At 44.5% G+C, this 288,358-nt stretch overlaps 1 protein-coding gene across 1 annotated transcript; it reads left to right on the top strand.

Moving 5' to 3' along the window:
• The first annotated feature begins 56,350 nt into the window (after nt 1-56,350).
• On the top strand, nt 56,351-284,555 carry HTR2C (5-hydroxytryptamine receptor 2C). The gene is made up of 5 exons (XM_048514813.1): nt 56,351-56,574; nt 193,047-193,168; nt 255,157-255,807; nt 279,387-279,587; nt 283,206-284,555. The coding sequence occupies exons 3-5, from the start codon at nt 255,423-255,425 to the stop codon at nt 284,030-284,032; spliced, it is 1,413 nt and encodes a 470-aa protein (XP_048370770.1). The 5' UTR covers nt 56,351-56,574; nt 193,047-193,168; nt 255,157-255,422; the 3' UTR covers nt 284,033-284,555.
• Nucleotides 284,556-288,358: the final 3,803 nt, after the last annotated feature.

The raw sequence follows: 288,358 nt of genomic DNA, 5'->3' as shown, positions 1-288,358 counted from the left end.
ACAGTCAGAAATGGGTGGGGTACAAATACGATAAATAATTTAAAAAATAAATCTACTACTGATTAAAGCAAAAATCAACAAAAATGCTGGTGGCAGGGATGGGATGGGGGGAATGGTGGGCACAAGAAGAAAAGAGCAGGAAATCGCATTGAATGTGAGTGGGTGGTAAGGAAACTCACACCTTCCCATTTGCAGGGATTTCCAAGTGGCAACTGAGTGCAATCTTTCTAGAAACAATGTCCCAAAGCAGGCTGGGGAGTAAATGCAGCAAATAAGTTGAAAAAATGGCAGCACATCTGGGGAAAACCCAGAAGGTGGACCAACAAAAGTAAAACAGGACAAAGTTTGTACCAAAGCAAGTGTGGGAAACTTTCAGCAGAGGCATGATGATGTCATGCAGAGGAGCCAAAGTTAAATCAAGAGTTCTATGCAGAGGCAACCATAGTATGATCTGCCAAGAAGCAATGTACCATACTCAGTTGTGCATAATTGTCTTTTTGTATTGGCAGGTTAATAAAAAAATTAGTTCAGGTCTAGTTTCTATGGACTCCCTCTTTCTTCCATGCCATACCACTTTACTAGGATGCCTCTTGGACTCCAAACACTCTCTCACTATTCTGCACTTAATGGACGAAATGTATGTATCTGCCAAGCTAGAAATATAATGAGCTGCATCCAAATCTGGGAGCAATGCCAGCTGAGTTGTCTACAATATCTACGTGCCAGACCAACTAACTTTAAACAATCTTGTTTTGAATTTTAAAATTTGCCTGTTTCCTGTGTCGTATGCTGCAGCATTTGACTCCACAGAAATACATTACTGGGAACATCACTTGGGCAATTGTTCCAGGGTGGTTCTCCTCTATGCAAATTCTGAAGGATTTTTAGCTTGGCTGACGAAGACAGCTGAAATAGTAAGCAGGTAAATGCCACCACTTATACTTGCAAACCTGTCTTCTTCAGAGCATAGTAAGAAATAGTATTTAAAATCCCCTGGAGGAGTAAAACAAAATGTGTGGCAAAAAGACAGTGCGGAGCCGGGTGTACACGCTGATAATCACCCCATCAGCAGATAAGGGGGAAAGGCAGCAGGGTCAGACTCCTCTGGAAGAGAACATAAAAGGCGAGTCTGTCTGCAGCAAGGTAAAGTACTAACCGTGACCCCGAGAACACTTAATGAAATTACAGAATTAAATTCTCTCCATAGGAAATAAGTTTGAGTGTGCACTGCGACTGGCCGAGCTAAAATAACTTCTCTCTCTCATGAATTGACTAAACGATTTCCTGTGACTTCTCTGTTGACATTTTCCTGTCCTTCTTGCTACTTGGCTGAGCTGCGGTCAGCATTTGATTGGACTCATTATGTAGCATGCAGTGACACAAGCTAGAAAGTGACTTGGGGATTATTGAGACAATGATTAGGGTAGGGAATGGCTATTTCTCAAAATGTGCTTCGTGTCAAAGTGATTGCCATGTGATCGTCTGTTCCACTGTTTTCTGTGCTGCCCCACTTTGACTTATATATCTTTTCTTTTAGGAGGAGCCAGACTGGGATCTCATTCTGTGTCCCCGTTTTAATGAGCCTATCTGAATTTGCCTCGCCACTTTTTATCACTGGGCCTTTCCCCACTTACGATTTGCGGCGCGCTACTCCCAGCGCGAGTGATTTCTGGCGCGGGGTCGTGTTCCCCAGAGCACGGGGCAGTCAGAAGGTGCCGTTTCTTCAGCGTCAGAAATGACGCGCGCTGAGGGGACGTGAGAGCGCAGAGTCAGGGCGGCTGCGTTGTCGCCGCCCGGACTCGTGGGGAGCATCGCTGGACCACGCGCTATTTGGGGACAGTAGCGCGCAGCAAACGGTAAGTGGGGAAAGGCCCATTGAGAGCTTTCTCCCAAAAGTTCTCCAGCCACCGGTGTCTTTTCTGCCTGCTCCACCATGCATTTTGTTAGCTTAAGAATATGCTTCCCCCTTCCTCAGATCTGATAATATATTCCTTATTTATCTAACAGAGGTTTTTCCCCCAGTGCCTTTCTTCACACACACAAAAAAATCCCCTGAGGAGCCCAAATTATATAGACATCCTAATTAGTTGGCTGTGGGGGCACTGTGTAACTGTAAGCTCCACATCTTCCTGTGCAACAGGTGCTATGCGCTTCATGCTGCAAAACGTGAGGACTTAATCACTGGTGTACATCAGAATTAGTGCAGTGAACTGAGGATTGCTTGCTGCAGGTTAATTAGGTATAATTGGAGCCACTCCAAAATATAGAGTAACTGACTCAACAGAGTGGGAAGGAAAAACTCTGCTCTGGAATGCATTAGCCCAGCAGGCTGAGAACTTGCAAGCTCAGTCTCCTAGCAGTGGCATCAAAAGGTGTCCTGCTGGATTAGAGCAAAGGTCCATCCACTCCAGCATCCTGTTTCCAACCAGATGCTCCTGAGAAACTCCCAAGGAGAACACAGAGACAACAATCTTCCCCCTTGTTATTTAGAGGTCCACTATCTCTGAGCATGGAAGCTTCATTTGGCTACCACTGCTAGTAAGCATCTTATATATTTGGTCTAAAATCCCCCACCATGTTGCTGTTGCATTTTAAAAATGCTGTATTCATATCTTGGGCTGTGTTTGCCTCTTCCCCAGTGCTGGAGTGCACATCTACTCTAAACAAAGTAACAACCAGCAGTAGAGGTACAATATCCTGCTGTGTCCTTCCAGTATTACTGCCTAGAAATAGTAGCTAGTTCACAACTTCTTGATTCCATGTGTGTGTGTGTGTGTGTGTGTGTGTGTGTGTGTGTGTGCGCGCAAGTGATATGCAGAGAAGTCCTTCTCTTTTTCAAGGAAAATGTTCTCTCTTTTCCTCTGTCTTTCTACTAAAAATTTTCCACAAGCAAGATTTGGGTGTTTGTGGAGGTCTAGCCCTATAGGCAACAGCATTCAAGCCTTTTAATTAAAACACATGATAGGATAGGAGTGTAAAACAATACATATTCTTCTCTAGTAATTAGGAGATTTTTCCTACGTACCTCACCTTGTATTGCCAGACAGTATTATTACTGCCATACAATATTATTGCAGCTTAGGTGTTGCTAAGTGTAACTCCCTGTCCTGAGATCCCAACCGTATATAATCAGAGTGACAGACTATCAGCCCCAAATGTGGATTTACTTGCTCTTGTCAACTTTTAAATGTAACCCTTCTGCTTTGGTTTTTAAGGAGGAACTCATTCTTTCCGAGTGAATTACCTTTCAGCATGAGTAATGGCCCACCTTTTAAGCAGTGTGGAAAGGTTGCTGGTTTCCTGTTGCTCTCTACGATTTGGACCTCTGATTGCCTCCGTGCTGCCTCTGCTCTGCTCAAGACCTTTTGGTTCTGTCTTCCACTTCGTCTCTGGCTGTCATGTTGCTCTGCTTTATTTGTCAGTCTGTTTCCCAGACCTTGGACTTTTATGCATGTTTTGCTTCTTAGGGGCAAACATACAGTATCTTTGGGTTAGATTCTCAATCGTGCATACATTTCCCCCACTTCCAAACTGATGGTGCTGCAGATGAGCAAATCCCCACGGTTTCCAAAAGCAGGGAAAGTGCAGTTCTCTCTCTTTGGATTTTCTCACTCCTCCCTGCCTTCACCCTGCTAACTACCATTTCACATTGATCAGAAGGGTTTTTTAATTTTTTGAACAACTTCTAGGTGTTTATCAATAGTGCAAGGGACTGTGCCAGTGAAGTAACAGTGGAAAAAGTCAACAAATAAGCAAAAAAAGAAAGAGAAAATGGAAACAGGGAAGTGACAGGCAAGCAGTAGTTAACACCAGTTCTACCTTTACACTGTGCAGTGATCTGAAAGGCTTTATAAAAACAACGGCTGTGAAGATCTACCTCTGGAGCAATGGACCCCCTGTAATTCAGCGAAACTATGATATATCAACGGCAGGGAACAAAAACAATTCCTAAAAGAGAGTTGGGAGGAAGAGCAGGCAGTGGTGGGCAGGCAAAACGGCCGATTGGCTGGGCTGGGGACAGTTTGCAGCCAATCAAAACAGGAAGCTGCAAGGAAACTCCACTGCGAAGCACACACCCACACTGTGAACAGAAAGGGCACAAAGGGTCCTTATCAACCTGCTTGTTCAGGGCCTACTTGTTTGCTTGTTGGTTTAATCCTATCTGTCTCTCCATTATAAATTGATATCCCCAGCACCAACCCTGCTTCCCATCTTTCAACTGGCTTATGTTGTTTTCATCTCTCAACTGGCCCATCAGACACCTGAAGATCTGGTAGTTACAATGCCACCCTTGACCATTCACAGTGGTGGTGCTGAAGCACAACATACGTACAGGATTTTCCTTTCTCCAGTATACACAATTATAGATATGTCATGTGATAAGAGCCCTTGATGTGGGATATGTCTCCCCATGGCCCACAATTTGAATATACAAGTTGCCATTGCAATATGGGTTTGTTGACTTCACTCTTTCCTGAAAGTGCAAACACAGGTGGATCAACTCCTTCCAAAGTATCACAGCCTTGCTATCTCTCAGTGAACTTAGCCATTTCTTTATTTTCGAATCAGAATGGCAATTACAACTGAACATTTACACATAAATCAGCAAATTAAGCAGGCAAAATGAGTAATTATGTTAATTTGTGTATGTGGATAATATGAACACAACCCCAGCTATCTACAACAAACCATGCTCATAAGATGTGTAATTGATGTGCTCACAATCGTTGCCACTTCAAATGTGCCAAGATGTGGCGAATGAATTGGAGTGGGAGGAGGTTTACAGGGTGAGAGAGAAAAGGCAGAGTGCATTTGGAAAGTCTCACCAGTACAAGAATGTCAGTTGGGCATATTAAACTATTTCCTGCAAGATACCACTGGAAAGTGATGACACCAGCACTGCCCTTCCAGGTCACTTGGCCAGTTTGTGTGTTTGTGACATGGTTACGGCTTTGATATACCAGCATGCAGGAGCTACAATCCTTCTGGGATGCTGTCAAGTCACAAGTGAGCAACGGAGTCTACTGTTCACAAGGGTGAAAATCAAGCCATAAATGTATGGAGGTGTCATCGCCACTACAAGGAAACACCATTAAAAGGTCCATTGAGAACTCTGTTTGTATGTTTCAATACAAGGAGCCCACAAAAATGAGCAGGCACACATTCAGCCAGGGGACTCTTTCACTTGAGAAAAACCACCAAGGCAGGTTGATTGTCCCCTCCTGAGGAAGCATCTTTTGAGCATCCCCTAACTCTTCCTCCTGTGTTTCATCCTTGATTTGGTGCTGAATTTGCTATTGAGTGAATATCTTTTCTCAGGGGTAGACTGGAAGGGGGAAATGGCCCTGGAAACAAACAAACAAACAAACAAACGCACGCACGCACGCACGCACGCACGCACACACACACACACACCCTTAAAAGGAAGGAGGGAAGGAGAAAGAGCCAGCCAACTTGCCTGCCTGCTTGGGCCAACTGGGCACCTCCTTCCCTGAACCATGTTCAGCTGGCTGCTCTTCTCCCCATGGTTGGCTCATCTCAGGGTCAACCATCAGCCCATCAGGAAAACTCCCTGTCACTATAATGGCCAGTCTGCTTCTCTGTATTTGTTTCTTGCACTGTTTCACTGGTCTAAAAGTCCTGGGAGGATGTGATTCACTCTGCTGTATCCATTCCTTATTGGGCCTCACTGCAAGAGAGAGAAAGAGAGAGAGATTGAGGAAACAACACAGGAGGAAGCACTGAACATCTTCCCTGGTATCATGGTTGTGATCAAATTAGGAGCTACTTGTCCCTGTTTTTAAAAACCTAGGAGATTTGATAGTGAACCTTCTGCTTCATATCAGGTTTGTGCCTTCATATCCAGCGTGCCTCCCTCTGCTCTGCCACCAAGCTTGTTGGTAACTTGGGCTCAGTTGCTCCCTTTCAGACTCACCTACATCACAAGAGTTGTGAGGGTAAAACTATGGGAAAGAGAACTGCATGCCTTACAAGGGTTGCCATCCTCCAGGTGATAGCTGAAGATCTCCCACTATTACAGCTGATATCCAGAGGACAGATGTCAGTTCACCGGGAGCAAATGGTCACTTTGGAAGTTGGACTCCAAACGGCATTCCACCCTACTGAAGTCCCTCCCCTCCCCAACCCCTCAAATCTCATGGTATTGCCCAGTGGTGGGATCCAAAAATTTTAATAACAGGTTCCGATGGTGGTGGGATTCAAACAGTGGCGCCACCGCACACGCATACCTCCAGTCCCTATTGGGCAGGGAGGTTGCTTTAGTAACCCCTTCTCAGCACTCAGAAAAAATTAGTAACCACTTCTAGAGAAGTGGTGGGAACTGGTTGGATCCCACCTCTGGTATTGCCCAACCCACAACTGGCAACCCTGTACCTCACCCTGAGCTTCTTGGGGGAAGGGCATGGTTTAAAAAGGGCTAGGTGGGTTGCAGACCTGCACTTCCCTCCAGGCAGAATCGGGATTGCTTTGTAGGATTTTTTTTAAAAAATGTTAAGTATGAACAGCCCTGCAGGCTTTTTGCTATGTTTAGCTTTTGCTAATGTGAAATGGGGGGGGGGGGTGGAAAAATAAGCGGTACAGCCCCTCTTCTGCAGGAAGCAGTAAACATTGCCTTTGGGAACTATTTTTAAGATTTGTGTGGGTGATCTGAGAAGCTGCTAAGCAAGGATCTGTGGTGATGGGGGATTAAATTTGCTCTGGTAGGATCCCAACTGTTGGAACAGATGTAAACAGACAAAACGATTCTGGCGGCAGCTTGCTTTCCGGGGAGCACCTAGTGAGAGGTTTCTTTCTGTTTGTGCTGCAGCAGTAAATATTGGCTTGTTTTGCTGGGTTTCTTTTAATATGCCTGTGGTTGTTTTTTTTATACCATGGAAGTGAAAAAAGTGGAAACAGCCCACAAGCCAGGAAGAAGAACGCAGCACACAAAAATCCAACGCTCCTTCAATGGTGGGTAGGAAAGAAGGTTGAGTCAGGAAAAATGCAAAAGTGTGAATTGCTTGGGACTGTACTGCTTTCAAGACTGCACATCGAGGGATTACTTGCCATCTTTAGTTGATGGAGTAGAGTTTCACTTTTCATAAGCAAAGTATAAATTTGGACCTGGGGCAGCTGGGTTCAAAGCAGTGGTGGGATCCAAAAATTTTAATAACAGGTTCCGATGGTGGTGGGATTCAAACAGTGGCACCGCCGCACACACGCACCTCCAGTCCCTATTGGGCAGGGAGGTTGCTTTAGTAACCCCTTTTCGGCACTCAGAAAAAATTAGTAACCACTTCTAGAGAAGTGGTGAGAACTGGTTGGATCCCACCTCTGGTTCAAACCCCTCCTCAGCTGTAGATCCATAACCCTTGAGCCAGTCACTCTCTTGCAACCCACGATGCCACACAGGGTTATTGTCAGGATACAAATGGGATTGGAGGGGTAGATATACAACTAGCCTATCAGGCAGGAAGCTTCTATCCGATTGGGTGCTGAGACAGAGACACAGAGAAAGTTTTTAATGCTCTTTTCTCAATGGCACTGGCGGGGGGGCAGGGTAGGTAAGTAGCAGCACAGGAGGTAAAGCACCTGCAGGCTAGTGAATGAGGGAAGGGTGCACAAGCAAGTGGCAGAAGAGATGTGTGGGCAGATTCTGGTGGCAGTAGGCCCTGCCAGAAGCCCTGGGGGATGTTCCATCACAAGATATGTTAACACACAGAGACATACACACTATATTGATTCTGCTCTTTGAACAAGATCCATATTAATACATTGCAGGTTAGCAAAGGCAAAAAATGGGATCTGCTGTAGTTAATAAATTAAATTGGAGCAGGTCTCCTTTTTTAAAAGTGCTCTAAGCTAGTTTTCTGCCCCAACAACATTTATATCTTTGAATATATGCCAGAAACTAGGCCAAGCTTGTTCTTCATCCCATTCCTTAAGTGACTTCTAGCCCAGGCCTCACATTCTGAGAGATGGATCCTCCATGGACAGCACACCCTCTGATCTGAAACCCATACAAAGGATTCTGCACATCATGCTTAGAGAGGTATCTTCTTTTATCTCTTGAGCCAGTGTGGTACAGTAGTTAAAAGAAGTGGACTCTAATCTGGAGAGCCAGGTTTGATTCCTCACTCCTCCACATGAACAGCAGACCCTAATCTGGCGGACCAGGCTCATTCCCCCCTCCTTCATCCCTGCCGGGTGACCTCCAGCTAGTCACAGTTCTCTTAGAACTCTCTCAGCCTCACCTACCTCACAAGGTGTCTGTTGTGGGGAGAGGAAGGGAAAGGGTTTATAAGCCACTTTGGGAGTCTGATGGTTGGGAAATGCAGGGTATAAATCCAGACTCCTCTTCATTTCTCCTGTGTCTGAACCATGACATTGAAAATGCGTCTGAAACTAAGTCCTACAGAATCCTGCCACTAAGTGATGAGAAATATTATTATTTGCTCACTAGTTTCCCTGTCCCTGTATAAAGCAGCATAAGTAAAAACAGCATGTCCCTGCCCCAAAGAATTAACAATCACATGTCTGACAGTAGCAAAAAATAATGGGGGGGGGGGGCAGTGAAAGAACAGAACAGGCGAATTATAAGCTGCCTCCGAAGGACTGGCCAGGTGCAATTTTTCCAGTGTGTATTTCCATCTCTATTTCTTTGCCTTTTGTCTCTCCTCCTTTTTTTCTGCCTGAAATACTTGAAATACTGGGGCATTTCCTTAGATAATCTCCTTTCCTTCAGTTACTTCATCTTACAGCAATGAAATTTAAAAAAAAAACTTCATCCCAACGTGACTCTATTGGGAGAGAGCTATCATTCAGCCACAGATGCAGACGGCATAATCTTGATCCACCTGCAACCAACATAGGTTGACGGGTCTGTCAGTTTTTTCCTCATGGGAATATTACAAATTTGCTCAAAGCCTCTCCCATCTGTTCCCCTGTGGTGCTTTTCATTTTCTTTTGAACTCTGCTAACAAGTCATTGTTCCTCCTGCATATTTTAAGTAGTAACAGTGATTCCCTGCACCACGAGCATTTCTTTCCATATGTGCTAAAAAAATTACTAAGATGGAATGAATCTCAGTATTTAAGGCACATGTCTGAGTGCTCTGAACATAAATAATTACTGAACAAGTGCTGCCAAAATGCAATCTACTGGTTGACAAAAATGTGTCTGGTTTGGCTAGATAACACCCAGCATGTTATAAAAATGTCATTTTGGGGTTTTCTGGGATAAATGCGTATGCCTCTGTTAAAGTGGATGGGAAATCATGCTCTTTATTTGGATCAAGAGCATTTGGGAAGAATTGGGACAAATCAGGGACCACAATATGTCAGTTGCATTGCACAGGGGCAGTGTGTCATGACACTGATGACAGTGGGTTTTTTGAGGGAGAAAAGTTTTAGTGACTTGGAAAATCAGAGGGATGTTGTGCAGTGCTGCCATTAGCACCCCCTGAGGTGGGGCAGCTGACAAGGCCCAGGTGCTCGGGGGGGGGGAGCTACTGGCACTGAACCACACTTGCTCCCCTCTTCTGCTTGCCCATCTACTTTTTGTGACTTCTCCCACCATCCATGCTCCCAGCTGTACACACTGCCAAACACCATCAGGGATACAGTCGCCAACTCCAGGTGGGAAAGACCTGGAGATTTTGGAGATGAAGCCTGAGAAGCCAAGGTTTCTTCTGAAGAGGAATTCAATGGGATATAATGCCATAGAATACATCTTCCAAGGTGGCATTTTAATCCTGGTGAACTGATCTCTATTGCCACTAGATCAGTTGTAATCCCAGGAGATCTCCAGCAACTAACTGGAGGCTGGAAACCCTAATCAGGGAAAGGTGGATCCTACATTCATCAGCCTCTTTTTGGCAGTTTTACATTTTGCTTAGGAAGCCCCCTGTTCAGTATCATGTACTATTTGAAATGATATCACAGTGTGGATTTTTATTTAGCATATTCAATACATTCACAAGCTATCAATGTGCTCTTATGTTTTTCTGCACTGCTTTAATTGGTCTTTATTGCTATGATCCATGTGTAGACCCCATTCAAATTTACCTTTTTGCTAGAGGGAGAGCACTACTTCTTTCTCCTCCATTGTGGGCTATTCCATTATGACTCCATCCCTACTTCTATAAGGATAGAAGTAGGCTGCCATGGGGAAATATCTGACTTCCCCCCTACACCAGCAGCTGCATTTCATTTTGAAACAACTATAACCCTATCACATTCCAGGTGGATTGTGTGCAAAGCAAAATAAAGTAGCATGTTGCTGTCATGGGACACAGTCATTTACCATGATTTAAACCAGTAGGGTCTTTTTTCCCCAGGGTTTTTTATTTAGTTTTTTTTACTGCAGCCTGCCTTCTGAGCAGTGTATGTTTTTCACTTACTGGACCATAACTGAAGCTGCTGCAGCAGAACCACACCTGAGGTCTCCAAAAATGTCTCTTGCCACATGGTGCTACTACCAAGATCCACAGACAAAAATCCAGGTTTGGGGCTGTATTAGACAGTGTCTAATTCCTCTCCCCCAACATGGACATATTTCCCTCCACTGTGGTTCCACAAGTCTTCTTTTTTCACGGTAGGTTTTTTTCTTTGCAGGGAAATGGAACGCATTTGGCACGTTTGCTGTAAATGTGTGTTGACTTGTTTCAAACTGAGAAAATGACTAGAGTCTTGCTCTAACCTGTACTTTCTTGCTCGTGAAAATCAGAGGAAAATAGAAACTGATCACAGCAGGCTGCAAAGCCAGGACCGTTTTGCAGCCATTCTTTCTTCAGACTCTGCTGCACTCATCTGACTGGTAAGTTCTGGCCACGATTGATTTGCAACTTTAGGGTTAACAGCCCCACGGTAGGCAACTCTTAGGTTTCTGGGGACAGACTCTGGGGAGGTGGAGTTTAGGGAGGAAAGAGACTTCAATGGGCTATAAGAGTCCACCCTCCAAAGCAACCATTTTCTCTAGGGAAACTGGTCTCTGTAGTTTGGAGACCACTTATAATTCTAGGGCACAGGTGTCAAACTCACGGCCCTCCAGATGTTATGGACTACAGTTCCCATCATCCCCTGCCAGCATCATGCTGGCAGGGGATGATGGGAACTGTAGTCTATAACATCTGGAGGGACACGAGTTTGACACTTATGTTAGTGGATCAGGGAGGCTGGCAACCTTTATCTAAGACAAGGTAATCAAGTCATCGCTATCCTTGGGGGGGGGGGGGGAAGGGTATGAAAGCACCAGAAATATAGTTATAGCAGTAATGATTTTCAAAAATAATTTTAAATTTTAGAACTATTTTCATTTGCTATCTCAGATTAGTGAGATTGCACGAGAGAAGGGCTTCATGCATCACTAGAGGTGGAAAGCTCACATTTCTGTCCATGACCCACTAGGTTAACAGCACAATCCTATGCACAGGTACTCCATATAACCCACAAATTTCAGTTTGAATGTGCTATAAAACTGGAGTAGGTCCACACAGAACTACACTGGCAGGACTAAGTTTCCTGCAATGTTAGCCTCATTAGCTTGAAAAATAGCTACTCCAGCCTCTCAGAGTCCCCCATAGAGAGTAATGATCCCCAAAATTTTGGAACTCCAACACCCATGAATCCAAATATTGAAATGGTATTATGTGACCCACACAACCCAGACTACTGATATTTAAGCCTTTTCTGTAGTCTTAATCCAAAATATACCGTATTTTTTTCAGATGCATATCCTTAGCTTTGACTAAAGGAGAGAAGGCAGCCTCTTTTCATTAATGGGCCTGTTCCACAACCCCTATAAAGACTTTTGGGATGGGGTTTCTAACCTGCCTGCCGCACAACTGGAGCTAGAGCCTGTAAATGTGGGCCACCTCAGGAAAAATATCCCTGGAAGTGAGACAGACTATTAACTGGGCAGGAAAGAGGTTTACTGATGCAGAAAAAATCCAACCTTTTTTTAAAAAAAGATATTCCTCCTGGCTTGGTAGCAAGCAGTGTTTTGATAGCATCTGGCAAAAATAAAGTGTTGATGTCTTGGAACAGTCTTTATCAGATGGTAGCCACAGATATGAATAGAAAGTCTTCGGGGGTAAAAGCAAAAAACAAACAAAAACCTCCAGCCCATCTTGCTTGCAAAGGAATAAACTCGATCTATAATTTTTCAAAATTGATAGAGAGTACTTTCCTCTTTTTCCTTCCCTCCAATGCTAGGGACACATTCCCCTGTGGCAGGGGTGACCAACCTATGACGCCCCAGATGTTTATGGACTACCATTCCCATCAGTCCCTGCCAGCATGGCCAATTGGGATGCATGGCCATTTGGCCACCTCTGCCCTACGGCATTGCAAAACCCAGAATCGGGTTTTATAACATTATGCAAACATCTGTCCCTAGCACTATTTTTCTGGGGGCAGCCTCTTCCCTACCCTCCAACCCAATTTATATTGGCAGGGTTGCCAATTCTGGGTTGGGAAATTCCTGGAGATTTGGGGAATGGAACCGGGGGAGGGGAGGAACCTTGATGGGATGTAACGCCATATAGTCTACCTTCCAAAGCAGGGCATTTTCTGTGAGGGAACTGATCTCTGTCACATGGAGATCAGTTGCAATTCTAGGGGGTCTTCAGTCACCATCTGGAAACTGGCGACCCTAAGGATGTGTCCCTGTAAGGTTGAATTTCTCAGCTTGGATTTTCAAAAGTCATTTTATAATTTCTTGGCTTCAGTAATAAATAGCCTGGCTCTTAAACCCACGAGAAACCTTATATGAAAACGACACTGGGTTGGGATTAAGGGAAAGGAAGACGAGGAGCACATTGAATATGGAATTCCTTGAACTCCAGCAATGATTCGGCTCATGTATTTTGGTCATTTCTTCCCCTGTAACCTCTATCCCAACTAAAATTCTCCTGGCTAATAAAAAAAGCCACTCTTCTGCGGCACGTTGGAAGGGAAGGTTTGGGGCTGACGAATGGTTCCAAAGCAGGGACAGCTTGATGAGAATGTTCTGCCCGGAGAGACTGCAGCCAGTCTGTATCTGTGCTCTGATTTATAGACTGTGTATTTTGGGCTTTAAAAGTAATTGGTTTTAATGATGCATTTTATGTAACTTTGATTTATTTCTCTTATTGCATTTCCAAATAGCACCATAGTTCAAATGAATGCAGCCGAAAACTCCAGATTGCTTTCTGGCATTCCTATAAATAGAAACTCTAGACTTCATTGGGTTTATATTGATCCCCCTCCTCCTCATGAAAACTGCATTAAACATTTACATTTGGAAAAAACAAACCCAGTTCCACTTTTTATTCAAAAGTACAGTAGTGGTTCCCCCTCCTAATTAGCTCTTACTGTCCAATGTGACCTTAAAAGCCAATAATATATTTTGACACCTCCTGCAAATGCAATGGTATTTTGCTGTTATGGGATGACCTTTTCATAAAGACAATGCAGGAGAAAGAGTTCCATTTAAAAAAAACAGCATTTCCCTTGAATTATATGGATAATTTATTTGTCCTGTCCTTGTGCAATCAACAAGGGAACAATTGTGGCTGGACTAATTTCAGTTACCTCTAAACCTTCTGGATATTGATGCCTTTGTGAACTGGAGAGATGAGGATATTTTGAGTTCATTGTGCCCGTTTATCTCTAATGCGCCATTAAGCACCATATTTATTCTTGCTCATTGCCCCACTTTGTGACTGCTCCAGAACCGATGGAAACATACTTCATACCTGCATGTTTATCCACAGCAGCCAGCGTGAGAACTTTTTGTTACAGCTGTTTGAAGCCAGTTGTGGCTCCTCCCATATCAAGATTCTGGGAATTACTTTTGGGAAGATGCTGAAAATCCATTGCTACATGACCTTCATCACAGAATTAGATTACAATGGATCTTACACAGAAGATGTTCCTGTTGGTTTGCAGACACACCCACTCTGTACCCTTCTGGGAACATTTTTTCAATGTAGTAACCCCCCTCCCCCTTGCAAATCTACTTACTATGCCAAAATAAATGTTTAGACAATCGGTCTTGATTACCATGTTGCTAGCACTTGATTCTCTGAAAAGAGAACTTTTTCTCTCTCTCCCAAAATATTACAACTTGAGAGCATCCAATAAAGTTGACCGCAATAGATGCAGGAGAGATTTAAGGAAATGCTTTTTTACTCAATGAGTGATTAAAATGAGAAATTCGCCATAGTGATGGCTACAAAAACAGCTTTAAAAGGGGATTAGTCAGATTCATGGAGTCATGGCTTTCTCCCCATCTTCATAAAAACGCTTGCTGACTCTTATAGCTTGAATAAAGAAAATGTATCACTTAAACCTTTACACTGAGCTTACTCCAATCCAATCAGCAGTTCAAATTCTGCTTTGTTTCTACCTGAATTGTATTTTGTAATGAGAAGAAATAAAATATGTCTAATCTGGAGAACTTTATTGAAAAAAGGGAGTTTTATTCCACTAATTTTGGCAGATGCATTATCATGTGATGCAGCTGTATTTAAAAACGTTACTCAAAAACCACATGGTGGTCATAATGCAGAAATGTTAGCAGTTATTATTTTTTTACTGACTTTTAATTATTAAAGAAAAGGTCAAAGGTTATATTCCAGGGCTAAAAAAATAAAATTAACTTAAACCACAGAGAAATGCTGGTAGAAATAGGAAGTTTCCTTTTTTATTTCCTGCCCTTTCTAGTTCATCTTGTTTTGCCTGGATAACTTTATTTGTTTTCATCCAGCAATTCATTAGTGCAAGTTACCTGCAAGTACATTCTCATTTGTTCTCCTTTTTCATCTTTCGGTTCAGTGGAATGAATCCAGTTATCTCTCTGACAGTCCCATCGTAAGGAGCGGTATGTGTGGAAATCTGCTGCTGGAAGCTATGCAGGGCCTCACTTGTGGATTTGCTCTCCCCGGGACATGTGCCCCAGTGGAGGGACAGAGCCACTGGCAGGCACCTGCCACAGCCCTCTACAGTAGTTGAACATGAGGCAGAGCACCATGCTGGCATCCCTGCACCCTGCCACTGCTGCTGGTATAGTGGGGGTGGTTCGGAAGTGTGGCCTGGGGAAGAGCCAATGCTAGTCGGCTTCCACCTGGCCATTGCCACGGTTGTGTCAGTGCCTGGGGCTTTGGACTTATGCCACCAAAAAGGTAGCGTGAGTCCATTAAGCCCAGTAGGGGCTTTCAGTCGGCGGGAACGTTTTTGTGTGTTTTTACCTCCCCATGCCACCAGAAGGCCCCTTGTGAACAGCAGGCCGGGGTGGCTGCAACACTGTATCTGGGTGCCTGGCCCTTTGGATGGGGCTGCAAGTAATCTTCCTCCAACTTTTGGCTCTCCCTCCAATGGCTCCTTAGCTTGGAGGAAGATTTTAAACTTGAAGCAAATGGAAAAGTGAGGTATAAATATTTTAATGAATAAACGTTGCTCTCTGGAGTGCTAGGATTGGGGAAGGCTCTGCCTCGTTATGTCGGCAGAGATTCTTGAGGATTAATTCTCCAATATAAATTTCAGTCATATGCACCTTACAGGATACAATACTATCTCATATCACGAGTAATAAATTCCTACTGATCATGTCAGTTTGGCCTGACCAAGTAAATATTTTCTCCTACAAATGCCTATCTTACCCCCTGGCAAAATTTGAAAAGATTTTATATAGCCACTGCAATAACTTATCCTGTATATTTGTTTCTTTAAAACATTATGAACCTACCTTTCTCCAGGTAAATAGAACCCAAAGTGGATATCTATTTGTTGGCATGGATTTAATAGTAAGGAGCTGTTCAAATCACCTTCTGTGCTACATGTTTCCAGTTGAGTGGCCATCAGGACAAATGGCATATAGGCAAATCTTTAACAAGATGCCACTGCACAGTACCCCATGAATATTCACACTGTCCTTCATTGATATAGCTTTGTCTATATGGCAAAGACACAGAGAAGTGGCAAAAGTGATCAGCACTGGCAGGTTTGTGATAATTTTTTGGCAAATAAATCAGACATTCCAAATCTCCAAAGACCTTGAGAGTCAGTGTGGGGTAGTGGTTAGAGTGTTGGGCAAGGATCTGGGGAACCCTGGTTCAAATCCCCACTGATGCCATGAAAGCTTCCTGGGTGACCTCGGGTCTATCACAGGGGTCAGCAACCTTTACCACCAAAAGTGCCATTTGGACCTGTTTTCCACGGCCCTGAAGATCTACCGAGCCAGAGAGGGAGCTCCACATGGAGCCACCTCCAGTTTAGCCCCTCCATTCAACTTTCCTGGAGGGACACGCCCATGCTACCCTCTGACCTCCAGGCCGAGCGGAGCCGCAGTATAAGGTTGAAAGAGCTGCACGTGGCTCCAGAGCCGTGGGTTGCAGATCCCTGCCTTAAACCTAAACCTAACTTATTATTTTTATTTAATTTTTTCAGTCATAAATTGTTCCCAAAATTCTAACAAAAACCCGAAACCTAAAACTCAGCATAGCCCTATTCTCGGACTGCACTCTAGAACTCTACGTAACACTAAGACTAAGGCACACCTGAGCTTCTGCCCTTTCCTTAACCCTAACTTATTATTTTTATTTAATTTCTTCAGTCAAAAATTGTTCCCAAAATTGTAACAAAAACCCGAAACCTAAAACTCACCATAGCCCTATTCTCAAACTGCGCTCTAGAACTCAACGTAACATTATTATTATTATTATTATTATTATTATTATTATTATTATTATTATTATTATTATTATTATTATTATTATTATTATTATTATTATTATTATTATTATTATTATTATTATTATTTATTAAACTTGCTATACCGCCCTATCCCCGGAGGGGAAAACAAGCCTGAGCCTCTTCTTTTGTTTTAAAGTTTATCACATTCTCTCAGCCTAACCTACCTCACAGGGCTGTTGTGGAGAAGAGGAGAACGATGTAAGCTGCTTAGGGTTCCCTTTGAGGAAGAAGATGGAGCATGAATGAAAGACAAAATAGCAAAATAAATAAAAGTAGAACATGTTTCTGTGTTTTTTTCAGTAACGCTATTCAATCCAATAGAATGCCTTCCTAAGAATAGCTAATTGTTTAATTGTATTGTGAGATTTACCTTGCATTAGATGTTTTACAACATGAAGATCTTGTTTTAAAAAATCAAATGTGCAGTCTAGATATAATTTACCATATTGTGAAATCCTTGGGCCCTGTGGTGGGATTCAGCAGGTTCGTACCACTTCGGCAGAACTGGTTGTAAAATGGTGCTTGTAAACAAACAGTTGTTAAATTATGTGAATCGCACCACTGCTTGGGCCTACATAGGATTTCATCAGCAAATAAGCCCTTGTTGTTTTTGATACCATGATAATTTTCACTTCCTGCCATGTTTAGGTCAGGCTTTCTGAACGGTTTCACCTGTAGATCCACTCATTTATCAACAGGCATTGTCTAATATTTGACAGAAAACTACAGGATTTATTTTTGTACAAATTCTACATTATAGATGGTGGCATCTTACCTTGTAAGAAGATGCTTGGTGGTGGTGCTGCATGCACAGCTGGCTGATTGGGAAGTAAACCCAGATGTTGATCTGATGGAGCCAGTGGCAGCATGGTCCACCTTGAACCTTTAAAAGCAGCAGAAGCTTGTGATCCCTTCTGCATTCAAAGCTGGGAGCAGTGAGGTGGACTTCAGCTCCGATGACAAGCAATCTGAGGAATCCAGTAGCACCACAGGAGAGGGAAGCATTCTTGCTAGAAACTCCCCTGATCTCTTCCAGCAAAGAGGGAATTTCTCTGCAGCAAGGAGCAAAGACAGGCAGTGACCAGATGCTAGGTGGGTGGTGAGAGCAGACAAGGCTTAAAAGGTCTCTTGCCTATATCTGATGCATAAAGGGGAGATGTGTCTCAGGCAGCCCCTGACAAAAAGTAGCTGCAAGAAACACCATCTGAGGCCCACGCCCATGTGTCCTCCCTCAGATCTGACTTCATCAGTCAGAGTTTTTGACTTATTAATGATTGGTCTGAGAACATCCGAGGACATTCTGTTGTGGAAGATATTTATTTTTTAGAATTCCCTACTTGGTGATCAGGTATAAAAAGCCTTAACTGATTTGTGACTTTTGGAGATTTTAATACTGCTGTTTTTGATGAGTTGGGCAATATGTTTCATTTGCATTTCTTCTGTCACAATTAAGCTAGAACAGGGATAGGGAACCTTTAACACTCAAAGAGCCATTTGGACCCGTTTTCCACGGGAAAAGAAAACACTTGGAGCCGCAAATAATTTTTGACATTTAAAATAAAGATAACATTGTATATATTGGGTTTTTTAACCTTTTACTCCACTCATTCTGAGAAGCGCATGGATGCACCCGCCCTGCTGCCTGCAGGGCGGGCAAGGATGAAGCTGGCGGCTCGGCTTGTGGAGCCGCAGTGCAAGGGCAGAAGAGCCGCATGCGGCTCTCGAGCCACAGGTTCCCTACCCCTGAGCTAGAAGTTTAGATGGCTTAATTCTGATTTACAGGATTGCTTCTCATGTATGAAATTGTCTATCAGCTTAGATCTGCATGGGAGACTTTGCTCCACATGTGCCAGCATTACCAGAGGAGAATTGAGTAGATATCAGTGACAGGGTCTTCCTGATGGTGGCACCTTGGTCGTAGAAGTATTTCCCTATGGTAGCTTGCTTGGCACAGCCCTTTTCTATATTTATTTATTTGCTTCATTTGTACTCTGCCTTTCTCCCAATTGCAGACCCAAGGCAGCTTACACCATTTTCCTCTCCTCCATTTTATCCTCACAACAACCCTTTGAGGTCGATCAGGTTGAGAGTGTGTGACTGACTCAAGGTCATCCAGCAAGCTTTCAAGGCACAAGGCAGCATTTGAACCCAGGTCTCCCAGATACTAATCTGACACTCTTAACCACTATGCCACACTGACTTTTAGGTACCAGCTGAAGATGTTTCTTTTAACCAGGCTTCTGGATGACTGGTTGACGAGAATGGAATATTTCTCTCGGCCTGTTCCGATTGGTAATGTTTTGATACAGTTACTTTTAATTAGTAGATTTGCTAATTTTTCGGTTGGTCCTATTCATTAATTTGTTCTTCACTAATCATTATAGCCATTGATTATGTTTAAAAATTAATGTACATCAGTCATTCAAACTCACTGAAATTATAGTGATTTACTGTCCAAACATGAATAACAGGAAATATAGAGGAGTTATATTTCCCAACACCCTTCCTTCTGTTTGTTTATTGGCTGATTTTTTTTCTTTTCTGGGGCTGAAGCTGATAACTTCCTCCTACTCAGTCTGGGAGTCTTTTCTGCAATAACTTAAGCTTTCCTTCTCTGTAGCCCAGCTTCTCACTTAGTGGATGGAAACGACAGGTTTCAGCACACGGTACTTTATGTTTTTTAACTGTTAGAATCAGTGGTGGGATCCAAAAATTTTAGTAACAGGTTCCCATGGTGGTGGGATTCAAACTGTGGCGTAGCGCCAATGGAGCTGGGCAGGGCATGACAGGGGCGTAACTAGGCATTCCGGGGGCAGGGCATTCCTTGGGCGGGAAACGAATGCACGCAGGCGCAGGCTGTCACGCATGCCGGTGCACCTCCTGCTAGACTGCTTCAAGTTCTGCGCGCTACTGCTGAGAGGAGGAGCGTAACTAAGGCAAAAATCACGTGGCAAAATCACCAATTAGTAACCCCCTCTTGGCACACACAAATAATTAGTAACCTACTCTCGGGAACCTGTGAGAACCTGCTGAATCCCACCTCTGGTTAGAATGTATGATTTGATTGTTGTTCTTTCATATAGTTCATTGCTTTTGGAGGATGGAATACAAGGAACACAAACAAAATACAGAGTTTTAGATAAAAAACAGGCTTTTATCAGAGCTCCTAATTCATCCAAGAAAGTTGAATTCAAACTTTCCAGCGTTGACTGAAATTCTCAGAAAACAAAAGGTCATCGAAGTGATAATTGTTTCGAAGTGCTGAAGTGCTTAAGGATATCCTCCAGCAAACAAAAGTTCATTCGATTTCCCCAGAACAACCTAGAAAAGTCAGTCGTGATTTCTTTGCAGTGAAAATTAATTCAGAAGGTCGAACTCCCACTTCCCCACAGAGTCAATACAATAGTGATCAATTTTTTTCCTTAGATCTGCTAATTAGAAGTATTCTTAAAAGCAAAACCAATTAAATGAGCCCCCCCAATGGTTCAGTTGATAGCTCAAATTCAATGATAACCATGTTAATCACTTGGATCAAAAGGACACTTTCTTCACAAAGTTTAATCAGTGGGTTGAGTCAGAGGCAGTGTAGGCCTAATTGATAACAATTGAGTTACTGTACTCACAGTGCCTTTTGTAGAGAAAATTTTCCACTGCTGGGTCAGAGGGTTGCTTCGCTCTATAATCCTGCTCCAAGGACAGCTACCAAGGATGTCCTTAGCTGTTATCCTCCGCTAGGATGATTACTGTATCCTTATCACAAAGCAGCAGGCACCTCCTCTCCAGCAGTGCATCAGGAAATTGGGTCCCTCTACCTCACATGAACACAACGGACCATTCATCAGCCACGGTGGGAGGCTTCTGTTTTCAAACACACCTGCTCTGCACCATTTCCAGTCACCAGATGTGGCTCTGAAACTGCCTACTGCAGTTTTATGGGGTACACATTTGCTCCCTGGTGCTGCATCAAAAATATAGGTTCTTTCTTATAGATCTGGGAGGCAGTCAGCCATAGTTGGGTGGTCTGAGAAGGTAGTCCGGGGATATTTTGCTTGTTACCCCCCCTTTCTGATATCTCCAGTGTTGCTGGCTTCTGAATTCTAATGATTATTAGTTTATTAATGTAAAACTAGTGCGTAACTTCACAGCCTGTGGAATTTCAGCAAATCACATGAGACAGAGCAGCTCTTTCAACGTGAAACAAATGATATGGGTATTTTTTTCTGAAACCCAATTTTGATTCTGAAGATAAAGGCAAATTTTTATGTGGAACCTGACAGCTGTTTCTGATCCTGCCCAATTTCCTCGCTATTGCTGTTCTTACTGCATGGCAATAAACGTTTCTGATCAATCTACTTTGCGCCGTGAAGAGGAAATGTTTAACCAATCTGGATGTTTCCAGACATAAACAAAGCCATCTGCTCTATTTTAAAACCGTTAATTCCTCACAGTTAGGGAGTGCTTCGGTGTGCTTTTCTGAGAGGTAAACTCACACACCACACTGCGGCAGAAGATCTTGGGTTTCCATTTTGATTCCTGAGCCTCTTCATTTCTTTCACATTGACTCCCTCCTCCCCATTCCGGGTGAGCTAAAGAACAAAGTCAAGAGCTCATTGTATCTTGCTAGCGGATTTGTTTTCATGATCTGACATGAATCATACTCAGCAGGTCTTTAGCTAGAATTCTTGGGGTTCAGGTTTCCTCTCCGCATCTACTTCCCCCTGTTAAAAAAAATTATGACTCAGATCTTTACAGCCCCCTTATCAGAGTGACGGCTTGTTTCTAGCCCTGTCACGGAGTTTGTGTTTGGCCTGTGGTTTTAGCTGCACTGATGTGTTGAACAGCTCCGTACTTGTTGCAGCAGCCAGAAAATTCTGACGCATTCCAGAGGGGAAAGTTTCTTGACTGAGACAGTAAGAATTGCCCCTGAACATGCATTGTATCACAAGACGGCTATGTCTATAGTGATTTTCTAACATGGGCAATACAGCGGCTAGATCAGGGATCTGCAACCTGTGGCTCTCCAGATGTTCATGGACTACAAATCCCATCAGTACCTGCCAGCATGGCCAATTGCTGGCAGGGGCTGATGGAAATTGTAGTCCATGAACATCTGGAGAGCTGCAGGTTGCAGACCCCTGGGCTAGATAAAGATTTGGGACAGGGGAGACTCCTTCTCAGAGGAGCTAACATAGTTAGCTGTGGGCCAGTCACTCTCTTCTCATCTCTACAGCACTACCCAAAGCCATTCCCGAATCAGCAAGGTTCTCGTCTAATGCTGAGCTGTACAAGCCCACCCTCATTTGCTGTAAATGTTGGAAAATTTTTCAACAGCTCGGTGCCAAGACACATCAGAAGAACCCCAAACAGCTAAACTCAAAGTGTTCATCTAATTAAAGGGAAATGTTTTCAGTCTCCAAAAGAGGTATTATGAGAACAATGGCTGGGCGACTTAATCCTGTGAACAGAAGTGTGACGTTTTCACCAGCCTTTGTGGGAGGTAATTATTGAAACATCTGAGAGCACTGACTCTGGAACATTCAGTCTCTTTGGCAGCTGAGCAGAGGAAATGTAAAGAAAGCTGTGATGGGCTGGTGCTTAACTTACCAGGAAATTCCTATTGGGCTGCTGATCTGGAGGACTACTGGTGGTTAGGAGCTAGAGTTGCTAGCTTCGGGTTGAGAAATCCCTAAGGATTTGTGGGGGGGGGGGGCAGAGGAGGGTGGAGTTTGGGGAGGGGAGGGACTTCAATATAGTATGATGGCCATGGAGCCCGCCTTCCAAAGCAGCCATTTCCCCCAGGTGAACTGATCTCTGTTGCCTGGAGATCAATTGTAATCCCAGGAGATCTCCACCCACCACCTAGAAGTTGACAACCCTCCTAGGAACAAGCCAAGCCCCGGGGCACTGTCACTGTCTTTGGCTGGTTCCGCACAGCAAACGGATAATGGGTTGCAGTCATTATAAAGGAACCTGTTTCCCTTTTTCCTGTTAATGTGTGTTCCATGCAGGCAGTGACTGGAGCCCATGGAGACAATCTGGGTTGCTTTTGTGCCTTCGCCCGGAGACACTTCTATCTTGTTTTTTAGTTCCTGCAGCACATGCATAGCTGCCCAGGCATACACTAACGAACCCCTGCAGCCATGCTGATCATTCCACAATATGATCGGCTACACCTGTGTAGCTGTGTATGTGCGACATGCAAAAGAAAAAGAAACAAGAAAAAGCAGCCTCCCTGCAATGGCAGGGCAATAATGAATGTATTGCTGCGGCAGGCAGATTCTCCTTGACTGTGAACAGTGTGGTGGAAGGAAGGGAAATAAATCACCTCCTGTCTGGTTATTCGTGTGGGAGCAGCTCCAGCCCAGGATTTTGCAAAAGAATAACTGGTTTAGTGATTTTTGAAAATCCTGGGTTGAGGGAAACAAAACGGGCCAGACTTTTGGGGGGAATTTGCCCCCCACCCCAAGTTTGTATAGTGTCCTACACCGGCTATATTTGCCCTGTGCAGAACGAATCTACCATAGAGGCTCCTTGGCTTAGTCCTGGCTAATGGCAATGGTGGTGGATGTAGGCTTGGAACTGTGATGCCCACTGACACCTTTCCTGGCATCTTGTCTCAGGTAAGCCATGCAGTTTTGTGAAAGCAGGCAGGGCCCCATGCCAAGCAGGGCTACTAACTGGCCACTGGGGATCTGCCTGGCAGAGCAGATTAAAGGCGCCTGGTTTCAGTGGCAGGTGCCACCGTGTCAGTTTTATTCTCTCTGAGGCCTCTTCCGCACATGCAGAATAATGCACTTGCAATCCACTTTCACAATTGTTTGCTAGTGGATTTTGCTATTCCACACAGTAAAATCCAGCTGCACGTGCATTGAAAGTGGATTGAAAGGGCATTATTCTGCATGTGCAGAAGGGGCCTGACTATTCATTCATTCATTCATTCATTCATTCATTCATTCATTCATTCATTCATTCATTCATTCATTCATTCATTCATTCATTCATTCATTCATTCATTCATTCATTCATTCATTTGATTTTCTATACTGCCCACCCCCAGAGGGCTCTGGGCGGTGTACATGATAATACAATTAAAAGTAATAAATAACAGTAAAAACAGAATTAATTTAAAATACAAACAACAAACCAGCAAAAACCTAACATTTGGATGGCAACCTGGTAAAAGCTCTATGTCCCTGGGAGGGGACCAGGCCCAGCAAATGGTGGCCCGAATAAGATGGTATATATAAGGGGTGGCGGTGTGGGAGGCTATCAGTGACCAGCTCCCCAAAAACCCAGTGGAACAAAGCCGCTTTACAGGCCCTGCGGAACTGTCCAAGGTACTGCAGGGTCCTAATAGCTGGAGGGAGAGTGTTCCACCAAGCGGCGGCTAGGGCTGTAAAGGCCAGCCACATCAATGAGGGGCCGGGGACCACCAGCATATTTGCCTCTGCAGATTGCAGAGGCCGAACAGGGATGTATGCATTTAATGCCTTTAGATGCCACACTCTTAATCTTAAACATTCTGAGGCTGTTTACTCACTGTCTGTTTACTCTCACTTTATGAAATGGGGCAGAGATTTGCAGCCACGATTGCTTCACAAGGCCATTTACTGGACCGAAGCAAGAACTCCCAAATGGCCTATGCCCCTGCTACCACAGCAGTAGCCTTAATTTAACAGTTTCTCATGGCTGTTAGGCAGATAACCTGTTCATTATTATTAGTTGGCACTGTAGTAGAGAAAGCTACGTGCTGTCTGTCTATTGCAGGACTCGATAAATTCTGCATTTCCTCACTTTTTGATGTTTCCATGGTCTTTTGTGCCCTCTCAGCTGTCCAAGTGTCTTTTAAAAAGCACCCTCTTTCCTCCTGCACATGGGTTTCCTCTGTGTGTCTGTATGTTTGTTTGCGTGCATGACTCTTTTGTGGTTGGCTCCACCTCCTGCAGCACCCTGTGTCAGAATTCCAAAGAGGCACACAGGCTCACAAAGGTTTGGGGCTCCTGGTGTAGACTCACACATTGCTTCCTCCACTGCTGCTGCTAGCTGGGTCCAAGACCACCTGGCAGTGAAGTGAGAAGAGGCAATGGGGCAGCTCATGCCTGTAGTCGTCATCACTGCTGGTCAGGGGCCACTGAACTCATCTTCATCTGTGGCCATTTTAATGTCCAAGACCAGCCTTGGAAGAAGGGGATGCTAATTCTTCATGACATTCATGGATGCTGGTTATTTCCCCCTGTCCTCTTCTGCTACCATTTATCAGTTACAAAGCGCTGCACCTTTCCTTTTGCATGTACCTTTCTAGGAGTTGTCTCAGGAAAGTCATGCAGCTTGCTTTTATTCTATATATTGGAAGTGGGGGGGGGGAGAGAGAGAGAGAGAGAGAGAGAGAGAGAGAGAGCAGCTTTCCCAAGGCTACACAATATACATTCATGTGCACTGAGAATTTCCTGTTTTTTATTGATAATCGTGATTTTTTTACCTTTCATGTGTAGTTTTACTGTATTTGGCTTTGCATTTGATTCCTACTGTTAATTGCCTTTTCCCCTTTAATGGAGAGGTAGCACTGTTTTAATATTTTAAATAAAGAAAATAAGGGCATTGTGTCAATCATAAGACTAAATGGCAACCATAAAGGCTGCCAGAATAGATCCATCAGTACATCTTTGCACCTGCAAAGCATAAATGTAAGAGAAAAAAGAAACTGCGCAGATCTGACCATACTACCTTCTTACTGCCCCCCTCCCTTTCTTACAGGTTCTTTCTTCCACACTCTCGAGCTGGCTACCATCAGAGTAGAACAATTGACTGGCAAATATTTTCCACTTCACTTTCAGCAATAATGCCAAGATCCTTGAGCTTCAGCAACTAATTCTGAACCCAGTGGGGTATATTGCTTGCATCATTTTGCGCTTATAAGCACTGAATTTCGCTGCTTGCTGTTGTTGTTTAATGAGCTCCTTTTGTAACTCCTCACTATGCACTTTAGACTTAAAAGCAGTGCGCCATTTTTGAATATTTGCAGAAAGCTTTTAAAGTCCTCAAAAGAACTGGCTAGGTCCTCATTGTGCAGGTTCCACAGTGATGAAATCTCCTGGCCTTCACTTTGAAAGATGTTTTTCTTCCACAGGGTCCTGCAGCTGTGTGCCATGATGGATAATTGAGACACAGATGAGTAAAAGCTGCAATAGCACAACAACTTGAGAACTTCAGTTTCGGCCTCTGGACAGTTTAAATTCTCAATAAATCTTATGGAGTGGTTGACTGAAAGTTCTTTCTTCTTCCTTGCCTTTTGCAGAAGAGTGCAAAAACTTCCTTATAACAGATGAGCCCAATCAGCTGGCTTTCTATTGCCTAGCATCTTTGTAGAAGAGGGGGTGTCACTGCTTGGTGTAAGATTGATTGAGATAATTTTCTTGTCCATATTTTGTTTTCCTCTTGTGTTTTGACTTCTCCCTTGTCTGTAAGGGTTTCTGTGGGATTTGAGAGCATTTGAGAATGGTTATTACAGAACAAAAACAAGTAGCCCGAGGAAAATGTAAGGGCTAGCAAATTTACTGTGGCATGAAAGTTAGAGCCCACTTTGTCCAAACCTCTCATCCATTGAAGAGTCTGTCAAAAAAATTGCTAATCTTTGTGACTGCAGGACAATTTGGGTTGTTTTGTTTTCTCTACAATAAACTAGCTTGATCACCCCTGTAAAATTTGCCAAAGAGTGTGTGTATCTTCATATGCTTTCCCCAACAATAGCAGCTGCAGAACGCGGGTGGGGAATGGGTACTTGCAGCCTACCTGATCTTGAACTTCACTGCTACACAAAGCTGCTGTCTCCGTTTTGGAAGTCTCCATTTTGGAAGAGATTACCAGTGGTTCTCAACCTTCCTAATGCCGTGACCCTCTAATACAGTTCTTCATGTTGTGGTGACCCCCAACTCTACCATTTATCCATTTTACAGATGGAGAACACTGATGCAGAGAGTGTTAGGCGACCCCTGTAAAAGTGTTGTTCGACTCCCAAGGGGGTCCTGACCCACAGGTTGAGAACCATTGGATCAGACATTTCAGACCTGCCATTTGGCCTATGGGATGTCCTCCATGCAATTGTACATCTGGCATTCTGTTTCATTTAATGTGCTGATTGAAAAAGTTTTTTCAAAACTTTCTCAGCCATTTTGTTAGCTATGTTGCAGTGATATGCCCTGCAGTTAATGCTTTGAGGATAATAGACTTCCTTGTGCCAAATGGTTTTATCATATATGTAGCTCATCAGTTGTAATGTACTTATTTATAAAGGGTTTGTGTGTGCGTGTGCGTGCGTGTGCGTGTGCGCACGCTTGTGTGCATGTGCTAGATTTTTTCTATAGCCTTTTCTTTCTTACTCTGTTGTTTATGAGTTTATTGGTTTCAGTTTATTTCAGAATAGGGTTTTAATGTTTCTAATCTGCCTGAGTTGTTTATAGGGTGTTTCAGAATGTGGCTTGCAAGTTCTCCAAATAAATCAAATATATGCACTTCTGTTTTATACTGTTGTTTATACTGTTTTATACTACTGTTTTATTTCATTAAAAATACTGATTCAGCCTCTAGAACTGATTGAACTTTGCATCAACAGTCTTAATATTTCTCCATCCCTTTGATATTTCTCAACCTTTTGCTCCTGGAAAATAAAGCCTCCACAGCCCAATCTGAGCTCCTCTTGGGCCTTCCACTTCCCTTCCTCCTTGGACAATCCCCAGCTCCTTTAAAGTTATTCCACAACCTTATCTCATATCTTTGTTGCATGTATTTCCCAAACACCCTCTGAGCCATTTGACAGCGCTGATACATGGGTTGTCTCCATTCATTAGCGTGGAGAGTCTTCTAGGTAGACCTGCAAGGAGGAGATCACCTAGTCCTGCCAAGTGCATGTGACAGGTAACAACACCATACATTTGAGGCTTCAAGTTATCAACTATGATTTCCTAAAGAAAATTATACTTGAATGCCTCTGCAGATTCTTCAAGACAATAATTGTGATGTTCTTTTAGTGCTTTCGCATCATGCAGTTGTGGAGTTGTGTGGTGGGTCTGTTGCCATTGCAAAGAAGTTTCCTCATTTGAAATAGAGATTAGCCATTAGACTTTGCAACAATTCAGTTCTAGCAAGGCTACATCCAGAACTGTAAAAAAAAAAGAACAGGGAAATAAACAGGTGAGCTAATGGAGTGGACTCAGAAAATAACATCAAGGAGGGAGTCCGTGGATTGCAGAGGCATGGGAAACGTTTTAAAGAGATACGTACAGTAAGTCAAAATGTTTTGAAAATGTTTCATCAAAAGATATATTTAAAAGATATATTTAAAATGTTTTAAGGCTGGAAATAAAACGTTTGGGAAATTCTTGGAGGAAACATCTTATTTCCTGCTTCAAAACATTTTATTTTGGTTATGCAGAAAGAGCTAGTGAAGTCTTCCTATAATTTTACTGTGGTTGTCCTGATTCATTTCCTAATGTTAATACTGAGGTGCAACATCCATTTTCCAGCTGCTGGAATTATGTGCCACAAAAGGGTACATTTGCAAGTATAAACAACCTAGGATGAATTACATGGAGATATTGATCTAGGGTCATATTTCTCTGCAAAGAGTTCTCCAAGTTCAAACTTCCCTAAGAACGTATATCCACCATTGACTCTATGTCAGTAGTATTCAGCTCCTTCCACAGGCTTTAAAAAAGGTACATCTTGGAGTAGATCCCATTAGGCAACAAGATCACAAAGACTGGATGTGAGTTCAGGGTGTGAGTCCATCTCAATAAAAGGCATGTGCCTGACCCCAGCAAGTTAGAAGCAACCAAAAATAGCTGTTGGCAGAATCTGTGTGGAAGGCAAATTTATTATGCCTAGCACATTACCACTAAAAGACAAAGTCTGAGGAATGCTTGGCTAGGATTGTCTCTCAGGAGAAGTCTAATACTAGAATCTGGGGATCAGTTTTGGCCTGGGTATAAGTGTCTCTGGTTTGGTATCTAAGGGAGCAGCAGGAGTTCTTTGGAGAGGTGGGGGCCCAGATTTGTAAGCCATACAGCCAGCGTTGCCTCATGGGTATTGAGGACCTCAGCAATAGAGGGCTGGGGATGCATTGAAAACAAGTTTGAAAATGCTGAAAAACAACTTTCTGCTAACGCTAGAGGCTTCACAGCTTGTACACGCACTGGAGCTTGGTGGAACTTCAGTTCCTGAGTTTAGCAGATGTCTGTGGTTCCTTGCGCACTTATGGTTTTCTGTGCACCTGTGTGCTTCCCAGTGGGGTCTTTCTGCATTTCCTTGTTTACACACAAGAAGGTGCCCCACTACTTCCCCCAAAGCTAGCCCTCTGCTTCTCTTGATCCAGCATTCAGGTGGTTGTTTGCCATCTGTTTCTTTCTTTTTTTAAAAAAATCACCATGTGTTCAATCTATTGCTTCTGGGGTAAATTGAAAGTGCTTAAATTTAAAAAAGGATGTCCTATTGATCCCCTGGAAATGCCAGCAGAACTGCTTTTGCATAGGCATGGGAAGGCGGAAAGGAGCAGAAAAGCCAAAGGAAGCACAATGCATGCCTTTCTAGCCCACTTTGAAAAATAATTCTTTGCCCATTTCTGGAAAATACAGGGGTTTTCTGATCTGCAGAGTGGAGTTCAGAAGAAGCAGAAAAATGTGCACAATTCAGAAGCTGATCCAAAGGTAATGTACACTTGACCGAAAGAGACCAAAGGTATTCAAGAGGCCTGTGGCTTGTGTTTGTGTACATGCAGTCCTAGATTAAAACTGGGTGTGGGGCCTCGATGGGTCACAGCTACTGATTTTACTTTAAAATTGGAAAAGCCAAAATAATTGTATTACAATTATTACTGTGCTTTTGTGAGAACAATGCAACAATGGATACTTCTGTGCTTATTTATTATCCCAAGAACAAATCTACAAGATCTAGGAAACACAAAGAACCTGTTTAAAAACAAGCACATGTTTGTCTAGGACCTGCACAATTGGGGGCCTTTCTCCAACAAATGCTGCAGATGATTGTAACAAACTGGAAACTGGCCACTGTCTGCTGCTTCATAGAGTCATAGAACTGCCACAAGGCTGCCATAAACAGGTGGTGAAATGCAGTAATTCTCCATACCAGTTACCACCAGAGATTTTTTTTTATTGTGGTGGACTACAGCCAGGGGATGGTGAAGAATGAAATTAATCCTTTTGTCTTTAAAGTCTTGGAGAAGAGCCAGTATTTTCTGTCTTTCGATAATGTTTATGGAAGTCCAATTTATTTGAGATGGGGATTCTCTGTGGAGTTTTTCTGGAGGCTGAAGAAAGAAAGAAGTCTTTATCATCGCAGGGAAAGAAAAAAAAGACGTCTTTATCTTCCCTGGGAAAGAAAAATACTTGGAAAACCTCTACATTTAAAAATTGTCTTTCTGGTGCAGTTAAACGCAGCTGAGGGAAACTTGTGTCTTCTTATGAAGAGGATAAAATCCTTGGGATTGTGCACAAGCCTGAAGCCAGAAGCCTTTGCGACTTTGTGACATATGCATGCAAAATTAACTGTGAAAGTATTGCATATGTCCCAGTTCTCCATCCATGATAAATAACTGTCACTTTTTTTGTCTTTTAAAAAACTTCATTAAAGTTTTGTTAGCGTGACTTACATGTTTATCACCCTTCAGTTCCCGTTACCACAACCCTTGCTATGGATTTCTAAAAGTCAAATATCAGAGAACGGAGACATCTTATCTCTAGTGCACACTCATCTAAACGCCTGCACATGTACATCAAGGCCTCACACACTATTCCAGCATCATATTTCACACACTGCACCTACTTTGATCTGTTTATTGAAGGACAGTTTTCACACAGACCTTTAAGCAAAAGACAAACCACTCTCTTGCCTTTTAAATCAGTGGAGGAAAAACTATTGCAGAGTCAAGCAATATAGTATACAGCCTCAGGCAACACATAATGGTTTATTTGAGGTTTTGGCCATCCATCTTTCGTATTGTTATACTGTGCTATGCTCCAGTCTGCTAAGAGTAGATTGCTGTGCCCCAGGTTCTTTTCAAGTTTCTGGAGACTGCAAGACCAACCATTTAAAACCAAATCACTTTATTAAGCACAATGGAATACTGTACTAGAAATAACAATCAAGTAAAAGCATGCCACAAACATCTTTATTCGTTTAATTTACCTCATTTGTTATCCGACTTTCTCACTGAGACTCAAGGCAGATTGCAGAGTTATCAAAACAGTGCAATGACACCCCCCCCCCCCGGCACAAGAATAAAGGATACCAATTGAAAGCTAGAGGGTGGCCAGATGTTCACTTAAGAAGTAGAGAGCACATCTGGGTTTCACAGAGATGTCAAGGAAGAAGCTGTTCTTCCTAATTTTGCTCTGGCTGAGTTAGAGAGTGTACAAACAAGCTTGGTTCCTTGGTTTCTGTCTGGGTTTCTCTGGTTTGCTACTGTTCAAGTGGGCCGTACTAAAGAATTTCTGTTACTTTAAATGAACATTTAAAATCTGGCTCCAGGGGGAAACTGAGAAGTAGCTACAGGCAGATGTTTCATCAGTTTTCCTCCTTGTCCTGTGCTTTGCAGGCTGACCCAGTCACATCTTCTCTGGAGCAAGGCCCTCAGGTCTAGATACCGAGGCCTGGGAGCATTGACAGATGCTGGCCACCAGGAACTGGAACAGATGTACAGGCTTGAATCTAGTAGGTGAGTTGATAGTTCTCTGTGGAGTCAATGCTATGTTGCTTCAAAGCCTTGTGCTGTGATTCTCCTAGATTGTGTTCATACGGTTTCAAAGATTCAACCCCCCAAAAGAAAAAAGAAAAAAATTGATGAAAATAAACAGGAGAGCCGACGGAGTGAGTTCAGAAAATGGTGTCAAGAAGGAAGTCCAGTAACTGCAGAGAGGCATGGGAAACGGTTTTAAAGGGATAAGCACAGCTAGTCAAAAACATTTTGAAAATGTTTCAACAAAAGAATAGCCAAGTTTGAGATTCATTGAAAACATTTTGAGGCTGGCAATACCAATTTTTTGGGGGGAAAACTATGTGGAACTTGTCGGGGGAAATGTTTTATTTCCTGCCTCGAAATGTTTTATTTTGGTTGTGTGGAAAGGGCCCATGAAACTTAAAGCTATTTGCCAGTGTTGACATGATCCCCTCTGGGCGTGCAGTCTGGGGCATATTTCCCTTTGTCCTCCCTTTATTAAAGGGCCTGCACCTGCCTGGTCCTCAGTGCCCTGAGTTGGCTGTACTTCTATTGGGAGCCTGTAGCAAATCCTTCCAACCTACAAGCAAACTGTAGCTCGCTGGCCATGTCGGGCAGCCCAGCAGGGGCTCAGTAATTCTGTTCTTGTTAATTGTCTGGCACTGCAACCACAGAAGGGTCACCCAAAACCTGGCAGGCCACAATACATGGCAGATGGACTGCATTCAACTTGATGAACCACCTGTAGTTCAGGCTAGATGTACTGGGACTGAGGGATTCTCCCCTCTTCCTCTTTCCTTGGCCCAGGAGGAAAAGCAAACATGCCCCACTGATTGGGATTAAAGCAGAAGGACAAAGTAATTTCATACACACAATAGCTTTTGCCTTGGCTGATGAGCCCACCACGGCTCTGTCAGGTAAATGCCCTGGTACTCTCACTTGAGAGCTGGAAAAGCCTGTGGGTTTGGGGAACTGGTGAAGTGCACCATCAACCATAGATTCCTGCAATCACCATGGCTGCCTAAGACCTGCCTCTTTCCAGTTTTAGCTGTCTTGATTTATGAGAGTGAAGGGGCGGGAGAGCCCTCTGGAAGGATTGGAGAGAAGTTTGGGAAGGCCTTTCTAGGAAGGTGCAAAAAACTGAAATGGTGTGAGAACCCTTTCAGAATGAACAGAGACGGCGTATTGAGCTGGATTTTGAGAAACGGGTCTCAAAAATAAGCAGCCCGGCCATTCTAATTGCTTCTGGTTTTGCTTCCAATTCATCATTTGTCTGTGCTTCAGAGGGCTGCTGTGCCAGGCTCTGAATTGCCTCAGCAATCCAAAGTTACTTTCAGTGGATGTGGAAATAACACACACACACACACACACACACCGGGCTCTGTGTACATTCAGTGTAAACACCATCGCACAACTCACATTTTCATTATAAAGATTAGAACACTTAGGCGCTCACAAAAAACATTGGATTCTCATTTCTCGTTCCTTTGCAGGCAGCCTTCCAGCAGGCATCCAGCAGGGAAGTTAAACAATCACAGCCTTACAGATGATATTGCTTTCTTGGAAACCAGCCTGGATTTGTGTAAGGGCTCCCAGATCACAATAACAGGTTGACATGAATTGGCCTCCTGATTACCATATTTAATACTAATTACATGGCAAATTTCCCTATCAGCAGACACACTCGAGAAGAAATTCTTCATTCAGCTGCTTCTGATACCTCAAACTTTCCCTTCAATGAGAGACAGCAAAATAGATTATTGTAATGAGCCAGCTTGGGTGGTCAGACCTCTGGTCCATCCTATCTGGCCGAAGCCTCCAGGCCAAGGATTCAGCTCCCTGCACAACTTTGCCATAGGGAAGATGCCAAAGCTCTGCCTACTAATCTTTCTCCTTCATCCAGGTGGCAATGCATAATAATCATGTGTTTAATAATCGTAATAATTTGGAGAAAGCCACTTGTATATATTCATTCCAAGTCCAGATTGGGAAAGTGCGCAGAGACGTACCTGCCACAGGGACATATGGGGACAAATGTCCCCGGGTGCAGGCAATTTAATCACATGAAGGGCGGAAAATGGCCCCCACACCCCTCCTCCTTCCCCATGCCCCATCTGTCCCTTAAGAGAAAAAAGCAAGTGAGGATGAAGCCTCCTCCTGAGACCGAGGTGTGTGATAAGTACCATCAAATTGCCATTTGGTGACCCTATGAATGAACAGCCTCTAAAACCCCTCCCTTCCATGCCACCCCTTCCTCCCTCCCCTCCCCTTGCATGCCACCCCTCCCCCTCTCTCCCCTCCCCCTCTCTCCCCTCCTTTGCATGCCACCCCTCCCTCCCCTTCCCTTGCATGCCACCCCTCCCCCTATGAATCAACAGCCTCTAAAACTCTAAATTGCCATTTGGTGATCCTATGAATTAACAGCCGCTAAAACATTGTATCGTTAACAGCCTTGTTGAGATCTTGCGAAGTGAGGACTTCGGCTCAGCCAATCCATCTCATGTTGGGTCTTCTTTTCCTTCCGCCTTCAACTTTTCTCAGCATTCTTGTCCTTTTCAGTGACTCTTGTTTCTCAAAGTTAAAGGTAAACTACGTTTAATAAATGAAATTACACAGATATAAAAAAGCAACTATAGTACAAACGTGTCAGCAGAAAGTATCTAGTCTTAGTGATTCTGGGTCCCTAGGCAAAATTCAAGGATGGGCCCATAGAATCCCTCAGGCAATGCAAGGGAGGATGATCAGCTGTTCCACCCACCTGAATTTCAGTCAGTGGGGGAAACAGCAACAACTCAGTAGGGGCTAGGGGCCAGTGAGTGGAGCAGCTGGCTGCAGAGCTGGAGCTCCAGCTGTCAGTGTGGAGTTCTGGGCAGGTGCCCCAAATGCCCTGTGGCTAAGACCAGCCCTGGAAGTATCCTACCTACTAAAGAAGAAGAAGAGTTTGGATTTATATCCCCCCTTTCTCTCCTGTAGGAGACTCAAAGGGACTTACAATCTCCTTGCCCTTTCCCCCTCACAACAAACACCCTGTGAGGTGGGTGGGGCTGAGAGAGCTCCAAAAAGCTGTGACTAACCCAAGGTCACCCAGCTGGCATGTGTGGGAGTGCACAGGCAAATCTGAATTCCCCAGATAAGTCTCCACAGCTCAAGCGGAATCAAACCCGATACCTCCAGATTAGAATGCACCTGCTCTTAACCACTACGCCACTGCTGCTCCTTTGATAAACATATATCAATGACATTAAAATATACACATACTGCTACTGAAGATAGATGAGATTAAATTTTTATTGATTTTTATGTTATAGTTTAAGCTTAAATTTTAATTGTAAGTTATGAATTATTTATGTTGTTTTAAGATGGTGTGTCTTGGTGGAAGTTGGAAACCACCCTGAGCCTGGAAAGGAAAGGGGGGGGGGCGAGGTATAAAAGTTGTATAACAAACAAACAAACAAACAAACAAACAAAACACACACACACACACACACACACATACATACATACATACATACATACATACATACATACATACATACATACATACATACATACATACATACATACATATATAGTGTGTTTTTTTGGTGTGTGCGTCATTTCTGCTATGGAGAAATTTGCAGTGGATGAGGAGAGGGTTCTAACTCTGTTTTGTGACTGGTTTAATTAAGAACATAAGAACATAAGAACTAGCCTGCTGGATCAGACCAGAGTCCATCTAGTCCAGCACTCTGCTACTCGCCGTGGCTCACCAGGTGCCTTTGGGAGCTCTCGTGCAGGATGTGAAAGCAATGGCCTTCTGCTGCTGCTGCTCCTGAGCACCTGGTCTGCTAAGGCATTTGCAATCTGAGGAAGTTCTGCTGAGGAAGTTTTGTTCCATTTTTTCCCCTGGGCTGGACTCAAATTCCAGGGCTCATAATGAATGTGCCACAGTGATCCTCACAACTGAAGGTATAAATTTGTTCCGGTTTTGTGCGCATGTGCGTGTGTGTGAGTATATGAATCATGATGACATCCTAGAGTGCCATTGCTGATTTTTGTATTGTATCCTTCCATACACTGAAGGGAGCAGAAGGGCTATGGCTAAGTGGTAGATCTTCTGCCTGGTGTGCTGAGGTCAGCAGCATATTGCTCTTTGATTGATGGATTCTGTGGCACTGCCAAGGATTCGGTTACAGTTGCGGTGCTCTGTTTTTCTGAAAGATATATTTTCTTTCAGTTTCTCTGGGGGCAATACACAGGATCCCAGTTTACTCCGCACCATCATTATATGTATATCAACAGGATGTTGGCATCCTGTTGATGCATAACGGGACCACAGGTTGCCTCTGCTGGGGTCCTAATCCTAGTATGCACCAGTATCCAGAAGGCTGTTTTCCGGTAATTGTAAATCTTTATGGAGCAGAAAAAAATATTTGTGAATTCATCTGTTTCACAGTAAATGCATTTTTGCACACCTGCCAGAGCTGTTAACCCTAGGGAGGAATTCAGCAAAGGAATCGGAGAGATCTTTCATTTCACCCCTCTTTAGCAATTTGCCTAGGATAATAGATGTAGCGTCTCTTCTTATGTGCACAGCCCTGGGTTTTCAAATCCCTTCCACTCCTCATTGCAAGTTGTCTCAAGCAAGCCCAGCAATACAGAAAAACTGCCGTGCTTGGAGTCACCCTCTGTTGTTGCTTCTGCAACTGAGTGACTTTTATTTGCGGGGATGCCTGAAAATCAGTTTGCAGCTGCTTGGGCAAAATGTAGCAGAGCAGCTGGGATCTACGTCTTGCCCTCCTCTTGCTCAAGCCGTTTTTTTCACAGTGGAAGATGGGAATAATGCCTCTGCACCCTGGAGGGGTAGTGGGTAGAAACTGGGAGCCCCACTGGGTGCAGCTGAATAGGAAATGTGCATTCATGGGTCCTGGGATGCTGAGCAAATCATGCTAGGTAGGAGCAACGGAGTTTGCACTGCAAAGTTTAATTGTCTGCTGGAACTTGAAGTGTGTCCCAGCTGTGCATGTGGGCTCTGACTGGGCAAATTCCTCTCTTAATTAACACAAGTCCCCAACAAAGCAAGCAGAAGCTAAAATTGCATGTATTAATGTATTGTCGAAGGCTTTCACGGCCAGAATCACTTGGGTGCTGTGTGGTTTCCAGGCTGTATGGCCGTGTTCTAGCAGCATTCTCTCCTGACGTTTTGCCTGCGTCTGTGGCTGGCTTCAGATCCTCTGAAGATGCCAGCCACAGACGCAGGCGAAACGTCAGGAGAGAATGCTGCTAGAACACGGCCATACAGCCTGGAAACCACACAGCACCCAATTGCATGTATTGTTCCTGGGCAACATGTGCAGAGACTCCTTTGCTCCCAGAAGCTGATGGCTTGTAGCAGTGGTGGGAACCAAAATTTTTAATAACAGGTTCTGATGGTGGTGGGATTCAAACAGTGGAGCCGCCACACACACGCACCTCCAGTCCCTATTGGGCAGGGAGGTTGCTTTAGTAACCCCTTCTTGGCACTCAGAAAAAATTAGTAACCACTTCTAGGGAAGTGGTGAGAACTGGTTGGATTCCACCTCTGACTTGTAGTAAAGAGAGACAGGTCTGTGCAATTTGGTCTGTGCAAAATCTGGTTTGAAGGCACAGAGAAATGCCAGCTGGTTGCTTCCCAGTCTAGGTATCTTATTTCTTTATCAATCTAGTTATATTTATTGATTCACTTATACCCTGCTTATCTTCCCAAATGGGAAGACCCAATGGCATTTCACAACATCATTCTCCTCCCCTCCATTTTATCCTGACAGCAACAAACCTGCAAGGTAGGTTAGTCTGAGAGAGTGTTTCTGGCCCAGAGTCAATAAAGGGAAGCTCACACAACTCTTCTATATCTGAGTGTCTTCCCAAGCAGTTGGGTGGGACCATGGTTAAGCAACCATCACCCAGCCTGTTACGTTCTCAGATGCTCACACCAGTGTTACCAGACTGACCCATGGTGGGTTGGGGGAGTCCTGTCTCTACCCACCCTACCAATTCTGGGGGTACCTGGCAGTGCAGTGCCAAAGTGCTATTGTATCCACAAGGACAGAAATCTTGTCTCCTTCCCCACCTTTGGGCACTACCAGGCTTAGCCACTCAAGCGATCCAGCCATTAGATTAACTACCCAATACATAATGTTCCTCTTTGTCTTCTCCAGAAAGGCAAAGATCCTCTTTTGTCCAGGAGGAACCGAGTTTGATTCCCAGCTCTGCCGCTTGAGTTGTGGAGGCTGATCTGGGGAATTCAGATTAGCCTGTACACTCCCACGCATGCCAGCTGGGTGACCTTGGGCTAGTCACAGTTCTTTGGAGCTCTCTCAGCCCCAACCACCTCACAGGGTGTTTGTTGTGAGGGGGGAAAGGCAAGGAGATTGTAAGCCCCTTTGAGTCTCCTACAGGAGAGAAAGGGGGATATAAATCCAAACTCTTCTTCTACTCTTCTTAGCATGGCTAGAGGGCCTGATGATCCCTATAAATTAGCCCCTCACCCAGAACTTCTGACCCAACCTTTTCTTCAGTTGTTTTGTGTGCCATCCGCTTTCTCCTCTGCCTTCTTGAAGCTCAGTGTGGGCACTCTGCTTTTCTGGACACTTCCTTCAGGAACAGTTAATCTCGCCCATTTAATCCCCAAATTTCTTCGCTTTTCCAAACCTATACACTCAACTTATATATCATAGGACTGTGTATGTGCTCTGCTGCTTTGGTTATCGATGCTTGTGTTTTTATTACTTTTCTTTTCATAAAATTGTTAATTTTACTTCATTCTCTTGCGGATTTCTTGCAAAGGCAACTCTCGGTAACCTTTGGCAGCCAAGATCCAAGCTTGCCCAACCTCTTGTTAAGCCAGGTCCGCCTCTTGCTAATTCCCCACTCTATAAAGGGCAGACCCCCAGCATTTTGGCTAACCACAATATCAAAAATATTTTTGAAGGTCCCCGTTTTATTAAAAAAGGATTGGCTGGTCAGTGTTTGCATCTGTCACAAAATATCTGCTGTGTATTGTGGATGTTCATATCTCCAGTTTTTCAGCAACAAGGATTTTCATGGGGCAAGTTTCTTCTAGTTTGCTGCTGTCTGTTTGATAAAGTCTTAGCTTTGAAGCAGCACTTCAACCATGGCCCTAAAAACAGTTGTCCTCGGCGCCTCTGTCTCTCTTATCTCATACATTACTGCTTCCAAACTATGAAAGGCCTACATTGCACTGCAAATAAAGAGAAGAAGCTGTTGCTCTCCTGTTGCTGTTGTGACATTATGGTCTCCACTGGCAGCCACTGACTGAGAAAGAGATTCTGAAAGCATGGAGGATTTCTTTTATACTATCAAGTCTCAGCTGACTTGTGGGGTTCCCATGGGGTTTTCAAGGCAAGTGGCAGTTTGAATTGCCATTGCCTGCCTCTGTGCCCCAACCCTGGTATTCCTTGGTGGTCTCCTATCCAAATGCTGATCATGTTTTGCTTCCAAGATCTGACAAGATCAGGCTAGCTCGGGCTACCCAGGTCAGGACATGGTGCAGAGCCCAATGAAAATGTCAGCTCAGTGTGAGAGAATGTTGGTGGGGGGACAAATTCTATGCTAATGATTGTCAGAAGGACTGAAAATAAATCAGCTAGTTCAATAATGTGCCATTAATATCCTTAGTGTATCCCACATTTGGAATACTGTTTACAACTCTGGTTGCCTTATCTGGCCTCAGTTTGTAACATTTCTCTATTCCCACCTTTCTGTTGCTTGTAACTTTAAGTATAATTATTTCTGCTAGGGATGTATGTGGCGTACGTCTGATGAAATGAGTTCTGACACACACAAAAAACCTTATGTTGGAATAAATTTTGTTAGTCTATTCGTGTCCATCCCAGTGGCAACCAGAAACGTTCCGTGCTGGCATGAAGACTCTCCACATCATCCAACCATTCTTAAAGACCACTCTGTCTTTGCATGAAAGATAACTTGACATTTGATGTTTCTAGTCACTTGTGATTTTTTTGGTGCTTTATCTTAAGCAGCTATAGCTAAGAAGCCTTCAATTAGTATGACAATTAAATAATTTTTGGGTTCCCTGGATAGATGTTTGGATCTTGCATGTCTCTGCTTCCCTTTTTTGATACCATTAAATATACACCTGCTCAATTACAGGAATTTCCCAAGCAGTCTGTTTGCATCAAGGTGGGCCCATATGTTCCAGAATCATTTTGTTCCAGTCTTTGAAGGCAGTGGTGACATTTCACTACAGCATCAGAGAAACAAACACTCTGATGTTTCCTTACACATCATAATTCCAGATGGAATCACTTCCCTGTTTTTTTTCTCTTTAAACAACACACACCTGCGAGTGCACCCACAGAGTTATTCCTCCCTCTTCAATGGTAAATATGATTTGTTAAAAATGTCTCAAAAATTAAAATTTTAAAAGTTTCATAAGGGGAGAAAGGGTTGAGTTGGCGTGCATTTCCATGTCTAAACTGAATCTGTCAGGTTGTCTTGCATCAAGACGGACGGCTTTCCTCAATGTCTGCTAGTGCAATGTCCGGAGTAATGTAATATGACAGTTTTGTATTAACCATCATCAAGCACAGAGAAACAAAGCACGGCTCCAGAGTCCAAGTAGGAAAGGAAATATGTTTGGGGGCATTTGGGTGTGGGAGAATGCGAAAGAAATAAGGTGAAGGTGATACTTTTTTTGGGGGGGCGGGGTTGCCATGAAATGCTTGTTGACATTTTGGCTGAAGTTTCATTTAGCACTTAGAAAGGGATGACGTTTGAGATCTGAAAATTGACCTCCAGTTTGTTGTTTGTTCACACTTAGTTCTCTTCTGAGAAACAAAAAGTTGGCTGATAACGGTCTCCCCCCTTTTACAAGTCCAGGTGCTTCCATCCATTCCTAGTTTTTGTTTCACGTTTGGTGATCCTTTTCTGCACAAGTGCTGGCACCCCCACCCTTTGATTGGACAGAGGAGAGGGCATTTGTCCTGGCAGATGGTTTCACAGAAAAGCATTTCTCAACACTACCTCCAGCTAGCCCAGTCAGTTCAACACTGCTATGTGTCACACAGCCATTCACCTGTAAGGAGAGCGGCATCCTTCTAGGCGCATTGACTTCAATGGATTGCCCAGAGATGTGGGGAGAGCATAAGGCCAGTGCAGTAGCTGCATGGAAAAGTAAGAGTGAAAAAGAAGAGAATGTGTATATGCATGGAGTCCATAGCACAAAATGACTAAACCTCTATCTTAAACTGGTTTGCAGAAGTGGGCTTGGCCTTTATGGAGCACCTTCCCTATGAGGAGAGGCTGCAGTATTTGGGACTCTTTAGTTTGGAGAGGAGATGGCTGAGGTGGGATATGATTGAAGTCTATAAAATTATGCATGGGGTAGAAAATGTTGACACAGAGAAATTTTTCTCTCTCACAATACTAGAATCAGGGAGCATTCATTGAAAATGCTGGGGGGAAGAATTAGGACTAATAAAAGGAAACACTTCTTCACGCAACGTGTGATTGGTGTTTGGAATATACTGCCACAGGAGGTGGTGATGGCCACTAACCTGGATAGCTTTAAAAGGGGCTTGGACAGATTTATGGAGGAGAAGTCGATTTATGGCTACCAATCTTGATCCTCCTTGATCTGAGATTGCAAATGCCTTAACAGACCAGGTGATCGGGAGCAACAGCCGCAGAAGGCCATTGCTTTCACATCTTGCATGTGAGCTCCCAAAGGCACCTGGTGGGCCACTGCGAGTAGCAGAGAGCTGGACTAGATGGACTCTGGTCTGATCCAGCTGGCTTGTTCTTATGTTCTTATGTTCTTTATAAATGCTTCTGCCTCTGTACATTTGATTTGCCTAGTGTTGCCAGTGATCTGGAGGAAAAAATACCCTGTCCCTCTAATTCAGTGATGGCAAACCTTTTTGAGACTGAGTGCCCCAACTGCAACCCAGAACCCACTTATTTATCGCAAAGTGCCAACACGGCAATTTAACCTGAATACTGAGGTTTTAGTTTAAAAAAAACGGTTGGCTCCGAGGCGTGCGTTACTCAGGAGTAAGCTTGGTGGTAGTTGTTGGCTTTGCTTTGAAGCAACCATGCAACTCTTCCAACGAGTGAATCACGACCCTAGGAGGGTTTACTCAGAAGCAGGCCACATTGCCAGCAACCGAGCTTACTCCCAGGTAAAGGATCATGCTTTAGTTCTTTGCATGAAAATCAGTGGGGTTTAACAGCATTTAACAGGGTTACCTACACTGCTTCCCCAAAACTAGGTCTTAGGTTTAATGCTAATAATTGAGCCCAGCAGCCCAGGCCAGCCTAGATGTGTGGGGAGGGGGACTCTGTTTGCACGTGCCCACAGAGAGGGCTCTGAGTGCCACCTCTGGCACCCGTGCCATAGGTTCGCCACCACTGCGGAAGCTTACTGGGATGTTATTTACCAAGTGATCTTATTTACTTCTATGCCATAAAAAGCTTCTACACATGAAGCATCTGTTAAAGAGACAGGGAATTTTTCTCTCAGCCTATTGGCAACCCTTGGTGCCAAAAGAACCTTTGTCATTTAAACTGCTATGCAAAACATAGATGCAAATGTCAGAACTAAAAAGCCACATTCCCATGCAAGATTGCTTTCAAAACTCTTTTTTGCTGTGCAAAATGGTGCATTAATCATATCCACACTTCAAAAAAGGAGTCCTGCAGACATAGCTGTCTTCTTATGGTGACTTGCACAAATGTTTTCTAAATTGGGTTGCCAACTTTTGTTGTTGTTGTTAATCAAGCTAAACTCCCATTCCTGTGAGAGCTTCAATGGGTCAAACTTGCTAGCAGAGGGGGACATGTTAAGGTTTTTGCTTGTCAGGCAGCAGTTAAAGGCACAGGTGACCAACCTGGAAAATAAATCAGCATTCTTGTCCTAACTCTCATTATGATTTATCCTCTGATCTCTCTCTCTCTCTCTGCAAATCTATTTGGGTGGTACATTATGGTCCAGATTGCCATGCTTCTTTCCATCTTTGGCCTCCAGTTCCCTGCATGAGAAGGTCATGGGCATTGTTGTAAGAAATTATCAGGATAACTCCATCTGAGCAGATATACCCATAAACACAGCTGTCCTTTCCCATCAAGCTCCAGGGTGTATTGATTAGTTTTCAGAGGTACCTCCTTATCCTGCGGCTCAGTTGTAATCACAGAAATAAAAAAAGAAGGATGAAGCACCAGGGCATTACACATTCTGGTCATGGTAGTGAAGGATTTATTTGGCTCGAAGTATATTTAAAGATCAGGAGAAAGCCTCAGGCATTTGTCAGTCAAATGAACTCGGGAATTTGTCTCTGCTTCATGCTGTCCCTCTGCTGGAAAGGACGAGGAAGGGAAGTTTCTGACCAAAGCTCTGAAATAAGATTTTCATGCACTGTACATAATAAAGGAAGGAGTTGTGAAAAAAAACAACACATTTCACAGCAGTGCTCTTCAGAGCAAGACTGCAATCGGATGGGGGGTGGGACACACTGAGAATAGTCAACATTGCACCTCCCCATTAATTGTGGGCAGAGTCACAGTGGAGTTGGGGGGAAGATGTGGTGCTCTGCCCATCTCAGAATTTTTTGAAAACAGAGTATGCAAATGTAAGATTTTCAATTGGAAAAAGAAATGAGATTTTTTTTGGTTGGTCCACTCCTTCCTCAAAATGATACTGTACTAAATCTTACTTGATCTTCCCAGATCCACAACCCAAGATTTCCCCCTGGCTCAGGGTGGGTTTCTAAATCACTTCCTGCATGGAAGACTGGTGTCAAATCACTTCCCGCATGGAAGACCGGAAGTCAAAATGGCCTACGAGTAAATCAAACTAAGTGGCCCTTGCAGCACAGGAGTGGTGGAGTCTCCTTCTTTGGAGGTTTTAAATAGAGGCTGGACAATCATATGCCAGGAGTATTTTGATTGTGTGTTCCTGGATGGCAAGAGGTTGGACTTGATGGCCCTTGTGGGTCTCTTCCAATTCTATGATTCTAGATCAGGGGTCTGCAACCTGTGGCTCTCCAGATGTTCATGGACAACAATTTTCATCAGCCCTTGCTAGCATGGCCAATTGGCATGCTGGCAATCTGACACCAGTCTTCCATGCGGGAAGTGATTTAGAAACCCACCCTGAGCCTGGGGTAATCTTGGGTTGTGGATCTGGGAAGATCGAGTAAAATTGGCCATGCTGGCAGGGGTTGATGGGAATTGTAGTCCATGAACATCTGGAGAGCCACAGGTTGCAGACCCCTGTTCTAGATTCTCCCCTGTGGGAACTGCTCAGCTCCGATCCAGCCAGCAGTATGTATTATCTCACTCTTTTGCAAACTAGTTTGCACTCTTTTGCAAACAGGAGCTGACACTGATTCTTGCTTCTGCTAAAGACTCCAAGCCAGATGGCCCCTCTGAGGTAGTGGTGGAGCAGCTGGCTATGGGTCAACAGTGGCCCTTTAGAGCTGCAGCCCACCGGGAACTTTCCCCCTAAGTTAAATGGCCTGTACACCTTGTTACCAGCCTTACAGAGCCTAAACAAATACAGGGCACTTTCTTTACTATGACCTGTATACTTAAGGAGTTATTTCTGTCGGTGTTGTCATCCTTATATATAAATAAAAGCTTCTGAACTTAAAAATTATTGCTGCTATTCAACTTGTATAAACTGATTATAACTGTTCATAGATGCCCAATGCATGTACACTGTTGGGAAGAGGACATTTGGTACATTGGGAAGAAATTACAGTTTTTTCCCCATTAATTTTTCTGAAGCCTTATTGAACAAGGACAGTAACTCTGGGCAACCATGGGCTACTGCAATATCTGTTTAGGTTCATCATACCATTAAGGACATGGTGGGGGCCCCCCATCTGGAGCCCTGAATGAGGCAGCTTCTGGAATTACTGGAATCAACCTATGGGCTCTGTAAAGGCCTTTAGAAAATGGGCATTCCACGCCCTTGTCCAAAGTTATAAGTGCCCCCAAACCAAGTTGGTACAGTGGTTTAAAGCACTAGACCCAGGTTGGGAGACCAAGACTGGAATCCTCTCTCCGCTTGGAAACTTACTGGGTGGCCTTGGACCAGTCATTGACTCTTGACATAATCTGTTTTACAAGGTGGTAGCTGTGGGATTAGAGGAGGTGAGAACAATGTAAGCCTCTTTGGGTCCCCACTGGAGAGAGAGGCAGGGTATAAATGAAGAAAATAAATTAATCTGTGCCCCCCACATTCCCCAACATCCATGCAACTTCTAATTCATTTTGTATGGTGCTACTGTGTGAGTAATAAGGCTATTAAATATTGATTGATTCTCAGCTCTCTTGCCATTCTCTGCTGATACAGAAGGTTCTCTGGAGGAGTTCTTGACAGATTTTAAACCATCAGCCATGACAGGAACGTGGAGAAAATGGCTGCTGGACAGTTTGATATATCTACTCTTGTGCAGTGGGTTTACCATCCCACCTCTGTTCTTCTTTGTGATTATTTAGATTTACTCTGTTTCTGTCAGGAAGCAACATGACTTTAAGCTGAGCTGTTGTCAGCTGAATCTGATGTGAACTGTCAGCAATGGTAGAGATACAGGAACCTCTCCTGAGAAATTTCACTAAACTTAGCATGAGATTCTTTAGCCTTCTATCAAAATCTCTACAGTTAGTTTGATAGAATAGGGTCTTCCAAATCAAACTGGTATTTCCCTGTTGGTGAAACTGCTAAAGTTATATACTTTTGTTGGCTCTTTTTAAGGCCAAATAGATTTTGCCTGGTTTACAATTCCTTCTAGTGCAAATAGTGCATGTTATCAGATGGTGAGCTGGGTGTCATTCATCAAGGCAGTCTTCAGAGACGGCATGCAATAACTGGAGCGGGTTTGCAGGCAAACAGGCATCCACCATTCCAAAGGAGCAGCAGTGACGTAGTGGTTAACTCTAATCTGTGTACTCTAATCTGGAGGAACCGGGTTTGATTCCCAACTCTGCTTGAGCTGTGGAGGCTTATCTGGGGAATTCAGATTAGCCTGTACACTCCAACACATGCCAACTGAGTGACCTTGGGCTAGTTACAGTTCTACGGAGCTCTCTCAGCCCCACCTACCTCACAGGGTGTTTGTTGTGAGGGGAGAAGGGAAAGGAGTTTGTAAGCCCCTTTGTGTCTCCTACAGGAGAGAAAGGGGGGGGGGTTTATATCCAACTCTTCATCTTCTTCTTCATCTTCCTCATCTTCTTCTTCGCAAAACCTTAATAAAACCAGCTGTGTTGGTTTTCAACAGAATGGAACGTGAATAGGAAAAACCCAACTAACAAAGGCATATACTGGCTGATAACTCATTAAAAAAAATTGAGGGTCTCTTACTTCATTTTATAGTTTGCTTTTCTTATTAAGACTCAAGGAGGATGACAAAATTAGGAAACATACAATACACAAAACAATAGAAAAGTGTGTGTGTGTGTGTGGGGGGAAACTGTCTATATATTTTCACATGTATGAAAACTACAAGCTTATTCCTGTTATAAAATTGCCCCACTTTCCTACAGCCTTATTCGCTGTCCCTGTCAGGAAGCAACCTGACAATAAACTGAGTACAATGTACTGATAAACAGGAAAGTGTGCATGTCGTGTTTTTTAAAGGCCCGAAACAGGACAGGGGAGACGAGGCTGGCAAGTCAGCCAGTCTCCTGTCTGTTGATTAGTTATGTAGCTGTTAAGGCAGATGGGCCAGTTTAACAAAGTGCTACATACATCACCCTATTCGGTAATTATTCTGGCTATGAGAGTTGAGCTCATTAATTGGAGGACTCCAGGAAAGACCATCAGGGGTGGGGAAGGATTTGCAACGACCTGAAGGAGGAATTATTGAGCTTCTGGCAGAAGTGGAGATATACAAGCTGTTCCTCCCTCCCCCCAACGGTCAATTTCCTATTACCATGAGGCACTGCAGCACAGAGTATGTTACTTTCATTTCGTGGTGGCAATATTCACTGAGTGAGACCATGTGGTCTCACGAGTAGCTAGCTGCAGCAGAAAATGGAACCTACAATAATTACACCAGGCAGTGGGAATCCCAAGACATTGCTGGGTTCCTTCCATCCTTGCCCAGACACAGTCATAGATTTAATTTTGCTTCTCTCTGAGTGACTGAATCCACTTGAATTCCAGTTTTTAATAATTGCACTTCAGCATGACACTAGATTAAACAAAGTCTGCTACAGGAATGAGACATGTACGCTGTACAAATCATGGCCCAAAGAGGCAAGCATTCATAGAATCATAGAGCTGGAAAAGACCCCAAGGGCCATCAAGTCCAACCCTCTGCCATGCAGGAACACACAATCAAAGCACTTCCATCATATGTTCATCCAGCCTCTGTCTAAAAACCTCCAAAGAAGGAGAATCCACCATTCTCTGGGCCAGTGAATTCCACTGTTGAACAGCCCTGACAGTCAGAAAGTTCTTCCTAATGTTTAGGAATCTCTTTTCCTGCACCATTCCACGAGCTACAGAATATTTCATGCTCTTTTGCACACACTAGTAGGATTCCCAAGTAACTGTAAAAATTTACATGCACTACTCCTGTGCCTTCCATGGCGACCTAAGCAGGAAGAGTCAAGAGGTAAAGTTGTTGCAACACAGAGATACAAACATCCATTAATGTCTGCGGTCAAGTTGCTGATAAGGCACAGGGGCAGGGATTGTATCTCCCAGTGCTAAGATGAATTGCATAGAGTTGCCAGCTGGCTTAGAGAAAGATCCCTTTCCCTTTAACAGAGACTTTAAAGAATGATATTTACCTCTACACCAGGAAAACCCCATTCCCACACTTTAAGCCTCAGTTAAAGAGGACAGGATATATTTTCTCCAGCTACCTGGCAATCCTAGAATTTCAGCTAAGACCTTTATCAGTCATTTCCTCTTCCCACACCACAAAATAAGAGCCTTCTGTCTAGATCAGACATAAAGCCAATGCTCAGACACAGTCTCCATTAATTGCAACTGAATTTGCCCAAGAGATCTCCCTGGTCGTTGGTCCTGTCATTAAAACACACCCTGGGTCTATGTTTTCTTATGCACATTGCTCGCTTATGCACATTGCATTGTATACATGCAAAGTGTGTTCCTCTTTGTTATGACACGACCCCAAGTTAAAATATAGTTCCCACAGGACAACTGACTTGGGGAACCTTGGTAAAGGCTGGCTATGAGCAAGTACAAAGGGCAGAGTTTCCAAGCTACTTCAGCCCCTCTCATTTGAACGCATACGGCAAGGAATGTTCTCAGGTCATGTGAGGAGGAGTTGAATCTGATACACTTGATGTCGACCTGATGTCAACCGATGAGCTCCAACGCCGTCCGAGAGGTCCCAGTTGGAGCTGCTGCTGGAGCAGTCTGAAGGGTCCCAGATTGCCAAGGCTGTGCTGTTCAGGAGAAGCCGAAGACTCAAAGATCCTGAAAACTGCTGAAGGTCTGCAAGGCAGGGCAAGGACATCGAAAGCTTCACATGGATTGAAAACCCAGAAGTAGGCAGAGAGCAGCAAAAGGACGGTGGACGAGACCAGAGGCTGAGAAGCCAAGCAAGGTTGCATTTTAAAGCCACACTGTGTTTTCAGCCCCACCCTCAAGGGGGCCACCACAGATTCTGCCCCCCCCAGCTGGTTCACTCATTGGTTTTGCTCCCCAATTCACTCCGTAGCATCTTGCATCCCTGAATCACAACATGTCCTTCTTGCCAGTTGCCCTTTGCTGGGCTTTGCTCCCACTGCAGGTGATTCTTTGAACGGTGGGACACTTTTTGAGAACAAAGCAGCAATTAATTCCTAACTGGTGTTATGGTTGCCACTTGCTTCTCTATCCCAGCTCTGGTGCTGTTTAACAGCGACAGCCTCCATGATCCTTTGTGCATGATGAATGAGAACTATCTCCAGAAAAAGCAGGGAAGGAAAACGTTTGTGCAGGGGATGAGGTTAGGTACTCTCTTTCTGGTAGGTGATGTTGAATGGCATGCTCTAGTAAGCAAGTACTAAGATCTTTTGTGGACTAGTGACTTTTTTGTGGTGAAGAAGCTTTGCATGCCAAATATATATATCAGTGGTGGAGCACAAGCTTGCATAATAAATCCCTAGTTTAACAAGTCTCAAGTGCAGGTGAATGCCTTTCTCTGCCTGAGCTTCTGCTGCTCAGACAACACTAGTCTAGATGGCCCAATGGTTGGACTCTGCAGAAGGCTGCTTTGTTTGCTCAATTACACCCAAGGTGTGTTCCCATCACTATCATCATGCTAAGAAAAGCTTTACCCACTTGAGCTCTGTGGTTTGCTTTTTTAAGCGAGTATTAATTATCTTCTTTTTAGTTATCACTTGTTTCAGGACTCATCAGAATTTGGATAAGGTGACTTCTCCCAGCGGAGAAGAAGGGGCAAAGGGTGTCTGTTTAGAAGAAGACAGACATCCTTGGGTTGGCTTCAAGATGAAGCACTCTAGGGGATCAGGGTCTCTGTCTTTCCAAGGGTGTGATAGGGTGCTGGATCTTCCAGTCTGTCTGGAGAGAGGTGCAGATTTGATCAACTGGAAGAGAAAGAACAGTGTTCCTGTGCTGGCAAGGAAGTATTGCTGAAATTGGCTTAAACACCTTAGGGCAGTGATGGCGAACCTATGGCACGGGTGCCAGAGGTGGCACTCAGGGCCCTCTCTGTGGGCACGCACAAACAGAGTGCCCCCCACGCACATATAGGCTGGCCTGGGTCACTGGGCTCGATTATTAGCATTAAACCTAAGACCTAGTTTTGGGGAAGTAGTGTAGGTAACCCTGTTAAGTGCTGTTAAACTAAAGTGTGATCCTTTACCTGGGAGTAAGCTCAGTTGCTGGCAATAGGGCTTGCTTCTGAGTAAACCCTCCTAGGGTCGTGATTCATCCGTTGGAAGAGTTGCACGGTTGCTTCAAAGCAAAGCCATCGACTACCACCAAGCTTACTCCTGAGTAACGCACGCCTTGGAGCCAACCGTTTTTTTAAACTAAAACCTCAGTATTCAGGTTAAATTACCGTGTTGGCACTTTGCGATAAATAAGTGGGTTTTGGGTTGCAATTTGGGCACTCGGTCTCGAAAAGGTTCACCATCTCTGCCTTAGGGCATCGGAGCTCTCCTTCTGCTGATCTAGTGAGGGGAAGTGGACCTGTTGCCCTGCAAGAGTGCCTCTGAGCTCTTGGCCTTTATTTTTGTAATTAAAGCAAATGATGCATGGGCCCAGGGTGAGCCTTGGGCAAAAGTCCAGGTTAAGGTTCCAGAATCCCTGCTAACCCCACCAGCTCCCCCCCAACCCACACAAAAGTAACTATCACCTCCTGTGAGGTGGGTGGGAGTGGTCACTGCAAGTCTGCTTGCTGACCATGGATGGAGTAGGTGCATGCCAGTGCTGCTGAAAGCTGCTACCTGGCCCCCAGACAGAGTGGGTGTGAGTGGCGGCAGCAGCAGCTTGCTCTGTTTCCTCTTTCCTTGACCCATTAAGGAGATGTGGGCAGCCAGCCACTCCCAGCACAGGGCCCATGGCCTCTGCCCCTTGTTTCTCACTGGGTTAAGACTGCCCCATCCCTGCAAGGACTCCTTCAAGTTCCAGTGTCTTCTCTTCCAAAGGGAACCAACCTGGGAAAGTGCTGCCCCTTGAATTGTCTCACCTCTTGGGACAGTAAGGGTGCACAAAGATGTTGGGGTTGCCCACTTTTAACCTGGTCCCTCTAGCTGTTGCTTTAATATCAGTGTGCAAGTAGTGGTCAGGTGATGCCACTTCATGCCCTGAGAGCTTTAGTGACCTACTTCCACTTGTCAAGCCTCTATTAAAGGGGGCAGGACACTTTCCCTCGTGTCCACATGGCTACCTCAAGGTATATTAGAACTGTCCCTCTTCCCTTCTCCTATTGGCCAGGATGTTTCTCCCAACATGTATGCAGCAACAACAACATCCGATCTTTCCCAATGCCATTTCATTCAGAGTGCTTGGAAAGTCAAGTGCCCAAGTAGCCCAGAAAGGATGAAAAGGTTTTAGAGACAAAACAACATTGTCCCCGCTGCCTTCCAGGGAGGAAGCACTCCATTTTTGGGCAGCTCTGGCACACTTCTTGCCAGTAGGCATGGTGCCACCTGCACATATGGGCAGAAACAGGAGGCCGGCCAAGTATATACAGTATCAGCAGCAACTCTGTTGGAAAAAAGTATGAATCTCATTCCAGAATGCACCATGCAGCTGTTCAGCAGCCTGGAGTCTTTATACAAATTTATTGGAGAGAAGCTTATTTGTATTACCCTGGGAATGGTCTGAATCATGCTCAAAATAAGCACAATGTCACATAGGCCCCATAATATGGCGGCTTCTTGTTTTTTAACAAAGGAAAAATATCCATATGGCATTTGTGCAAGCTGTACCTTTAACAGGAATGTTATGTGCAGGTGGAGGGTTTCTTTCTTAATATGTGAAAAGCTTCACCAGTTGGATTCCATATACAGAGCTGCTCTGGCAGACAACCCCCCCCCCCGCCCCCGCCAAGTTGGCTGGAAACCGTGCAACATTTCTGCAATGCTTTAACTGCATTTGCAAGGACGTAAATTGCTTTGCAACTCCAGCCCTTAAAAACCTCCACACCACATCAATAACTGCAGGGCTTGCGAATAATCAGGAACCGTTTCATGTGTAAATCAGATTTTTAAAACCTGTGGCAATCCCATAAAGAAAGGACAAAAACCCCTCAACTTCTGCCTGCCTTGCTAGGAAATATGACACAGAAAAATGAGCCTAGGAAGGGGCTTGGGCTGAGGAAGCAAGGAACGGAAGAAAGCGTGTGGTACGATTCCAAAGCACAACAGCTAATGTGAGTGAGGGAAACTGGGTCAGGTCAAATGCAACCTTAAAGCACTGGTCAGGCAGACCCCACCCCTGCCCATATAGGAGTGCATCAGAGGGAAGACACTGAGGCTTCCTCAATTGATCTGCTGGGACCAATAACCACTTGGCTTGTCCCTTCCTAGAACTGCATGTATCAGCAGCCATCAACTCAGCTGTTTCTATATGGACATTTTCCATCTGGAAAGTGGGAAATCCCCACATTAAAGGCCAGCATCCACATGACATAGTTCTGCTTCTGAGCATCACTCATGCCCAGATGTGAGGTGAGGCGGGGGTAAAATTACTCAAAGAGTTCTGGAGTGACTGCAAAGGAATGTGCCCGTGGACACTCCTGTTGCCAGTGCTGGCAGGTGGTGGAGCTAAGTTCTACTTTCAAAATAGTGTGAAGCTTTATGTCATATGCTATTCTCCACACCCCCAGTTTTAGCATTTTTGTCCCCCTGTTGAGCTGTGCTGTAGAGAAAGGGGTGGGGTTGTTTCTGGGTTGCAAGGGGAGGGGGTATAGTTTCATGCTTCAGACAGGAGCATGAAAACACACACATCCCCAAACACCAGGGAACAACATAAACACATGCCTTCCCCACGCCACCTGCTGCTTCTCCCCTTTTGCGCAAAAGTGCAGATGCAACAGCAAACCCAGAACCAACCTCCAATTTCCCTACTCACAGCCTGGTGTTATTGCTGTTGCATGTGCTCCCTACAGCTGGTCCTGACCACCGATCCAGACACAGCATTCTGCACTAGCTGCAGCTTCTGAACACTCTTCAAGGGTATCCCCAAGTGTACTGCATTGCAGTAGTCTAGTCTAGATCTGACTAAGGTGTGGATCGCTATGGCTAGACCTGACTGTCCCAGGAACAAAGGACCAGCTGATGCTGGGCAAGAGCACTCTGGATCCCTGCAGCCAGCTGGTTTTCTAAGGTGACTGTTACAATGGATATTATTCCCAAGCTGCAAACCTTCAAAATGGCTGGAGGCCATCACAGAACACTGGAGTTGGCAGGCCAAGCAGCCAGGCAGGAGGGAGGCTTCTGTTTCAGAATGGGTGGCGTTCCCTACAGATGCAATGAAGTAGAAGAAAATCAGGACTGTTTCTTTACTTTAGGGAAGAGCATCTTTGTCAAAGGAGCAAATGAGAGCCCAGAACCCCATCAGAGGATGCCAAAGGGGATCACAGTTGTAGAAAGCTTTTTTGAAAATGGTTGACAGGCAGTGTACAAGAAGATTATATAAATATGGGGAGGAGGAGGGTTGTATTGAGTGATCCAGGGCTGAAAGGCAAGATCACCACCCAGAGAGTCAGTGTGGTGTAGTGGTTAGGACTCTTATCTGGTGAACCGGATTTGTTTCCCCACTTTTACACATGAAGCCTGCTGGGTGACCTTGGTTAGTCACAGTTCTCTCAGAACTCTCTCAGTTCCACCTACCTCACAAGGTGTCTGTCCTGAGGGGAGGAAGGGAAGGAGTTTGTAAGTCACTTTGAGTCTCCTGATTGTTGAGAAAAGCAAGGCATAATCCAAACTCTTCTATTTACTGCTGTAGTTTCTTTGACATCTTTACAGAAAGGACTTCATTAAGGTGCAAACTGAATCTACCTCTGCTTGGAGTAAATAGTTTCTCTGTCTTCCACCTGACATTCTTGTAAACACTAAAACATCCTAAAACATCCCTCTCACCAATCAGTGGCAGTGACACACAAGGATATTTGCGAACAGTCTGGCTTTTTCTTCCCTTCTGCAAATTAAACAGAACTGCAGAAAACAAAGCCCCGAAACCTGTTGGCTGAAGGGTCTCTCTCACTCTCCTGCATGCAAATGACAGTGTTTTCATTGCTGAATGAGTTGCCGGCGTTCATTGATTCATTCTCTGGGCTAGGTGGAGCTCGGGGGATGCTTTTCAAAGTGGCAATAGGAGGAGAGCCTCTAGGTTCTGTTTGTACCTGAGATCACTTATATGCTATTATTGTGGATGACAAATCTAGCTGCTGGCGTTACATGCAGCCCTATTTTGGGCTTCTTTACTCAGAGGTAAGTCTCCCTGTGTTCACTGGTACTCACTTCCAAGTGAGCATGCGTATTATCGCAGCCTTCAAGGATGCTTTTGTCCCAGGTCTGTGTTAATCTTTTTATGTGTCAGAGAGAGGAATGCTTTCAGAGGTGGGATCCAGCAGGTTCTCACAGGTTCCCGAGAGTAGGTTACTAATTATTTGTGTGTGCCGAGGGAAGAAGCATAAGCTACTAATTGGGTAGATTCTTTTAAGCCATCACGTGATTTTTTGCCTTAGTTACGCCTCTTCTCTCAGCAGTAGCGCTGCGAGTAACCTCTGGGAAGCAGTCTAGCAGGAGGTGCACCGGCGTGCATGGCAGCCTGTGCCTGCGTGCATTCATTTCCCGCCCAAGGACTGGCGCAGTGGCTGCGTCCTTGCCACAGCCCCGCCCAGGAATGCCTGGTCACGCCCCCGTCATGCCACGCCCAGCCCCATTGGCGCTACGCCACAGTTTGAATCCCACCACCATGGGAACCTGTTACTAAAATTTTTGGATCCCACCACTGGATGCTTTGGATCCATGACTCTGCCTTAGACTCAGTCCAGTCACTGATCCATTGAAATTACCATTCTGTGGTGACAGGCAGGGCTTTCCAGCTACTTCAGCAAAGGTCTTTCATGTCACTTTCTACCTGATCTTTGTAGCTGGAATTGCTGGGAATTGAACCCGGGACCTTCTGATTGCAAAGCAGTCAGTCTCTCAATACAGTGCCCAGCCTCCTAGACTGCCTAGGTAAAGTTTTTTCAGCATGGAGAAAAGTAGTGGGAAAGGCTCCAGCCTTCTAAAAGTCAGCCTGTTTTTAAAGCCAGGACGTTTTTTGTTTTTAACATTCTCCATCTTAGCTGTGTCACGGGCACATAGCTTGAGCTCTCCCTCTAGCATAGAACCATGAACAAGCCCTTATGTACAGTGTGAGAACTACGACTGGCCTCATGACTGGACGAAAACCATGGACAGAGAGCTTTCACCTCCCTTACTTTGGATGAAGGCATTCAAGATGTCAATAGGTTAGATGATCAGTGAGAGATGTGCATGTATGGATGAGCCTTGCAGATACTTTCATGCCCTGACTCCACATAATCCTGTAATCTGGCTGCAAATTTTCCTCTGAATCCTGCTAAGAAACCTTTTATTTATTTATTTATTTATTTATTTATTTATTTATTTATTTATTTATTTATTTATTTATTTAATATCCCACCTTTCTCCACAATGGGGACCCAAAGCGGCTAACACCGTTCTCCTCTGCTCCATTTTGCCCTCAAAGCTTCCTTCTGGTTGAGTGTTGGTCACCCAACAAGTTTCCATGGCGGAATGTGGATTTGAACCTGCGTCTCCCAGATGCTAGTCTGGCAATCTGACTTCTACGCTGCAATAGCTCAGAATTTAGCTCGGCTTGTAAGGACCGTGTTTCTTAAGTGAGACTTTTTAGGTGGCTTCCATGCAATTCTTCTTGCAAAATGTTTCAACAATGACAGGTGTCTCTTGGACCAAATTTCAGGAGTTCCAGCCACCTTCTGGGAGTGTGATGAAAACAAACCACATGGGTTGGATCTGGATGCTGGGATTTGTTGACCGAGGGCCTGTGGTGGGTCTCAGCAGCACTTTGTGTGTCCAGAGCCGTTTTAGCCCTGGTCCTTAGAAAAATTAACCAGAGGAAACCCTCTCAACCCCTGCAGCTGTATGCCAGGATACATTTCACTGACTAAGTATGGTGTAGTGGTTAAAAGCAGGTGGCCTCTAACCTGGAGAATCGGTTTGATTCCCCACTCCTCCACTTGAGTGGTGGACTCCTATCTGGTGAACTGGATTTGTTTCCCTGCTGAAACCTATTGTGTGACCTTGGCCTACTCACAGTTCTCTCCAAACTCACAGTTCTCTCCAAACTCACAGTTCTCTCCAAACTCTCTCAGCCCCACCTCACAAGGTGTCTGTTGTGGGGAGAGGAAGGGAAAGGAGTTTTTAAGTTGCTTTGAAACACCTTATGGTTGTGGAAACAAGGATATAAATCCAGACTCCTCTTCCTCCTCCTCTTCTAAGTTTTGTGAAGGTAAGTTGCCATTAACCACAGGGGCAGGAAATGGGGGAGAGGTTCCTCAATGGTGACTGAAAGGAGCCTCCACCTGCAGAGGCAGCAAACCTGTGAATCCTTGGCCTCTATGCCTTGTTTGTTTGGCCCTCCACTGAGAAGGCTTGGCTGCTTTGGGAGACAGGATGCTGCACTCGATTGACTGCTGGTCTCATGTTCTTCAATAGTTTCTCAGAGCACGTGTGGATGTTTCCATAACAGCACACGGGTGGTCCCTCGGTGCTGGGCTTGTTCTATGTTTGTAATTTTTGAAAGGCGTCACATCAGATGCACGGCTGCAGACTTGACCAGATGGGGTCTGCCCTGCAGCTCCTGAAGACGTACTCCATACAAAGTGTACAGTATCACCCCTCCGCCGCCCCCTCCCCCAAGAAGACCCTTCTTTTGCCCCCAAGATGGCCGACGCTTCCCCTGGTCTGATGGACGTGCCTCCAGTCTCCGCTCTCTCAAAGGACATCTGGTGACGGCTCCGTGCGCCTCGCAGGTCAAGCCGGGCCAGGCTCCCCATCCACCGCCCGGATAGTTGGCAACCCTCTCCATTCGGGGCAGACGCATCTCGAGGAAGGCAGACAGCCAGGCAGACGGCGGGGGAAGCCGAAGGCGCCTCGGCAGAGCTCCAGCGCAGGCGACGATGGGCCAACCGGCGGCGCCTCGTTGACCCGCAGGGCAAGAGGGCGGGGGGCTGCTGCTGCTTCACCTGTTGAGTTCCCGTCCGCCGCCAGCGGGCTCCGGGGGCAGCGGGCAGCCGAGGCGCCTTTAAGAGGAGCCGTCGCCCGCCGGAGCCCTCCTCCGTTCCGCGCCCCGCAGCCCCCTCCGCAGGCAGGCACACCGGTGCGGCGCACAGCAGCAGCAGCAGGACGGCGGCGGCTGGCGGGCTGGTGAGGCGGGAAGCCGCGCCTGACCGGCTTGGCCCCGCGGCTCCCGGAGAGCTGCGCCAGACGCCGCCGCCTCTCCCTCGCCTAGCCCGGCCGGGGCTGAGCCGCGCGCGCCCGCAGAGCGCCATGGCCACAGGCGCCCGCCCCCGTGGCCCCGCACCCAGCTCGCTCGCTCGCCTGCCGCCGCCACGACGCCCCTGCCAGGTAGGCTGCTGGATGAAGGGGGGGTAGGTGGGTTGGTTGGGGGGGGGGCGCAATGGCAGAGATACTCCCAGCCTGCCCACGGTTGCGGACAGGGGTGCTGGAAAGCGGCGCCGAGCCTGGAAGGGAAACCGGCTTTGGTGGGTAACTCTGCAGGTGCAACCTGGCTGTACCGCCCGGTGGCCGAGGGGAGTGACGACCTCCGCCCCCCCAGCCAGTGAAGCGTGTTCATGGACTCGCTATTTTTAGGGGAGGGGGGGGAATCGCGACCCGCCAGGAGTTGGCAACGGGACAAGATCGGAGTTGCGCACCGATTGGTGGCACACACCTCCCCAGATCTTGGGTAGTCCGCTGGTGTGTGTGTGTGTCTGTGTGTGTCACCTCCTGCCCAGCTGTGTGGGGCGGGGAGGGGGGGACTGGACACGACCGTTTGGGTCCGCTCCCCTGAGAAGCCCTCCTACCGAGGAGTCAATAGCATGAATGGGAGCTGCGTAAAACCCTGCAAAGAGGATCACGCAGGAGTGCTGTTGTTCGGTGGATCCGGCCCACGGGCGCTACGGAACCTGTGGCTTCTCTGTGCCGTCATTGATTTCCTCTGGCACCCAAACGCATCGGCTGCAGCTCTCCCCCCACCCTCTAGTCTGGACTGAATTTTCCCTGGCGTTCGTGCATGCCTACAGCCCGTAAAAAAAGAAAGAAAGAGAGCGAGACGGGGATCGTTTCTCCACCTGTCCTGCCCAGTGGATCTTCTTGGAAGGATGCCCTTTGGGGAGGTGGATCCAGGAACCGCACGTCGTAGCGCTTCTGGTCAGGTTTACCCCATCAGTGACCCCCTGCCTGCCAGCCAGCCCAGCCTTGCACCAGAATTGCAAAGTGAGCTTCTTTTGTACTGGGAGGGAGTGAGGCTGGGGCGCTTAATCTCTTTGCCGGTCTGTGATTTTAAAGCACGGACCCTGGTCTTTTGATAGCCAGCGGGAGGGGCAGGCATGGGCCCGTGCCCCAGGTGTAATTCAGGATAGAACAGCAACAGGAGCCCAAGTGAGTTGTAAACACTGCGGGTCTTGGCACTGCCAAGCTGCCTCTGCCAGAACTGAGTGGCATTTCCAGGGTGATTAATGGCCTCCTTTGCCATTGGAGAAGAGATGAGTGATGGGCTGCCGTCCCCACTTTGGAAACCTTCAAAATGTCTTGATTGGGGCTGCAGGTGCCAAAGCTGCTTTAAGCAGAGTCAGGGCAGTGGTCCACCCCGGCCAGAACTCTACCTGGCAGCAGTTCTCCAAGGTCAAGGAAGATATTTATTTGTTTATGATGTATTTAACTCAATTGTACCCTGACTGTTTCCCTGATGGGCCCCCAAAGCAGCTTACAGTGGTCTCCCAGCCTCACTCCCTCCATTTTAGGCTGAGAGAGTATGACTGGCCCAATGTAACTGTGGGAGCTTCCGTGGCACGAGTGAGGATTCAAACCTGGGTCTCCCAGTTGCCAGTCTGACGTCTTGACTACTACACCACAGTCTCTCTCTCTCTCGGGACTGAACCGGAGTCCTTTTTGAACATTCTCTGCCACTGAGCTGTGGACCCTTCTTGCATTCAGAGTGGTAGGTGAGATTCTTGAGAAGAATAGCATGGGAGGAAAGAGAATCACTGGGAAAAGGGAGGGATTTGGGAAGTTCTTTAGCAGAAGGGGATGATGGAGATGCTTCTTGGGGAACATGATGCAGTTTGGCACTGAGTGGAGAATGTTTGGAAGCCAAGAAGCAGATCTCGGGACTGGCTGTCCTCTCTTCCTTGACCAGCACCGCAGGTTAATGATGCTGTTCTGCGGCTCCTGCCGCAGCATTTCTGGCTTCCCTATAGAATGTCAACACTGCATAAAGCTCGGATACTGAGAGATGCAAATTGAGTACAGTGATTTCCTTTAATTGGACAGAGCTGTGAGTAGCATAAGAATGTGCAGAGCTGAGCTCTGTGGCTGCTGGCACACTGGCTCCGCTGCTGGAATTGTAAATCTGCACGGTGGGTGCTTTCCCACTGGCATGCCAATGTTAAACCGAGTGGAGCCGATGCTACTGGACTGGCTAGCAGCAGCTCCAACTACCTAGGGGAGTCAGAGAGTTGCTGTGGTTTGCAGCTAGCTTTGGGGTAATTAGTCCTCAACAGACAATCCTTCTCTAATGTTCCACACTTCTGTGTCAGCAGAATTTGGGGAGAAGGGTAAACCCCAAATAGATAGGTTCATCTTATGCCATTGTTCTCTGTACCTTAATTTACCTAGTCTGGCTGGCAGATGAATGTTTTGGAGATGCCAGGAATCTTCTACATGCAAAATGTGTGCCCTCCCCAGTAGAGAATTCTGACGGCTTTAATTCTCTGGCAGAATTTGAACTCCCTTCTCTTGTTTCCCATCCCAAAGATATATCCTGCTGGATTGTTGGGGAGGACAGCTTAAATTGTAGTGTAACAGTGTGTGGGCATTACAGAAATAAATGCTGTACCAGAACTGAAATGTTTAAGTGGGAAGCATGAGGGGATACTAGAAGGCTAGTCAGTGTTGGGCAAGGAACAGACTAGCAGTATAGGTGGACTGAAGCAGGGTCTAAAGATTAGGTCTTGGGTATATTCTGCATGAACTGCCCCCCCCCCCCCAACTCTGTGGATTGCATATGATAACATTTTGTGCTCCTTACAATGACAGAGTTGCTGATTCTTCTGAAGATCAATTGTCTGTCATTTGAAACAAAAAGGTGGAGTTGTTCCTACCCTCTCTAAAAGATACCTCTGCATCTTCAAGCTTCCACTTCATTCTCCATCTCTTGCTAGATTTACTGCTGGGGGTGTATAGAATCCAAATGCCTGAATGGCTTACCCGGGAGCAGAAGTAACATGCTGGATTTTTTTTACTCCTTACAGTTCCACCCTAAGCAGAATTCGACTATTCAAAGCCCACTGACTTCAATGGATTTAGAAGTGTGTGTGACTATGCTTGGCAGGGTAATGTTAGTTGCTTGGGGTAAGCCATCCTTCTCTCCATCAAAGCCCACCCCCCACCCCCCATCTTACAGGCCTGTTGGAAAGACTGAGATGAAGTCAGAGAAACATTCTGAGCATGGGGGGCAGGGGGCGGGGGAGAAACACTCTTGAAGAAGAGAGGAGTTTGGATTTACATCTCCCTTTCTCTCCTGTAAGGAGACTCGAAGGGGCTTAAAATCTCCTTTCCCCCTCCCCCCACAACAAACATCCTGTGAGAGAACTCCAAAGAACTGTGACTAGCCCAAGGTTACCCAGCTGGCATGTGTTGGAGTGCACAAGCTAATGTGGTTCACCAGATAATCCACCACAGGGAATCAAACCCAGTTCTCCAGATTAGAGAGCACCTGCTCTTAACCACTACACCATGGTGACTCTATGTATCAGGAAGACAGAGTTCATGTGTTGCATACAGAAGGTCTGAGGTTCAGCGTGGTTTCACCCACTAGCTGGAAGATCAACAGTAGTAGGAATCTTTTCTTTTCTCCTCTTCTTGTCCATTAGAGCTTACCTTGGTGTTACTTGTCTCTCTGTAGGTAAAATTTGGATGTTGTCTACTTTGGATTCACTTACAAGCAGGTGATTCTTTCTTGGGGTGTGTGGGGAGGGTAGTCTAATTCTTTTTCCCCCACTCCTAGATGACATCCAGACTTGTCCATGAAGTAGCTGTAGTGCTTTCTTAATATCAGTCTTGTGCATCTAAAGAACGTATGAACAGTTGCAGCACTGTGTTGTCGAAGGCTTTCGCGGCCGGATTCAACTGGTTGTGGTGGGTTTTCCGGGCTGTGTGGCCATGGTCTGGTGGATCTTGTTCCTAATATTTTGCCTGTAACTGTGTTACACAGTGTGTAACAGACTTCCCTTTGTGATACACCTCTGAAGATGCCAGCCACAGATGCAGGCAAAACATTCGCAACAAGATCCACCAGACCACGGCCACACAGCCCGGAAAACCCTCCACTACCAGTTGCAGCACTGTTTTAATTTTTTTTAAAAGGCAAACATTGCTGGTACTGGCACAGCTTATAAATTGTTAGCAAAAAAAATACACCATTGAGTTGTATGCAAGTCAAATATGACCCCCCCCCTTTTATGGTGCAATTACTAGTCTGAGCTTTTGTGGTATGAATGATGTGGTGCTTCATATCTTAAGCCTTGTAGTAAATACCCACTATCTCACTGAACTCTCCAGTAAAATTGTCAGGAATTGGAGCGTGGAAAGCCAGTGAACCCCACAAGCTGCTGTTAGATCTTGCATCCATCCCAGGTTCAATCAAATGTAAGGTGTGTACTATATGCTAATGTGTGTTTTAAAGATTGCCTTTGATATAAGCTGGGGGGGGGAATCTCATGAGCAATTCGCTTCATCACTAATCATGCAAAGTTGCCTGAAGTCCCTGTGTGTGTGAGCATTTCCTGAGTGTCTTGAAAATGGTCATGTGACATTGCAAAGCCAGAAGAACAATGGCCAAGTAGGGCTAGTAGTATTGTGCCCAGTGTCGGCAGGGATGGGTGTCAGATTTTAGGTGTGGGATGCTGAGTTGGGAAAGGCTGCAAAGCTATTTAAAATTCCTAGAGGTTTCACCTCTGTTGTTTTAAGGCAGCAATCCCAAGTAAGGCTGAAAAATGACTTGAAATGTTAAGGTTGAATTTCTGAATGGTTTTGCAGCCAGTTCTTTTTGTTTTTAGCTATGGGCCATGACATGTGAGAGCAAGAATTTGTTTCTTTTTTTATAAAAGTGACTTGGTTTTGTTCATTATTAAAGTGAATCATGCCTTTATTTTGTATTTCCCCATTGGTTTCAATGACAAATGCATTCCTATCTGTAAAATTGTTCTTTATCCAAACAGGAGGAAATTCTCTGGGATTCTACTCCTTCCCTATTAGATTTTAGGCAGATGAAGAGAAAATATAGCTGTTTTACAGGCTTAGGAGGCAGAGATGTTTGTCAAGCCAGTTGAAGAAAGCAGGTAGGGTGGCAGGTTTATAGTACATAAATAAATGCCATTGGGCAGGCACAATGTCTAAGAGGAAGGTGATGGTTATGCAGGGAATGTGATGGGACGAAGGTATAGTTTGTATTTTAATCCAGTCTTTCGGCTTGCTCTCTTTGGCACTGGTTGTGTGAGGTTTCCCCACCCTTCTCTTCTCTTAAGGGCATCACATGTAGTTCTCCCTTAATTTATGTGATCTTAACTTGAGATTTTAAAAACATTATTGCTGAATGGAATTGTGCCTTCTGGGGCACTGTAGTTTTAGTGTAGTTGCTCTCACATGGAGCTCTTACTGTGCTCCTCCCCCTGCCAAACGGCAGCAATTTTTCTGAATTGCATCATGTGATCATTTACCTTCTGAGTCTTCCCCAGCTTCACCGCATGGTTTGTTTATTCTCATTATTTATAATCCACCTTTCTCACAGGGGCTCAAGGCAGATTACACATAGTGGGTCAGTACAGTCAACACAAGGGAACATTCCGTAAACAATGCATTAGGATTGTTGAAGTCTGGAACCAACCAGAAAGAACTAAATCATTGCATAAGGATTAATATGTCATATTAAGTGGTGCAAAAAGTATATGATAGGATCCTACTTACAGTAAGCTATACTCAGATGTATAGTAGATTTGTTCTGGAAAGTTGTTCCCAAAGCAGGTTTTGGATTTGTGTAGATGGAAAGGTGCAAATTTCTGCGCCACACCATCCATATCTGGCACCATTTCCTTCTCATATCCTTTCCTGTTCACCATTTCCTCCTCCCTGCCACTAGCAAACTTTTTTGCTATTTTTAAAGTAGTAGGTTGTACTATAGTTTTCCTATAGTGACATACCCACCACTGATTTTTCAGACAAAAACAAATCTTGGCAAAAAGCACACAGGCGCAAGGGGAAAGTGCAGAGAAATCCATATGGCAAAGCTTCGTGGCCGTACCAGTGCCTTTGTGTTCATAGCAAAAAGTGGAATTGGATCATCCACATGTGGATGTAACCTGTGCCTTTCTGAGCGAAGTGCCTATGTGTTGCTAAGGGAAGACAGCAGATATTGCCTGGTGTTGTGGGAGAGGGGAAGACAAGTGTCACATTTGCATCTACCACCTTTCTACCCCACACATCTACAGTACTGCCTGTTATCAAAGGGATGTAAACAAACAGGTTGCTTCTTACTAACTACCGTGTTTCCCCGAATATAAGACAGTGTCTTATATTAATTTTTGCTCCCAAAGATGCGCTATGTCTTATTTTCAGGGGATGTCTTATATTTCTGTATTCTGTTTGTCAGGCATGCTTCCAAACAAAAACTTTGCTATGTCTTACTTTTGGGGGATGCCTTATATTTCGCACTTCAGCAAAACCTCTACTATGTCTTATTTTCCGGGGATGTCTTATATTCGGGGAAACAGGGTAGCCCAGCGGCAGCACTCTCCATTGCTGGGGGAGGGGGAAGTGCTCTTTGACTCTCTCCCTTCTCCACATGGCAGTGCTTCTTGCATGCCAGCACATGCAAGCCAAGCCTCCATCTTCATGCCTAGCAGGTGCAGAAAACAGGTTGCCTTGATCACAAGGAGTCTGCCTCTATGAAATCAAAGCCTGAACCAATCGGTCTACAGTGGGACTAGAGGGGGCCAGTTTGCACTGATAGCCCTGTCTTTCTGATCCTTTTTGGTGAGTGCTTTGTTGAGTGGTAAATACCCCTGTCAGTTACAAATCTGCTAAATAGCTGACTGATGGGAAATCAAACTCAGATGTCACAATAGCAGATATCTGACATTTTCTAAATACTACTGACATTAATTTCCAGTCACATTAGTTATAATGACTGTATTAACAAATAGAGATTTTTCAGTCTAGGTTTTTATTTGTTAGTATTCATTTCTGGTGAAAAACGGGCAGACTCTGAGAGAAGAAATGGTCCTGGGGAAGAACCCTGTCCCCTGTTTGCCCTGGCTCTGCCGCCACCCACCAAGGAGGGAGAAAGAGCCCAGTCACCCCCATGCTGGGCTCAGACCTCTTCCACACATGCAGAATAATACACTTTCAATCCACTTTCAGTGCACTTTGCAGCTGGATTTTACTGTGCCTAGTAGCAAAATCCACTTGCAAACAATTGTGAAAGTGGATTGAAAGTGCATTATTCTGCATGTGTGGAAGGGGCCCCAGGAAGGCAGTTCACCTCCTTTCCTTGTTTGCATGGGTCTCTGCTAGCTTGAGGCAGTGGTGGTTGCTCCTAGCCTCAAATGTAGTGGTGGCAGCTCCTGTCCGCCTCTCAAGAGGCAGTGGCAACCCCTCACTTGGACCAGCGTGGCTTGTGCAGGGAAGGAGGCAGCCTCTCAGTCTAGTGGACAAGAGAGAGTCTCAGAGTAAGTATAGATAGAAGGCCAAATTATAGAAACTTGAATACCTTTTGCCAGAAAGTCTGTGTTTTATATAAGAAATGGGAGTTTGCTTACATTTGCCCATTGGAATGTGTGCACACATGGCTGAGAATGAAATTGCTCCCCAATTATTTCCAGTGACATTTGCAAGGATAAGGCAAACCTCAGGAATTGGTGAAACGCATTTATGAATCTAGCCACAGGTGGTTAAGTTACTTTGTCCAAGAGATCCTCAACAAAAGACACCTGGGCTCATTCCGCACACGCAAAATAATGCACTTTCAAGCTGCTTTCACAACTGTTTTTGCCATTCCGCACAGCTTCAAAGAGCCCTGAAAGCAGCTTGAAAGTGCATTATTCTGTGTGTGCGGAATGAGCCCTGGTGTGCGTGTGTTAGCTAGAGAATGCAAAGATGCTAGAGAGTGCAAAGATGCTAGAGAAATGACATCCGGCATTTGTGTGAACTGCATTACAAAAATACCAAAAGCAAGTCTCCTTTCAGGGAAACCTGTTGTTTGTTTACACAGTAGCAAAAGTCATTTTCTCCTTTGGCTGGCAAACACAGGTGATTGGAAAGGACCATTTTTTGTTACTGAAAAGAATAGAGTCTGACTTTAAAGGTGAATTAAAAGGGCAATTCCCCTGAACATACAGAGAAAATCGGAGGAAAGCTGCTTGGAGATTGCTTTCTATCCGGGAGAGAACCCGATAATGATTCATCATTAAGCCAATTGGAGTCAAAATGGAATGACAGAGATTCAATCAGGTGGAAAAATGGAGCGAAAAGAGCAGATACTGATCTCAGGCATGGAAACTTAGGTGGTTGCAGTGAAGAGGCAAACATTTGTTGTGTGAGGTATTCATTTAACCTTTCTGATGGGTTGGCATCATCAGCCTATTTTTGTTTTTTGATGAAAATGAGTGGATTTTTCTTCTCCCAAACACAAAACAGTCCAGGAGCTGTAATTTTGCTCTCAGCACCCTGTTGAACATGCTGTTGCTTGTCTGGTGATTGGAAGGAAATGCTACAGTTTCTTAGAGCAATTGGGACTCTGTGCAAGGGGTTCAATAGGAAGACCCTGCTTGTCTATGTAGTGAGAGATTATTCATGGACTGGGTGGGGGAGGGGGGGAGGCATATTGTTCCTGGCATGTCCCAGCTGCCTCTTTCATGCTGGGATGATATGATTTGCAATTAGAAATTGTTCAGCTTAATTTTGTATGAGAAGAAGGGATTTCATTGTTTACTGCAATATTTATACCTGACGATTCGGGCATGGTGCCTGAGGTGGGTGGAGTTTTAGAAGAGGAAGTGATGCCATAGATCCACCCTCTGAAGTGATAATTCCCCTGAAGATGCCTGTAGTCTGGAGAATCAGGTGTAATTCTGGGAGAAATCCCAATCCTACCTGGAGGCTGGCAGCCCTACTACCAGCTAATAAACACACTCTCTCTCTCTCACTCTCTCTCTCTGTGTGTGTGTGTGTGTGTAATAGGGTGGAGGCAATGCACTGAGTTTGACAATGCCATGTGACACCATCCTTAGATATTTCTGAGAGGATGTATGGCAGAGATATGGGTTGGTGGCAGCCCCATGTTCTCCTTGATGCTTACTTAGGCCCTAGTAGTTTTGCCTGCCACTGACTTGCATGACTTTGAAATGCACTCAAAAGATTTATATTCCTTATTGTTATCATACCTGTTCCCAATGGAATCTATTGCTCCCTTAGCTATTTAAGAAAACGAGACCCTTTCCCTTCCATCAGCCTATTATCCTGCCACTCATGGGGACAGTTGAATGTAGTTCATGTTGCAGCTGTTGTAACCCACTCCAGACCTTGAGAATGGGGAGGAGATTCCCCATAAATTACCAACGTCTTCCTCCTCACACACCCCGTTTAGCTTTTTCTGCATAACTTGGGACCTGCAGCCTAATCATATGCATTAGATTCAATGGGATTTTGCTCCCAGATAGGTTTTGATGGAATTGCAGCCTTTGTGTAAAAATCCTTTCTTCCTCTCATGGAGGAGATATGCAGTCCATATCAATTATGCCTCTTTCCTTTTTATTACTCCTCATCACCTGTCCTATCAGCTCTGACTGGGATTGATGCCAGATTAAGAAGCCTATAACATTTATCTGGGTCTAACAGTTTTGGCTGTTGAATATTGGCACTGCATTCCCTTTCCCCTTTCCCTCTTCCAGCCCTGCTTGCAAGGACTAACGGAAGATTGCAGTGGGAGATTCAAATGCCAGTGCAGTGCTGACACCCTTTATCTCTCTGCTGAGGTGTGACATGATGTCTGCCCATCACTGGCTGGTGCACCAGACACCCTGCGAGTGTTGGCGATGCTTGAATACCCACCAGTCTAGCCTATACCCTGCTTGCTAGTTTTTCAATAGACTGTTCATTGAGGCGTTTGGCAGGTTGATTTACCGTATTTCTTTCTAACAGTGCAGTACAGTACAATAGGATTTTTGCACGTACATCTTCTCACACACCTCAACTGAGTTCAAAACAATGGTATTCCTTGCTCAGAGAGATTCATCTGGCCTCCTCCGTCATTATCTTCTGCTAGCAGCTGAAGATTTTTCGGTTTCCTCGCTGTTCCTCTGCTGACCCTACTTCCTGTTTATGCCTTTTGCTTAATAGTTGTTTTGTTATCTGTATAAATATAAGAACTTGAAAGTTGGTTATAACAATTTTAGATCGTTTTCTCTCTTGGGGTCCCCAAGTTGAATGGAAAGGTAGCATAAAATGTTTTAAATAAATAAATATTCCTCCCTCCCCCCGCCCCACTGCCTTTCCTTGCTATATCATTGGTTCAGCAGACAAGTGTTTCAATAGACAGTTATATCCATCACAAATCATATAAATGAATGATAATGAATGGTGGCATTAAAAAAAGATCCATGCATTTGATCTTTCCTAAGGAGCCCTTGATGACATTGATGGCTTCCAATCTATTTGAACTGTGTAGTATTGGGGAAGGGGGGGGGATGCAAACCGGTTTGGCAGGTGTTTGAGGCAGAACCGAACAGACCTGGTGATCAGTTCAAGGTTGGCCCTGCAGCTGAATAGGGTAACTTTGACTGCTGAACATAGTGTGAAATTCATGGCATCCCTCCAAGAGTGCTCTAGGTTAATTAATACTGTGTTAACTATCAACCAGAGCTTCCAATAAGCTAAGGTAGGCTACTGGTATAGACAGCCAAAGTACTTTGGGGCTATAACTGGGGAGACCCAGAAGAAGAGGAGTTTGGATTCATACCCCTGCTTTCTGTCCTGTAAGGAGATTCAAAGGGACTTACAATCTCCTTTCCCTTCCTCCCCACCCCCCACAACAAACACCCTGTGAGGTCAGTGGGGCTAGGAGAGCTCCAAAGAGCTGTGGCTCGCCCAAGGTCACCCAGCTGGCGTATGTTGGAATGCACAGGATAATCTAGTTCTCCAGATAAGCCTCCACAGCTCAAGTGGCAGAGCAGGGAATCAAACCCGGTTCTCCAGATTAGAGTGCACCTGCTCTTAACCACTACACCACTGCAGTCACGTTCAGATACTCAAACTGCTCTGAAGATCAGACGGATTGGCTGGAAGTGAGTCCCACACAGCAATTGGCTAGGAATCCATCATTGCAACGCGTTCCATCGTTAGGCAATCATGTCTTAGTGTGTGTGTGTGTGTGTTAAATGATATTATATAATGTTGGTGTTAAATTGATATGTGGTTAATTGTGTAATTGATAACCTGATATTAGATACTGTTAAGAATTACTGAGCTTATTGCTATGTATTTTGTTTTTCATGCATTATATTTACTATGTGCTATTGGTTGTATTATTGCTCGCTGTTGTTCACTGCCCAGAGCCCTTTGGGGAGGGCGGTATACAAATTAAATTTAACATAACATAACACACACACTTTTATAACTAGTGGTCCTGTATTCATTTTTCTTGACCTTTCAAGTAGCTCTAGTGTTACAGGATTAGGATTTGTTCCCATTCCTTGTTTGCACAGCCTTATTTTTCTCCTGGTCGTAAATGACAGTGCCTATAGACCCCCATATTCAAGTTACAGTGCCCTCTTGAGTTTTCTTTGTACATTCATTGGACAATTCTTATGTTATATTCAATGCATATGCCGCAGAAAGTGTGTTTTATCCAGGTCCTGCTCCCTGGTTTTGCTTTTTAAATGTTCATACATTGGTTGCTTCTTACAGCCAGCTGCATCTGCATGTAGGTTGTACACATATTAACTGTAGGATGGGAATAAGGCTATAGATTGTAAGAGCTGGTGGGGGACATTTCACTCCTGTGATCCCTTCCTTTCTCTCCCCCCCCCCCCTTGACTGACACTTGTGATACAGCCCTCCTAAAATGAACTGGACTATTCATGTCTGTTGGACCTCAGAAAACAGCCAGAGGGCCTTGCCCCTTGCCCTCTACTGTGTTAAACTTTCGCCCTCCCTTCTATCTTTTTTTATTGGGTTACTTTGGCTTGCCTTTGGAAGAAAGGTTGCTACCTTGACAGTCACGTTTCACTGAGTCTTCAGAGAGACAGGTTTCTTTCACCTCCTTCCTTGCCTTCTGCTTGCAGCAGCAGAACATGGCAAAGGTGGAGGCCTCCAGGAGGCAGTGTCTCCCTGCAGTGCTTGCTGCTGGCCAGCCCGGCTTTGATGCTGCTAGACACAGCTTTGCTTTTAGTTGTGGAGGGAACCTTAGCCCCAAATCTCTCCCGGCTTCCCTAAGGTCTTGAATTAATAGGGCTGTCGTCCCAGTTTTTTTCTCTTCCTGACCCTGAGTTATCAGTGCTCTGACAAATGCTGTCCCCAGGAAGGGACCGCTTGTCACAGTGCTGAAGATTTTGGCGGGGCGGGGGAGGGCTGAAATGAATCTAGGAGCACCTTTATGCTCCTCCGACTGTCGGCTATGACAAGTTGCTGCCTTTGCAGGGAATAGCAGTGCTCTGATCGCCAGTCAATTTCTTCTTGGTGGTATAGGGCCATTTCCCAGAACGCATGAAGCTGCCTTCTACTGTATCGGGCTACTGTGGTCTGAAAGTGAGTATTATCTATTTGGACTAACAGCTTGTCAAGTAGAGGTTTTTCACATCGCCTTCCTGGAAATGGCAGGGATTGAACCTGTGACCTTCTGTGTGAAAAACAGCTGCTTTATCACCTAGCCATGGTCCCTCTCCTTTACTCCAAACATGACAACTGTGGGAGTAAAGCGAGCCTGTTTTTGTTTCCCCTCCATACAAGTCCGTTTCTGCCAAGTTCTATCAGGATGCTACTGACTGGTCTTCCAGAGCAGCTCCCTTGATCTTATGCAACCCAGGCATGTATTTTCCTATCAACACCCTGCACAGAGGATGTCTTGGATTTCTTAAATTTAGAAGCTGCAGTGATCTGTCGGTTCATATTACATGATTCATTTCCAACGAGAAAAGCTTCAGAGGAGGAAAATATGAAAAAACAATGTAAAATGGAGGGCCTGTGTGATTTACTTATTTGTTTGAAATATTTATAACCTGCTTTTCTCTTTAATGTGGGAAAGAGAGTGGCTTACCCCCACATGATTATTTTTTGGCTTTTGGCCATAGGCTCCACCCTTGCGATAATGCCTTTGTGTTTGAAAATAAATGATGGCTCTGATGTCCAGTGGGTTTCGTTTAAAGGAGAAAGCTGTGATCTTGGAGGCAGGAAGTTTTGTGTGTTTGTTGCATAAGGGCTGCTGGATCAGTTTTTTAAATAGCTTTAGGATATTAGCGTCCTAACGGTCTCTGAAAGAGATGGGTATGACTCACACTGCCATAAATTCTGCTGTGGTTTTGCTAAGCATCCTAGAGAAATTATACAAAATTACAGATTTATTTTCAGGATTCCATTATTTCCATGGACAGATTTCATAGCCAGATGATACATTTTGAATGGCTGGATGACTTCTTGTTGACCGGCTGGACGGTTTCAAATTAGGTTCCTGCAATCTAATTATAGCCCCCATATCACGGAAAATGTGTCGTCTGGAACTCGCTGTCCATTCAGTGTTGGCGTGCCCTTTGAGCTATTCTAAAATAATTAGAGGTGGCATGCGGAATCTGTAATCTTTCCCATTGGGGATGACGATCACTGCATCCGTTCTGAATTGCTGGACGAATGATTTTTAAAAGGATATCTCCCTCCTTCTCCACAGGACGTTGCAAGCCATTAAAAGTGCAGAAGAAGTCTTGCAAGGGTCTGGTTTCAATAGTCATTGCCCAGAGAAGTATGGACCTGTGGAGAGCGAGGGGTGAGAAAGGTTTCCCATGATGGTTGAGTCTTCTGTGCCCTGCCTGGCACTTTGCTCCCTCTCCCTGAACAACTAATAGGAGTACAGTAAATTAGGCAACTATTCAAATCTGGTTTTCTGGGATAAAGTTTACTGCATTCTTGGACCAGAATGTTCATTGTTTTGGTATGAATTGTTTCATGCAACCTCACAGAAAAAAGATGCTCTGTCCTCAGCAGCAAGCTCATCCCACCACTGTTTTTCCCTCAGAAGGGTTGAATCACTGTGCCACATAGAAACACATCTTGCTGTGACATACCTCTGAAGATGCCAGCCATAGATACGGTGAACCATTAGGAGCAAAAACTACCAGACGACGGCCACACAGTCTGGAAGACACTCAACAGTCACAAGGGTTACATTTGTTTGGCAAGGAAGGAGCTCGTGGAGGGAAAGGCTGGCTGAAAGCAACACAACCATTCTGAGCTGAGTTTGCTATGTTCCCCTGGCACCCCTTTGGGAGTCTAGAAGGGTAGGATTGCCAGTTTCAAGTTGGGAAACTCCTGAAGATAGAGGGGTAGCGCATGGGGAGGACAGTGACCTCAGTAGGGTGCCAATGATTGGGACAGGGTTGTTCTAGCAGGCTCATTCTGATATGGACTCACTCATTGCCTTAGGATAATTATAACTCACCATTCCCACCAGCCAATTGGCCATGCTGGCAGGGGCTGATGGGAATGGTAGTCCATGAACATCTGGAGCACCATAGGTTGGCCACCCCTGCTGCCCTCCAAAGCATCCATTTTCTCCAGGAAAACTGATCTCTAAAGTCTGGAGATGAGCTGTAATTCCGGAAGATCCCCAGGCCCCACTAGGAGGCTGGAATCTCTAACTTAGAAAGTAGTTTTGGCTCAGCTCATATTGGGTTCCTAACTGTAGGAGCTTGTATTCTTGATTCCCTGATTGATATGTGCTGCAGATGCTACGTAGGCCATATTTCGTGCAGTTTGTTATGCCTTGAATTTCCTTCCCCAACTCTGGTGCTTCTCCCTGTGCAATACTACTTCCTGTCTCTTTCATCCATCCAGTGTACCCTTACTTTTTACAAGGCCTGACCCCTTAGACCCTAATGGAAATGAAGCCTATGAACATGTAGCCACATTGCTCACATTTGTGACTTATTTGTCTTTCCCCCTTTCCCACTCTTGCATTGTAGACTTCAAGCTCCTTGTGCTGGAACATTTCCTTTTTGGGTTTATCATACATGATGACCTTCTAGGTACCTTGTTGAATAATAATGGAGCCTAAACACTATTCCCTGAACTCCATTCCCCAGGAGGCTAGAGTAGCTCTATCATTAGTTTCTTCTGTCTTTTCTATCAGGCTTTTGATGTGAGTCCTTATGTTTTTTTGGTGACTATTAACCTGCTGATTTTAACTTGATAGGTTTTGTGGAGGTTAGCTTATTTTATTGCAACTAAACATTGTTTTTAGGATTTAGTTGTGAGCTTCCTTCCTTCCTTCCTTCCTTCCTTCCTTCCTTCCTTCCTTCCTTCCTTCCTTCCTTCCTTCCTTCCTTCACCATTTTGAATATTGTATATAAAACCTATTAATAAATTCAATAAAGAAAGAATATAGCCTTAAGGCTCCCTGTACTGGATATATAACAAAAAGACCATTTTATAATAAAGACATATTCTGCCCTCTCTTTCCATTGCCCACTGAGGGGCAAGAAGGGAAACAATTGGTTGTGATGTGTATCTTCAGAGGTGTATCACAGAGGGAAGTCTGTTACACACTGTGTCCAGTGACACAGACTTCCCTCTGTGATACACCTCTGAAGATGCCAGCCACAGATGCAGGCGAAACGTTAGGAACAAGATCCACCAGACCACGGCCACACAGCCCGGAAAACCCACCACAACCAGTTGAATCCGGCCATGAAAGCCTTTGACAATACAAGGGAAATAATGTTTTTGAAAAAGCAGCATCGCATCAATGGCATGACATCACTTCTGGCAAATACTCAGAAGTGAAATCACATCATTAGCATGACATCAACACAACCCTCTAGGAGTCAGATTAAAAATCTATGGTTTTACCAAAGAATTTTGTTTAAATTTCAGAGCTTCACATGAATAGCACACCAGTGACATGATGTCACTTCTGGGTACTTGCTGGAAGTAATTCCCCCCATCCCCTCTGCCCCACTGGTTGACAGCCAACATCAATTACTCTTTATTTACCCTTTTTCACTCTAGCAGGCTGTGGCTCACCAAGGCTAATTCCCAGTTAACAGTTCCTAGTATTATAGTGTGTAACTGGTATAAGCAGGCAGACTGCCTGGGCAAGGCATCTCCTTCAGAAAGGCTCCTGATGACTTGTTCATTTTGTTCTCAGAACATAGCTATTACCCTGTATTGCACGCACCCCTGCCCAGCCCTTCGAACTGTGCTGACGGGTCAGGAATTGCACAGGGCCACTACAGCACACACCCCTTGAACCCCTTTTGCCTCTGTTAGGAGTCTCCAGAGAACCAAAAGGTTGTCGTAAGACCTTTCTTTGCTTTTGCTCTATTTTGTGACAATTGCCTTGCCTGTAATACCCCAGCAATCTTTAATTAACACCATCTTGAGCACACATGATTTGTCTCTGTCTGGACACCCTCTTCAAACCTGGCAATAGAGTCTGGCTGGTCCAGTCTCTGAAAGTAAGATACCCCCTTTCCCCATCTCTCAGGCATCAAAGCAGGACAATAACACCCCCATTCTCAATAGCTTTGTCTCTCCTCCATCAAACATTTCAAAAGAGAAGTCTGAGCTCACTCCCTTTGGGGCTGTAGATTGCCTAACATCAGCAGAATGAATTTAAACGTTATTTAATTAAACACACAAGCTACCAGAACTTGCACTTCTAAGAGGCTGAAATTTTTTTGCAGTAAGTACACTGCAACCCATCTTCATCCTTGTATCCTGCAGATGCAATGGGCCCCTCCTTTGCAGCTTAGAATAATGAGCCCCACCTGTTTACTGATATGTGGTGTTCATCTTGACATTTTGGTTTTGGAGGAACTCTGAAGATCAGGCTTGCACTTGCTGTGCTGTTCGTGCTCAGTTTATGGAAAGTAACAAAGTGAATTTACTCATTGCTCATTCATTCGGTGTTTTTTTTTCATTCATTCTTTCCTTGCATAGAAGTTTGGGGTAAGTAAATCTTACCACATTCTTTTTGCATGTCCACTCTTTTTGTAAAAACAAACAAACAATTGTACTGTGCAGATTGAAATGCTACAGGATTTCTTGCCCCACATCTCTAATTTTCCTAAACAACAGCAGTGGAGATTTTTAAGGTTTGTATGAATGATAGACAGGCAAAGAACCCATGTCACTTCTTTTCTCTTTTTCAGCAGTGGTCACATCCAAATGCCTTAGGAAGTTTGTGGTGCAGCGAATGCTAATGAAGTCCTCTGTTCCTTCCCTGGCCTTGATGTGCAGTCCTCTGAATGTTAGAATTTCCAAAGCAAAACAGTTGTTGGTATCCCTTTCCTTTCTTTAGCCTTTATTTGGCATAAAACAAATAGAATAACATCATATCAAAAATACAGAATTTATAATAAAGGCGGTATTCACATACATGGCATGAGTGTAGGCTACTGGTTATACATCACTTCCAATAAAAATTTTGCTACCATTTCACAAGTTGTGAGATCAGAATTATCCAGTAAAAAAAGGAGTCTGCATGAAGCATTCATTTCATCAGGAATCAGAGAAAACAAATTAGAAGTTGTTGGTATCCTTGTATCCCATGAGTTCTGGTATCTGTTTTTTTTTATAAAAGAGGAAATGCATCAGGCGCAGAGAGCTCTACAGATCAGCTATGTAGCGCAAACATATCTGCTGTTCTTTGTAAATCTGCTTGTGTTAAGAAGAAGAAGAGTTTGGATTTATATCCCCCCTTTCTCTCCTGAAAGGGGCTTACAATCTCCTTTTCCATCCCCCCCCCCCACAGTAAACACCCTGTGAGGTAGGTGGGGTTGAGAGAGCTCCGAAGAACTGTGACTAGCCCAAGGTCACCCAGCTGGCATGTGTTGGAGTGCACAAGCTAGTCTGTTTTATCAGATAAACCTCCCATCGCTCAAGTGGCAGAGCAGGGAATCAAACCCGATTCTCCAGATTAGAGTGCACCCGCTCTTAACCACTACAGTACGTTGGCTCTCTACTGAGGATGTGTCCCCTTGTTTTTTGGATATTCATATTGGCTTCATCATACTTAACTGTGAATTGTGTTTATGCTATTGTGGCACGTAGCAATTAAGAATGTGATCTGGAAGTCTGTAGTCCAAGACTCACCTCAAATGCCACCCCTTCCAGAAATTTAGCTGTTAGCCATTGTGTGGGTCAGGGCTGGCTAGCTAGCTCATCTATGATGTCATTGTCTGAGGGTTGCCAACCTGGTACTTCAAAAAAGTCTAGTGGCTTGAATGTTGAGCACAGGAGATTTTTTTTTTCAAAATGGAACTAGCTCAAAAACTTGATTTAGTCCACAGAATCTTTAGTAAAGAGCTCAAATCCAAATGTAACAAATAGCAGAAGAAATACCTGACGGCTGAAAATCTTAGCTCAGCCATAGCTGTACCTGGAAATAGTGAGGCATTCACCATGGGAAATGGCAGCCAAAGAGATGCAGGAAGCCGGGGGGGGGGGGGGGCTACTTGCAGACCTGCAGAAAGGTCTTTTAGAAAGGAATTCTGTCTTAGAAGTTAAACCTGTTCCTTGCGAAGTATGTTCCGTCTAAGAACTGGCTCTTAAGATGGCTACTATTTGGTTCTGGTTGGCACTGCCTGTTTCTTTCCATTCATCAACGTGTCTTTTTATTTTCCTTGAAATATAGAAATGATCATGGGACACAAGTGTTCCCTTTTGCTGCTCATTAGTTGCTCTTCTGTTTATGGAACTATTAGTAATTTGTATCATATAACCTTGGCAAGAGTGAGCATCTCTTCTCTGTTCTTTCTGTTCTGCTTGTCATTAATGAATCAGGCGTTGTCAGATGTTTCTACCATAAGTTGGAATAATTTGCTGCGTCCTTCAGCTTTGTTTTGAGGGTGTGCTGGCTGCATCTCTCAGCAGGAAGGAAGCTCATTTGATAAAATGAGGTGAAATATTCTGACTGCCAATCTGTGAGTGTCCATTTGTTGGGGGGAAGATAACCATAACACGCGTAGAGCAATTAGTGGAGCTCAGAGGTGGAGCAAGGGGAAACTACACATGGGGCGCATGCGTGCCCTGCGCCCCTGCCGTGGCATCGCCTACCCCCAAATGCCCCCAGAATGCCCCGCCCCCGTGATGGCCCTGCCACGCCTCCGCCACTGCTCTGCCCAGGGTTTCGTGCCCCACATCCTCTGGGCACTACGCCACTGGTGGAGCTTATCATGAAGAGTCCTTGCAGCATTGAATGGAAACATACATTTATCTTATCAGGGCTGAACTCTGGAAAGGTTATGCAAATATACAATTTAGTTAGGCTGTGCATAACACTGACTGGCTGGCTCCCATGTTGTCCCCAAGAATCAGCACAACCACTAAAACAGATCTGCATATTTAAGAAAAAATTCAAAAAATAAGGTGACAAATGAATGGATATATGAATGTTCATATAGTACTTTCAAAAATAGAAAGGAAGACTGCCATCTGGAGCATGTGGGGAATGTTAAGATTCTGCTTGAGTTTGATTCACTAGTTTTTGCATTCCCCTTGCAAAGTTTGGCTTCTCCTGTAGCTGAGGGATGTATGCTGAGCACTCTTGTTCCTTTTCACTCTTCATCTCCCATGCACAAGTTTCTGCAGCTTCCATTCAGCAAATGAATAACTGCCTCTGCAGAAGCCCACATTTTCTCTGCACCATGAAGTGGATCCTTTCAAGCAGTGCTGTACATTCTACAATCACAGGAGATGTGCAGGATTCAGGATTCTGAGATCTTCAGCTTTGATTTGGAAAGCAAGTTACGATGGCAAAGGCTATCTTGAATTTCATGTGGGTCAGGAACTGTTGAATGAACTGATGCACAATAGGAATTCTTGGCATGGGTGTGGGCTGCTTTACAGAATAGTAGCCATGGGATGCTTCCTAAGGTAGACTGTCTTCTTTTCAGGGCTGTATGTTCTTTCTCTTGTCGGTTTTCTTTTCTTACCACTTTTCTACTTCCTCCTCTTAGCTGAAATGTGGCTAAAGCTTGTTGATCAAAGTAGAAAGTGTTTTGTGAGCTCTCTCCTGTTATGTTTGTAGCATACCTGGCCATGGATGTGCACCTGGTCCTTGGACTCATTTCAGTGTAGAATGTGAACCTAGACAAAATGTATTCATCTAGCCAACTGTCCACAAGCTCCTTTCCCCAAATTGTCGTTTTTCGGGAGTGATAGGGAAGCACTGAGATTTTTGGGCTGGTGGTGGTACTGAATCTGTGCCATACCCCAGGGTTGTTAAAATGTAGGGTGAAAGATTTAATCCTGAATCTTTCAGGAGGCAGGGAGATACCTCTGTTTGTGCTGGGAAGACCACTTCAAAATGGTAAAAGGCATGTTTTTTTTCATATTCCAAAACTGTTCCATGCTTATTTGTATTTATTATTTAGATAGTCAACTTCAGCTTCAACTGACCTTTATTAGGCATATCAGTAAAAATAAAACAAGGTACTGGACAGAGCGGGTGTTAAAACAGGTCATAAAACTGGGCAAAGCATGTAAAGTTGGTACAGAAGAGATGATCAAGCTTCCGTTATGTCTTTGACTTGAGCACTTAGATAGTCAAACTCCACTTTTCTCTCCATTGAGAACCCACAGTAGTTTTCAACATTATTCTGATTCCTGGTCTCCATTTTGTCCTGACAACGACAACCTTGTGGGATAGGCTAGGCTGAGAGATTATAGTTCAAGGTCAGTCAGAAGCTTCCATAGCAGAGCCCAGATCTGATCTTGGATCTCCTAGCTCAGTGACAGTGAACCTATGATATGTGTGTCACAGGTGACACACCACAATGTTTTGGGTGGCACACCAGCGCCTGACAACAGCTATTCTCCTTGTTTGAGCCATTTTTGTAATTATTTTACATTTCTTTATATAATACATAGCACCATACATGATTGGACTGCATTTTTTAGAATAAATAAATAAGCAAATAATTGTTTCTGTTTTGTTTGGGGGGTGGGGTGATACGTCTGCAGAGTCAAGTTAGGCTTTTTCCAAATTTTTGACACACTGAGCTGGAAAGTTTCACCATCACTGTCCTGGATTCTAGCCTGATGCTCTTATCACTGCACCATTCAGGCTATCATGTAGAAGGCCTTGGGACAAAACCTTGCTCTGTGTAGTGTCACTGCCAGTATTATTGGGCTACAGATGGCACAAGGTCTGTTCTCCAGAATGGGATAGTCAAAAGCTCCTTGGGCTAGAGGGACACCAGCAGGGAAGGATTGAAAACAGCCAGGTGGTTTTACAGTGAATAAGTAATTGATGCAAACCAGGAGGCAGAGAATGATCTGTGGGGCAGCAAGTCCAGGCAGTGGGGACTGTACCAGTTGTTGGGAAGGGCAGCTGACTGCCCCATGGCTTCCCTCTTGCAAGCAACCCTGTGGCTGGTTTTTTTTTTGATCACATAGAAATAACAAAAGGGTGAGTTAATGGATGTTGGGAAATTCTGCAGGTGGTGAAATATCTTAAATCCCATGAGTAAGTTTGCACTGGATTGCTAATGAAATTAAGGCAAGAGAGGGATGGAATCCATTGGGATTCTTTCCTGCCCTTTTGAAAGTGTTAAGCAGTGGGCTGAAACGTCTCCCCTTCCTTGCTCCTCCACATGACTTCCCACTAAAAAATAAGTGAAGCATCCCCTGTTGAGAAGGATATAGCCCAAATTTAAACAAGAGGAATGAGATGGGCTTTAACCAGGGTTATGCCAGATTTCTACCCTGGAATTTTTGAGGAGTGAAAAGCCCTCATAGGCCCCTTTTGCACATTCAGACTAATGCACTTTCCATCCACTTTCAGTGCACTTTGCAGCTGGATTTTACTGTGTGGAATACCAAAATCCAGTTGCAAACAATTGTGAAAATGGATTGAAAGTGCATTATTCTACATGTAGTAGTCAGTCCTGTCTGTTGCTTCAGTTTTTTGTTTTTTTTCTGAACCTTTTCAACACCTTCAGAAAATTGTAACTGTTTCATCATTCTCCACTTAAAGTGATCCCAATGAAGCAGAGATTTGAGCATCTCTTTCCAGTACCCACCCTGTCACCAAAAATGTGGGTACTTTTTGAAAGGATCGTGCATATATATTCGAAATGTTCCCCCTAGCTTAGTTCAACTATAATTTGATTTTTTTTTGGTTTGTGTATGCTGTTTTGTAAACCTAGCTGAAACCAAAAATAGCCACGCTGGTGACAAAATAGCTCAAAAGAAATAAACAACTGGGTGGAAAAAAAAGAGGCTAAAAGTATGATTTTGTGTTGAGTGCCTAAAATGTCTATGCGATAAAAAAATTAAGTGAGAAATTTAGAGCTCGCACATTTGGGAAGCAAGCATCTTGCGTTGTGATTTATGGCTTACTCCTGAGTTGTCTGCAACCACAGCAAACTTGTTAAGGATTGGAACTATTTAAAAATCATATGTATATGCACATGTCAAACAACATGATTGTATGAGCCTATATTATGCAGACAGTTTGGTTATGTATTATGTATTGGTTATATGTGAGTTTACATTATGTTTCTATGTTATCAGACATACATCATTCTCTTAGATTACATACTGTATGATTTAATGCTGCTTTTCAGTTATATTTTATTGGACAAGGAATTCATATTCACAATAACATAGACCACCATTAAACTTTATATTTATCACATGGACATAAACATTTTAGGCTCTCAATACAGGATCATACAATTTGCATTTTTCCCACCCAGTTGTTTATTTCTTTTGAGGTGTTTTGTAAACCTAAGCTGATGTGCTGGAGCAATCTAGAAATTCCAATTCCAAAGCCTTTATTGGCATTATAAATTACAGAATTAATAAGAAAGGGCATTTGTCTATTGACTAAAACATTAAAATACATTAAAATCTACATTAACCATTTGCAACCAGACCTTGTAAACTGCGCACATAAAAAATAAATTAGCTGTTACTACTTTGTAGGCAATGATTGCGCCTGACCAGATAGTGCCTCAAAAACCGCCTTACCCCATATGTCCCTACACGGCCTCTGAGTTCAGCAGAGGCCAATTTACTGGTGGTCCCCGGCCCCTCAATGATACGGCTGGCCTCCACCCAGGCCAGGGCCTTTATGGCCCTGGCCCCAGCCTGGTAGAACACTCTTCCACCAACTGTCCGGGCCCTGCGGGATCTTGGAGAGTTCCGCAGGGCCTGTAAGACCCGAGTTATTCCACCGGGCCTTTGGGGAGGCTGGCCGCTGATTGTGTGTGCCCCTCCTGTCCCTCCCTTTATCATTCTGGGTGTCCGTGACACCTATACCAAATGGCCCCCTCTCGGGAGTGGTTTTTTTTTTTTTACTGATAAGTTTTAGCGGCATTTCGGGCCTTCCATATAGGGTTTCATTTCACAGAATGCTGTAATTTTATATATTTTAATGATGTTAATGATTTTAAATGTTATTGTTATTGCTATATTGTTTGTAATACTTGTTGTCCACCGCCCAGAGCCCTTAGGGGATGGGGCGGTTTATAAATAAATAAATAAATAAATAAATAAATAAATAAATAAATAAACAAACTCGCAACATTCTCACATACAAAATCACAGGAACCATTGAGTAGCAAATTCATAATAGATGGTAACCTAACAACATTTGAGCTCTCTATCAATGGATCATACATTTAGCCTTTTTTCCACCCAGTTGTTTATTTCTTTTGAGGTGTTTTGTAAACCTAAGCTGATGTGCTGGAGCAATCTAGAAATTCAATGGGATACAGACACATGATTAATGAACCTTGCAAGTGACTTATCCTCTGCTTATAAGCAGGTTTTCAGGACTGCATTCTGAGGTCATCCTGGCAAATGTGTTATTTCACCAGGCTTTTAATTATATTTGAAATTGTTGCCTCCTTGATTCTGTAGACACAAAAATCCTCTTTTCCCTGATGAGTCACCATTCTTTACATTACTGAGCTGGAAAATGAAACCTTTCACTTTGAAATTACTACTACTGAGGAGTTCTTTAAAAAGAAACTCTGGCTTTCAGATCATATTTTTGGTCTTTCCACACTGCATTCCGTCCAGAAGAGTTTGCAAATGTACCTTTTTATCGCAAACATTTGTGAACATGTACGGAATGAAATGGATGGGCAGTGTGATCCAGAGTGCTGGGTTGAAGGAACCCTTATAAATTTCTGAGGAACACAGATCTTCCCAAGAGGACTTGCGTAGTCTTGGGTATTGTTTGCTCTCCGTGACGTGCAACAAGCCAGGCAGCCAGACCTTTCCCAGGTAGTTGCATGCGCCACAGAACCTTCTTCCCTTTGCTTTGCTTGCGGTTTCCTTGGCCCACTGGCACATGTTCTTTCCAGATAAGGGACATCAGCAGCCTTTCCTGCTGACTCTGCTGTCTTGCGGCAATCCTGCTCTGGCATCATTTTTCTACCACCTCCCCCGAAGTCGCTTAGGTGTGCTGCTGCCATCTGCTGCCTTTAGATCGCTGGGGAGGAGAGACATGTTGTGAGCTGGCTTTCTTTCTAGTTCTGCTAGTGGCTGTCGGTGGGGCTCTGGAGAAATAGTCTTTCTCGCCCTGTTTCCCCCCCCCCCCACCAAAGTGTCTTTTGATGCCAAGATATTTGTAAACAGTGCTTGAATTTTGGGAGGGAGGTAAAAGGGCTGTTAATTATATCTATGTGCCCAGTGGTGGGATCCAAAAATTTTAGTAACAGGTTCCCATGGTGGTGGGATTCAAACAGTGGTGTAGCGCCAATGGGGCTGGGTGGGGCACGACAGGGGGCATGGCCGGGCATTCAAAGGAAGGGCCATTAATAATTTCCTCTGTTACTGTAAAAAACTCTTACTGTAAAAAAAAAAGTTCCTAATTTCCAGCTGGTATCTTTCTGTCCATAATTTAAACTCATTATAGCAAGTCCTATTGTCTACTGCCAACAGAAAATTGACTGCCTGTCAAATAATACTTTCAAATACTTAATTTTGTTTCTAGAAATCAAAAGGATACTTTCCTTAAACAAGGAACTTTACCATATTTCTAAAACATGTTTTTAAAACAGCCCAACTGGGAGAATTATCCCATTTTCAACCTTCGCTAACCAGCCGCATAGGAAACAACAGGACTTTATGATTTTTGGACCTAATGGAATTTCTAACGGAAAAGCAGACCCAAGTACTAACCCCCTCTCGGCACACACCAATAATTAGTAACCCACTCTCGGGAACTGGTGAGAACCTGCTGGATCCCACCTCTGTATGTGCCCCACCAGCAGCTCCACTCCTCTTCAGCCTCCCTCCCTGGTTCTCCATAAGCCACCACTTCCAACTCTGACCCTCTTCCACTTTGTTCTCTCCACACAGTGGACATTTCTGAAGCCAGCTAGCTGGCATCACAGCAATTGATAATGGATCCAAGAACTGGAAATAACTGTTGCTTCCAGTTCCTACTTAATATATACTGGGAATGGGCAAGGGGGATAAGTGAAAAGATGGCCTTCAATCCTGTGCAGAGACCACCTCTTTTACCTGTAGGTGAATGTGGCTGCTTACTATTGTTCCAAGGATGCTTGAGCTCAAGAGAAGCCCCTTCGCCACAGGTGAATAAAATGGAACCTGGCCAGAATGCTCCTCCCCTTTGCTGAGAAGAATGCTCATTGCTATGGCTACGCATTAGATCATCGTCTTGGAGTGACCTTCAGTAGGATAGGTTGACCTGAAGTAGCCCTTGGCTGCTCAACAGATAATTTGAATGTACAGTCTTCACCTCTGGGTGGGACTACTCCATCTTTGGAAGTCATGGGATGTTTGTGGACGTATAGAAGGGACCTAACCTGTATTCTCATGCTCAAGATTGGCTCAAGATGAAGTCATCAGTGATGTGTTAATGATGTAGTGATGAGCGACAGATTTATCTGTACAAAAGCAGGAGTCTACACTCAGTGCTTGTTCCTCTCTTGGTGCAGGGTGCTTATTTGCTTAAATATATACTTCTCATGTCTCTGGAGTCTAATTGGAATTTTGAGTCTTCAGGGACACAATCCTGATTTGCCCATTTTGCTATCAACATCTCCAAGGCCCACAGGTGGTTTCAGCTCAGGGGAAAGAAGCTCCTTGCATTAAGATGCTTCATGTGCAGGACAACGAATAATGACACCCTCAAAACAAAACCGAGAAATGCTACAACTACTGTGATGCATTGGTTTGGTTTCCCCAATCCACTAGTGTGACTCTCTTGGCCCCAGACATTGTTTAAAAGCTTCATAAGAACTAAACAAGCATAAAACTCTAGCCTCTTGGAAATGGCCAAGTTAAAATTATTGTGCAAATCCTATGTTCAGAGAGTTTCACAAGACAGGAGTTCCCTCTGCCCATTAAAAATAAAAAAGACAAATGGGCCTCCATCGAATTTATTATGCCTGTTTGGAAAATTATTACAATAGTCCTGTTTATTTTACTGAAGCCGTCTTTCTACCCAGAATGCTTGGTTCCAGAAATTATTTACTTGGCTATAAAAATTTAAATGCCATAAAAAAAAAAATCTACCCCACAAAGCAGTACCCTTATTTAAATTTTGCACAAAAAAAGATTCAGGGAAAACAATTGGAGTCTGCCTTCAAGCCAGGAGAGAGTTTGCTAAGCACTGGGAGCAGCCAGCACGCTGCAGTGCTTTAGACCTTGAAATAGCTTTTCTCAAATTTTAATTTCTACAAGTTCCTATGAATGTACCCTGAGAAACTGCCAAATTAGTTGGGGTTGAACATGGGTCGTGATGTAGGAACAATAGCTGGAAGATAGATCTGGCTTTGCCGGGATGCTTAGCTACTGCATTAACATGACAATAAGGGATTTGCACAGTATGGGATCAAGGCAGTGGAGGTATACTTTCAGCTTCCCGTATGCATGCCCCCAATCAGCCTCTAACAGGGGCTTGCAATTTGTTGTAGGATGATTTCAACTTCTCTGCCGTTTAGCAGATCCAAAGAGGAACACTTGTGACCTTATTGCAGACAGGCATTTTTCAGGGTACTAAGATTTCAGCGGGTCTTCAGCCTTCCAGGTAGCCCTTCCCACCTGCAGCTGGAGCCTGGCGTTCTCCTACAGTTATAGCTAATCTCCCAGCAGCAGATCAGTTCTCCTGGAGGAAGGGGCAGCATGAGGAGGGGTCTCTTTGGCTTCACCTTCCCACTGAGCTCCTGCCCTGCCCTGAACTCTGTCTGTTACCACGCTGCCTGGTAACTTTTAATAACTCCAGACCAACCAGCTCTTGGCAGTGCAGAGGAACAGAAACAGGACCCAACACAGCGAGTATAGTAAAATAATAAAAGATTTTATTGAGATGCTGACCTACGTGTCAGCACCTCCGCACCACGGCAACTTTACAACAGCGCAGCTTTACAACAACTTAAATACACTTTTCTCCCCCCCCCCCCGGGAGTCCGGGGGAGTACAGGACAACCTACAATCATTCATTCACAAATACATGGGAACCAATCATACATCTACAAATACATAGGACCAATTAGAATCCAGAGGGCAGTCCCTTCTCGAATTTCGCGGCAGAAGCAGGGCGAGGCGATGACGTAGGCACAGGCGGGAGAAACACAAAAGAGTCCTTTGGGTGCTTGGGGTGAGGAAACGAAACCTAACGACGACGACAGCATCCTTATCTGCCTGCTGGTGGGATTAGGCAGATGGAGGCGCTTCTTCCGGGGTCTCTTTTGTCCAACGTCCATTCATGGTTTTAGCAAATGAAAGGGACATGCCCAGGTGGAGCAGGGGTGGATTCCTGCCTTGAGCTAAGGACGTTCCATGCAGACACAAATACAAACTACAACAGTAATTCCTATATCCTACCTAATACAACTTGTTCCTATCTAACTTACAAGAAATAAAGCATAATTGCACCTTTATTAACAACAAGATCAGAAATGGGATAATTCATTTCTGACTCCGCTATCATGTCCTTCCAAACCACCTCATTTCTAGGAATTTTCCAAGTCCATGGGTGCAACCTTACCTCAAGATCCACTGACCTGCAATGGATGATAGGAAGTTATATGAAACTGGTGTAATGTGACAAAAGAGGGGAAAGAAATATGACATTGCTTTCCTAGGGTTGCAACCTCCAGATGGGGCCCAGAGATACCAGAGGCATAGCTCCAAGGGGGCGGGGGTGGGTGGGGGTGCATGCCCCTGTGGGGGTGTGGTGGGGGTGTTCTGGGGGGCGTGGCAGGGGCAGGACGTGGGCGTTCTGGGGGCATGGCAGGGGCAGAGGACGCACCAAAGCACCGGGTGCTTTCCCCCCTTGCTACACCTCTGGAGTTCCCCCAGAATTACTACTGATATCCAGACTGCAAGAATCAGTTCCCTTGGAGAGAATGGCTGCAGGGTGGCCTCTGTGGCATTATATTCTGCTGACGTTCCTCCTCTCCCCAGACCCAACTCTCCCCATTTAGGGTTGCCAACTCCAGGTGAGGGAATTCCTGGAGATTTGGGGTGGACCCTGGGGCGAGTGTCAATTGGGGAGGGGAGCTTCCTCAGCACGGTCTAATGCCACGGAGTCTGCCTTTCAAAGCAGCCACCCTCTCCGTGAGAGCTGATCCTTCAGTATACAAGGATCATCTATAATTCTGGGAGATTACCTGGAGGTAAGCAGACCTACTCAAACCTCCAGGAATTTCCCAACCTGCAGTTGGCAATGCTAGACTTCCCTGGTGTAAAGTCTAGGGCTGTGGGCAGCAGGGGGACAGGAAGAGGAAACAGAAGCCAAGCACAGAGAAGTGTAACTTTGGGAAAGAAAGAGTTAAGAATCAGAGCCTTGGAGTGTCTTCTCTATCTCAAAGGGTCCTGGCTGGTCTCCCTTTCCTGTTGCTCTTCTCAGCATGTGGGGCTCTTGCAAGAGGGAAAGGTGTTGTGGAGTTATTGCTCTCTACCCATGCAAGTTAGGAGCGGTTCCTTCCAAAAGACAGCAGAAAACGCCAGTGTAGTTGGCAGAGGCATAGTGGGGGAATGGCACCCAGGGCAAAATGGTGCCCCTAGTATTACAATACTGGCCATTTTATTTTTTTAAATCCCTTTCCTAGCATTTAAAAAAAAATCCCTTTCCTCAGTGGAAAATTGCCTTTTTAACCGAGGCCACACACATTCTTCCCTTTTGTAGCTGTATCAAATTTTGAGTTGAGGAGTTACAAAGTGCTTGGCCATTCTTTCACATAAGGAAAATAACATTTTGAAAATGTGTGTATGTGTATGAGACAGTGATGCCACACTGAAATGACACCTCTCTCATCCCTAAGCTGTGCACAGATGGCACTGAAAAACAGTTATGTATGTGCCCATTTCTCTAATGGAAATGTCTGGGTGAGAACTGGGGAAACAGGTGGCCCTCAGCAAGGAAATACATCTGTAAGTTTTCTCAGACAACAAATATGTATGTGCTAAGAGAAAGTCTTCACATTACCTGTGGTGACTCTTCAACAGCTCCTAATCTTACAAGATGGGCTGCTTTGGAACTGGCGTGTAATCACTTTTTTTTTTAAAAAAGTTAAAAGTAACATTTAAACAGCTTTGACAGTTTGTACCAGAATTTCTAATGAATGTGAAGTTTTTGAGTAAAAATACTTTGCTCTAAAAATGACTTACATGGCCTTTAGGAAAGACAGTTAGGATGTAACTGTTATGGCTATTTTCATGATTCAGCCTGGATTCTTCCCATTGGTAGCTCTTGTCCCCAGAGGTGTAGCAAGGGGGGAAAGCACCTGGTGCACTGATGCATCCTCCACCCCTGTCCTGCTCCCAGAACACCCTGCCATGCCCCTGGAACGCCCTCGCCATGCCCCCACAGGGGCGTGCACTCGGTGCGTCATGCACCCCCTTATCCCCTTGGAGCTATGCCTCTGCTTGTCCCATTTACATCTTTGGCATCTAAATACTTTAATCAATGGGAATTCTGTGTCAAAAAATGCAGACCACTACGTCTTATGTAAATTAGTTGCCTGCCTTGCACAGTATATCCCCATGGTGGCGAACCTTTGGCACTCCAGATGTTATGGACTACAATTCCCATGCTGACAGGGGCTGATGGGAATTGTAGTCCATAACATCTGGAGTGCCAAAGGTTTGCCACCACTGGTATATCCTATTTCATAGCCCTGGGAAGGAGCAGTGAATGAGCTCTGAAGATCAACTTCTGACTTTTGGCGAGCCACCAAGGGCTGTTTTGGTTTCTGTCTAGTTTCCACTTGATCCTGTCCATGATTCTTTCAAAGCGTGAGAGAAACTTGCTTTTATTGATAATGCAAGTGGATAGGTTGATGAATCCTATGCCGGATTCAGTGGGTTGGCATAGCATTGCAGGAAACACATATCTGGAACCAATGGCAATGATCCTTGAAATGGGGCATCTCGTCTCTTGGGGTGCAGGCCACGTGGAGAGAAGCAGGAGATTAAGTTGTTGCTGGCATTGCAGTCCTAGGGAAGCCATCACATGCATTTTCCAGAACAAGTGCGGGAGAGGTAGATGCTCCTGGGAATACAAAAAATGTAGCCGTCTTGGTGATCAATGGGAGCTGTCGACTCTGGGAAAAGCTCTTTACTAGCTTGGTTGTTTAATATAAAGGGACATCTCAAAGGGTCTCTTTCATAAGGTATTGACTGGCTGCTTCTTGCTTAAGCCAGCTGTCAATATCTTCAGAGGCAGCTTTCAGCATTCATTACTTTTTTTATGGACAGCCGACTGGAGTTGTTGAGGGCGGGGGTTAAGAAAGTCTAGGTCAGGTTTCTTTTTCCAGCTACCATTAATATTTTTATTGCCTTTCCATCTGCAGAAGATGTGCAGGATTTCTCAGCTGAGATCTCAGGCCTGACATAACCTTTGTTCCTTGTCTTACACCAGTAATTTGCCAATTCTGCTTCCCCTTCATGTATTTTGTTTTCTTCCTAGATGGAACAGACTGGCAATAATCATCTTGGATAATAGAATTTAAGCCCCAGAGGAACCAGGGTAGCCCTTAAATCTGTTCTATGGGGTAATGCAGACCAAACAAATTCATCCAAGGAGCCAGATGGGGAGATTGTGCATTCTTTGCTCCAAGCAAAGGCAGAAAACTTAGCCTGGCATTGAGAAAGTATTTACGGTTTTCTGCAGGATTCAACTATTTTGCAGATGCTGTGAAGTTGTTTTACAATCCTGTAGAAACTCGGCTTCTTGCAGTTTAAGTGTCTAGGTTCCATGATGGATTGAAGAGGCATGTGAATTATACAAATGGAGTAGAAAGGCAGTATGTGTTCAGCTGTCTGGATAAACTGTAAAACAAACTTGTTTATTCTACAAGCTGTAAATAACAAGTCCTGATTTTTGTGTAAATGAGATTGGTCTGCTTCTTACATCCTCTTAGTTCTGTGTCTCTGGGGGCAGGAATGAGGCTGCTCAACAAATTGTAGTTCATGAATTCCGATGCCACAAAGCCTTACATTTTAAAAAAAACAAATGATAGTTAATTAACTAGCTGCCACCCCATGTCTGAGACCCTGATTGGTAGGACTGTCTCCATTCAGACAAAACAACTAAGCTGGACTTGGTTGTGGTGGGTTTTCCAGGCTGTGTGGCCATGGTCTGGTGTATCTTGTTCCTAATGTTTTGCCTGCATCTGTGGCTGGAATCTTCAGAGGCGTATCACGGAGAAACGTTTCTCTGTGATACACCTCTGAGGATGCAGATGCAGGCGAAACGTTAGGTACAAGATACACCAGACCATGGCCACACAGCCCGGAAAACCTACCACAACCAGTTGAATCTGGCCGTGAAAGCCTTCGACAATACATTAAACTGGGCTTGTTCAAATGAAACCACTGTTTATCATAATGTCTGAATGACACAGTAGTGGTAAGTTGAAAGTCACACCACACACCTCTTACCCACACACACACTAAGTTCACATATTGACTCTTGTTTCTGGTTGCTTCCATATGTGTGATTATCTGAGATGTCTTACTGCCTTCTTCCGTTGTGCAGGCATTTTTCAGGGCATAAAAACACAATGGCTCACTTGAGTGTTGCCCTTTTCCTTGCTCTCAGCACTGCCAAGAAAGACTTGTACTTAGAATTACATTGTATAGCCGTCTTGTCCAGGGGATTATTTTGATGCTTTGATGAAAGGTAACAGCCTCAATGGATGACTGAGGAAACTTTTAAAATGATTAAAGACAAACAAGAAGCTAAAGTAAAAGCTGGCAGAAACAGATTCAAAAGCCTGAATGCAGCGTTCCAGTGACTTGCACATAGAAACAAAAGTATTATAACAACCAGCGTAAAGAAATAGGCCTCTTCTGCATGCAGCACTTACTCCACACTTTAAGTGTTATGCAAACAATCATTTTACATGATTTTTGTCCACATACCTCCCTTCAAAACACTGTTTCCTGTTTACTTTAATCACTTTCATCTTGTCGGCACTGGAAGAGGTGGGGGCGTGAAATCATTCATGATGTGGACACACTTCCCTCCACTCTTATGAGTGGGTATGCATGTGCTCCAGCAATTATGTGATAAATGCTAATATGCTTTCATAGCCCCCTTCAGTCCTCTGGTCACTGTGGCTGTGATTCTCTTTTTGAAAACCTGCCTCCCTTGGCTCCTGAGAGTCCCTTATCTGGACTTCCAGCTGAGTGACTTCATGGCACTTTCCAGACTCTGCACTGGGAGAACATTCAGAAGTTGCAAACCGTTGTGTTTCCCTCAGAAACATACCCCTCCATTCCTATGCATTTGGAAAAGTTTGTACTCAAAATGGATGCCATGAACTGAAGTACAATCCATCATTGTACAAATCCTGTGCATCCCCCCAAAAAGCCAAGAGGCCCAGTCTGTTTGTTCATTTTCATTTGCACATACTCACCATCAAACCGTCACACACTTGAGAAAGGAAATAAATTTATTTCGTTTGCTGTAGAAAACAAAAGTGTGCAGGAGGGGGGGAATGGGTGAATTTGGTGAAATGCCAGAGTACACAACATGGTATAACCCTGCTAACGTGTAGTGTGTGGAAGTTTATGTAAATTTGCAACATATTTGTCTGGGTTACCATTCACATTCCTAGCACAGCTCTGGCATTCTTTTCAGTCGATCTGCAACTAGATGGATTCCATCATCCATGGGAAGGACCAGCAGGTCTTCATTAATCCCTAGCCCTTTTCTGTGGCAGCGGGTGCTTATTCATTCATACCAGCCTTCTATCACTCATCTCACGCTGAAAATGAAAAAAAAATTGGGGGGGGGGGAAGTGACTGGAGGGAGGTGCTGACCAAGGAAAAGAAAATGGTTTAGGGAGAGGTTCAGCAACTACACAGAGGCATGGATAGGGACTGCGTGTTTGGTGGAGCCGAGAAATAAACAACAAAGCAGTATGATTGTATGTGCAAGGAAAACTGAGAAAAACATTTTGGTAATAGAGAAAAAGTTAAGTGGAAATGTTTCTGGAACCAAACGGGGGGAAAAGGTATGGAATACCACTTAAAAAAAACCCCATAGCATTTGGTGGCAGAAACATTCATATTTTAAGATAGGCCGATGTCACTACATTACTGGCAGAAAATAGTGAAGAATGACTACTGCTGAAAGTTTATTTATATTTATTATTGCACTTTTATACCGCCCTCCCCTGGCAGTATAAAAGGAGAAAGTGCCAAAGCAATACAGCTGAACATCAAGAAGACTACTGTCCATCAAGTAATGTCTACTGGAGATCTGCTCAACTTTAAGGAGGACAATACGGAAACGGAAATTGTTCAAGACTTGCTATTCCTTGGCTCCACCATCAACCAAAAGTGGGATTACATCCAAGAAATTAGAAGAAGTTTGAGACTGGGAAGGGCAGCCATGAAAGAGCTAGAAAATATTCCTAAGTGTTAGGATGTGTCACTGACAACCCAGATCAAGTTTATTCATGCCATTGTATCCCTATTACTGTGTATGGGTGTGAAATCTGGGCAATGTGGAAAACTGATGGGAAGAAAGTAGATTCCTTTGAAATGTGGTGTTGGAAGAGAGGGTTACGAATACCATGAAACTGCTAAAACACCCCCACAACCCACAAGCCCCCAAATATGTGGGTTCTAGCTCAAATCAAGCCTGGACTGCCTCTGGAAGGTAGAATGGTTAAACTGAGGCTATCATGCTCTGGTCATATTATGAGAAGACAAGAGTCACCGGAAAAGACAATAATGCTAGGAAATGTGGAAGGCAGTAGGAAAAGAGGAAGAACCCAACATGAGATGGACTTGCTCTATAAGGGACCCGCGGGCCCTCAGTTTCGAAGAGCTGAGCAAGGCTGTTAACAATAGGGCGTTCTGGAGGATATTGATTCATAGGGCTGGCATGAGTCAGAAGCGACTTGACAGCACTTAATACACACTCCAGATAAATCCTTTAGGCTATATCATAGCACTACTAAAGCAATTGTGTCAGATCAGAAGGCGGTGGCGAAGTAAATTAAGAGCGCTTTTGCTAATGGGTACCAGATGTCCTCAAGAACAGACAATTCTGATAATGCCCTGGATTCTGATAAGTCCAAATTAGTGATGGAGCTGAGCATGCCTGGAAAGCAAAATCTTTTCTTTGCAAGAAATTTGCCAGACCTCTATGTGTGGATTTAAATATATTCTAGACCATAAGAGAATCTATTTAGAGAGGCCAGGAAGGGTGAAGAAGAGGGTGAGATGGGGAGCATGGCTTTAGAAATTAAATTGAATGGGTTTTTTTTGCTACGGGAGGACATTATTTACAAGGCTGGGAGTTGAAAGGCCACAAAGTCCTCTCCTGCCTCCCAAATTGGTTATTGGTTTAAACTAGGCTAAATGGCTTTGGCTAACCTTTCTGGGCTCGCATCTGACTTGCATAGTAAGTGGAATGTAGAAAAATATGTAGTGGTTCTGGAGAAGACTGGGCGCAACCCTTGCCTGCAGCCACTGAAGATAAAGCAGGAGAGAAATGATAGGTGTCCAGCTGGAACAAGCTCCATAATAGAGTAACGGAAGCCACTGGCTGTTCCCAAAACAAGTAGGTCTGTGGGAGTAGCTGGCTGGGGTGATGAGCCTCCTTAGATAAGAGAATGAGGGTAGAGAGGATGGTGCTGCTGTGGTGGCTAAAAGTGGGATGTTCCAGTATCACCCTAAAGTCATACCTTTGGTCAGTCAAGTCAGTTCTGTCTACTGAGATTGGCAGCAGCTCTCCAGTATCTCAGGTTGAGGCTTTTCGTATCACTAACACACTAACTTTTTTTTGTTAAAAAATTTAAAATTGCAGATGTTAGAAAATGAACCTAGGGCAATTTGCATTCAAAGAAGATGTTCTACTACAGAGCCATAACTGCCTCCCATAAAGTGAGCCTAGGTAAGCTATTCTCCTCTCTGCCTCAGCACTCCAATTGCAAAATGGGGCATCTCCTAATAGTGCATATATGTTAAGACCTTCAAATGCTTTTTGTGATTTATGGGGCATAGTCTTTCAAGAGCCTGAGTTCTAGAAGTTGGAGATGAGTCTCCCTGTGGGTATTTACTTGGTTTCTGTGTGTGAGTTATGTGAGTTCTGGCTCTTGATGGGGCTTGGAATTGGTCGATCTGTCCCCATCCAGCTTGTTGGTCAATAAAGCCAACTTGGCACCAAGGGGCAACTATTGCTTAAACATGTATGTGAGAAATTCAACAAGTTGAGCTGCATTTGAACAAGGGATGCTTCTAAAGTCTCCATAGATTTTCCATTCATGCAGACAGAACGGTTGCAGCAAACTGCATATGCACGAGAATTCAGGAAAGAAAATTCAGACATGAAGCAATGGAGAATTCCTAACAGTTCCATGTTGGAGTTAAGAACATAAGAACATAAGAACAAGCCAGCTGGATCAGACCAAAGTCCATCTAGTCCAGCTCTCTGCTACTCGCAGTGGCCCACCAGGTGCCTTTGGGAGCTCACATGTAGGATGTGAATGCAATGGCCTTCTGCGGCTGTTGCTCCCGATCACCTGGTCTGTTAAGGCATTTGCAATCTCAGATCAAGGAGGATCAAGATTGGTAGCCATAAATCGACTTCTCCTCCATAAATCTGTCCAAGCCCCTTTTAAAGCTATCCAGGTTAGTGGCCATCACCACCTCCTGTGGCAGCATATTCCAAACACCAATCACACGTTGCGTGAAGAAGTGTTTCCTTTTATTAGTCTTAATTCTTCCCCCCAGCATTTTCAATGAATGCCCCCTGGTTCTAGTATTGTGAGAAAGAGAGAAAAATTTCTCTCTGTCAACATTTTCTACCCCATGCATAATTTTGTAGACTTCAATCATATCCCCCCTCAGCCGCCTCCTCTCCAAACTAAAGAGTCCCAAACGCTGCAGCCTCTCCTCATAGGGAAGGTGCTCCAGTCCCTCAATCATCCTTGTTGCCCTTCTCTGCACTTTTTCTACCTCCTCAATAACCTTTTTGAGATGCGGCGACCAGAACTGGACACAGTACTCCAAGTGCGGTCGCACCACTGCTTTATATAAGGGCATGACAATCTTTGCAGTTTTATTCTCAATTCCTTTTCTAATGATCCCCAGCATAGAGTTTGCCTTTTTTACAGCTGCCATGCATTGAGTTGACATTCCCATGGAACTATCAACTAAGACGCCTAAATCCCTTTCCTGGTCTGTGACTGATAGCACTGACCCCTGTAGCGTGTATGTGAAGTTTGGATTTTTTGCCCCTATGTGCATCACTTTACATTTTGCTACATTGAACTGCATTTGCCATTTCTGAGCCCACTCACCTAATTTATCAAGGTCCGCTTGGAGTTCTGAATTGCCTTGCTTTGTTTCCAGACTCTGGAGAGAGATCCTGTTGGGGAAAATTTTGGAGGTATCTTCACCTTAAAGACTTATAATTCTTGTTAAAAAAAACAACCGATCTTCTTCATCTGAGACATGAAGTAGAAACATGCACCTGTCCAGCAGGTGGAGAGGTAGAATCCACTTAGCAAAAGCTGGTTTAGTAGGGTTGCCAGGTCTGGATTGGGAAATACCTGGAGATTTTAGGGATGGAGCCTGAGGAGGGTGGGGTTTGAAGAGGGGAGGGAGCAGCAGTGGCGTAGGAGGTTAAGAGCTCGTGTATCTAATCTGGATGAACTGGGTTTGATTCCCAGCTCTGCTGCCTGAGCTGTGGAGGCTTATCTGGGGAATTCAGATTAGCCTGTACACTCCCACACACGCCAACTGGGTGACCTTGGGCTAGTCACAGCTTCTCGGAGCTCTCCCAGCCCCACCTACCTCACAGGGTGTTTGTTGTGAGGGGGGAAGGGCAAGGAGATTGTAAACCCCTTTGAGTCTCCTACAGGAGAGAAAGGGGGGATATAAATCCAAAACTACTCTTCTTCTTCTTCTTCTTCTTCTTCTTCTTCTTCTTCTTCTTCTTCTTCTCCTTCTTCTTCTCCTTCTCCTTCTCCTTCTCCTTCTCCTTCTCCTTCTCCTTCTCCTTCTCCTTCTCCTTCTCCTTCTCCTTCTCCTTCTCCTTCTCCTTCTCCTTCTCCTTCTCCTTCTTCGGCATATAATACCAGAGCCCATGTTCCGATGTGACCATTTGCTCCACGTGAACTGATCTCTGTCACCTGGAGATCAGTTGTAATAGTGGGAGATCTCCAGCCACCCCTTGAGGATTAGCAACCCTAGATTGAAGAATATGGGTGAACACATGCTGAAATTGGATCCTACATGAAATAGATTTAAGTCTAAGATTACAGCTGTTCAATCACTTTTTCAGTTGAGTTGCTCCTGCATAAGAGCTTTAGTTCGTGTCCATTCATTCTTAAACCTCATTTTGCGAAACAGCCTTCCTTCCACTGGATGTGTGTAGGTGCGTGTGTGCCCTTCATGCATCTGATCAAACAGTATTTTGCCCGCACAAGCTCATGCTGTAGTAAATCTACTACTCTTTCAGATGCTGCATGATGTCTTCCCCACAGAAATGATTTGCAACCGGAACCCCATGCCGTGCTTCTGAGCCACTCTCTGTCTCCGTTGTGATGCTTGCAAATTTCTTTTTAAAGAGCTTCCGATATCAAGTGTTGCAGAGTAGCTTTGACTTGACAGAGTGGCTGGGCAACAGAAAGCCATTGCACGGAGGAGCTTCTTTGTAAAAAACGTGTGATCATTAGAGTGTTTTGTTTCTGAGCAGTTCCTTCACATTTGAAAATAAGTTGATGAGAGGCAGGAATACCTGAGCAGCATTTAAAGCAGCTGTCCTGGCATCAGCCCATTCTGTTGACGAATTCCAGTGGAGAAAGGGGACTCAAATGATTGCCCGGTGCTTTGAAAAGCATTTGGAATGCCCAGTTCATCTGTGGTAGTCTGAAGTGATATCAGGTGGATTTGTAACCTGTGAGCTGCAGACACTAACTGCCATCAGGTTACAGCTTTCCTAGATACTGCTTTAAAAATAGCTTTTCCATTCTGTAGAGCTACACAGAGAAAGGGACATCTGGAGGCCGGTTGAGTTGCTCTGTAGTCCTGATGAAATCAGTTTGGGGTTTAATGGTGTGGGGTTTTTTGGGGGAAAAAGGTCAAAATGGGAGTTAAGGCAGAACTGAGTCTTTAATCAGCCACTTAATATTAGTGTTTTAATAAAGTATTTATTAAGAAACAGACTAAAAATATCTACCACAAAAATAGAGTGGGTACAATATTTGGCTGTCTTTTAATTGTTGAAATAGTAAACTCCAGTATGCCTGCTTTCAGTCATATTCTGAATCAGGATGGCAATGCGTAGGCTGGATGTAGCCTATCAAGAAATGGTAACTAGAATCACTTCATATCTAAATGGAAGTAAATGTCACGCTGACATTGGACACTTTGCAGACTCAGAATGGGTTTGACTTCCTTGTCTAATCTCCAGAGGAAACCACCATGTTGAACTTCAAAGGGGATGTTCATATATCCAGGATTGTTTTACGAAGGCTAGTGTGCTGCAGGCGGGCAGGGCGTGGTCAGATCCAGTCTCGCAGGACAGAACAGCGGCAGACAAGAGTGTAGTCAGAAGATAGTCCAGTGGGGAAAAACAGGCAACAGGTGAAGACGTAGTCACGGGTCAGTTCAACAGGTCATGGCACAGGAGATCAGGTAAACAGGCTGGGAACCAGCCACACGGAAACACACTTGTTGCACCCAGGCAGAAGCAAGCTCACAGCAAGGTTTATATAGAAAGCCTTGTCCAAGGGGTTGGGATTCTGCAAGGAGTCAACCCTCATCAGATTCAGACACTTCTATCTTCCCATATCTTGCTGCAAAACGAGCACTCCTCCTTTGCTTCTGCAGCAGCTGCCTCTGCGTCTGCCTCCTGTGCGCAACTGACTCATTACTGGGTTCCCTAGGAGGATCTGCAGGCTCCTCCACCTGCACATCATCAGGCAGGGAAGGGCTGGGAGTTGGCTCTGCTGCCTGGTCTTCCTCAGGAGCAGCCAATTCTGGCTGCACCATGTCACCAGGTTCTGCCTCAGAGTCCTCTGTATCCTGGTAAGTACCCAGGGGCTGGCTCATGACAGCTAGTTACTTGATGCATTTGCAACCTGTCCAGGGTAAACATTATACTTTACTATTCATTCATTCATTCATTCATTCACTCGCTCGCTCGCTCGCTCGCTCGCTCGCTCGCTCGCTCACTCACATTGTCTATAGTCTACCTTTCTCACTGAGACTCAGAAATCCAGTCATCTTGAGTGAAAATAGTTCAAATATGCCCAGTGACTGATTGAATGTAGAACTGGATGGGGAGGGATGACCTTGGGTATGTGATAATTAAAAACCCATTAAAAATCTTTCTGTAGGTCTCCCACTTCCAAGAACATGAGTGGGGAGAGGCATCTCCAAATGTTTTGTGCATCTAGAAAGTTAGATCTCCCTCATCCAAAGGCAATGTTCTCTTCTGTATTATGCTGGTATTCTTGATGTTTGGTATTTATTCTCCCTGCACTTTCCTGCAGCTGATTATTGCTATTTATAGGAAAGACCCTACCACTGCTCAGAATATTTGGCTTAGGTGAATAAAGGCAACAGATTTGGTCACTGGCTCGGAGTTTTGAGTCCACTTAGTGGGTTAGAATAAAATCAAACCAGCCAAACCCACAGACGTGCTTCCCTAGCCAGAGAAGGCAAAGGTTTGGCTAGAGATCAGTAATGAGATGCCAGGTGCTCAGAGGGTGAGAGTGTCTGCAAGCTGGTATCTCAGACCACTGGTTACACAGATCCAAGAGTTCCATGCTGCTGTGGCCCTCTCCTGGGCAGCTGCCTTTGACTGGATACTTTGGCTGTCTCTTCTTATAGCATTTGGATGGGGAGGGTCCTGTTTAAATGCTAATGAGATGGCTGGCAGCAGCAGCAAGTGGTCTGTTGAGACAGCACAGCAATCTGGCTGGAAAGAGCTCATTTTGGAGACATTGGGTGGAATTCTTTCCTCGAACATGCAGTATGAGGAAGCAGCCCAGAGTTCATTTGCAGAACTTGCATAGGCAACCTTTTTGACTTGGAATTCATGATAACATACTTGACAGCCACTTCATCCATTTGGAATTTTGTTGATACCTGGCTGTGCGGATGAAATAGTCAGTGGAGAGCCAGCACCACAGATCGATTCTCTGTGTGTGTGTTTGTGTGTGTGTGTGAGTGTGTGCGTGTGTGTGTGAGAGAGATTGGGTTGGCTTTTGCATTCAGCTGCAGTTTGTTGATGGAGGGAAAACTATACAGTTCAGCTCTTCTTGGTGGTGACCACTTACAGCTGCATTGTATGAAGAATTGCTGTGTTTTCTTCCATAGAGTTTTTTTTGGGGGGGGGGGGGAATTGGAAGAGAACTCTTCTTTTCTAGGATAGGGTGCTCCAAAACAGAGCAAAATTAGTAGAGGAGGAACCAAGCCATTGGCGGCCTTGGCACTGAGGATTCAGACCTCAGCCTGCCAAAGATGGTGTCTTTGATCAGGGCTTTCTACTTCTCAGATTAAGCTCAGAAAGAAGGTATTTCATGACTACTGAGACTTTTCTGTTGGTTTGAGAAGATTCTGGTTCCAAGTCAGGAGTCAACAGTATAGTTGATTGTAAGAACCAATTTTCTACTTCCTTGAATGGAACAGATCTGTTTAGGTGAGCTTGGAGCTGGAAGGAAGCACATGTCCTGTTATGGGCACACATTCCCAGAAAGGCCTGAAAGGTGACGCCATCAGTCTTATGCATGTGCTGGACATGGGAATTATGCTTCTGTGGACCCTGCTCAGCCTGCCCTGTTGCAGTTAGCATTAGTGATAAATTAAAGTGATGGAGTTAAATTGGCTAGGAATATCTGTCCTCCTGTGTGCCTACTGAATATCGTCCCACCATACTTTTGCTTATTTATGTAAAACACCCCCCACCCCACCCCCAATTCAAGGAGCTGAGGTCTCCTCTCCTATTTTATCTTTGCAAGCACCCAGTGGGCTAAATGAGACTGAGAGGGAGAGCAATTATCTTACAATTTATCCTGCAAGCTTTTTTGCAGAGTGGACATTTGAACCCTGGTTTTCCCAGTTGTAGTAACCAGGACATCGACTCTTTCCCTTTGACACTCTTGGCTCTGCAGGAGTTCCTGCTTTTTTGTTGTTGTCAAAATGCAGAGTGAGAAATCTGAAATTGACATGAATCGACTCTAACCAGTATTGTCAATTTCAGGTCTTTCTACACCCCGAATCCTTTGCTGAACTGCACATCATGACATTGGCCGGGGGGCGGGGCAGTTATGATACTCATCACTGTTGATGTTACAAGTGCCCTTATTCCAGTGATGGCGAACCCTTTCGAGACCGAGTGCCCAAATTGCAACCCAAAACTCACTTATTTATCGCAAAGTGCCAACACGGCAATTTAACCTGAATACTGAGGATTAAGTTTAGAAAAAATGGTTGGCTCCAAGGCGCGCGTTACTCAGGAGTAAGCTTGGTGAAGCAACCATGCAACTCTTCAAATGGGTGAATCACGATCCTAGGAGGGTTTACTCAGAAGCAAGCCCCATTGCCAGCAACTGAGCTTACTTGCAGGTAAAGGATCATGCCCAGGCCAGCCTAGATGTGCGCGTGTGTGTGTGTGTGTGTGTGTGTGTGTGGAGTGATTTTCCACCCCCTCCCACATGATGAACTCTGTGCGCGTGCCCACAGAGAGGGCTCTGAGTGCCACCTCTGGCACCTGTGCCATAGGTTCGCCACCACTGCCTTATTCAGTAGGTCCCCAGGGAACTTTTTTGTTCCAGAGAGAACTCCAAATTAAAATTATTCTGATAGTTCTGCAGCAAAACTGATAATTTGAAACCTCCTGAACCCTAGCATTTCAGTAAAGCTCATTGCAGACAGAAACCAGTGCCTCAGTTGTCTGACATCTGTTGACTTGCTGTGTTTTTGGACTTCTACATGATTTGAACACGTGCGCATTTGGGGCTGTCATTCATGGTCCTTTTTCTCCTCTTTTGATCAAGGTATACTTCTAATGTTTACAGGGGTCTGGGCGTCTTGGAGACTAAAAAGCATCCTATTTCCAGATACATTCATCTCTCCTTTCTTTCTTACTGTATGCTCCCATAGTTCACTGTTCTCAGATCTCCTTAATATTACTTCACTAGTGACAAACTGGTAAGGCACTTATTTAATTGTTTCTCAGGAGTCTTCAGTTAATGGGTGCAGGCTGAAAAAAACCAAAGGTGGCTCTTGAGAATTTTTTATTTTGAACTGCAGCAGCCTGGCAAATTGGTTTTGTTATGGAAAGTTAGTGCACAATGCTTTTGAATGTCTTTTTGCAGAACAGAATCCACAGACAATTTGTTCTGGAATTCTCCTGGGGGCGGGAGAGGGGGAGAGGGAGAGGGAACAAAACTGCAGCAGCCTCCAAGTCTTTGCTTTTGTTGACTTTTAAAGACCCTTTACATGTCCTGAATTGGGAAGTCATGACAGGACAATGTTGGTTATCATGCTGTTGGACTCTGCAAGGTTTTTACATTTCTCTTTGGAAGGACAAGCCACCAGTGTGCGTATGTAGAGAGAAAAGGGCCCATACACCTTGCCCCACTTTGAACAGATGGTGAGGCAAAGAACTCCCTTCTTAGCACAGACATGTTAAGAGATTCCTCCCATCTTGCAAAAGCTTTCCCTTGCCTTCTGCAATCTTCAGTCCTGGCCTAGACCAGGTCCCCTACTAGCTGATCTTGAAATGTTCCTGGCAGTGCAAAAGCCTAGTCTCATTCCCTATTGAGATCCTAATTCCGGGTTTGTGTGTACTTACTGCTTGCCTCAAGGCTGTTTGTTTTGCAGTGGGGTTTTCTGTTTACACAAGACTTTGGGCTGACTCACTCAGGCACTCAGTCTCAGGTCCATTCAGCAGAGACAAGCTAGTCCAAAACAGCAGCTTTTTATTTGTAAGGAAGGCATCTCTTACAACCATCAGCATCAGCTAACATAGCAAGAACTAGAAACTGAAACCAAGAGCTCCACCCAGTAGGACCAAACTAAATCACAGGGGAGGAGCAGAGTATACATATATACATAATAAATATACCATACTAGCAGAGCCCCTTTTGCCTACACTATTTACATTTTAAAACTCCCCCCTCCTTTTTTCCTGGTGTTCCTTAGCTCAATAGGCTATTCCCTTTCTCCTATGTTAGACCTGCAGTGTTTTAAAACAGACAAACAAACAAACAAACACACACACGCACACACGCACACACACACATCAAAGCCCTTCTGATTGGTTGGGAATGATGGCTGTAAGAGTGGGGAAGACTGCTGTTGGGTGAGCTGGGGAAAGCAAGAGAAGCAACAAGACCCAGATAATGAATTATACTTCGTGTTTTAGCTGTTTTGCTTCCCAGGGAAAAGTGAAGCAACTGGAAAAGTTGTGCTTTGCCCGCATTTGGAAACTGTGCAGCTTCTCTGCTGTGCCCCTTGGTGACTTTGAAAAGGGCAAAAAACACTGCATAAAAGAAAGTCTACGGTGAAAGAAAACAGAACGCGAGTGCATAAATGGTCGCTGACTTCTCCTGCGACCTGACTCTGGTGTCAGGCAACTTCCTGTCATGCACTTGTACCCCAGTGGGTCCCTTGCTACTTCCTGGGGGTTAACAGTGAGCTTTGTAAAGATTGAAGACCACTAATCCAAACAATAAAAGCTCACCATAAACTGAAAATGGTGGCAAGAAAGGCCTTTGTGTTTGTCATAAATTTACTCTGCTGTATTCCGTGTTTCCTGGTCTGGAGAGAGCTTCCAGTGTGAATAACGATATGTGGCAGCTCTGTCACTGTAAAGAAATGTTTGAAATGCAATAATATTTGTCATTTAATGTAAACTTCACCCTTGTCCTACAGTGAACATAAAATCAGATAAGGCCAAAGCTGACTGACAGTTTTTAACCAAGTAATGTGGGTATGGGGAGGATGTCTGCTTTTCAACTGGGAACAGAAGGGCAAAGAAAGCCAAGGAGGAGGCTGGGAAGTCAGAGTCAGACAGAGCTGCAGTTCAGAAGGTGTAAAGAGGTTGCTTAAAGGACAGAAGAAACGATCAGGGATTTGAAAACCAGAAACTTGCTACCAGCATATGAAAAATCTCTCCAAGACCATGTGAAAAAATGATGAGAGGGATCATGGAAACAAGATAGTGACACTTAAAAGGAAGCAGAGAAATATAGAGATAGGGAGCAGATTAGAGAGGAACTCAAAGGAAGAAAAGTCTATTCAGTGCTGCACAAAGGATGGACTCCTGCCCAGAATTGATAGGATGTTTATATATTTCTTTCTACCCTCTTTTCTCTCCAATGAGAACCCAAAGTGGTTTGTGATATTCTCCCATCCCCCTTTTTATCCTCTGAACAACAACTCTGCGAGATAGGCTACACTGGGGGGACTGGCCCAAGGTCACCTAGTGTGCTTCCACTGCAAAGTAGTGATTCGAACCCAGGTCTATCAGATCTCACTCAGACATTCTAACCAGCAGTAGGCCGGGGTAACCAGCAGTTGATGCTCTTAAGACAACTTAAGTTGCATCCAGACCCCCATTCACAGCTACCCCAGCATCTTAGGCCTAGTTTAAATGTACAGATTCTGATGGCAGAATATTGAAGTGGTTGATTGGGCTGTACCACTTTAAGTTGCAGGTGAAGAAAGTCAGATTTTAGACATTCCCCATGTAAAAAACTCTATTCAGATAAAATTAACCCATCAGGCCTTGACCTAGCCCATCACAAGCTGTGCTAGTTTTCCTGCAGTAGAGAATAATTAAGTTGGGGGATGTTTGGATGCTGGAATCTCTCACTTGCAGTGTGAAGTGGTGCTATCCACCCTACCCTTTTAGTGCTCTGCTTCCTCATTTCCACCTCAATCTGTGGCAGAGACTTAGTGGAATGAACGGGATAGAAGCTCCTCCACACTTCTGGCGAATTTGGAAAATCTGGCTTGGTTCTTTCTGATTGTCTATGGATGTGTGTATGGCTTTCAGTGGCTAGAAAAGCAAGAGGCAGGGCCATTTCCCCTCAGCCATTTTCCTAAAGTTTTTTTTTAAAGTGTTAGCTTCTGCACAGCCTCCAGTTTGCCACGGCAGTAGCTCATTCCTGGACTAGTTCAAGGCTCCATTCTTTGACCAAAGGGGCTGCAGTATTGGAATTTTTAATTTTGAACATTGCATCTGTAATATTTACACTTTCAATCATAACTGAAATTAGTGTTGCCAACCCTAGATTAGGAAATTTCTGGAGATTTGGGGATCCAACCTGGGGGAGACTGGATTTTAGAAGGTGAGGAAGCTCAGTGGGGTATAAAGCAGTAGATAGCTGCTCTAGCAGCTATTTTTGTCAGGGGAATTGATCTCCATAGTTTGGATATCAATTGTAGTTTGGACATCAGACCCCACTGAGACTGGCAGCCCACGTGTTGACACAGATGCTTGTTCATTTAAAGAATAATAATAATAATTTGCATTTATATCCCCCCTTTCTGTCCTGTAGGAGACTTACAATCTCCTTTTTCTTCCCCTGTCACAACAAACACCTTGTGAGGTAGGTAGATCTGAGAGAGCTCCGAAAAGCTGTGACTAGCCCAAGGTCACTCAGCTGGCATGTGTGGGAGTGCACAGGCTAATCTAAATTTCCCAGATAAGCCTCCAGAGCTCCAGTGGAAGAGTGGGGAATCAAACCCGGTTCCTCCAGATTAGAACGCACCTGCGCTTAACCACTACACCACTGCTGCTCCTAAAGAATCATGTGATATACTTTTTTTGTAATTTTATTTTTTTTATAATATAACTATAAAACTACCACATGGTGAACTAGGCACCTTACAAAGACTTCAAAAAGAAAAGACTAAGAAAAATGGGAAAAAAAGATTGTCACCCTCAGTCCCTCATACATTCAACCCCAGTACATACCATGACCACTGAAAAAAAGATAAAAGAACATAAATAGATTTATAGACAAATATTAACTACAGAATTAAGTGAGATACTTTCATGTGGTTCCTGGGATTGTGCACAAATGTGTGGTGGTGGTGGGGAACTGAGACATGTTATTGGGTTCTTGAAATGTGGTATTTTGTGCTTGCAGGGTTATGTTATTAGATCATACTGTCTGCATGTAAAATTTTAAAGCTTAATTTCCACAAGAAATGGAGTAGGAACTGAGTGCCAAATCTCAGGCATCTGCTTCTGTGATCTGTTCCATCGCGTTTTTGTGAATTACATTTTTGTGCCATCAAATCGTTCAGATGCTCCGTTTCCTGCCAGTGAAAAAGAATACACTGAATGTAGGCAAATAAATATCCATTTGCACAAAGGATAATGTGCTTCAGGATGCTGGTCTTCATTCCAGATTTCCCTCTGTTCACATTGATGCATCTAAAAGGCTGTCTAGACTGTTCCTGTGTCTGCGAGTGTTTTGTTTTCTCCCAGCATGAAGGAACGTGTTTTGAATGTGGTAAATCTGGCTCTGGTTTGTCAGGAAATATCTGCCCTAGCATTGCAGCAAGTAGACATTTGGCATCAGAGGCAGACCTGATTTAAGCGTTTTTGAATGAAAAAGGCAGGAAGGTTGCTGCAAACAGAAAATAGATATGAGAATGAAGAATATGTGTCAAGCCAATTTTTCCCCCCTGTCTTTTTTCTTTTGGGGGAAATCTGAAAATGATGCCCATGATGGATTTGCCGGGAATGTGTGCTGCATAATAACAGCAAAATCTTGCAAAGTAATGATCCTTTGTTGGAAAATAGTATGTTGTGACTGAAAGATTGGGAGGTAAAACAGCCCAGAGCTCTCCAACTACATACAAGGTGTGGAGGAGGTCCTCATTCAAGTCCATTTCTCCAGGTCTGACTCATAAATTACTGCTGAAAAGTCATGTGCACTGTTAAATTTCAGGTGCTCTTGTTTGCTGTATGAATTTACAATTGTGAAGGTCCTGAACATTTCTGTGTTGCACACCTGCCCTGGTCCATGGGGGCTATACACTTATTATTTTATTTTATTGCTTTATTGCTATAATAAAAAAGTGGATGACACACGCCAGTCATGAAAGCTGCAAAACTGTTTGACCCACTGGCAAGGTCTATTATTTGTGAACTCCAGAGGTTGGCAGAAAAATAGAACTGTGCTGAATTAGCTGCAGTTAGCTCTCCCGGAACACCCTGATGAGAGCCAAGCATACTTCAGAAGGCATGGAATATTTACTTACTTCAGTTACTTACGTACTACATTCATCTGCTGCCTTTCTCATTGCGACTCAAAGGCCCATTACGCATGAAACACTTATGTTGAGACTGTTCTCTGCGCAGTGGCCTCATAATGGGCTCTCTTTGCATTTCACCGTTTACACGTGAGGAGGCAGCCCACAGCCTGCAGTGCAGTTTGTCTGCTGAACTCTGATGGGTCTCTGCTTCTCCTGGTTCTCTTAACTTTGCCCATCAACAGTCTTAAAGGCACAGAGCTGATATTTTCTCCCCAGCTCCCTTCCCTTACTCTCTCTCTCTCTCTCTCTCTCTCTCTCTCTCTCTCTCTCCCTGCTGCTGTTGCAAGAGAAGAGAGAGACTTGTTTTGAAACAGTCTTGCCTGAAATAAAGTTTTAAAAGCCCTCTCAGCCACTGGGGAAGGCGGAAGCAAAGTGGGTGAGGTGGGGTGGAGCCAAAAAGATGCTTGTACTGTTTCTTGCAAAAGCCCTCTTTGTTGTTATTTTGTACTGAAAGGTCGATCGCTCGATCTCTCAGTGTGTGCACTTTAGAGAAGCAGGAAGGAGCCAGCAGCATGGAGAGGGGGGCAAGGAGAAAGGCTCCAGGGCACCTGGCAACTGAGGCTGTGCTGAGGCTTTGCTGGTGGAGGAGAGACTGAACACAGACGTTAAACAGAGATCCCCCCCACCATACATTTGAGAGATTGATCTTTTGATCTCTTGATCAGTGCACTTAGGAAAAAAGACAGCATGATCCTGCATGCAGGATGGAGCAAACTCCATTCTGCATGCAGAATCACCCCCGACCTTGCTTTCCAAAGCCTGGGGGCCTTGAGAGGTGGTGGTGGGGAGACAGCATGATCGTGCTTGTGGGACTGAGTATGCACAGCCCTGCATGAAGGGTTGCTCTCCCCACCTCGCTTTCCAAGGTCTGCAGGCCTTGGGAAGTGAGGCGGAGGTGTGGGGGGAAGAGAGCTGCTTCACCTGCTACCAAAGCTGTCTAGAGTCCATTGTATTGTTTACCACAATTGGCTTTACTGCTAGCATGCCAATAAAGGTTTATTGAGGGGAAAAAAAGAGCAGCCCAGTTTGGTGTGGTGGCAAGAGGAAGCTGGCAGCTGCAGGCCTTCCGGAGGGCTGAGGCAAGGAAAGTGGGCTTCTGAGTTCAGCACCTGGACAGTTGCTTCTGCCTCTCTGCAGTGAGGCACATTCCCTCTGCGTGCATCCTAAGCGTGAGCTGTCACAACTGATGCAGTTGCTGTTTTTAGAATAGTCTACAGGTAGAAATGGTCAGCTCCATCGTGAAAAACACTGCAGTCACTGACAATTGCAACTCAACGCTGCATGACTCACGTCTGCATCAAAGTACTTCTGAGGGAAGGAGAAACATTCCAGCAAGGAAAATGAAGTGTCCTCCTTCTTCAGTGTCTCCTGATTGGCCAGGTGAGGTGAAGGAATCAACTACTGTTCTTGGTATTGGAGCCTATAAGAATGAGAGGAAATGAAGGAGTCTTTGGGACCTTGATCATGTTAGTGGAGGCTTTCTCTTGTTCTCTTTGACTGTACAGCTTAGGAAGGGGGGAGAAAGGGTGTTTTTCTTGCCTGTTGAGCCGAGCCCTCGGGAGTTGAAATCCAGTAAGGAGGAAGTGCTTTAGGATCCCTCTCCCCAAATGCAGACTCTTAGGCAGGGTACGAGTATCTGAAAAAGAGTGCTGGGAACACAGTCTGTTTTTGTGCTGCCTTTTCTGAAAAAAAAATGCTGTCCAGCTGGCTGATTATTTTTGCCTCAATGTTTTGGGGACAAAAGTGGATGGATGGGTATCTTCAGGTTTTCGAATATTTCTTTTGAAGCTGTTACCTTGCATAACTTGGATTTGTGTGCTTAGCCTGCTATAAGCCATTGAAGCTGGAATAAAGAGGCATCTCTGCACATCTGAAATCCCTATCATGATCTTTTTGATCCTCCAAGAGGTGTTGCCAGCTATTCACTCCCTGAGCCAGCATGGAAGACACTGAGGTATAGTCTTTGGCTGTCTTATGCTTGGGGAGGTTTTTTGTCTATGCAGGAATGTTACACGTTATTGATGGGAAACAATGCTGAAAATTAGTTTCATCAATAAGTATATAGCATGGAGGCAGAGCCCTTGGGCACAGCTTTCCACGGTTCATTAATACTGCACAACTCACAGGAGAAGTCAGAAAATCAGACAGTTTTGCACTTAAAACAAGCTGCTGCTGACCTTTCTCTTGTTGCTTTTGCGTACATAAAGTGCTGACAAGTTGCTGACTTATGGCAACCCAGCAGGTCTTTCAAGGCAAGAGACTAACAGAGGTGGTTTGCCATCGCCTGCCTCTGCATAACAATCCTGGTGTTCCTTGATGATTTCCTATCCAAAAAGAAACCAGAGCCAATCCTGTTTAGCTTTTGGGATCTGATGAGATCAGGCTAGGCCAGGCAATCCAGCTCAGGGCCATATTGCTTTTAAGCTGGGGTAATTCTGTTGGTTATGTCTGGCCCCAAAAAGATGTGTTGGAAAAAGCATTCCATGTTTGCTGACATCTCACTTAGCAGATGTGAACATGAATATGTGAAGCTGCTTTATACAGAGTCTGACCACAGCCATGGTGTTTCATTTTCCATGTTCTGCATATTATTTGCAAGTGAATTCAATCAAAACAGTGAGGTGCTACAGAGGCAGTACTTGTGTGATGTCCTTCTCTTTTTTGCACTTGACCTTTACGTGATAAGCGAGACAGTGTGGTATAGTAGTTAGACTAGCAGTGGACTAGGATCTGGATGATCCAGGTTTGAATACCTCTCTGCGTCATGGAATCTTGGTGGATGATGTTAGGCCAGTCACTTTCAGAGTGTGTGTGTGTGTGTGTGTGTGTGTGTGTGTGTGTGTGTGTGTGTGTGTGTGTGTGTAAAGTGCTGTCAGGTCACAACTGACTTATGGTGACACCATAGGGTTTCAAGGTAAGTGACATTGGGAGGTGGTTTGCCACTGTCTCCTCTGCTTGGGCTGAGAGAGTTCTGTGAGAACTGTGACTGGCACAAGGTCACCCGGCAGGCTTAATGTGGAGGAAAGAGAAATCAAATCCAGTTCTCTAAATTAGAGCCCACCGCTCATATCGAGGAGCAGGAAATCAAGCCCAGTTCTCCAGATTAGAGGTCTCCACTCGTATCATGGCCCAAGGTCACCCAGCAGGCTTCAAGGGGAGGAGTGAGCAATCAAACCCAGTTTGACAGAACACACCACTCTGACTCTCTTTCAGCTTAGCTTACCTCAAAGGGTTGTTGTTTTGCGGATAAAACTGGGATGTAAGAATGATGTTATAAGCCACAATGCACCCTCAGTGGGGTGGAAATTAGGATATAAATATCCAGATAACTAAATCAAAACCCTTCTTTTATTCACAAGTTGCTCATTCAACGAACAACAAAAATTAAGCTAAAATGTTTGGGATTAGCTGCCTGGATCTTCCAGTTGCCCTAGGGCAGTGATGGCGAACCTTTTCGAGACCGAGTGCCCAAACTGCAACTCAAAGCCCACTTATTTATCGCAAAGTGCCAATACGTCAATTTAACCTGAATACTGAGGTTTTAAAGGTTCTGGTGGGTTTCCAGGCTGTGTGGCCATGGTCTGGTGGATCTTACTCCTAACATTTCACCAGCATCTGTGTCTGGCACCTTCAGAAGTGTATCACAGAGGGAAGTCTGTTACACACTGTGATACACTCTGTGACTTCCCTCTGTGATATACCTCTGAAGATGCCAGACACAGATGCAGGCCATGGACGCTGTGATCCATGAAAGCTTGATGGGGATTGGGGGGTGGTGATGGTGGTGGTGGATGGGAAAGCTGTCACTGCCCATGGACCCTGTGATCCATGGGCAGAGAAAGCTTGATGGGGGTGTGGGGTGGATGGATCAAAGGAGTCTGGAGCGCCACTCTCTCTCTCTGAGAGGTAACCTCTCAGAGAAAAGTGGGCTCCAGCTTTTCTTCTCAGAGAGAGAGGGGAACTCCAGCCTCTGCATTTGTTTGTGGTTTTTTTATGCGGAGAAAGGGTCCCTTTCTTGGCTTAAAAAATTACCCAGGCTGGAGTTTTGGAGGCCACCGAACAGGTTGCTGCCGCCGCCTCCCCCTCTGCCCGAGGGAGAAAGCAGCCACCATCTCCCTGGGGCAGATGGGGTTCCCTGCTCAGCGCCGCCTGCCCCTGCGCCGTGAGAGCAGGCGGCCCTGAGCAGGTCGCTGCTGCCATTCCTCCTCTACCTGAGGAAGAAGGCAGCCACCTTCTCCCTCGGGCAGAGGGGGGTTTCCTGCTCGAGGCCGCCTGCTCCCGCAACGCGAGAGCCGGTGGCCCCAAGCAGGCCAACGCTGGTGCCATTCCCCCTCTGCCTGAGGGAGAAGGCAAGCACCTTCTCCCTCCCTGCTCTAGGCCGCCTGCTCCCGCAACGGGAGAGAAGGCAGCCCCAAGCAGGGTAACACTGCTGCCATTCCCCCTCTGCCCGAGGGAGAAGGCAAGCACCTTCTCCCTTGGGCAGAGGGGAGTCCTGCTCGAGGCCGCCTGCTCCCGCAACGGGAGAGCAGGCGGCCCCGAGCAGGGCAACGCTGGTGCCATTCCCCCTCTGCTCGAGGGAGAAGGCAAGCACCTTCTCCCTCGGGCAGAGGGGAGTCCCTGCTCGAGGCTGCCTGCTCCTGCAATGGGAGAGCAGGCGGCCCCAAGCAGTGAAACGCTGGTGCCATTCCCCCTCTGCCTGAGGGAGAAGGCAAGCACCTTCTCCCTTGGGCAGAGGGGAGTCCCTGCTCGAGGCTGCCTGCTCCCGCAACGCGAGAGCAGGCGGCCCCGAGCAGGCCCCAAGCAGGCCAACGCCGCCGCCTCCCCCTCTGCCCGAAGAAGAAGGCAAGCACCCTTGGGCAGAGGGGGAATGGCGGTGGCGACGTGCTCGGGGAAGGGGGAGATCCGGGCACTCGCGTGCCCGGCGAGAGGCCTCTGCGTGCCATGTGTGGCACGCGTGCCATAGGTTCGCCATCACGGCCCTAGGGCAGTGGTGGTGAACCTTTGGCACTCCAGATGTTATGGACTACCATTCCCGTCAGACCCTGCCAGCATGGCCAATTGGCCATGCTGGCAGGGTCTGACGGGAATGGTAGTCCATAACATCTGGAGTGCCAAAGGTTCACCACCACTGCCCTAGGCCTTGTGTCTCTTTGCAAAATTAAAGCTGAAGTCCTTGTCAGGTGGGCCTCTGAAAACAATGGGGCTTGGATTCTGTTGCTCGGCCGTGAGAAGGGAGAGAAACCGCATGGCAAACAGTTGTTTCTGGGAAACGAGGCCGACATGAAGATGCTTGTTTCAGCCTGGTTTTCAGCGTCTAGTCTGGCTCTGCTTCCAGCTGTGAAAATCAGAGCGGCTGAAATGCCCGTGGTCTGCGCTTTGCCTCCAGTCATGTCAAGAAATTTTATGGCTCGCATAACAAGCTGTCTTAGCAGCACTGCACATCGCAGGATTTGTGGCAATTTAGTGGTTTTCAATGTTTGTGTTTAGGGGAGAGGCGGAAACTGTAATGGAGCTTTCTGCAAATGCGTCTCGCTGCCAGCCGTGATCGTGATGCTCTCTAATGTAAGTGTGCTTTTTAAAAGTGGTAATATTTAATTTGGATGTGAAATGTGGCTTGCCAGGGTAGGAACAGAGTTCTGATGTTGTTGGAAGCAGCAAAACCTCTCCAACACCACCGCGTCCCCCTGTGGGGCTGTCAGCTTTTCAACTTGTCCCTTTAATATCAGTTTGATCCGCAAGAATGATCAGGTAATGTTATTTAGCTCCACACCAGGAAATGCCTCATTAAACCTCTATGAAAGGGACCGGATTTCATTTGTGGTTGCCCTTTTCAATTGGCAGTCTTATCCAGTGGTGGGGAAGATATGTACTCTGCATCCACTGACGGGTCTGTTTTGCCTTGCTTTGCACATCTCAGGCTAGGTAATAAAGATGGTGAAGTATCTGGGGGCCAAGTCCTGTGAGGAAACGTTGGAGGAGCTCAGTATGTTTACCCCAGAGAGGAGATGACTGAGAGGTGATATGATAACCTTCTTCAAGTACTTGAATGGCTGTCATATAGAGGATGGCGTGGAGTTGTTTTCTGTTGCCTCAGGTGTTCGGACCAGAACTAATGGGTTGAAATTAAATGAAAAGAATTTTTGGCTAAACATTAGGAAGGACTTCCTGAGTGTTGGAGCAGTTCTTCAGTGGAACAGGGAGGCAGTGGGTTCTCTTTGTTTGGAGGGTTTTAAACAGAAGCTGCGTGGCTGTCTGACAGCAATTCTGATTCTGTGAACTGACAGCCCTATCCAAACGGGAGGTGGTGGGCTATGGCACTGATGTGGTGCTGCCCTGTTGCTCCCATAGAGGTTTTCTGGTGGTGTGGAGAGGCTCTTAAACTGCAAAAGTCTCCCTGTTGCCGAGAAGCCTCCATGGGCCGCAATGGACCTATGCCACCCCAAATGGTTGGTTCCTCCCCTGGCTACCGCCAGCAGCAGGGTCCCTGGAGCACTGGTGCAGCATCCAGTGTCATGTTCCAGTGCTGGTGGGATGGGGGCACATGTCAGCGGGATCACCCCTCTGGTGGGGTAAGTGCCCCAGGGAGGGCGAGTCCAACATGCAGTGGCATGTCGCTCCAAGAGCAGATTCTCTCCCCCTGCTTTGGTTGGGGCTCTTAGGCAGCTTGCAAGAGGGAGAGTATGAAGGCTTGCTGAGTTCTTGTGGCCCTGTCTGACATGCCCAGGGAATGCCAATTGCCACTTTGGGGTGAGGAAGCAATTTTCCTCCAGGTCAGATTGGCCAAGAATCCTGGAGGTATGTTGCCATCTTCAGGGCATGGAACAGGGGTCCCTGGTGTTGTCGTGGGGGAAGGAAGTTGCTGTAGGTTCAAAGTATGGTTGGTTCCTGGTCTTTGTGCTATTTATTATTTATTTATTGAAGACATTTTTAACCCGTTTTTCTCCAACAGCGGACTCAAGGCAGCTAACCATACCCTAACCCAGGGGTAGGGAACCTGCGGCTCTCCAGATGTTCAGGAACTACAATTCCCATCAGCCCCTACCAGCATGGCCAATTGGCCATGCTGATAGATGATGGGAATTATCTGGAGAGCCGCAGGTTCCTACCTAATCCCACCTCATTATAGCCAACATCAAAACAGATATACAAATCTGAAGCTTGTGGTAGTTTTGCTTCTGGTGGGCCCGAGATCGCTTGGGTCAGCTGCAGCTGTAGGGTAAGACAAGTGGGAGCGAGCCACAAAGACAAACAGTTCTCATTGAAACCCTTCACAATGTTTCAGCCTCCCCAATAGTTGTTTTCCAATTCCTTCCCCAGCCTAGCTCAGGACCCCCCAAATCCTTGTTCCCATATATAAAAATCCACCAGATGCTTTCTACCTTACATGTCTTTCTTCCCTTAACACAGTTAAGATTAAATGCTTATTTTTTCACACTCATAATAAATGTAATTAATAGGGAGGGATGCCAATTATGTAGGTGTTTAATGAATGCTTTGGGGTGAACTGTATCAGTTCAATTTCTTTTTTAATAGCTGTAAATCTACCAGCTAGGTTGAGGGAAACCAGAGGGTATATGCCCTCTAGGTAGTTTTGCTTCCTTGTAGCTAGAAAGATCAAAAACATGTAGGCTGTAATCCTAAGAACATTTTGCTGAGAGTAAGACCTTACTGAATAAAATGTAACTTTCTTCTAAGTGGTCAATTTAGGATTGGTATTCAGTTCTCAATTGCTAAATAATCAATAAACATTTTCTTAATCAAAGGTATGTATTATAAAGGTGCCACAACGTTATTATCAGGCTTCAAAGGCAGGGACGGAAAAGCTAATCTGGTTTCTAAAACATGGGGCTGCCATGGCTCACAGTTACCAAAACGCTGGGGAATCTAGCGCTCTGCCCCGAAAGTAAAGCAACCCAGTTTTATAGACACAGTCCCTGCCGTATCTTAAGTTCTTAAAAAACGCACAGATTTAGATCTTGGAAGCACAGTTGTTGAAAAGACGTGAATTATTTTTCCTTTAGGCCAGTCGACTGAACTTCAAAGGATATTTAGACGAACAAAATCCCAGATCCTCGTGGTTGCTTAAAGGTAGGAAGCCTTACAAAGGGCTCTTCATGTTAAAGTTTAAAGAATAATATATTTCTGAGACAACTTTATTGGCCTCCCAGTTTGTGGCCTGGAAGAGCGAGGGAGGATCTGTGTTGTAAGTCTTTGTAGATGCAAACAAACAGCAGTGGAAATGGAGTCACCTCTATCTGCAAAAGGGGTTTTCTTCTCTTCTTGAAGTTTGGCCCAGGGTTTTCCTCCTGTTGCTGATCATGGACAAATATAAGACGGTGATTGGGAACCTAACGTGTTTGTTTACTTCATTAGTACCTCACTTGTCTCCTCAATAAGTTCCCAAAGTGGCTTACAATGTTCTCCCTTTTTCATTTTATCATTACAACTGTGCTGTGAGGTAATGAATGAGTGACTGGTCCAAGCAAATGTCCACGGGGGAGCAGGGATTCCAACCTAGATCTGTAAGATTCTCCAACCATTACACCAAGTTTGAAAAAAAGCCTGCCTAAACAACAGAGTTGTATACTACTGCCCTCTCCACCACCCCATGCCCAATATCTGTCCCTGTTGCTGAGTGAATGTTTTAGCTCCTCCTCCAGACTGAGGGGCAATGGGAACTGCAATGGAACTGCAATGGGAACATCTGGGACAGCTTGCCTTGGTCGCCACCATTGCAGTCAGTGTCGGGGGCAGGGGCATTTTGGGGGCGGAGTGGGGGGGCACGTGTGGGCATTTCATCTCCCGGGTGCAGTTTCCCCTTCCTTTGTCACTGCTGAGGGGTCTTTAATATCCATGAAACCAAGACAGTGTGCGAACGGCAGTTGCTTAACAATTCAAGGAATGTTTAAAAGTTGGAAGAGGCATAGTTTTTGACACATACTCACACATTTCCCCATAATGCTAAACAAACTCCCCAAACTCCCCAAGCACAGCAGAGGTTGTTGGTTTCACCTCAGCCAGTTTCACTTCAACCAAAGCATGGTTGTTGGTTTCACCTCAGCCAGTTTCCTAGGTCCCTCTGTTTGAAGTGGTAGGATGATAGAGTAGAGATGATAGAGTATTGAGGTCATCTGGGACAGCTTGCCTAGAGTCATATGAACTTCTGGAAAGGTCTGTCTGTTTCTTCTTCCAGCAAAAGAGGAGAGGCAGACCCACAGGCGCAGATAGACTGTGCAGACACCCAGACTGAACACCTGCGTAGAACAGAGTTTGCTGTTCCTATATTTAGTGTAATTTTATTTGTTATCTAGTAAAGTTCTACAAAACAACACACCTGCATCTCTGCCCTATAATTTACTCTAATAATTCATTGCAGTACTGACATCTAGGAATTTGTGCTGCTGAGTAGCTGTGCACATAGCTTTTTCAACAAACCAGATTATTAAAACTGAGTAGGGACTGGCCAGATGGAGGGAGGAATAGCACAATATTTCTGTTGTAAGTTTATAATTTTATGGTTTTGATTCCCCTTGAATGTCTTCCATTGTATCATTCTGTAACTTGGTTTGTTTTATTCAGTGGTACTGATCTGTGACTGTAAATAAACAAAAAAAAATACTGCAATTCTGAACTGCATAATAATGAACATAAATGGGTAATCCCCCTCTTTAGGGAATTTGATGTGTGAATAGGTGAAAAAGTGCCCGAGGAAGACGAAGGAGCACAGTGACCATTGCTGTTCTAGCTTTTCTTTTGCTGAATGCATTGCTTTTTCCCCTTTCCCCTTCTTTCCCTTCCTTTCCTTTAAAGCTCTCCAAATGAATGTTGTTGTTCTGGAATCCATTGTTAAGGAGGAAGAAACACAGGACAGGGTTTTCTGACAGGGCACCTGCCATTGGAGGTTGAAGTGGTAGGGAGGGAAGAAGTAAAATATCAAAACAAAGCAAAGCCATGGTCAATTATGTTAATTTGGGGTGGGGGTGGGGTGGGGTGGGGGGAAGACCTGGTGTTTCCAGAGGATTTCCATTCACAGGCTATACAAAAATCAGCAGCAAAGCTGCAGTACTAACTGTAATGCAACCTTTATAGAAACTTGACACGAATGCATGTAGAACTTCAGTTTTATTCAGAACTCAAAAGCTCATTAAATGGAATGTTTGAAACCAGTTACCAGTAGATGTGAAGCTGGTCTGAGAGAAAACATCTGCAAGTTGCATTCCTAAGTAGACTGCAAAAATCATAGGGGAAACTGGTTTAACTGGAGTAAGATGCCTGCAGCGTCTGCATGTATGCTGAACCTGACCTTGCTTGACTGACTTGATCACAGGCAAGGTGAACTGCTTACTGGATCATCCCAATGGTGGTGGTTGTTGTCAAAGTTAATCTTAAGCAGCTTTGCAGCTGCTCTGTCCTCGCTTGTTCTACAGGGCCTGCTGTTTGCAGCTGGCGGCTGGTGGTATTTGCCCAGTGTGAGAACTAAATTTTCTGGATGGCAGAGGCATTTAGCCCACTGATGAGTCATGATCAGGTCATGTGACCGACTTATCTTGTAAAGCAGGGAACTGCTTGCGGTTCATTTCTTCTTTGGGCTTGTGGATGCATCCTTTACATAACAAGTGTTTGTTAGATTGCATTGCCTACTTTTTCCTCCTGTGCAGTCACGGCATGTGTTCAAGAAACGATTGCAAGATTAGCTGGGTTCATGGACAAACCTGGAGGCACACAGAGACTCTAGTGGTAAGCCTCAACTAAAAAATCTTGAACTGATTTTTTTCCCGTTAAGTTTGCTATGTTTAAAACTGGAGGGGCAACAGATGAATACTGCCAAGGACAGGTGTTCTTTGGGGCAACTGGTTACCCACTGGTCAATTTCCCACCAGTACTCTGGCGTGCAGTGGGACAGGAAGTGCTTTGGGGCAAGAAATCTTGTCCCAATACACTTCCTGTTTGCAACACTAAGAGAGGAGGTGCGTCAGAGCAAGATTTCTTGTCCTGGTGCACACCCTCTAACCCTGCGCATGCTTCTCATTTTTCCCGGGGAACGCTGGCAGTGGGTAATTAGCCACTGTGTGAAACATGAAGTCAGATTACATGGGCCACTGGTAGGGATGCCACTTACCTGCTTCCAGCGAGAGCGCTCCCACCATTCCTGGATACCTACTGCTGCTTAAACGAGCCATTGGAGGAAATGGGGAAGCAAAAATGATGTTACACAATATAATTTCTGGCTAAAAACCTGGAAGTGATGTCACTGCATTGCTCCAGGATTCCCTCAAATCTCTGTGGTAAATTCCTAGAGCATCACTTCCAGATTCTGGCCAAAAATAACATTGTAGTGACTGTCTTGCTGATTGCCAGTCACTGTTGGGCCACCCAACAGTGATCTGTCCAGCAGCTCTCTGCTTATGTCCTTATTTTAACCATGTCATTGAGTAAAATGACAGGCTGACTGTGCAGTGCAGTTTGAATGACAGTGTGGCTGATTTGAGCTCTGGCTGGCTGCAGTACTAGCTAGAGATGTTCTGGGCCTCCTAATTTGATTTATCCTTCTTGTCCAGGTTGTTCTCTGTATGCCTTTGTCTATCTTTATATCCTGATGAGTTGGATAATCACAGCTGTCAGATCCTCCCATTTGAACTTACTTTTTAATTTATCACAGAGAAATTTTAAGTATCTCTGAGACAATGGATTCAAAATGCTCAATTAACGGCAACATCATGTTTTGAAAACATCTAATTGAGTTTTTAATAGAAAACCAGGGCTCATATTTCACATAAATATAATAAAGAGTCAGCTGTCTGAATGTTTCTTAGCTGCTTGACCTGTTTGTATGTTTCTTTTCTTGTGGCACCTTAAAGACTAAGGTTTTTTATTCTAGGAACAGATTCCACAAACCAGAGCCTAGTTTACTGGATATATGTGATGGGTCCTCTCTAGCAGGCATTTACAAACAAGGTTATGAAGAATAAAAGCTGTAAAGAAGGTTAAAGAGCCATGAAAATGCAGGAAAAGGTCAAAAAGGTATGAACATGCAGGAAGGACAGGGTGATAGGTAAAATATGTAAAATTCAAAAGCAGTTTGCTTTCATTCTGAATTTCTGTGCGCCAAAAAAAAAATACAAACAAACATGTGTTCCAGCCGGGCACACTGATTGATTTTTTCCCTTCCTCCCAAACCCAGTGCTTTTGACACCCAGATTAGGAATCCAACATAGTGGGAGAAAGTGTCAAACAGACAACCAAGTTATTGCATTATGCAATGGGTCTGCCTGTAACTCAGCTGTGGTACCTATCAAAGCTCTGTGGGTGAGGCCCTTGAAATCCACTTCTTGGTGTTTAAATTTTATTCACATGATAAAACAGCACGATAAAATTTATTCACATGATAAAATGCTCTTGTGCCCCTAGCAGGTAGTGGGAAGTACTTGGTATGCTTGGAGCCTGGGCATGTCAGAATTTAGTCCAGAGCATTCAGCATGAATCCTTGAGGTCTTGCTGACTAAATGCTGTCAGAAAAGACACTTGAAAAAGGCTTCCATGGATGTTGCACTGCACAGCCATAGTATTAAACTGTAGAAAACAGATCAACTCCAGTGCCTGTGCTTTTTGTAAAAGCGCTGCCTTGTTAGAGTAGAGTGACATGGCTGATCTCTGAGTTTGGAAAGAAAAATTTCCCCCCCTTCCTTTATGTGATGAAGCTTGTGACACGATAGGATTGCAAGCAAGGAAACATCGGGTCAGTCAGGGTGCTGTCTGCTGTTCTTATATGCTCCAATGTCCTTTCTGTTCAAAGTCACTGTATTTATTTCAACTATTAAGAGGCCAGCAGGCGAAGGGAGGGTGGCAGGAGAGAATCAAAACAGAAGTCACAAAAGAGATAGGGAGACCAATTCCTTTTTTCTCCCGGGCTCAGGGTCTGCTACAGGTCAAAGTTCTCTGCATCTGCTACAGCAGCACTAGCAAACTTAAATGGATTTTGAAGAGGTTCATCTGCTGTGTCTCCTGCAAGGAATTTTTCCCCCTAGAAAGCAAAGGCTGTTTCATATTGAAACAAAATTGGGGATATGTTTCAGGTCAAACTTCTGAAGTCCCCATCACTTTGGGAAACATAGCTTCAGGGCCTTCTTTTAACTTGATCCAGGATGTAGCCTCATCCCTTATTCAGCTTGGGGATTCTCCTTGGGGAGAGAGTGCCAGCGTTTTGGTGCCACAACTGAGAAGGCCCTCTTCTGAGTTGCCACCTATCTAATCTCAGAAGGAGGGGGCACCTGAACCAGGGGTGTCAGGTAGGTTCATATGCCAGGATGAAAGCTAGGATTTGTGACTGTTTAATTTTCTGTCATGACAGAATTTTTGTTGTTAAATCAAGTTAAAAGAGCATGAGGCGGTCACCCTAATGTACATTAAATGTTAATTTAGACGCAGAATGTACCTAAGATATCGTCTCCTCCTCTTGGTCCCATGATTAACTCTTAACCTGTTGGAAGATTCAAACACAAGCATCACAAACAAAAATCAAGGACAGTCCATTTACTGGGCTAGAATATGTACTTTAGTCAGCCTCTCTCTTGGCCTGGAAAATGTTGGGTGCTACATTCTCCATGACCTGGCTAGCCCAATCTCAGTAGATCTTAGCTGCTAAGCCTGCTGTACCCTGCTTAGCACTTGGATGGGAGACCACCAGGGATGTCCAGGATTGCTACTTAGAAGTAGGCAATAGCAAACCAATTCTGTTCCTCTCTTGCCTTGAAAACCCTATAGGGATTAGCACAGGTTGGCTGCAACTTGATGGGATTTTTCTACAACCGCCATATTTTCCATGTCCAAGACTTTTGTGCCATCATGAACAACAGTGACAGTTTTCTGTGCAAAAGTTCCCCCTTGCCATTTCTGATGAAAAGGAGTGTGGGCAGTGTGGCCGCAATGTGTTTTGTGTGTGTGTGTGTGTGTGTGTGTGTGTGTATGTGTGTGTGGTTCTGCTCGAGAACTAGCTGGTCAGAGCAGGAAATACAGGGCTAGAGGTTCCAGAGTCTTTGCTCGGTATAAGACTGCCTCATTTGCCCATAGGTATTTTGCAAACCTAACATGCTTACTGTGGAGCCCCTGAGCCCCAGCACCAACTGGGCACCCCTCCCCAGTGTCTGAGGAGCCCTTCCTCTGGCCTCAGACAGGGCATCTAGGTGTAGCTGCACTTCAATGGCCCTGGCCCAAGGCTAATAGGTTATAAGTTGGGCCGTAGCCTCATGGGAGCATTCTTCTCAGCCATCCAGGCCCTCATCCTTTTTATTCCCTCCCCTTCAGTCTGGGTTCTGCCCCTGGCCCTTCCTCCTGGCCCTTCCCTCAGAGCTTCAGAGGGCCCTCAACCAGTCCAATTGCTCCTCTCCTTTCTTACTGGCCAAACTGGGCCTCAGTTGAGCTTCTGGGCCTGTGCCAGATCTCCTGTTGAGGGCATGGGCTTCTGGTGCAACCTGAGGCCATGCCTGGTGCAGTTTGGTCTGCCTTCCAGGCCTCTTCCGCCACTGTGCAGCCTTTGAAGCCCTGATAGCCACTGACCCAAGGTCGGGCTTCTCCATGCCTCATCCTGCCAGCATTGTCCACCACCATCACCTACCACCCTGTACGCCCCCCAGAACTGGGTAACACTTCTTCCTGGAGCCTCTCCCGGGCCTTCTGGACCCTCTCCTAGTCAGGATGGGCCTTTGGGGGCATGATCCCTGGACACTTAGTAAGCTGTGACTTACCTGGGGAAGAGATTACCTCAAGGTGCTATAAGGCTTTGCTAATATAGGCTAACGTAGATGTCACTTTATAGTTAGATACCTGAATACTGGAATAGATCTTGATAATGTAGGTTTCTGTCCAATCTGCCACCCCTCCTCTGCCCCTTCAGGCTCCCAGGTAGCCAGGCTTCTCAGAGTGTCATGCCTCTGAAGTGTTGTCACACCAGCAGGGGAGATCTTAGATCAGATTTCCTCTCCTGCTTAACTCGATAAGCAGCAGTGGATTAAATACCAAGTAATTTACAGGGCACATAAGTATTCAGGCCCAGCACAATGCAACTCTGATAGAATGCCTTTCCCAAATAGCATTAGAAGGAAGCTGTTTGTATGCAAAACTTGAAGGCAAATCAGGAGGCCCCTGAACAAGGACTCAGAAAATTGCTTCAGTCCTCTTGTGGAATGAGGATTTATGGTGAATATAGTCCTGCTTCAGGTAAAAAGAAGAAGAAAAATAGTTTGGATCATACTCCATTTTTTTCAACCATAAGGAGACTCAAAGCAAACTTCTTCCCTTATTCTCCCCACAGCAGACACCTGAAAGAGAGTCAGTAAGGTGTACAGATTAAGACCAGGCGCACTCAAATCTGGAGAACCGGGTTTGATTTCCTGCTCTGCCACTTGAGCTGTAGAGGCTTATCTGGTGAACCAGATTAGCTTGTGCACTCCAACACATGCCAGCTGGGTGACCTTGGGCTAGTCACAGTTCTTTGGAGCTCTTTCAGCCCCACCCACCTCACAGGTGTTTGTTGTGGAGGGGGGAAGGGAAAGGAGATTGTAAGCTCTTACAGGAGAGAAAGGAGAGAGAAAGGGGGATATCATTCCAAATTCTTCTCCTTCTTCTTACGAGGTAGGTGGGACTGACAGTGTTCTGTGATCAGCCCAAGGTCTTTATGTGGAGGAATGGAAAATCAAACCTGGTTCTCCAGATTAGAGTCCTCTGTTCTGCTCTTAACCACTACACCACTGTGGCTTTAAGGAAGAGAATCTCAGATCTCATCTTAACATATATTGACAGATTGCTTGACCTTTGCAAATGATGATTTATAAACAATTCTGAACAAAAACCTGTTGCAGTCTGTAGGATATTTGTGGTGCTTGTGTCTGCTAATAGAGCTAAGCTCTGGCCAGGAGCAGACTGTGGAGCTACAGGTTATATAATCCAATAGGCTCTCATTTAGAGACTTATTGACTGGTAGAGTCCACGCCTTGTGTGGCAAAAGGTCATCAGTTTAGTTCCCAGAATTGCTAGTTAAAGAATCTCAGATAGCATATGTACAGAAAGACTTTTTTTCTGCTTTAGCAGAGCCATAAATAATTGGGCCAGCTGTGCCCGTGGTCTAACTCTTATAGGGCAACTCCATATGTTCTACTTCTCTTCTCTGTCTCTCAGAAGAAGATGTGACTTCCACGGCTCTAGAAATGTTGACATAATCTTTTTGGATGGCTCAGGGCACATGCTTTTGCATTCAGAAGCTCCCAGGTTTGGTTGCTGGCTTCTTAAACCCCCCCCCCCCGGCATTCCCCCCTCCACCGAAGGCTTCTCTGGCAGCAGAGCCAAGAAACCAGCTCCCTGACACCTTGGAGAGCTTCTGCCAGTTCTTTGCTCCCTAGATGGGCCAGTGGTCTCAATACATCTTTGCATGTTCATCTTATTTTCTGCTTGTGGGCTTTCTGGAAATGTATGTTGGAAACAAGTTGCTGGGCTATATGGACCTCTGGTTCAATCCAATGGGGTTGTTGTTATCTGCCTTCTGTCTTTAGACAGAACAACATCTTGTGGGAGGGATTCTGGTTTAAAGTTCATTTAATTTTTTTTGTCAGTGTGGCCCCTGAAGTGACTTTGATGAGGGCTTTGCAGAAGTGGGCATGACTGCACCCTTTCCAGGAGGATTCTTTGTGTACAAGATTATGTATGTTGGACAGAATTCATTCCTTTCATCACTTCAAACAGCTGAGAATCATTGGGAAGGAAGAGATGTAGTGTAGTGAACTCTCTGTTGTTGTTCCAGCCATGCGGGGCTGTTCATCCATTATCTTTTTCCTAACCAGGGGACAGCTTTCATATAAGATAAAACTGCATGTGTGAAGCAGCCCCATGAAAGCATTTTTTCTCTTTGTCTTTGCAATCTAGAACCTCTTACTTCCCCTCCAGCAAGAATATAAGGAACATATTGAAAGCTGTTAGCAAGCCACGAGAGGTCTGCGAACCCTGTTCCAAGATAGCAGCTCCAAATTGTCACGTTTGCTTATGGAATGATTCTGGATGGTTTCCCAGACTCTACAGTTGCTCTCCTTCTTCACAGCTACAGTGGGGAAGGAAGAAGACAATGAGGGATCGATCACTGTCTTCTGTCATTGGCACAGGGTATGTGTCTCCATGAGACTGACTTTCAAGCCTTGTATTGCGATGCGGAGACAATACTGTGGAACAAAGTGACTTGATTTGTGCTACTTGGGAATGGGCCAATGGCCAGTTCTGTCCCAGCTATCTGCAGCCAAAAGAATCTGGGGTGGAAGAGCTGAGGGGAAGGACTTTCACTGCTCAAAAACTGAGTGGTTGTCAGCCAGAGAAGGCAAAATTGGGCTGGGTGGACTGTGGTATGAAGCAGTTTTGCATGTTCATTTCATAATGGTTTTTTTTGCAGGGCGTAGTAGTAGCCGGAGAAGACCAAGCAGAGGGGCTTCACTATTACAGCTAGAGTGGGTTGTAATGTGGGTTGAGCATGGGTCCCCAACCCAATCTAGATATCTGCTGTGTCTCTAATTGCTGCATTTGCATCTTTCTCTCTGAACAACTCAGGGCATCACTGTGGCTTCACAGCAAAGCACAGGAAAGGTTAAGCTTTGCAGCTGAGCAAGGTTTTGCCTCTGGGTTTCTCTACATTTTACCTCTAGCACTGATCTTGTGCTGCAAAAATCCGGGGGCTTTTGAATTAGGGAACCGTCTTGGCTGGGAGCAGGGACTGAGTGTGAATGACCCCAGAGAATCCAGCTGCAGGGGTGGCAAGCCCTTTAATTTACCTGGGAAGATCCCAGTGGGTCACTGCTGGCAGCTTGGAGCAAGCCCAACCATGCTGCAGACATGCTGGCATTGCCGTATGGATTGCTTCATTTGGTGGCCCAACCAATGTCATCTGTTGCCTCCTTTTGTCCTGCTGGCCAGGTCCAGAATTTTTGTTATCACGACCCAGGCCTCAGCAAGGTAACCCTTGTGGCATTGGGTGGGGGGGGCGGGTTCTCAGCGGCCGTTCAGTTGCCTCCTGGGCCACGATAATAACCCAGTCTGTCCTGGTAGGATGCTTAATCTCAGGAACTCTAGTTTGTGGCAGGAACACTATTCACCAGTCTCTCGGGATGCAGCGCTCACAGAAGCATTTGATTTGCCTGGCGAAGAGGATTCTTAAATATATTGCAAATGCCGTAGCATTAATGGAATAGGATTTTTCGGTCTTGTGGGTTTTTCTGCAGCACATTCTCCTTGCTGTGGAGCTCTTGTGACAGCCCAGTTTAGGCAAGCTGCCTGGATAACTGGCTTTGCGACTTTCAGCCGCTGAATGAATGGCTGGATTAGCTAAAGCTTTTTATAGAATTGTATGGTTTCAATATATACCGTTTAGTATGCTCCAGTAAGTTGACATAGCAAACAATGTCGGTGGCTCATTTTTTAAAGGACTGGAGAGCATTATACGATCTGCAAAATCACCTTTCTGGTCTCACAGGGAGGACTAGATTGATCATTAGGCTAGGTAAACCGTAGCGCTATGGGGAGGTTCTGTGGCTCAGTGGTACAGCATGCATTTTGCAGGCAGAAGGTTGCAGGTTCAATCCCTTGTATCTTCCAATAAAAGGATCAAGTGCAGATGATGTGAAAGATCTTAATCTGAGATGCTAGAGGCCTGCTGCCACAATTAGAATAGACCGTACTGTTCTTGGTAGACCACTGTTCTGACTTTGTTTTTCATGGTCATCTGAAAGTAATGGTGGTTGGAATTTGCTTACCTTCATAAGGCAGGGGACACAGGCCATCATTCCCTATCTGGGCAACTTCTTACAAACTCCTCCCATGCACAATGGTGACAAGAAAGTTTAGTGGTAGGTCCCATGCTTTGCATGCCAAAGGTCTCAGGTGAGGTGTTGGGCAATCTCCAATTAAAGGATCTCAGGTAGGACGTGTTGGGGAAACCTGTGACCCTGAAGAGCCACTGCCAGTCAGTGCAGATGCTGCTGGACTACATAGCTACTTCCATATTAAAGCAACTTCACCAGGCCCCAAAGCAAGTTACAGAATAACTTGGTGGGAAGGGAAGGTCATCTTGGGAAAGCCCAAAGCTCAACCTGATCTATTGAACTAAGGGCTCCTCTCTTCCTGGCCAATTGTTGGCTTCTGCCACTACCAACTTCATAGCCCAGACTTGCTACATCCCATGCTTTGCATCTTCTGCCAAGGCCTTGGATGTCCTCTTTTGCTGCCAGACCCTGATCTTGTAGGTCTGTGTTCCAACCACCTAGTCCCTTTGCATTGCCCAGTTAATTTCATGTGTTCTGTCCACCCCTGTTTTATCAAGGAATTCCCTGGACTTATAATTTGAACAAGGTGGTGAGAATCTGGCTGTTGTGGGCTTTCCAGGCTGTGTGACCGTGGTTTGGTAGTTTTTGCTCCTAATGTTTTGCCCGCATCTTTGGCTGGCAGTCATAGATGTGGTCAAAATGTTAGGAGCAAAAACTACGAGACCATGGTTGCATAGCCCAGAAAGCCCACAAGAGCCAATTTAATTCTGGCCATGAGAACCTTCAACAATATGTAGCAAGAGTTGCTATTCTTCATGTTGTGGTCCCCTATTCTGAATGTTTGGAGCTGAAATTTCTGAGAAAGGGTGTGCATCTTGACTCTCCTACATGGGCACAGGTGGCGTGACCCAAATTCCAAAGCAGCTGCACTTCCCCTTCCCCTTCATATTATCACTTACCCACATGGCGAAGGCAGTGTGTCGAACTGCAGCTGCTCACAGGAGTGCAACGAGATCTGCTGCAATATGAAATACTCTATTAAACTCCTAAGATTAAAAAAAAATGAAAAGGCTAATTGCACATGCTGTAGAAACAAGTGCGAGTCAGCCCTATTCTGCTCCCCCCTCCTTCTTGAAGGAAAAGCTACTTTGGAAGACAGCAGTAAGGAGTTGGAAATCATTTTTGGAGTGGGGTAGTTTTTCCCCACTTTAGTTTCTCTGCTCTAAATTGTTCCCACCCCCTCTCAACCCATAGGTATTACTATTTTGTAGGACGTAGGAAGGCAAATGCTTGTTTACAACATTTTGTGTGTGAGATTGGGGGGGGGGGGTTGTTCAGCAAGATACTTGAAGCAGAGGGGCAGCAGGTGGGAAGGGGTTAACTGCCCACCCCATGGTTTCCCCATTCCCAATTGTTGCCTTCTGGAGGCACTTTTCTTGAAAACCCCTATTAGGGATGTCTTTTAGAGCCAGTGTGGTGTAGTGGTTAAGAGCAAGTGCTCTCTAATCTGGGGAACTGGGTTTGATTCCCTGCTCTTCCACTTGAACTGTGGAGGCGTATCTCGTGAACCAGATTAGCTTGTGCACTCCAACACATGACAGCTGGGTGACCTTGGGCTAATCATAGCTCTACAGAGCTCTCTCAGCCCCACCTACCTCACAGGGTATTTGTTGTGGGGGGGGGAGGGAAGGGAAAGGAGATTGAAAGCCCCTTTGAGTCTCCTTACAGGAGAGAAAGGGGGGGATATAAATCCAAACTCTTCTTCTTCTACACATGCATCACATGCAGTCAGTCCCTTAAAGCGAATTGTCTCAGTTTACTCCTGTATCTAGCATGGGGCAGAGTCAGTGCCCCTGAAGAGTGGGAAATGGTGGGAGGTGAGACTCAAGCAGTAGAGTTGTTATTGCCAAGATTGTGGCTAGAAATCTACCACTACTACTATCTCTCACCAACAGAGATCAGTTACCCTGGAGAAAATGGCTGCTTTGGAAGATGGTCTCTGTGGCATTATCCTCTCCACAAACCCTGTCCTCATTAGGCTCCACCCCCAAAATCTCCAGCCTCACCCAGATGACCATTGATTCTCAGTGAAAGAGCTAGTGAAATCTTGGGGGAGGTGGATCTGCCTGTGGAGATCAGGAGACCTGAGGATCAGGTTGACAGCCTTTTGAGGCTACTCCTTCCAATCCAGCGAAGACAGATGGATTAGATTGTGGACTTTAAAATATCTCCTGGAAAATCCCTTCTGTGTCTGTTCTGCGAGTTTTCATAATTGAAAAGACTTAGCAAAACCAAGAGATGTTATCTCCGGCTCCTGTCTTTCTTCTGAACCATTTTGTGCATCTGATAGATCTTCAGTCTCCCTTGTAGTCAGTTTCTGCCTTTGTGTGCATGGTGGAGGGATGAGAGGGGGAACCTGTACAGTATTTTCATGTACCTGGGAGCTTCAGAGTTTTGAAGTGAAAACAAAACATTAATTTCAATACCAGGGCATGAAGCTGCTAGCGATGCTGTGCTGGAAAATGCATTCTGCTCTTTGCCCTTCCAAGAGCCTTGTCCAACAACCTTCTGCTAATGTCAGGCCGGCACCTTCATGGGAGATGGCATTTCAGCCAAATGCAGGGGAAACCTACTAGCATCTCAGAGCTACCTAAATACCCAGATGGGATCTTTGGAATACAGACTTGATGTGAAGGAGAGTGTGTGTACATGTGTCCTCACAGTTTTTTGGAAAGTTCAGCCATTATTTGGCACATAATTAATAGACTTGGTGTTGCTTTCTGTTCAATCATGGTTGCAAAGAGGACTTCTTCTTTTTTTGCAATAAAACTATTTAGATACTGGTCTCTGCCTTTGTTCAGAGTTTCTTTTACGCCAGTGGTTTTCAGTCTCTGCTCTTTCATTGTCAGTTTCAGCCTGCTGCATAACCCTTAAAGGAAGCAGGATGCTGTGACCGGGATGACTTATACAGATCTGATTTCCCGAGACACTTGGGAGAAAGGCAGGCATATAAATATTTTAAGTAAACTTCAGTAGTTGCTGAGTGTGCATGACGGGGTTTCTAAGTCATGGAGGTGGGAAGGAAACATGAGCCAGGAAGGGCAAGCAAGCCCTGCCCACTGCAGCACTGGCCTATCTTTGGGCATCAAAAACCTAGTGGTGCTTCTGCCATGGAGGTGCCTTGCAAGGGGTGGGGGGAGGGGGAGGAAAAAGGGCGGGAATTGCACTGTTGAATGTACCCACATTTTCAGTATTTGTGGGTGAAAATAGGATTCTAAAATGTTAGCAGTGATGCTTGAGAACTGGGTGAGAGAGGAAAGAGCGCAATAATGTAATAGTTAAGAGTGTTTTCCAACAATATTACAACCTGGAACCCTGGTCAACTGTTGACTATTTAAAGTACTATTGTTATAACGATACACCAAGCAGAATGTAATTCATCTAGAGTATCCGAACAGCTTTGGGCCAGCCAGATGCCCCTGTCTACTAGATAACCGCTGTACCTCCCATCCTCTGTCTTCTGAAATTTCCCATAAGCCCTTGCTGCAGTTAATACCTCCTTGAGGTCTGTGAACAGTTTGCGGCTCTGAGGGGCCTTTTAATCTGTATTCTGTGGCCTCGAGTATGTCTTTCAGGAGAACTTTCTATAAGAACAGGGTGAAGGGCAAGGCAAAGAAGAATCGCTCTGGGTACCATGATGGGAAGCGTGGCCAAGTTGGCAGAAATGATCAAAAGAGAAGAATTGGGCAGCTTCCTGCTTATTGCAATCAGGATTGTTCGGAGAAGGAATACATCTGTGAACATGGAGGGGCAGTACTGCTAATAAGTTGGGGCTAGCAATCAGTTAGCACTGTGTGAAACAAGCTACTGCTTGTGTTTGTTTTTTGTAGCAAAAATACTTAAATCCACCAGAAGCTCTTTTCTGGAAGGAAAATCAGAGGTGAGACCAGTTCTCAGTTTTGATAGGGCTCAGAGGGTGCTTTGCTCAATCAACAATATGCACTCCTACCTCACTTGATTCCCTGTTAAGGAAGGAAGAGACTGGTAAGAAGGCAATTGTGCGTTTAGTCGTTCACTGCACATAAGTCAGTCAGATGCTGAAGCAATACAGGTCAATGCTATGTTAGATGAAGAGCACTAGCCCAGATGCAAGAAGCAAGAGTGCGCTCTGCTAGTAGACACTGACAAGGATTCCCTTAGAGAACTGTGCTGAGGGAGTTTTCAAGATGGCTGCCAGCAACCCAGATAGCTTCTGGGAATGGCATAAGGTCTAGAAAGCCAATTGTAATAAGGAATGGCAAAAGTGACTGTGTGCTTTGCCTAGTAGGGAAACCCCCCACACCCACACCCACCCCCGGGACTCTGTGAGCTTTCGTGATTTTTTCAAAATAAAAGCAGTAGGAAAATTGTTCAACTGTTCCCAGGCAAGAGGCAATAACTTGAAAAGATCGGAATGTGGACTTTTCAAGTTATGTTTTCGTACATTTTTATTGGCTGCATCATAGTCATCTGAATCTCTGTTTCAGGGCAGTTTTGGAATGCCTGCTTTTGGTCATCAGCATTCATGAGGTGGAGATTCATTAATTTTGCCCCCCTGGGTTTGTTTCATCTTGGGCAGTCTGCCAGCATAGCTGAGTTTGAAAAGCAATGGATCTGTGAATCGTCTGAAGTTTTATAGGAAACAAATTCAAATAGCGGTGATGTTCCAGTGTTTTAAGAAATGCATTTGATGTTTCTAAAGGGACTTGTTGCTTGTGCTGCATGCCCACTCCAATTAATTATTCTTTTCCAGTGTTCTTTTCTTTCATTTGTAGCCAAGTCCAAGCTACACATGATGGCAGAAGACCCAAAGTGAGCATAGCGCTTCCAAAGTCCATATTGGCCACATTGGTCAGAAGGATATCATGATCAATGGTATCAAATGCCACTGTGGTCCAAGGATGTCAACAAGGCTACACTTGTGTCTCTCTTCCACTGAAAATTGTCTACCAAGCTGATCAAAGTAGTTCCCCCCCCACCCTAAAAACCAGATCAGAATCTGAATTTCAATTAGATCCAGGTAAAGGGTTCCATCCAAAAATGCTGGGAGTGGCAGGGACCAAGAGAGGTAATTTTATCTTGTAGGTGGTAATTGTTTAATTCCTTTCAGGAGGGTCTTGCTGTTATTTATTTATTTATTTATTTACCAAGTTGAGCAAGGGTTGAGTATAGACATGGTAGAACATGCTTGCCCAAGTACCCTGCCCACAGTGTGTATGTGTGTATGCGTGTATGCGTGTATGCGTGTATGTATGCATGTATGCATGTATGTGTACCCCACCCAATTCCGGCCTGAAGTTGGGCTCAGGACAGCTTAAAATGAGGATTAAAAACACTATAATACCAGCAACAATTTACATAAACTAATTCTAAAATCAGTTCCTATGCAGTTCTAAAATATGATTCCTGTGCAAATGGTGAACCACTCAATAAAATCCAGGCCTAAATTATTTAACTCAACCTCCACCTCTGTTTCTTTATCTGCTGAGAAGTGGGGAGGGGGAGGGGAGAGCAAAATGCACCAGATGGAGAAGGGCAAGATGTTATTTGGGAGGTCAGCTATGCCAGATGAAATATTTCAAATTCACGAAATACTTCAAATTCATGGAAAAACCAAAAGCCATTCCAAAAAGCCAAATATTTTTTTCTTAGTCTGCACCAATTCAAAGCAACTCTACATTTACAATTACATCCTTATCTTGATCTGTTCCAAAAGTAGAGCCATCCTTTTGCTAAATACGAGCTGGTTAAAATTCTAGTGTGTTTTAGACCATTGGAAAAAGTCCCCTCACTGTTCGGAAAAGCTCTTCTGAACTGTTTTGTGCAGGTGCATTGGTTGTGATGAATGGTACCCATTGACTTTTTTGCCACCGTAGAATAAACCAGAGATCCAGCCGAACTCCACAAAAAAGGAGAGGTAGCTTAGGAGGGATTGATCAACTGCCTGAGCCATCTCCTTGTTCTAGCAGACAACCAGAGCATCAATTGTAGTACCAGCAGGAAACTGCTGAAGGGCTGTTGGTGATCCATTGGCCTTTGAAGCTGAACCACTGCAATAGTTTGTAATGAATGGGTTACTAGGCCCCAACCAGAGTGACAAACAACCCAGAGTTAGCTTTGTATAATACATTGTTTCCATAACTTGCTTTGGCTATGATATGCTTCAACACCTCTGGCATTTTATCCTAAGTGGAAGCTCCCAGTTCTATATTCCCAGGACTCCCACTCACCACCGGTTTTGCTCCCTTATCTTACTATGGTTGTGTTAGACTGATTTCTGCAGCTCAGAGAGCTGAATTGCATGCTGTTTGGTTGGTGCCAAGCCCACTCAACTAATAAGGACGAATGCCTTGGACTAGAGCTGGTTTTTTTGCAGCCAGTGCAGTAGCATGTCTTATAAATCATCCAGGCTGAGTTGTACTGCAGTGGATTCAGCGCTGTTCAATATTCAAGCTGTGCTGTGATATAAACAGAAAAATACATCCTTTGGTGTCTCCAGCTGAGACCTAGGCAATCTGTATCTTGAAGATAAGTATCTATGTTTTAGTGGATATCCAGTATCCTCCTTCCCACCAACCGCTAAGCTCCACCTAAGCTGTTTTTTGCCATAAATTAGAGGAAATACTCTTGCGGAGTAAATTAACTTGAACATTTCAAAGCAGTGTTCCATTCAGGTGAGATTTGAAAATGTTGAAGAGACTGGAGAAAAAAAAGACTTCAAGGGCCCAGCGGGATAGATAAAAAATATCTCCTGATTAAGAAAAAGGGACCAGAAAGACTTGAAAGACGCTTACTCCCCCACCCCTCCCTTAGCTCTTATGTACTTCTCTGCAGATGTTTGAAGGAAACTGGCCACATGAGAGGAATATAGAGGGGCTGAAAAACAGATTCTTTCTTTGGAGTATTTCCTCCAGCTTTCAGTGACTGTGAGATTTGCACCGATAATCATGAAGGGTGAAATTTGGGCTTAAGTTAGAAGAACTACTTCAGCTCCCAGATAATTAGATGTGATTTTAATTAAGTGATTTGCTTTGTTTTGATATTTGTTTTAGATGAGGGTCGTACTGGGGACCCAGATGGAAATTCTGTCTGGGGGTCCATCCATGGTGGTTCTAAACAGTCTTGCCTTCCTCTGCTTAACAATCTTAACTTCCTTGTTGGTGGCCCATCCCAGTACTAACCAGGGCTAAGTCTAGTTAACTTCTAGATTTGATGAGATCAGGATAGCATTGAGGTCGGGGCATTCCTTCTCTTTAGTTCACCTTAAAAGTCAAGGCACTGACTGTGCCAGGGTGCAAACCCTCTTACGGAGGAGATATACAGAATATCATTTGAGGATTGCCAATGACAGATTTGTGTCCAGCTGCATAAATCAGCTCTCTTTGCAAAAGAATATCAAACATCAGCCATCAAAGTCTTTTCTCAATCTCCAGTGTAAATAGAAGATTTTTACAGGTCTGTGAGCGTCGGTGTACAGATGCTGATGGAGTTCATTTCAATTATGTTGGACACAACACTACAGCTGCATCATAATGCAATTTTTCTGTAGGCAAATATCTTCCAAATGATGCATAATAGCCACTTGCTGAGATGAACCAGATAAGAATTCTTTTGAAGAGGCAATTTTTCAAAGAAAGGGTTGAAAAAAAGCGCTTTGGCTTGTGAGGTCTGCACTGGATGCAGGAAGCTATTCCCCCAGTGAATGGAAAGAACTGAAAGATCTTTGGGGATGAAAAGGCTGGGTTGGGGATGCTTCTGAAGTTGCGCTCTCTGTACCTTTGTGCATATTTGTTTCCATTTTTGTCTCATCCCACGTCTATAACTGAGGCAAGCAAGAAATAGAAAGGGCAGGGTGGTGGATATATTGTGAATTAAAATAAACTCTTCCTGCATGATTCATAATCATGGTGCCCTTTCTAAACACAGTGCCAAACCAAAATGATTTTAGTGTTTTGTGCACAGGCCTGCAAAACTGGTGACCCAACAATCTGAAATAGCTTTTCACTGTGCCTGCAAGGCCGTCTGCGGGGGAGCAGGAAGTTGGTTGGATTTGTTTGCAACCCGTCTGCATCTGCAAAGCTGTGGGGTAGGGATTGCCAAGTGCTTGGAAGGGCAGGTGATTTAAGATGATAGTTGTGTTTGAGTGGAGGGCTGTGTGTCAAAAGTTAGGCAGACCTCTTTTATAGCAGGCTGTAAATGTGAGACTTGGACGCAATCTGCCTCTTCAGCCATGGGAGACATTTTTTAAAGCCACCAAGAGAGCACTGGTCAAGCAGAGTTGTTGTTTTTTCTGTCAAGGATGTACTTCTGAATTGGCATGGTCTTGTAGGGCTTTGTGAGCTGCCCGAGAAAGTGTCTGTGTTTGCTCACAAGATGCCCGATGAGATTGTGCTGCACATTCCTCCAGAAGACAGCTGAGAAATATGAAGAAGTTGCTTAGCTAGAATAAGCTATGCAATAAGTGCCAGTCATCCCACCTTTGGAATTAAGTCTCGCCTTCTTAGTATTCTGAGACAGAGCTCTCGGAGGGAGCCATTTGAGTTGCTAAAATGTACTTAGTCCACAGCCATCTGTTTTGTAGCTGAAATAAGTTTGGGTTCAAGAGGGACGTTTTGATAGAAATGCAAAACCCTCAGCAAATTACTTTGAGAATGGCTATCAATTATTAATGTACCCTCAGTCTTCACCAACCTGCCTCATGTTCATCTGTCGCTCTTGGCCCTGGCATCAGGCTTTCATTTAAATACTGCTTCTCTGTGATTAATTGTTAAAATACTCCTGTTTATTTTGTGAATTACAAAGGCTTCCTTTGCTACCAGGGTGTTCTCTGTTACAGATGGAGGCCAGTGTGGTGCTGTGGAGGCATGAAGAAGTAGCATTGAAGGAATTCCCCTTAATTTTTTTTACCTGTGACTACCAGAATTAACCAGTTAAACAATGATCTTTAAATGGGATAATTGCAGAACCTCAGTGACAGGGCTGAATTGAGGGTATGGGGAGGGGGCACTTCAGCAAACCTTCTGCAGTGTATAGGGTTGCCAATCTCCACGTGGACCCTGGAGATCTCCCCGAATTATTTCCAGGCTACAATGATCTGTTCCTCTGGAGAAAATGGCTGCTTTAGAGGGTGGATTCTGTGATGTAGCCTCTGCTCTAAGTTGGGATAAACGAGAAATGTGTTTTCTACTAGGAATGAGGAGATGAATCATAAGGAAGGATGCTTGTGGCAGGACAAGATAAAACTGCTGGATGACTAGGCTGAAGGGTTAGATTGTATCAGATTGTACGTATTGAACATGCTTAATAGGCTAATACATATTAACTTCTCCTGCTCTGATGACAAACTGTATTATGATGAACATACAGGAAGAATATGGGAGGGGGCAACATACCAAGGAGAAAAATGTAAGTAGGTAGACCGGAAAGCTGTGACTGTAAGTATGGGGGAACATAGAGGGTGTGGCAAAACGGGGAGAAGGGAATAAATATGCTGTGGATGTGTTGTTTTCGGCAGAGTCCACCCAGGCTGGTGTCTCCCTTTTCTTTGCAAATAAAGCTACTTAAAACACTCTGTTGGGTTGATATTTGTTAAGAAATACTGGACACCACAAAGTGCCCTTAGATTTTCCCCTCCAAAATTATAATCACCTGTCCCTTCAGGCTCTGAGCAGCCTTATATATATGTTTTGCAGGAGACGCTTAAACCACCTTTCCTGATCAAAGAAATAAATTAGGCACAAGAGGCTTTTTAAAAGATAAAAAGATGAAGTAGATGAAATTTATTTTAAAATAATAAAGATGTTTGATGAACTAAATATCACAAATGAAAGCAGGGAGGTTTATAAGGCACTGTTTACAATTGAGTTGTTATTGGTATCTTTCATAATGCTTTAAGTTAGCTTAGTTGTGCAGGTTTTTTTTAGATGATATTTCAAGTTTCTTATCAGATATGTCCTTTCACACAGGTGGATTTGAGTAGGATTTCTCTTTTCTGATTCTCTTCAGAATAAATCCACCTCTCTCTCTTGGTATATTTCTGACCAGTAAGCCTCCTTACTTATTTTCCTTCAGTGTATTCCCCTGAGATTAAAAAAAAACAATAACAAATGTGTTTTTCAGTGTTATAATGCTATATTGGTGACTCAGAACAGACCACCTCTGCCTGAATTTGCCCCTTACAAAGAGAAAGTCTTTTCACTCAGGAAAAGAGCATTTCACTTCACTGCTACCTCTCAGGCTCTGACTGGAAATCTGTGAGGAGTCCTCACATCTCTGACTGGAAATCTGGCTCTCTAACTGCAAGCCAAAGAGAAGCTGCTGACATTGACTTCTCATTTGCAGGAGTCTTTGCTCTGGTTACACTTATCAAAGTCCTGGAATCCATCACAGACATTAAGGTTTTATACCACACTGAGCTCCCTCTCCCACTCAAACCCCACCCTTCTCAGGCTCCACCCCTAAATTTCCAGAAATTTCCAAACCCAAAAGTTGCCAAACCTATTTATGTGTGTTATATCTTGGATACTAATGTATATTTTATATGTTGGAGTTTCACTGATCGGGTCGGTATTTTTAGGAATTCATGTAAATGAGTTTCACATAATAGACCTTTGAAAAACTCCCAGCCGGTGGGACAGTGGGTGGATGTAGTGGGCAGTCTGCTAAGTGGTAACGTACTGTGGTGTCCCTGTTAAGCCGCTTATCTCTATTGATTTGCCAAGAAGCAAGGAGGGCCTTTGGCTGGATTGACATGTGATGTTGGAGAAAGGCAACATTTCTTTTCTGAGATGTGTTCACAGAGCACCTTGTTTTAAACGGAGCTGCCTCCCATGCATGGCATCTACACTTCAGACCTCCTTTAAGCAGCCTGGCTTCAACAAGATGCTGTCATGTTCAACACCCACAAAGAATACTTTTGACTTCTCTGGCATCATGTTTAAATCCAGACAAACTGCTGTTCTGTGGCTGCTCCTGGATTTCTGATTAGGTGCAGAGGGCTGGAAGGATTTTCCTGACCTCTGAAGAGTGATACAGCTGACTTCCTCACCAAATGGTAGTCCACATATTGTGGTAAGTTGCTGTGTGCTAACATTCATGGATCCAGTTTTGAAGCAGGACAGGAAATGTATACTTTATTCCTTTTGCTTCTCCCTCTCCCCCATCCTTCCCGATTCTTGCTGTGATTACAAGGCTTGATCTTGCCTATTGTTTTACATAATTACCATTAATTAGTAGTTGTTAGCATCCATGCCAGTGAATGCCATAGACAAAGATGCTGCAGAGTCCTGTTTCTTAATCACTGTTAATTAACACGCGGCAAGCGTCTGACAAAATGGCTGTATTGACCTTAAGTCTTGACCCAAATTAATATGGACAGCAGACTTCATGACTTAAAGTGGAAAGGCCAAGAGAAAGACCTTTATGTTTGCTGATCTTGGAGATGAGATAAAGAGCTATTCGTTTCATGTAGTGTAATACTCTTGTGCAAAGGGCTTCATTTGCAAATCTTGTCCAAACTCCATTTTACAGATTGTTAATGAGAAAAAAATAGCAAATCCCTCCCTGAAACAAGTGAGTCGGAGGCAAAGGACAGTACTGGTTTCCACCCACCTGCTCCTTGACTACACAATGTGTACCCCGTACATCCACAATTATGCTTCACAAAGGCAAAATGTGGTTTACGGCATACAGCTTAGCATCAAGAGAATTTATTTATGAGAAATGAGCGGGTTTCTAGCCCTTGTGACCATGGACAGAAGCTAGAAAGCTTACCATCAAATCCCAGAGGGAGAGCCTTCATGGCAGAAACAGAGAACAGGTCATAGCCTGGAATCTTTGTGAATTGTTCTGCAATTTGGTTCTTCTTACTGGGGAATTCTGAGGCCACACAGCTGGAATATTGCTTGTTTAAATTAAAAACACAGGGTATTTTTTCCAATGCACTTCTATTCTTAAAAAAAAGGTTTACTAACTTGCAGAACCAGGGAAGACTAGTGACCACCAATAATGGTAAAATTCATAAGTTAGAGTCACTTATGAGCTGCTCTTTTATCAGCAGCAGCTTACAAGCAGGGCAAGAGGACAGCTCTGACCTGTTGCTTTGTTTGGTTGTGTGATGGCTGATCTTTTGCTATCACCCCTGCACTCAATGCTGGTGGCAGGTAGAACTGAACACCGAAGTCATTGCCAGTCATTGAGCACAAGGATTCTGGTGAGAAAAGCCATGAAGCATCCCCCCGCCCCCCCGGCAGCCTGAGGAAGAATTCTGTAGAACTTAAAAGCTTGCGCACTGCTCTGTGTCATTTCGGTTTGTTCTAGTAAAAGGTATTACATGGTTGGTGAAATGATACATCCCAGACACAGATTAATAACCTCACTTAAGGGCTAGTCACAGCTTTTCGGAGCTCTCTCAGCCCCACCCACCTCACAGGGGGTTTGTTGTGGGGAGGGGGGGAAGGGCAAGGAAATTGTAAGCCCCTTTGAGTCTCCTATAGGAGAGAAAGGGGGGATATAAATCCAAACTCCTCCTCCACCTCCTCCTCCTCCTCCTTCACCTCCTCCTCCTCCTCCTCCTCCTCCACCACCACCACCACCACCACCTCCTCCTCCTCCTCCTCCTCCTCCTCCTCCTCTTCTTCTTCTTCTTCTTCTTCTTCTTCTTCTTCTTCTTCTTCTTCTTCTTCTTCTTCTTCTTCTTCTTCTTCTTCTTCTTCTTCTTCTTCTTCTTCTTCTTCTTCTTCTTCTTCTTCTTCTTCTTCTTCTTCTTCTTCTTCTTCTTCTTCTTCTTCTTCTTCTTCTTCTTCTTCTTTTTATTCACTGAGAGTTAAACTAGACACAACAGTACACATTTTTGTCCTTAAGTTCTCTATCTTGCTTGTATCTAAAATGGCGACTTATGATATCTTCTTGTACCAAGGAAAAAATATGCACATGTAAGGGGAGATGAACCACTTCTCCCACACATTGCCTTGTAATGTTCTATTGTTTTTAACATTTTTCCTCCCATCTGGATCAGATCAAATATTGTAATGTGGTTGGAGAAAAAAAAAGCTGAAGTGAGGGCAGAGGCGTAGCTATAAGGGGACGGGGTGTGCTCCGTGGGGATGAAAAATTGCCCCTTGCCCTCTTCCCCCCATCCCGCCTTGCCTGGCCCCTTTTCAGCCAACAGAAAGCTGTTTTTGGCAGCAAGCTGTTTTCAGCCAGAAGAAAAAGGTAAGTGGGCGACAGGGGCAGGGCTGCAGGAGATGGCACCTGGGCACCATTCTGCCCCCTACGCCCCTGAGGGAGGGAGGCAGAGGCTCCCTTCACTGGCAGACTTCTTCAGTGTGAAATGTAGGCGGCAGGTTTAAACATTAACATGCACCAAAGGGTGATGTGATTTTGGAGCGACCTAATTAGGTACAAATTAGTAAGTTACATGACCAAAACACACCACAGTGGCCTGTCCCAGCCTAGACCCATTCATTATCTAGATCCTGTGCATAATCCCTGGTAACTGGTGAGAGCTTGGGGGGCAGAGACACTGAGCTCCTGCAGCAGCATGTGTGTCATGATGTCATGTTGCTCTGGAAATCATCAGAAGCTCTGTGGTAAAACTGGAAATACCTCAATGTCTGCATGTTTGTTTTCAAATTCTCCTGGTGAGATTCTGAGCAGTGGCAGCAGCAACAGTTGTCAGCAGGAGGCCTCCGGCCGTAGTGGGAAACCTGACGACCTTAGCTACACCTACTGTTGTGGATGCCACACTAGATGGGCCTTTTGGTTGGATCTCATAGGGCTCTTCTAGTACTGAATAAACCTCGTGGAGAATTAAACTGCGCTGGCGATTTCAGGAACAATCTCCCCTCACCCCCATTCAGCACTGCAAAAATTGGCAGCAGCAGCTTAAATTTGTGAAACGTTTAAGAGTTATAAATATTCTGAATATGCTTTTGGTGTTTTAGTGCTGACATTCTTAATCGTTGGTTGTTCATTCAAGTGCGCTGGTAGATACTGAATTGGGCTTATTATCGTATTAATGCAGAAAATATATGGGGTAATTATGTTCTCCGTCATTCAGGGTGCCTTCTGGCTTGAACTATAAAGAAAAGGGTAAATGTGGGGACTGTAAAGTCCTCTCAGGCAGACCTTTCTCACAATTGGCACTTTGGGTTACCAGCAATGGGTTGGAATTGCAAGACTGTGTTTTGTGCCCAAAGATATGTCCAGATGTGTTCTAGGAACTGTATTTTCTTCTTCTGGTCACTCTTCAGGAGTACAGATTGGCAAAATGTTTGCTATTTCCTTTCTTTTTATATTGGTTCACATTTTTATACATGTGGGTTTTTTTAGCATTTTACTTTTTGCTGTTCCATTTATACATCTGTTTCTATTGTGAACACATTCTGAATTATGCTGTATATGTATATACCATACATACATTATAGGTATAATAGCTGTACTGTGTGTATTGCGGGTTTATTGATACACAATTAACACTGGGAAATATGTGAATTTTATGGGAAATTCCAGCACATGAAAGCAGAAAATGATATGAAAAAGAAAGCTCGCTTTATTTGGAACAGTAGTAAAAAAATAGAACTGGGGATTTTGGGTTTGAAACAGCAGGGATGAGAAATGCAGAAATGTGAGCTGGTACTCTAAAGACTAATAGATTTTTATCACAGTAAACTTTCATGGACTACAGCCCACTTTCTCTGATTCCTGCAACTTACCAGGGAGGCATTTATATATGAGATTATAAAATTTCCTGCTGTTTTGCTTTTTTCATAAACAGCAGGGTTTTTCATGATCTCGTATATAAATGTCTGCTGAGGGAGGATCTGCTACAAGCATCTGATGAAAAGGGCTGTAGCCCATGAATGTTTCCGCTGGAATAAAATCTGTTGGTCTGGAAGGTGCCAAGAGACTCTTGTTTGTGTTTTTACTGTAGTATGCTAACATGGCTAAACTTTTGGAGTTTTTAGAAAACAGCCTTTTGTATACTCTGAAATTCTAAAATGCCATGGCGTTATAGTATTATTTTTCCCCAATAAAAGCTTCGACTAAATCTCTGTTATGCTATTTGTTGTATAATCTTTTTCTTCACTTTCATTTCTAAGTGATCAAAGGAACTCGCCACTTCATTTGCTGCTGCTGCTTCTTCTCCTTCCTGACTCCAAATTGCCCTCATTGTACATGCTGTGTGTATTTCTGTTGGGTACACAGCGCATGCAATGTGGACAGGCTGGAGATCAAGTTGCACCTGAGTCAAGGGAGAACGGGGGCACCTGAGGGCATGTAACACTACTGGATTCATGTTAAAAATGTAGTAGATCTTATTGTATCATTGCCTGGATAAGAAGAGTACCTAGGAATTTCACAAAGGAAGGTGATAATTATAATTAGAGTGTAACTACAGAACACTTTGTATTGGATAATGATGGATAGATAATCTGAGACCTGAGTTCAGAATGTTTTGGGAGTGTTTTGTTCATACCTTCTGCTGTAACCCCAGAAAAAAAAGAAGAGGAGGAGCAGTGGGAGTGGGAGTAGGAGTAGTAGTTTGGATTTATATCCCCCCTTTCTCTCCTGTAAGGAGACTCAAAGGGGCTTACAATCTCCTTTCCCTTCCCCCTCACAACAAACACTCTGTGAGGTGGGTGGGGCTGAGAGAGCTCCGAAGAACTGTGACTAGCCCATGGTCACCCAGCTGGCATGTATTAGAGTGCACAAGCTAATCTGGTTTACCAGATAAGCCTCCACAGTTCAAGTGGCAGAGTGGGAAATCAAATCCAATTCTCCAGATTAGAGTACACCTGCTCTTAGCCACTACACCCCACTGGCTCTGGAGAAAATAGTGTAGCCAGTATATAGGGTTGTCAGCTCTGGTCTGTGAAACACCTGAAGATTTTCAGGGAGAAGCCCGCGGAGGATGGGGATTAGGAGGGGTTCAGTGGGATATAATGCAATAGAGTCCACCTTTCAAAGCGGCCATTTTCTCCAGAGCAACTAATTGCTGTCACCTGGAGATCAGTTGTAAAAGCAGGAGATCTCCAGCCGCCCCCTGGAGGCTGGTAACCGTGCCAATGTACTATTGCTCTATGGGCTTCTTGGACTAGCCCAGCTTATTTGCTCCTGCCCTTTGTGACATGTTTGGTCTTTGGATTATGTAAGGCGGCAAATGGAGCATCGAGATGAAGAGCAAGTTGGTCAACTTGGTACCTTCAGCATGTAACGGGATATGATGCTGGCACAACCCATCTTGGATCATGCTGAATCCCTACAAAGCAGGGCTAGGGTGGTTATGGTGGAAAATTAAAGTGCCACATGATTAAGTTTGTGGAAGGGTGGCTATCGGCCACAAAAATGGTGCGATTTTAAAGTTGTTTTTCTTCTGCTGTGGGTTATTTAATATAGCTGTTTTTCCTTTTGGTTACACTAAGAGGAGGAATAGCTAAAAGTTGCTGTTTCCCAGCCCAGTCCTGCTTTAGCAGCTTCCTGATTTTGCCGTGAAGGCCTTTTACCATCCCCTTCAGTTTGGCCCTCAACTTCAGCTGCTATTTTGTAAAGTGAGAATTATAATTACCGACGTCTCAGGGTGACTGTGTTGACAGGCAAGGGAACAAAGTTGTAAATTTGCTTTACAGATAACAAGGACTGTTTTTACACAAGACTTAAAGCAATGTTTAAGAAATAGCTGGAGCACTTAGGTGCCAACCCCCCTCCCCCAACAAACAAATAATTGAGCCTGGAAGTTTTCATGTGCCAAACAGTGAGCCTTGGTTCCCATTCCCAGCGAAAGGAGGGCAGCCTTGTTATTCCCAGGGTGCCAAAGACCACATGTCCAAATTCACAAGACGATTTTCCTCCTACAGATTATTTCTCTTGTCTTGGGGTTGTACTGCTGAACGGGTGTGCGAATCGCCTGCAGAGATTATTGATTTTTCTTCCCCTCTTTATAATGAGAGGAAAGTCTGATTCTTGAACAAGCTGGAATGTGTTGAATCCAGCAATACAACAAGGTGGTTCTGTAAAAATAACGGGTGGCGCGTGTGAGCCGCATCTCTAGCTGTGTGGGCACCAGACGGTTTCTGTTGAGACCTGCTGCTAGGGTGCTGCATTTCAGGAAAAATTCCCCATTGCAGCTTTTGCCAAAAGGTAGGGAGATTTGTCTGTCTTGGCAGGTGGTGATGCGCTGAAGCAAGAAGGCAGAGTGTGCTCCCCTACTGTGCTGGCAGCGTGGAAAGGGAAATAATTGACTGCCAAAGTTACTGCAGGAATAGACTATGGGGGTGGTTGAGAAAGCATTCAGCCTTCAAAAGGGTTTGAGAGTGGTCCAAGGGCAATGTTACAAAGCTGCATTGTGGAAACAGGAAAATTGATTTGGGTTGTTTTTTGGGGGGGGGGTGCACTGGAGATCTCCTGTGGGGTCTAGAGATCTCCTGGTTTTAAAACTGATCTCCAGATGACAAGGGCTGATGGGAATTGTAGTCCACAAACATCTGAAGCACCGGAGTTGGGGCCCCTTTGGCACAGGTGTCAAACTCACGGCCCTCCAGATGTTCATGAACTACAATTCCCATCAGCCCTTGCTAGGTGTAGCCAATGCTCATGTTGGGAGGGACTGATGGGAATTGTAGTTCATGAACATCTGGAGGGCCACAAGTTTGACACCCCCTGCTCTATGGCATTTAAACCCCACTGAGACTGCACCCCTATATCCCCAGGAATTTAAGCTAGCAACCCTACACTGGAGCCAGCTTCTTTTCATTCAGAAACATCCTCAGTCTTTTATAGGAATACCTTTTAGTGTGCTCTTTTCTCCTGCAATGCAATTTTCACTTGCTTAAAAAATTCTGACTGAAAAGAAATGAAAATGGAGCTTGTCATAACAAGGGATGGAGGGCTGCTCAGTTGTGGAGCGAGGCTTGGTTAATGGGGCCTAAAGAGAATTGTTTTGATAAGGACTCACACAATGGATGAAATGCATTGGCGGGATTAAAGGCTAACAGGATGCCTGTCATCCAAGAGGATTGATGCTTCCTTGCTTGGATGTATCTTATTAGACAATGCCTAGGTCATAGGGGTTGTACCGAAGTTGCCAAAAAATAAACTGTTCATAATCCAAAAAAATTCAGCCTCTTTTATTTTCATTCTGCATGGTGACAGGCAGCTTTGTAACTGCTGGTGCAGAGTGTGACCTATACGATAATAAATATCTTATGAAAAGCATATTGGATGTCTTTTATCACAGCTGTGATGATCAACCACTGTGTGCCTGTTTTCTGCTCCCTGCTTGTGCCATCCAGATTAAAAGAGTATGCTGCCATGGGGACGCCCACGTAATGAGGAAACAAACTTTGTGTCTATATGGCAGCAATGGGGCAAGTAATTTCACAAATGTGTATTGCACATGATTTGTAGTTTACAGGCATGCAGGAATGCTGTTTTTCAGTGTCATCAGAGGGCCAAATCTATCCTACCTCTTGGCCAGGAATTCCTAGCTACAACCACATTTGTCTACAATCCCTTCCCTGTCCCCATCTGTCATTGGAATATATACTGTGGGACATGTCATTTCCTTCCATCCCCAGCTGTAGTATTGAGGAGAACTGGCATGAAATGTCTGCATAGCAGCTACCCACCTTTAATCCTTCTGTGTAGGTCTGATGCATGATGAAAAGTCACACATGTTCTCTCAACTTAGAATCTAAGTGCAGCTAGATCAGTCCACAGGTCCATCTAGTGCAGTATTTGGTTTCCCATAATGGCCAATCAGGTGCTCCTAGAAACTTTTTCTGATGAGGGCCACCAATGAAGAGGGAAGTGGGGAGTGGGGAGTTAATAAAGTAGTGGAGTAAAATAGTGGAGTCTTAGAAGGGTGGAACAGTGGTTGATGGTCCAGCTCTTGGTTATTCAAAGACTGGACTCAATTCATAAGCCTGTGTGTAAAGTGTGTGTAAAGTGTCATCCAGTTGTAGCTGATTTGCGGCAACCCCTTATGGGTTTTCAAGACAAAAGTCTAACAGAAGTGGTTTGCCATTGCCTTACTGTGCATAGCAACCCTGGTATTCCTTAGTGGCCTCCCAAACAAATACTAACCAGGGCTAACTCTGCTTATCTTCTGGGCTGCCTCGGGCCTTCCAGGTCATGGTCATAAACCTATGCTAGCTGTAAATAAAGCAACTCAGTTCAAAGTCAACCCCTCGTCTTCAGGTCATAGAACCATGGGACCAAAAAAGTGGAATGGTTGGTTCATTGAGTTCTGATGTTGTCTTGTCTCTGCTGATGATGGCCCTTCCAAACATGGGAGATGCTGCAGGGTATTGATGAAGAAACAGTGGGAGTTTTTCCTGCCTGTGAGTCTGTGGTGCTTTCCGCACCTGCGTGGAAGCGCACCTCCACCGGCATGAATTATGCCGGTGGAGGCTCGGGGACCATTCACACGCTATCGTGCGAGCGGCCCCAACATTCCCCTCAGCCAGAGAGGCGCTCTGATCACCCCCCTCCACTCACTGTCCCATCCAGCATCACTCTGGAAGGCTACAAGGGCAGCCCACACTGCCCCCTGACCTCCAGGGGTTGGAGGGCAGTGTGGGTAGGTCTCTGCAGCCCTCTAGAGCGATGCTGATGGGACAGTGAGTGGAGGGGAGGGGGAAAGCAGCGTCTTTCCAGAGGTGCGGTTCGCACCGTGCCCATGGGAAGACGCTGCTTTGCAAAAACCGTGCTTGTTTAGTGAGGTTAAAAGCAGCAGCTTCACTCCGCTCCCGGGCAGCCAGGATGGCGCTGCTGCATCGCATCCTGTGTGAACAGCAGCCCAAGGACGGCGTTTTTGCCATCCCTGGGCTGCTGTATATCACCCATGTGGAAAGGGCCTAAGATACAGTTTTGGTGCAAAATGAGGATCCCACCAGTGCCTACGATATACAGACCACCAAAAGTTCAAGAGAAGTCAAATGTATACGCTCTGGTGTTGTGTTCTTCTGAGAGTGTTTGGCTGGTTTCAGGGGAGATCGCAGTGATGTTTCTGCAACTAATACACCTGGGAAACTTTGCTTTCAGCATTGCACATGGCTGTATCATAGAAGGCTGCAGCTAAGTCCAGCCTTTCTTAAATAGTAAAGGTTTTTCCTTTGCACTCTCTGGCATTGGGCTGCATCTCCTCCTATATGATGAAAGCAATTCTGGAAATAAATGACATTTGGGTAAGGAAAGAGAAAATCTTCACAGCAGGACTCGATCCCATTCCACAGGCCAGCGGGAGTGTTATTTATATAAACAGTAGAAATCCTCTTAAATGCTACTTCTTGATCCACAGCGTTCTTAAGATTTCTCATTGCCTCCCTTTCAAATCCCTGCTTATCTGATTTTAACTGTACCAGTGATTAAATATGAGACTAAAAGATTTTTGGCACTGGACCTAATCCAGTGGAACAAACGGGTGGTGGAAATGGTGACTGTCAGACAGCTCAGAGAAATTGGGTGAGTGCTGCTACTTGGGGAGAAGGGGCCAAAGCCCAGGATCCTCCCACAGGGGGTATTTTTTGTAAATCCCTATTTGTATTAATGATCAAACACAAACAAAACATTTTGACTTAGTAATTCAGGACTTGAACTTGTTATACGAAACTTTTCCATCGCAGTGTCAGAGAGCGAGCAGTGCAGGACAAAAGAATGGCAGGCTTATTTTTCCCACTCCTCTGGTGGATGACCTTAGGCTACTCACAGTTTTCTCAGAACTCTCCCAGGCCGACCTACCTCAGAAGGTGTCCCGTGTGGGGAGAGAAAGGTGAGGTAAGGCACTTGAGACTCCTTAAAAATAGAGAAAAGAGGGGTACAAAACCCAACTCTTCTTGTTCTTCCTCTCCTCCCACTTCATATTATAGATATATTTGAAAAATATGATTGATGACAATATCATCTGTTCATTATATAGATCAATGCTACAGGGTGTAGAATACTGTACTGCATATGGTACACTGACTATTCCCACACACACATTTAAGAAGAAGAAGAGAAGAGTTGGATTTATATCCCCCCTTTCTCTCCTGTAGGAGACTCAAAAGGGCTGACAATCTTCTTTCCCTTCCCCCCTCACAACAAACACCCTGTGAGGTAGGTGGGGCTGAGAGAGCTCCGTAGAGCTGTGACTAGCTCAAGGTCACCCAGCTGCCGTGTGTTGGAGCGTACAGGCTAATCTGAATTCCCCAGATAAGCCTCCACAGCTCAAGCAGCAGAGCGGGGAATCAAACCCGGTTCCTCCAGACTAGAGTACCCCTGCTCTTAACCACCACGCCACTGATTTATTTATTTATTTATCATAGTTTTATCCTGCCCTATCTCGTGTTTGCATGAGTGGTTTGGAGATGAGATCATCCACTTCCCTTGGGGAGAATGAGCAGAACCCTGGAGAACAGCAGTACTAGTAACACCCATGTGCCAAATGATATCCAGTTATTCCCCCAAAGGAGAAACTGGAACAGGGACTAGAAAACAGGGATAGTGAGAGTGTAATGCAATGAACTGATGGCTTCTTATTCAGCAGCAGTGGAAGGAGTTGTGCATGCTTTTAGTGCCATGCTTATGACGAGTGACAGCTTATGAGTCTCTGCTGCATGGGAGAAGTGAGGCTTTCAGCGTGGTGGTTGACAAGGCCATTAGCAGTTCGGCTATTTCCACTATGTTAGTTTTTGATTTTCATTTGGCGCAAGGTTTTGATTTGCTCAGCAGCAGTGTTCCCAGTGCGTTGAAGTGTATGAAATGCTCTTGCTTTATAGATGATCCATGTTTCTCTTTGGATTTGGAGGCCTGTTTAGTGGTTTTCTTGTTGGTATGAAAAGTTAACTTTCGCTCATTTGTTCTGCTAGACTAATCCCGAATGTTGATCCCAGAGCGTGGTGCGGGTTATCCAGCAGCCTGCTGCATTCATAGGAGATGCCACAGTGGAGCAATTAGGTGGTTTCCCATAAACAACAGAAAGGCCCAGAATGTCTTACCAGGCCCGGTGCATTCCCTGAATTATCAGAATTGTACAAGACAAGTAAGGAGAGTAGCTTCGTTAAAATTCAGACACCTGTCTCAAACAAAGAATAGCTTCCTGGAGGCTGCAGTTCTAAGAATGCTTTCCTGGAAGTAATGTGAGACTCCCTTCCAGGGTTGCTCCCTAAATCACCTTGACTCAGTCAGGATCCAGCCTTCTGCTTTTGCTCTCTGTTTAGTCTAAAAATACAAAAGAATGGGTGCATTTTCTCTCTAGGGCATAGGTGTCAAACTCACGGCCCTCCAGATGTTATGGACTACAGTTCCCATCATCCCCTGCCAGCATGATGCTGGCAGAGGATGATGGGAACTGTAGTCCATAACATCTGGAGGGCCGCGAGTTTGACACCTGTGCTCTAGGGTGTAGTGTCTATAGCAGGGGTCTGCAACCTGCAGCTCTCCAGATGTTCATGGTGGCAGGGGCTGATGGGAATTGTAGTCCATGAACATCTGGAGAGCCGCAGGTTGCAGACCCCTGGTCTATAGGAATGTTAAGACCTATCCAGTCAATGGTCTGCCATTTTGTGTGCTGTGTGTGTGTGTGTTTAGTGCTATCAAGTCCCTTATGGCACTATGAATTAATTACTTCCAAAATGTCCTGCTGCTAACCGTCTTGCCAACGGAGCATCTTGCAAACTGAGGGTTCCTTTATTGAATCAACCTATCTTCCCTATTGTTTTCTACTTCTCTTAGCATTGTTGTCTTTTCCAGTGGCTCTTGTCTTCTCATACCTGCAAATAAGTGTTTTGAACATCTTGTATGACAATTATTATTTTCATGTTTTTTTTAAACTGAAGGACCAAACACCCTATTAACTTTTCAGTCAGTGCCAGAAAGGCCACCGACAAGCAAATAAATATAACATATGGCAGGCAATTCAAAGTCTTTAAGATCATTTAGCAGTCATGGAAGGAAAGACCTACAAAGTGACCCTCATTTGAGAACAGAGGTGTTAACGAGCAAGTCTCTGTTTTTCCCTGAGAGGGTTTGGCACGGCTGACCCAATAGCAAGGATTCCCCAGCAGCAGTGCCTTCTCTTTGATTCATTCACTTGCAGAACAGAAAACTGAGGCAGGGAGAAGGAAAGACCGTTTCATCCCTCTCTCAACACACACACAACATATGAACCATTCATACAGCATTCTTGTGCAGTGTGCTGGCCAGAGTGTTGGACTAGTATTCAGCAAACCCAGATTCGAGTCCCCACTCTGCTATGAAACTTACTGAGTGACCTTGAGCCTATCACTTTCTTTCAATTTAAATTTTATGCAGGGCATCAAATGATCTTGAATCATTCCTGGTGGTTTTGATCTTGGTTCTTTATTCTCAACAACCTTCTTGGTGAAAAAACAGTTTTGCTGTGTGTGTGTGTGTGTGTGTGTGTGTGTGTGTGTGTGTGTGTGTGTGTGTGTGTGTGTGTGTGTGAGTGTGTGTGTGTGTGTGTGTAGAGAAAATGCCTGGTCTGTTTTCTGCAACTGCCCTACAGTTATTACCCATATGTGACAGAGAGCTGGACAGAAAACAAATGTAAGGATGCCATCCCTCCTGCCCACTCCCTTGCCCCCACTCCCAAGGGGACTTTGCTGCTTGCACAAATTGTTAATGACAGCAGGAGCTGTGTGTTCAAATGTGCTGGAATGCAAGCAACAAATATTTTTCTCCTAGCGAAAGATATTTGTGGTGACTCTCTGAGCGGGTTAGCAAAACACAAGCAGATGGCAGAGACCATGTTCCAGCACAGGATGGTTCCTTGCAGCCACTCCTGGGGGTGTAGCTACTGCCTGCTTTGGTATGTAGTGGTATGCCTGTTCTGAGATACACCCAGAGTGGTTGTGATAGCATTGACAGAGAACTCCTGCTTTGGGTAGTGCGTAATCTGTCTTTTGCTTTCATTATTGCCAATCGGGAAACACTTCAATAGTTATATGAGTACGAAGTTCCACCATCGGTCCGCCTAACGCAGCATCGTCTGCTTTGCCTGGCAGTAGCAGAAAACGGTCACTCCCATCCCACACCTGAGATCCTTTACCTGAATGTCAAGGATGGACCTTTTTGCATGCAAAGCCGCTGCTCTGCCACTGAGCCACCTCCCTTTCTCATTAGGTCCAAGCAGACCAAAGCTGGCTTATACTAAGTGATGACATTGGTCTATCTGGCTTGGTATTGTCCGCTCTGACTGGCTCTCCAGGGTCTCTGAAGGAGGAAGGTCTTATCCAACACCTGCTTGCTTGAACTGGAAATGCCAATAAAAGAGGGGCTTCCTCAGAGCAACTGCTCTGCCAGTGAGCCAAATGTCTCCAAAGACCAGCTCAGCTTCCGAAAAGAGATTAGTGTTTCTGCAGTACTTTGTGAAGGTTCAGTACTTTGGATACACTGTGACTGTGATTTTTATAATTAAGCTATGTGATGGGGGGTGTGTGTGTGTGTGTGTGTGTGTGTGTGTGTGTGTGTGTGTGTGTGTGTGTGTGTGTGTGTGTGTGTGTGTGTGTGTGTGTGTGTGAATAACCGAGTGTGCCTGTATAAAGCTGCTTAGTATATTCATGGCAGAGGTCAGACTCTTCCTTCTAATTTATGTGCTGCATTAGCCAGATGCTTTCTTATACAAGCCAAAATAAGAGGACTTTCATGTTTTCATCAGAGTGTGGAAGGTAAGCAGTTAGAAAAGGATTGTTAGGAAGTGGCAAACCACTTCTGCTTGTCTCATGCCTTGAAAATTCCATGGTTCTGGGATCACCATGAACACTTGTCACTTGATGGCACGCAGTTATTATTATAACAAAGGTGACCGAATTCTTGTGCCTGGGGAAAGCCAGTGCTGCAGAACCAGAGGTTTCTGGGCCAATTCATTTGAGGGTTCTGCAAAACAGGTTTGTAGTCACTCTTTAAAAGGGTGGGGAAGTTTATCTTTAAATTTACACATACCTGTCCATTATTTGACAGTGGATGAATATGTGAACATTATAGCCCCTGTAGTGAACAAGCTATCTGCCCTTAACCTTGTGACATGCATTTTTTTTTACCAAGCAGGTTTACACACCAATCAAAGTGCTGCTTCCTTCAGGATGCTGGAGTCCATGTTATAAACTGCTTACCTTCATTGCAGAAGGAGAGGCTTAAAGACCCAGAAGGCAGCAGCTTCGGTTAGTCTGGCTGACACAGCTCCGTTTTCCCTTGCTGGCACTGCTGCGGCTGGTAGGTCCATCCATGCATTCAGAGCCTGGGATGGATTCATACTGTGACTGGCAGCTGCCTCCTCTGAGCAAAAGTTGATGGGCATGGCTGGTAGCTGTTTTCCAACCTGTTTGTGCTTCCTGCTGTCTTCCTGTCTGGATTGTGTGTTGTCTTGTTCAGGCCTTGTTGGCTTTGTGAGAAGTTGTGTGTGGCTGGAAGAGGGTGTGAGAATGCTGTAAACCTTCTATCTGGCATGGTTTGCACAGGTTTCTGAGCAGATGGAGTTTTAATGTCACTTGCAACGGTACCGCCAGCATGTTAGAAACTTGCTCAGTGAATGAGAGTCAGAGAATATCTCCTTAGGGTTATTCAGCAGGAAATGTATACGTGCTTAGGGAAGGGAAATAAAATGAACTCTGCCGGATCAGATCACTGGTTAGTTTCTGTTTCCATCAATAGTCAACCACATGCTTCTGTGAAGCCCACAAACTGGGGAGGCTCAGTGGCAGAGCATCTTCTTTGCATGCAGAAGATCCCAGATTCAATAAAAAGAATCAGGTTCTAGGGCAGGGGTCTGCAACCTGCGGCTCTCTAGATGTTCATGGACTACAGATCCCATCAGTCCCTGCCAGCATGGCCAAGATATGAAAGACTTCCATATGTGACTCCAGAGAATTGCTGCCAGTTACACGGTGCTAGCCCTGATAAATCAAAGTTTTGACTCGGTATGAAGTAGCTACATGTGTTCATGTTTGTGCAGCTTGAAGACCACAGATCTCCTCAATTGCTGTTTATGTCTCCCAGTTGGCATTCTGAAATTTACTGCCTCTGAACATGGAAGTTCCATTTAGTGATCAGGGCTAATCCCTATTAATAGAGCTATCCATTGGTTTTACCTAACGGCTTTTAAAATCCATCTGAACTGTTGATCGTTTCTTCATCTTGTGGTGGTGAATTCCAGAAGTTAATTGTGTAAAGAAGGACTTCCTTTGACTTGTGCTGAACCTAATGCCAGTCCCTTTCTGATTGCATGCGAGCTGAAAGTCACTCAGTGAGCATTCCCATGTGCAGAATCTGTCGTGTCCTTTAATATTCTTAATGGATAGGGCCACGTGCCTTATTTGTGCATCGCAGAGATTGCAAATATGTGCCTTGGCCTGTCCTAGCAGTGGGGATGCCCTCAGATGACATGAGGCAATGCAGTCTTACATATCAAGAGGCATCTCAGAGCAATGACCCTGTCCCTGGTGCTGATCTTCAAGCAAGAGCTTTTAGCAATGGTTCAGGTAGTAGGGGGATTACTATTCAATGAAATCAATTTTAAACAACCTCGTATACATCATTCAGTTTTCTCTGATTGGGTTTTCTGATTGGGGCTGAATCCCAGAGAACTTGTCAGTATAGACATTGACGGGTGGTGGTGGAGTCTGACACACTACATCATATTGGAGAGCAGCTCTTGGTTAGTATCTGTTTTTCTCCCTGGAAGAGACTGTTCTCAGTCCCCCCCCCCCTCCCCACCTGCCGGAGTTTCCTTTGCAGGAGCTCTGTGTGTTTTGATGAGATGATATTTATAAAGGACTGTTTACTAAGGAAACATGAAAGATTTAGGGAGAGAAGGGGGAGTGAGAGAGACTTGACTGGGGAGATAAAAAGGCTTCTGCTGAGGAGTGCTAAAGTAAAAAAGAATGGACTGGAGCCAAGACTGTGAGTCATTTGGGTCCATGGAAATGTTACATGGAGACTTTTTTTGGAAGACAGGAGGAGGACAGCCTCCACTATTTGCCCTGGAGCCAAACTGCTAGGGCCCTCTTTCTGGGTCTAACTCCAGAGGGAGTCTTGATCTGGATCTGAAATGTCTGCCTGGGAAGACTTTTCCTCATTCACTCTAAGTTCTCCAGTTCACTCCTTCCTCATTCCAGAATCACAATTTTGATTTAGTAATGATTTGAGGCAATATGAATATACCCTCTCTGTGCTCTGGTTGGGGGGGAGGCTGTTGATTCCACTTTAGAGATTCTGTTCTATAACCTGGTTAGGGCTAAGCAGAAGAGGGCAATGTTCAACATTCTTTAGAGAATATGTCATCAGTGGGGGTGACTGAGGGATAGAGGAATGGAAGCCCAATGGGCGTATTTTATCTTGACTGCCCCCACTGCACATCTTGACCACTTTTCCCCAAGCTTAGAAATAGATGATGGGCTCTACAGACCAAAGCGTTGTTGGGTCAGCATCAATAGGTACTTGGCCAAAGGCCTATCTTATACATTCTTTCTTTGGTGCCGGAGCAGAAACACAGGTGCTTCAAAGAAGAGCTCTTCTAAGGCTTCTTGTTATGTTTGTGCCATGGGCTAAATTACACATCTCAACACTGGAGATCTGTGATTAGATCTTCTGTTTTTTAACCCTGCTAGTGGGGCATGATGGTGGTATCCAGATTGACCCTACTAGGGTGGTGATGGTGGTACCCAGATTGGGGCTGTGGTATAGGACAGGGTGGATTCTCTCTACATCCATGCTGTTTTCCTGTTTTCTCCCTATGCAGGAGAAACAATTAACCATCCTGTTTTCAGCACCAGGACCCTGATCTGAATCAGAGGACTCTGAGGGCCAGACATTTTTAACTAGTTCTTCATATCCACATAACTCTTGAAATAGCTTTTTAAAAAAGGGGCATGAAACTCCACTGCGGGGGGAGGAAGGGTTCCAGTGGAACCTGGACTCATTAAAAATCTGAATGTGTATTTTGATCCTGAGGTTGGCTTTTTACATTCAAAAAATCGTTGGGCAATTGGTTCATAAATTTGCAGTGGTGACTTAACAGGTTCACCTGAAAGGTTTTCTAGACCCCTCTTGCCTGTGTCTTGTTTGGTGCAGAGAGCATGTCAGCAGGTGGCCTGCTCTCCAGCTCTTGCCTGACTGAAAATATGGCTTTTGTTAGGCATCATGAATGACAATTAATTTTAGAAGAGAATAAACAAAGGTATATAAGTGGTAAGATATCTGAATTCAGTGTATTGTCAAAGGCTTTCACAGCCAGAATCAACTGGCTGTTGTGCATTTTCCAGGTTGTGGGCTGAGGTCATGTAGTTTTTGCTCCAAATGTTTTGCCCGCACCTATGGCTGGCATCTGCAGAGGTATGTCGCAGTGAGATGTGTTTCCACTCTAGCTCCACTCTAGATGCTGCCACTACTTTTCCCTGCTAAGGATCAAAAAACCTGTTGGAAGATCAGTGTGCCATGGAGAGAAACACATCTTGCCATGATATACCTATGAAAATGCCAGCAAAAGATGGAGGTGAAACATTGGGAGCAAATACTACCAGATCATGGCCACAAGGCCTGGAGAACCCACAGCAGCCAATATCTGGATTCCCTGCTGATACAAAGGTTACAAGTAAGAATCTTGAGAAAAGTCACTGAAGCAATTCTGTGATTGTATAAATCAGTTTGGACTTCTGGAGGACAAATCAGACCGACATTGGATGCTATACGCAAGGTGAGATTTGGTGGAGACCGCCCCTCCCAGTGCCCAGTACATACAACGAGGCTTTTCAAAAGGTTTTCAAAAGGAAGAAATTAAGAAATGAGGGTGTTGAGCCTTTGTGACTCATCAGTCCTCGTTTCTTACTTGTCTACATTTTCTTGGGTTAGAACAGTAACTCAGTTCAAGTGCCAAGCATTAATTTGGGAGCAGACAAGACAAAAATGCGCTTGGGTTGTTCATATGAAGTAAAGCCAACCTTTGTGGGGCTGTTTCATATGCTGGTGCTTTGAGTGCACCCTGGCCCATTTGGAGCAAAGGTGTCCTCAGCAGCTTAGTAAACTGCTTTCTATCGTGAACATCCTACTGTGACTGAGTTGCTCCCGCTGTGTTCCACATGGAGAGAGTCTTGGTTGAGTGCATGTTTTGATGAATGCAGTTAAACAGGCCCAGCTTTCAACATGGTAAAGTTGAAAGCTCTACTGCAAGAAACAAGATTCATTATCTGAGGAGCTTCCTAAGTGATTCCACTTAATTAGCTGGCCTGTTGTTCATCAGTTTACAGAGAGATCAAGAGAGAAACTCTTCTAGAACAGAAATGGTGTATAAGGAAATTGAAAGTTTTCCTTCACTGGACTGGGATGGTGTCCAGTGAAAGGAATGGTGGAGACCACAGAAGAAAAATAAGAGGAGGAGAAGGAAGAGACTCCCATAGCTTCTGGTAGAAGCATGGATGAGCATATTTCTGTGCCACATTCTCAGGGTTTTATGACAACTCAGAACATTCCATATTTAGTTCATCACGTTATCGTGATTTTGAGCTTGTGTAGTAAGTGAAATATTCCTTCCCCCCCCCCCCCATAGCTTCAGTGCATTTGTCTGTGAAATAGCTTAGGTTCAGTCGTGCTAGCATCCAAGTCTCTATCTTTATTTTTTTGTGCCTGAGTAACCAAGGAGACAAAGCACTCCAATCATTTTATAGTAAGCAATAAAGAGGGCTTTTAATTGTGTTCCCAACTTTGAGAGTTCCCCTGCCTGTATTTGCAGAAATAGTGTATTGCAATCTTTTCTGTAGGTTTAAGTGTTGGGATAAAATGTTAATTTCTTGGAGTGTCTAATGCAACAGGCTTTAAATTTGTGTGTGTTAACTAACAAACTTCGCACAGAATTTAGGGAAGCTAACCTGCTTTGATTGAGGCTTGCAGACTTGGGAGGGAGGACTTGCTCTTGTGACTGCATGCTCTCCATTTTTTTTTTTAGAATGTGCATCTTCAGACAGTGTGCGTCTATGTAGCCATTCAAAAATAACCAAGCTGTAGCACTTTGTGAGAGATGTGAAAACAGCCAACCTGGATACATGAAGTGGAAACCAACCTGGATGCAGCAAATGTCTGTGGCAAATGCATCTGCCATTTTTCATTTGTGATAATCTCATTTGCTCCGCCATTCTTTCAATACTATGCCCCTTCCACACATGCAGAATAATGCACTTTCAATCCTCTTTCGATGCACCTTGCAGATGGGTTTTATTGTGCAGAATAGCAAAATCCACATGCAAACAATTATGAGAGTGGATTGAAAGTGCATTATTCTGCATGTGCGGAAGGAGCCTATCAGTTGCTCAAGGATTGACTCACATATCTACCCTTGTATTTGCACTCTGCCATGCTTTGGTGATCTCAATATGTTAGCCATTTCTCAAATTGTCCTTTTTAAGAATTATAAATCTTGCAGCTGTGTAAATTGCTACTTGAAGCATGACCTTTAGTTTTTTTCTGGTGCAATATCTGAGGCTGAGCAGCCTGGGAGCTGTCCAAGGTCTGACAAAAAGTCTCTCTCCTCTTACCTGCCTTCTCATTGATTGTTCCGGTTAAATTCTTCAAGCCCAGCCAGGTATTTTCACAAGCAAGTAGTTGCAGCCCTGAAGAAGACATGAAGCAGAAAACAGACTGCAGTATATTGGTGGGCGGAACTATCTCCTGAATGTGAGCAATGCTGGGATAGGTAATTGGAACTGAAGATTTATGGGCCTCGCTGAACCAAATCAGAGGTTCATCTAATCCAGTAGAGTGCTTCCCACAGTTGCTAGTCATTTGCTGCTAGGAAACCCCTCAATTGGACATGAAGGCACTCCTTCTCCTGGGCTGTTGCTTCTCTCCCCACCCCCACCCCACCTTTCCCAGCAGTTTCTATTAATGGCATGCTGTCTCTCAGCATGAAGTTCCATTGAGCTATCATGCCATTGACACAGCCATCCTTCTTCCATGTCTTAATCCAGCCATTGAAGCCAGTGGTTATTACCACATCCCATGACTGTGAATTTCATAAATCAGTTGTGTGAATGTACATGCTTTTGTCTGCCTTGAATCTTCAGTCAATGAACTTCATTTGGCGTAGGAGGTTAAGAGCTCGTGTATCTAATCTGGAGGAACTGGGTTTGATTCCCAGCTCTGCTGCCTGAGCTGTGGAGGCTTATCTGGGGAATTCAGATTAGCCTGTACACTCCCACATATGCCAGCTGGGTGACCTTGGGCTAGTCACAGCTTCTCGGAGCTCTCTCAGCCCCACCTACCTCAGAGGGTGTTTGTTGTGAGGGGGGAAGGGCAAGGAGATTGTAAGCTCCAAATCCAAATCCAAAAAACCTTTATTAGGCATAAAACCAGTGCCAAGAATTTCAAATACAATAAAAAGATCATTATTGCTCTACTTGCAGTACACAGAGCAAAAACATAGCAACAGCTTCAGATATTTCAACACTAGAGCTATTTAAAAGCTTAGCCATTTTTATTTTATCAGAAAGGAGCATAAATCCTGTTGGTAACACAGTTCTCAAATCAGTTCTGATGTTGTTGTACTTTGAACAATAGAGCAGAATATGAGAAAGTGTATCAGTTGTATCAGGGCAAAATTGACAGCGACGCTCATTTTGTGGAATACCAGAGAATCGACCTTGAAGATGTGCTGACGGAAAAGAGTTACACCTTGCTCTAGTCATGACCCATCTGTAATTGTAATTAATAAGTTGTTGCAGGTATATAGCAGGGCTAGTTTTCTGGGGGATAATCCCAAAGAATATTGGAGAGCAAGAGCTTTGCGCTTTGCTCAGGAGAAATTGGTACTCTTGATCAAATAATCTAGTCTTTAAGCGGTGGTAAATCTCCGGAGCGGTGAGCATTTGTAGGGCCTCCCAAGAGAAGCCCAAGGAAAAGATCTTTTTTTCAATATGTAGCCACCATTTCGAAAGCTGAAGCTCTCTCATTTCTAACTGGGACAAACTGTTAGGGTCAGTGCAGAAACAAAGACGCAGCCAAAACTTAAAAGTTACAACCCATGCCCTTGTTTCTAATAAATGTTGCCCTGATTCCAAACAAAGAACACCATAGGGGACACAATGCGGGGTGCCAAAGATCTTATAAAGGAAATTGGATTGGATGCTTTCCAATTTCTGGTGCCATGCTTGGATCCAGATGTGGATACCATACAAAAGGTGCTGGGCCACCTTAGCGTTAAACACCTTCAACGCTGCTGAGATTGTAAGCTCCTTTGAGTCTCCTGCAGGAGAGAAAGGGGGATATAAATCCAAACTCTTCTTCTTCTGACTGCATTGTATCAGCTGAGAATACTGGCCCGTGCTAAGTTTGTCTGACTCTGACTGTCAGTGGTACGCCAGGTAAAGAAAGGTCTTTCTGAAGCTGCTGCTTGGGATCCTTTAAATTAGGGGTTGGTAACCTCTGACTCATGCATCATCATGGCTCTGTATGAAACCACCTGTGGCTTTCTGAGCAGGTCCAGGTACTCACTTCTCTGCTGGACATACTCTTCCCACTACTGTAGCCAGCAAATAACAGCTTCAAAGCAGGGGATAATCTCAGTCTGTTGCGGAAGGTCTGGGCAGAATGCTCAGAAGTCCCCAAATTGTGCCCTCACCTTGATTGGCTGCTCCTAAGATGATGGGTACCTGCCGGAGATTTATAGGGCCAATGAGTATGAATTAGGAAGGGGAGGAAGAAGTAGGGGTAGAAGTGAACCAAGGCAGGGGAAGAGAGGCTTAATAGAGTTGCTTCTGTAACAGGTGCATAGTTTTATTTGTGTAAAGGCTTTCTTATACTGTCTTGAAGTTGATCTCCTGCTCCAAATTTTGATATTGTTTGGCTCTTTTGTTATAAAAGGTTGCCGACCCCTGCTTTAAAGGGAGATACATAGGCCATTTTTGCATGTAATAAACATGCTGTACCACTGAATTACAGCCACTTCCCACTATATGATATTCTAAATGTATCCGGGTTGTCAGTCTTTTCATTTGCTTTCCTAAAACTTCCTAACATAGAATTTGCCCTTTTCACTGTACCACACATGAAATAGCTGTTTCTGGTAAGTTCTTGGTTTCTTCTCTTTCCTTCTGCTTGCATGAACTCCTTGTGAACAGCCGCAACTCTATGGTCTGTGACTGTGAATAAACGATTGATTGATTGACTCCCTTATTGTAAAATGGGATAGCTGTAGAAACCTACCTAGCAGGGGTTTTGGTGTAGAGGTCAGAAATTCTATGATGCACTTCCATGACTTTTTCAGTGCAGTTTTATGCAGATTGTACTGTTAGAAAGGTCATTTTTGCCAAGTTTAGAAATTATGGAAATGTCATATTTGCACTGAATTTTCAGTACAAGCAGATGCTTTGGCTTTGTTGTTCTTTCTGTCGGTGACTGAAATTCAGCAGGGACGTTGAGTAAGTGAAAACTCTATTGGCTTTTCAAAAGAAGATGCCCTGCTGATAGTTTCATTTCATAGCTGAATTTCTTTAATTATCTCCAGAGGTAGATTTTGGCTGTTCAATTTTGGCCGTCAAGCGGCTAAATCTGTAACACCGCAAGTAGAAAAGAAAACTCAAATTGGTGTGCGCTTGAAGTCTCCTTTTCAAAAAGGAGTTACTATTTTTGTCCATGAGAAATCCGTAACGATGGCAGTGGCTTCAAGATAAGATAACAGAAGACCATAAATTCACTAAGAAATCCTGGCATAGTTTTACTGCATAAAATGACATAACCACTTAATATCTGCAAATGTATTATTATTATTACAAGATCTTGAAGGTGAAGATACTAGCGATAAGATGTAATTCATTTTGTAGCTCTTTATTTCTCCCACATTCTTTTACTTTTTTTAAAAAAGGCTGGTTGTTACAGAACCTGTCTCAAGGCAAATTCTAATTTAGTGCCTTGCCACTCTAAGCAAAACCAAGTGGTTTAAATAATGCCTACAAAATAACTTTGCACTGAAATAATTCTTCGGTCAGAAATAAGCTGTTGCAAGGTGCCTTTGAGGAGCTCCAGGAAGAATCTTTGCAACTGGCATGGGTTAGAGGGAGTCATTTTCTAGCTGTGCCAACTTGGAATCTCTGCTGAGTATTCTGGTTATCTTCAAAGAACAGCTGCATACAGACTCGAGAGTTTGGTTTGGAAGCAAAGTGAGCACTTAAGAACAAATAAAAATCTTTTATCTACCAGAAGCTTCTCTACTACTGTTTTCTGCTTCTTGTTTCTGCAATTTCACATCATGCATTGCTTTCATGATATCAGTCTGATGAGCAGTTTTCTCAGCAAGTGTTTGCTAATAACATTAGATTAGATCCTGGCAGTTTTTCCCAGGTGCAGAAGAGATGGATTCCTTTTGACCACCCCCAAAGGACTGAGGTACCCATGAGAACAAAACAAAAACCTCAAATGCTTGGGTGCTGTGTGGTTTCCAGGCTGTATGGCCGTGTTCTAGCCCGGAAACCACACAGCACCCAAGTGATCCGGGCCGTCATGCTAATTGTGATGAGAGATAAATTTATCCTTACTAGCTGTCCCACGCTGGGCCCAGTGTGGGTTTATCAGCCCCTGCCATCACCAGCCTGAAACCTGGCCATACCTTGGTGAGGTGAACTGTGGTTACGGGAGTAGGTGGACCAGGAGCCAATAGTTGGATATGGTGCTCACCAACAAATGGGGAGGATGGGCAGCCCTGAGGCTGGTGGTAGTGGCTTGGAGGTGGTGGGCCACAGCAGGGGTCTGCTGCCCAGCTGGGAAGTGCAGCTGGATTACACTGCAAAAGAGGGGGAGATTATGGGATCTGCCACACAGTGAGTGTGAAAGGGGGGGGGAAGCATTCATAACAAAAGCTCTGCACCAAAGCGAATCTCCCTTCAGCACAGGGCAGAGCAGCAGTGTATAATCAGCAGTGTATAATCAGTATAAACATGTACTATTTGGACTGTTCCCTGCATAGGATAAAGTGGCAAGTTATTGTCTCCTGTTCACTTATTTAGTTGGGGCATAGGGGGATTATCTCATGGAGATACTAGATAAGCCCTAGATGAAGGGGTGTAGCAGTTTCTCACAGGAACCTGACTGTCTAATCACAAGATAGCATTTCATTGCACTTAATTCCTATGACAGTCCCTTGATTTGACCTAAGATCAGCCTACACATTTGGCTTCCTAGGCCACTGAAGCACATTGATTCTGGGGGTAACCATGCAAACATATATTTTCTTCTCTGTGTAGAAACAAAATAAGTTTACAGCCAAACCTAGCTATAGATGATACCAACTGCTAGTGTTCACGATGTACCAAGGCATTTCTTTTATGCAAGTTTGCAACCATTTTTAAAAATGTTTCACTATTTAAAATAAAAAAGATGATTATGTTATATATGGGTGTTTAAACAACGTGAAAGACAGAAAATCCAGCTGAAATGTGGCTGAGTTCCACTGCGGACCCAGAATTTATGTTGACTGCACGTATATCAGTTGAGAGTATTTTCATCCTATATTTTCTCTTTCTACGTTACATTTGCTTTCATTAAAGAGAGGCAGAATCCAAGTGCACAACGAGATCTTAAAAGTGGCAAAGAGCATGCAGATGTTGGCCAACCGCATTCCTTCATTGTGAGGCTTTACCAGGACAGGGTCTGGACTGTGAAGCTTTGGTGCAACATTCCGAAGACCCTCTCAAAGAGGATGTGGAGAAAACTGGATTATGGCCTGATATTTGTCTGTTTCTGCTCACCCCTACTGCCTGATGATAGGCGACTGACACAAGGAGAGACTTGCAGCACAATGACATCATGTCATGCATTGTTGCATCCATTATGAGAGAGAAGCAAAGTGGCAGTGGCCCTCTTTCTTCCTCTTGTTCCAATCTCACCCTGGCATGTGGTATCACTATTGCTTCTTCTGTAGCCATTGCCTGTTCTGATTTGTGATATCCCCATCCATCTATTTCTTGCATTTCTCATAATCTAATATGAATGAGGGTTTTTTCTGCCTTATTCTAAGCCACCTTCTATTCTGTTGAGCCTGTTTGGCTGTCCTCCCTTTATTCCTTTGCTTTTAATTTATATCTTCTTTGTGCCTGCCATATGGATCTTCTCCAAATGCTGTTGAACACTCATGTTTTCTCTCTCTGTCTCTCTGAGCCCTGGAAATGTAATTTCAGAAGTTCATAGGTGACTAATAAGCACTGCATACTAAATATCCAAACCCGAACACTCTGCACACATTTCCTAGTACATGACATTCCACACAGCTAATTTGTTAACTTTCAGAATCTGAACTCATTTCTGCAAAGATCTTAACTTCAGAAATAATCGCAAAGCTGTGGAGAAATTTCTACTTGTTTATTTTGAAGATGCTTCTCTGCTAAACTGGGTTTGCAATTTTTTGGTAGGCTTGTTATGTGCCTGTGGAAAGCTTCTCAAATGGGCCTTGAGACATCTCTAGTTTTCCCGGCTTAAGGCAGACAGTTTGACATTAATTCATTTCTTTATGCAGGTTTGTTTGTTTAGATTGTTATATATCACATTTCTCCCCAGTGGAAACTGGAAACAGTTAGAACATAGTTCTCCACAACTATTATAACAATTATTTTGTGAATCTGATTAAGGTGAGAGGAAGAACAGGCCCAAAATCAAGGGAGTGTCCACAGAAGAGTAGGGATTTGAAAACTGGGTTTTCCAGCTCCTACTCTGACACTCTACCCACTATGCAATGCTGCTTCCCTGCTGGCCAGAGTTCCAGCTGCTTGCCTTGGCTGTCTTCAACAGATCTGATGAAGCTGAAATTCATAAGAATGTAGCAAAGGCTCCATCTCCAAACAAAGGATCTTTCATGGTTCTTTCATTGAGCTTGCTGCTTATTTGCCAGTTGTCAGCAACAGTCATTAACCTTCATGCCAAGTCATTCATTTCACCAAGTTTTCAGCTCGTTTGGGTGAAAATGCTCTTTCAAGAAACAGTGTTCCTCTCACTGCATTTGTGCCAAGTGAACTGCTAAAACTGATGAAACTAAATCAGTTATTTCTATTCATCGGGGGCAAAACAAGTCCTCTGATGAGATGACATAGAATGTTGCACTTCCATGATTAGAATTCCAGATGCACTTTTTGGCCCTAATTAATAGTCATGCATCGTCCTTCCACGTGCAGATCAGGGACTTTGTGCTAGAGCTTGAGCGTTAGCTTTTCTCCCACTTGCCATTAAAAATGCCCCCTGCTACTTTAAACCCCAGTATGCGAAGCAAAGACAAACACCATATGGGTACCTGCCCCTTTTTTTTGCTACTTGGGCTTGAAGTGCCTGGCAGAAGGCATTTTCAGGTAGGAAAATAATACAAAGGAAAAGAGGAAGGCACGCTGGATCAGTATGACAGCCACTCTTTCCCCAGCATTCCATACCTGATCCACATCACTGTTCCCACCCCTGCACTATATTTTACGACCAGATCATCACAGGAATTCTAGCATGATGGTAGCTACTTTGGTCCTCTTCTGAGTGAGTGAGTTATTTGCTCACATGCCATACCTTTTGGGGACAATTATTGGACAAGCAACTCTGATGTCATCACCTGTGATGTCAGAGACAGTCTAGCAAGCCTTGGGCTATGAAGCCAACTGTGTGAGTGTAATGGTCTGTGATTGGCTCAACCTGAGAACACTGGCAAGAACTGCTCTTTGAATGACACCCAAGACACCAGTTTTCCTGCAGTGTGTTCCAGTGGCTGCTGTGCAATATATTTGCACCTGACAGAAACGTAAGTGCAAACTGGCATACGATTATCTATCATATTGGCTATGGCATCTAACAACTTTTCTTTTGAAATTCTAAAAACTGTAAGGCTCATCGTGTCGGTTACCTGATCGATTCTTTGAGGGTGCTAAAAGGCTGTAATATCTAATGCAGCCTGCCAGATTGATTCATTTGCGTGGAGAGGCTAGATATCAGAACACAGTCGATCTGTGTGGCATGCTGTGTTTTATGCTACTGTCTGAGAAGAGCAGCATGGAGACTTGCCTGTGTGTGCACAATAATGAGTAGACAGGTTTTTAAACAGGTTTCCATCCACTTAATGATGGTAGATTTCAGAAGTGCTTTGAGGGGCAAGCAAAACATCACAACACTGGACGACCAAGATCAGAGGCTATCTTTCTGATGAAAGGAGCGTTTTTTAAAAAGAACAGTTTCTATAACAACTAGCAAAGTGTGAAAGGTCAAGTGTCAGCCATTTTGCACAAGTAAATAGTTTACAAGTCTCTACAGAATAGGCTTTTGAGTGTTTCAGCTTCTTGTATATAGGAAAAACAAAATAGAACTATTTAAATTTCCCAGCTGCAGATGGAATCAGAAAGGTGGACTCACTGGCTGCAGAGAGGCCTTGAATGGCACCTGAGAGCATTCTAATAGAAAAGGAATTCTCGAAGTAGCATAGGGCACCCCTCTGGGATAATTTTAGCCTGTATAGCTTCACTCCTCAGTCCACTGGTCGCTGGCAGCTTTATTTCATGGGGGCTTTGTATTTGAATATATTATGTGTATGTTTAAGTCTGGCACCAACTCCCGACCCTTGCCACATGGACCTTTGCTATTGTTTAGACCAGGGGTCTGCAACCTGCGACTCCGGAGCCACTCTTTCAGCCTTATACTGTGGCTCAGTGTGGCCTGGAGGTTGGAGGGTAGTGTGGGCATGTCCCTCCAGCCCTCCAGAGCAGCGCTGGAGGGAAAGGTGAGTGGAGGGGCTGAACCGGAGGCAGCTCCATGCAGAGCCACCTCTCTGGCTCGGAAAATTCTTCAGGGCTGTGGAAAACAGGTCCAAATGGCTCTTTGGGTGTTAAAGGTTGCTGACCCCTGGTTGAGACTGTTGGTCCTAGCCCAGTATCGACACCCCCCCAAAGCTGTTTTCCGAGGACTCTGACAGGGAAGGGTCTTTCCTAACCTTGTTACCTGAGGTTTTTAAAGGGGGAAATTCTGGAGATTGAGTCAGTACTTGTGCATGCAAAGCTTGTGTCATACCTCTGGGCTCTATCACTTGAGCCACTTCGAGGGGCAATGCAGATTCTATTGTCACAATGTGAAGGTGGTGACAAATGTCTACTGTAGCTGAACATCCCAGGAGATGTTGTAAGATCAGGGAGATAGGCTGACCAAGCCAGCTGGTTTTCCCGGTGTTCATGATTTCCATGTCTATGGTGTTGCATGATTACCGTTTGGGATGCTCAGAATTTCACAGCAAATGCATTTGGTAGGTGAACATGATCAACTGTGAACCAAGTCTCTGATCTGTTCATCTGTCTTCCATGTACCTTGAACAGCTGTTGAACAGCTTTGCAGCTGCCTGGTACCTGTGGGGATTGTTGCATTTTCACTGTAGGAGGGATGACTCTGCTCAGGGTTATGGATGGTCAAGTTAGGTAATTAAATGACATGAAGCGAGAACCAAGTCTCCTATGAGACTGTGCAAAAAATGTGAATGAAATAATATTAGTATTACAGAAATGGGAAGCCAAGTAAATACAATGTTTGTTTATAATTGCTGTCTGGCTGATTGATTTTTTCCATGTTTGTTTATATAATTTGTTGCTGAACTATGTTCAGCAACAATAGGTCTGTGCAGGCCTCATGGGCAAGAAGTAGGACACCCATTGGGCTGTATGAGGATACCCATGTATGAAGCATTGCTTATTGTACTGTATTGTTTGAATATATATGAAAAGTAACCTGACAAACAGATTTGAACTGTTGAAACAACAGCAGCCAAACTGATTGACGCAAATCAGGTATTTCAGCGTCTATCACAGGGGTCTGCAACCTGCGATTCTCCGGATGTTCATGGACTACAAATCCCATCAGCCCCTGCCAGCATGAACATCTGGAGAGCCGCAGGTTGCAGACCCCTGGTCTATCGTTATCTTGCTGACCCTGACCTGGATGGCCCAAGTTAGCCTGGTCTCATCAGATGCTGGAAACTAAACAGAGTCAACCCTGCTTAGTACTTGGGTGGGAGACCACCAAAGAAGTCCAGGGTTGCTATACAGAGGCAGGCACGGGCAAACCACGTCTGTTTGCCTTTTGCCTTGAAAACACTATGGGGTCACCATAAGTTGGCTGCGACATAATGACACTTTCCACCACAGTTGCCTTACCATGAAAACTTGTTATACAGATAAATTGTGCTGTTGAGTAGCAACTAATTCATGGTAAGCCCGTGAAGCTCCACCGCATGAGATTTCAAAGATAAGAGATGAGCAGAGATGGTTTATCATTCTTTTCCTCTGCATAGTAGATCCAGAGGCCTTCCATCCAAGTACCAACTCTCTTTAGCTTCCATACTCTGGTGAGATCAGGCTACTCTGTGCTCATGGGGCTTTTTCAAACCCACCCTAGGAGTGAGAAAATGTCAGCTGCTGACAAGTATTTGTTGGGAGGTGGAAGATAGTTGTGCAGTAGCCATAGATGCACGAGGACTGAACTGATATTAGTGCTGTACTGTTGAAACTTTGCTGAATGTGTGTGTGTTTGAGAGAGAGACTAGAATTTCCTTTTTGCAAAAACAACTTGGAACATTCTTGACACAATGATGGGAATTTGTTACCAGTACATCAGCTTCTAAAGATTCAGAAGTTCTGTCTCCAAGCAAGAGGCACTAAGTGCCTGTGAATGTGCAGAAAGAGAAGCTGAGAATATTGCTTGCCAAACACCTGGGGACTGAAATCTGCTCCGCTTTTGTAAGGCCTGGCTGGCAGTCTCCAAGAATGAGAGAACCTGTTATCTAAGTCTCATTGTCATCTCTCTTTTGTTAATTAATAGAAGCCCTGTGCCAAATCTTAGCTGAATAGCTGAAACCTTATTGTGGCAGAGCGGGCATTGATCTGATAGGAAGCTCTACCTCAAGAGGAAATGGGGACAGAATACTGCTCCAGCTCAGAGAGCCCTATTTATCATTTTAATTTGTATGATGCATCAGTGAGGAAATGTAGTGATGAGTATGTTTGATGTTGCTATCAGAAGGGTTAAGATGAACTTCTAGTTGTTGATGGGCATTGTGATGCTCGCTTAACACCCACGGACTGGCCTTGGAGACTATTTTGCCATCGTCTTGAAGTAGCTGCTCCGGTTCTGATGAAGTTGCTGCAGTGCTCTTTTTTTTACAAGTTGGGGACTTGTGAAGAATCATGATTGGGAGTTAGGTAGATGGGTAAATTATTAGAATCCTTCCTTCCCCTGCCACATAATGCAATACAGCTCTAGTCAGAACCGGTTCACTGACCCTTTCAGTGTAGGCTGATGCTATAGTCAGAGGCATACCTAGGGAAAATGTCGCCTGGTGCAAAATCTGAGTTACTCAGATTGCTGAGGATCAAGCAAGGTGACCATGATGCTGGTCCTCTAGATACTAACCTGAGTAGGACAGTAGAAGATAAGTGATTGGGTCTGTGCTGTTTCTTACTGGCAGTCTTCCTTCTCATCTCTGAGCCTCATAGTTTTCATCCCGATAAATTCACTACCTGCATTCTAGGACACTGCTAGAGGCTCTGCAGTTCGAAGAATCTTTGGGGTTGCACTTAATTGAGATCAGAAGAAGCACTGTCTCATTCAGTGTACGAGTTTTTGGAGTTTTGTTTTTGCTTCAGACTGCAAAGTTGGTCATGGGGAGGGGTCATTAAGGATCACAAGGTGCAAATTGTTTGAGGCTTTGTCAGACCAATTTACCCTACTCTTTCCTCCTCCCCTTGACTGAGTGAGGCTTGATGATATGTACACAGGAGGGGAAACCATGAGAAAATGATTGCGAGAGTGCAGTCTTAGCATTTGTCTCTTGCCTGCTGCAGATATTTAAGGCTTCGGCATGGTTGGAAATGTGAGCTGAAGGACAAGACCCAGAGTATTTTTGGACTTCTGCAGATTATTTGCAGATCTAAGTGCTCTTTGGGGAACATACCAGGAGAGATGGTCCCATAGGTATGTGGGTCCCATACTGTTTAGGACTTTGGGCACAATGCCTTGAATCTGATCCAGTACTTCACCTGGAGCCAATACACCTGGCAGAACACAGGTGATATGTGTGCCCACCATGCAGTCCCTGTAAGAACCCCCACTGCCACATTCTGGACCAGGTGGAGCTTTTGGAGCCGGCCCAAAGGTAGCCCTGCGCAGAGCAAATTGCAGAAGTCAAATCTGGAGGTGACTGTTGCATGGCTCTGATCACGATCTGATCGGACTGGGAAAGGTATGGTGTCAGCTGCTTTGCCTGGTGTAGATAGAAAAATGCCAAATGAGCCATTTGGGCCTCCACAGCGGAGTCTCTTGACTGTTGATGCAGCTAGATACCAACCAGATTAGGCAACCCCCAGCCAACCCATGACAGTCCAGTCACATGACCTCCATCTTTGCTGGATTCAATTTCAGCTGTCTTTTATCCACTCAACTACAGCTCCAAATAATGGGCTAAAGCCCCTCCTGCTGATGCCCATAGTGGGTGTGGCCACCGCCTGCCTTCCGCCCGTCTAAGGGGGGGCATGGCGGGGCCTCTTTGCAGTACCCATCCCAGGCAGCAGTGGTGGGCCTCGCTGATTCAGGGCCGCTCTTTATGGCCACATGTAGCCCAACACAGCAAAGATACCTCCTAGCAAAGCAGTGCGGGGCTGGCAGGGCAAGCTCTTTCTCTCTCCTGTCTTTCTTTGGGAATGGAGCAGGATTCTTTTTCCAGGCTGTTTTTGCCTCCCAGTCTGTGCCTGTCCTGCTGTGCTAGTTTTCTGTTTGAAATGGTAAAGAAGGAGCATTCAGAACTAGAACTGACAACCATCAGTGGTGCATTTATGGTTTCCAGTGTCCAGATGGACCAATGAATATTTTTGTATATACTTGCATAGCCCTCTGGGTGTAACTTAACTGTGAGCTCCCCTTCCCTTTTTTTCCTTCTACAAATATGTTTGGCACCATCAAGTGTGCAACTGTTAGGTGCTGCTAATGGTTGTTTCTAGACAACAGGATCTCCCTAGAGAAAGTTATTTAATTTCTTTCAAAGTTTCTTCAGGTAGGTGATCTTCCAACTGTCTCCAGTTGTGTTGTTTCCAAGATGAGAAATGTGAAGAGATGCATTTGTAAGTGTGTTGTGGGGATGATGTTGAGGATAATGACTTTATTTATGCAGTCCTTTACATAATGCAGTAAGATTAAATAATTGAACAAAATTCACTTTTAGAAGAATTAACAGTCTTTTCAAAATGGGGGAGAGTTGCTGCAGCAGGCAGCGCTAAGAGAACATGCAGTGGATGTCCTAAAACAACTCCTGGAGCAGACATTGAGCCAAAAGGCCATAATCCCCCTCATCAATTATTCATGGCCATACAAAGTTTCCTTATCTTGAGCAATATCTTTGCCTTGCATTTTGTACCCTGGCTGGCAGTGGGGTTTCAGGGTCTTGGTCAGGGGGAGGCCTTTCCCAGCCAGGTGCCCAAGTTCCTGTTAACTGGAAACAGCGCAGATAGAAGTTGGGATCTTAATATATGAAAAGGTTTCAGAGGCATAGTGTCAGGTAAGGTTGCCGGTCCAAGGCTGACAGCCAGCAGTAGACTTACCTGGTGAGGGTCTCACTCTCAATGTCATGATGTCATTTTTGACACGATCTGAAAGTGACCTAAGGGGGATGCTCTAGCATTCACCTCTAAAATGTTATGGTTTAAGAATAGTTATGGTTTAATCATAGATTTGGGCATTCACTCAAAAATCTATGGGCTGGTTGCCACCACATCCCCCTCAGCATTTTCCCTCTGCTGCCCACCTGGGTGGCAATGGGCAGAGCCAGGGGGAGGTATCTTGCCAAAGCTGGCTTCCCCAGGATCAATGGGAATTTATCTGGCCAGAAGTTTTATGGTGAGGGGGATTACAATGAAGGGGAAAGTTGTCAGGTTCCCATCCTCCCCAAACCTGAAATCTATTGGGAGATTATGGATGTCATGTGGTAGGGTCAGGTGCTATCATACAGAATGTTAGCATTCATAAGTGTATGTGCTCATACCAGTAGATATGTACCCTATGTATCCATGCCTAGTGTACAGCATGCATTGCTAATATCAGTTGGCCTACCCATTATTTCAAGCTATTTTTTTTCTGCAGGGTTATCCCAATACAGCAAGTATATTAACTAAAGATTAATGGATATCCCAAGTTAAACTGGAAACTAAAGGGCATGTGTTACTCTAGAATGACTACCTTTATGCTTGTTCCCAAACTGTGCATGCATGCCCACCCTAAACCTCAAAGCTGCTTCAGTTGGTGGTAGCCAAGTCAGTAGATGTGGACACAGGTTCCTTTCTTCTAAGGTAGGGCAATCAATCTCCAGGTGGGGCCTGGATATCTTCCATAATTACAACTGAGACAGACAAGTTTTTCTTGAAAAAATGTATGTTTTGGAGGATGGACAGTCCATTCTCTATGGCACAGGTGTCAAACTCACGGCCCTCCAGATGTTATGGACTACAGTTCCCATCATCCTCTGCCAGCATCATGCTGGCAGGGGATGGTGGGAACTGTAGTCCATAACATCTGGAGGGCCGTGAGTTTGACACCTATGCTCTATGGCATTAAACTTTGTTGAGGCCCTCTCCAAACTCTATTGTCCCCAGTCACCCCAACAAACAAACAAACAAACAAACAAACAAACAAACAAACAAACAAACAAACAAACAAACAAACAAACAAACAAACAAACAAACAAACCAAACCCTCCAGGAATTTGGAAACCCTCTTCTAAGGGGAATTATGTATTTAATTTTCTTTGTGTGTTTTTTTAAGTCATAATGCAGCACAGAGTTTTCCAGCGCACTGCCAATTTAAGCAGTGGCTTACCACTGGCATGTATACCTTGAACCACTGCAGAGGCCACAGGTGGGATATAAGCAGAGATTGTTGTCTAGTCGACATTGCTGAGAGAAGCCCAGAAATCAGCCTACCTGTAAGTGGATTACTTCAAAAGTATAGACTACTGGCAAAAAGCAAACTGATGAATGTGCCCCCAGGATGATCTGTTCAGCTTTTGCTGCCATTGCTGACTGTTGTTGTCATATCTGTTGCACCTCCCCTGTGGTAGCATATCTCTTGGAAAAGTCTTTGTTGATGTCCCAGGGGAGCATCGGCTCTCCAGGGGAGCAAGCAGGAACAATAGAAATCGGTGTAATAACTCATTCTTATTTCCTTTGCCCCTGTGAATTCCATTAGCTGCCTCTATATTTACAGCCTCTGTTTATCATTTTGCCTGCATTCTTAATTTTAATAGAACACACTGTCATTTTCTTTTAGCATTGGTTTTGAAATCAGTGTCTCCAGAGGTGTCTTCAAAGAAACTGTATTTCTTCCTGCCATGACAGGTGCCCTTGTTCTTCGGGGAATTATCATCTCGGAAACTTGTGGTTAGCTACTAAATGACTTGCTGCGTATCACAAGCCGCTACATTCAGCAAAGTTGTTTACACGTAACAATGTCTGCCAGTAGTTCTCTTCAATATGGCTTCCTCCTGTTCATCCAAGGCAAACTTTGCTTTGGGTACTTGAGCAAAATCAAGCCCCCCCCCCCACACAGAGGCTTCCATGTTTGAAATCTAGAGGCAGAGGAGGATGTGCAGAGAACTCTGTTTTGCAGCAGGGCTTGCTGTAATGGTGCCAACCTCCAGGAGTTGCCTGGAGATCTCCCATTATTACAACTCATCTTCAGGTGACAGAGATCAGTTTTCCTGGAGAAAATGGCAGCTTTGGGAGGTAGATTCAATAGTGTTATATCCTATTGAAATCTGCCCCCCTTAAACCCCACCTTCCTCAGGCCTTTAGATGGGTGAAGACTAAAGACATTTCCCTTCCCTCAAGAAAACTGGTTGCTGGTCACGGCTCCGGAAAGGACGTTGAACAGCCTGCTCGGTGTGTCTGACATTCTTTGAGTAGCTTGTCATGTTTTGACAGACTCATGCCACACCAGGGACTGCAGACAAGTGGTTGCAAGGAAGATTTTTCTCAATTGAATGTGCCCTGGAAGCAAATAGAACATTTAAGCCTCATCCTAGCTTATGCTGCACCATTTGCATTTGAGACCAACTGTAGAGATGTGAAGTGCTGCAGTCATTGGTTAATTAATGCTGGCTTTCTCTTTGGAACGTGATGGACCCGTGCTCAGTGAGGGCATGTGTTTTTCCTTGGTTAGACTATTTTTCTTCCCCTGAGTAGCAGGAACAGTTCGTCCAAATGTTCAGTGGATGGCTTAACAGATTTTTTTTTAAAAAAAGCATTCTTAAATATATAGATTATAGAAAGGAAGGATAGAAATATTTTAATAAATAAATAAATTCTTACTTTTAGCATTGCCAGGATCTGGACCAGCTTGCCTGGGGACTGGCAAAAAGAAAGCAAGGGGACCAGAACAAAAGATTTCAAACTTTCTCTGTGCCAAATAGGAATTCAAGGCCTCTTAGCACATTATTCATTTTGATTTGTGACTAAAAGAGTTTGCTTTCCTTAGCTACTGTTGAAAAGACAACCTTGCAGGGTTGGAAGATGTTCTCCCCCCCCCCCCATGCCATGGAAGTTGTTCTTGCTCTTGGGAAATTCCTAGAGATTTGGGGGCAGAGCCTGGCCAAGGTAAAGTTTGAGGTAGGGAGGAGCTCAACTGGGACGCAATGCAATCGATTCCACCCTCTGAAGCTGCCATTTCTTCCATTTCCTCCTCCTGAACTGTATAGTCTATAGAGATAAATTATAATTCCAGGAAATCTCCAGGCCTTGCCTGGAGGTTGGTAACCTTAAGTGGATGCCTCTTTCTCTACATGTTGACTAGCTAGATGTTAATTAGTAACTGGGCTAAAATGGGGAAAAGTAATCATCCAGATATTCAGATCTCAACCCATAGCAAATTGGATCCAACAGCAGCGTAGCTGCCATGGGAACATCCGGGGACAAACGCCCCGGTTGCCCCCTGGGAGTCACATGGGGAGTGTGGAAAAATTTCCCCCCGCACTTCCAGGAAGGATTAGGGGTGAGGCTGGGTCTTGTTCCGATGTGCATGCACCACCCGGGCCAAGCCCAGGACAAGGCCTGTGCCCATCGGCCAGCCTTCAGGAAAGTGTAGTTCCCCCCCATGCCCCCCCCACTTACCTGAGTTCAGCTGGCTGCAAAGAGCATCTGGCTGAAAAAGTAGCCTGGTGGGAACTATGCTTTCCAGGAGACCTTGTGAGCCCCCGCCCCCCAGGGAAGCCTCTGCAGGAGGTGGGGCTCTCAAGGTCTCCTGGAAAGTATGGTTCCCTCCAGGCTGCTTTTTCAACCGACTGCTCTTTGCTGCGCGGTGGGTGGGCGGGCACCATTTTGCCCTGGGCACCATCCCCCCCCCCATGCCACTGGTTACCAATGCATCTGATTCTCAACTGGTTGACGATACCATTGGACACCAGTCAACAGCAATACTGCTGGTGTTCAGTGTTGATTGAAGCTTCCAAGTTGTCTCCAAGGGTAGCCCTATATACAGTATACTTCTGTAGTCAAACTTGGAAGTTACTGAAGCATGGAGTGTGGTAGTGCCAGATCTGCTTGGAAGAAAAGGAATCCTATGCAAAGAAAGCACTCCTGGCAACCATGCCAACTAGCTTTTGCAAAAGAGTCCTAGAATAACCTGATCATACAAGGGAAGAGCAACTCCCATTTAGCACAGGTGAATATATTCCCACCAGAACAGCCATATTCCAATTTCTGAATTTCTGTTTGAAAATTTCTGTTTCAGTTTCTTTCCCTTCATCCACCTGACCACAGCTTGCAGTCAACAGTTCAGCATATATATATGCGTCTGGATGCTCTGTCAGTGAAATATAAAACTGGGTGTCCTCAGCATATTGATGTCATTTAACTCCACACATACAGATGATTTTGCTCAGCAGCTTCCTATAGATATTAAACAGTGGTGGTGATAACATGTAACAGGTCCTGGAGGGAAGGCTAATGGTTTCCAATAATGACGCCTTTCTGACACCCCCCTCCAGACAAAAAATGAGCTACCCAGATGCTCTAAACCAGTGGTGGTGAACCTTTGGCATTCCAGATGTTATAGACTACAATTCCCATCAGCCCCTACATTGGCCATGCTGGAAGGGGCTGATGGGAATTGTAGTCCATAACATCTGGAGTGCCAAAGGTTCGCCACCATGGCTCTAAACCATCTAAAGCAATGGTTCTCAAACAGTTTGAAGTGGGACCTGCTTCTAGACTTCCCTTTTGGGGTCCTACTGCTGGGGTCCTACTACTTCAGTTCGGCAGGCTGCCAACAGTTTAGAACTGGGATGCTGTGGGCATAAGGTATACCTACCTCCTTGTGTATTGCTGAGGAATAGGAGAAAGCTAAGTCCTTATGAATAAAAGGGGTGAAGCAGAAGCTGTGACAGTTTTGTGTCCTCTTTCTTTTCCCATTGCTCAAGAGTTTCAGCCTTACAACCAGTGTTGGGATTCAGCCTATTCACACCTATTCGGTAGAACCGGTAGCTAATTTTTTTGTCTAGTTTGGAGAACCAGTTGTAAACTTACCACTGAGTCCCACCACCAGAAGTTTGGAACCGGTTGTTAAATTATTTGAATCCCACCACTTGTTACAACCTGCCATTCTGTTTGAGAGCTACTGATCTAAAGGGATAGAATGACGGATGGCATTAAAAGCCATTGAGCAGTCTAAAAAGACCAGCATTCAGGTATCCCTCTTTAGATGCAGATCCTCTACATGATGTGGTCCCTGTTCTATAACTGGATCTGAAGCCAGATTAAAAATGGGCCAAGGAAAGAAGTATTATTTAGGAATGCCTGTGGAACTTGCTGTACCTCCACCTGATCGATCAGGCTTCCAAAAAAGTGAGACTATTACAAGGTTATACAACTTGCTAAGTTGTCTGTATCTGATGACATATATATACACAAATTAGCAATGGACAGATGGTCACCTCCTTTAGCACCAAAGGAAGCCTATCCCTTGTCAAGGGAGACATTGATGCTTGTGGCCATCAAATTCACCAGATTTTCATTTATTGGACTTGTACCCCGCTCTCCCCCGTAGGGCACAGAGTGGCTAACAGCCAACAAAACAGAAGAACAGACCAATTAATATGAACATCAAATAGCAAATATGAACAATAAATAAATATGAACAGCAACAACAACCCCAAAACCATCAAACATCACTAAACATAACATATCAACAATATTAACATTTCTTAACGAAATAACAAATAGCAAAAACATATTAGCACATAGCATAAAATATAACAGGTCCTGGAGGGAAGCACATAGCATTAGCACATAGCATAAAATATAACAGGTCCTGCATCTGTGTATGGTTCTCCAGTTGCACAGTGGCAGATAGGAAGGCGCTCCAAAGGGTGATCACTACTGCACAAAGGATTATCGGCTGCCCTCTCTCCTCCTTGGAAGAACTCTATAATTCCCGAAGCCTAAAGAAAGCCCAAAATATTCTGAGGGACCCGTCTCATCCAGCACACTCTCTTTTTGAACTGCTACCATCTGGTAGGCGATACAGGACTATCAAATCTAGGACAAAGAGGCTTAGAGACAGCTTCTACTCTAGAGCTGTGGCTATGCTAAACTCCGCAGCTTCGTGTTGATGTGTTTGGGGCTGTGTAGGGATGGGTGGAGGAAGGGGAAAGTGAGGATGGGGTATGAGTAAGAAATTGTATGAGTATGATGTATTGTATGAAATTGTATGAGTATGATGTATGAGTCTGAAATTGTGTGCATCGAGGAATGCTGCTGTAAATTTCGTTGTGCGTGCACAATGACAATAAAAAAATGCTTATGAATGCTTATAACTGCATCATACACATAATAATATAAAAAGATAACAGCTTGACATCAAAACAACAAAATATCAGCAATCATATAGCATCAGGCACGAGAGAACAGCAAGACATAACACTACAACATAATACCATGTCTCAATATTATAATATTATAATTTTGTGGTGATGGGCAAGGATCTGAGTTTCCTACCTAGTCCCAAGCAATTTGTGTATGTTAGTCAGAGTGAGCAAGCTGAAGTGCTGGCAAAGAAACCTCAGCGAATGTGGAGTCCAGGTTTGATTGAATGTGTGTCGGCTAGCAGAAGCATCTCTGCAAGCAGCTGACGGCCTGCTTTCCACAGGTTCAGGACTAGGGGACCACTTCTTGTGACAGTAATTGCCAATGCAAAGCTGCCATAAATGTTTTTTAAACTATTAGGTTGTCTTTCTTTATATTTGTTCAGGTTTGTCTTAGGGCAGAAAGCTAATATGGCACCTGGCAATGACAAGGGTGGGGGTGGGGGTGTTCCCTTTGTTTCTTGTTTGCCGTGTGAAGGGTTGTCAGTTCTGATGCCTGTTAGGAGAGACTGCCATGTAATGGGCTATCCTTTGTGCCCTGTTTGCAACTGTGTGCCTGTTTCAGAAGGAGGGTTGAGAGGGTAAGAGCAGAGGCCGTGCTGGCTCACTGAACTGGCCTCTCTGAATCACTTTGGAATGCATGAACAACTCTTTATATTGAAACCCCAAGAGTCTAATCTGCATGCTGTCTATTGAAGATGAAAATTTTGGAAAGAGAGTTTCCATGTGTCCTCTACTGTTCCTTGTGTTTTTCAAACAGTGTCATTTAGGCACCTTTCAGCATGTATTCATGTGACAAATGAGGGCTAGTTTCTACTTTGTATTCTGTACTCTGATATGCATAAAATACAGGAACTTCTTGTCAAGTGTAACACCAAGCTAATGCCTCCTTAAAATCAGCAATGGTTCAAGATGTTTTGTGGCCAGAAACTGAAGATCCTCATAAATATAACAAGCAAACAACATAATTGTCCATTTGCTCACCTTTAATGGGATCCAATTATTGGAAAGTTGCTCTGTTTCACTGATTACCCTAATGCTGAAGGCCATTACAATCTGCCACACGAAACCAAGTCATAACTGATAACATTGAAACAGTCTGACCAAAACATGCCACTCATTAAATACATTAAATGCCCTCATTAAATACAACTTTAGCCCAGATTTTCTGGCCCACTGAGGCAAAGAGTGGCAATCTTTAGAAAACAAATCATGGACTGACATTTGAGAGGGAAAAGAGCAGCTTCTGTGAGTCTGAAAAGAGATTTAAGTCATTTAAAAGCACTGTAAGAAATTTAAGTCTGGTGTCTTCTGCTGCAAACAATCATATCGTATCATACCCTAATTGGCAGCTGCTTTCCAAGATAGCAGTCTGCAGTCTGTGTCCCCTTCGAGATGGGCAGACCTGAGCCTCCATGCAAAACTAGTGCCCTATGCCTCATGTGTAGCTGCCCCTGCTCTGAGATATGCATGCGTTCCTATAAACACACCATTCTGAATTTTGGCTTGGGTTCTCCCTGCTTGGGATGAAACCAAAGTAATTTCTTTCTCCTGACAGCGATAATGAAATTTTATTTAAACAAGTGTTAAAATTGATGCCTGGTTTTGTCTATAAATTGCATTAAAATGCTGTACACAGAGACAAACAGGAAATGCCAGCGACATACTGGACAAAGTGAAAAGGCTCATAATGATGATGTATAAAAACAAATAGAAATGATGAAGGGTTTTTTTCCTTACATCCCTCACTTGCCTGCTCAGCCTCCTTGCTACATTTTTCAAAAAAAGTGTATGCCACCTCTTCAGATACCTGCACAAAGTATCTATCAGCTTAAAATAAAAAGATAAAATCCTAAAGGCATTAAAAACAAACTAATAAAAACAGGTCAGAGCACAAAAATATGTAATTAAATATAGAAGACAGTGCTCAGGCTGTTGCAAATAATAAAAATCATGCTGAAAGATCAACTTCTTACTTAAAAGCCTGGGTTTAAAAAAAGCAAGCGATGGTTTGGCCTGGCAACCAGGGGCAGAACAAGGGGGAATTGTGCCCAGTGCACACATGCACCTTGCGCCCCTGCCACACCTCCATCCGTCCTTACCTCACAACGCCCCCAGCACGCCCTCGCCACGCCCCTGCAGTGCACCCCCCCTGTCCCCTTGGCGCTACACCACTGCTGGCACCTAAAAATTCAGGGTAGATAATAAAAGAGCCTCGAAGGGAAGGGCATTGCACAGATTAGTTGGTACCATGGAAAAAGCTGGTTGCCAGCTGCCTCATCTCTGCAAGCATGGGCATAGAGGTTTCTGCAGAAGATTGTAACTGCTCCAGGATGGCCCAAGTGCTTATGGCACCCTAGACCAGCTGCAATCTAAGTGCCCTCCTGCAGCCCAGGCATACATGGAACTGCCACTGCTCTGCAAGCCAGGTGAGTGTATAGCCTGGTGCTGCAGAGCTGGTATCTGCCTTCTTTTCCACCTGCCCAGCTTCATGGAAGTGGGATGGGGAAGGCAGCCTAGGAGACCTGCCATGGCTAAGACATGGATAGACCCAGGAGGAGGGCATGGGGCTGTCACCTTGCCTGCCACTCATGACACCTTTGATGCCCCCTGACCTCTGGCAGCCTTTGTAGTCATCTAGGTCTGTATAATGGGCAGGTTTGGTCTGTAACTACAACTATCGGTAGCTATAACAATGGGTATGACTTGGTGTACATCTTAGGAAAATTGGAACAAAAAGTTTTGTTAAGTCTTGGACCCTTAATTCAACAAATGAACTTTGAGGTATTGATCAGAAGTGTTTATTGAGCAGGCATCAAAGTACCACACTGGTAATGCCAGTTCAGATGAATTTGGCATTCACAATCTCCTTTATCGCCCAAGCAAGTCCCTCTCCCATTTTCCTAAGAATTTGTGAAAACCAGTTTTTGAGCTAAGGTGCCCCAAGGTTGCCAGCAGATAGCAAGAGAAAGTCACCTGGCTTCCTGCCCCACAAGGTAACGAAAACAAGTGTTCCCGTGGGACAAGAGAGCCAAGGTAAGCCTAGTTGTCTACAAGCGTATGAAGCTATAAAGCAAAGATCAAGGGAAGAATGCGTAGATGGCAGTGGTTACATATAACAGGCTGGTTGCATATATCGCAACAGCAGCAGCAGCAGCAGCAATGTGTTATTTTAAGCAGATCATGGTTCGGGTTATGCCTCGCAATCAACTAGATAGCATCCCCCTGACAGGTTTCCCCCTTGCTTTTGCTGTTGCTTCTTGGCTATTGTAGGCTATGAATCAATTCACCAATCATAGAAGAAGGAAAATATTTCCATCTTTGCATGGAAGCCCATGTTCATAGTGCGTGACCAATTGGCCTGCTGTTGCTGGTGAGTTAAAGCAAAGAGAAGCGCCTGAGTCATTTCAAAACCACACTTCCAACTTAGGAAGAGAACTGAAGGTGATGGCTGGGTCAGGCAGGGCTTTTCCCAGTTGACAACAACTGTCCATTTGGAGTAGCATTTCTTTTTCGACTGCTTTTCTGCTGTCCCGCGCCATCCTTTATTTTTCTCTAAGGCAATTTGGCATATTTACGGTTACAGCTTTGCTAGGGATGGCTGGCTGGTGGGCTGTGGACTGTATTTTTATTTTTATAACTTCCAAATATAACCCTGGAGAAGTGCAAATGCTCTTTTCAAAAACTGGCTTGGTGTGAAGGCCAGGTGGCTGCGCATAATTTTATCATTAAAAAACAACAACAACCAAGATGAAGTCTTTGATGCCAGTGCTACAAAATCCAACTTATTGGACTTCCTTCGTAGAGTGTGTGTGATTTTCATGCCTGAGTCTCCCTCCTCTCCATCTCCCATCTATCCCGTCAAAAACTATAACATCTGTACATCCCTCCCACACCGAGTTGCTATCCCTTGGAATGTGTTCAAGTGGCAAAAATATATATATGAAATAATCGTATCTGCAGAGAGAATTAAATGAACTTCTGTGCATTCACAAAGCCTGGAATAGCCTAGTGCACAGGTGTCAAACTCGCGCCCCTCCAGATGTCATGGACTACAGTTCCCATCATCCCCATGCTGGCAGGGGATGATGGGAACTGTAGTCCATAACATCTGGAGGGCCACAAGTGGGCATGAGCTGTGAACCAAGAAGATCCCACCTCATATCTTGCTTTGCTCAAGAACTCACACTACTAGTAGTAGTACATAACCTTTAATGACATCATAAATCATGGATAAAATAACAGATTGGGAAGGAAATAATACACATAAATAAAAGCATAGGTAAAATTGTGATTAGAAGTATTTGGAATGAATTGAAATACCATAGCAAAGAAACTTGGCCATTGGCTCCATGCTAATCTTCATTGCTCTGTAAAAAAAAAAACAGGTAGTGGTTTTCTCTGGGTGTTGAAGGTGATTTGTGGTATTTGCATACCCTAATTTCTTCTCTTCTGTGATGATCCTTGGTGAAACACGAGACAAAACATCTCCATGAAGCTACACAGCCTGCCTGATCAGCACTGAGAATGGGATGAGTGTACTTACACTAGATAACAAGCCTCTGTGATAACACTTGGGTGCTGGACAAGCTTGTTTGTCTTCAGTTCAATGCCTTGGTGGTGGTAGAGTGAACAGATGGGTACAATAGGGGTGAAGCGCACCTGTTGAGGTTTGCAGGCAATTTCTCCCCAACTTCCTCTTGCTGGCAGCTGGTCCTTTCAGGAAGCTGGGGCCAAGAGGTGCCTCTTGCGCTTTTGTCTCCAGTAGTGTGCTACCACCTCTGGGGTTGCACATTTATCTCCCAAGAGCCTGACACCAAGGGGGGGATCTTACAGTAGTGCTGTTGAGCAGCCTAAGCCATGGATAAGGAACAGTGTTATACTTCCTAATTAAACAACTTTATTAATTACTAAGCTTAAACTCATTGGTAACTACATCACAGATCTAGGTGCAGCTAAGTAAAATACAAGAATTTGAAAGAAAGGTTACTAGCTCAGTGAATTTACAGCACTTGAACATCTGGTCCAGCCTCAGTGGGAGGCTGGCTGTTGAATGCATAATCTTTCCTCACATCAGCATCTGCAAGGAACAAGTATGACTTTCCCCAAACTACCTGATCCACACTACATCCACCTTTCTATGACGACGACGACGACGACGACGACGACGACGACGACGACGACGACGACGACGACGACGACGACGACGACTCATCTGTCACACAAAGGAACAGCTCCCCTTTCAGCCTCCCTCCCGTGTGGGCTGATAGCTCATTAGCCAATCTAGGTGCCAGGTTCTGGAGCTCAAGCCCTCCAGAACCAGGTCAGCCAATTGGGAGGTGTCTACACATCAAAGAACATGGTCAGATTAAATCCAACTGATGCCCTAAGCACAGTCCAATCTTAGTGGCCGGTTTTGCCATTTACAAGACTCATAAATCAGTTTACTTGCAGGCCAGTCTGACCAAATCTCACAATTTATATTCAAAATATGGCCTGTTATTTTAATTTCATTTATTTATGGCAAAAGCAATTTATTTGCTTATTACGGCAGAAAAATGCAATTGTTTCAATAACTTATATTTTAAATTGCCATAAGGGAATAATGTAAGTAAAAATGTTTAAAACTTATCATTTCAAATGTTTCAAGTTAGAGCATTTTCCCAGACCTTGCAAAAGAAAAACTGTGCTACAGTGTATGGTTTTTGCTGACAGGGCGCATGCAGGCAGGCACACTGATATATAGCTATCGACCTTTAGCACATTCATAAACAAACCATTATTTATTTCATTATTTTCTAAAACCTTAAAGATACATAGCATTTTTAACATTAATGGATGAAAAGATCATTGTTATCTATCCTTTAAATTATTTATCCTTTAAAAGAGGTTTTTCCTACTTTTTAAATTGCAAAGTCTCTTATCAAGTCCTCAGAATTAATCAAAGTATCAAGTCGGTGTTTATAAGCTTACAGCTACTGATAAGTCTACTCTACTAGATCAGGCTGCCATTGGCGCAAGCTTACCTATGTATCCGTACTGATACTGTGATAATATGTATATAAAAGTAAACTGTCTCCTCCCGGTGGTTGCTATCAATGCACATTATAATCAGTAACTTTAGCTGCCAGAATTTGCATTCCCTTCGAGGCTACACCAAGACATAGTAGAGACATATCAATCTTTTTGCATTTTAGTGAAGGTTGCATTTAGCTGTGTTTCTGTCTGCAAGATATACATGTATGTGACAGGGGCCTTTATTGTGGGACTCTAGTTTACCTGAAGTTGAACTAACTTTTTTTGTGATGGTGGTGCCCCTTTTCCACACACCCTTTTTAAAAACCACTGTAAATGTTTTTGTGGTGGGGATGCCCTTTTTCCCCTTGGTGCCCTAAGCATGTGCTCATTATGTTTAATGGTTATTCCAGGGCTGCCAAAGAGATAGCAAATTTTCCCTTTGGGCTGTAAATTTCCCTCTCTATCTGGTGAAGTTAATCTTTTCCAGACTCTGCCACTCTTTGGGACACCATTTCCCCCATCCATCTCTGTAACTTCCACAGAATATCTTGCCCATCTTCCTCTTAATCCACAGCGGCGCCTCTTGCCAGTTCTGTAAGTGTGATTGTAACCTCCTTCTGTGGGTTCTGTGGGGCAGAACCTGGAATGAGTTGCAAAGAACCAAATTTAAACAACAAAATGGTTTACTTTTCTTTACAATTAACACTTTTAAAACATCAACATTTAACGTTACAATTCAAGGTCCTGTTCAGGTTGCATTTTCAAGTCCTTCTATTTACAGTCTACTGATATTGCCAAGTCCAATTCTTCTTTGCAAGTGGGTTGGCTCCTGAAGACTCCAAGGGCTTGATGAACAGGTTGCAACATGATGAAGGTCTCCAGGAGAACTCTCACCCATTACAACCACAAAAGAAACCCTGAAACAATAAACTCCAACATTCACAACACAGCAAAACAACAACTACCTTCCCAGTAGTTCCCAACAATATTGAAATTACCTTAACAAGGTGTTAAGGGCTTATAGAAATCAAGGTCCGAGTCTGGTAGCCTTGTTCTTCTGCAAAAGAGCTCTTTCAGCCTCTCTGCTGCTCCTAGTCTCCACCCCTTACTGGGTCAACCCATTCTGGGCCAACCCATTCTGGGCATGGGGGTTACATGATCCCTGCCCCATATTTCTGTGTTCAGCAAATAGAGATATAGGAATGTACAGTCACAGAAAGGTTAGCAGATTAAACATGCTACAGAGGTGTCTGGCCAATACCTTTAGAAGGAGTGTATTGGTTAACAGCCAGTAGCCTCTCCATTGTCTTTCGCATGTGTTCAGCATAGTGTTTTAAAAAGCCTTCTCATGTACAAAATATTGCCTTGTGCAATTTCTGGGGGGCAGGTGCATCATTTGCCTAGACATTTCATTTAGCCTTCCGGCACTGTATCGGAATGGCTGCATCCATCTGTCGGAATGGGGTATGGACCTCTGGCTGCACAACATCAGAACTGATCTGTGTGATTGGTTGTTGGCTTAGGAGGTTTTGTCGGGAGCAAGGTTGCCTCACTCTTTGGCAGGTTGCGCCTGGGGACTGATCCATTCAGGGGAGGAGGAGCCTGCGTGCTAGCCCTCCCCATTTGGTAGGGGTCTCCATAAGAGGCTTGGGAGGGTGGAGCAAGCCTGTGAACCACATGCCAAGGTGGGGGCTGCCGGTGGTTCATGCCCACTGGCAACAAGTGGAGTTCATCCAGAGGCCAGCACCTTTGCAAATTATTAATTTGCATACTTAGCAAAGGCTCATGGGTATGCGGTTAAAAAAATTTAAATTCATTTTTATTTTTAGTTACATATCCTGCCCATCCCAGAAGGGCTCAGGGCAGCAACTACATGTTAAACCTACATTACAGTTAAAAATCATAATTTTAGAAATGCTCACCATAACTTAAAAGATAGCCCAAAGGCAGGACCATGCCTGCTAAAAGACAACCTTTTCAAATGCACAAAGCCAGCAGACCTGTGTGTAGCCTGGGCATCTGGGGCACTTGTCTGGTGGGGGTGGGGGTGTAGCCTCACAAGTGGCATGGCAGATAGGCCTGGTTGCCATTTTGCTATGGACTCTGTTTCCCTGCCATGCCCTGGAATGCCCCTGCCCCCTGGGGTGCAAAAAATAGGACATCCCCTGAAAATGAGTGCTAGTGTATTTTTAGAGCAAAAATTAACAAAAGACCCTGTATTATTTTTGGGGAAACACAGTATGTATTGATAGTGGTGAAAAGTGCTGCTGTGACGTATGATGACCATGTAGGGCATAGGTGTCAAACTCGCAGCCCCCCAGATGTTATGGACTACAGTTCACATCATCCCCTGCCAGCACTTTGGCACATATTTGCTCCCAGATAAGCAACTTGCAGCAAATAAGCAACTTGCAGCAGATAAGCAACTTGCAGCAGATAAGCAACTTGCAGCAAAGAGAATTCTAAAAACAGATCAAACATTAAAAGAAGAGCAAAGGGATATAAACAGAAACAAAACCAGGAGAAAAATACAAACAAAAATTAAATGACAGTCTACTAATCTTGATAGATCAATGATCTGACTCATAGGTGTCAAACTCGTGGCCCTCTAGATGTTATGGACTACAGTTTCCATCACCCCCTCCCAGCATCATGCTGGCAGGGGATGATGGGAACTGTAGTCCATAACATCTGGGGGGCTGCGAGTTTGACACCTGTGATGTAGGGCTTTCAAAACAAGATGTGAACAGTTGTTGCTTGTTATTGCCCGCCAGTGCAGAGCAACCCTGGAGTTCCTTGGTGGTTTCCCACCCAAGTACTAACCAGGGCTGACCCTACTTAGCTCCCAAGATCAGAGGAGCTGGAGCTGGCTGGGCCATCCAAGTCAGGACATATACATTAGCTTTCCTTAAATGAACCCTGAAAGATATTTCAGTATTATCTGGTAGGGTGACTGTGAGACAGAGTGACTTGCTTAGAAAATTTGTGGTAGATTTAGCTGAACCAAATGTTCACATGCACGTAAGCTATGTTTTTGAAGATTCTTTAACCACAATCCTCAATTTACGTTTCATGCTGCTGTTGTCGGAGGCTTCCTGCTTAAATCAAGGCTGCTTGGCTTCCTTGGAAGTTACTCCGGTACGCTGGACATCAGTCAATAGGATGACATCATAATGATGCAGAAATAATCAGGTTTAACTGTATCATGATACCATAAAATCCCTTCCAAGGTAGATCAGTATTTCCTTCTGCCCATTTCAGTTTTTCCCCTCCCATACCTGAAAGAAGAAAGTGCTTTTTAAGGTGATGGACCTTTTGGGAAAAAACATTGACCTCTTTTAAATCTGGCTTTAAGGGCACTGGGAAAAAATGGGCTGGAGTCTTTCTGTTTCACAGCTTCTCTCTTTGTTATGTCGCATCCACTCTGTGAAATGGTACCTGGCAGTCTCATCCTAAATCACAGACACCTTAAAACAAAACAAACATAGATGACAATTTCTAGCCTACCCAGTGTAGAGCAGTTCTGTAGTCCTTTAGCAGGATTACTCTGAAATGAAAGTTCTGCGTTCGAATGGGAAGCAAGAATGAAATATGGCTGTTCTTGATACCAAAATATTCTGCAGGATCAGCTATGAGGCTCAATAAATCTATCAGTTAATCTTTTGCTGAATGAGATTCTTTTGCTGGTGCTCTTTCTGTCCCATAAATCTTATGAGTTGGTTTGCATTTATCTGAAAGTTGACTATCTTCACATAAACACCCAGGCGCCTTTTCTGATTTCTGCCACCAATTGCTATCTAAATGCCTCTACTTTTAAGGGGGGCAAACATGGGAAATACATTTTTCCTTAGCAACAGAAGGGCTTCTGAAACCACTGTGATAAAAAAACCCTTCTCTCCTCGTCAACCCCTCCTATTTTGCCAAGGATCAAGTTTTCTCCATATTTTTATTTATTTCCTTTGCTGCTGCGTTATGGTGTCCCAAACAATTCGATTTGTTTACCCCAAATAAACCTTGGTGTGAATATTTGTACACTTTTCATCCAGAAATCTGAGGTACATGTGGTGACACAGTTCCTTAACTGGAAGTCATTTAACCCATAAAACACAGCCACAGTGAAGCGCCCTGGCACTCGAGAAAGGAAGGGGGGTAGTTGTTCCCCCCCACCCCCCATATCCCAAAGCAGAAATCCCTCCAAGGTACTTTTATTCCTGATAAGGAAAGAAGTAGCCTTGCCAAATCTGGATTGGGAAATTCCTGGAGATTTGGGGGTAGAGCCTGAGGAAAAGTAGGTTTGGGGAGAAAATGTTGCTCAGTGAGATATAATGCCATAGAGTCCATCTTCCAAAGCAGCCATTTATTTCCCCAGGACAACTATCTGATCTGTGTAGTCTGGAAGTTGGCAGTCTTAATTATGGGTGGCTTCTATGCCGTTTCAAATGGCTTGTGCAAGGGAGGGTGGGTGGGTGGGTGGGTGTGCGTGCGTGCTGTCAAGTCACAGCAGCTTTATGGTGACCCCTAGGGTTTTCAAGGCAAGAGATGTTCAGAGGTGTTTTGCCATTGCCTGCCTCAGCATGGGCTGAGAGAGTTCTGAGAGAACTGTGACTGGCCCAAGGTCACCCAGCAGGCTTCATGTGGAAGAGTGGAGAATCAAACCCAGTTTTCCAGGTTAGAATCTACTTTCTTAACCACTGTACTGCACTGTCAGATGGCTTAGCTACTGATAATGCAGTCTCCTAAAATGCCCACCAAGGAGCTGTAAGTGCTTGTTTCTAACATACTTCTTTAAAAATAAAGAGTTCTGAGAAAATTCTCCTTTGTATACTTTCTCCCACAATATTGCTCCCACTCTTATAATTATCTCCACTTAAATATCTCTGCCTGGTTTCCAGTTAATTAATGAAACCTTTTGTTGAAGGTTTCAGAGATTCTTTTCTTGTAAAAAAAAATTAGAATCTATATCCTCTGGCTAAGGGTGGGATCTTTCTTTGCACTTTATGTTTGGAGGTTGACCTCTGTGCAAGTTTGCTGCTTCCCTGAAATTAATTAAAACGGACATGGTTAAATTTGTCACGGGTATGTTAGGAGTCCGGCTCTTTCTTAGCTGCTGCCTTAATTTAAAGGAACATACAATCATGAGGGGGAATGTAAGTCAGCAGCCCAAAAAAAAGTTAAACATCATTTCTTGGGTTTGGTGAAGGGTAGTGTGCTGCCAGCAAGTGTCAACTAGAGTGCGGTCAGGCAATCCAGAGTCAAGGTGACCAGCAAGCAAACAGTCCAGAGTCAAAGCACAAGCAGGAGATCAAGCAGGAAGGCTGGGAGGCAGAGTTCAGAGAAAAACCAGGTACGCGGAGCTTACTGGCAAGTACGCTTGTTGCACCCAGGCCAAGCTATGCCACAGACAAAGCTTAAGTAAGACACCCCTCCTAATGGGTCACATGTCCCTGGGCACCACTCATGTGATCACGTGGGAGCACAAAATTGCACACCACTCCACCGACGTGCCCCCTATGCCCGGCCCCACTTATGGCAGCTTGGCTCTCTAAGCACCGCCGAGTGCCCAGTAGTCTGGCCTGGGCAGGGAGCAGTGCTTGAGCCCCCACCGGCCTGCTGCTCTGACCCAGAGGAACTTTCCCTGCTCCTGGGACTGGACTGGTGGCCTCCACGCTGACCTCTTCCCACCTCTAGCACTGCTGGTTACCCGATACTGTACAGCGCTAGAGGCGGGAAAAAGCGGGCCTGGAGGCCGCTGGCCTGGTCCTGGGAACAGGGAAAGTTAGCAGGTAAGCGGGGCCAGGCGGGGGGCACTGGGGGGGTAGGAAATGGCACCGGGCACCATTTTCTGCCGGTATGCCTCTGTGACTCAGTCCTCCTCTGAAGCAGATGCCCCCAGCTCACAGATCCTTCGGCCACAGCGAGCTGCAATGCAGGTGCTTCTCCTTTTAGCACTCCTTTTAGACTGGCTCATGACAGGTAGGCAATTCATCGAGAGATGCTTTGAAATGCTACATTTGGGTGGGGGGGTGTACTCACTGAGGACATAGTGGCCAATTCTTGTGACTAGTGGTTGAGGTCACCTTTGATGTCATGAACCTGAGATGAGGCCTCTAAATATACTGTAATCTTCTGGAAATACCCTTGAAGGTGTTTTCATTCAGAAACTCATACAGCTAGAGAGGTTTCATCCACTGATGGTATCTGTAAACAGTTTTTTTTCTTGGATCAAATTGGAGGTATACTACTTCTTATATAGATTTTTGTGTGTGCTGTCAAGTGACACAAAAGTGACAGCTGACTTAACGGCAAGCTGTAGAGTTGTCAAGGCAAGAGGCATTCAGAGGGGGGTTTGGCGTTGCTTCCCTTCTCGTCATGACCCTGACATTCCTTAGAGGTTGCCCATCTAAATACTAGCCGGGGCCAACCCTGATTAGCTTCTGAGATCTAATGAAGTCAGGCTAGCCTGGCGCTATCTGGTCATGGCGCTTGTATAGATTCAACTCTGTTTTTTTGATACATTTCCAGGATAGTGAACAAACAACTCCTGTCAATTCCGAGAGTGCCTAGTTGATATTTTCTCCCAGCGCTTTATCTCCCTTGTTTTCCACAAAGGAAAGGTTCAGTGGTGAAATTATAGTTTTGTAGTAGGAAAGTCTGGATTTCTTTTTATGCTTCTACATATGGCCGTTGTGAAGGGTTTCAGTCTGCCTATTTCCATTTGCTACCATTTCAGATTTATTTGATTCTTTTATATGTGTTTTATGGATTATTTTAAAAAATGCAATTTATATGGTATTTATATGCACTGTATATGTCATCTCTGCATCATTTATTATTACTGTGTACAGTGCTGATTTGTTCATTTACAAGTAATGCAGGGTGTGTGTGTGTGTGTATCTATGGAAAAAATGTTAGGTTAGGAATAGAAAATGGCATAAAACAAAAATTGCTATCTTAGCTTTAAAAAGGGCTTGGACAGATTTATGGAGGAGAAGTCAATCTATGGCTACCAATCTTGATCCTCCTTGATCTCAGATTGCAAATGCCTTAGCAGACCAGGTGCTCAGGAGCAGCAACAGCAGCAGGCCATTGCTTTCACATCCTGCATGTGAGCTCCCAAAGGCACCTGGTGGGCCACTGCGAGTAGCAGAATGCTGGACTAGATGGACTCTGGTCTGATCCAGCAGGCTAGTTCTTATGTTCTTATGTTCTGTGCTGGCTTGGTGTCATGATCTGGCTGATATCAGTTCTGGCTGATCCTGGCATGTCTCCCAAGCGGGATGTGGGATCCTCTCTCAAGTGACTTTCCTTCTCCTTCTCCGGTGACTTCCTCCTCCCTCCCTTGAACTGCTATCTGTTCTTTGTTTCTTGGTTTCATCCTCTAGGCAAGGCCTAATCTGCTTGCTAGACACCTGCTGGCTTTTTGCACTTCAAAGCGCTGGGAAGTGCAGGTTGTTTTGACTTAGTGAAGGCCGTGCTGTCAAGAACGTAAGAAACAGCCTGCTGTATCAGAGCAGAGCATCTAGTCCAGAACTCTGCTACTCGCAGTGGCCCACCAGATGCCTTTGGGAGCTCACGTGCAGGATGTGAAAGCAATGGCCTTCTGCTGCTGCTGCTGCTGTTCCCGAGCACCTGGTCTGCTAAGGCATTTGCCATCTCAGATCAAGGAGGATCAAGATTGGTAGCCATAGATCGACTTCTCCATAAATCTGTCCAAACCCCCTATTGAAGCTATCCATGTTAGTGGCCATCAGTATGGAGCTGCTGCAGAAGATACGTGGAAGAGAAGACAAGAAAAGGGAAGAGGAAAAAGTGCAGAAAACTCCCATAATGCCGATATATGTCAATATATACCAAATGCTTCTTTATCTGCAGTGGTAATGAAAGCAGTGAGGAAAATCTTTGCCACCACAGAAAGCAAAAAACCCTCTGCTATAGGTCCATAGCTCCTGCCATTCTAGTGGGGTTTGCTAAAGAGTTGTCCAGTCCTTCCCCTCTTTCCCTTACTATTTCAGAGCTTATGAATGATTGAAGTGAGTTGCTGAATAGATCCTAGTAAATAAAAAAAGTCACTCATGTGTTCTTAATCCCATTAAACTTCATCTACCCTGTGACTGTTTACATCTCCAGGGGATATTTGGTCAAGTCTGAGCAGAATTGCTGTAACAAGCATCCAGAGAGAACATTGCTGTCATTAGAAACAATGCTCGTCTCTTACTTAAGCCCATCACGTTTTGCGTTTTGCATTTGCCAGCCTGGAAACAGAACAGTAGATCCCCCCCCCCCCCCCAACAAATGCTTTCCAATAGACACAACCGTCCTAGGTTGTCTGTGCAATGCCCCCCTCTTGTTTTTTCTGCAATTTAAGAGATTTTTCAAAGCTGTATATTGTTTCCAAAACCTGTTACCTATGACCTGATAGCGAGACAAAAATATGTGTAGGGGAAAGTTTTGCCAAACACACACACACACACACACACACACACACAGACACACACACACACACACACACACACACACACACACACACACACACACACACACACACACACACACTCTCTCTCTCTCTCTCTCTCTCTCTCTCTCTCTATCTATCTATCTATCTATCTATCTATCTATCTATCTATCTATCTATCTATCTGACCCCATCTGTTGAGTATCATCAATGGTTCTCTTGAGCAAGGAACCTTCCCGGATGGGTTGAAGGAGGCGGTGGTCCACCCACTCTTAAAAAGACCACCGTTAGATCCAGGAGATCTGGCCAATTACCGCCCCGTTTCGAATCTTTCATTTCTGGGGAAGGTAATTGAGAGAGTGGTGTTGGAGCAGCTTCAAGGTTTTCTGGATGACGCATCGGCTTTCGACCCCTTCCAGTCCGGCTTCCGTGCTGGGCATGGGTCGGAGACTGTTCTCGTCGCCGTCACAGACACACTCCGTATCCAGCTTGACCAGGGCGGATCGGCGCTGCTGGTGTTGTTAGATCTCACCGCAGCGTTTGATGTGGTCGACCACGACCTTTTGGCCCACCGCCTGGCCGCCTCCGGAGTGCGGGGCACTGTCCTTCAGTGGATAACCTCGTTTCTCCGGGGCCGGACTCAGCAAGTGAGGTGCGGGGACCAGGCCTCCCGGAAGTGCCCGCTTCAATGCGGTGTACCCCAGGGGGCATTATCATCCCCGCTGTTATTTAACATCTATATGCGACCTCTTGCTCAGCTGGTACGGAGTTTTGGGCTGATTTGCCATCAGTACGCTGATGACACACAGCTCATTCTGTTGATGGAGGGGGGAGCAGCCGCCGCCCCTGTGGCTCTCCAGCACTGTTTGGAGGCGGTTGCTGGTTGGTTGCGGCAGAGCAGGTTAAAACTGAACCCCTCGAAGACGGAGATCCTCTGGCTTGGTCGTGAGGGGGGGGGGAGGGACTTTCCAGCCGCTGGTGTGGGAGGGGGTCACATTGACACCGACCCCCTCCGTTCGCAGCCTGGGGGTCCACCTGGATTTGTCTCTCACAATGGAGACCCAGGTGGCCTATACAACCCGGGCTGCCTTCTTCCACCTCCGTCAGGCCCGGCGGCTGGCGCCCTTCCTCTCCAGAGCGGACCTAGCCTCAGTGATCCATGCAACGGTCATTTCCAGACTTGACTATTGTAACTCGCTCTACGCGGGCCTTCCCTTGCGTCTGATCCGGCGTTTAAAACTGGTTCACCATGCAGCAGCACGTCTGCTTACAGGCAGCACCCTTCGGGAACACATCCAGCCTGTGCTGCGGCAGCTGCATTGGCTTCCAGTAGAGTTCCGGATCATCTTCAAGGTGTTGGTGTTGACCTTTAAGGCCATTCACGGCCTGGGACCATCGTATCTTCGAGACCGCATCACCCCATATGTCCCTAGGCGGCCTCTCCGATCGGCTGAGGCCAACTTATTGGTGGTCCCTGGCCCTTCGGTGATGCGGCTGGCCTCCACGCGGGCCAGGACTTTTACAGCCCTGGCCCCGGCCTGGTGGAACGCTCTCCCTCCAGCTGTCCGGGCCCTGCGGGACCTTAAGGAGTTCCGCGGGGCCTGTAAGACAGAGCTGTTCCGCCGGGCCTTCGGAGGACCCAGCCGCTAATAGTGCCCCGTCTGTGGCCCTCAACACCTGGGCCACGATTCCATCACTGAGACTCGCCATGCCTCCCTTCATCGTGGGGAGGGAGGGATTTTATGCTGTTGAAACGCTGGACGCCACCTTACATCTTGGATTTTAATTTAATTTATATTTAAACTTGGATCGCTGCTTTTAAATGTTATTAATTATACTGTTTTTAAATGTTGTACACCGCCCAGAGCCCTCCGGGGATGGGGCGGTATAAAAATCCAATAAAATAAATAAATAAATAAATAAATAAATAAATAAATAAATAAATAAATAAAATATATGTGTTTTATGGATTATTTTAAAAAATGCAATTTATATGGTATTTATATGCACTGTATATGTCATCTCTGCATCATTTATTATTACTGTGTACAGTGCTGATTTGTTCATTTACAAGTAATGCAGGGTGTGTGTGTTGTTAGTATTGTATCCTATGGAAAAATGTTAGGTTAGGAATAGAAAATGGCATAAAACAAAAATTGCTATCTTAGCTTTAAAAAGGGCTTGGACAGATTTATGGAGGAGAAGTCAATCTATGGCTACCAATCTTGAGTCCTCCTTGATCTCAGATTGCAAATGCCTTAGCAAGACCAAGGTGCTCGAAGGAGCAGCAACAGCAGCAGACCATTGCTTTCACATCCCTGCATGCTTGAGCTCCCAAAAGGCACCTGGTGGGCCACTGCGAGTAGCAGAGATGCTGGACTAGATGGACTCTGGGGTCTGATCCAGCAGAAGCTAGTTCTTATGTTCTTGTATGTTTCTGTGCTTTGGCTTGGTGTGCGCTTGATCTACAGCTGATATCAGTTCTGGCTGATCCTGGCATGTCTCCCAAAGCGGGATGTGGGATCCTCTCTCAAGTGACTTTCCCTTCTCCTTCTCCGGTGACTTCCCTCCCTCCCTCCCTTGAACTGCTATCTGTTGCTTCTTTGTTTCTTGGTTTTCCATCCTCTAGGCAAAGGCCTAATCTGCTTGCTAAACACCTGCTGGCTTTTTTGCAGCTTCAAAGCGCTGGGAAGTGCAGGTTGTTTTACGACTTAGTGAGAGAGCCGTGCTGTATCAAGAATGTAAGGAAACAGCCTGCTGTATCAGAGCAGAGCATCCTAGTCAGAACTCTGCTCTACTCGCGGTGATGCCCAAGCCCTGGATGCCTTTAGGAATACTCCGTGCAGGATGTGAAAGAAACAATGGCCTTCTGCTGCTGCTGCTGCTGCTGCTCGAGCACCCTGGTCTGCTAAGGCATTTGCCATCTCAGATCAAGGAGGATCAAGAGATTACAGTAGCCATAGATGCGAAGCTTCTCCATAAAATCTGTCCCAAACCCCCTAATTGTGAAGCTAGCATCCCACATGTTGAGAACTGGCCATCAGTATGGAGCTGCTGCAGAAGATCGTGGAAGAGAGAGACAAAGAAAAGGGAAGAGGAAAAGAGATTGCAGAGAAAACTCCCATAATGCCGATATATGTCCAATATATACCAAATGCTTCTTTATCTGCAGTGGTAATGAAAGCGAGTGAGGAGAAAATCTTTGCCACCACAGAAAGCAAAAAAAAACCCTCTGCTATGGGTCCATAGCTCCTGCTACCATTCTAGCGGGGTTTGCTAAAGAGTTGTCCAGTCCTTCCCCTCTTTCCCTTACTATTTCAGAGCTTATGAATGATTGAAGTGAGTTGCTGGATAGATCCTAGTAAATAAAAAAAGAAGTCACTCATTAATGTTCTTAATCCCATTAAACTTCATCTCTACCCTGTGACTGTTTACATCTCAAGGGGATATTTGAGTCCAAAGTCTATGAGCAGAATTGCTGTAACAAGCATCCAGAGAGAACATTGCTGTCATTAGAAACAATGCTCGTCTCTTACTTAAGCCCATCACGTTTTGCGTTTTGCATTTGCCAGCCTGGAAACAGAACAGTAGATCCCCCAACAAATGCTTTCCAATAGACACAACCGTCCTAGGTTGTCTGTGCAATGCCCCCCTCTTGTTTTTTCTGCAATTTAAGAGATTTTTCAAAGCTGTATATTGTTTCCAAAACCTGTTACCTATGACCTGATAGCGAGACAAAAATATGTGTAGGGGAAAGTTTTGCCACACACACACACACACACACACACACACACACACACACACACACACACACACACACACACACACACACACACACACACACACACACACACACACACACACACACACACACACTCTCTCTCTCTCTCTCTCTCTCTCTCTCTCTCTCTCTATCTATCTATCTATCTATCTATCTATCTATCTATCTATCTATCTATCTATCTATCTATCTATCTATCTATCTATCTATCTATCTATCTATCTATCTATCTATCTATCTATCTCTATCTCTCTGTGTGTGTGTGTCTGTGTGAGCATAAAGTACCATCAAGTTACAGGTGACTTAGCTATGGTCCTTGGTGGTCTCCCTTCCAAGTACTAACCAAGACTGACCCAGCTTACCTTAGCTTCTGAGATGTGACCCACTGAGGATTTACTCCATTGCATCTGGAAAAGTAGGCTGTAGTCCACACAAAATTATGCAGGAACAAAATCTTGTTAGTCTTCAAGCTGCCACAAGATTAATTTTTGTTCTGTTCTGTTTGTTATTGTGACATTTCTTGTTTTCCTTCAAAGGGTGGGATCTTGCTATCAGGTTATGATGAGGTCCTGCCACCAATGGTGCAGACAGTTGGTATGGTGGAGCCTGGAGTTCTTCCAGGATTACGGCTGATCCCCAGTCTGTAGCGTTCAGTTTCCTTGGAGAAAATGGCAACTTCAGAAGGCAAAAAACTATATAGAATCTAGGTGACTTCCCTCTCCAAATTCCCCCTCCACATGCACTACCCTCAAATCTCCAGGAATTTCTCAGGCCAGAATTGGCAACCCTACATTTTGCAGAGCAGCTTTCTTGCTGGACCGTCCTAGAAACTGGACCGACTGCCTCCCCCCTCCACACCCTGCAAGTTCTGTGCAGAGACCATTCATGTGGTATTTGTGCAAATCTCCCATAACGGACATTTTAATCGGGTGAAGGTTCTGGTTGCGGGTGGTTTTGAACTATAGGGCTCAGTTGGATCAAAGGTGGTAATTGGATTCCTCAAAGGCAAATCTTCAGGAAAATGCAAAACATGTCGATATTGAGCTCTTGTGAAATGATCAAAGTAAAACTGCCTTCAGCTCCAGATGGGATTATGAAACAGGCATGCAAATCTTTTTCCCCCCTCTGCAGTCGTAAGGTGTTGACTTGAGCTTGATAGGAAACTGTAACTTCCCATGGCTCCTGGGCCTGTTTCTTTCCCAATCTGCATCTCCCATGGTCTTATGGAATGTGGCTTCCCCTTCCCAGTCTTTATCTGCCACCTGGACCAACCTCCATCCATCCTTCCTTTCCTTTCCTTTCCACTCATTCCTTCCTGCTCTTACTGCAGCAACTCCTGTTTCTTTTCATTACCTACTGTTATGTTTCTGCCATCCTGGAAGGTAAGGGCTAAGCACTTGACCTTCTGGTGGTGGTACACATTAACTGGCTATTTGGCTTCCTCAGGACCCATAAGTGGGTCCAAATACCCCATTGCCTCATGGGACAGGCTTGGCCTGTTTTTGTTTCCACCACAAAATGCATGTGTGATTGTTCTCAATAACTGAGCACTGATGTCTTTTCTGGATTTAAATGGGTTTATTTAATGGTGGCCCCCTGCAACTGTTGATGGGGATGAGTTGTTACTTCTTCATGTGTTTTATATGCCTTTTGTCTCTGGCAGAGGAAGAGATAATTTGTAAAAGTGGCTCTGATGGGGAAAATAATCCATGAGCAGTCATCCAGCCAGAGAATGAATTGGGAGCATGGAGGCAAAAGTCTCCTGCCTCCAGCAATATAGAACACTCGATTGTGCTCTGCCTGCACCATAATGAAGTTTCCAAATGTTCTGAGATCTTATCCTTTTCCTTCCTCCAGGTGGAACCTTTGTCCCATCCTGGTACTGGATACTAATACCAGAATTTGCCTTTCTGACTGGAACATTTGTTTATAAGGAACTGGGATGCAGATGTCCTTGGCAGGAGCTGTACCACAGCAAGGTAAGTTGCAAGCCAACAGGAGCGAAGTGGGTACAGCTGGGATCCAGACTGGGGTCATTTCCCATGTTTGCCCAGTAGCTTGAGAGCTGTTTTCCATGATACTATGTGTGCAACCCATGAGACTATGTGAGGTGTGGTTGTGTGTGAGAGTAGGAGCATGGGTCATTCTCGACCCCTCCCCATCACTCTTAGAAGAGATGGTATAGGAATCCAAGCTTCACTGCCTTGCTCTTCTGCCAAAGGCAGGCACATCACCAGCTACCCAAACAACTCCAGCCCTGTGCTGCTGCCTCAGATGGGCTACTGGGTACTGGCAGTGGAGCAATGGTGATGGGTAGAGACAGCTGGCTCTTGATCACAGCTAGCAGGAGGAAGGGAAAGAAGAATTGATTGGCAGGAAGGTGCACAAGGAAGGCACACTGGAAAGAAGTCCCTCTCTGCTTTTTAGTGCCCATTAAAATCTGGCAGGTTTACCTAGTGGCTGGGGTTGGGTTTGCCTAGTGGTTTTCCGCTGCCACAGAGGTGCCAAGGCTATCCCTGTAACTGCCTGTGCCTTTTGGGCCCTTGCTTCTAGCCCAGTCTTCAACTCCAATGTAGTGCGATGGTTAAACATTGGACTAGGATCTGGGTGGACCTAGGTTTGCATCTCTGCTTTGCCATGGAAGCTTCCTGGATAATCTTGGACCAATCACACACTCTCAACCTAAACTACTTTACAAGGTTTTTGTGAAGAGAAGATGACAGAGAGGCGCATGACATAAACTACTTTGGTCTCCTTGGGGAGAAAGACAGGGTATAAATGAAGTAAATAAATACATAATATCAGTATCTGTGAATACCTATAAATTATCTTCCCCGTCTGTCAGTCCAGGCTGTTATACTGCGAAACCAGCCTCTGGTTTTGACAATAGAATAGAATTAATGTGTTTTGGATGACTAGCCATCCATGATGCACATCCAACCTCTGCTTTGCAGTGTGACCTTTGGGATTTGGTGCACTTGTTTTGCCTGAGTGTTTTGCGTCAGAGTTGCAGCTGCCTCCAATAAGAAGCACCAAACCCATAACATTGTTCCCAAACTGTTTTGTGAGGAGACTGAAGCTGACTGGGAGCAATGCAGGTTGATTGGGAGCACTAGCCAGATATAAGCTTTTTATAGCAGAGTCAAGGCTGTCTATATCTGGTTGTTCCTTGGGTACTGATTTACCAAAAACTTTGGCAGCAGAAGATCAGATTAAGTTGAATGAATAGGCAAATCCAGGAGCATTTTTAATCTTAGCAATATGATTATGGGGAGCAGGAGAAATGTTAAGGGCATAAGAAAAACCCTGCTGGATCAGATAAGTGATCCATTTTGTTCAGATATCTGTTGCAAATGGTGGCTAACCTGTTGCTCCAGAATACCAGTATACAGGGCATAGAGGCCAAGGTTTTCCCTGTGATGCCCCCTCCTCAGCATTGATGTCCTTGAATAGGGAGGTTCCCTTCAGTCACCTGGCTAGTAGCCATTGATTGACTTATCTTTGATGAAACTGTCTAATTTCTATTTAAAGCCGCTTGTGCTTTAAAGCCATCACTACATCCACTGGCAGTGAATATCTCCGTTTAATTAATCCTGGAGTGAAGATGTCCTTCCTTTTGTCCACCCTGAATTTATTGCCCATCAACCTTCATTGGGTACTCGTGATAACTTTATTGTAATAAAGCCCTGGGAAAATGAAGTGGTGCTCATTTGTGTTTCTTCTTCCGAATCAAATGAAATTCATGTTCAAATGATTTCCTTAATTTGAGCTAAAATTCAAATCCAGGTGCTTAAGCAGAAGCATGAAGGGCAGTATCATTAGTTATCATCTGAAAGCCTTGGTTAACATTTCCAAGAAACAAACGGGCAGCATAAATGAAAATTAATTTTCTGGCACTTTTCTTTTGTTGCTTGCATTTTAATTTTGCAGACTGCCATATTGGCAACCTCAGCCTTGGAATTAATTAATTGGACTGCTTTATTTGCAGCTCCTTTATTTTTTTTTTTGCTCTTGCGTTTTTTGAACTGTGCATGTGAATGCCTGCCAATATCTTCTTATGACTTCACTGAACATGACACTCGGGAATGGGGGTTGAGTGAGGCTGCTGACACGTTCTCCTTGTAAGCAGAGAATCAAGGGAATAGCATATAAGAATTTCTACTGGACTGAACTATATCAGATGACAGGTAGGGCGATAGTGTGCATAAACACTCCCCATGTGTTTATTTAGTTAAAATATTTGTTCAGCACTTAGAAACAGAAAGCCAAAGTTCTGGTAAAACCATTGCCAAAGTTCTGGTAAAACTAACTGCTGTCATGAACATTGAAAAGGCATAGACCTAGTTTGTATTAAGGTCAAATCTGGCCTCCTGTTCTCTCGCCTAGCTACTTTTTTACATCCCCTTGCTTGCCAAGTATTTTTGTTAATTTTTAAAAAATTTAGTGAAGCAAATCAAGTTACTATTCAATTTTTCAACAATATGCAAAAAACAAATATGTGTATGTATGTGTGTGTACATGCACACAGACACACATCAAGTCACAGTTGATTTATGGTGACTCCATGTGGTTTTCAAGGCAAACGACCTTGAAAAGTGGTTTCTCATTGCCTGTCCCCATGTGGGATGGGAAAGTTCTGAGAGGACTAAGAGGCCCAAGAAAAATATGTGAGTGTGCCTGTGTACAAGTACATGCACAAATCTATACAAATAAAAGAAGGAAAAATACTTTATATTATGTATTGTCAAAGGCTTTATATTATGTTCTACCTGTTTAAGGGCTCCCAGGAACAGAAGTTTACAAGAAAAATATACGTCAGCGTCCCCAGTGTGGTAGCCATAGGCAACATGGCACGCACCAACACCCTTCGTGGTGTATGCCAAGTATAACGGGACCTGGTGGGGTTTCGGCCAATCAGAAGTTTTGATTGGCAGTTAAAATTTTGTTTGGTTGTGCAGATTTTTTTTAAAAAAATGTTGCTTTGGTAGCAGCTGTCATCATTGCACAAGAATCTTCATTATGTGACTGAAGGTAAGCTGTGGCAGCCATTTTGTGACTGCACCCACCATGCTGTATCAGAATTTCAAAGGTGCCTCTCAGGCTCAACAAGGCTATGTAATTGCTCGCTCTCTCTCACACACACAATCTTAAAATTGCAAAATAACAAAAATCTATCTCCAGTTGCAAGTTTTGAGCCTCAAGATCAAACAAGAATTTTCATCTTCCAGCAATTTTAAGTTTTAATTATCTCCCATCTCAGAGAATCAACAAGATTTTTAATTTCTCTCCCTTAATTTCTACCACATAGTATGAAGTCAAGGAATTTCATAGAATGAGAGGATATTGCACATTTCATGTTGCCTGTTGCCCCTCATTCATTCAACGTGCTCTTTATTCCTTTTGTAGATGTGTAGATACATGGAATGAAGCAGGAAAGTTGAAAAACCTCAGTCATTATGTAGCTGCTCATCTTTTTGTTAGAAGGAATCAAATACTTGTGGACAGTTTCTGATAAGGAGTAACTAAGCAAATGGAATGGAAGGAGTAACCGGAATGGCAGCCTGCAATCAATTATCACAGAAAGCGGGCTGGTTGATTAATTGTTTGCTATCGGCTGTAATTGCAAAAAAACCCCAAAGCGGCTTGGACTGTGCATAACATCCAACCAAAAAAAAATTACATTATTGATGAAGCTTGACATCAAAGTAATATACTTATTTGGATAGCAGAAAGAAGTTAATTTCCAATCCTGCCTTTTTGTCAGGGCTATCCATTTTGTTGTTGTTGCAGCATCAAATAAATTGACTTTCTTACTGCAGTGTGAGTATCATTTCATTAGATCATTATAAAGGATTTCTCACATATGTTGGTTGCATGCAACCAGGGAAGGGTATCCATCCTCCAGGTGGGCTCGGGAGATGTCCCAGATTATAACTGCTCTCCAGACTACAGTGTTCAGCTCCCCTGGAGAAATGGCTGCTTTGGAGGGTAGAATCTATGACACTGTAGCCCACTCCTCACCCCACTCTCCCTTGGTTCCACCCCCAAATCTCCAGGAATTTCCCAACTTGGAGTTGGCAACCCTAAGAGGGATACTGACTGTAAACAGTAATTGGACAAGTATTGCCTTCAAGTAGTGGTGTTGCCTCTCCTGGTTATAAACTGAACATCTACAGATGTAGGAACCTTCGGTTAGAGCCAGAGTTCAGAAGTCCCAAAGAGTTGCAAATGAGTGTGCCCAAGTTACTTTCTATAGGATGGGAATGGTGAGTGTCATGGTTGAACAAGGGCTTGTATGTGTCCTATGTCCACCCCAATTCCCTTTTTATTGTATCACATCTGTGAGGCAGCGAACAATAGTTCTAAAGAAATAAATGACAGTGTTGTGATGTTGTTTGTGACGCAGAGTTTGTGTCATAGTGAATATCTTCTAAGCTTCATTTTTTGACAGTGCAAAATGATTTTCACACTTCTTTCAGCATCTTCCCTGTAACCCAGGAAGTATTCAGACCAGTTCACCTGGGGGCTTGGGGGCAGTGAATCCTCCCTGCTTCTCCAGTAACTGTGTTAGTTTTGGAAAGCAAGATGTGTGTGTGTGTGTGTGGGGGGGGTGATATTGCTGCATGAAGGGGTGATGAAGATGTTCACTACCTTCACTGGGTTTTAGGGAGAATTTTAAATACATTCATGGAATATATTTCCAGCAATGCGTACTCGCTAGAGCAGCTACGTGGAATCTCCAGGAATAGAAGCAGTAAACCAGGAGCTGGAGGGCAGGTCTTGTGACCTTGCTTATGAACTTCCTCAGTAGTCCACTGCTTATGCAGTTTGAGACAAAGCTGGGGGGAGACAAAGCTGGGGGGATAGACTTAGTATTTGAGAATTATTTTGCCAGATCAGATCACACAAAACTTGCCTGTGTAGAAACACTCAGCTTTGCCAAATTTGCCAAACTTTGTTTTTCTGAAGTCTGCCTGATATAAGAGTGTTGTATAACTTGGAAGCTGGCATGCTCTGTATTCCAGTTGATCTCAAATAAACAAAATGCTTCTTTCTTCTTGTGGCGTTTCCTGGGTTTCCCGGGCAGCATGCCTACCCTAAGGAAGTGCCTCTAGCTTTGGGCTAGATTTATGGGTGCTACGTTGACATGCAGCCTTGGCTTTCTTGAAGTTGTCGTCTGCAGCTTGCTTGTCAACCTTATGACAGCACTGACTCATCCCCCCCCCCCCCCACATGCCATCTGGGCATTGACATTGGCTGCCTTATTCCTCATCCTCTCTCCTCTTCTCCCACCTCCCAGTTTGGAAACCACAAAGTGTAAGTACTGTGATACTATAAATTCCTCATGGGGATTAAATTCCCTGCTAAAGTGTGGTGCATCACATTCTCTGTTGCTTTGTGCCTGTTTTAGTGTGTTTTAGCCACAGAGTGCTGCATGATGCCTCATGAATCTGAATAATTCATTGTAAATGTAAGGGCTGAAGATGGAAGAAGAACAAGAAGCCGGGGGGGCGGGGGGCGGAGGGCAGAGGGCAGGGGGGGGGGCTGCAGCAAGACAATGAAGGAAGGCAGACCTGGGCTGCTGCCGCCTCCCCCCTTATTGGGCCTCTGTTGAATCTTGCAAAAAGCCTTTGGTTCTTTTTGATTTATTATTTAATTTATTAAGTGGCCATTTGGAGGATGCATTACTGTGCTCCTTTCCCTTTTGCTGGCGGAGGCTTCACTGTGTTCCAGCTTCTTTCATCTCCACTTAGGGTTGCCAGGTCCTCCCTTGCCACTGGGATGAGGGTGGGGGAAGGGTGTCCAGCTGCAGGTTGGGAAACTCCTGGAGGTTTGCAGGTGGAGGTTGGAGAGGACACAATGCATGGAGTCCATCTTCCAAAGCATCCATTTTTTTCTCCAGGGGAACTGCTTCTGTAGTCCGTAACTCTAGGGATTCCCCAGGTCCGCCTGGAGGCTGGCGTCCCTCCCCCTCCCCCTCCCCCTCCCCCCCCAGGCCTTTAGAAGCTGTGTCAGAATGTAGAACTGCATCCACTTTCCCAACCCTGCTTCTGTTTGACAGAACTGGGTCTAATCGGTACAGGCCACGACGCTTAATATGTGGCAAGAGATCTTTTGAGTGGTCCTGAGAATAAATGGCGTCTGTGTGAGAGTTTTTTCCCCTTTCCCCCAAAGCAGGCTGTGTCCAGTTCAAGATCGCTTGAGTACTTTTCTTAATATAGAGGGAGGATGTTGAGCTCAGTTGAAATGTGCTCCATCAGGACACCTGGTTTATGGACTTTCTGAGCTGACGAGAGGACCATATACCCACATGTTGCAAGTGGTGTTTGGCAGGATCCTGCCTGTAGATTCTGTAGCTGTTTTGGTTCTTTGTGCCTGTGCTACAAACGGACAGAAGTGCAGGGAGGAGAGATGTACTGAGCATAAATCTCCTCAGTCTCAATAGTCTACCCTGTGACTGCATCACAAGGCCTGAATATTTCTCTGGCTTCCTGTCAGTAGTGCCCAGCTTTGCCTTGACCCAGAGGTTTCCCACCCCAACCTCATCCCCTTTGGCTATACAAGGTGATTTCCTTTCCCTTGTGGATCCTACTGGCCCACAGTTTTACTGCCATCATAAAACATAAGCCAAATAATGGTGTGAGTGCTGTAAGGGACCATTCCTTTCCAGTGCCTTTGCCATTTGGTAGGTATAAAGTTGTTTCCTGTTTTCCCCAGAGCTGAATATTGTTAACTTACAGCTAAAAGCCTGATCTTTCTCAGCCAGGATGATTATTATGCATGAATTTCTTTGCGTCAGGTATTGATCAAGAGAATATAATGACTGATTGCTATTTGGAAGCCTGTCCTCAAGCACATGGAGCTCCTGGCTCATTTGAGAGCAGTTATAATTATTATTAATATCTATTTTGAAGTGTCATTGTTTTATTGATATTTTTTATATTCTTAAAGGTTTTAATAATTGTTATAATTTTATGTTTTAACCCGCCCTGAGCCCTGCGGGGATAGGGTGAGATATTGAATGAATGAATGAATGAATGAATGAATGAATGAATGAATGAATGAATGAATGAATGAATGAATGAATGAATGAATGAAAGAAAGCGGTGCCTGGACGTGCAGCACCACCTTTTTTGATGGCTGTACTCACAGTGTGGTCTGTCCTGATACTGTGCTGTACAAACTAACCGGGAATAGCGTGATGGAGTTCCTGGTGATGTTGATGCAATTGGATGCTGTCAGCTTGCCTACTTGGGAAGAATTTGCAGTCAAGGTTGTTGCCTTCTGTGGGAGAGTGGGCTGGGTTGACTATGGAGCATGCAGGAGCAGTCAACATGAGGTCCAAACATCCTGTACATCATAACCTGTTGTTTTTCCAGCACACAATTATTCAGTGTTTCATACATAATCCCTCCACCTATGTTAGGTGTTGTTTTGTCAATCCAAAGGTCAACCAGGTTATTTTTCTGGGAGGAAATCAAGCTTTGAAATAACTGCTCCATTGCAAATTTAGATGTTATTATGTGGCAAACCAGCACAGTTCTAATTCAGTCGTCATAATTGCTCTCAAATGAGCCATCAAAGAAGCTATGATTGGCACCAGCATGCAGTTGTCCATTGAGGAGCTTTTCTGGGATTTCTCTTCTAGATATGGCATTTTTGGAAGATAAATGACTTTAAGAAGCTGTAGCAAGTTTTTTCCCCCCAGAGGTTAATCCCTGAAATTAAGAAGCACACTTACCTGGTATTGTCTTGCATGTCTCAATGGATGAAGTAATAGAGAATTCCTGGATCAGATTCACAGATGGTGGTGGCTGCAAATGCATTAGGATCTGTTGAAAATCTGACAGGTATAGCTGGAAGTCTTGCTCTGCCCTTGTTACAGAATATGGTCATGTTGGATCCACCCTGGTGTAGTGGTTAGTTGAATACTTGGAAGACCCAAGTTCAAACTCTCATGCTTGCCATGCAAGCTTGATAAGTTATATTCGGCCAGTACCTCACAGTAATACCCAAGTTGGAATAATGTCAGTGTTTATGTGTGTGTGTGTGTGGGGGGGGGGGGGGGGGGGGGGGACGAACGGCTATATTCTAGTCCATTAGCATCTTAGAGGCCAAATATGGTTTTCAGGGTATAATCTTTCAAAATTCAGTTATTCCGTCATCTAGCTATTCTGCTGCAGAACAACATGAGTATTCTCGGAAACTTTCTGTGTATATGTGTGCATGGGGATTACAGGCAGGGTTTTTTTTTTTTTTGCTACAAATGCCTCCCTAGATTTGAAGATTATCCAGACATACTACACAAGGCAGACCCCCAAGATATCTTGACCAGAGATAGCTGTGTATTTGTATGAAGCTGAGCCTATGATTAATATTACGTAGTTTAACATTCACAAGGTCAAGCAGTTAACCAGCCTGCCTTATTTTCTTTCCCATATACCAGCTGCTTGAAAGTGACCATGTGAAATGCTCTTTTAGTGCACATCCAAGTTGCATACAGAATTCCTGCTTGTCATATTGGGCCTTGGGCCGCTCTTATCAGCAACTGCCTGGTTTCCTGCTCTCACTGTGAGCTGAGCTGCGAGCTGAGGAAGAGCTGAGCTGCGAGTTCCCTTTTGAGCAGTTTCCTAAGCAGCCGAATTGGGGGCTGGTGCCAGGAGTTTCTTCTGATGCTCCAGCGGGTGGTTTGGAGACCCCACCAAAACAATACGGTGAATATCTTCCCTCTGTGTTCCCGCCAAAAAGGTATTACATTAGCTAAGTGATGACTTTATTGCTGAGTCCTGTGTAGCTTTGCTTTGGGGAAAGGGGATTTTTTAAAAGAATGTTGGATTACAGGTAAGCTTCTTGTTACTCAAAGCAAAGTGAACTTTTTTTTCAGCTAGTGCCTTGGGGATGTTCTGCCTCAACTTCCAAGCTGCCTGATGAGTCACTTGCCAAACAGAACTGAAACACTTCTGTTGTCCCCAGGTGAGCTGAATTGTCTAGCCAATCTAAATTTGATTGGAGCTGGGGCTACAAACATGGTGGTAAAGGCAAGCACTGCAGAGAACTCATTTAAGGCAATCGACAGCATACGACAGCCATGGTTGGGTTCTACTGGTGACTTCTGAGCTTGATAAGGAATTAAAGGGTGGGATGGAGTGTTGGTTGGGTTGCTAGCTCTGGGTTGAGAAATACCTGCAGATTTTAGGGCTGGAGCCTAGGGAGAGTGGGGACTGGGAAGGGACCTCAGCACAGCACAGTGCCAGAGAATCCATTCTCCAAAGCAATCATTTTCTCCAGGGAAACTGATCATTGTCATCTGGAGATCAGTTGTAGTATTGGGTTGGCAACTAGATACTTTTTCATATCTGCCAAAGCCTTAGTGGTTGACAGTGTACATGGACTAGTACAGTGCCATTTTTTGTGGGCTTAGCAGGACTGCAGCATAACCAAATTCATTCATCTGTGAGACCCATTTGGACAGTATATCCCCCCCCCCCACTTTCAAATTTGGTTGTGTTCCACAGAACTTCATTATCTTTGCTGTAATACGCATTCCTCTTTGTGTCAGTGGGAAGCACTTCTCTGGCTATAATTTTTGTATTTCTGTTCACAATGAATGCCATTTTCAGAGACCGTTAGCTGTTGGATCTCTTGTGCCATATTTAATGCAGATAAGAGAAAACACCCCCAGTGTTATAAACAGTTAAAAACAAAGCACGTTTCTGGATGGAACTCCCCCACTCCCAACCTGGATGAAATTTAGGGTGATTGTATCCTGCAGCCAAGGGATCATTATAGTCAGATTTCAGACATAGAGCAGAAAGGGCAATTGAAATTCTCACAGGTGGAGGAAAACAGTCTCCTCAAGAGAGTCAAATAAAAGATAATGTGGTAGGGCAGGCACAGGGCTTTGCATTGGACCACACAAGAAAGGCAGATGGAGTTATGGTGGGTACAGAGGTATGCAGTTAGCCCAAACTTAATGGAATAAGTGGGTAAGAATGAAAACAAATCTCCCATTGTGAACAAATCTCCCATTCCCATCTCATTTTTCATTAGATATTTGCACTCGTGAATAGAGGGGCTCATCCTCAGTTCCCAACCACTTCTGGAAGAAAATAGTCTGGTGCTCTTACTTTCTGGCCCATTTGCAGAATAGCAAAGATCATTGGCCTCGTGGCTCCAGAAAGGGGAGGACCAAATGGAACTGAGCTGTAAAGCAAATGTGAGAGAGGCCATAGTTAATTGGCAGAACTCATGCTTTGCAAACCAAACTTCTCAATTACAGACCCTGCCTGGCCATTTCCAGTTAAAAGGCTCTTGGAGAACAAGTATGGAGCAAGGACCCTCCTCTGCTTGAGATCTGGAGGTCTTCTTCTGCCATGCACAGGGGTTGACATAACAGGGCTAGATGGGCCAGTGGCCAACTCTGTATAAGATATACATTGCCTTATACATTGGCCCTTGTTTATTCCAAAATTTCCCATGGATCTTTAAATCTCTTATTAATTCATGGGAGTAGAGAATACTTAGTCATACATAAAAACTCTGGATCTAGATTCATGCTGAAACTCTTTCTTTTGATGGTCAGGAGTTGGGGTAAGCCAGTGAGTTCTCTAAAGGCAGCTTGTAAATGCTATGGATGGGCAGAAGGACTGGATTAAGTTAGTCTGGGGCCTATAGCATATGTTATAAAAGGGCCCTAATTTTTTTCTTTAAATTCACATAAATATTAAAACATGAATTATTTATTTGCACAGTAAAGTAATTCAATTTTTCCATTTGCTGTTCAGCCAGATAATAAAGACAAATGTCTGACACTTTAGTAATACTACTACTTACATGTGGGTATCAATTTCAAATGTCAAAAGAAAAACACACACCCTACAATTCAAAAGTTATATTTTCAACAGCATTACCAGATTGGCAGACTGCAGTGAGATGCTGATTTTACCAGACAACTTGCAAACATTTAGTGTGGGGCCCTCGAAAATACAGGGCCCATATAGCATATGCTACTTTTGCTACTAGGTTAATCCGGCACTGCAGGGCAGAAAAATTCCAAAGGAGGAGAGCATGCCCTTTGGCAATACAATTGCAGCCCCTGAGAGAGACACTGCCAGATGCCATTTAATTCATAGTCACAGATAACTAATGGTACCAAGCTAGAAACCAAGCCATCTGTGCTCAAGGCCAGCCTGGCTGTGAAGGCTCACTAAGGCTGTAATTCTTAGAAGTATTTCATTCTCTAGCTAGCCAGGATGTTGTGTCCAAATATCACAGTAAAAGAAAACATCACAGCCACCTCACAGATGTGGATGCTTCACCTGGCCTGTCCCTTCTGGCCTGGGGCTGCTCTCTCTGAGCCCAGAAAAATATATCTGCATGAGACAGTTTTGTCACGATCCACTGGGAAGTTTTCTTGTGCACAGCAGCACTGAAATGAGTTAAAGTTGCAGAAGGATATTTGTATTTGCAGGCAAGCAGGGCTGACTGAGAACATATTGCATGCCTTACGTGAAGAGGGTGGGGGAAAGAATCCTACACTATATATTTAGCATCAGTTACTAAATTTTCACCCTCTGATTCACTTTCCCACAGCAAAAGTTGACTGGGTTTTATAACAGCATTTCCCAAATTAAATGAGGTAGGCTTGAGTCGAATGGAGCTGGGGAGATCAGGAAAGAAGATCATAATGAATTTCCAGGCCACGTATTGATTCCCTTCAGGCTACTGCAAAAGGGCATTTTATTCATTTCATTACATTACATTACAATTACCTGCTGGAAGCTTATTTTTAATGTTCAAAGAAGTGCATGTCCTGGAAAACATAAAAGTGGTGCCCTGCTTTTTAATTTTTGTTCAGGCAGCAATGTTTGCCCCAGTGGTGTGGGGGGAAAGTCAAGGTGTGTGTTTGTGTTTTATATATCAAGAGGGATATCTAATGGGAAACTTCCGTGTGTTGTGAGACTGCAAGGCGAGAACTTTGTGGTTTGATGTTGGTTTATTTATGAACTTCATTTATAGTCTGTCTTCCTCACTAAGACTCAAAATGGATTACACAATTAAAAGCAAAAGAATAAGGACAATATAATACGATTAAATCCATTGCAAAGACAGTATTATACAAACAACAAATGTGAATATACTTAGGTCGCCGTGACCCCAGCCACCAGTAGCAATCTGGCCACTGACTCCAGGGGAGGAGAGTTCATGAGTTGAAGAAACACCAGGTGCAGTTGGTATTATCACCTGTGGTCCAATAGCCAGGATCTTTGGGATTCAGGGGCCTCCAACAAGAACCCTCTGTGATCACACTCCTCAAGCCAAATCTGCCCACCTCTGCTAGAAGATGAATTTAACCTTTCTGGGCAAAGTGATTGAAAGAGCAGTGGCAGACCAACTCCAGGTCTTCTTGGATAAGTCATCTACTCCAGAACCTTTTCATTCTGGCTTCAGGTCAGGCTGTGGGACAGAGACAGCCCTGCAAGCTTTCATTGATGACCTCCATCTGAGTGTAGACTGTTGCTGTTATTGGACTTATCTGCAGCCCTCATTATAATAGATCATTCCGTCTGGTTAGGTACTTGGGGGCAGAAGTAGGATGTGTGTTGAAATGGTTCCAATAATTCCTTGTGGATTGTAATCAAAGGATTGTTATTGGAGATCAGTTATCAGCATAGGACCTAACCCATGGTGTTCCTCAGACTGTAATTCTGTCCCCCATACTTTTTAATCCCTATGTAAAGCCCTTAGAGCAAGTCACTTGTAGCTTTGGCCTTGGTCGTCATCAATATATGGATGATACCTATCTCTATGTATCAATATCCAAGTCCAACATCACTGCCTGACCACTGTAGTAAACAGACTAAGACAGAACAAATTAAAACTAAGCCCCCAAAAGACAACAGTAATATCGGTTGGGAAGGTAAAGGTCTGGAATGCACAATGTGTTTGCTGCATGGTGGGGGTGAATGTCCATCGCAGCAAGATTTCTTCAAGCCCCACTTTCACTTTTCATTCTCCCCGCAGCAAGTGAAACCACTTCTAGCTTGAATTTAATTTTGCTTCACCACTAGAGCAGGACAGATTTGGCAATGGGCACAGCTTTGCCCCAGACCTACCCTTTCCTCCGCCCATGCCTAGCCATGCCATTCCCTCGCACTGCTTTGCTCACCTTGCCCCTCACTCCCACTTCCATGTTGCTGGCACCTCCTAATTCTCCAAATTCCTCTGTCAATCTATCAACACTATTATATTACAATAACATCCGGTGCAAACTCCAGGCAAACACCTAACCTACCAGCAGCTGCTTCCCTCCCCTCCTTTCTTTCCTCTCCTCTCATCTTCCACAGCAGGGCAAGGCTCTGCAGCCTGGGAGCTTGAGTTTTAGTGATGCTTCCATTGTATTTGTATCGTGATCACTTTGCCTGGATCTCCCACCCCGCAATCCTGCTAAACATCCATACTCTTCCAGGCTCCCATCCCTGCCTTTCATCTCCCCCTTCCAATAACCCTTCCTGGTGAGAAGATACACCCTCTGGGGGCTGGCAGAGTGGCAAAGAAGAGTGGAGAGTGCAGAGTGGCAAAGAAGCCCAGGGAAAGGGGACACGGCCAGAGTACCCCCCATTCCAAATCAAGGCTTATGTAAGTGGACAAGCCTTTACTTTAAAACAAACCTGGGGTGGGGGGGGTATCATCTCTGAACTCTATGCCTTTATGGTTGTTGATGGGGGAAATTTAAAAAACTAGGAGACAAGATCAACAGACAATTTTTGATGCAAGCTGTGGGCTTCCTCCTTGTGTGTAAACAGAAAAATGCAAGGAGAGCCCTCTGCAAGCCCAGTGACCAGAAACAGCCCCGAGGTAAGTGTTCCATGGGCAATTGGCCCTTGATTCTCAAAGTTGCCTAGATAATGCATTTGGGACTGTAGTTTATACAATGTTCAGCTTACTGAAACTAGGATTCTGCTATATAATTCTGTATCATTTAACGTGCTGTGCTAAGACTTATGTTTGCTTCAGTTTTGTTTTTCGATTTCAGACTAGTCCCACAACCCTAATCCTATTATAATGTTTGTTGTATACTCCATCCTGTTTGATTGTGTTGACTCACCCTGTGTAATCTGCCTAGAATCCAAGTGTGAAAGGTTTGCTATAAATGACATCAATAAAATATAAATAAATAAATCCCATCACAAATCAACAGCCCTGCTACCAAGATGTTCTTGATCCTCAGAGCCTCCTACCAATCAGGAATGCACATGGCAAGCACTAACTGAAAAGTGTGGGGTGCTAGGTTTTAGGCAAAGTGTGTGTGTGTGTGTGTGTGTGTGTGTGTGTGTGTGTGTGTGTGTGTGTGTGTGTGTGGTCAAGTCACAGCTGACTTAACAGTGACCACGTTGGGTTTTCAAGGCAAGAGATGTTCTGAAGTGGCTTCCCATTGCCTACCTCCACATGAGCTGAGAAAGTTCTGAGAGAAGTGTGACTGGCCCCTGCAAACTTCAGATTCGAGTCTGCTGCTCTTGCTTGCTGGCTGACCTTGGGCCAGTCACACACTTTCAGCTCCAACTCTGGCTAGTATTTGGATGGTATTTGGATACCAGGGTCATGACATGGAGGCAGGCAATAGCAAAACACCTCTGAATGTCTCTTGGCTTGAAAACCCTAAGCGGTTGTGATATGTCATCTGCAAATTGACAGCAAAAAAAAAACATGCAAAAAAACCTCTCCATGGTTGATCCTGTTGGATTGCTTTATGCCTGTCAGATCACTTTGCTTTATGTCTGGCAGATCAGAACAGACATCTGCTCCCTGCGATCTGCCTTGAGTGCTGAAGTACCTGTCTCTGACTGTTCTTTTTCCTTCCTATATAACAGTGGTGGCGAACCTTTGGCACTCCAGATGTTATGGACTACAATTCCCATCAGCCCTTGCCAGCATAGCCAATTGGCCATGCTGGCAGGGGCTGATAAAGTATGAATCCATGGAGTGTAAAAGGTTCCCCTGCTATAATCAGCCACATTCACTTATGCTGTTGGTCAAGGCAGTTTCCCAGAATACTTGTTGGGTTCTTTCCAGGTCTTCTCCAGGTCCAGGAGAAGCAGTGGCATAGTGGTTAAGAGCAGGTGTACTCTAATCTGGAGGAACTGGGTTTGATTCTCCGCTCTGCCACCTGAGCTGTGGAGGCTTATCTGGGGAATTCAGATTAGCCTGTGCACTCCCACAAACGCCAGCTGGGTGACCTTGGGCTAGTCACAGCTTCTCGGAGCTCTCTCAGTCCCACCCACCTCACAGGGTGTTTGTTGTGAGGGGGGAAGGGCAAGGAGATTGTAAGACCCTTTGAGTCTCCTGCAGGAGAGAAAGGGGGGATAAAAATCCAAACTCTTCTTCTTCTTTTCTACTTAACCTTCCCAGGGTCTTGCAAGACTGGACAGGGATTCTATAACCCGCATCAAGTGTGGAATGGAGCAGGGGCATAAAGTCTCTTTGGGTGGTCAGCTGCTTAAGACTCCTGTGATGGGGAGACATTTTCTCAGTTTGTTTATTTAAATATCACATTTCAGTTAATATCCCATCACTGGCATCACAGGAGCCCTGAAGGAGAAGCTTATGCACTGATAGGCATGTATAACAAAGTCATTACCACTGGTCCTTGGGAATGGAGGAGACTTACTTGAGATGCTAGCCAAGTGCAAAATGACCCACTGTGACCAAACATTTATGTTATCTTATTGACCTTTGCAGTTATGACCTTTGCAAGGCTAGATTCTAATCATATAAGGACTGCAGCTGAAGAGCCTCTTTAGTGCATTAAGTGAACTTCACCCTCAAAGGAAGTACTCTCCATGGTTAAAATGGGCTGAGGCTCTTGAATTGTGAATAAATTCCCACCAGTCAGTTGGGCCAGTGACAGAAGGGCCAGCACTACTTTCTGAGAAGTCTTCTTTTTTCCCATTGGACGGCAAGCCAGATTTTGGTTATAAATGAAACATTTCCCTTGTATTGCTAATTATGCTAGTGTTTTAGGAACTGTGGATGCGTATTTTGTTGCACTCATGAGCAGTAGCTGTTTGTGTGGTGGTTCATTAATGGATGGGCCTGCCATTAGTGGTAACTTTGGGAGATAATAGTGAAGGCAGAGAGTGGTTCCTTCAAAACTTTGCAAGACTGTGGTTGCTGATTGGCAGTGGCATACCCAGGCAAACTGGAGCCCTGGGCAAAACCTGAGTTTGATCCTCCCCCCCCCCCCATGGGCGGCCACCTTCTCCCACTGTGACCAAACAATGATTTGTTCCAGCAGGTCATTTCAAAGTCACCATCACACTATAGAACATGCCCCAACTCATAAATCTGAACATAGCAATGGGCCATGCCACATAGCAGAAATATATATTTTTGAAAACATTTTCAAAATGCTTTCAAAATGTTTTATTTCTTCTATGAAAACATTTTATGGTGTTGTATCCAGTCCCCCCAATTGGGGGAAACAGCATCACTTTCAATGTTATTTAAACTGGGGACCCCAAATTCTCCCTTTAAGGTGGATTTAAAAGGAGAATCTGAGCTCCCTAGCTTAAACAAGTGATGCTGGAATCTACCCCCAAACAGCATTATTTTCAATGGTGTTTAAACTAGGGAGCCCAGATTCTCCTTTTAAATCCACCTTAAAGGGAGAATCTGTGGTCCCCAGTATAAACAACATTGAAAGTGATGCTGTTTTGGGGTGGATTCTCCCCCACCCTGAAACAGCATCACTTTCAATGTTTAAGCTGCAGACCTCAGATTCTCCCTTTAATTCCATGGTGAAAGGGGTGGATTTAATAATAATAACTTTTATTAGGCATTGAGAGAATAAAAGAAAGAAAGAAAACAAGCATTGGCAGGAAGGAGGTGGATTTAAAAGGAAAATCTGGGGAAATTTAGGGGGTGCCTGCTGTCAGGGGTGCAATTATTAAGATAGCAGCACCACAATTTCAGAGTATCTTCGTGAGGCCATACTGATGATACCCCCCAGGTTTGCGGAAGTTTGGTTCAGGGGGTCCAAAGTTGTGGACCCTCAAAACTGTAGCCCCCATCTCCTATTAGCTCCCATTGGAAACAATGGGGAATGGGGGAACACGTTTCACTTTGAACTGGGAGTCCATAACTTTGGACTCCCTAAACCAAACCTCACCAAACTTAGGTGCTATCATCAGGAGAGTCTCCCGAAAAATTCCTGAAATTTTGGTGCTGCTAGCTAGCCTAAAAACTGTGCCCTCTGCAGGCCAAAAACAGAAAAACAATGAAAATACAAAAAAATCCCACAAACAAACCTGCAGTTTTTGCGCCTCCAACAAGGGGGCACCCTGGGCAACTGCCCACTTTGCCCAATGGGAGGAATGCCTCTGCTGATTGGCTACCAGCCTCTTTGGGGACTGCCAACCAATCAGCAGCCACAGTCTTGCATAGGTCTGATTGAGCTACCTCCCCTCCCCCCTCCAGTCCTCTATTGCTGTCTCCTGTAGGGTGCCAATAAAGAGATGCTTTTCCTTCTAATTTGCAAATTCATCAGCAAATCCTCCCATCAGCCTCCATAAGACTAAGCACCTGGCATAACAGACCTAACAATTAAAGCAACATCTTTACGGAAGAAGCACACTGGAGCTTGGTGCAAAGAAATGCTTTTCATAAGAGAGAACTCAGTTGAGACCTTTGTGAATTAAAGAGATTAAGCCTTACATTTTTCAGCAGCTGTAGCAGATTTTCCCGCAGGGGCTTAGACCTCATTGCTTAGGAAGAATTAGTATGCAGACCACCAACCTGGAATGCATCACCCTGGACAGAAAAGGAAATTAATTATCGAAAGTGATGGGTCTAAAAACAATATTGTGCTGAAAACTTTAGGGAACATTATATATTTTGCATACAGCTTGCATCAGTCACACTTTACGGGGCTGTCAAGGGGGAGTGTGCGCATGTCATCTGTTCGACTTTAGCTGGGAAGCCACAGGTTTGTACAATTTACTCCATGGCAAAGAACAAACTCCATTGAAACGAAAGAACTCTGCATGCAGCCATTCCTAGTGGGCTTGACCCCCACTTCTTTCCTTACTTTCCACATGTCTTTACTTTATGTTTATAAGCATGTTATTCCTGTGGACCATCTTTGTTCACTTGCTGTGCTGATAGGTTTGGGACATGGAGCTAATTTGCATAGACCAAAAATGCAACTGATTCATTGGCTGTTTGGATTATTTCACTTTACTTTGATAGCCCCAGCACAGCATACAGTAATGTAGATGTGTAACAGGAAAGGAAGGATTTCTTATTTTATCTCCATGAAACACTCCATTATTGTTAGTAAACTCATTTATAAAAAAGCAACTGAGAATCTGTCTCTTCTGTTCTACTCTGCTATATATATATATATCTCCAACAAATTTGCATAATCCAGAGATAAAAAGAAGTTGTAAAAATCCTGCTGGAGAAACTCCTGCTTTTCCATCTGTACAGGGAAGGCCGTCCCCTGCAGGCCTTTTCAGATGATATCTGATGTAATTTTCTTCCGTTATTCCAAAGGCATTCTATTTCCATGGCTCTTCCCTCCTCTCCCCATTCTAGCAGAGATAATGCTATAAACTCAGTGCTGATCTTCAAGCATTTTCTTTTTTAACCTTAAGCTGTAAAAAGATCAACCTAAAATTAGGCCTTCCAGAAAAGATTCATCAGCAGTTTTTGCAAACATCAGGTTTAGGGGAAGTCTCATGAGGATGCAAACTCTTGTATTGACCTTACTTTTAATTAACAGTCCCATTTTCTGTCTTGTTATGATCTTCTGAGTGGAGAGGAGCTTGGAAATGCACCCTTTCCCCCAAAAGATTCTACATGAAGCCCACCAATAAATGCTCTAGCTGTACCTGTGCTAATTCCTGGATCATTTCAATGCAGGCACTTCCAGTTGACTGAGGGCTTTGATCAGACTGAACTGTGCTGTGCTGATCTTTGAGGCCTCAGCAATATACTCAGCCCTTCAAGCTAGCATCCGGAGCAACCTGTGTTAATAATAGAAGTAATCTTATACATGAACGGTATGCAATTTTAGAAAAGTGGCAGTTCGGTAGAGGGTTTATTATTATTATTTTTTGGGCCTAGCACTTGGAGCACAGGTACTAAATCATCAAAAGTGAATTGCTTTGGGTGGTGCTTAAAAGTGACGCCTCACAATAAAGACATCACATTGGAAGTAATTCACAGGAGCAGTTTTCAGGAGCAGGCAAAAAGGACCAGCAGCAGCCCTGTCAAGGCTACAAGCACTGTTTTGGGTGCAGAGGCAGGTAGCTTCTTTCAAGTTTGTGGCTGTGACAAGATCTGAACTGAGGGACTTCCAAGCAAAGGCGTGGGGGCCCAGGATCTTGCCTTGGGAGCCAGGTGCCTGGGTGCCCTGCTCACCACCACCCTCGCAAAAAAACCCTTTGTTTCCTTTAAAATTCAGCTTCCATTAAAATTCAGCCTAGAAGGAAAGAAAGCTGAATTTTAAAGGAACCACAGGAGTGGGGTGAGGGTGATATGTTCACTTCTTGCCCTGGGCACCATTTCTGTAGCTACGTCCCTACTTCCAAGATCACGATTCTAGTTATTTAACTGTATTAAAACTAATGTGTGTGTGAACCATTTAACAGGAAGTTGTGGGGAATCCTGGGCCTCTGATTAGGGCCAGTTCCAGATTTTGAGAAGCACCCAGGGCCCCTTCCCCTCCTTTGTTCACCACTGGGCCCTCTTTTCGTCCCACAAATTACAAACTTCACACCTGCCTGTGTGTCCTCATGAGCTGCGAACTACTCATGAGCTCTTCCATCATCACACCTTTCTCTGGTGTCACTGGGAAGTGCATGTGGTGTACTAGATAGTGAACTGGGAGCTGGCAGCAGGGGGATCTTGCCAAATAGACAGGGCCCTGGCAGCTGTCCCACCTTGGGATATGCTGATGCTAACCCTGACTCAGGGATGAAATTAAATTGGTCCTGTGTTTTCATCGTGTTTATCATTTATCTGTTCCAAACATTTTCTACCCATTTTTTATCCTGAGACTCAAGGCAGCTAATAATGCTACAACTTGGGTGCAATGATACAAATGCCCAGTCCAATTAAAACACAAATAAGAATGCACACATTTACAAATTGAAAAGCGCTCAGTTTTAAATTAAATTAATGTTGGCTTGTCTTGCCCCTGCCCAAAATGAACATTTTCATGGGAAAACCTTTCACAACTGTATGATAGGCAGAAAATTAGCAGATGAAATTTCCCAGCATGCCGATCTTCCTTATCATGACTATCATGATAAAGAAGTTCACCAACCTCTGGCATCATTTTGCAAGTTCCTTTTCCTTTTGTTCTCTGTGGAGTTTTCCCACAGGAAGGTCCTCTGCTTGCCTTTGACTCGGGTAAATACTCTGGAGGGGAGTGCTGCCTTGGGGCTGAACGCTCCCCATTTTAATTCTAACCTAGGAAATTCGTTTTTGGCGTCCCAGTAATAATCCTTAATTTAGAGAGACATTCTGGATCTGGGGACTTCTCTAATGAAAAATTAAAACAGATTTGCCCAGTTGCTGGAAGGCCAGTTTTAAATTTGTATGTCTGTGCCTTTTCCAATTCCCAAACAATTTTATAAGCATTTAACTAACACTGTAAAGAAATGCTCTACATAAAACTAATGCTTTTGTGAGTTAACGTCCTTCAATAATTCCATATGGGTAGAAATTGAAAACCCAGAAATGCCTTCCCCATGATGATAAATTTTCTCATGCAGGGCACTCCCTGTCTCCTCTCTTGCCCTGGTTCTTGGTTTAAGAAATTAGAATTCCTGGTTTAAGAAATCAAAATTTATTCCAGAAAAGTAGCCATTTCACTGCAATGTAGATGTTATCAACATCTGAGGCTGTCTTGGAATGAGTCATCATAGCCGTTGTCAGAGCACTCGAACTTGGCCCTCCAGATGGGACTTCATGGACTACAGTTCCCATGCATCCCCACCTGCCAGCATGGCGCTGGCAGGATAGATGATGGAAACTACTAGTCCATAACATCCTAAAGCCGACGAGTTGAACACCCTATGAAATCAGATCATTGATCTATCAAGATTAGTAGACTGTCATTTAATTTTTGTTTGTATTTTTCTCCTGGTTTTGTTTCTGTTTATATCTTTTTGCTCTTCTTTTAATGCTTGATCTGTTTTTAGAATTCTCTTTGCTGCAAGTTGCTTATCTGCTGCAAGTTGCTTATCTGCTGCAAGTTGCTTATCTGGGAGCAAATATGTGCCAAAGTGTCTTGCTTTGATTTTAAACTGGAACATTTGTACTGCTTAACCTGGAAGATCTCTTTGGGCATCAACAATCCGTCCTCACTGCAGCAGCTTCTTCCAGAAGATGACCTTCTGCTTGCTTCCAGAGTCAAAACTGTCTACCTTCATGTTTGATAAACCAAAGACCAGCATCATTGTCATGTACTGCAGAGTTAAAAGAATGGAATCCTTCACTCACCTTCCCTCTTGTTGGAGTGAGAGGTGGCCGGCAGTGCTAAAAATGACTACGAGTGATGTGTGAAGTGGTGGACTGGAATGCTAATTAAAGCAAAGGCAATGTTGAAAGGGATGCATCCCTAAAGTACAGAGCCCGGGTGCTCATGCCTGCCCTGTGTGTTGGGCAAAGGTTGGCTGTAAAAGCTGCAATGGTGAGAGTGGAATTGGTGCTCAGGTTTGGGATACAGTACAGTGGGGATTAAATCTGGGGGAGGTGGTGAATCTCTGCTGCATGGGAGTGAACAAAAACCGGTTTAGTACTTGTTAAGAAAAGACCATGAATAATTAGTATTGAACAAATAGTCAAGTGCTGTGAGATAGAAATTGAAAGGGGGCAGTGTCTGAGATGGCCAACCAGACCAAAAAAAACCTACTGATCCTCTAACAGAGGTTTAATTAGAGGAAAGGGTCAGTTGAAGCTTTTCATGGCATGAAGTTAAAATAACAACCCCTGACTATATCTTCAGATCTGATAATAAAGGGACATCTAGATGGTTCAGTTTAAAAGTTGGCAACCCTTGCAGTGCTATGGACCTGTTGTGTGGGATTCCAGTCCTAACAGGGTGAGGAGTCATGTGATGGTAGCTAGCATAACTCTTGGTGTGATTCTTCTTCATGGCATATGGCAATATGGGTGGTGATTGACACCATGGCACAGTATGTGCCACGAGGGAAGCATTAGAAGCAAAAACTACCAGACCACAGCCTCAAAAGCCAGAAAACCCACAATAACTTGGTATTCTATTACACTTGAGTTGGTTTTCACCCCTTGCATCCAAACCGGCTGTAGTCAACTTTCAGTGCAATTTAAGTTATGGTCAGCCCCCTTTGCCCTTGCTACATGGAGCTGTGGTGGGGAGGTGGTGATGAAAAAAAATGATATGAAGCATTTATCTCAGAGTTAATCTCCATTTATTTATTGAGCTTCCATCGACCTATAGATCTTTCCAGAGGATGCTTTTCACTATGATAATTACGCATCACTGCTCAGGTTGTTACGCAAGTTTCAGATGCCTTTCCTGTAGGCTGCGCTTCTGACACAGAGATAATTAGCAAACAAACCACACAAAACTGTCTCCTCCATCCCCAGTAATGTCACAGCACGGAATGTAATTGCATAAATGTTAAAGGCGCTAGTTGGACAGGGCAGTGATGTATGGTGCAAATCCCACCCTCCTTTGCTCCTGTTTTTTTTCAGGCCAAAGGTTTTTCTGCTTGTTCTTTTACATCCTCAGCTTTCTCTTGCCCTAGATGTGAGGGTGCTGATTACGCACATGCAGCTCTACCTGGATTGAAAATAATGGCAAATGCACATTCTTGCTCTGCAGCAGTGCTCTGCCATGTTTGAAACTCCAGTTTTTAATATTGCCACTGTTAGGTCCTTTGACGACACTCTGATCTCTTTCTCTATCAGTAAAAAAATTGATTTATTCTCTCCCTATAAAAATATAATGCACTTCCAGTTACCAGATACCATGTTCTCCAGCATTTGTTTCTGAACAATTTCATAATATCATTGTGTACAGCAGATTTCACAGCCTAATCTAAAAGGGAGGGAGGTAAGAATTCATCTATGGGTCTGCAACCTGCGGCTCCGGAGCCGCATTAAACCTTATACTTCGACGCCTGCGTTCGGCCTGGAGGTCCGGATGAGTAATGAGTGTGTTGCCCTCCCAGTCCTCCGGGCGGATAACGGAACGGACGGTGAGTGGAGAGGGGCGGACCGGATGCGGAAAGTGCGTGAGGGCGCCACTTTTCGTGTTCACTCACCTCTCCTTCCAGCGCTGCTCTGGAGGGCTGGAGGGACACGCCCACGCTACCCTCCGACACCATGAGGTCTGAGGGTAGTATGGGCATGTCCCTCCAGAGCAGCCGCCATCCCCCCTCTGCTATCCCCACAGCCCCCATCCCCACTGCCTGGGACTTGGTGACTGACTTCTCGGTTGGGCAGAGCGGGCGAATTTCTTCTGCCCGGATAGAACTGCCTCCCAGCGCTGGATGGAAAGGTGAGTGGAAGGGAGCTGGACATGCGATGACCAGAAGATCTTCAGGGCTGTGGAAAACGGGTCCAAATGGCTCTTTGGGTGGTAAAGGTTGCTGACCCCTGATCGACATGAATCATCTCTCCGGAGTAGCCATCTTGCTCGCTCTTGGATCATTTCTTAGTATTGTGCCTAAGCTGTCTCTTGGAGCCATCATAGCAAACAGTACTTTTAAATTCATGATTGATTTCATGATTGATTGCCCCCACAATCCAGTTTTCTTCTCTACAACGTGCATTACCCTTTCAGTAATTAGCGTAGTCATTGATAAGCACTTTAATAGCTACGGTCATTGCGATGTGGAATAACTGCAGTCTGCCTTAATTGAAGCTTCTCTCACTGTTTCAATTAACTCAGTGCTGGCTCAAGATACCTCATCATATCTCTGCTTTGAGGGGATGTTCCTGAAATTTTTTTCACGATGTGATTTTTTACATGTTTTGCCGTAGTAGTATTACGCATGAAATGGAGATGATGGCTGTGCAGACAATGGCTGTGCCTTACCTGCATTTTCACCATTCAGGGGCACCGGGCGGCGCTGTGGAAAACCGGTGTGGTCTGAATGAACCGGTATCATTTTAGAGCGGAGATACTTCGTCGGCCCAATGTTGGTGTTTTGTAGTTCGGGAAGCTCTTAATATCTTCAGCTTCATGACTCTGGAATGGAAATCGACATGAATTTAATTCTGGTGTCATGTACGGCTGGATGTTGTGATTTAACTTCGTTACCGGTACGCGGATCACTGGATCCGGACGGTCAATGATGCTTTACGTACCAAGCAGTGGCTTTTTCTTACAAACTGGTGTATGTGTACATGTGAGAAAGGCTACTGAATTCATGATTGCCATCTTTGATGGTCCCCATTTGCCTCTAATTTACCTATTACCTATTTCACAGGTGTCATATTCAGCGTTGACCCTCAGCAGATGTTATGGACTACGGATTCCCATCATCGCCTGCGAACTTATCCAGGCAGGATGTCGAGAACTAACCAATCGCATCTGAACTCTTTTAATGACTACCTATGTCCCTATTTTTTTTTAAAATCATTTTAGGACGAAGTACGCGGAATAAATCTAGACAGGGTTGGTTTCATGATTCCATAGTTTCCTTATGAACATACATTATGCTGCTGTATATAAGGACTTCAGATCGGATTCAATTACTGTCTTTAAGCAGGCGAAATTCATTTCTGTGCGATCTCTCGATTCGTTATGCCCATTGAACATTGGCTAACCAAAGTTCGACGCGGTAGCGACAGGATGTGGACAGCGCATGGCATTTTTCTCCATGAAAGCAGAGAATTTATGATCAGAAATGCAATTCATCATCCGCAGAGGGCTGCAGTCTTCTCACGAAGAGCAAGGTCCAAGTTGTTTTGCTTGCAAGTCCAGCTGGACAGTGTGTGGGTGGTGTTTGGTGAGATCTGAGCCTCCATAACTGATAGCGCTTGGGATGCCAGGCTTCTTTCAGCTTCAGCTTGTTGCCCCCAGGCTCTGTCTGTCCCTTCTCTCCCTTAGCTTGTGAACGTCCTAGGTACCCCTTCCAAAGTCAGAATGCCGGCACTGTTGGGGGATGTTGGCAGATCCTTAAGCTAAAGGCAGGCTTCGACTAACTCTGAAGACTAACGAACCAGGCGGTTGATTGCCCGCATAAAAGGCATCGCCTACCACTTACCAGAAATGGGGGGCAACTTCAATGATGAAGCCAGAAAACCGGTTCTTGTATGGATGTATTTTCTCAAGCCTCAGTGTCACTTCCTATTCTCCCCACAGCAAGCAAGACCACTTCTAGCACAAATTTAATTTTGCTTTGCAGCCCAAGTGAGCAGATTTGACAATAGGCACAGCTTTGCCCCAGACCTCTTCCCTCCACCCTCAGCCAGCCTGCCTAGTTTCACTCCTCAGTCCCTGGCACTGCTTTGCACACTTCCCCTTTGCCTTCCTTGCTGTTGCGAGGAGAGCCTTTGCAAGCCCATTGCAAGCCTATTACCCATTGCACAGAAAAGGGTTCCGAGGTCAACGTTTCCTCCATAATTGGCCAATCAGTGGCAATTCAACCAGGGTCTGAAGCCTTGCCTCAGTTTGCTGCTTCTTGACTGTCACCACCTTCAAACTTGCTCCTCATTTTGTTCTCCATCCTGAGCCCAAGTAGCTAATACTCCTCCTGCTTCTTGTTCCTAGGTGTCTTTAAATGCGGTGCAGCAAGAAACTCATGCCCCACATAGCCTCCCAAACTCTTGTTAGCCAGGAGGCAAAGAGTTAGCGAAGTCTCGTACGGAACCATGGCTTGATGTCGAAATTTTAGGATGTTGCCAACTTCGACATTGCGGGCTGCAGACCTTCTGGAATGACAACCCAGAGTTGGCCACTTTATGTGGTGTGTTTAAAAACACCTGAGAAATAAAGAGGGAAGAAATGTTGGGTGTGAGTGAGGCAGCAGCAGGGGTGCCGGAATAGTGATTTGGAAGAGGCTACCTCGCCCGTCTCCCCAAATTCACTTGACCCAAGGCCCGCCAGTATGACTCATTTCCACTTGACTTTACTTCATTTAACCAAACCCACGTGCCTACTCGAGACTCTGGATGGATTACAAAATATAAGAATGTTGCAGTTAGACAACATAAGACATCTATTAAACATTGCTATGGAACTACAGAATACAATAGGATTACAACATTAGAAAAGCATGCAGCCAGGAAATTAACAATAAGCAATGCACAAAATAGATTACAAAGGTAGAAGATAGTGCATTAAAAGCAGTATCTCTTCCAAAACAGGAGAAAACTCTGGTACTTTGTACGTTTCTCTGAGTGGCAGTTGCAAACAACTGGCTCATCATTATGATATTTTGTTATGGAGGAAAAAAATTAAATTAAGTGGGAATTAAGATGAGAGCTGGTAGAAGTAACTTTGCTTAGCTCTTTGCAATATGAGCGGGTTGTTTCGATCGGCGGTCTTTTCCCCCTGTTCTTGAAACGGGTTTGCCATTGTGAGCATAGACCTCTGCATTGGAGTTCTCTTGAAGTCTGAAAATTGAAGAGAAGGCTCAACTCTGCCAGTGACAGCAGATTAAATTCTGTGTCGTAATCAACCAATCCGGTGCCCTGTCCATCGTTGGAGTAAATAACGGGCGCCTTACCCTGATATCCAGCATGCTTTGAACATCCATCACGGGCACCGACGGAACATGTTTAAGGCTAACCAAATTAAGGATGTTTTAGGCAGACTCCGTACTAATTTTTAATTTAAAATAGACATGGCATTTGCTTGAACTTTTCGGACTGGATTAAAGCTCAAATGGTAAGGCCAGTATCTGGCTTTATAAGCTGCTGCTGTTGGATCGGCGAAGATTAAAGAGACCGCAATCCGGAATTTGGACCCAAGGATTTAGCCCAGAAGCCCATTTTGATTTGTGCAATGTTCAGGGGAGGGGAAATAGTCTCAGTTGTGTATTTCCATAAACAAGTCATCCGTTATCTATCCCCAAAGCCTTTCATTCACAGTCACCTCAGAGTCAATGCAGTCTTGTGGCTGAGGGACCCGTGTGGACTAGGAAGCAGTTGTGAGGCCCCAGTTCTATCCTGCTTCTGCTGTGAACCCGGGTAAGAACATAAGAACATAAGAACAAGCCAGCTGGATCAGACCAAAGTCCATCTAGTCCAGCTCTCTGCTACTCGCAGTGGCCCACCAGGTGCCTTTGAGAGCTCACATGTAGGATGTGAACGCAATGGCCTTCTGCGGCTGTTGCTCCCGATCACCTGGTCTGTTAAGGCATTTGCAATCTCAGATCAAAGAGGATCAAGATTGGTAGCCATAAATCAAGACTTCTCCTCCATAAATCTGTCCAAGCCCCTTTTAAAGCTATCCAGGTTAGTGGCCATCACCACCTCCTGTCGCAGCATACTTCCTTAAACACCAATGGCACGTAATGGACCATGCAAGAAGTACTTCCTTTTATTAGTCCTAATTCTTCCCCCCAGCATTTTCAATGAATGCCCCCTGGTTCTAGTATTGTGAGAAAGAGAGAAAAATTTCTCTCTGTCAACATTTTCTACCCCATGCATAATTTTGTAGAGCTTCCAATCATGTATCCCCCCTTACTCGACTTCCTCTCCAAACTAAAGAGTCCGGCAAACGCTGCAGCCTCTCCTCTATAGGAAAGGGATGACCTCCAGTCCCTCAATCATCCCTTTTGTTGCTCCCTTTCTCTTCTCTGCACTTTTTTCTATCTCCTCAATATCCTTTTTGAGATGCGGCGACCAGAACTGGACACAGTACTCCAAGTGCGGTCGCACCACTGCTTTATATAAGGGCATGACAATCTTTGCAGTTTTATTATCAATTCCTTTTCTAATGATCCCCAGCATAGAGTTTGCCTTTTTTACAGCATAGAGTTTGCCTTTTTTACTGCACTTGTAAAAGGAGGAGGGAAACTCCTCATGGAGGGCAAGTAGATTTCTCGTTTCACCATCAAGTTGCAAATATAAAAATACCACAAAGACACTAAATTCATAATTTAGCAGGCTTCTGTAACCTTTGGCAGGCTACAGTAGATAACTGGCTGGCATTATACCATGGGCCTGACCTCCCAGCACACAGGAATTGAAATTTTCAAAGAAGAAGATTCCTACAACCTCCCATGCAGCACCATCCTCTGCTTCTAAACTGCTGACATAGGCTGTCTCAGTAAGCGAACAGGTTTTCTCACTTGATGCCTATAGCATGGGTGAATGGGTTGTGAGAAGGAGTCATACGCCTGAGTGAGGTCATTGGTTCTGTTGTTGTTGTTGTTGTTGTTGTTGTTGTTGTTGTTGTTGCTGCTGCTGCTGCTGCTGCTGCTGCTACATTTGTAGGCCACCCTTCATTGTGTGGGCTCAGGGCAGCTTCTATCATAAAGCAATACAATACAATAAACCAAAAACCAGAAATCTAAGTAGCCTCTGCTAAAAAATATAATTCCAATGGAGGAAAAAAATCAGCATTTGAATAATTAAAATCCCAGAAGTCTACCAGGGAGGGAGGGAGGGAAGGGAAGGGATGGGATAAGAGCACAGCGTTGTCTACTCTATTTATTTATTTATTTATTTTATTGGATTTTTATACCGCCCCATCCCCGGATTTTTATACCGCCCCATCCCCGGATTTTTATACCGCCCCATCCCCATCTAAGGCTCCTTCCGCACATGCAGAATAATGTACTTTCAATCCACTTTCAATGCACTTTGCAGCTGGATTGTACTGTGCAGAGTAGTAAAATCCACTTTCAAACAATTGTGAAAGTGGATTGAAAGTGCGTTATTCTGCATGTGTGGAAGGGGCCTAACTCTTTCCCAGCTTCTACATGCAAAGCAGGTAGTCTTCCACCAAGCCATTGGACCTCCAGCAGAAGTCAACCACTCGTTAAGCTTGACAGTCCAATTGGCAGACTTCACTCAGCCCAGATCCTAAGCTCAGTGTGTCTACATTCCATCTGAGGCATCAAATCACAAGACAATCAAGCTGTGTACTTGAATACGAGAACTGTTCTTCATATTCCAAATTCACTCCCTGAAGTTTAAACCCACTAACTGTTCAGTTAGAATTCTGCTGCCTCCTCCACTTTCTAAACTTCCACCACATCCCCCTGGTCCAGGAGACCCCCACCACCTATTTTGAGTTTGTTTGGAGGTTCTAGTAGGGGAGCTGAGCTTTCATATACCCTTGACCGAAGAATGGTACACTCCTTCTATCTGGGATGATTATCCTTTTCTTCCACCCATGCAGCTTCAGGAGGGACACACATGGAACGGTTGGGGACACCCGCCTAGCCAGCCAGGTCAGCCGATTCAACCCTGGTGATCAATGGGGTGACAGATGTTGCAGCCAGATCCCCCTCGCTTCTTTCCCACCACCTATTTTAAAGAGGGTTTAAAATTGATCTTTTTTGAGGAAGGAGAAGACTGGGGCCTCTCTCACCATGACTCTTGTGGCACCCATCAGCCAGCAGGACAGTTTTGCTAAGATCTATCACATGCTTCCTCCTCCCTCCTCAAGAGTTATGCATTTCAGTTTCCAGCTCAGTAAGCTCGTCAATAATAAACACCTCATCAGTCATTTTTCCTCAGCGCTGAGGAAATCACAAGGTGTGTGCGAGGCATTGTAGCTGTAGAAACTGTTTAAGTGCACTACCCAAAGAGAAAAGGAGGCACTGCAAAGAGAAGAGCGTCTCCCACTGATCTCCCTCCAGGGTCTACAGGGAGACTTTTATGGAGAAATTTTCCGTTTATATTTTCTGTCTTTCAGTGTATCGGTCTGAAATTAGAGTGAAGATCTGTCCCCTTCATCTTCTGGAATGGCTTTCAGGTGAACCACTTGCCTCAATGGGAGAAAGGGTCTTTCTGACAACAGCTGAAGCTCAGGAAAGATCTAATTTTCTCTGGGCCTGTCTCTCTCTTGAGCCTATTGGTGCTCCCCTCCTTGTTCCACCCAGCAGTTCTTCCACAAGTATTTTTGGGAAGCCAGGAAAGACATCGCTGCTTTTGCACAGCATGAGCTGTTTGCTTGAGTAAAGGATTTCTAAGATGGCTTCACTGTTCTGTTCCTCTCATTCTCCATGTTGCACATGGACTATAGCTCTCAGTCTAGCTCAGCAATAGAGTACTTGCTTTTCTATGCAGGCACCGACAAGTTCAAATCCTCAGTACCTCCAGTTAAAAGGATCTGGGTTGAGAGACAACTCTAACCTTGGAGTGCATCTGTCAGTCAAAATACATAGCACAGGGAGAAGATGGACCAATGGATCTGACCCAGTGGAAGGCAGTTTCATATATCTTCTCTATTTAAGGATGCCCTCTGCTCTTATAGTATCCCCTTGTGTACTTCAGCTTCAAGACAGACATATATCTGAGCAGTTAACAGCCACAGTGACATACCCTGAGCAACAAAAATCTCAAAGATTTGTAAGACGAAAAAGAAAACAAAAGGCAGATGCAGCCCAAAAGAGGAACCAAAAAGGATAAGTCGCCAGGTGGCACATAGCTACCATTTCACCAGTTTCCTCACTTCAGATCACTGTATTTCCTCACTGTATTTCCTCACTTCAGATCACTGTATTTTTTTGACTTGGCTATTGCAATGGGAATTTTGCCAGAGGGTTTTTGGCATCAGAACAGATGCTGGGACTGGGTGTGCATGAGCTCATCAGTAAAGCACAATGGATCCGTGTGGTGTGTACCCATGTGATGGGCTCATCCTTCATTGGGCTACGTGCCAAAGTGCAAATTCATAGCAGAAAGAGGCATGGCTAAGGTAATTCCTAAATGGAACGAACCTTTGGGAACACAGGCCCAGCACTTTAAGAAGGATCTCCTGCTGCCTTGGGCCAAAGCAACCACCTCCACAAAGCCCAGGAATATGAGAAGATCAATCTCTGCTTTCAATGGGGGGTCTGCAGCACATGAAGACTTTGGTGGCTTTGCCTTTCTTCAAGAAATCTCAGTCCTTTTAGAGGCACATGTAGAACAGTGACTTGTTGCCTTGGCTGCCAGACAATCCTCAGGCTTTAGGGCTTTTCTTTCTACCCCATTTTTAAAACAATCCTACCCTTCTTCCAAGGAGCTCAGCGCAGACATGATTCTTCTCTCCCCTCTGTCATTTTTCAGCAAAACAACTTTGACTAAAATGCTTAACCCAAGCTCTGAACATGATAGCCCTTTCCAACATGGCTGCCTTCCTTCCTTCCTTCCTTCCTTCCTTCCTTCCTTCCTTCCTTCCTTCCTTCCTTCCTTCCTTCCTTCCTTCCTTCCTTCCTTCCTTCCTTCCTTCCTTCCTTCCTTCCTTCCTTCCTTCCTTCCTTCTCCTTCCTTCCTTCTGAGTGGCTTTATTTTATTGCAGAATCTTAATTACAAATGATTTGTAATTGATTTTTGTTCCACATAAAATTGATAGCAGCCATTTTCACAAGGCTACGTGCCATACATGAAATAAAGAATGTTGCAGCTTAGAGGCTGTGTGCCATTGTCCAGCATTCTTCTTTTGCTCCAGAAAACAGCATGTGTGAGTAAAGTGCCATCAAGTCAGAGTTGACCTATGGAGACCCCATGGGGCTTTCAAGGCAAAAAACAGACAGGCTCAGGGACAGAGAGAGACCGACAGAGAGAGAGAGAAAGAGACAGAGAGACAGACAGAGAGACACAGAGAGACACAGAGAGAGACAGAGACACACACACACAGAGAGACAGAGAGAGACAAAGACAGACAGAGAGACAGAGAGAGAGAGAGACAGAGAGACAGAGACAGAGAGAGACAGAGAGACAGAGAAACAGAGATAGACAGAGAAACAGAGAGAGACAGAGAGACAGAGAGAAACAGAGAAACAGAGATAGACAGAGAGACAGACAGACACATACATACACACACACACACACACACAGAGAGAGAGAGAGAGAGAGAGAGAGAGAGAGAGAGAGAGAGAGAGAGAGAGAGAGAGAGGTGCCGTCAAGTTGAATCTGACTTATGGCAACCCAATGAATTGATGACCTCCAATACATTCTATCATTAACAGTCTTGCTCAGGTCTTGCAAACTGGGAGCCGTGGCTTCTTTTGCTGAGTCAATCCATCCCATGTTGGCCCTTTCTCTTTTCCTGCAGCCTTCAACTTTTCTCAGCATTATTGTCTTTTCCAGTGACTCTTGTCTTCTCATAACGCAACCAAGTATGACGGCTTCAGTGTAGTCATTTTAGCTTCTAAGGAGAGTTCGGGCTTGATTTGACCTAGAGCCCACTTATTTGTCTTTTTGGTGGCCCATGATATCCAGAAGACGTACCTCCAACACAATGCATTTGGGGATAACGACATGTTATGCTTTCCCCAGATTTGTGCCTGGAGCAAGTTGACAGACAAGGTCTGGCAGCTCTGTGCTCAGAATTCAGTTCCCAGGTACGTGGGGGCCCAATTGGATCCATGCAGGGTTACCAATCCCCACCTGAGAAATACTTGGAGATTATTGAGGGGGAGCCTAAGAAGGGAAGGGTTTGGGTCAGGGAGGGACCTCAGTGGGGCATAGTGCCATAGAGTCCACCCTCCAAAGCAACGATTTGCTTCACAGGAACGGATCCTTCTCATCTGGAGATCAGTGGTAATCCCAGGAGACCTCCAGCCCCCACCTGGAGGCTGGAAACCCTAGGACCATAACATGGGAGAAAAGGAGTCTTAAACCTCCCCAATATCATTCTATTGACCTGAAAGAACCCAGGCAGCCTCGACTGCACAGTGCGGAAATATGGCATGTGCTACTGGATTGCATGAGTAAGGCAATTCTTTAGTGCAATGCTCTTATGTCCCAAACCAGCAGCAAGATGGCATGACTTTGCATCAGAGCCATATGAAGTCCCCAGAAAGTCAGCTGCAGAGGATGCAAGTTTCATTCCCTCGAGGCATCATTTGCTTAAAAGATCCCTTGAAACAAAGCCTCCACGTCAAATTAAGGTACAAGTTTTGTTTTTGCTTTTTTAACCTGGCGGGGCTGGAATTCTTCCCCTTCTCACATGTTGTGGCATGTTAGGAACCTTTCAAGTAAATAGTCCCGAGCTTTTACAGGGAAGTGACCCTAGTTTGTGAAGGGACAGCACTCATCACAAATACAAGAGTACACCCAGATATAAAAATGCAAGGGGTTGGATCCTGCAGCTGAAAGCCCTCGTGATTAAAATCCCCCCCCCCCCCCCCGCAGCCCAATGACCCACAATTTCTGGGGGTCAGAAAGGAAAGCTCAGGTGGAGAGAAGAAAACAGGAAAGATCCACAATACTTTGCATTAACACACCACTGGATGCAACCCACTGTCACACCACTAGCCCATGACCTAACTGAACACTGTCTTGTCTGGCAGGCAATTGCTGTCCAAGGGCTCAAGCGCAGAAAGATAATTTCCTAGTCTCAAATCTGTTTTCACTAGAGATACCAGAGGTAGAACTCCGAACTGTCTGCATGCAAATCATGTCCTTTAAGCTCTGATTATACCTTCTAACAGACATTTGGCTTTTAACAAACATCTGCATAGAAACTTCCTGTGCTTTTGAACTGGAACTGAAAAAGAAGTGCCACACAGTTGAATCCAATCAGTTTTTTTTAAACTTAAACTTGCCAATTCTCCTCCTTAATTACAGCCTCTGGCCTATGTGGGTTTTTTCAACAAAGGCCTGACGGTTGCCTGTGTGGCATTTTTGATGGCCAAAGGGGACTTCCTCCTCTATTTTCCACCATCCAAAAAACCCAAACCTGGTTGGATCCAACCCACAATATATCAAACGATACACAGTTTTCTGCCATGTGAATTGCACTGCCTGTTCTGATGCCATCATTCCTCATATTAGGTAATGGGTAATGGGAGGTTTATCTGGGGCAGGGGCAGAAATCACAGGTCACCAGCAACAGATCAGGGTTTCCCACGTGGCATTTACTGCAAATCTGCTTTAGGAAGAAGTCCCTGCAAACTCAAACGCCTAGCACTCCCCCTTCTCCTTACCTACTCGATATGGCGTCACTCCAACAGTTTTAATCACAAGATTAAACCCTTTGTTTCTTTGTGTCCGCCTCCTTCATAAGTGCTGCTACAGTTTTTGAAGAGAGCATTTATATGGAAATGAATCCATTCTTTGTCCTGGTATATCTTGGATAAAGTTCTGCAGGGCAGTAATTCCGAAGGTGCCTACCACACATAGCTGGTTTGACTCCGTTTTCAAGAAAATGGTAATGAAGAGAATCAAAACTACTCCAGTAATAAGGCAGTCCTTTCAGGGAGCCAGAAAAAAAGGCCACAGATGCAACCTGAACCAATCAGCGCAAAGATCTAAACTTTTGCAAAAACGTGGCCTGCAATATGATGAGGATCCCTTTGGCTACTTTCTGCAGAACAGAGCTTCTCTTTGAAGAGGAGATATATATTAGTGCTGATGCATGTGCCTTGCAAACTGAAGGTCTCAAATACAATTTGTGACTTGGCATCTCTGGCTAAAATGATCTCAGGTAGCGGCCACGGAAACTGGGAAAAATCTCTCTCTTCCAGAAACTCTGGAGAGCAATTGCCAGCCAGACTAGACAATACTGAACTTGATGGCCAAAAAGACCTGATGTATTAGAAGGCAGCTTCATATGTTCATTTTCTGCCCTTCCTTCAAAAAGCTCTGGGAAGTGTCCTCTCATCTCCCCTCATCCATTTTATCCTCATTACAACCCCGTGAAATAGATCGGGCTAAGAGACGGTGACTGGCCCAAGATGACCCAGCAAACACCAAGGCACAGCAGAGATTTTAACCTAGGTCTTCCAGATCTTCCAGGCTAACCACTCCACCATGTCTGCTCTCTTAGACTCTATGCTCAATAACAGCAATGTCAGCAATCAGAAAACACAGGTATTTCCTTAGAATTCAGATGTTCTCATGGCTCAATCCAGTATACTGCTGGACAGAACAAGTATTTAGGCTACAAAGTTCTTGGCTACACAGAGAAATAATATTTGCAGTCTCTTTATTTTCAAGAGTTTTTGGAGTTTTCCCCCTTAAAAACAAACCTGTTCTTGAAACTTCTAAGACGCAAATCCATCACCGCAAATTGTCGTAAGCATTTGTGTGCTCTATGGAGGAGCTCTCAAATAGTTTTCTGGCTCCTTCTACAGATGTGACTGACAGTTTCTAAATGCCATGCTTTTCATAACAATCATGATTGACAGCCCTTTGGTGGATGGACCAGCCACACCAACACAGTCATTGTTTGCTTGTAATTATCCCCTAAAAGGGGGAGGAGGCATTTGTTAAGGTTCCCTAAAACACCAACGGAGCTCTAAGAAAAGTTGGGCTGCACGCCTTGGTGACTTTGACATGAAGTGTGGGTCTGGTTTTGTGAGCTAAACAATACTCTGATGCTTTCCCTCTTCCTATACCATTAGTACTTTACTAGTTACCACCATTGCTAGTGCAAAGGCCCCTCAGTATCACGGACCGAATAAGAAGGCACTGCTAACCAAAAGGACCCTTCTCTACCTTGGCACACATTATTTCACTGACGGTCAGGTCAGCATTGGGGCTTAGAGTGGAATGGAATGTTTGGCGTGGCTTATAAAAACACATTTCTTGCATGAGTGCCTTCTATTCCTGAGGTTGTCTTCATTGCAACCGTGAGAAGTAGGTCAAGGCAGAGAGAAGGACCAGCCCAGGGATCAGTCACAGCTGATTCCATTCATGCTGACTCAGTTCAGATTAGTGGGGCAGTGGAATCTGGCTGGGGGCAGGGTGCCAAGTCACCCTAGTTCAGTTGGTGCTAAATGAAGAAGAGTTTGGGAGGAGACAAGTTCCTTGGGCTCCAATCTATCTCAGTCTTTAGAAGGAAGAACCAGCACTCAGAACTGTGCTCAGAGGCAGATGACCAGGCAGTATAGAGAGAAGTGTAGCAAGGGGGGGAAGCGCGTCCTCCGCCCCGGAACGCCCCCGCTCAGCTTTGGAACACCCCCACCACATCCCCAGAATGCCCCTGCCATGCCCCCACAGGGGCGCAAGCCTGGTGTGTGGCGCGCCCCCCGCCCCTTGGAGCTACGCCTCTGAGTATAGATCTTTCATCGCAGGGGTAAGTCCAGGTTAGCCAACTCTAGATTGGGAAATTCATGAAGATTTGTGGGCGGGACCTGGGGTATGCAGGTTTTGGGAAAGGGAGGGACTGTTTTTCTCTAGGGAAACTGGCCTATGTAGCCTAAAGATCAGCTGTAATTCCAGATCTCCAATCCCCATTCAGAGGTTGGCAACCTTATGTAACACAATTCCTGCAACTAACCCCTGAAAAGAGCCTGGCCCTTGCATTTTGGAGCAATTACCACAGCTGGCATGCCTAGTCTGCTGCTACAGGGCCTAGCAGAATTAAGTCGTGCCAGTGCGGATTACTGAACACAGAACCTAAGCATGTGTTCCTCCACTGAGTCACCTATATACACATGAAGCTCCCTTGTATCACACCAGGCTCTGGATCCATCTCACCTAGATATGTGGACTCTGATAGGCAGCAGGGAATCAGGACAGAGGAGGATCTTCCCTCACACTTCAAGCCCTTAATAGAAAAACACCAAAGATAGGACCTGGCACCTTCTACACACCAAACATGTATTATACCACCAAGCCCCCAGGAGGTCTTTATAGTTCAGAGGCATTCCAGAAATTATTGGGAGCTTATCCCAGTGGGCAAGATACAGTGCTCCTGGCTTCAGCTTTGCAACTCTGCAGGCTACAGAAAAAACTAATCCCTCTGGTTTCAACGTATCTACTATTCTGCCAACATTCCCTTCAAAATGACTGCCACAAACAGGGGCATAGCTACAGAAAGCATTTTTCTGCAAATCACTGAAATTGCAGCACTCCACCACCGGTCTTGAGCCTGCCCCCCCAGCACAGCATCCCCTGGTGGGACCTGATGGGTGGGCAGGGTGCCAAGCCACCCGAAGCCCCATAATCTGGGAAGGAATAAGGAAGGGACAAGAAGGAAGGGTTAACGGAAGGAAGGAAGGAAGGAAGGAAGGAAGGAAGGAAGGAAGGAAGGAAGGAAGGAAGGAAGGAAGGAAGGAAGGAAGGAAGGAAGGAAGGAAGGAAGGAAGGAAGGAAGGAAGGAAGGAAGGAAGGAAGGAAGGAAGGAAGGAAGGAAGGGGATTCCCTGCTCAGATTCTGCCGCCACAGTACAACTTCAACAAGCACTATAAAGGCCATGCTGGGGCACCAAATGAGGGGGCACCAGAGTCCGGGTGGGGGAGTTCTCAGTCTGAGCATTCCCCTGCCTGGACTCTGTTGCCGTGTAGCCTCCACAAACCTTCCTCAATGAGGAAGGGTTGAGGAAGCTATACTCAGGTGGCCACAGTAAAGTCTCGGAGGTGTTGAGCTGAACCACCCTCACCCCCCCCCCCCCACCAGCATGGACTCCACAGCCCTTCTTCAATGAGGAAAAGCTGTGGAGGCCATGCTGAAGCAGTGGATTCCAGGCAGGGGAATTCTCAAGAACCTGCCCAGACTCCACCACCCCAGTGCAGTCTCCACAAAGACTGTGGAGGCCATGCTGGGCATGGAATGTGGGGGGAGGGGCAGAGTGCGGGCAGAGAAATCCTTAGCCTGAGGATTCCCCTGCCCAGACTTTGCTGCCCCAGCATGGCCTCCATAAACTGAAATCACTGAGGAAGGGCTGTGGAAGCTGTGCTGGGGCAGCACAGTGGAGTCTGGGGGGGTTTCCTGAGCTGAGCCACCCTCTGCTCCCCCAGTGTGGCCTCCACAGTCCTTCCTCACTGAGGATGGGCTGTGGAGGCCATGCTGGAATGCCGGATTCCATGCACCAGGTTCCGTGCAGGGGTGGGGGGCTCTGCCTGCACCCCTGCTCAAGAAGTGCCTGGGACTTGAGCCCCTGCCCCAGTTATGCATCTGCCCACAAAATCCAGATAATGGTATCTTCTTCCTTCCTCTTCTGTGTTCTCTGCATAATGCAAAATTCCTTGGATCTCAATTGCTCCACCCACGAAGGAGATGGACTTCTGGCTAACAAGCTATGATTCATTTGCAAGCATCACAGCTGGGAGCTCGGCATGTTGTAAAGATGCCCTTGCTAGATAGGAGAATGATAAGGAGACAGAAGTGCTGATGCTTAAGAAGACCTGTGAGATTAAAAAAATGGAAATTTTATGATTGATTTTATTATCATTTTACAAGGCCGCCAACTTAGTAAGAACTTTCTTTTCCCAATTCAAATACATTTCCAACACAAACCGTTCAGACATCGCTGGCCCGTTTGTAGGATTGCCAGTTCTGGGTTGGGAAACAACTGGAGATTTTGGGGCTAAAGATTGAGAAGGGTGAAGTTTGGGAAGGGGTGGGATGTTAGTGGGGTCTAATGCAATAGAGTTCATCTTCCAAAGCAGCCATTTCTCTGGGTGAACTGACCTCTATAGCCTGGGGACTATTCCGGGACATCAGCCTCCGCCTGGAGATTGACAACATTTTTCTGCTCCACATCTTCTGGCATGCCTCTGCGTTCTGTTAGATCGAGACACAGCGATATCATCCGGTGGATAGAAGCCAGTGGCGATATAGCGTGATCCGTGGATCTGGCTACTCTGATCCATGGGTCTGGCTAGTCTGCCAAGCTGGCGGTCCCTGGCACCCTTTATTAGGGTTTTTGGGGAGGCGGAAGAGCGGGAGAGTGTTGCACAATACATGACTCATTGGGGCTGCGGACGTGCGAGAGGAAACGTTCCTGTCTGGGCCTAATCCATACCTGGGGGTATGCACTTTTTGTCCCTTTGTCCAGGACATCTTGTGACCTGTGAGTCACGGGGGTCTTGTGACCGGTGAGTCTGCTTGCCCCGAGGGCAGAGATGGCGCAGGCATTCCTGTGCACTGTCTGAAGCTCTGCCAGGTTCGCAGGCTCACCCCAACACTACGTCTTATTCTCAGGGGATGTCTTATTTTCATGAAGTGTGTGTGCTGGCAGGAATCAAATGGTAATTCTATTCAGGGCAGCCTTCAGAAGGGAAGGCTTCAATGGGTGAAAAACATGGCAGCCAGAAGAGTAACTGTCCTGAACAAATGCAAACATGTCACTCCAACATTCAAGAAAAACTCTGCTGGTTCTAGTTTTTTTCTTATTCAATTCAAAGTGCTTTAAAAGCAATAAAAAGCTCTAAAGAGTCAGAGGATCTAAATAAGAAGAAAGGAGGAAGAGGAGGCGTTTGTATTAATCCCCCACCTTTCTCAACCATGAGTAGTCCCAAAGTAGCTTACAAACAAATTCCCTTATTTTCTCCACAACGGACACCTTGTGAGGTAGGTGGGGCTGAGAACTATGACTAGCCCGAGGTCAACCAGAAGGCTTCACGTGGAAGAGTGCGGAATCAAACCTGGTTCTCCAGATTAAAGACTGCTGCTCCTAACCACTAAACCACCTTTTCCCACATCACCTGGCCATCATTTTGTGGCACAGCCTAAGGCTCTTCTCTATGTCACCAAGTGTTCAAAGATGACGCGGGTGACATCAAGCCACTCACAGTTTTCTCGGAAGTCTTTCAGCCCTATTTACCTCACAAGGTATTTTAATTAATTTTTGTTGTATTTTTAGTGGTAATCTGCTCTGAGGGTTTGAGTTGAAAGGCACTCACTCTTCAAGCTAACTAAATAAATGTATATTCATATATATATTTATATATATTATTTTATTCATACATATATATATGGCTTGGAGTCAAAAGGCACAGTACAAATTCCCTAGTCAATCAATCAAGCCTTTCTTTGCACAAACTCCATACCCTCACTGAGGTAACGTCTGGGTTGTGTGCCCAGTTATCAACTATCAGAAGATGAATTCATTAATCAATATACCAAGGAAAATCATACCAAGTCATTTCTAAGTCATTGCTGCTACTATTCCACTCCCTTCATTCCACTCCCCTCTTTGCCTTAATCTAGGAAAATGAGACAATCTTAAAGCAACTGTTGCAGAAAAAGAAGAATTCATCTGTTCATCAGAAACCTAATAAACATTCAAGTTGTCCATCAAACACAGCTGTCCTAGAAGCAGGAAGAAAATCAGCAGCAAGTAGACTCCAAATGGACTGAGACTAGTATCAACCATTGACTGTGCTTGGAGAAGATCTTATGCACTAACTCCACCTACCCAAACCCATGTTTGTAACTGATAAAAGGAACTTTGACTTAATACAGCTAGGTATCTTTCTGCAGCTGCGGCATTATGCATTGTGTCATCCTCAACCCTGACCAGTTGGCTTAATTGTGCATAAAATTGGCTCTGCTAATCCATTGTTCCCCTACCTACTTGAAATGTATTGGATGCTTCCGGAAAAAATTGTTTTCTAGCTTAGAACTGCCGAGCACATTCTATAAGGCCTATTACATATAATTTTAATGTCAGTGAAATGTTTAAACTTTGAACCTTGATACAAGAAATAGAACAGGAATGACATAACTTGGTTGCTTAGGAAATGTTCTGTATAAATACTTATTTTTAATAGGAAGGCTGGGCACTGACCTTGACTGTGGAATACAGAATGAATCCGAGGCACAAAAAAGATCTAGGATAAACAGAGCAGGTCTATTAATGTAAGGAAGGGTGGCAGTGCAGGGACACTGAAGCAGTGTCCTGCGCCACAGCCTACTGCCGGTTCATGTCCCATTAATTCCGATGCATGTTTGCACCAGTTGCAGCAACCACGCACGCGACGTTGCAACGTTTAATCTGCTTCTGCTCCTCCCCCCCCGAATAGATCGATTCCTCTCAATTGGATGGGGCTGAGAAGATGTTATAGATAGCTAAAGTCTTTGCTGGCTGCAAAGAACAAGAGCTGTATAGAGGGAAAGTTTGAAGAGCAGCAGAGAGGAAAAGCAGAGAATGAAGAACAGCCTCTACTTCCAGTTTTATGGCAGGACTTGGATGGTCCATGAGCCACACTGCTCATAACAAGCTCAACACAATTAATGACCCATCAAGGCTCAGGCAACCATGGACGGAAGCCCATCTGGAGCACAATAAACCTTGCCTAGGATGGCAAGAAAAAGGAGAGTCACCAAGTGCCTGGAAGACAGCCATACGTAGTTGGCAGCCGAGTTCAGCAGGAGGGGGTCACGAGTTGTTCTATTAGAAGCAACAGATAAATGATGCCACCATTTTGTTTTCTTTTTCAGTCACTCCAAGCTAATGGCTCCTTCATTGGTGGTGGTAGTAGCCTGCTGGCATTCTGAATTCCTCTCCTATGCCGCTCGTAATCATTCCCCCACAGCACGCATGTTCCCTGGGACTTGCCTCATTCCATTCTTCCCTCTATAATTGCTCCTTTGAAGCCAGATGCTAAGAGGCAAGCATCTATTCATGAAGCCTGCTCCTCCCCACCCCACACACACCAACTGCTGATCGAGAAAGGCAAATCAGGTTTGTTTAGAACAATATGCCCAATTACAAAAACAAATTTCCTTCTTTATTAAACCATTAAGTGAGTTAAGGTGATGACTAACTCTAATCTGCTCAAGAAATGACATATTATTAGCAAGGAAGCTCAGTGCAGTAAAGTAGACATATCCTTTTACTTCAAAGATGGATTAAAACAAAGCCTTTTAGAGAAATGTATTATTGTGGTACAGGAACGGGTTTGGAAGGAATGAAGTTAAAACTCTCCTACCTCTTTCCCCAATAAAAGCATAATTTGATATTTTTACAGATGACCTCACTAATGCTTCTATCTCCATCTTCCGAATCCGGGCTAATGTTAGTAATGAAAATACTATTTATTGCCCTACCTAAAAGCCACATAGCGTAGCTGTGTTGCAAGCGTTAAGCTAACACTTCTGGCTGTCATTCAGTGCACAATCCTGCATGCTTGTGCTGCACAGAAATCAATGAGACTTCAGCGTGCATCACTGTGTAACCAATTGTCAACTTTGGCTGAGGAAGCATCATCCAGCTCCAGATCGTGAAAACTCCTGCTGGAATAAATGTTGTTATTATTCAAGGTGATTTTCCAATCTCTCACCTGCAACTGCACTATTTTCCCTTCCACCCCCTTTCTCATCATTTCCCCAGCACCACTGCTGAATTTTTACTAGCTTTTTTTCTTTTTAATACAGTTGTTCTATCATTATAGTTGTATAGCCACTGCTAGGATTTTTTGTAAAAAGCTGGCAAAAACCCAGCAGGTGGGAAATGGCAGGCTCTGGGGAGGGAAAACAAGAGAATCCCCACTGTGTGGACACTCTGTTGACGTTGCAAATGCCTCTGCAGCAGCAATGAGTGCGTAAGAGGAAATGGCTCCCGTGTGGAAGCAGCTAACATCACATTTTATATTCCAGCACTGCTTATAAGTACCAAGAATGGTAGGCTGCATTATGGTGGTGCAAGCTCTGCTCACAACCTGAGTTCGATCCTGATGGGAATTGGTTTCAGGAAGCCAACTCAAGGTTGATTCCATCCTTCTGAGGTCAGTAAAGTGAGTACCCAGATTGCAGAAGGTAGAGGATTGGGGAAGGCAGACCACCCAGAAAACAAAGTCTGCCTAGTTGTGATGTGACATCACCCTATGGGTCAGTAAAGACCCAGTTCTCCCAGAGGGGAGTACCTTTCAACAAGCTCTGGTCCTTCTATCCATACTTTCAGTCACAAGTGAAAATGTTGCTTCCAAAATCTCATTAGCAAGATGGAGGGGGCAATCAGGACTTACTAGAGCACCACACCATCCAGTTTGGGTCCCCATAGCTCAGTGAGAGTGATGGAAACATATTGGATAGTATTTCAAGGAGAGCAGCAAAGTTTATAAAGATGACATTGGAAGAAAGGATAACTGGAGTTTAGCTTATATGCTAAGCCTTGTAGGAAAGAGAATTAAGAATGGATATAATGTCAGTTTTTAATATCTGAAAGACTTCCTTACAGAAGAACATCTATTTATACTCAGGCTGCTGCTGAAAGATTAGAAAAATGACAACTATGGAAAGATCCTCAGAGGTTATATTCTCCAAAGCAAAGGAATAGTGTTCTGTCTAACTCTATAAGTGTGTGGCAATGTCTCCCATGTGACCTCTAAAGTCATGCTATATATCAATACTGTCAGTGGCACACACCAGGACCTCGGGCAGTTGGGATGGCCTAGTGGAGCCTGGGATAACAGTTCCAGGTGAAATCTACAGGAGAATTAGAAAGGTCTTTCTCATACTTCTCAAGGGGTTCTGTCTGGCTAGAACTCTAAATCTACTTCTGGACTGTGGATGTTCCTGAAATTTGATAACAATCCTTAGGTCAAAGTAAGTAGCTACAGTCTTTAATCATACTGCACCTTTTCCCACTCCATGGAACTAGCCAATGTGCTGGTGCATCCTTCTTAGACTCTTTTTTTCTGGAAGTTTTGTCCCTGAACACATTACTGGAAGTGGCATGCTTTCATCCAACAATAGTTATCTGGTATCCTTATGATCTTCCTGCAAAAATGCCAGTCTAACATAATATAGCACCTATGCTTGAGACATTGTAACCCCCATGCCCAGAATGGGTTGGCCCAGAATGGGTTGACCCAGTAAGGGGTGGAGACTCAGAGCAGCAAGAGGCTGCAGGAGAGAGCTCTTTGGAGAAGACAAGGGTACCAGACTCGGACCTTGATTTCTATAAGCCCTTAACACCTTAGTTAAAGCAGTTGCAATACTGTTAGAAACTACTGGGAAGTGAAGTTGTTAAGCTTTTGCTATGTTGTAAATGTTGGAGTTTATTGTTTCCAGGGTTTCTTTTGTGGTTGTAATGGGTGAGAGTTCTCCTGGAGACCTCTCATCAAGTAAGCTGGGTGTGTGTTCCTGTTCATCAAGTCTCTTGGAGTTCTCTGGCAGGAGCCAAATCCCACTCTGTGAAGAATTGGACTTTGGTAATATCAGTGGTGACTGTAAATAGGTTGGACTTGAAATTCAACCCTGAACAGGACTTTGTAACTGTAACGTTAAATGTTGATGCTTTAAAAGTGTTAATTGTAAAGAAAAGTAAACTATATCTTGTTGTTTAAAAATTACAGAGCAAACCTGTCCCAAGTACTGCCCCACAGAAACCTTCCACAAGCTTGAGAGGTTGCTAAAGACATCACATGACAGAGGCCCAAATCCATTACACATTACCATGATATTTATTCTCACAGCCATTGAGCTTGGCCAGTCTGGAGAAAGTGACTCTTCAGTAGATGCAGGCTCAGGCCTCATGCCTATTCTGGGCCTGCCAGCTCACACGTCTACATCTCAGCCACAGATGGCCCAGCCATGCTACTGGCTGCCTCATGCCAATGGAGGCCTTCTCCCTGCTTGCAAAATGAAACCACCCACAGAGTTTATTCCCATTCCTGCCCTTCCTGGAGGAGCATGCGGCCTGTCCCAAAATAATAAGCCATTCCCACCTGTCCTTTCACATGCCGAAGATATTAATGGAACGGGAAGGTGCAAGGTGGAGGTATGGGTCGGAACTCAACTGGAAGGCAAATATACTGGAGGTCAGAGAGCCAAACCCCAGTTCGGCCATCTGAGCCTGGGTTTACGCAGTTCCAATAAAGCTCTTGAAATCTTCCTGAGTCTTGTTGATGACTGGGGTGACAGACCCTTACAGATGGCTCAGAAGTACCCTGATTACAGCAGTCCCTCCTTACAGATATTTGCTCAGCACTAACCTTCAGAGTTTCCAGCATTGTTAAAATATTTTTCTTCATCCAGGCCTTGGGCTGATGTTTGGGCATGAATTTATAATCTGATGGCCATTGTCTACATTGTTAATGTGTGTTAAGTTTTTTTTAAAAAAAATCATGTCACTTTTCTTTTAGACGCTCCAGAAACCTACTGACAAGAGGTGGGATAAAAATGGGGGAATACTTTTAAATAAATAAATAAACAACTACAAAAGACTTGACAGGATTTGAGTCCAATTCATAGTGGGTAGATCTACCTACAGCTATTAGCCAAGCCAGTCAATCGAACCTTCAGTTGTACAGGAAGTTTACCTCTGAATGAATTACCAGTTGATTGGAAATGAGAGCAACTGTGCGTTAACATCCTGCTCAAGTGAGCTTTGCAGTAGCTACTCATGCCTGGAAACAGGACCCTGAACCCACAGAATCCTGCCAGGCCTTGGCAAGACAGCCAGAGGCTCGTCCCACAAGGATATGGTTAAGGGAAAATATTCCGTGAGGAAAGAGGACAGAGCAGTGAGCCAAGCGACAGTCTTGTACAGTCTAGTATATTCTTTACTATACACCTAACTTGCGTCTTTCAATAACACAATACAGTCATTAAAACAAGTAAAGAGAAATCACTCTAAAGCCCTGATAATTTGTTGTGCCTGGTTGAAATATATACAGGGGCTCTAGGTAGGTGGGTAAATGAAAGCTAGAGAATAGGACTAGGGGTGGGGGTTGGGCACTGACAAGATAAGTGTCCCTGTGATTAACGGATCTGCAGAGGTGTAGCTCCAAGGGAACGGGGGGACGACGCACCGGGCACGCGCCCCTGTGGGGGTGTGGGGAGGGTATGGCAGGAGTGTTCCAGGGCAGGACTGGGGTGGAGGACGCACTGGTGCAAAATGAAAATTCCCCCCTTGCTACGCCTCTCAAGCGAGCCCCTGATGGCTGGCTCGCCTGACTCTCCAGCATGCCGGACACAGCAAAAATAATAAAGGCGATTGTCTCACTTCTCTATTACGCCTTTGTAAGTCTTCGTTCATTTTGGAGAAGTCCAAAAGACAATGAATCGTATCTTGGCCAAGCAAAGGGCTAGTTTCATCCTGCACATCTTCAAGTGGTTTTTGTACAGTCTGTTAGGAACAAGCTGATGGAGACATTCTTGATTGTTTTTGATTTTCAGTGATTTTGAAACACCCCATTGCTGACGATGCTTTTGTTTCTTTGATGCTGATTGATATGCAATTGGGAGGGGTGGGGGAACCATAGAAAAAATTGCTCATTTTAACAAGGAATATCCAGCATGAAGAAAAAGAAATGATGCAAAAATAAAGACTCCCAGATTAATTACTCACAGGGAGAAACACAATTGAAATGGGGAAATTAAAATCAAAGAAGCCAGCTTGCCAAATGAGGTCTCATCCTTTCTTCCTGCCTTTGAGGGCTCTTTTATATCCTGCCTGCCTGTAGAAACACAGGGGACATGCCCAAAAGTTCACAGGCAGTTCACCCTGGTGCCTATGCCTAGAGGGCCCATTGTTGCTTTACATGAACGAGGGATCATGTACTTGGCTTTCCCCTGCAGCAGAGCCCTGTGGGCCAAACAGCCTTTTAAGGAAACTGGGCTGCTATCCTTAATATTTGTCTTCCCTCAAATGCAGCTTGAAGGAGGCACAAATGAGGGATTCCCACAATTGAGAAAGGAACATGAACTGACCAGGAGCTTTGTGCAAAGTGGGTCTAAAAGGAGCCTTCACCCAAAGGTGTTAAGAAGAAAGCACTGCATGGAGTTAGTGCCAGGTGGCTGCTGCCCAAAAGGGCTTGTCATCCAAAGACCTCGTTTCTGCACTAAGCCCATCCCCATCTGCTCCTATACACTTTAATGCATCTAATTAATGCTGTTGATTAATTTGCTGGTAGCAACTTGCCACGAGGAGGGAGGAATACCCCCAATTCAATTGAGTTTACTCACCCCTGCCTTGGGGTAGCAATTAGATTAAATTATGTGTTTAATTTCCAGGACTTTTTGAAATGAAATGAAATTTAAAGAAAATGCACCGTAAAATTAGATTTTTGTAAGCCTCTTATACTCGGCTCCCAAGACACCAGTTCTCCAGCTGCACAAACCACAATGCTGGGTGTGTGTGTTTGTGCAAGTAGGCTGTCTAATTTGATTGCAACATTGTAAGTATTATATTTGTTTCTAGTATTCTTTCATTATCCCTATAACAAGCTTTGTAGTTGCAGAGCCAAAAAATCTACAGGCAAGCACAGGGTATTTTTAGCAAAGTAAAAACAATTGTGGGGGGTTTTTTTTTAACTTCACATGGATGAAAACCAAGTCAATTGAAAATCATAAGAGTTGGGAAAGACAGTGAGGTTAATTAAAAGTTGTAAAGAGTCAAAAGCAATAAAAGCTAATGAAGTCTTTAATCAGGTAAACATTTTTGCAGCAACCACTACTTAGTAGAAATCTATTTCAGGAAATTGGATCAAATAGATTTGAAGAAGTGTGGGACAATCACCCCTCCTCTGGCAGGCAAAGAAAGCCACAGTCAGAGCTGCTCAATTTTGTTGCAAGTGACAGGTTTTGAAAGCACCTATTGGCTCTTACCTTGGCAATATTCTGTTGTCCTTCTGTTGTCCTTCAAGTAACGCAAGTAGAGATCAGTGGCACGCTGAAAAGTAGGAGAGGCTAGCCATTTTGCTTTGTGGGCCCATTGGGATGTAGCATTGAACGCCTCAGAATCAAGGTTCCTGCAGGTGCCAATTTCACCATCTCGTGTGACCCAACTTCACCCACTTCTCTCTACTGGATTCTTATATACAGGTGATGGGGTGAATCAAAACACCTTCAGAAGACCTCTGTGGCAGAAAACACACAGAAGACAAGCTAAAAAGCATTGTTTCTGAGGGCAATTAATTGTGTTTTTCTTTTGCTTTGTAACCAAAAAATGGCTTCCATTTTTAAAAATTTAAAATACAGATAAAAATAAAATATAATTGATACTTGTTGAGTCCATCCTCTGGCTTGTTGTTTTCCCACCAGTAGCTGGAGACAGGGGGCCCAGGAAGCTGGGGAAATCTTGGGTTTCAAAGCAACAAATGCCTCCTGTCTCAATCTGAGGCTGATTTGGAACTCCTACAGGGAAACTTTCTACCCCTGCAGGTCTCTGTACACTTTTTTTTCAAAAACAACAGGAAAAAGAGAAAGGAAAGGGTAGGGTAGGGGGGGAATCCTCAAAATCCAGGCACTAAGTTTAAAAAAAGAGAAAGGGAAAAAAGTATATATAAAGTAGAAAGAGAAATATAATCACTGTGGAGGCAGGTCAACAACAATGTATGTACTACACCGTTTCTATAAAAGATTTCCAGCTATCTAAAAATAAGTCCATGTTCAATTGCTGTCTATTTACCATATCTTAAAATATTGATAAAGTTATAAGGTCCTCAATCCACTGATTTACAAGAAGTGGGCATTTCTCACCAACATTGTGGTAGCTAAGGGCACAGAGGGTCCATTTTCACTGACCACTGGTGAGCCTCCAAGGGACAGGCAGATAGTTGAAAAATAAACACAGGACCCTGTTATAAGGATGCCTTAGAGGGGCCTGTTATAAGGATGCCTTTTTGTAGAGGGGCCTTGGTTTTGGAATACTTTTTGGAACTCTGGTTTTTATTGTTCCCTCTTTGTTCCCTAGAGGATTTTATTAACTTTTGCATACTGAACTATCAGCTTTTTTTCTTGCTGGTTTTAATTTTGTATTCTTATTTAGAAAGGGCTTTTGTTTTGTTTTGTTGCTGTGGATCATATTTAATGAATATATATTGAAGCTTTAGCTTCTGTAACTTTTGCTTGCTAAGGGATCCATAAGTGCTAAGCAGGATAGCCATGTCAACAGACATGAGTAGTAAAAGACAGCAAAACTTGCAAAATCTGGACAGGCCCAGATCAATTGGAATGTGTATGAACTAAGGAATTTAGGGTACAGCAATATGTAGCCTTATCTGGAATAGCCTGATTCTTGTTTGTTTCAGTGAATAAAAGACTTGCTTTTGGCAGAATTCCTCAGAGAAACAGCTAGTGGGCACGAGCCTCGTTTCTCTCGCTGGCAAACAATAAAGCCTTATTTCTGGAACTTTTGATGGTCCATGATTTAGCTTTTTGCTTAACATTGCTGAAGGACAACTTTAGAGGAAGATTTGCCCTGTATGGCCTGCCTCCAGTGTCACCTGGTGGCTCTGTCAGAAACATGATGGAATAATAAAAATAACAAAGCACTCTGTGCATATCATTTGAATATCCGTTAACAATAACCAGTAAGTATAATCCTCATATTGCCGATGGGTTGCAGAGGCTGAGAGAATGCCTTCTCTAAAGCTACTTTAAAGATAAAATTATAAAACATGTAGAAAACCAAGACCTGCTGAGAAAGAGTCAGCATGGCTTTTGCAGAGGCAAATCCTGTCTTACAAACTTACTAGAGTTCTTTGAGGGTGTAAACAGGCATGTGGACAGGGGTGAACCGGTGGACATTGTCTACTTGGATTTCCAAAAGGCTTTTGACAAAGTTCCTCACCAGAGACTGTTGAGAAAACTCAGCAATCAAGGAATAAGAGGGGAAGTCCTCCTATGGATTAAAAACTGGTTGAGAAACAGGAAACAAAGAGTGGGTGTAAATGGGAAGTTCTCACAATGGAGAAATGTCGGGAGTGGTGTCCCCCAAGGATCCGTTTTGGGACCAGTGCTCTTTAACCTATTCATAAATGACCTGGAAGTAGGGGTGGGTAGCGTGGTGGCCAAGTTTGCAGATGATACCAAATTATGTAGGGTGGTGAGAAACTACAAGTTATTGCGAATATTCCAAGTGGGACTCTTTTGATAAATTAGGTGAGTGGGCTCAGAAACGGCAAATGCAAACCAATGTAGTAAAAAATGTAAAGTGATGGCCATAGGGGCAAAAAAACTCAAACTTCACATACATGCCAAGCAGGGCTTCAAAAAGCTATCAGCCGCCAGACCAGGAAAGGGATTTAGGCGCTCTTAGTTGATAGTTCCATGCTACGCTCAACTCAATGCATGGCAGCTGTGAAAAAGGCAAGAGCTCTATGCTGGGGATCATTAGAAGTGCTGAATTGATAATAAAACTGCACACCAAGATTGTCATGCCCTTATATAGCTAAACAAAGTGGTGCGACCGCGACTTGGAGTACTGTGTCCAGTTCTGGGTCGCAGCATCTCAAAAAAGGATATTTTGAGGAACAGAAAAAAGTGCAGAGAGAAGGGCAACAAAGGATGATTGAGGGGACTGGAGCACCTTTCCTATGAGGAGAGTAATAGCTGCAGCGTTTGGAGACTCTTCCACTAGCTCTTTGGAGAGGAGGCTGGCTGAGGGGGGATATAGATTGAAGTCCCTACAAAATGTATGCATGGGGTAGAATTAGAATATTGACAGAGAGAAATTTTTCTCTCTTTCTCCTACAATACTAGAACCAGAGGCATTCATTGTGAAAATGCTGGGGAAGAATTAGGACTAATAAAGGAAACACTTCACTTCGCATAACGTGTGATTGGTGTTTGGGATAATGTATACCACAGGGGAGGTGAGTGGAGTGGCCCACTAACCTGGGAGGAGGATAGACAAGCTTCTAAAGGGGCTTGGACAGATTTATGGAGGAGAAGTCGATTTATGGCTACCAATCTTGATCCTCTTTGATCTGAGATTGCAAATGCCTTAACAGACCAGGTGATCGGGAGCAACAGCCGCAGAAGGCCATTGCATTCACATCCTACATGTGAGCTCCCAAAGGCACCTGGTGGGCCACTGCGAGTAGCAGAGAGCTGGACTAGATGGACTTTGGTCTGATCCAGCTGGCTTGTTCTTATGTTCTTATGTTCTTATGCAGTTTGGAGTATCTAAAGGTGATATTTGCACATACATACCACATGGTTTTAGAGCTAGCATGGTATAACGGTTAAGAGCAGCAGACTCCAATCTTGAGAACTGGGGTTGATTCCCCACTGCTCCACATGAAGCCTGCTGGGTGATCCTGGGAAAGTCACAGTTCTCTCAGAAGTCTCTCAGCCTATGCAGAGACAGACAATGTCTTTGTGAAAGAGCTGGAGGTCACATGTGACTGGATCTTAATAGGCCATTTGGGATGCTGGCATAGTATTTAGACTTCTTTGTGGTAGTAACCTTTGGGCTTACATTACTCCTTTCATGCATGACCCCAACTGTTGTCAGACTTGAGCTCTGTCAGTGGTGCGCTCTGTTGAAGCCTAATTTTAATTGCTCCTGGAAATTCTAGCAGTGTTTACTGAACTTCTCAAGAAACTGTGAAATATTTCAGGTCAAAGACTGGACCAGAACTTTTAGGGATACAGATTTTGATTCCCATAAGACACATTGGGAGCCAATTTGGGGCTGAAAAGTGAAGTAGAAATATAATATTTCACAACTGTTTCAAGGTTAGGTACATTATCAGTACATGTAGAGCTTGGGATGTTCTCCTGGAATTACAAGCCACCTCCAGTCAACAAATATCACTTCCTCTGGAGGAGACTTTATAGTATCGCATCCCCCCTGACTTCCATTCCTTCCTCAGTTCTGCTCTGCCCAAACTCCAGTCCCAAATCTCTAGGAATTGTACAACCTGGATTTGCCAGCCGTATGTTTGAACTGGGTGCACGTGCCATTACATGCTTCACAATTTGAATTCTGGTGTAAAGAGGAGTCAACCTGAGTTCATGAGACAAGATAACCAGCTCCCCACCACCACGTTGCCAAGTACCGTAGGCAGAAGGTTCTATCTGTGGGCCACACCGCACAAGAACATTGGGGAAAAATATGAATGTAATTCGACTGTCAGTTCTCAAGAGAGGCCGTGTGGGAGGACAGGCATTGTTGAAGCACAGAATTCAGAAGGAGGGGGCAAAGCAACCCACAGAGACTGCAACTTCATTGAGGATTCACAAGGTATCGCAGTATTGATGGGAGTTATTTTTTGGAGGGGAGAAGGACATTCGTTGTTTTCACATGATTAGAACCTTTTCTAGGGATGGAATAGGGAAGTTATGCTTTCCCTATTAAGGTAAAGTTGGGAGCTATTATGATTTTAAACTGCTTGACGCCAGCCACAGAGATGAGCAGCATCCTGCGGAGAGCGTAAACTGGCTGCCTCCGTAAAGAGCCCGGCTGCTCTGCTTGGCCCATTGCTGAGAACTGGAGCCTTCCAAAGTTGTCTCTTGGGCAGCTGATTCATTCAGCTCACCACCTATCCCTGTCAGCAGCCAAAAATATCTTGGATGAAAGGGAGGTAAAGAGCTGGAGTTGACTTCGAGAGTCTTAGCAAACAGCCAAAAAAATGGTATGGGAAGACTCTTCCATTTGCAGATCTGCGTACAATATGATAAAAGTAATGAAGCTCTGTTTTGGGATGAAGCAAATAGACCGGACCTCAGATCACCGAACCTCCCTGCAGGATCAGAGACTGACTCTGCCCAGGAGCAATGAGAGCCATTGATTCACAATACTGGGTCACTTGGAAAAGAAAATCTTCCATTGGCCATGATATCCGTCTGAGGGTTAGGTAGACCAATGTCTGACTTGGTATAAAGCAGGTGAATGTGTCGTTTTTTTTACTGTTCCCACATTTTCAGTGGTACACAGGAAGTTCTTGATGGCAAATGTCAGTGATGGCGAACCTTTTCAAGACCGAGTGCCCAAATTGCAACCCAAAGCCCACTTATTTATCACAAAGTACCAACACGGCAATTTCACCTGAATACTGAGGTTCTAGTTTAGAAAAAACGGTTGGCTCCGAGGTGCGCGTTACTTGAGAGTAAGCTTGGTGGTGCTTTGAAGCAATCATCCAACTCTTCCAACGGGTGAATCACAACCCTAGGAGTTTACTCAGAAGCAAGCCCCATTGCCAGCAACCGAGTTTACTCCCAGGTAAAGGATTACGCTTCAGTTCTTCGCATGAAAATCAGTGGGGTTTAACAGTGCTTAACAGGGTTACCTACACTGCTTCCCCAAAACTAGGTCTTAGGTTTAATGCTAATAATCGAGCCCAGCGGCCCAGGCCAGCCTAATGTGTATGGGGGGGGGGGGGCTCTGTTTGCGCCCGTGCCATAGGTTCGCCACCACTGGCATATGTCAACCATTGAGTTACTCGAATCATGTCCACGTTCTTTACTTACAGAATGTCCAGCCTAGGTAAAGGTGTAATCGCTTGGTGGATTACGTAGCTTGGGAGGCCTGAGTATATCTACCGTATTAAGCCCACCTTTACTGCAACAAGGACGAAGGGAGAAACTCTTGTTTATAGGAGACTGTGTCATGCAAAGGAAATCTTGGGAGACCTCCCTTTGAAATGGTCGTGTTCTCTGAAGGATTTTAAAGCCTCGGGTAAAAAACACTGGGAGATAAAAATAAATACCCATCAGAGGTTTTAACTTCTAAAAATTAATTGCACTCCAAAAGGCTGGCAGCAACAAAGTAGGAGCCAGCCTGGGGAGTAGCTTAAAGAGACTTTGCCACTCTGCAGATAAATGCCTGCTTTCCTTTCTCGGCCAGAGGCCAAAATAAATACATATTTCTTTGCAGTAGAGCTGAAAATATGTGCCAAAGAAACCCAGAAGGAATGCTTGTTGACTTAAAATGCACCATCATATTCCTCCCCACCCATCCACCTGACATTTTTTCTGATGGCAGCAATGAGCAATGGGCTGCATTTCTAAAGCTTTCTGTACATATTGTCAGGAAGTGGCGTTCTAAACCCTCAGCTGGCCAGACTTCTGGATTTTTTGACAAAAGGAAAAAAGACACATAGGATTTTAAAAAATATTGTTGAAAAATGTCTGCCCCCCCCCTTTCCAGCATTCAAGGCAGCTGTCTTGCAGTCTCTCCAAAACTCACAAAACAGTTAACACTATCAAATAGATTACCAGCCACAGTACCACTAATGATTGGAATCCCTTACAAAACAACACAGTCTTACATGCCCTTTGGTTTATTCTTTACTTCTTCCAATAGGCTATTCCCCAAAGAAGGGCACAGGGGAGCTCTGTGAGTCTGGGGCAATGGATGCTGTTTTATCTAGCAGTCTAGCTCTTTTTCTGCAATTTGTGCTTGAGAAGCTTGGCAGTGTTTTTGAGCTGGAGGGAATGTGCGTCCAGGGGTGACTGCCTCGGACACCCTTGGTTGCTCTGTTGCCCAGGAACAGCACAGATAGGGGAAGGGGGTCAGATTCTGGGGATAGAAAGTGACAAGAGGCTGGACCAATGGATCCAGCAAGCTCAGCTGAACTAATCCAAAGAGGCAGTGGCTCTCCAGAATCTCACGTTCTCTCACAGACCAATTATGCATGGAGCACTTCCTGTGCTGCTCCTTGCCCCACAATGCCTTCGCAGGGGGTGGGGGTCTCCTCACATTTCCTTGTTTACCTGTGAGGAGGTGCCCCACTGCCTGCTGCTTGGCTCACCTGCCTCCACTTCTGGGTCACTCCCCATCCAAGCCAAGAATGAAGATTGCTGTTGTTGTTGTTGTTGTTGTTTTAGACTTTTTAATGTAATATCGATATTCGTTATATCAGTATTGTACAGGTAGTTATGCAATATTGATATCAGGAATATCAATATTGCATTTAAAGAACTAAAAACAAAACAAAAACAGCAATCTTTATTCTTGGCTTGGATGAGGGAGCAACCCAGAAGTAGCGAAACCCCAAAGTGAGAGAAAACTTTGGGGTTTCCCTGTTGTCGTTAACTGTAGGTCTTCCAGGATCAGTGGCTCTGTAAATGCAACTGATTTCGTACCAAAATCTCTGCCATGAAGGAAATATTCCCTCTGTGCATGGCAGAGAAGCAGTGTATAATCAGTCACTGTTTTACCACTTGAAATCAGCTTTGGACTATTAGGTCATAGGACAACTCTAACTGTAAAGAGATCATCCAAGAAAGTCTCTTTGCTCCAATAAACCAGACTGGGACAGGTGATATCCCCCAACTTCTGTATAAGTTTCTGGATTAAACACTAGTTTGAGCAGCAAGAGGATTCTGCTGCTCTTGGGTTTCCTAGGCATTCCTTCGCCTCTTCCTCATCCTGCCCCAACTTGATACAAGCCAGAGTCAAACAAAGATCCAAATGTTGCATTTTCACTAGACAAGAATCAAACTCTACAGAAATATCTAAGGTACACCTACTTTAGGAAGTAAGAAGGGATCGATGAGTAAAGCCTCTGGAGTCCCAACAATTAGGCGTGAGTCAGCCGTCATCCCTGGCATTTTTGAATCAGTGGATTCTATCGTCAGATTTTCCAGGAGAACCCAGGCTGCTTAGAATTCACTTTGAAGTCAGCAATAGGATTATACCACCATTATGATATTTCTGAGAGATGAATTTGTTTGAGCATAATCCATCCCATAAAAGAAGCCTAATTTTTTTTTGGATTTATCTGACTTTAATATAAAAAAAATGTATGAGTGATGAAGAGGTTTCTGCTTACAAGGCTTAAGGATTCCATAATCTCAATTCTCTTTCTGCAAAGCCATTGCATTAGATGGGCTCATTGCTGCAATTCATTTTTTCCCGTATGACCTGGGAGATATGAAGAACATTCGACAGTCTCTCTTTGCATGGAAAAGCGTCTTATTGTTGCAGAGTCGGTCCTCTCCTTCCCACCCCCATTATCCCCCTCAATCAAACCAACAATTTGCTGTCTTCTAACTTCTGGCTGTCTATGTTGCTCTCATTTCTTCCACGGTAAAGATGTGAAGGCCAGTTTAGAGTGATTCTTGATAGAAAAGACACCATTGTTCCATACCATGGGCTCCTCACCTGGGTCCTCAGGGAATCCTATTTAAAGGTTGGCTTTTATTTTATTTCTGCTCGACTTCCTGTGCTTTGCTTGACGCCTTTCCAATCCAGGTGCCATGAGGCATTTACCCCACTTTGTGCTAAATTATTGATTCTCCTAGAGATCAATTGGAGAGATGAGAGGTTGACAGCCAATTTCAGATTCTGGTGGAAAAACCAATCATTTGCAAGACAGTTTGGGGATACGTAGGTTCTCCCCAGTCCCAAATCTTACTTTTCTCGGAGACTAGCATTAAATCATAACCATCCTTCATATATGTTGTGTTCTTTATTCAAAACAATCCTTGGAGACTATTTTCTTTGGGGCTTCAACAGTGGCACTTTTAGGCCCATTCCGCATGGGCCAAAAACACGGGTGTAGGGTGGTCAATAACCTGGTTTGGGGTGGGGGGGGGGACTTCGCTCAGATCCTGCCCCTAAAACGAGCCTGCCCAGTGTTATTTCCCCCAAACCAGATTTTTTTGAGAATCGCACTATTAGCGAGTCTTTTTAAAAATCCCAGGTTGCAGTCGTTTATAAGCAAACGGCTGGGCAGGAGGCACTTTATTTGCCTCTGATTTCGTTTTTAAACATTTTTTGCGGCTTACATCTTCGTAGCTATCACCACGGGTGCAGATCATTTCCTTATGCGGGCTGAGACATCAAAGCCTTGGCTGTGTGTGGGGAGTTCATTTGTATTGCATGCCTCGCGTGGCTATGCACGTTAATGGGAAAATAAATTTGATTTAAAAGGAGATTTAAGCCTCTAGCTTGTGAATGTTGAGAGCACGATAGCAACCCGGATTGTTTCCTTGAATCCGGTAACATACACAGATGCATGTGAACGTGAAAACAGGTTACTTTATCCTGGCTGCAATCCATTATACATTTGCTGTGAAGAAGGGATTTCAGCTCCCCACAGACTGGTCTCCTAAATGTCATATTTAGTTCATTGCTGCCAGGCCATTGCTTTCACATCCTGCATGTGAGCTCCCAATGGCACCTGGTGGGCCACTGCGAGTAGCAGAGAGATGGACTCTGGTCTGATCCAGCTGGCTTGTTCTTATGTTGTTATGTTCTTATGTTTAGCTCCTTCTCAGAATAACTTCATGGTGCTGCTTCCTTCTCCTTTCAAAATCCACCTGTCCCCTACATCCACCTGTCCCTTGCAGCTGACAGCTTAACAGCAAAACCTGAAGTGCATGTGACTGCTTTTGTTCACATACATACTTCTGGCCCATTCCATCACAACAAGAGCAACGAAACACAAATTTGCTGTCTCAACCAAGATAGGAGCTGGAACTGATGAGGCAGAGGAATGTATAAAGATTTCCCTGACTGAAAGTTATCACAAGAGAAACGAATAAGCAGTCAATGGTTCTGATGAAGTGTAGTTGAGGATATGCACGAAACGGGCATTTATATCTCACAAACAAAAGAACAAAAAACTTATTAATGATTGTACATATTTATGTGGGGCCGCTACAGAGGATTTCATACTAAAATTTGTGGAGACTGCATTATATTATATATTGTATGTTGTACATTGTATAGTGTTTATTGTTGGAGATTTAAAGGAATTTTGTCATTTAGTATATTATCAGTACGGAATTGATATAACTTAAGGTAGTAGCATTTGTGGTACTTGTTGGCCAGCAAAATCTAGGCAGCTACTAAGCTCTACCCTTTCATAGTACATCTGATCCTGGACATACTTAAATACTGTGTATTGTTGAAGGATTTCACAGCCAGGACTAACTGACTGTAGTGGGTTTTCCAGACTGAGTGGCCATGGTCTGGTAGTTTTAGCTCCTAATGTTTTGCCCATTGGCGAAATGTTAGGAGCTAAAACTATTGGACCATGGCTACTCAGCCTGACAACAGCCAATACAAGACTTTCCCTCAAAAGCTAGGCCACATATGAGAGGACCACTTGCTGCCAGGTGGATAGTCCACCTTCTAATCTTGTGGCATCTTTGTTCCTCATTCATAAAGCATGATTGGCACCTGACTCCAGAATTTTGCTCTGTCAATTGGTATATTGGTATATCTCAGCTGATTGGAGTCTCCATCAGGGTATTGCCCCATGTAGTGTGGTCTGTAAAGGACAAACAGAAGAGGCTAAAGGGAAGGGCAGTGGCGGAGAGGAGGAAGGGGCAATACAGCCATTTCCCATCCCCTACCAGAGCCCAATTCAGAAGAGACTTGGAGGAGGAAGAGGCTGAATCTCTGCAGCTTTCGCAGCCCAGTAAAGAGCTCAAAGTTTTGATTCTGAAGAAGGACCTCTCTCATACCAAGTAGGGGCAGTCAGCAGGTGTGTTCCAAGGGTGTTCTTCTGTGATGGCCTTTAGTTGGCAACGGAGCATGACATGACCAGTTTGGAAGGCGTTGGGGGTGTATGAGGCAGAGTGGCTGGGAATAGTGAGTGGGACTCGTATCACTCCCTCTTTGGGAAGGCAATAGCCACCCCTGCAAATCACCACATGCAATTCTGAAGCATCCCTAAACAGAGACGGCACTGAATCATTCTGATCTGAATCACTTGTTAGAGTTCTGCCGTGTGTGTGTGTATATATATATTTAAAAACCCAAAAATGAATTAGAAGTTGCGAGGCTGGATATTCATTAATGGAAGGGAGGTTTAAGGTCCAGGGGTGTGAAAAAGGACAGAGAAGTTCATTGCTAATGCTGGCAATCCATACATAATTAATGCTTTTATTCCAAAAGTTAATATTCTTCCTTTTAAATTTCCTGAGTGCAGCTTGCCTTGTTACGTCAGTTAAGTGCTGGTTTGCTTTATTCACAGCTGTAAAGGTCAAGAAGTCTGAGATTGACCCTACCAGCTTCTTAAACTTTTTCACCTGTTACTGGAACAAGAGTTTCTGTCAGGGTCCTCATCTGTCATCTGAAGGCTTGGAGAGTTTGGAGATTTGCTCTTTCTCTTATCCATCTGTTCTAGTAAAAAGGGGACTTCTGTTGCCTAGGTATAAATTACTAGGAAATGCAGTACTATTGGGGAGTGGGAAGCAGGATCTCCCAGTTCTCTTTGGCCTGTATGTTGTTTTATCACTGTCTGAGAGGGCCACCACCACCACCACTACAAAATCAACAGAAGTTGCTGCCTTTTTCTGCTCTTTTTCTTAAGACTAGAATTAGGCTGTATCCAGCCACATCACAGGATATTACTTACGATAGAAATCATTCTCTACTTGAATTATTTTGTTGTGGAGCAAAGGGACAGATTCAGGCACATGGCTACTTTATGACTGCTATAATGCAATAGTAGCTCAATATCTGGTAATGTGTAGATGTATTCGTTGACACACAATCTGAACTTCCAATACAGAATGGAAAGCCACCCATGGTCAGGAGGACTAGGGGCACTGCTATTCTCCCAGATCTCTATAGCTCAGGGGTAGGGAACCTGCGGCTCTCCAGATGTTCAGGAACTACAATTCCCATCAGCCCCTACCAGCATGGCCATTAGAGTGGTGGTCATGCTGAATTTAGTGACAGAAGTGCCATTCAGGATTGCATTGGAACTTGAGGGCCTGCAGTTCAAATTCCACACTGAAGGCTGAGAGAAGTTTTTTCTCAGGAGAAGCCGTTTCTCGGAGATCTCCCCCACGTTTCTTGAATTTAGCTGTTGTTGCTTATTGCTCATACTTTTTCTTTGCTCCATTAAAAGCTGGCAGAACTTGGCAGTCTCTTCTTAAACGCAGGTTGGTGTTTGCTCAGTGGGAATCTCTGATCTGAGCTTGGTGTCTCTATTCAGTCTCTCACCTGTTTTCTTTGGGTTGACAGCATCATCCCTACCGTGCAGTAAGAATAATTGCATCCTGGCTTGTGCATACCCATGAGCATAGAGGAAAATTTTGAAAGTACATGGCGTAGAGTGCATGTTGGCCAGGGTGTATGTGCTTCAACTAAAAGTCTGCTGAATTGTCCCCTAGTGTAGAATTAGTGCTGCTGAGAGTAAAAAGCCCTTATTTTCCAACTTTCTGTGTATCGGCACTCTTGTTTTCTTTGGCACCTGGATTGTAGCAATGCAGCATCCTGCAGGATCAGCTTTGGGGAAGCAAAAAAAGTCCAAGAGCCCCAAGGGCTGATAAGCCAAAAAAGCTTCTCACACAGAAATTCTCTGATATGTATTGTAGCATTCTGGATTTTAAATGGGAATGGAGAGGCAGGCTGGCATTTCTGCTTGAATGCAACGTATTCCTGCTCTGGCTTTGTCTCCTGGAAATGCTGTCACTCTGTTGCTGCTTCCTCCTTTGCAGTTGCCTATTTTCATCTTCTTTACTATTCCCCCCCCCCCCTTGCTGTTAGGCAGTCCTCACAAGACTCTCTCTGGCAGGTCTGATCACAGGCTCTGTAATTGAGCTTTAATAAACCCTCATCAGTGTTATACCGTTTCCCTCGGAGCTCCTTTGAGCTGCATGGCTCTCCTTCTGTTTGCCGTCATTGTCCCACAATGTGGATCTGCAGCTCATAATGACTCCTCCACCTGGCTTCACTATTAATAATAGGCAGGCGGCTGTGCCAGGTTTTGGAGGAATTATTGTTCTGTTTTCCTCTGCGATGCTGGAAGTAAGGAAGTGGGGTTAATTGTTTATGGTTCCCTCTCTGTTTTTGACATTGATTTCGCCTCTGGCTTTTGCAGCCCAGCCATTCCTCTTGCTGTAATTATGTGCCACTTCAAACCACCGGCAGGTATAATGAAACTGCGACGATGCTGGCTTTGGAGAGAGCTGAATAGCGGCTTCCTTTCTGCAGTTTTAGAGTCTGCCCTAGCCAGGTTTTTTCTGAAACCCATTTGGCATAGAAACTCCCTCTCTTTGTGAAGCCATCTCCAGAAAGGGAGGTGCTCCCCCCCCTTTTTTTTTAAGTAGAATCTGTACTGCTGGTGAACTCTCTGTTTTGAATGCTAAAACCAGGTTGACTTCGCCAGGAGTAAATTGTCACCTGTGTTTGCACACAGCTGGACTAACCCCTAGGCTATGTTTGCATTGGCCTATTTTTTCCTGTTGCGATCTATAAGCAAGGTGAATTTCAGACCAAAGTCTTTACAGGAACTATTTCTTTTGAAGGAGAGAACATGACTTTTGTTGATCAGAAACTATCGGGTGCAGAAGCCAGCACATAGGATCAGTCCAGTTTCCCCAATCTCTTATTAATTGCTTTACAGGCTTTCTTTCCAGACATTCTGTTCTGCCATAAATCTCAAACCCAAACTGCTCTCATTTTGACTGGGCAATCCTCCTGCCCTTTAGATGACTATGGCTTCCTGCACCTTTTGTGAACCACACCCACTAGAAAGGTAGGAGACTTCCAAACAAGGTGAAATGATCTGCCCATTGATTAACATCTACTGTTTGCTGACCAAGAAGCCTAAACCTGATGAAAGGTTTTCTGTCTGGGTTAGACCAGGATCTTTTTAACTTGCTGCTGTTGTGCATTAAACATTGCCTGCAAGCCTTAGCATCTAATATTGCTTCTCTCCCTGCCCTGAAAAGCTCCAGTGGCATTTCCACATATAAACAACCCCTTGCATCTAATCCCGCAGCACCCCACTTAAATAGCACTCAGCAAGGAATGAGATTGAATATTGAACACTGGACAGTATTGATTGTACCACCTGTTCCAGGGTTAATGTTGAAAAAGCTGTCTAGAAAAGAATGCAATGTTATCATTGTTTAACTTTTGGGGGGGGGGGGGAATCACAAGTGATATACCTCAACTCTCTATTTTTCCTCCCTCTGGTTTTGTTTTGTACAGCTTACTTATGTTATGTGGTTTCCAGCAGCTCTGTTTTGACTCTGAGTATTGTATACATTTCTTCAGCCAAAAATATCAATCCTGGAAAGAAGCTACGTCTGGCTCCTTTAGTTTTTATAACTCTCCTGCTTCACTTCAGGATACGTGGAATGAGCTCAGATGCTTCCATTTAGGGAAGTGGTTTATTTTTTACTTTCTTTGGATGCTTGGAATTGACTGAATTGCTAGCCGATTATAGAGATCGTTCCAGAGGGGTAACACTGTATTAGTCAGCTGCAGAAAAAAAAAAATCCCACAGGTTATCTAATGCCATCTTAAGAACTAACAAATTGTGTGGCCCTGTGGCAGAAGCATGTGTGAGACAGGGAGAACTGTTGGCAGGAATCTGGAAAAGCTGGGGAGGATTGTCAAACATCTGGCAAGCTGGCTGGTGGTGGGGACAGATGTGTTCATCTTGGTGGGATGACTGTTCATACATGATCCCAGCCATCTGTCTATTCTGATGTCTTTGAAAATGAAGAGTTTCTGTTCTTTCCTTTGCAGAATGGTGGCCTTGAGGAAGAGCTTGACATCAAAAAAATCCCATCACTTCTTGCGGGTTGGCCCTCCTAAGCCATGGGGCCCCACTCTGATGTCATTCCAGAGGAGCTGCACTCTGACATCGACAAGCTTTCATCCTATATGGAAGGTCAAGCACCTTGGTGACCCAGGGATCATGAGATCCAGTTGTTGCCTTGGACTTTCTTCCATTTGTGTCAGGTACTAGCGCCGAGGCGCTGTTAAGGAGCGTGGAGTATCCACTGCAGACAATGAGTGCCATCAATGGGGCTGGAGTTCTCGTTGGCCTTACAACAGTGTCCGTCACACTGGACTTTAGCCTGCATAGTGGTCTGATGGCTTGGCCATTAAGCTACAATTTGACTCTGAATCAGAGTTCCCCAACATCTGATCCTCTGAACATCTCTGAGGGGGCAGAAGTCTTTCGGAAGTCCATCAGGGGGAAGAACTGGCCAGCCCTTCTCATCCTGATCATCATCCTGCTGACAATTGGGGGGAACATTTTAGTCATCCTGGCTGTCTCTTTGGAGAAGAAGCTCCAAAATGCCACTAACTACTTCCTGATGTCCTTGGCAGTGGCAGACATGTTGGTGGGAATCCTCGTCATGCCGGTGTCCCTCATCACCATTCTCTATGGTAAGTTCAGTTTGCCTCAGTTCAGTTTTGTGCTGCTCTAGTGGGAGGCAGCAACATTCACCACAATGCAGGGAACTCAACAGCAATTGTGTGTCTTTTCTTTACTCCTACTCTGGTTTCATTGTACAAAGCAGATTTAGGCTTTTGAGGGGTGTTCTGGTTCTGTTCCCCTGGTGCAGGAAATAACATTTTGTTGTGAGCAGTGGGGCCAGTAAAAAGGCAAAAGGGTGGGTCATGGCAACTACATTCTCATGTACACAAGAATGCATGCTCATACCAAGATCATACATATAAATCATCCCTGTGTGTGTGTGTGTGTGTGTGTGTGTGAGAGAGAGAGAGAGAGAGAGAGAGAGAGAGAGAGAGAGGGAGGGAGGGAGGCTTGGGCATAAATGGGATGGGAGCAGGTGTAGGCTTGTCATGATAATGGATATGTTGTACATCATACAATTTTGAAAGGGAAGTATATTTGTGTGTGTGTAAAGTCTCAGCTGACCTATAGTGACCCTTTAGGGTTTTCAAGGCAAGGGGTGTTCAGAGGTGGTTAGCTATTCCCTGCCTCTATATCACAACCCTGGTATTCCTTGGTGGTCTCCCATCGAAGTACTAACCAGGACAGTCTCTGCTTACCTTCTGAGATCAGACTAGCCTGAACTATCCAGGTCAGGGAACTTTCCCAAAACTTGGAGGGTTTTTTTTTCCAATAAACCTTTATCTCATGTGCTTTGGCTTTTTGCCTTCTGGCTTTTCCACTGTTTGGTGCTGCCCTCTTATTGCCTTTAGAACTGCAACAACGCAATGGGAATTTCAAACAGGCTGCTGTGGTGTGACTGTAGGATCCTGAAGGAAGGGTGCTGTCCCATAGAGCACGCAGAAGGTGTCGGATTCAGTCTCAAGCTTGAGTTAAGGGAGTTATCTGCTTGACAACTTGAACAGCTGCCACCTTGGAGAGCTTCTACTGGCTGGGGGCAATGCTGGGCAAGATGAGAACCAACAGTCCAGCTCCCACTAAAGTGTCCTCCTACATGGTCTATGCCTAAGAATGGCTCCTAAGAATGAATTCTACCATTCCTCAGCCTCGTTGCTAAATTCTGTCTCCCTTTTTCTCTCGCTCCCTCCCCATATCTACCTCAGCCTGTTGCCAAAATGCTGCATTACAAAAGCCAGTTGCTCCAAAAGTATGAACCACACGACAACATTAGTTATACTCCCTTCCATGGTGACCTTCTTTCCCAGGATACACCTTCACAAATTATTACTTCCTTTTGGAAGCACAACCATCCATTGCACGTGTCTGGCATTCACATGGGTCACGCGTTGACCCATGCCCCAAAACTGTTACAGAGCTCACTGCCAATACCTGCTGCTATTTCCCCCTGTTAGTGCACATGTCTCTGTCTCTATGGATCACCATCCACTCTCAGAGGTTTAGTTCAGTCTATACTGCTGGGCACACAATAGTCATGTGGTTCTTTTTGGTTGGTAGGAATTGCGAGCATGGCTCTCTGCCAATCAAGGAGTGAGTGCCACTGATGGACAGGGAGCTCCTCGCTACATGAAATAAGAGAAACTCCTCCGGAGGACCAACCTTTGCCTAATAACCCTTTCATCATAGAGACTTTAGGTTGTGTTTCTGCAAGCTGTCCAGGTGCTTAGTCTCCCCAGCCAGTGGTACTAGGCCTAGGGCAGATTTACTCCAGTCCAAGTCCACTGAAATCAATGGGCTTACTGGAGTAATTCTGTATAAAATTGTACTCCAAGTGTATTGTACCTTCTTTTTTTAAAACTGTTTTTATTACATGCTGAAATCATAAACAGATTATACAGAAAGAAAAAGAAAAAAGATAAACATTTTTCATAAGTGTACATCAATTAAATAATTACTATAAATGTATTAATACATGTAATAACTTCAAAAGCAAGAATATATGTATAGAAAAGAGAGGAAAGATAGCGAAAAGAAGAAATGAGGTAAGAAAATGTAAATCAGGTGAGAAAGTAGAAAGTTTAAACTGTGTATTGTCGAAGATTTTCACAGCAGGATTCAACTGGTTGTGGTGGGTTTTCCAGGCTGTGTGGCCGTGGTCTGGTGGATCTTGTTCCTAATGTATTTTAAGCTGTGTGATTATAAAGGAAAAAAGAAACATAGATAAAATTGGGACTTCCGAATGCCTCTATTTTTTTAAAGATGTTAACAAACACTACTATAATTTTTGCAGTACCCTTTTCTGTACATATTGAGACCATTTTTGCCATTCCAATTGATGATTTTGATCCAGTTTATGATCAGTTTCGTCCAATATTTTTGCATATTTAGCCAATTCTAAAACTTTGATTGTCACAGTATTGTACATTCTTAAGGCCATTTTCTAGAGGCAAAATGGGACTAAGCAGCCATCTTAGACCAAGGTCCATCTCTTACTTCTGTTTTAAACAAGTACTTTTCAATTCTGAAGGACTCTGTAACGTGGGTGGTGTTCATATGGGAATTAGTCTACTCACACTTAGTCATCGTTGCCTTTTCATGCTCTGGGAAGAATGAAGGTTGGACATTTTTATACCTGAATGAGGCAAAACAAAGTGGGAAAGTTATCCATTGCCCCTAATGTTTCTGCTCTGCAGAACAGGTATAAATTCTGAATATTCCGTTGATTCTTCTGTCTCTCTTGAAACCCATAGTTGGTCTGTTGCCAAATCGTGTCCCTTCTCCCTTTATAACAGTGCAAAAATGTGGCCCCATCTCTTTGTCCCTCAATGCCAACTCTGATTCACGCTCTGGCCTCCCCTTGCCTCACTTGCTGCAGTCTGCACCTATCCAGTCTTCTGCTATCACAACTCAGTCCCAGAGGCAGATTATTCATGAATGCTGCTGGGAAGAGGTCTGGTGGGCTGATGACCTCCCCTTGCCAGGATCACCCCAGCTCAGAGGGCACAAGCGAGGGGCCCAGGAAAGGAGGACTTGCCAAACGAGTGATGTGCCCACTGAGCCCAGCTGTGGTGAGGGATAGGAGTGCCTGCCAGGTCTCACATCACCCAACCCCACTCTGTCGCATCCTGCCTTGCTGCTCAGTTTGGCTGGGATGGAAGCTCCTGCTTGGGGCTCACTGGGCAGGCTTGCCCCTCCTCCTTGAGGGAGCAAGGCCAATGCAGGCTAGGTCAGAAGGTCAGCATGGTGTTTTGGTTAAGAATGGTGGACTCTGATTTTCATTTATTTATTTATTTTTCATATTTGTATCCCAACCTATCCCCTATTTGGATATTAGGGTCCCCGTTCCTCCATATGGCAAGACTATAATCTGGTGAACCAGGTTTACTTCCCCACTCCTACACATGAAGCCTGATGGGGTGACCTTGAGCTAGTCACAGCACTTTCAGAATGCAAGAGTTCTGAAAGAGCTGTGACCCACCTACCTCGTAAGGTGTGTGTTGTGGGGAGGGGAAGGCAATTGTAAGCTGCTTTGAGACTTCATAAAGGTAGAGAAAAAGCTGGGTATAAATGCTAACTCTTTTTATTCTTTTCCAGAGCAGTTTCCTCTCCAATCCAGCCCTGCTCAAATCCCCTTCCCCTCTGTCCAAAATTCTGCCACCCCAATCATTCCCTTATAATTCTAACCCTGTTGTGCCGAATAATTTTATTACGGCCACAAGGCCAGCAAACCCTGTGGTGCCCTTTTCTTCACTCCCTTCATTGAAATAACTCAGCCCTTTCTCTCTGATGTCAAGCAGTGCCTACCAGGACACCTGCCTGATGCAGTCTCTCTCCCGCTGCAAATCCCACCTTTTCATAAAACCACAACCCTAAGCAACTTTAACTGGAAGGAATACCACTTCTTCCCCTCTTTATCACTCCTCCCCTCTACTCCCTTGGCTAAATTTTACATGATCAGCATCTCCTCGGGGCAGGGGCCCGGTTCCCTCATAGCCTCGTGCACATTGAAGGTGTGATCTGAATTGTGTACAGCTGTAAGAAATGGTGATGAGTGTAGTCTATGAAATGGCAGGCAGCGCAGTGCATGGTGCCCTGGTGTTCGTTCTTCAGCATGGATCAGTGTCAGAGATGAGATGCTTCCACCCACCAGCTTGGAGAGTGAACTTTTAGAGATCCCCAGGGAGGCAAATGAACCCTGAGAGAAGGCAATTCAAGCAACTCATTTAACATTTTTTAAAAATAAGGTATCTGCCAAAGACATCAACAGAGGCTGTGTCTTAAGAAAGGGTGGGATTGGAAAACTGGGTCTGATCATGGTACACAGAGACAATTTGAGTGGGTGTCGTGGTGCTCAGACCGAAAAGCCCCTGCTAACATGCATGTGAACCCATAGTTCACAAGGCTGTTTTCTCATCCTTTGGAATCTTAAAATTTTCCCCTTCATAGACATTTTTTCTCCATGTCCCTTCCTGCACAATGCACATTTTGTGCGTTTCTGAGTCAGGATATAAAAACTCGATGAAACCTTCATGCCTAAACTGAACCTTTGCTCCACAGGCTTTTGAAGGGAGAAGGCTGTGATATTTCTGTCTGGAACAGCTGAAACAAATGTTCGCAACCAAAAGGAAATGAAAGATTTCTTTTGCAAGCCTCCAAAGGCAGGACATGCACCCACTCTGTCCCTCGGCTCATGCTGCTGGGATTTGAATCAGGAAGGCTCGGATGCTGAGCTGGGGGAGTGTGTGATCATGCTATGCCCTTGCTTTTCCAAAACACCCCCACCCCTCAAGGGTATAAACATAATCTGATTCAGAGAGAACTTAACATCTTGCTCTTTGCGTTCTGACATTTTAAAGTCCTAGCAAACAGAATGGATTTTGCTGCTGGGATGCCATTCTGGGACAAACAAAATAATACACACAAACTAAACCACGGCCTGAGTCTGCATAGCCTGTCCTTTCTGTTTCACCATCAGTTTGTTTCTCCCCTCTTTCCTCCAGTTGCCAATTGGGCATGCCGGAGGCTAAACATTTGTCGGGTGGGATGGGGCTTGCTGCTGTAATGGTGTCCATAATGTACCCTTCCCTTAAAAGAGCCCCGGAATCACACCTGCATTGGGCTTTTGGTAATAGGCCTATTCTTCAGACTTAAATTGGTTAAATGGCATATCATGAATCGACTTAAATGTCTCCTTTAAAATGCCCTGGAGCTCTTTGTTGGAGTTTAATTTAATTATGGACCTTTTCAAATGGATTACCATAAGGGACATCGTAGAAAATGCCATTGAGTATAAGTGATTAGGACTGAGATCAGGTATAGAAATGACATTCCATTTGTTGAATGATCTGTTGTGAAAGAAGAGCAGCTTTTTGGAAGAAATGCCTGGAGGCTACAAAGCAACATATCTATATGCGCAAAAAAAGTTGCCATATACGAAACCAGCCCATTGATCTGCCCAGCCCAACAGTGAGGCTGCCGTTCTAGGTCCTTTTGAGTACCTCCTATCTCAAGAAGAAACACCAAGGATTGAACCTGGGACCTTTTGCATGCAAAGCAGAAACTTTGCTACTGAGCCACAACCCTTCCCTGAGTTACAAAGAACCACCAGACTTTTAGTAGACGTGAATGGGCCATGGAGTCGTGCCAGCAGGTCCTCATCTTCTGGTTGCTTCTTCCTCTATGGGGAGTCTAGCCTCTCTGTCTGAAAGCCATTATTCAGGAGAACTTCCATCCCATTCACAGAAATAAAACACTTTGCTGAGGAAATCCAGTTTCTTTCACTTTCATCTAATGAACCCAATTAAGCATTTTTCACATTACACGTTGCTCGGTTGCTTGGTTTTTTCCCTTCAAAGGCTTACCCTCCCTTTCCTAATATGCTAAAATAGTCCAATTGTGCCATGAGCCCATTACAAAGCAATGGATAATAAGTGGCACAACTCCTGCCCTTGCCAATTAAGTTGCTGCTCTGTGTAACATTTATCAGTTAACCTTCTTTCTTTTTTTTAGACATCTTGCACTAATGGACAACTTACATTTGACAGCCGAGAATGTTTTCTGTAGCATTTAATTCCTAGAGGGCTAATTAAATAAGTGTGTTAATTAAAAGATGGCAAATTGGGTAGTGAGCAGATGAAAAATTAACTCTTGGTTTCCTCAGCTGGCACCGTCTTTGAGATCTCTGTCGCTAACAGCATTGAGAACTGAAGAAATAAAGTCTGGAACTGAGCTTCGACTTGGACCCCTGTTTTATTTACTCCAGTATCTATACCCTGAAGGGACCCAAAGTAGCTTACACAAAATATATTTCCTCAGAAGTAGTTGAATACACATCAAGCCGACAACAACCACATCTTGGGTCATTCCTGATCTTGTTGGTTTGTTCATCTGAAGACATAGGCATGTGAATTACATGTTCAGAGCCAAATGCCCTTGGTTCATGCTCAGGGGATTATCTCCTGGCCATGCCCAAGAGTACCTGAAACAGGAAGGAAAATGTCAGTCCTTAGCAAAAATGGTAAACAGCTGGCAAAGATGTTCCTTCTATTCTTTTCCTGCTTGCTAAAGACCCTCTGGCTATGTTCAGTCTTTATACATTGAGCAAGAAAACTTATGGATGCATCAGGACAAATTCGTTCCATCTTTATTCCATGGAGGTTTATTAAATTATATTTGGGGTGGAGATAGCTGACAAAGAAATCTTTCCCCGCTCTCCCACAATACTTGAATTTGAGGGCATCCAATGAAGCTGGTGAGTAGTAGATTCAGGCTGGACAAAAGGAAATACTTCTTTGCACAGCAAATGATTCAAATGTGTAATTCAGTGCCAGAGGATGTAGTGATGGCCATAGGCATAAACAGCTTTAAAGGGGGATTAGACAGATTCACCGAGGATAGGTCTATCGGTGGCTACTAGCCAGGCTGGCTAAAGGGAGTTCCAGTTTCAGAGCCATTCAACCTCTGAATCCCCAGGCCAAGAGGCAACATTAGTGGAAGGCCACGGCCTCTTTGCCCTTTTGTTTGTCCTTCGGAGGAACTGTTTGGCCGCTGTGTGAGACAGGATGCTGAGCTAGATGACCCACACTTGTCTGATCTTTCAGAATTCTTCTTATGTTTACTGTCACATACCAGCTTGCAGGTCAAATTCAGGCTGTTAGCCCAACCGAACTTTCTGAAAGAGTGGGCCTATGTTCAGACATTGTAGATGAACATAACATGTGAAGAGGCAGACACCTTTGAACATTACTTAGGCTATTTATAAATGACTTCGGAGTAGCTTTAAATGTGAAAGAAATATTTTAAATTTGATTGAGGCAGAGAGACTCCTCAAAGTTTATCCTGTCCTTTGTGTATTTTGATTAGCCACGTGTGATTAGGTGTGCCCTACGTGCTTTGTGTGATTAGGTGTTCCCTACGTGAACTAGAGGTGGTCTGCTGTCCAGCATTATCAATCAACATTCAACAGAATTGCTCCTGGTTATTAAAAGCCAGTGGTTTAACTGGTTGTTAAAAGCCAGTGATGAAAAAACCTGGATTTCTTTGGTTTATGTTGGGCCCCTTTTTTAAGTCAAATTAACTGCCACTTAACAACCTGACTTAACATTATATCTTAACGTAATGCATATGAAATAGACGTAAATTTAATATAGGAAGAGGTATGTGGGCTGCCTGACCAGAAGTTTTAGACTTCTGGAGGAACCTCATAACTCTGTGGTTACAAACAAATATGTATTAATTGTTATAGAAACTAATCTGAATGCATGTATTTTGAAGCAATGTTAGGCAACATTAGAAAACAGGAAAATCGATAAGTTAAATAACTAGGGTTTGAATGATTTAATTCAGCAATCCATTATGATTTTTAATTGCCTTGATTTAAGAGCTGAGTTCCGCCTTCAAAACAGCAGCGTTCACTCTCTGCATTTTTTACTTTCCAGCCCTCTAAAGGGCTTTTTAAAATTTCAGTTCACAGCTGAGTTGCAGTGTCCCTTTAACTCATTTCAGTTGTTAAGGAAGAAAGGGGCCATTGGCTGGCTGTGGGAGGACCCGGGGCGATCACTGGCAAGTCTGCACTTCTGGACCAGTGTGATGAAGAGGCGGAGCTAGGAACAGCAACAGGAAGTGCAGGGGCTGGGCATTCAGTAGCCTCCCCACCCCATTTGCTGCAACATGGTGGGGGGATTTTCACCTCTCCCCTCATGGAAGCAGCCTTAATCAACCTTGTGTTCATTCTATTTGCACCCATCCCCCCAGCACTGGAATCAGCTTTCAGGACCAACTATTACTAACTCCATTGGGGAGAACTATGGGAGAAATGCATTGAATTACCGACCGATTTTGTGCATTCATTAGTTTTGGTAATAACTTTAAGATTGTGCCCACTGGACTAGGAGTTCAGATCCAACCCGTCCTCATCCTGAGGCCCTCAGGAGCCTAGTTCAGTTATTTTGGTCATTCACACTTACAAGGCTTGTAGCCATGAAGTTGTAGGGTTGAAGCTCACAGGCATTCTGACCAGGGGAAAAAAACAAATTTAAAATATTTTAGTGGAAGGGCTATAATTCAGTGATGGAGAGTGTGTGTTTTTATCTACAACATCCAGAATGAGTCCCTTTTCAGTGGAAAGGATTTCAGGAGTAGGAGTAGGGAAAAAAAACCTCAACAGCCTGAGACCTTGGAGAGCCACATATAGCAGGCCCAGTGTTGGCTAGGCAAACTGATATTCTGATTCTGTTTCAAGCAATCTATCAGCTCCCCAACCCAACCCAACCCAACCCAACCCACAGAGGCCTTGAAAAACAAACTCTGCTAAGGACTGGGGAAGCAACTCCCCTGGTTTCCCTTCTCATGAGTTGTGTACTGTGGGTCCCTAGTGCTTTCCTGTCTGCCCCAGCTTAGGAGGATAACATTAATTTAAATAGCTGTGTTTGCTCTGAATGCTTTTCCACTGTGATAATTTATATCATCCCTATGGGGTTTCCCATCTGTCCTCTCATTACTCTCCAGGGAAGGTGAAACTTGGCAGAAGCAGTCAAGGATTTGCTGGTTGCAGCTGCTTACTTCTACATGCTTCCTCGTTTGCTGTTTTGTTTTTTCAAAGGAAGCATCGTCCACCCAGGACTGAAGGCTGGTGGCACAGCAGTTGATAGGTGGCCTTCCTGGCTGTTTTTTTGCCACTACGCCAGGCATTTCTGGCCCGAAGAAGGACCTTGGCAGTTGTGCCTAGCAGCTTATTGCACAAAGGCATGGACTGGCACCCACTTCAGTGGCAGAGCTGGCCCAGACTGGTAAAAAGTGCATGGGGGAGAAGAGTGCAGAGCAGAAACAGCTGGTACTTCCAGAGCAAGTAGCCTAGATACGGCCTTGGAGGAGGAGGCTGGCCAGTCTGTGATCTGGAGACTGCTGCACATGCCTCTGTGCAAACTTTTAGAAGCCCCCTAAGATGCATTTTGGGCCAATGAAGTTATTGGCAGATGCTGTGTGGTGAGAAGTTGGGTTGGCTCTCTACCATCATCCTTAAGCTTGTCCTTTGAAATCCTATTCCTGTCTCTGCTAGAGCAGAGAGGAGAAGGAATTAAGAAGGACTTGTGGGTGCCTCAGCAGGGCTTGTGCATGCCAGAGTTTGAAATGCAGATGTTCAGAAAACTGGTAGCTACTTTGATCCCGGAAATCCTAGCTTTTCTTTTTAAGGAAAATGCTTTTAGTTCTCTTGGTCATGGCCTTGTGGGAAAATACCAAAGATAAGTACAAAACTTTTGTGTATTCTTTTCCATGTTGTCAATTATGGGAGTTTCTGACCCACCACGTCTTTGTAAGAATGATTTGATTTCACTCTCCCCAAACCTAGGACCTAGGATTAAATCTCCTTCTGATAGCTTGACCAAAACTGGGTTTGGATTCTCACACACTCAGTAGAACACAATTTTAAAAAACCCAACAGGTTTTATTGACAAGATTAAAGGAAAGGTTCAGGCTTAAGCATGAGGCCAAAAGACAAGCAGGTGCAATAAAATAGCAAAATCTAGCTTTCTAACTTATACTTGCATAAATAGAGGCAAGCAGGTTACAACATCCTCGATTCAGCATAAGTCGCAGAGCAACAGGTAGGAGATGCAGCAAGATGGTCCCTGGTTGGTCCTGATGGTGTTGTTGGGCTGTGCTTGGAAAAACTTGTGTCAGATGGTTGTAGGCTCATTTTAGAGGAAACTGGACCCCTGACCCCTGACCAGTATAAGCCGGTCAAGAATATGGTCCAAAACACTGTTCTTAAAGCGGGACCAAGATTTCCCTTTCCCATTTGACATCAGCTGAGAACAGTTAAGTCCAGAGCAGTTGAGAGCAGTGGAAATGCTAAGGTGTGATCTCAAACGTTTCATCTTGTCTTAGGAACAGCTGAAGCACTTGTAAGCATTTGACACAGAACTCTCTCCCATTATTCTTTAACAGTTGGAAGACACATCAGGAAACGGACTATTGCTTTACATTTATGACATGGCTGATGTTTATAAACTGTCAGGTTGATTGATACAGATGTGGCTGTTTCTTGACACATGTTTCCACTCCTGCTGCCCAAGAGCTGTCCACCATGGACCCAGAAGCAGACTCTTTCCCATTCATTTGCTCCCCAACCCCGCAGCTGCAAATGTAGCCCCAGGTCAGTCCAGGGTCTGTGGCTTATTTCAAACATTTCAAATTTCAGGAGCAAATTCTGGGGTTGTTTGTTGCTTGGATGTTTCTGCCTGCAGTGCCTCCTGTTGCGTCCCATTGTGAGGAGGATACCTGTCAGTGCAGAAGCATTTTGATTAGGGATGTGATTTGAATTTCACAAGCTTTCTAGGTTGATTCAAAGAACTCTATCTCAGTTGTGCTTCTTTCTTTTGAGAAACAAACCTAAAAGAATCACAGCACAGTGACTTCTGTGACATTTCCTTGTGTTACATTTCCCCCATTACAATAGAGACATTTTCAATGCATGTGCATCCAGTATGTATAAATGGTATTGAAAGACTGTAAAAGAATAATAAATTGTAGGAATAAAAAGAAGGCAGGTTGAAACCGATAACAAAGTAAGGTAAGCAAATGAGACACCTGTGTCCATTATCAGCTCAGCCCTACTTTTGATGCTGAGTTCCACCGGCGTGTTCCAGATCTCTGATTTTCCTCATGAACAGCAGGTGCAAACCTTTCCAAGTACGTTGCTGACAAGCAGCACTTCCTGCCACTTGCCTTTCCCCTCACTGCTTGCTTTTGCGTTTTTTTCTCTCTGAATTATCAGCTGTGATAGACTTCGAGGTTTTTCTTAACAGGCATCGCAGGTAGTACTGAATGTTGAATTTATTGCAACCGAGGCATGACTTAAAAGGTGAGCAACAATAAGAGATTCAGAGCCCTCGGTGGGGGAGGGGGAGTGAGGGAAGATTCCCAAATGTGTCACCGCAGTTCAAATTAATCTTCCTGCTTCTTTCATAAGCCCTGCACACAGAAGTGACAAAAAAGTAATAAAACCAGAGAAGTTCTTACCTTTATATGTATGTACCCTTTGGTATTTCAAAAGCTGGAAAGCAAACCTCATCAAGCTGATTCTTAAATGACTCAGGCATCTTTCACACATTACACAGGAGTCACATCAAGTGTGTCCTCCCCAGGATTAGTAACATCTAGTCCTGGTTCAGTGGCTGGCTGGCCTCTAGAGTCCCTTGATCTACATGCAGGTTTATCACATTCAGATTTTACATTTTTACACGCCTGTTTTCACATTTACATGTGTATACATTTTCCCCTCCCATCTTTCAGGCCATTGGAAATTTAGTGTTGCTGGCATTTTTATGTTTTTGTTTGTTATTAGATTGCTGGCATAAAACCTGTCACATTTTAATGCTGCCATTTTCATGTTATTATATAGATTTTGGCACTCCTTGTATTGTGTTAAATGTTTTAACTTTTTTCACCACCTTACAGCCCTACTGAGTGGTGGTAATAGGGTACGTTGAATAACTTAACATCTCACAGGTTCACCTAAAATTAGGCTGTCATAAGACACACACACACCCTGCTCTTTGTGACATGGGTACAGCATGTTAGGAAGGAGCAGCAGTGGTGTAGTGGTTAAGAGTAGGTGTTCTCTAATCTGGAGGTACCGGGTTTGATTCCCCATTCTTCTGTCTGAGCTGTGGAGGCTTATCTGGGGAATTCAGATTAGCCTGTGCACTCCCACACACGCCAGCTGGGTGACTTTGGGCTAGTCACAGTTCTTCTGAGCTCTCTCAGCCCCACCTACCTCACAGGGTGTTTGTTGTGAGGGGGGGGAGGGAAAGGAGTTTGTAAGCCCCTTTGAGTCTCCTATAGGAGAGAAAGGGGGGATATAAATCCAAATCTTCTTCTCTTTCTCCTTCTCCTTCTGCCTTGTCAAAACAACTGCAGATTCCTTTTCATTTTAATGCGGGTTATGCAGGAGAATTTTCAAATGATGGCATTATTTGGCTCTTGGTGTATATCTAACCCCCACCCCTTGGAATGCCAGTGTAAGCCAGTGTAGTGTAGTGATGAGGAGTGTCAGGCTAAGATCTGAGAGACCCAGGTTTGAATCCCCGCTCTGCTGTGGAAGTTTGCTGGCTTGGGTCAGTCACACATTCTTAACCTAATCTATTTCACAGAGATGTTGTATGGATACCATGGTGAAAAGGAGAATGGTGTAGGCTACTTTGGGTCCCCTCAGAAGCAAAGATGGGATACAAGTTCAGTAAATAAATAATACACAATTGATTGTGGAAAGGATCCCAGTGGCCTGTGTACTATATTAAGCAGGAAAGGGTCTTTGGGAAGAACCCTGCCATTACAGTTCATACTGGGGAGGCAGGGGGTGATGAGCCCTTTCTTGCTGCCTGTGCTCACCTGAGAGTGAGGGCACAACTAAATGTGATGATGTCCCAGGGATGACACCGTTTTAGTACCTAATAGGGCACCCGCACACACACACTGCTGTTCTGGCACAGGGAGGGAAATGGGGGACAAGGACTCCTGGTCCTGCTGCTCTGTGGGCCCTATCAGGATCTGGCCCTTGTGTCTCTATAAAATCTCTCCTGATAGACAGTAAAATAGCATCAGCATGCCTGGATCCAACTTGGGGATGCCATCATATCTAGCTGTGCTCTTGAGTTAGTAGGTAATTAGGTTGAAAGCAAGCAGCTGGAGCCAGGACGAGTCCTCGGCAGCAAAGGCTGTGCTGGAAGCCAGATGGGAAACCCCTGGGGCCTGCTCGAACCCTCATCTGGGCATCCTGTCATATCTCTGCCAAGGGAGTCAACCGCTCAGAGGCCTGCTCATTTTTGCAAGAAGATGCTTTTCTATCTATCCATCCATTTCAGTGTCATTGTTGCCATCTCCATCATCGTCATTATAATTAAGCTCTTACAGTCCTGGATTGAAAAACGGTTTTAAAAAACTGAACTGTTCATGTAGAGTAGAAAATCAAAGCGAAGGAAAAATAATAATCCCCTCAAAAACAAATTTAAACATTTCCAACTATTTAGTCAGTATGTTAAAAATGAAGATGATGCTTTATACTCCTGCCATATGTTTCGGCAAAATGCTAATTAAAACGTACACTTCCACAGTTATTTTTACTGTTTCCCATACTCTGTCACAATGAAGGACTTGCTGCTAAATGGAAGTTGCTAAAGTGTTTCTGAAGCAGAGATTGTTTTAGAAGATTGGGTGGGGGGAGATGGACCAGTAGTTCCTAGGTTCCTCTTTGAGGTCCTACATCCCAAGGGAAGTACACTCAGACAACTCCCAGTTTGCATAGTGAGTCTCTGTTTCACTCTTTCTGATATCCACCTCAAAGATGTGATGACTGCCTTCAGTCTCCACTGGACTCACATCAATCCTGTGGCACACAGGAATTGCTTTGGACCAGTATAAGCAGTGCTGTCCACATGCTTAGTTAACATGGCTTTGCCCTTAGTTTCATTTACCCTGCATTCAGATGTTCTTCTAGATTAAGAACTTCCTGCATGTAGAAAATCAGCACATCAGGGAGAATCTAAGCTAGAATCCTTTAGTTACTTTTCAATACCATTTTGATCTCCAGAGGCATTGGGCTAATATTCAGTCACATTGTTCTGAAGATTTCAGGACACTTACAGTTTCTAAACAGAGAGTGCCGATTTTCCTTGATTCCCTAGTATTCCCTGATTCCCACAGATGCCTCCCCTGAAATTTTGTTTCTGAAGATCAACAGACCCTCTGAAACAGTATATGGAAGGGTCTACACTGGAAGGAGGGAACTGGAAGAGTTAAATGCTTTCTTTTCAGAAGACTTTAAGTGCCCAAAGCTTTAGAATGTGGTTGTGTATAGCCCTCTTTTTCTGCCATGCAACTAGACTTAGCATTCTGAAGTATTATAGTCCCAAGGGATTTGCCACTTGACATTTTCTGATTATTTCCAGAGGGATGTGGTGAGCGGAAAATTCAGAGTGGACACACAGTCCTGAACCCTTGTTCAGTCACACAGTCTATTTTGGCCAATGGTCAGTTAAACGAAACCTGACTTTTGTGCCAAACACAGGGCTGCAGCTGAACAGCAAGTGATGAGGGAGTTGGGAAAGATCTTCAGGACCTAGGAGAGCTCCAGGAGACACAGGCTTTATTCCATCAGCAGGCAGAGCTCTGCGGAGTTTTAATGCTACAGAATGTCATGGTTATGCTTTTGTTTTCCTGACATGGGTTCTTCCTGTTTGGGATGACTCAGTGGTCCTTTTTTCCATGTCTTACGATCAAAACTCAATGTCATATTGCTATTGAAATTGATTTTTCCCCATTGGCTGTATTAAAATGTCAAATGATTTAAAAAGTGGCATGAAAGAAACATGGGACCCCATAGAATGGTAAAACAAAAAGGCTCACATCAACAAAAACAATAGGGAAGGGCTCAGGTGTACATCCTTAGCTCAGAATGTACCTGTAGTATGTCTGACAGCTGCCCAAGCCCATCATTGGTGAGCAGAAAGGTCCTTAAAGGAACATACTCATCCCTTGGAAACTTGAGCTTAGATCCCTTTGACTGTCCTGCCTCCTCTGTGTGACTCATTGTGATGCCCTTGTGTCCAGAAATTCAAATGAATGATGAACATTGTCAGAACCTTGAACTGGCAAGGGGGGGGGGCGCCACAGAACATTGGCAGTGGATGTTGATTCCTGTCTTTAGAGCATTGCTCTTTGTTGCTGTCGGGGGAACCATCAGCCCATCTCCATGACCTTTCATAAAGGCAGAGTCTGTTGGCTTTTTAACCTTGTCAGGCAAGTGAAATGCCATTAACTTTACAAAAGGCTTGGAGTTCAGTTGGAAAATTAATCCATCATCTCTAAGAGCTGCTGAAGAGTTCAGAAGGGCATTTCGGATGCAGGAAGGCAGGTGGAACTTGCTGTGTCAGATTTGCAAGGGAGGGGGGGATCCTTAAGCAAGTGCTTAGTTTTCCATTGACTGAGGCAGTTTTGTTGCTCCAGTGCTTTGATGGATGGCCACATGCTGCCAGCGCTCAGTGATTTTTTTTGTCTTTGCCATAATTATGCAAAAGTTAGGAGTTTTGCAAGATTCTTGCCAGAGTTTAGTTGTGTAGCTTTCAGGACTTGGCTAGCTTTGCATTTAGCTGGAGACTGAGATCAATATGTTCATGATTTCCTCCACAGAGACCTGGAGACTGTCAAAAGTAGCATGAAGCTACTTTTTATCCTGCCAGAACATTGGTCCATCGAGTGCAGTGCTGTCTGCACTGACTCACAAGAGCCTTTTCAGGCAGAGAAGGATTTTTACCCCTGCCTGGATCCTGAGAACTTTTAACTAAGATGCTAGGGATTAAACCTACGATCTTCTGCCTGCAAAGCAAATGTTTGACCACTGTGCGAGGGTGCCAACTTGTGACTATGGGGGATGGTACAAACTTCCAACTGCCAGCTTACTACTGGCATCTAAAACTGTTGTTCTTGGCATTTGGTGTCTTGTTTACTGACTGGGCAGGAAGCTGGCATCACCTCTGCTTGCTCCTTCTCTGTGGGTCCAGGTTATTAGAATTTCCTGCTTCATTAATTCCTAATTGCCGCCACTCTCTGGAGGCAGAGTTCCCAAGTCAGTGGTTTCAGATGAAAGGGGAAGGCAGCTTGGAGAAGTAGTTTTGAGGAAGAATTCAAAGGAATACCATTTAGAAAGGGGGCTAGAACCCCTAAAGCAGGGGTCTGCAACCTGCAGCTCTCCAGATGTTCATGGACTACAAATCCCATCAGCCCCTGCCAGCATGGCCAACTGGCATCAGGGGCTGGTGGGAATTGTAGTCCATGAACATCTGGAGAGCCCCAGGTTGCAGACCCCTGGGCCTCACATGCAAAAACGTCTCCTGTGGTGGTCTCAGTACAGGAGAAAGTTCTGTGAGTGAAGTGTTACCAGATTATAGCCAAATGGAGTGGGGCTGGGCCTACACAACCAATAACCAATCTGACTGTGGGTGCTGAAAGCCGGGGAAAAGACCCACCATTCAGGAAGGCCAAAGCTCATTCCTCAGATTCACCCAGTAGATGATACTGGAGATTTTTGGTGCCTTGTCTTTCCTGTTTCACCCTACAGGCAGAGGTGTAGCAAGGGGGGAAAGCGCCCGGTGCACCGGTGCGTCCTCTGCCCCCATCCCACTCCGGAACGCCCCCCGGAACTCCTGCGTGACACCCCCTTCATAGGAGCGTGCGCCCAGTGTGTTGCACCCCCCCTCGCTTGCCCCCTTGGAGCTACGCCTCTGCCTACGGGCATTAAGATGCAACTCTCATGGGGATTGTAACTCTGCTGTTTCTCCTCCCACCACCTCCATTCCTAGTTTGGAGATATTCTGTTCTTACACTTGAAGACATTAAAGGGTTGTGTTTGATTTTCCACTGAGCTGATTATGCAGCTGAATCATCTTGTCATTTCACTACTCTTTGCCCTTCACAGCTTTTCCAAGGGATAACTACTCCCAGTCGCTGCTGAGAGGTGGGACGATGGTGGTTGAAGCCTTCTTCCACAGACCCTCCACGCAGCCCTTGTCTCAAAGCAAAGCATTGCTTGGATATCATCCAACTTTGCTGCTGCAGAACCCCTCCTTCTCATTGAGCTGAATAAACGGTTTGAAGACGTTCTAAGTGTACATCCTAAATCTCGGCATACTTATCAGGAAAGTAGCTCTATTCAAATGCACAGGGCTGGCTTCCAAGTAGATGCAATTAAGTCGATAGTAAATTGTGGAAATAAAATAAATACATTTGTTGTTGATTAATTTTTTTGGAAAGGTTTAAATTAAAAAGGGCGGGGGTGGCAAGCTGTTAATTAAGAGCTGGAGCTCTTGTGTGGAACGCAGCAAATAAAACTCTGACATTCCTAACTCAGTGGCAATTTTCAGTGATGTTCCGGTGCCTTCAGAGAAGGTTTGTGCCCTCCAGCATTTCACAGCTGGAAACACCATCATGCCTGTGATGTCCCTTCTCTTGTACCAAGAATCCCTCTCCCCATTCCTCTTTTATATATTGCTGAAGGTTTTATTCTATCTTGCTGTGCTTTTGGTTCAAGATGTATTTGGAAAATGCAGGCACAGAGTATGAAATAGGCTGTGCGTTGTGCGGTACTTTAGGTTCCAGCTAGATAGGACAACATCTGCATGTCTGGTGTATGGATGCCACTTGCTAGTTTAAAGATTTCAAGATGCCAGAAGGGTCCCAATTTGCTGAGGCACTCTTGTCCCCCCCCCTCGCCTTTTCAAGTGCCAAAACAGCTGCAACAAGGGGTGGGGTGCAGCCATTTTGATGCTTGAAAAGGTGCAGGGAGATCAAGAAGAGCCCCTTGGCCCACTATGCTGTGGCCTCATCGTATTTTAAGATCTCTTTTAAATGACAACAGCATGGACCCATGGATGCCATCATGTCTAGTTTGGTTCATGCAACCCATTGTCATTGTGCTGGAAACTGGATGAGTCCTTCCATCCATTGAGAAATATAACTTTCAGAGGCTTTTGGGTTGGCCTTCAAAGGAAGACTGTAGTAGCAGCTCATATAATTGTAACAAAGAAAAATGATTTACCTAGTTTGCAGTCCAGAAAATGGGGACTGTCCCTGGTAACTAAGGGTTCTATAAAAGTTATTTCCCTGTATTTTTCTCTCCCAGTTTCCTTCTTCCCTTTCCTCGTGCCTCTTCTCCATTCTCTACCTTTGTAACCCTGACTAAGCCCTAGTGCCTCATGTTTTGCAAATATTATATCCTCAGTAAACCAAGCAAGCAGTGTTTGACATCTTGAAGGCTCCTGTTGATTAAGAAGCACCTGCCCTTTGAAAGGAAAGCAGAAGTTTTTGGCAATGCCTCTGAGTAAATCTGCCTCAGATTGATGCAGCTGGTGTAATGGGGACAGCCCCTTGGTGGGACTCCTGTACCTTGCCAAGGACGGTTAAATTGCCAACCTTTCTTTGCAATCTAATTGACAAATGAGCTGTGGATTTCAGAACCTGCCCTTTTGGAAGAAAACTTGAGCCAGGCTATTGTGCTGGAGACCTTTCGTTCCCCCTCCCATTCCAAATCTTACTCAAGATGGAATTTCAGCCAACTTGTTGCAAATTCTGTCACTAACAGAGTTGTAGTGGATTTTTCAGAGAATCTTAACAGAAACCATGGTAGATTCCAGCGAATGCTGGACCTCCCAGAGTCTTAGGCATCTGCAGCAAGAGGCTAGTTCTCACTGAGGAGGTAAACAAACTCTGTTTGGTTTGCACCACTTCAAAAAGCAGGTGGGGAGCTCTTAGGATAGATTGTTCCTCTGTACAAAAAAAAAGATCTTTTCATTTATAAAACCAGTTCATCGGGGAAAGTGGGAGACTATGTGCAGAAATGGAAGAGCATATGACTTTGTGTCTCCCCACCTGCAGTGTGAAGTGGTACAGTCCAGGCAGATGAGAATTAGGCCAAAATCTTGCTGAATGATGCCAGATAGACTCCAAAAACGCCTTTGAATCCTCCTGCACCAACCAGTTGACATCTGCTCGTTTTTGAAGAGCACTACTGACAAAGTTGTCTGGCAAGGAAAATTCCACCATCCCCCTCCACTCCACCCCCAGCTTGAGAGGACTGTGTCAGGATGGCAGACATGAGTTGCGTGCTTGCTCGAGAGGATAGGGAGAATTTTGTAAATGGCTTGTCTGGGAATGCTGCTGAGACCACAAGAATGCTGTTCTTCCATCTGTTGCAGAGATGCTGCCTTTCAAGCTGGAGAAACTCTTCACTTTTGACAGGAGTGAGGGATGTGAATCATGTAAACCTTGTGCTCCCAGGGGGGTAGTGAAGTTTAGGGAAGCTAAAACTGCATGTAATTGCTTGCTATTTCTGTAAATGTCTGTAGCAGGCAGAATATGCAAAGTGGAAGCAGGGAAATAGGGTTAGTATGGCTGCATTGATCACTCTTTGTGCTATGCAAGGGAAGGTTTGCAGAATTACAGTAAGGCCTTGATTACCTAGGGATAAGCTGATAGGAGGATGAGACAAATGCCTGGAGAAATCCCTTTTAGTTGCCCTGAGGGCAGTTGCTGGGGCTACAATAACAGGAAGAGATTTGGGCCTTGCTTTTAGGCCTTCACATTGGCCACTGTGGGAGATGGGATGCTGGACTAGATGGACTACTGATCTGAGCTTTCCTGTCTGTTCTTACTGTCTTACCAAGATGAATATTGGATTTCATGAGGTCCAAATTTGGATGTCCCATCCTTAAAAGAATTTACTACTCATTGCTCTGATGAGTTGCATTGATGGCATTTTTGCAGACACACAGAGCACATTTTCTCTTTGTTCTGTGATGCTCCACCAAGCCAGTCCAGTACAAACAGCATCCTTGTATTAATGGAAAAAGTGGGCAAGGCTTTCAGAAGAGGGTGGGACAGCCCAGCTGCTGTTGAAGCTTTCTCCAAATTCTTTTCCTAACGTGTATTGTCGAAGGCTTTCACAGCTGGATTCAACTGGTTGTCGCGAGTTTTCTGGACTCTACCAGACCACGGCCACACAGCTCTTTTCCTAACCTTGTGGGATGTGTGCTGCAGCACAGGAGAGGAGAAATGCACAACTTCAAAACAAAAACAAGACTACTGATGGTTCCAAATAATGGTGTGGCAGAGAGGGAGCAGGAGGAGGGAATAGACAGGGAAAACTGGGGCTATTGGTAGCTGAGGATCATTTGGCCTACAAGGATATGGGTAGAGTGAGACCCAGCCTGTTTCAGCCAGCAGCCTAAAGCTTCCATGCATATGTTGCCTGGATTGGGCCAGGAAGCAGACAGTCAGCCCGTCCACCACATCTTTGCCATGTAATAGTTGTGCGTTCTGACCCATGTGCTGACTGCCAGTGCAGCCAACCAAAGGGGTGCAGCATCTCTCCCAAGTCCCTCCTCCTAGGAACTTGAAAATACACTGCCAGTCCATCTGGCCATAGTCTTCCTTTAGGAAAAGATGCTTTGTTAGGATGGCCTGTATCTCTGAATACAAGCCAGCTTGACTTGCCCCCTGTGGTGCTCTGATGCCCCATCCTTTGCAGGGCTTAAGTCACACAGATGAGAGGCTGAACAACCATGTTGAAAAAACACAGCAGCTCACCTGCAATCTTTCTTGCATTTGGTTGCTTCCAATCTGTCAGACATGGATTAAAAATGGCTAATCTTAAAATGAGCCTCAACATAAATATCAGTCCCTGAATCTCACCCACTAAAATACATCCCTTGCTTGGGCTGACACCCTTATTTTGGGGGTGGGGGGTAGGCCTCCTGTAGCTTAAAGCAGAGAAAAAATCTAGTTGATGAGCTGTTTCCACCATTGAATTGCTTGGAGAGCTTCACTAGTTGAATTTCCTCCTATGGGGGCTTTCCTGGCTCTCGCACAGGTGTCAAACTCGCGGCCCTCCAGATGTTGTGAACTCCAGTTCCCATCATTCCCTGCCATAACATCTGGAGGGCCACGAGTTTGACACCTATGCTCTAGAGATTCTTGTCCTGCCTATCCTGTCTATTGTAGTGTTTGAACTACTGGATTAGAATATGGGCAGCCCTCTTTCAAATTGCTGATCTAGCCTTGAAGCCCGCTGGGTGACCTTGGATCAATCATACCTTTTCAGCATTGCCTACCTCACAGGATTGTTGCGAGGATACAATGGGGAAGGGAGAACCAGGCGTACTGCCTGAGGAAGGGAAGAATAGAAAGCTGCTACCTAAGTAGAAACCAATAAAAGCTCAGTGTATAATAAATCTTGTTCCTCACCCCCAGAAGCAGCACCCAGCAGAGTGGCTTAAACATATAACTGCTCCCTAATCCCGCCTTGATTATATCACTGCTTCTGTTCTAGGTTAATGATATGGGAAGCTCCCTGTTCCTCGTGGAGAGGTTTTGCCGCCCCTCCAATGCTGGCCTTACTCAGAGGCTGAACCAAGTTCAGTTTCATTTAGCTGTGTGTTCCTGATTTAATTAAAGGGAGCTCACAGAGGCAGCCTTTGACTACCTGCTTGCCTTGGAAGAATGCCCACCACACCTACTCCTTCAAGCCAATGAGCCGTTTTGCCTCCTTGTCAAAACAACCAACCAAATCAAAAACAAGGACTTGGTGCACACAGCCTCCCTGGCATCCTGGCAGCTCAGGGCAGGGTGCAGTAGAGCTCCAGCCAAAATGTTCCGCAGTTCAGGAGAGAAAGAATGCGAAAGTATGGCTTCCAGATGGTACATTCTAGGAAGAGACAAGCAGCCAAGATTCAGTCCTGCCCCACTGTTGACCTGAACTGTGTGAATTTAAAAATTAAAATTCTGCCTTTGGTAAGAAGGCCCAGGCAGCCAACAAAATGAATTGCTTCATTAAAAAAATATTCAATTTTCAAAGACAAATCAAGGAGAGAGGAGCTTTTGGAATGGAAAGGGAAGGTGGGGTGAGGATGCCACGGGGAAAACCTGCTGTCAGTGAGACAGACCAGTTGCAAAGAGAGGAGGGAGAAAGCGGAGAGAAGGGAATGGCCAGGAATACATGGAGGATGAACTGCAGGAGGGGAGGCAGCTAAGCTTACTACGCCTGTCTTGATGAGGAGAGTGCCAGTGATTTCAGCATTCAGTGATATGACAGAAGGGAAGCAGGGAGGGAGGAAACATAATTTTGAAGCAGATCTGAGAGCAAAACAGAGCTACAAAGTTTGTTGAAGCAGTGGCGTAAGAGGTTAAGAGCTCGTGTATCTAATCTGGAGGAACCGGGTTTGATTCCCAGCTCTTCCGCCTGAGCTGTGGAGGCTTATCTGGGGAATTCAGATTAGCCTGTACACTCCCACACACGCCAGCTGGGTGACCTTGGGCAAGTCGCAGTTTCTCGGAGCTCTCTCAGCCCCACCTACCTCACAGGGTGTTTGTTGTGAGGGGGGAAGGGCAAGGAGATTGTGAGCCCCTTTGAGTCTCCTGCAGGAGAGAAAGGGGGGATATAAATCCAAACTCTTCTTCTTCTTCTTCTTTCTTATGAATTTACCTGAATACTCATGAGGAAAATCTCCTGTTGGTACAATTTGGTGCAGAACTAAGGGCCTGCTCTAGAATTGAATCAAAACACTAGAGGTGATGTCCCCACTGGTGGACTTTGAGTTGTGTTTTGTGCTGTTTCAGGGTCCTGTACCCCCTTGGTTCAAGGCTGTGACAGGATTGTGCCGCCTTCCTATAGTATAGGAGAAGGGGCACCTGGATACTGTGAGCTGTTTCAGCAGAAGAGTGGATGATTTGACAAAGCGACATTCTTAACACAGAGATGGGCAAATGATAGTTGTCTGGATTTATGGTTGTACCATCCAGGAGCTGCATTTGTACAAAGAAATGTAAGAGCTTGGCCTATTATTCTGCAACAGGTCATGGTTTGTGGTCCAAAAGAGATGAGGGTCTTTGGAGTTCAAAAGACGCTTTGATCAGTGCTTTTCTGGTGTTTCCAGGATGTTCGGCTGTTCCCTGCTGGGAGTGCCTCTCATCAGTTTGCTGCTTTGATCTATGAGTCTTTCTTTATGGTGAAAAGAGGCGCATTTTCTCATTACATCTGGCATCTCATTACATCTGACACCAAACGTTTTGGGGGTCTTCTGATTCCGCATGCCTGGTGTTTTCAAGTCAGGAGATTTCAGGACGTTGCTGACCCATACCTCTGGTCCCTTTTGAGGTGCCCATAACTGACCAGGGGAGCTATGTAAGAAATAACCCAGTTGCATCTGATATAAAGGTGTGGAGCAATTCTGTATTCCTCAGAGAAGCTGTTTGGACCAGAGCAAAATAAAAAAGAGTATTGTGACTCCTTGAAGTCTACACATTTATGGAATGAGAAACTTGGATGGTCTGGAGGCTGCTTTCCTCTTGGAGTGTAACGACCAGAGCAGTGACATCTACAGATGTGTGGAAGGCACCAAATGGGTATTTCAGGCTCCGGTTATTTATGTTTGTTTCTTGTGGCACAACAGCATTTCCCTCATGCATGGAGTTTTGGGAATGCTGGTTTTGAGGCTACCCTTTGAGCTGCGCTGTTTTATAAGTTGCAGGCAACCTTCTCCAAACTCATTTTTTCTTTTCTTTCTTCGCCTTTTCTTTCTCTCTCTTTCTCTCTGTGTTTCAGATTATGCTTGGCCTTTGCCTAAACAATTGTGTCCCATCTGGATTTCCCTAGATGTGCTCTTTTCCACTGCCTCTATCATGCATCTCTGCGCCATCTCCCTTGACCGCTATGTCGCGATCCGTAACCCCATTGAGCACAGTCGGTTTAATTCCCGCACCAAGGCAATTATGAAAATTGCTGCCGTTTGGACCATCTCTATAGGTAAGCCATTCTTACTTCTGCATCAGCTACCAGTTTCAGGGCTTCTGTTTACCAAATAATAATAATAATAATCTATGAATATAAATTAACGTTGGTGTAAGAATGAAAGATGGTAACGGATTGTTGCTGAAAAACCAAAGGCCTTTCTTTTTCATTGGCCAGAAACTTATTCAACATAATAATCATCATTTATGATGTTCACACAACCAGTGCCCCATTGTCTTTGATCTGACCTAATGGAGGACATTATTGGCTGAAACTAGACAAATCAAAGCCAATGGAATAATGACAGGGCACATTTGCTGTCAGTACGTTGCTTGAACCTTCTTTTGAATATTGCCCTCCCTTCCGGCAATCACTTTTGTCCTAGTGGCTCCTGGCCTCACTCTACTGCCTGATCCTACAGCATTTAATTCCATGGCTCACATCATCCCCGTTCAAGAGATAAGGATCCTTTTTGTTTATCTGCTTATCTAAACATTTCTCCCATCCCTCCACCAAACACAATTGTACGGCAAAGTACAAAAGTTCCAGACGGCAACATAAAAAAAAAACCAACAACAGTAAAACTAATGCCAGTTCAAAGAGTAGCAGCAATTAATATTAGATATGTCAGGAAACATTTTTGGTTTTTTTTTTAAAAGCAGTTTGAAGGTTTACAAGAAGAATGAGAGAGAGCAGCTGAAACACTAAATGGAAACTAATTTAATTGCTCACCACCAATACATGCAGGAGAACAGGACAGAGGGAGCAAGGATGGCACATTGATTGGAGTGTTGGATTTTTTCCGGGGAGAGTCAGATGAAACCTCTACTCAGCCAAGAAGCTCAAGGAATGACCTTGGGCCAGTCACTGTTTCTCAGCCTGGCAGTAATTATAGTAATGGCCAGTAGCATAGATGGATTTAAAAGGGGATTAGATAGATTACGGGAGGAGAGGACCATGATGATAAAAGGAAACCTCGGAAGCTGTAAACCTCTGAATACCATGCTAGAAGGCAACATCTGGAAAGGCCTTGGCTTCAATGCCTTGTTTGGCACTTCAAGGCAAACTGCTGAGCCACTGTGTGAAAAGGATGGTGGACTAGATAGACCACTGGTCTGATCCATCAGGATAGTTCTTGAATTCTTGTGTGCCTCACAGGGCTGATATGAGGAAGACAGAACCATATATGTTATCACAAATTATCTTAAAAGAAATGTGATAAACTATAACATAAGTGACTCCAGGGCAATCAGTCTAGGGAGAGAACATCTCAACTGGGGTGTGACCACATGAAAAGACCCATCTCTAGATGTATTAAAATCAATTGAAACAGTGCTGGCCCCACCCCAAATCACACATCCAGCATCATTTATAACTAAACATTTTTAAACCCAGATTATAGGTTTGTGGTATCCATGTAGAGGGAAAAGTTGTGCAAGGAGCATCTCTTATCTATTGTCCTAAGATTTAAATGTTTTGACAGGACTTAAAGAGACATTACAGGATGAAACAAATGTCACTTTTCCCTTTTTGGCTCCCTCTACTTAGGAAGCTACCAAAATGTCCAAGTGGCCTGTGCATTTCAGTCTACCTTGAGAGATGCACGTGCGTTCTGTGTATAAATGCATATCGCACCCCTTGCAGGATTTATGAGTGCTGGGATGCCCAATGGCAGGAGGTAGTGAGAACATTTGCTCCCAAGTGTAGCATTTCCTTTTCTCCTCCATAAAAACACATAAAAACCATTTGTTTTGAAGGCAGAAAATAATGTCCTCTTGAAACTTTCAGCGAATTGGGGGTTATTTTTTCCTGCCTGCTTCAATGAGATGAGCCCAGCTATAAAGAATTAATCCTGGTCCTTCCACTTTTACCGTAGTTCCAGCCTCTGTCCTGATTCTTGGTTGCACTTGAGTGCCATAGACCACTGGTAACATCTGGAATTTTTGTGTAGTGACAGTTTGCTCATTCTTGTTATCTGTGATGTTCTGACAGCTTTTTGCCTAAGAAAGTTACATTGTAAACTCCATAAAAAGCTCATTAGTTGGGACTCATTTTCCCCCTGTCCAGTTTATGGCCTGGGAACTGTTCTTTTCCCACCAGATCTCCCTCCTTTGGAACTGGTCACTAAGTTATTTTATGAGCTGGCTTTGGAGTGCACTTCTGCATTGTAGTTCACTGGAAAGAGAGTTGGCAAGGAACATCTGCTTGCAAAAGCACTCTGCAACATTCAGTGACCTGAACAGCTGGCAGAGTTGCAATGTAAAAGACCCCCAAATGCCTGAAGAGCCCAGCCACAGCTATGTAAACATTTTGGGTCTTCTGGGTTTGCAACTGGTGCTAAGGAGTTTGTTTTTAGAACAGTACATGAGACTGGAGGTGTCTTCAAAAGGGCCAGTCTTCACCCTGTGCCACTGAAAAACTGCGTGAATTCCACAACCAGATTATGGCAAATAAGCCAACGTATGCCTTTTTGCTTAACTGTTTAAAGGCATCCCTGTGTAAATTTCTTGGTGTAGACCTACTACTTTTGTTTTGTAGAGTTTTGTAGATAGACATTATTAATGGTTGGAAATTGTGGGAATCACTATATAGTTCTCCGTCTGTGTACAGGAATGGGATGCATTTCCTCTTTGACCTCTGCTCAGTAGAACAATGGCCAGCTCTAATTCATAAAGTATTTGCAGGGTGTCCTCTTAGAACTTCATGCCATGTGGGGAAGGTTGGTGGACCAATGAAAATGGAGAATTTGCTTCCCTTGGGGTTACCAGCTCCAACTTTGGAAATCCCTGGAGATTTGGAGTAGTGCCTAGAGAGGGCAGAGCTTGAGGAGAGGAAGAGGGTCAGTGGGGATGCAATACCATAGAGGTGCCCTCCAAAGCTTCCATTTCCTCCAGGGGAAGTAACTTCTGTAGCCTGGAGATTAGCTGTAGTGCTGAGAGAACTCCCTACCTTGGGACTAGCTTCTCTAATATTTTCTCTACCCCTTCTACCCTAGAACCATCATTGTTCTTGCCCAGGGGTCAGTAAATTGACGGATGGATGTAATTGGTATTTACTGTTAGTCTATTCTTGACTGGACCAGCATTTGCAACCTGGACCATTAATAAAAGATGCAGTTAAACATGAAATTGAGCTGCTTATTTAGGAAAAAAAAGTGGGGTGGGTAAGGAAGAAAATGTTTGGGACCTGAAATAGTTGGTGTGATGGCTTCAAGAGGATTGGTCTTTTTCTCATTGGGGTTATAGAGCCACCTAGTGGAACTACTCATGACAGCGTTTAAAAAACCTGTTTGTGACAAGATGTTGCGATAACTCAGATCACTTAAAATAAGATTTCATAGTATTTTGAAGACTGCTTAAGCAGTTCCTAAGTCATCCTTTTCTGCTGTTGGTTATCTTTGAAATCTCAAGGTGGTAGACCTAGAACTTCTGAAGCAAGAGTGAAGTGGGAGGTAACCTATACTGGACAGGTAATGGAGCAGTGCCATTCGGTGTGGTAATGTGTGAGTGGGTGGGAACAGTCATCGTGAAGCACTGTTGTTACCAATCCCAGACTTAGAGACTGCATTGCAATCAGCATAATTAAGATAACACCTTCTACTTTCTGTCTTTCCTCTTTCAATGGCTTGTCTAGGGATCTCGTTGCCCATCCCAGTCATTGGCTTGCAAGACGATTCCCGGGTGTTCGTGAATGGAAGCTGCGTCCTAAACGATGAAAACTTTGTCCTCATTGGCTCCTTTGTCGCATTCTTCATTCCTCTCATTATTATGGTGTTTGCGTACTGCCTGACCATCCAGGTCTTGCAGAAGCAGGCCTCGGTTTTCATGTATGGGGAGACCCCCAAACAGAGGCGAAGCAGCGTGAACTGCCTCAAGAAGGAGAACAACACAGAGAACCTCTCCATGCTGCAGAACCAGGAGGCCGCCTCCCACTTAAACTCTCCCGCAAACAAAGAAGGTGTGCTTTTCCGGAAGGGTACCATGCAGTCTATCAACAACGAGCGGAGAGCCTCCAAGGTCTTGGGCATAGTCTTCTTTCTGTTCCTCATCATGTGGTGCCCATTTTTCATCACTAACATCATGTCCGTTCTCTGCAAAGAAGCCTGCGATGAGGCTCTTCTCGGGGAGCTTCTGGACGTCTTTGTTTGGGTGGGTTATATCTGCTCTGGGGTCAACCCCCTGGTATACACACTTTTCAACAAAATCTACCGCAGGGCATTCTCTAACTACATCCGCTGCCGCTATTCCAGCGGCAAAAAGTCAGTACAGTGGCACAATCAGTGCCCCAACGTCTCTTCAACAGCTTTGTATGGGAAAGACCTTAATTTAAACAGTTACCGCAATGGTAATGAACTGAACAGCCTGGAGCTGGACGAGACGGAGGATGCTATGGAAATGCACGCAGGGACCTCCGAGCTTTCAATAAATAGCTGCAGTGCCGAAAAGACCAGTAGTGTGTAAGGGGACAGGAACTCCTCCAATGCTCTGGATTTTGTTGCAATGCAGCCAGAGACTGCTCTTGTGTAAAAAAACAAAAAGTATCTGTGTTAGTCAAAGAATGTTGTAAATAATGCATTCTGAACAAAGCCGTTTTTTAATTTAAAACTTAATCTTTGTAGCTCATTGCTTTCGGTCATTCTTAACCAGGAACTGTATTTACTGTTGCGAACAGAGCAGGCAGGTCCTCTGTAGAAACAGTGAGTAACAGATCCAAAACAGCGTCCCTTATTTTGCTTTTAAAATGTTGACCCTTTAATTTTATTTTCTGGTGCATGAACAAAATGCTGACTATTAATCTCAGGTGGTACTTTTTGGAGTCCTCAGTGGTCCATTATGAATAGTCGCATATCAAATAAAAGGGGTATGGGCTTGGCCAGTTCAACATTTCTTATTCCGACGTTGATTGTAAATACTGGATAAAAACATATGAAACTTCCCATGGTATTAGTCACAGAAGAAAAATACTGTAACTAGTCGAGATTTTTTTTAAAAAAACAACAAAATGCTTGCACCTGTGGGGCTGATCAGGACTTTTTAGTGCCCTACTTTATTGGTGGGAAAGGTACCGACAGAATTAGAAGCAAGTGGTAGAATTTGGACAGGAAAGGAAGGAGTATTGTTTCTAAGGTCAGTTCTTAAGTGGGAAGATAAATGGTTAGAATAGTTTCCCTGTGAGTTTGTACTCACTCTCTGCTCCCCTAGAAGGAACGGTCTCTAAAAGAGGGCAGGGGACAGGATATGCAATTAACTGACATTTCCTATTCCCCATAATTAGATGTTGCCCAAGGGACAAATGTGCAGGCTGGGGGGAGACTGTTTTTGAGACAGAAAAGTGTAATGAAAGGAAACACAAGTCAGTGAGTGGTGTCAGAATAACCAGGGTGGATCAATTCCACTATGCTCACTTTAGATACCAATGGTAAAGAACAGCCAACCGCAAATGTCTTGTATAGCAAATCTGTTGCCAGGAAGAGAACTCCTGTGCCTTTGGAAGGCCTACGCAAAAGCAAACTGCCATTCCCGTAAATCAACCAGAAGGATGTATGTTTAAAATCATTCGTTGATTAATCATACTAATATTTATAAGTTTGCCACTTTGGAAATTGTTTCATTTTTGATGGTTACGTTATCATGAGCTTGCACAGAGCTAAACCATTTCCCCCAAAATACCGAAAGTCAATCAAAAATATACTTGGGAGAGTTCTGCCAGAAGTGGCTACTTGGATGCAGTTTCTCCTTCCTGTTTTTGTTTTTCTTCAGGTATGCTGTTTTGTTGCAAATGTTCTGAGAGGGATTTGTTTTTCCCATCTCTGTTTCTTCACCTGGCATTCCAGTGGGAGGCAAGACTCTTCCAGGGGACAGAGCTAGCTGGCTGGAAATACAAGGGTAACGGAAGTGGTTTCTTTTTCCTCCAGTATTGGGAATTAAGGGCACTGCATGTAAGTGAATGGAGCTGAGAGTGGTGGTTACATATGTTTGCAAAAAATATATATATTCCAAAATGTAGTGACTTATTACTCAGGGAAGTCAAGAGGGTCAATCTTGCCTTTATTTGCTCTGATCCAAGAAGCTTTTGCTGGCAAAAGAGCAGTCAGAACTTCAGCTTCTGATATTAGTGGGGTTGCACTGATGCAAGACAAGTGTGTGAAAACATAGAATTTGGGATAGATTGCAGGACTGACTGTTCTGGGAACATCTGTGTTTGTTTGATTTTTAAAAAGAGAGCAAGTCTCTACTCCCTATGTCTACAACAATAGAACTGGAAGCATGTGGGTGACTGGAAGAGATCTGAGGGAGAAGTCCCAAAGGTCTGACCTTCAGTATCCTTCAAAGCACCTTGACCCTTTGCATGACAAGTAGGAGCTGAATAATTTATGTAAAATAAATATATGGACATTGGCATAATATGTATGGGTCATATTGTTTATATTACCTATGTGCCGATTTTTTAAAAAAAATATCACCAGCCATTCTCAAATGGATAATTAAATGTCAGACTTTTCAAACTTTTGGAAACTACATTTGGGCCCATGTTTAAGTGAAGTATTCCCCAGTGGGCTGGGTTTTGCCAAGCATCAGCATTGCTCCTCTTGTGCAACTGTTAACATAAAACTAGGTGCCAGTTCGCTGGTGTCTATTGCTTAGTTGTTACTGGTTCTTCTCTGCCACCCCCACCCCTCTATGTTTTCCTCAATCTTTTTGAGCACATAGAATCATAGGTTTGGAAGAGACCACAAGGGCCATCGAGTCCAACCTCCTGCCATGCAGGAAGACACAATTAAAGCACTCCTCTGACAGATGGCCATCCAGCCTCTGTTTAATCAAAAGTTAATGCACCTCTTTAGCAGAAGCAACCAACTAGGCTGCTTGGCTTTTTGTTAACTATATTGCAAAGACAGTAGCCCCACTGTGACTGAAATAAAAGACTCTGCAGGTAAGTGGTCCTCAATGAAGGTATCCAAATTCATGAAACAGAAAGGATACAATTATGGCAATAGTTGAAGGTCAAGGTGGCATAATTTTTTAAAAACTTTGGTGATTCAGAATTAGACTGTATTTAGGGATGCTTGGACACCCACTGTTTGGCTCATGTCATGTTCACCAGTTGCCAACAGAAAGCCAGTTTTCTGATGGACTTTGTCTTTTCCTTTGAATCATTTGTGGTTGCTCGCAAGTTGCTGTACCATATTCCTTCTTAACAGTACAGCACATTTGGCTTTTTGCATATGCCTGTTCTTACATAGCCCACTTGCAGAATGGGTTGATGTGAAATTCACAGCATCGCTGTTGTTAACCAGTTCAAAGGTAGCTGCCAGATCACCAAATGCCACCAAATGTCTCTACCTTCTCAGGCGTCCTCAAGCTGCATTTTCTGTTATCAGATGCCCTAGCAATGTGTTGGGAGGGAAAATGGCATGGTATAACCCAGTGGTGGTGAACCTTTGGCACTCCAGATGTTATGGACGACAATTCCCATCAGCCCCTGCCAGCATGGCCAATTGGCCATGCTGGCAGGGGCTGATGGGAATTGTCGTCCATAACATCTGGAGTGCCAAAGGTTCACCACCATTGGTATAACCCAATCTCAAATGTTGGAAGCTAAGCAGAGTCAATATTTAGACCTCCAAGGAGGACTCTACAGAGGAAGGCAAAGGCAAACTACCTCTGCTTCTCACTTGTCTTGAGAGCTCCTTGCTGAATCACCAGAAGTCAGCCGCAAGTTGATGGCACTTTACACGTACCCACACAACAATGCAATCCTAAACATTGTAAGACCCTTCTAAAACCATTCACTTCATTGGATTTAAAAGGGTGGAATTCTGTTTATGGTTACACAGAAAGTATGCACTGAAATACAGCCTTGGTTTCTGCAGTCCCTAACTATTGTTTTGCCTGCAAGTTTTGAAGAACATCCGTCAATATGTTAGTCACATTCTTCATTATTACTGGAAACCTGCGGTAAAAGGAAAATCCAAGTCATTCCAGCTGCATTAGATGAGCGCGACCCATCTGTTAACGCAAAGAAGATTTTTGTATGGTTTCTTTTCTAATATGCAAATATAAAGATTGCATATATATATTATTCCTATGTATTGAGTTGATAAATTTGAACTTTTTATGATAGCTAAAGTAAACACACGGACAAGATAAATGTTGCAGTCCCAAGCCCTAACCTAGAGCCAGATATCTCATTAGGATTCCAAGGAAAAGAATGCTCTTAGGCAGATGTATTTCAAACTGACATCACAGAAAAGTAAATAAAGCCTGAAGTTCCGAACCCTTCCTAGAGACCATGCCATAATTAGACAAGCATCTGATTAAAAGGCAAGCTTGTTATGCAGTATACGTTTATGGAATTGTCCCATGCCCATCGTAAACACTGTTAGAAATTACCCTATCCTCCTGTCTAATTGGAAGCAGTCCACTTTACTTTGCAGCAGTGTGATGCATTGAATAACACAGGTGTGTCTCATGGACGTCTCATCTTTGCCAAGTATGCAGATAGGTGGTTATCAAAAGCTGCTTAGATTTTGATCCAAATATAATTGTCTGCCATGTGATAAGGGATGCTGCACTTGGGGATGGAGGAGTTATTGTGCTAGCTTTGCAAAATCAATGTTGCCCTGTTTCACTTTGCTTTGACATAAGGAACAGAACTGGCAAAATTTCATAGTGGGATTCTGATATTTTCTCCATGGGGCAATACAATGTCAGTAATTCCAAGTGTGTTCCTCAAAGTAATATTCCCCCTGCTCTCAGAGAACTAGGGGATCAGGAGAAAGCTGG

The sequence above is a fragment of the Sphaerodactylus townsendi genome, linkage group LG13 (genome assembly GCF_021028975.2).
Source record: "Sphaerodactylus townsendi isolate TG3544 linkage group LG13, MPM_Stown_v2.3, whole genome shotgun sequence".
Lineage (NCBI taxonomy): Eukaryota > Metazoa > Chordata > Lepidosauria > Squamata > Sphaerodactylidae > Sphaerodactylus > Sphaerodactylus townsendi.
Note: the sequence above shows the minus strand (reverse complement) of the source record. Positions and strands in the feature narration are given on the sequence as shown.

Excerpts from the sequence above, each read along its gene's own strand:
- HTR2C (XM_048514813.1), top strand. The coding sequence starts at position 255,423 with ATGAGTGCCATCAATGGGGCTGGAGTTCTCGTTGGCCTTACAACAGTG. Across the intron at positions 255,808-279,386 it reads CCTCATCACCATTCTCTATG|ATTATGCTTGGCCTTTGCCT; the intron begins GTAAGTTCAGTT and ends TCTGTGTTTCAG. Across the intron at positions 279,588-283,205 it reads CGTTTGGACCATCTCTATAG|GGATCTCGTTGCCCATCCCA; the intron begins GTAAGCCATTCT and ends TGGCTTGTCTAG.